Raw genomic sequence first — 288,358 nt, forward strand, 5'->3', positions numbered from 1 at the left:
CAATTAGCAAAGATGACTATACAAATTTTCTCTGACAAGTACTGTAAATGACTTGGAAGTTTTCCACAATATGCTGAAGGCCATATCTTCATGTAAAACCTTCTATCCCGAAAGGTCTCAAAGTGCTTTACAAACTATACTGGTGAGATCATTTCAACTGTGGAAATGCAGCCAGCTCCAGGGTGAAGCCTGGCATTTGTTTAACTGAGCACAGCAACACCAAATGACAGTTTGAGGGCAGGAAGTGAGGAATGCCATGTACAGTAAGAAGTGCTGGATAAGCTACAAAGATAGAAAAAAAATCAAATGAAATTTGGACAGGACATTGATATTCATCTTTCCTATTCTTTACAAATGTCGCTTTACAAAAATAACCGTATTTCAACATCATTTAAGTGTTTTTATGGAGGTTATTGTCCCTATCCTGTCATACAGGAATAAAACATAACCTGTTTTAGCCCAGGTAGATACCAGGGTTAAAATAAGGTTATAACATGGCTTTTCTTCCCCATGCATGAATCCTACTCTAATATGATGTGGCTACAACATTTAAACGTGGTTTTCATTTTTGTTGTGGAGACAAGGTTAAAGAGTGCGTTTGGCTCCTCAGTGATCAGCAGTGGGCAGGTTCTCAGTTCTAGATTTGCACAATGTTTCCTAATACCATTTATGGAGCACTTGTTCAGTGCTGAACACACTGGGAAGCATGCCACCTACTGAACTGCTAATACCACTGTCCCCAGCACCTGGGTAGTTGATTGAAATCCTCCGTCCCAGTCAAAGGATGCCATGTGTAACAATCTCTATTCTAATAACTTCTTGTATGATGCCCTACTAATACAAACTGTTAATCATATGCTCATATTTCTGACACTGCTAGTGGTGGATCTGTTTTGAACACCTACGTATTTTAAACCATAAAGGTTTCAATGAGAATGTTATTGATGCTTGGATAAGTTAATGCATTTCAAACATGTTTGCAGGGTGAAAATGGAGTATTTAGACATTTTAACATTATTATGTGTAAATAGGAACCAACAAATAGCAAGAGCTCATCCTAGGACTCCCAACACATTTAAGAAAAATACAGCCTTGGATCCTGGGAGCAGCAAATCAGACTGTGGAAGACAGCTTTGCATGCTTGGGACCTTCCGGCTTAAGAAAACTGGGATCTGCAGGCAACGTGGGTATAGAAGAAGCAATCTACACTCTCTCTAATCTACTGCTTCAGAGCAGGATTGATCTTATTTTCCCTAAAGTATGCCTGGGTTAGATAGGCAAAGACCCTGGGGATTTTTCAGCTTCCTCTGCACCATGGGCATGCGTCACTTGTAGGTTTAAAGTAGCGTAAATGGTGAATTTTCTGTAATTTGAAGTCTTTAAACTATGATTTGAGGACTTCAGTATCTCAGCCAGAGGTGAGGGGTCTATTTCAGAGTAGGTGAATGAGGTTGTGTGGCCTGCAGTGTGCAGGAGGTCAGACTAGATGATCACGACAGTCCCTTCTGACCTTAAAGTCTGAGTCTCCACTAGAGGTGGAGAGGTTGCCAGAATATCTATACCAGCAACCCCTTTTAAGTCTAGTTCAAGCTACCTTCTGACAAAAGAAAGTAAACTCTGACTCTGTGCCACAAGGATGAGGAAAGAAACACCTCCCCTTTCCATTCCCCACAGTATTGCTTCTTGCAGACTAAGTTTGCAGAACACCTTTCCCTTCCTCCCCAGATTCCAAAAGTCCCATCTAATGCCTATTTAAATAAAGATATTTGCTCTTTTGCTTTTTGACAGAGAATATCTTTCCCCTAAAACCACCACCATTTTTACCACTGGTGGAACTATAAAAAAGGTTGAATTCCGGCTCCTAACTTTCCCAGTAGTAACCAGGCCGAAAACACAACATAGTATCTGGTATATTCTGTTAACGTTGGAAGGCTATTTTCACAGCTATGAGCAGGCCCCCGCCTCCATTTGTCAAACTTTTGAATACCTTATTTTTATTGCATTTGTAGTTCATTTCACAGAATACCTGAAACATTTTATTTCAAACATTCTGTTTTCCTTTTTGGCGGTAACAAAAAGGGGACGCTGGGCCAGTCCTTCACCACACTCAGGAGGCTCTGAGGGGCGCAGTCTTCTGTGCTCCCCGCCCGCCGTGAAGGGCCAGCCCGGAGCACACTTACAAGCGGGCTCAGATGGGGTGGCCTCCCCCTCCGGCCTGGGGGGATAGAGAGCCAGGTAGGCCCTTCACAATGCACAGGTGCGGAAGCAGGAGCAGACATCCCCTCAGCCTCCTACGCCCCTGCTCCTTGTGAAGGGCCAACCCGGCGTCCCCCAGACTGGGGGGTGGAGAGATGAGGCCACCTCAGCTGAGCTGGCGGCGGGCTGTGGGGCTGCAACGGGGTGTTAAGTGCGGGGCAATGGGCCGGTCCTTCAAGACAGGCAGGGGGTGCAGGAGGCTGAGGGGCGGCTGCTCCTGCTTCAGCTCCTGCCCCGCGCACGGCGTGAAGGGCCGGCCTGCTCCCCACAGGCCCTTCGTGATGGATGGAGGGGGGGGAGCACAGGAGGCTCTGAGGGGCACTCCTCACACTTCCCCCCCATAAGTGTTGTGAAGGGCAGTCCAGCCCGCTCCCTAGGCCGAGGGGTGAGGCCGCCCCATCCAAGCCGGGGGAGGGGGTGCCGCGCAGCATGTAAGTGCAGGGAGGAGGGAGGCGGAGGCGCCAAGCCTACATTTGCGGCCCTCCCTCCCCAGCGCCTCATGTCCTCCCCGCAGGTACAGACTCCTCCTCCCCAGGGCAGTTGGGGGACAGCATCGGGACCCCTCCTGCCCTGCACGGGTTGCGTGAGGCGGTGGGGGGGGAGGGCGAGTGAGCAAATGTAGGCTTGGCCCCCAGGTGCCGGAGACCCTCGGGACGCCACGGAGTGACACGGTGTGGAATGACAATAGTAACTATGGAATTGCTGGGCAGGGATGCAAACCCTCTGACTGAACAGCCTAAAACTAACCGCTAACCCCTGGGCAGTTGAGGGAGATTTTCCTGTGCGCAGGTTTTGTGAACCTTCTTCCAAAACAGCCGGTACCAGCCATTGCAGAGACGCAGCATAAATGGACTAAAGCGATCACTCAGGGTTTCTAAGAAAAGCACCGGCCTCTGGACTCTCTCCCTCTCCCTTTATTTTCATTTCTTTAAAAGGAGAGTTGGCTTGAGCTATTTTGTTCACAGATTACAACACATGTTCAATAAACGTCTTTATGTATTTTAAGTGCTACATGGAGAAACCCCCGGCAGTATTACTGGGTGTAGGGCTCTGCAATAGGAGACACCCCTGTGCTCCTAGGGACAGGGCTTTGGTTCTTGGGACAGCAATAATCCAGTTGTAAACCAGGCACCTGCTATATAAATGGATCTAAATAATATAGGATGTCACATATCTATCCGGTGTTGTAGTGTAACAGAGTGTAGTGTAACCAGTCCACCGCCCTCTCATCCACGGAAGCACATTACACTAGGGTCTAGGATAGTGATATGCTCTAAGACCGTATCCTTCAGGCAATACACACTTTGCCATACGGTTCAGTGCAACCCGACGTGCAAGCTACTCTACTAGAGTTTGCCCAGACTTGAAAGTTAATTCAGCTAAGGCCGGGTGTGAATGTAAAGCGCAACAGCTGCGCGGGACTAACTCCTGGTAGGGACAAGCCCGCGCCATGCACAGCGCTGTACTAGGCAGTCTCGACGCTGCGGCACACCCGGAGTGCACCGTGTGACTAAAAACACAGCAAGGCAGCGTAGCGCGCCCCAAAGCAAAGAAGGGGCAGAGCGCAGCGCACGCCGGGCAGCCCCCGGCCACAAGCAGAGCGCTGGCGGGAGGCGCCCTGCCCGGCGCTGCGGCTGGCTGTATCGCACGGGAGACGCACGCAGCCCCCATGGCGCTGCCCCTGTCCGCGCGCCGTGATTGACGCGATGGAGCCTAGAGTGCCGCGCTGTGAGCCAGCAGCCCACGCGCCGTCAAGCCATCGACTGTCTGCAACAACGCCACCCCTCCCCCTGCCGGGTTCAGATTCTCCCGCCAACACGCCCCTGGGGGCGGAGACGTCAGAGGGGAAGGGCGAGGGCGCGCGGCGCCGGCCGCAGGGCGAGTCCACGAGGGCATCCAGGGAGGGGGGGTAGATAAACATGGCCCTCATAGTGCGAGGACTTGTGACCGTTCCGACTCCGAGTCGCCGCTTTACACTCAGGCGCCGATAGAGCGAGATCACTCCCCGGAATAAGGAGAGGGGGAGGGAAAGGGAAACTCTTCCGACTTGAGACAGCAGGTTCTTCTTCCATACACCCCTTTCCTCGATGGTCGGACCCTGGCCGCCCAGCTCCCGCGCGTGCGCTCTAATACCAGGCGCGGGAGCGAGCGCTCAGCTCGCCAGCCGCCGCTGCCGCAGTAGTCTCTAGTGCCAGTCTCCGCCGGCGGGAGTGGGACGCGGGAGGTGCGCGGCTCCGAGCGGCGTGAACTTCAGGCAGCCACAGCGACCCTCACCGCCGCCGGCCGTAGACCCAGCGCCGCCTCCCCCCTCCAACTCCGTTCCCGCCTAGCCACGGGCCCGAGCCTCCCGCGCGCCATGTCCTTCCGCCAGAGGAGCCCCCACAGCGGCTGCGGCGGCAGCGAGAGCAGGTGGGCGGCGGCGGCGGGAACAGGTGTCCTGGGCGCTGGGCCGGCGGCAGCAGCCTGGCGCGGGTAGTTAATGCCCGCCCGGGATGCCCTGACTGGGGGGAGGGGGTGACACCCATCTCCCCTCAGAGCGGCGGGGAAGCTTCCCGCCGAGTGACCCGGAGCTCGCCCGCCGCCTCCCTTTGCGGCGGGGCGGCCTAGTGTGAGCTCTCCCCTCTCCTCCCAGCCCCGGGAAGCCGAGGGCGCACAGGGCCCGGCCACTGCCCCCGGCTGATGAAAGCGGACCGGTGGGAGGGGGCTCACGTCTCGGGAACTGAAGCGCCACCCGGAGTCGGGGGCAAGCGTCGTGGCAGCGCTTGAGGGGAAGTAGGCGTCGGGCAGGGGGTGAGGAAACACGATCTTAGCGAGGGCTCCCGATGCGGGAGACATTGGGCGGGGGGTGCGGACTGGAGAGCACGGCCAGGTGTTCAGACCCTGCCCGGGAAAACAGCAGTTTCTAGAGTTGAGGGACAAAGAAGGGAAACTGCTAGATGTTGAATTTAGTTTCTTTCAAGGTGAAAGTGGTGCCTGCATGCTTCTTATTGCAACCTTTGTTGCGTTGTGGCTCTAAAAGAGAGCACTTTCTAAAGACTGATCTCTTTCCTTGCAGCCCACAACACCCAGCGCGTTGGTCTCAAGGAAGGAAACGCGGAGCAGATGGGAAACGCAGGAAGCAAAATAATACAGATTCGCCTGTTTTTGTTGATGAAAACAAGTATGGATCTTCTGACAACAGGTTGGACAGGTATGTTTAATGAAGGATTTGTCCATCGTGTATGCAGCTAAAACAGGCTTGCATTTCTAGTGCATGAGAAACAGTGGGGGTTGCCAGCCTTGCATTTTAGTTTTTACTGCCATGAAGATCTGAAGTTGATTTTTTTTCCTTTTACTGACATCACTAAAAATCTAATAAACAATACAATAATGTCACAATATTATAATCATATAATGGCAGCAGTAGAGGAAAGGTGGTAGGGCTGGAGGGATGAGAAGGAGAGGATGGGAAATGGGGACAAGGGGCAGGAGGAAGAAAGGCAGGAATGCTGTGCCAGGGGACGATGGGGAGGAGCGGCAGGGATCCTGCCACAGGCAGGATCGAGGGCTTCAGGGACAATGGTGCATCCCCCCTGGGAGTACACAGGGGCCCTGCCACGCATCTTCCTGGGGCTGCACCCTGGTGCTCAGCCTTGCTCCTGCTGCCACTGTGGGAGGCTCTGAGTCTGCTCCCAGCTAGCTGTGTGGCTTGGAGCATACCTGAGCTGGCTCTTGCTATCTGGCGGGCGGCACCGGCTCACACCTGCAGGAGAGCGCCCGGAGCCCTGGTCAGCTCTCCCCTCCCTGCTGTGCTGTGCCAGGGGGCTCTGTCCTCCGGTCCCAGTCCTTCCCCATGCTGGCTGGGCACTACCAAGCTGGGACTGGGAGAGGCACTTGAGGCAGTTGCTGCTCCCAGTTCTCCCTCAGTCGTTGGCGCCCCCTCCCGAGTCTGGCTCCCGGGACCATGGCCCCTTCATGCCCCTCCCACCTGTCAGTCCACCACTGCTGAGCCTCCACTGGAGGTAGCAGTAGCAGCTGGCCAGTAGGCCAGGGAGCCGGGCAGGCAGTCGGCAGCTGCGGTCGGTCAGCAGGTGAGTGCTCAGAGTGGGGCCAGGAGAGCTTGGGGCAGGCACCAGCTGGAGTGGGAGGACTCAGGAGAGCCAGCGGCAGGGATGTGCGCGGGGCAGGCGCTGTCCCTGGAATATATGGGCACTTGGGTTAGAGCCACTCACAGGTGGGTCTAGCAGTGGGACTGGTCCTGGCTCGAAGCTGGGGACTGGGAGGAGGATGCCCGGCACAGTACTGCCAGAGCTGCCCAAGTCCCACTCCCCGTGGGCCACTTCTGCTGGAGGCACAGCAACTACTGCAGGCGTCCGGGATGGCAGAGGGGCAGGATGGGGAGCAGGCGGTGGCGAGTGGCTGCTGATCTGTGGCTGGAGGAGGTGGTGGCGGTGGCAGCAGCAATTGGTGGAGCAGGGAGCTGGGCAGTGCTAGGGGCAGGCAGCAGGGCTGGGAGAGCTCGGAGCTGCTGCTCCCCGCAGGCTGGCTGGGACTCAGGAGGCAAGAGACTTGAGGGGCAGTGCATCTTCATAGACCACGACACCTGGCAGACCTCCTTCTGGATCGACCAAGTGGACACCGGTTCTATTTTTACAGACATTTTTATTTATTTACGGGTTCACGGACAGCAGTAAAACTGCACACTTTTTTACTGACTGTCCATAAATTTACACACAGTTGGCAACCCTGATTTTAAACTGATCAGTATGTTTTCACTTTCCAACCCTCACTTTTGATGCGTTACTATCTAGTAACCTTTTTGGGGGGAGGGGAGGACAGCTATTAAAGTACCAAGAACGTGTTAAAAACCAAGGAGTGAAAAACATTGCTTAGTGGATTTTTTTCTTTTTATCATAAAGCTACTTTCTGTGATGAATAAATAGACAAGTAGATGGGTGGTTCTTTTCTGCTCTTTTGTTTTTTGTTCACTTCAGAAAGTGCCTGAATCTGCTTTGCCAGAAAGCCTGAATCTGCTCAGCTTGCAGATAATTTAGCTTTGTGGGTATCATGTGACCTTATGGTTGAGATGAGTGAGCAGAAAAGAGGAAGTTGGGGTAGTGGCATGAGTTAAATCTCATGGGAGCCATTCCCAGAGCCAATTGCTTTAGGGCTATTGTAGGGAAGTAGGATGGATGCTTTCCAAGGAGCTACTTCTAGCTATGGAATCATATGTGCAGGGGATCAACTTGAGATCATACAGTGTTCCCTGTTCCGGCTGCTTCTGTTTGTCTTGACCCCCCAGATTGGGAAACATCGGTTGAGTTGCAAAATAGTCTGATAAATAAGAATGTTGGAATAAAATTAGAAAAGTTAAATTTGAACTGCATATTGGAAAATGTGTCCTCATGGTGAGGCATATTAGATTTTACAATAGTCACAAGGGAGACTGTGGCTTCATTGATTGACATATTTAAGATTGGTCTGGACAACATACTGTAATGACAGATCCAAAGTTTCATATTGTAGACTTATAGACTATAAGGTCAGAAGGGACCACTATGATCATCTAGTCTGATCTCCTGCACAACACAGGTCACAGAACCTCACCCACCCACTCCTGTAATAGATCCCTAACCAAAGACTGAGTTATTAAAGTCCTCAAATAATGATTTAAAGACCTTCAAGGTACAGAGAATCTACTGGCAAGTGACTTGTGCCCCATGTGCAGAGGAAGGCAAAAACCCCCCAGGGCCTCTGCCAATCTGCCCTGGGGGAAAATTCCTTTCTGATGCCAAATATGGTGATCAGCTAAACCCTGAGCATGTGGGCAAGACTCACCAGCCAAACACCTGGAAAGAATTCTCTGTAGTAACTCAGAACTCACTCCATCTAATATGCCATCACAGGCCTTTGGACATATTTACCGCTAGTAGTCAAAGCAGTCAATTGCCATATTAGGCTGTCCCATCATACCATTCCTTCCATAAATTATCAAGCCCAATCTTGAAGCCAGCTAGTTTTCTGCCCCCACTGCTCCCCTTGGAAGCCTGTTCCAGAACATTAGTCCTCTGATGATTAGAAATCTTCATCTAATTTCAAGTCTAAACTTCCTGATGGCCAGTTTATATCTATTTGTTCTTGTGTTCATATTGGTGCTGTATTTATAGAGAGCAATCATATCTCAGCCTTCTTTTGGTTAGACTAAACAAGTCAAGCTCTTTGAGTCTCCTCTCATAAGGCAGGTTTTCCATAAGATCATCTTATAGCCCTTCCTTGCACCTGTTCCAATTTGAATTCATATTTCTTAATATGTGAGACTAGAACTGCACACAGTATTCCGCATGAGATCTGACCAACGCCTTGTATAATGGTACTAACACCTCCCTATCTCTACTGGAAATACCTCGCCTGATGTATCCTAGGACCACATTAGATTTTTTCATGGCCACATCACATTGGCGGTACATAGTCATTCTGTGATAAACCAATATGCCCAGGTCCTCCTCCTTCCTCTGTCGCTTCCAACTGATGCATCCTCAGCTTATAGCAAAAACTCTTATTAGTCCCTAGGTGCATGACCTTGCACTTTCCACTATTAAATTTCATCCTATTTCTATTGCTCCAGTTTACAAGGTCATCCATATCTTGTATGATATCCCTGTCTTTCTCTGTATTAGCAATACCTCCCAACTTTGTGTCATCTGCAAACTTTATTAGCACACTCCCACTTTTTTGTGCCAAGGTCAGTAATAAAAAGGTTAAATAAGATTGGTCCCAAGACCGATCCCTGAGGAACTCCACTAGTAACCTCCCTCTAGCCGGACAGTTCACCTTTTGGTATGACCCGTTGTCTCCCAAGTCTGTAGTCTGATGCAGGTCTGTGAGTTCTGCAGCAACTCTAGAGCTTGGTTACATGAAAAAGCAATTAAGTAAACAAAGGTGGAAAAAATCCACCTTGCTGAAACAGCCTTTCTGTGACAGTTAAATTATATTAGTCTTTTTTTTTCTCCCTAATCTGTGTAGTTGAATTGACTCATTTTAAAAAAAATCCGATAGCCATGATACACACCAAGCATGGCTGTATTGGTTTGAATTCAGATGCCTGGAAAAGCCCCTAGAAACATTAGAAGAATCCTGAAACTGTTTCTGTAGGTCACAGAGACGTACTTTGCAGATTGCCAATTGCCTAAGGATAGGTAAGACCTTGTGAAAATTGTGATTTCAGACTATGTGGGAATTGTGAAATAAGCCCAATTCCATGATGCTTTCCAACAGCTGGGAGATGGAAGCCAGCATCCCTGCTTCTGCCTCCCCACTGAGGGCACATCTCCTAGGGGAGAAGTTACCAGGGCAATCCCATCCTGGAGAGGGCAGGGAAATAGCAGGCTGGCCCTATCCCAGGGGGAGGTCTTTCTCCAGTGACCAAGGTCCCAGGCTGCTGCTGTGCTTCCTGTCTGACTGGCAGGGAGAGGTGTGGGGGGCTGGCACTGACAAGGTGGCTATTAGGAGTCCTGGCCTAATCCACCCCGCAGTGACCCATAGAGGCCCAGGTGAGACCCCATGGTACTGGCTGGTGAGGAACTGAATGGGTCCACCATATACCCCACCGTAGCCAGCGTAGTAGCCGCAATGGCTTGGAACATGAGCAGGTGTGTGAGGGACTCCAGCAGAGCTATTGACGTGGGGAGATGGATCCCAGTCTCAGCTCCTCATTAGCTGGCACTGCAATGTCTCCCCTGGACTTGCTGGGAGTTAAAAAAATTGTGATCTGTTTCAGGGTGCTCTAATAGTGTTGCATCAGCAGAGTGATGAACTAGATTACCTGATTTTTACCATACACCACTCTCCTGGAGTCTTGTGCACAATTTTGGACACCATATTATGGGAAAGATATACAGCTCCCTAGATTACAGGACTATACAGCCCCCTAGTTAGCAGTAACTAGGAAAACAAATCCAGAAATATACTCAGCAGCATTTAGGCAAAATGTCAGATCTGCTGCTTGTAGTGGCTTTTAATGTACTATAAAGCATGCTATTTTTTCCCTTCCCTACCTTACAATGTGTAGTTTTTGTTTAACTTCAGAGGCCAGGATTATAAATGAGAAACTACACTAATTGAAATGTGGTTTTATTTTGAAAAGTTCATTGTTTGTGTTCCATTTCAAGGTCTTAGCTGTGCTCCTTTTACAAGGAAGATGTTTCTTAGCATCTGACCCTGCAAACTCAATTTAGCAGTTGAAAATCAAGCTTTGTTTGTGGCTTGTCTATTGTTGGCAGGCCAGATTCTCTCACCTGTGCATCCCCATTGCCTTAGATTACACTTGCATGACCCCATTATCAGCTCTGCAGATAATTTGTTGATGCAGAAACCATAATAGGATACAATACTCTCCTATAGCTGTGTCATGCTGTCTGAAGTGGCTCATAATTGGGAGTGCCTATCTCAGGTCAGACTGTCGGAAAACGGGCAGAACCCCAGGTATGGTATGGTGGTATGTTCTATAATTAGATTTCACCAAGCCAGTAACAAATGTGAACTCCTGGATTACTATATCAGTCTTATGATGGAGTCACAGACAGTCCCCTTATCCTCTCTAGTCTATGATGCCACCAGACAAACTGAACTTTGCGATAAAAGGTTACTAAAACCCAAAATCACACCACATCAGGTTTCTCCCAGTCTGAAGAGACCAGTCACTTACTCCAGATCTTAAACCAAAGACAACACTGGCAGCCATTTCTATAGTAAACTATGTATAGGTTTATTAGCTAAGAAAAAAAAATGAGTTATTGAGAGGTTAAAACAAATAAAATAACAGATAAATCACAGTTTGTAACTGCAGATGGTAGCAGTGATGTAATAAACTGCCAGTTTCCCAAAAGCCTTTCAGGGCTACCTAGAATACATCTGGGGATCTCCATCTTCTTGTTCAGTTATTCTGCCCTATTTGAATCCAGAGATGATGGCTCATTTCTTGAATCCATATTTATAGCTCCTTTATACAGAAAGCAAACTGAAATTGTGTCTACCCATGTGGGCTTTTCCCTTGATGACCATGCTTGATGAATGCACCTAGACTTCTGACTTCCAGCCATATACATAGTGGTCACTTGCCTTGAAATCCTTCATTAGCATTTCACAAGATTTCCTTGATGTGTAATTTAGTTACCAGAGTATTTACCATATTAATGTTTTTTACTACTTTATGACAGGAATAGATAAGTGAAAACAATACCAGCAACATTCCACTAGTTTTCATGAGGTTTAAACATCTAAATACATGCTTCTACATCTAACAATTATTTTGATCTACACAAGTGAATTGACCTGAATACACTCTAGCACAGAGGTCCCTAAACTGGGGCATGCCCTCCTAGGGAGGTGCAGAGAAATATTCGGGGGAGTACAGCAGGGCCCAGGCCAGCCACCACAGGGGGTAGGGAAGGAGTGCCACCCAGTCCCGCTCTGCCCCGAGCTTGGCTCCGGCCCGGTCACAGCTCCTGGCCCTGACTGTTTCCCTGCTCCCAGCCCCAGTTGGGAGGAGGTGCGGATGGGGTAAGGACAGGTGTGGGTTAAAGTTTGGGAACCACTGCTCTAGCATAGCCTAGTCAGCCAGCATCACAAGCTATGCTAGTTTTGCAATAACAGGATTGAAACTTTGTAGACCTTTTTAGTCCTGCACATAGATATGATTGGATACACATAAGGAATAAATTGAGTGAAGTATTTAAAAATACTTTAAATAATCATCAAATTAGAGATTAATTAGGTGTAGGAATTGGGATAAAATTCCAGTTTTCATGTAGAGATTATTTTTCAGCTTTACAACACCAGAAGGTCCGGGGCACTTTTCAAGATGTTCAGACTGGGGAACTGCTGTTGAAGAAGATGAAATGAGGACCAATGTTAATAAAGAAATTGCAAGGTACTATTGGTAATATATGATTGGTGTTGCAAGAGAGTCCTGTAAGCAAGGGGGAAATGAATTGGCTTTACCTGTTCTTGTAGAGTCATAGCTGCTTTTTTACCTTCAGCCTATAGCAGTACACTAAAGAAATATCACTTATGGCTGTCATGTGCAGGCACAAGTTCTGACTGTCATTTCCAGGGCAACTTAGATTTAGAAATATGGTAAAAGCAGGGTTGATAAAAATCAATTAATTAAAAAAAAAAAAAAATCAGAAAAATACTATTTCTCTCTCTCATTTAAAAAATAATTTACAATTAAATCTCACCACAAACATGCTAAACCTATACTTAGTCTCATAAAAATGAATTAATGGCTCTAGTCTGTCCAGCCTAACTACCAGCTCTTGCTTCTTGAAAGTTCTGGGCTTTCAGTTTCTGTTTCAGTTTCTGTTTTTCAGCAGACTAAAATCACATGTGCAAAGAAAGACACAGGCTGGTTAGGATTGTTCTGTGCTTATGTGCTAGTGGAGCTGGACCAAGCAAAGCAGAGGAGTTAGTTAAGACACTGTCTTAAAGACACAGACACAAAGGATGGAGGCAGTATAGAAAGGAACAGTGGAGTGGACTGGAAAGAAAAAGGGAACACATTAGTCAGTATGCACACAGCTTCCTATATTCCCCCAAACTTTTGCCACAGAAAAACTGTCGTGGCTTCTAGGTGTAAGAGAGACCCCATCTGGGAATATTTTGAAGAAATTCCTTCCCTGGGTAAAAAGGAAAATGTGTCAAGTGTAAGCAGTGCAAGAAGATGATGCAGGGCCTAATTGCAAGAATGAAACATCATAATGAAAACTGCTTATTGGGAGAAAATGATGTGGATGAAGATGTGGATATGTCTGAACAACAATATGGATCAACTGGTTAGGAACTTAAATAATTCACTTTGCAATGCACCATTCTTCAAGACTCTCTCTATGCCTTTTAGTATAAGTGTGATTTAACAAGTAAATTACCAAGCTGTTCGCTATGTTGGATGTTGCTAGAAAAAAAGTTTAGCTTAGCTAATCCTTATGGCTTGTTTTATTAGCTAACTAGGTTTAGAATCTATCACCCAAGTATACGGTACAGAAAACTGCAGTAAGAGAAATCTAGAGTTGCCAGTTGCCACTGGGTGCCATTTTCTTATTTTATATTACATAATTCATGCCACTTATTTTGGAGCATATGGCCACAGACCATAATGGTGATGCCACAAGTCTGTTCCCTATTTTACTTCAGCATAACTCAGCTTTCCCAAGGGAACCCCATCCTATACTTGTTTTCTCAAAAAACAGAAGTGCCAGTGAGTTCTATGGGGCTTACTCCAAAATTAAGTGCACTCTAAGTGCAGTCAGTCTTAGCTTTTTTGGTAATTTGGTATCAGATCTGCATCCTTGCTGAAATAAATGTAAATTATTAACTGAATAACAGAAGAATGACTATTCAAAAATGATTTTGAATATTGTTTCAAGATCCCATTTAAGCATAAGAGACTTTGACTGTGACTATTTGCAACTACTTCACACTCATCCATTGGTATTTTTAGTAGCAGTGCTGCAACTAAACATATTTCAGACAACAAAGTAGCAGCAGCAAGCAAAAGATTTCAGTCATCCAGTAAAACCACCACCACCACCATGAATGGGTTTGTAGTAAGTGAGGTGATGTATTCCTTTAGAAGGGTGACCAACATCACAGAACTGCCAACAGTCTAACAGATTGATTGGCTTGCTGTGGGATTGACTGTCTTTGAACTTCATCCCATCCACTACTCATCTGTCTGCATGGGTAATGGCTGTGATAAGACTTAAGAGGAGAGAGAGTTTTGAAAGCTGAATCTTCAGATTCCAAAGGAGAGATGAAGAACCCATTTCCATAGTGGTAAAATGTTTACCCTGCGCATATGATTTGGTTATTGAACTTCATCAATGATTCATAGACTTTAGATGATCATGATGGTCCCGTCTGACCCACCTGCACATTGCAGGCCACAGAACCTCACCCATTCATTCCTGTAATAGACTACTAACATCTAGCTGAGTTACTGAAGTTCTCAAATCATGTTTTAAAGACTTTAGGTTACAGAGAATCCCATCATTCACAGTAGTTTAAACCTGCAAGTGATCCATGCCCCATGCTGCAGAAGAAGGCAAAAAACCCCCAGGGTCTCTGCCAGTCTGACCTAGGGGAAATTTCCTTCCTGATCCCAAATATGGCAGTTGGTTAGATCCTGAGCATGTGGGTAAGACCCACCAGTGAGAGAGTGTGGCAGTGAAGGTGAATATTAATAGAGGTTACATTAATTTTCAGTGGAAACAATTTATGAAAGTAACCTACATTTTTCTGTATATTTTAAACAAACATTTACACTGAATAAATTGTCTTCTCTAGATACAAAAGAAAGCTCGTGATAAATGAATTTGGAAGAGAAAGGAAGTCCTCTTCTGGAAGGTAAGTGTAAATTCATCTCTGGAGATCTGTGGAAAAATATACAGTAGTTACTTTTAAACTTCTTGCATGTCCATGATTTCCTTGTTGTAAATAGTCAGTTTGAAGTAATTTGTTTTAACAAGTTCGTCTTGTAACATGCTAATTCAACAAAATCTTGAGCAGCCATTTCAGAAATAAACTTAATCAGTGCAGCAGGATTTCTGTAGCAGTGTGGGTTTGTGTGTTCTAGTATTCACAAGAACATAGTGCAATTCAACTCCCAATCTAAATATTTTTTCTTTAGTTCTGATTCAAAGGAATCCACTGTAGCAGTAGAGCTTGAAACAGATGAAGTGGTTCTGATGAGAAGGCAAAAACAGATAAATTATGGAAAAAACACAATTGCATATGACAGATACATTAAAGAAGTTCCAAGGTAAGTTTCATTGGTGTATTACAAATATGTGAACATTGTGCATGCCTGCTTCTTCATATTTGGTTACTTATTACATTTTGTTTATAGACCAGACTTCTTGGGTGGAGGAGGGAGAAATCTGAGCTGCACAATAGTCAAGCAGCTTAACTGGCTTGAATACCTGCATGGGTTTAAAACCAACCCAAAAAATTCTGAGAATAGGATTTAATAGGCTTCCAGTATTAGACAAATTCAGTCATTTTAAAGATGATTTGAAAAGTTATTGAGGAATTTTCATGAGTTTTCTGAATAAATAGGTGTCATCGAGTTCCAGGAGTCCATCCTAGGACTCCAAATAAATTTAAGAAGTACAGCCGTAGGTCCTGGGACCAGCAGATCAGACTGTGGAAGGTTGCTTTGCATTCTTGGGACCCTCCTGCTGAAGAAGGAAGTGACTTGCAGGCAATGTATGTATTGATCAAGCAGTTTATATTCTAATATATTACAGTTCCTTTAGAAAATGACTCTATCATCTGACTCATCTGCTGAACATTTTAATTTATTAATCTACAGCTTTTTCAAAGTGATTAAAGCAGTATTAAGTGTTCACACCTTATATACTTTTCCATTTTTAGCTAAGTTCCCCAGACCAATTCAGTACACCTTCAGTCAAAATATGTAAGGCTCACCTGGCTCTCCATATTTAGCGAGTCTGTGGCTTCCACCTGCATTGTCACCACAATAAGTTCTGTTCCAAGTCCTTCAGGTTCCCTTTTGCCATACTCGAATGCTGTATCTTAGTAAACCCAAAAAGCTGCTACTAAGGGCTTGAAGGCTCAGCCTATCAGAACCTAAAGCCCATAATCTAGTCAATAGATTAAATAAACCGCACTGTCACCGTTACTTCATAGCTGAAGCCCTGTTCAAGCACAAGAAAAATTGGCAGAGTTTTCCATAATGACAGAAGTTACTAGGTCTATCTCATGTTCAGTATGGTATAAATGAGTGATATTCAGACGGAAGCTCCTGAGCCACAAGTGGCTTTTTGCAGCACGATATTAAAACACTGTAATTTAATTATTAACCAATCAGGATGCTTTTACTATATTATTAACCAATTGTAATTGATAAAATAATACTTGGTCAGTCATTTTGCTGTGAGAATTATATATAAACTAAATATTTCCTCTTTCATATTATTTAAATATAAATATAGAGTACTGTAGTAAATGAAACAGCAAATTCCCACTGCTGTGGCTCTTTTGGGTAATGTTGATTGCTAATTTGGATCCTGAACCGCTGAGGTTGGAGTATCACTGGTATAAATAAAACAAAGCAATTGAGGCATTGTTGCAATGCCATGGCAAATTAGGGCAACAAAAGATTGTGCCTCCATATTAGTGGGATTTTTAAATACGTTTTTGCATTTTGCTACAATAAAGTGGGGTATGGAAGGTGTAAACTTTTCTTTAAAAAAAAAACAAAAAACATGTAATATCTGAATCTTCAGATAAGTAAGGGTTAGAATGAGTTACACCATCTTGACTTTTTTCTTTTGTTTGAAATTTAGATTGCATTGATGTCCCAACCTGTCTTTCAAATCTTGCAGATTCTCTTGTAGTACCCTATAAAGGGAAATGCCATGCCAGCAGGGGAGGCAGCCTTTACTTCAGCAGTATGTGGGACAGTCCTCTATGGAAATCCTTGCCCAGCCTAATAGACTAGTGAGAAGCGAGGGTAGGAATGCAAGGTATTAAGGACTACTCTCTAAGGGAACAAAAGCTGATCACGTGATTGGAAGCAGTCCTGGAAAGGTCTAGCTAGTTGTCTTACAGGTAACATGAGTGATGAGCTCTACACACAAGATCCTACCCCTTTGAAGTAACTTCTCTTCATTTTACTAGCCCCTCAAGGGGTGATGGTGCCAAGTCCCACTGAGGCAGAGGGAGGAAAAGGGCTGGCAAGGCTATCCTCTCATTCTAATAGCAGCCCAAAAGTGTAAGTGCAAGAGACTTCAGGAAGGTCAGGCATGGAGACCTCTACTGAGATGGCTGATTTCATTGACATGTAGACAAACAGCCTTTTAGTCTCTAGGATGAAACAAATCCTTTGACTCTGCAGGGCTATGAAAATGGGATGTTCCCTAGCTCTGCAGGTTTTGCTGCTTAAGAGCTTTTTGACAGGAACTGCCTACTTGCCCTTTCAGTTGTAAGGGGAATTGTCTGATATTGGCAGTGGTGAGAAGATAGTTTTCTGAAACAGACAAAATGGATATGGCCCCATGTGATCTAAATTTAAGTAGAAATGCAGCTTCACAAAGGCTCAAGATTAATGTTATTCTGACCTTCACATTTCTAAAGTCTTAGTGTGGGGAAATGGAGCATACCATACTTAAAGTTGAAAACCATAGTTTTCAATTGAGCTGTGTTGGAGCTGTCTTAGATTGTAGGAGAGGTAGGTAATGTTTAGTGTGTTAGGGTGGAACCGAATTTTAACAAGTTCCTAAAACAGTATGTCCCAACCCCTTTATCCTGAGACACACAATTCAGCTACACTTTTTCAATCACAGAGGAATTCACTCTGCTCTCTTCCTACTATATTTGCCTTCCATAATTCTTGCTCACAAGTATCAGTATCACAGTAGAACCTCAAGAGTTATGAACACCAGAGTTACAAACTGACTAGTCAACCACATACCTCATTTGGAATTGGAAGTATGCAATCAGGCAGCAGAGACCCTCTTCCCTCCCCCCCCCCCAAAAAAAAAAAAAAAAAAAAAAGGCAGTACTGTGTTAAAGGTGAACTTTTTTTTAAAAAAAAGGAAAGTTTAAAAAAAAAACTGACAAGGTAAAGAAACTGTTTCTGTGCTTGTTTCATTTAAATTAAGATGTTTTAAAAGCAGCCTTTTTCTTCTGAATAGTAAAGTTTAAAAGTTATATTAAATCAATGTTCAGTTGTAAACTTCTGAAAGAACCATAGCGTTCTGTTCAGAGTTAGAAATATTTCAGAGTTACAAACAACCTCCGTTCCCTAGGTGCTCATAACTCTGAGGTTCTACAGTACTACGTTTGACAATTCAATGCTCTTCAGTCCCATGGAGTATAACTTAGTCCTTAACACTTATCCTGTTCTTTCCCGATAGCTTGATTATAGGCCTAGCTAGTCCCAGCAACTCCTCAGCAGTGTTCTTGCTGTCCACTGCTAGGGCTTCGTTGCTCTCAGTGGTTCCACTTGTGGTGTTCTTGCCACTACCTCATGTACAGGTGACATCCTGCTCTCATTCATTCTGTTCGCTTCAGACATTGAAAGAGGACATTGAAGGTAACACTTAAATGGTGGCTAGATTCCTGCTCATTTGAATCTGTTGGATATTGGCAGTGTGGATCAGTAGTCCCAAAGATTATGTAACTCATTATTTTGGGTGGTTTCAGGTGTACTTTGTATGCAGTCTTTTTAGCCATGCAATAGAAGAATAAAACAAAGGCTTAATCTAAGGAAATGGAACACAAAGGCTTATCTTCCTGATTAAATCAGGAAAGGACTGGAAGATAAAGGGCAAAATTTATCCTGTTAAGGATTTGTTACCTTAAAGTTAATTGCTTTGTGGGACTGATTTGTGCTTGTCTGTATTGAGCTGGCTCGTTATAATCTAATATTAACTTTGTGGAATTAAACTCCACAATATCAGTGTGTGTAATGTAAATAGTTTTAAAGATTGGAGACAATACATAAAATGATAAGAAAAAAATGTGAATGACTTTCTCAAATTTGCAAAACTATACTAATGGGATATCAATTAAAATGGAAGATTAATAATCAGGCAAAACCAGTTTTTCCAAATATTTTATAAGTTGTGATTTCCATCATTAGTAGTGTTTTGCCTGCTTGTCTCAAGCTGAGGGCAGTACCAAATAATGGAGGAGGATGTCTTCAATCCATACAACTCTGACACGTAATTAAAATTATAATTTGGTTGACTGGTAAAACCCAAAGTACAGTGTGAGGGACAGTACAATTTAAATGAGTAAAAGCCATGGAACTCAATTATGGGTTCCCAAAGCAACTAATAGTCCCCGAAACTTGGATTTAAGTGACTTGCTCAGCATCACATAGGAAGATTTGTAGAGGTGGGATAGAACTGAGCTGTCCCATGGCATTTGCCTGCCTTCATCACAAAGCGATCTTTTTCCCTTCCTGCAGTCCCCTGCCTTATTCTCTATATATTTTCCCACTTCTACAGTGAATGAGACGGATCCTACAAACAGCATCATTCACTACACAACCCTCAGTACCATTCTGTGCACTGTATGAGGCTGTGACAGTTGTGGAAGAAATAGTATGTGATCATGCAATTAAAGGTTGTAGCAATGTGTATACACAAGGGGGCTGAATTAAGGATCTCTGTGCAACCTACATTGTTATTTCCTAACTTAAGTGCTGGACTGTAACAGCACCATCATGCACAGTTGGTAGGCATTAAATCCTGAACCTTTGGTTCAGGAGCACAGCTTAAGCTACAGGATTGATTACATTAGCTGGTAGCAAGAGAGAATTATCCCTGGGAAAACGGACTGCTGGGATCATGTGCTGTGTTTGGGGGGGATTTATTTGCTGTTGGCGAGGGGGAGGGAATTTCTTCTCCCCCAGGAGGAAATTAAGAGCATAGTCATTTTTAGCTTTTTTTAAAAAAAAAAGCTGATTTATTTGAGCCCAGGAAACACCCAACATTTCTGAAGTATGGGTCTCTCCAGAAATGGGAACCCGTGCTTTCAGAAAAATCCTAAAGCCCTTTTTTACTTGAATCCATAATTTGATCTGAAAATAAATTAGTTTCTAGCCCATGCCTTGGTTGTGTGGTAGGTATCAAGAGGGTGAGACATCTCCAAGATGGCAGGTACACCCTCCTTTAGCAATATCTAGCTCTTAGATTGCACATTTCATTAGTTGATCTCAAAATCCTTTTTACAGGAGGACAATATCCTCATTTCCCAGGGAAAGCTAGGGCACAGAGGCAAAGGTACCCGCTTCTGGGTTGCGGGAGCAAAGTACAGGCTGTCTTCCTTTTGAAGGCCTTGTCTACACTAGATCTTTTTCTCTAAAAGTTCATTGACTATCAACAGTAGTAACAGTGGAATGCTAGAATAAACAAGGTGCTAGTAATTTACTGCCATGCTGTCTAAACAAGTTCTGAGCAGAGCTAGATGACACTAATTAAAATGCCAGTGGGCATTCAAAGCTAGCTTTCCTTCTGTGGCAGCAGCAATGGGAATATTTAAGAAGCTGCCTAAATACCCTATTGAACAAATCGGGGAGTGTCTAAATATATCAAAAAAACCAAAGGCAGCTACCAGAAGATGTAGGAGGAGAAATCTCTTCATTCACCAACCTCACTTAACTCAGGGGAGCCAGATTTTTCTTTGCTACATCTTCCTGGGGGATAGCTGCAGGCTGCTGGCAAAACTGTTGTTCTCAGGCTGCTACAAGCATCCTCACTAGTTTCTATTACTGCATATTGGAGGCACTCAGAGTTGATACTCATCCTCTCACCAATGGATGATACCTTTTCTGGTACTTCCTCCAAAGTTAGACTGGTTCCTAGAAAAACAGCTACAACTCACTGTGTAAATTGGTAGACCCCTGCTTTGATCTCTTGCTCCAGATATAGTAAGAGCACACCGATCATTTCTAGTATTAGCAACTGAGGTTTTAGGTTAAAAGAACTTTGCTTCTCTTTAACATGACTTTTGTGGGTGAGACATTCTTTTGTGAGTGAGATTCATGGTGAGTCACTTCAAACAGATAAACTTACAAAAAAAATTGACCTCTATTGAAAAGAAGACCTAAGATTATGAATTCCTAACGTTATGCACCAAGCAATGCAGAATATTTTATCAAATCTGAGTGCTGCATGCTGTGAATTCTCTAAGTGACAAGGCTGTAGGAATCACACACAAAGACTGCATCATTGGGAGACTTTAACTTGTCTAAACCACTGAATTATGTCTCTGAATTGTTTTGATTTTATAGTACTCCTGTTGATCTCGGTGAGATGGAGACAGAATCCATAGGAAGTAATTCTACTGAATCTCAAGCAAGCTCTCAAGACAATTATGTAAGTAAAATTTTGTCATAACTATTCAACTAATCTATGTTGGAAGTTAATAATCAACTTTTGCTACTTTACATAGTCAGCATTTCCTAAAGTGAGGTTGTGCTCCCCCAGACTAGCCAGCGATGTGTGAACAAACTACTTAATTATTCTCCAGAGTCTGAGTTTTCATTTAAAGGTTCTAGCTGTAGGGTTGTGAAGAAATTCTTTAAAATATTACCTGGGTATAACTAATCTAGCAATATTTGCCTGAGTTTGCAGAAAACCTCAAACAGTACTTCAGTAGGTACTAACTCAGCTGCCATTGAAGATACTTTAAATGTTAACATTAATAAATATTTCACTTTTTAAAACATGTAAGAAAAGGGGAAGATGTCATGTGAAATACCCAACATGAGTGGCTCAACAAATCATGTATGTCTTTAACAACACATTAAGATTGAAATGGGGCATAAGACTGTGAGTCAGTCGTGGAGGTCATGGATTCCGTGATTTTATGAGACTTCCAAGACTTCCTCAAAATTCCACTATTTCAGCTCCTGGGCTCCAGCTTCAGCCAATGGGTGGCAGACAGTTGCTATGTTTGCTACTCCCTAACATCGGCCCTGTGTACATTTCCATGATTTGTTTATCTCTTGCATCCTGTCTTGACTTTCAGTAAAAAGACCCATGCCAAAATCATAGCCTTGGGCATGATTGGTCTAATTTTCCTAAAAAGGCCTCAGCTTTCAGAAGTCTGGGTAACACTGAGGTAATCTAAAATGTTGTGATCTCCTGAGTGAAAAACAGCAGTACAAGAAGATCTAGCACTCGGTACAGTCTTGCTTCCAAGTCTCTGCTGCTTCTGATGTAGTTATGTTTTATAGAGTTTTAGTATTCATTTGAGATGGATCACATACAGTGGTGCAACATTCCAAGGGCAAACTCTTAAAAAAGATAGTGTATGTTCAAGCATTCACTAATACTATTTTATTGAAATTGGTCTGGATATGCTTTTAACACATCACATCTGATACTTTAGTGAAAATAGGAAGGTTTAAATGAAATATAGAGATAATGGCATATGAAGATGAAATATTAAATAGATGAGGTGCGCATTGACCTTAATTTCTTAATCACTAATGTAATTTTTTTGTTCTAGGATACCTTTTCTGGCACTCCCACCAAAGTTAGACATGTTGACTATCAGGTGGAAGGTGAATTTGACCTGGAGGCATGTTTGAATGAGCCACTTAAAGACTTCAGTACTGTGAGCTAAATGGTGCTCTGTGCAGGCTGTTTTAAGGAAAACATCCTTTTAAAAATTTGTGAAATAGCCTGATATTTTCAAACTGGATGTTATTCCCAACCTGTCAGTAGTGCAGAAGCTTAAGCAAGTTAAAGGGATGTTCCCTAATTTATGGTCTATGTATTTTCTGGACCAAATATGTGTAAAGAATAGAACTTCAGTTGTGTAACTTCCTGTTTGATTTGTAATTTATGTGTATCAGATGGTTTTATGAGACTACTTTTTATAATTATTCAGAAGATGGAACTTTTCATAGAAAGGAAAAAAAAAAAAGGCATCCAAAGGCAACATTACTGCCGTCCAGCAAACTTAATTCTGTAAAACTTTAGGTTGTCATTCATTTCCCCATAAATTAGTTTTTTGCTTACATGCTCTGTAGGCAGTTCACAGAGCAATTTATCCACAGAACAGGATATGCGGGGGTGGTTTGAGATTTTGCACGCTGCCCTGCCACTGTGAGAGCCAACTCTACTGCAAACCCTGCTTCTAGGGGGCGAGGGTAATCTAAATTCAGTGCCAGTTGAATCCATGGTGTCTCAACAGATACATGAAATATTTTTCAGTTTAACTACAATGACCTGTGACAACTTCAGCTCATTATTGATCTGGACCTGATACTTGAACTTTTGATCTAGAAGTGTGGGGGGCTCTGTCTTTGTTTCCAGAATCATCCAGTTTGTAACTTGCCTTTTGATTTCCTTTAATTGGCAACAGTATTTGTGTAAGTGCTTTTTCCACATTACAAGGTTTTTCTTTTGTCTGATTTATTTTAAAGTAAAGTCCTTTAATTTACAAAAGCTTATTTTGTAATGGTGGTTAGTACTATATTGGAATTATGGAAAGGACATAGCATGTAAGTTAAATGGGGTTTCAGTTTATAAAAAAAAAAAAAAATCTGAAGTGTGGCGGTGATGCATTAAGAAGCTGTAGCCTAAAATTGGTGTATGTAAATAGTTATGGATAGGCATAACTTGTCTAAGACCTACAGAAAAACACAGTATATCTACGGAGAATGTTTGATTTGTATTCACTGTTTTTAATGTAAAACTGTTGTAAATGATATCTTTGTACAGACATTCTGCTGAAAGCAGTTAATGTTTCTATTGCTTTTGTATGGGACACTTGATAAAAAAAATAAAAATACATGCGTCTTGACTTGTAAATATCATTTCATACTTAATTATTTTTCTCATAAAATGTTTTCCTTATGGAGGTAATAAGAATGAGATGCTTGAGCTGTCCTCAAAATGACAATCTAGCAAAGTCTTAGATGCACACTATGCCTAGGAATAGTATGACTGCTAGGTATGTTAGGGAGGGAGGTGGTCTAGAGAGCAGGGCATGTGACATGAGATGAGTTCCCTCTCTATCTCTGTCCCCCATTATATATGATACTGGGGTGGGGGAAATGTGGAGTGTGACTTTACCATTCCGTAAAATGGAAATTCCTGCTTCCCAGGGTGTGTGATGAGGATTGAAGTTTAATATAAAGTTCTGAGTATTTTTATTCACAGCCAGTACTAGGCTGTCATGTCATAGTGGCTGTTCAGGAAACATCCAAAGAGCAAGAGCTGGTAACACAACACCGAGAAAAGAACCCTAAGAGACTGGATCTGTTCAGCAGAGAAGGCTACTCTGCCAGTCTCCAGCTGTTCATTGCCAACTACCAGGTGCCTCTGGCAAAATGGTTATCTGCACTGGAACAAATTGTCTTAGTTTATGGAAAGAGTTAAAATCCATCATGGGGGCAGTACACAGCTAAAACGTCCATGCATGTTGCTTTGGATACATCTGGTACAGCTGCATGCACAATGGTGGCAATATGAAGATCCTTCCAGCCATCAAGAATACTCAGCAAGGTTCCAAGCAAGATAGTGGATCTTCCATTTGAGGGCTGCAGCCTCTTCAACTCAGAGACCAACAAGGGCCTCTGCTCACTGAAGGATGTAGAGCTGCTTTGCATTCTTTTGGCTTGTACACTCCATCCCCTAAAAGAAAGCAAGCCGGAGCTCCAGTCTCCTTCAGACAATGTTCCTTTGCTCCATACTGTTGTAACCCGCAGACATCACTGGAGCCATTGAGGAAGAAGCAGACAACCCACTGCCTCCTCAGCTATGGTGCATCCAATATCTTCCTCTCTCATTGGCAGGTTTTATGCTGCAGCTTGGCATAGCCTATGGAAAGTCTTTACCAGTGTCCCCCACTTTTAGCAACTGCCTTTTTTTTTTTTTTTTTTAAGGAAAACTTTTACTGGCATTACCATAGACCAGCAGGTTTGAGAGGCACTGCCTGCACATAGTTTTGGTCCTACGAGAAGTTATCTTCTCATTAAACTGGTGGAGAAAATCCACTTAAGGGGTGCAACAAGTATTCCTCTGTGCAACTCTCCCTAGTAAAGACATTGGTGATAGATTTAGGGATGGGGGAAGCTCATCAAGGTCACCTTCAAATGTATGGCCTATGTTCCCCTCAAGAAGCTCATCTGCACATAAATGTCTTGGAACTCAGCCATCTGACTGGAATGCAAAGCATTCCTGCCCCTGCTCCAGGGATACACAATACAAGTGCTGACAGACTGCCACAGCTGTGTATTATGTCAGCAGGTAAGGAGGAGCCAGGTCAGGCTGACAGGCCATTTTGCACTGGACTTGATGTATTCATCATGGATCATTGCACGGGCCCTGTATCTTCCAGATGTTGAGAACTCACTGGCAGCTTATCTCAGCAAACAGTTCTCAGACAGCCCCAAGTAGTCTGTCAAAGAGTTGTTACAGAACATCTTTCACATGTTGGGATTCCTAACACTAGAGCTGTTTTCCACAGTCTAGAACAAGAAATACCAAGTGTCTTGTTCTACCTAAAGGGTTCTAAGCCAGGGTTATTGTCAGCTGCCTCTTTTACCCAGTGGACATTGAGATTTGAGGTATCCTTTCCCACTGATCTTCATGATGCCATGAGTCCGGAGGAAGCTGAGACAAGAGGCAGGATGACAATCATGGTAGCCCCAATGTGGCCAGACAGTTCTAGGATTCAGATCCAGTGAACCTTTCAACACAGCCCTGCTCAGCCTTACCTGTTGTGCCAGACAAGGTCTCACAGACCAGCAACCAGGTCACTACATGTGATAGCTTGGCTGATGTCCGCTGAAAGGAGCTATTCTGCTGAAGTTGGTAACGTTGTGCTCCAGAGCAAGAAAACTGCCACTAAACTGGATAATAAAGCTAAGTGTAAGAGGTTTTCAGTTTTGGGCATCTCAGCATCAGCGGTCTCCCTTGGCACCACTGTTTAAAAAATATTGGGCTATTTAATAGCCCTATAGCGAACTGGACTTCATTAGTTCTGTAATGGTCCATCTAGCAGCAATATCTGCATATCATCCTCCTAGCCAGTCTTATGCTGTATTTTTTCCTTCTAGAGTGACTAGATGCTTTAAAGGTCTAACTCATGTTTTTTTCCATAGTGCAGGAGCCCTCTTCCTCTTTGACCTCAATATAGGATTAACAAGGTTGATGGATTCCCCCTCTGAACCTTTAGCAACCTGTTCCTTAGAGCAAGGGCTTTGAATTTTGGTTTTATCTGATATGTCAGTAAAACACACCAATAAAAAAATGTATCCATTGTACACTACCAGAAAACTGGAAATGATTACTTGTATCTCAGGGCTTGTCTTTACAGAGCAGAAATGCAGGCTATGGGGGTATGGTATGCACACTAATGTTGCATGTTAATTGGTGCTTCTAGAATGATCCTGCTGCTGGTGCTCACTAAAGGCTCCGTAACAAGCTTTAACACAGGTCTATTGAAAGAGTGCTAAATGAAAGTGCACTAAGGAATGTTACAGAGATTACTTATGGCCATATAAGGAGTAATGTGTATATTACTGTATATACTAAGAGACCTGACTACCTGATTTTCAGATATCTACATAAAGCTCAGACTTGCTAAAAAATAAACCTGACAAAATGAAATTAATAAACCTTGGAAAACAGAAGCCCTTCCTGTACCATCTAATGGCTACTAAAATAAAAAAAGCTCTTTTTGTCATTATCTCAGCTTGAACAATAAAGGAGACTTAGACCCTAAGGATGGGTTTCTCCTTATAAGTCTTTGTAAGAATATGGCTCTTATCAGCGCTCATCTTAAATTCCTACCCAAGGTTGTTGCTGAATTCCACATGAACTAATTTGTTAATCTCCACTTTTCTTCCTCAATCCCCAGTCCCTGCCACAGAAGCAAAAAATTACCCTATTTCCTTAACAGGACAACTATTCAGCAACACACTTGGACTATTCATGACCTTTAAGGATAGGTCTATAGGTCAGACAGGCTCCTCACAGAAGTTATCAGAATGGGTTTCCAACTGTATTTAGCAGGGGGTACTAGATTGGATTCTAATTTTGATAGAGCTGTCCTTGTTTAAGTAGGACTTCGAGCACCCATCTCCAAACAAAGGTAACTGTTTATTAGTCGCCAAGAATGGGATCCTGTGAGCAAATAAGTTGAGGATGAAAGGTTACTGACTTTACAGTAATTGGGGTTCTTTTGAGATGTTGTCCACTTGGATTCCACAAACACACCCCTTTCCTGCTGTTACTGAACCCTACTTCTCTGGGGTTCTGTTTACACGAACGGAGGGATGGTTGGGCCTGCACTTGGGTGGGGTAGCACTAGGATATCTAGGGTGCAAGCATGTCCCCAGTGGATGGCCCAAAGAATTTAATTTTGTGCATGTAGATAAAGCATCTCCAATAACCATAGTTACTATAAGGTCAGTAACCACTCTATTTTCTTAATCTTTTGGCCATTTTGCATAAGTGTAGTAATGGATTTACTCTTTGAAAAAATGGGAAGAATAACTACCCTATTGGGACATTGGGAGGTATAATTCACTGTGCAGTGCTGTGGGATCCTTGCAAAAGTGGTGGTGAGATGGGAGGAGCTTAGATATCAGTTAATTCATCTGCACTAGTCTTATGTTGCCATACTTTGTTCTTTTCCTTTGTGACCTGCCTTGATTTGGAAGCACGTGCCCAACAACCACTATGAAATGGAATGATCCTAGTGAACTGCCTGCAGTCCCTCTTACAGCCTTGCTTGCTAAGGGGAAGCGCAGACGTAGCTGTAGTGGTCACTGCTTTGGAGACAGTTCTGAGCTTGTGCAGCATACCGACTCTGTATACGCTACTCATCCCACTGGGGTAATTGTGCGGACGCAAATAAACTGTACTCCAGTTACTGGTAAGTAACCTCTCTGTTTGCTGCATTGGTTGTCTGAGCTCTGAGGCTAAAGTTTTCAAAATTGCCTTTGATATTGTGTGGCTCAGTTTTTGTGTGCTCTACTTGAGACACTTTGAGCTCAATTTCTGGAGGTGCTGAGCACCCAGAACTTCCACTGAAGTCAATCAGAGTTGAAGATGCTCAATAGCTCCTGAAATTCAAAACCACTGTGTTCCAAGTTGGATACCCAAAAATGAAGCCACCAGAAATCAGTGGGTGCTTCTGATTATAAGTTTGTAATTAGGCAGTTGTGTTCTGAATATAATCTACACCATCCTCTTCTCTATATTTTAAAAAGATCTGGCTTTCTTTCTGAATGTAACTTCCCTGGTTTACAACTACTGCACCACTTAACATTTGTTATGACAGTTCATTTACTTAAAACAAATACTGATCACAGCCAGTTTGGGAGAAAGAGGTTGTTTTTTAATGCTTGAGACTAAAGCAATATTTGAACACTTTGCAATTCAAAGTGGGTTTCAGATTTTCATACCTGCAAGCTGCTCCTTGCTATTCAATCAGGAAAGCCCTCTGGTGGATAAACATGATATAATTAAACCTATTTAAATATTAGAAGTAGTCTTTTTAATATCCATACATGCAACAACAAATAGCTATTTTGGGTGAAATTTACTTTTGTATGGAGGGCTGCCAGGATCTATGCTCAATGCAAGACTTGTTATGATAAAATACAGTAGAAAATTAATCAGAATATCTCTGTTCAGTTAATCTGTTTACAAAATCAAAATATACCTGTTCAACCAACAGAGTTCATCGTACACAAATACAGGACTTTACCTGCTCAAGAATCAGCAAGATTACCTGCTTTGTCATGCTGCTAGAAAGAACAGAAGATATTGATTGGCATAAAGAGACAAGTCTTCAGAACCAGATGTCTGTAAGTCCTTTTGGGAAGTGCCAATATATTTTATCAAAGTACTTATCCTAAAAGCATGCAATTCCTAGTTCAGAGAGAGATGATCTGATGGATGTCTATATTTACTGACAGGCCCCTTTTGCTTGGATTTTCTTTTTATTTTATATCTATGCGCTTTTGTCCTGAAATTGTCAGCATGAATTAATGTGTCTTACGTTTTTGCCTCTGAGCTCAGCCTAACTTAAACGTATGTGGTTTTGGAGAGAAAAAAAACCAAAACTGCAGTACCAGTTGTGGGTGAGATATTGTAACTTCTTGAAGCAGGGAAGGACAGAATCCATTTTGTCTGCTTACAAAGAACTGAGGGTACTTTGGGTGCAGTAAAAATGATAACTGGATGGGGGAGCTAGTAGTATTGGTGGGAAGTCCCTGTTTAATCCATCCAGCATTTAATCACTGTGGTAGCTAAATATGAAATGTATTTAAATGTACAGCATCTGTCATTTCTGCCCACCATTATATATTTAGATCAAGCATTGCTAATGCTGGGTTCATTCTTTGAACTTTTCATTTGTCACTTGAATGATGTTTAAATACAATAGGTAGCTAATTTATCCAAATACCTCTCCCTGTGATGCTCAAGATACAGCTTAGTTTTAAGCCAAAAATGTGAGCTTTCTCCATGGGTTCATTGAGGTTCAGTTATATGTGTTGGGAATTTTTTATCTGCTGGAGTCTGTATGGAAATGTGTTACTGAGAGGTACTGAAAAACTACTCATAGTACAAACAAAGTTTTCTTTGTGTTCTGTAAGAATAGAAAGGGGCTATTCCATTTATTCTGAAAAATGTTTAGTTTTCAGAAATATGAATGTAATACAGAAATGAAGGACTTATGTCTGCGTCTGCTCTTTCAATAAGCTTTCATGTGCTGGAATCAATGTAACTTCACAATACTGCAGAGGGCAGTAAAAGTGCATGTTTAATTACAAACACACAAAAGAAATCTCAGTTGCTTTACATTTGTTGTAAAGGCCAGGAATCTAATTATACTTACTGATTCTGACCTTAGGAGTAACCCATAGTCCCAATAAAATCCCTTCAAGTCTGTCATCTTTAACTGTTCTTTCCATTTCCAGTTTCACTTGATGTTAAGCCCATTATTACATGGAATAGGGGATAATAGTTACTTAGCAGCCAAAAAAAAAAAGGAGAGAGGAAAAATGGAGTCTGAAAAAAGAGATCTATCTGACTACTAATAGTCCTGCCTGCCCTCACATTCCTTCTACTGCATAGTGGAAAGATCTCAAAATGCTTTTTAAAATTGCTTTACAGAAGTCATTTGTTTTTCTATATGCAAAGGTTAAATGAAATTTACCCTGCTTGAAAATAATTCAGGTTAGAGTTCTGGTACCACCAAATGTTCTTTGAGAATCTTCCCGTACATCAGTGGGTTCATTAAGTGATAACCAGTTCCATGATTGCCTCATGACAAGGGATAAAACGGAAATGGGGTCGTCTTGGCAATGGGGTTTTGTCTGAATAAGGACTGCAGTATGAGATTGTGTCCAGAGTCTTTTGTGTATTTGTTTGAACATTTTTGTCTATAGTATATTTAACCAGCATGGCTTCCACAAAGGGAAAAAAATCATACCTCTCTAAGGTGCTAGAATTTCTGAGCATGTCAGTAAAATAGCAGATAAAGGAGAACTGCTTGACAAAATTTATTTGGACTTTTAAAAAGCCTTTGAGAAAGTTTTTCACAAGAGGGTACTAAGGAAAATAAGTAGTCAGAAAGTGAGATGAAAGTAGTGTCGGATTAGAAACAAGTTAACAGACAGGAAAAAAAACTGTATGAAAATTTATCATTTATTTTTACAAGACCGAAGACTAACAGTGGGGTGCCACAGGGTGCTCTGTGTTTAATATATGTAACAATTTTCTGAAAAAGGAGGTGAGGAGTGAAGTAGCCAAATTTTCAGATGGTACAACATTATTGGGGTTAGTCAAGTCTGAAAAAGACTGAGGAACTTCAGAGGGACCTAACCAAACTAGATGAATGGGCAGTACAGTGGCAGATGAAATTCAGTTGTTGGCAAATGCAAGATAATATATTTTGGAAGGAATAATTTGAAATACATGTATACTTACAGGGTCCTAAATTAATTGCAATTTAGCAAAAAAGAACCTGGGCATTCCTATAGACAGCTTAATGAAGATTCTTCTTTGAGTGCTTGCTCATGCCCATTCTATTGTAGGGGGGTGCGTGCGTGCACAGTTACCGGAACTTTTTTCCCTTTAGCAGTACCTGTAGGGCCAGCTTCAGCGCCCCCTGGAGCCCCGTGCACATGCCGCGGTATATGGGGCGCTGCCGGCCCTACGCCCCCTCAGTTCCTTCTTTCCTCCTGCTGGAACTGCTTCAGCTTGCATCACAAGTGCTCAATCCCTTTTGTTCTCCCTTAATTGTTTGTTGTTTCTTAGTTAGGCAGATTAGACCTTAAGTGTTGTTAATAGTGGTAGTTAGTCACTTAGGATAGTCCCGGCTGGGACTTTGCCGGGAGCGGGGCATGCCCCAGTCACTGGGTTTTAAACCGTGTGCCTCCTGTGGGGAGGCTTTTCCGCTGAACGACCCCCATGATAGTGGCCTAAAGTTCCTGGGGGAAGCTCATCGTAAGGACCAATGCAAAATTTGTAAGGCTTTCAGACCTTGGACCCCAAAAGACAGAGATCCACTTGAAAGCCTTACTAATGGAGGCAGCACTTGGACTGTTCTCCAAACCAACCCATTCTGCTTCAGTACCAAGCATAGCCATGTTCAGTCATATAATGGACTCAAGTGGCTAGGGACCTTCACCCAAAACAGCACCTGCTTGAACAGACCACGCGGCCTGCTTTGCCATCAAGGCCCTTGTAAGTTCGGAGGTCAAGTTTGGGTTCTGAGTATGGTTGCCAACCCTCCAGGATTGTCCTGGAGCCTCCAGGAATTAAAGACTAATCTTTAATGAAAGATTGTCATGTGATGAAACCTCCAGGAATACGTCCAACCCAAAATTGGCAACCCTAGTTCTGAGAATGCTGCTGCCTCACGTTCTGGAACAAGTGCCTCTCTGAAGAGATGTAGGTGCTGTTCCCTGTTGAGTGTGCCAAAGAAAAGAGTACATAAGACCAATCGAGACCACTGCAGGTCTTATGGGGAGACTCCTATCTCCCCTGGGAAGAGTGTGGATCAGCACAGGGTTGGCGCTGATGTGCGGGAGCCTTCAATTGCTCTCCAGCACCAAGGAGACGGTTTAGAGACCCTTAACTGTTGACTCTGGTTTTGGCCCTTGAGCATCTGTTGAGTCTGGTACTGACAAGGGCAATGCTAGCACTGATGGTTTCCATGTCGGTGTCGTACCAGGTGACTACAGACCTCCTCTTTCTTTCCATCCTGACCTCCTCTTTGGTTCAGGAGTTGGCCAAGGCTGCAGCATTTATAGCCCTATTGGCTGGCTGAGCCTCTGAACCCTTGCATCAGTTGGCTCTGCACCCCAGTGTTTCCCTTCCACAATTCGTGGAAGAAGGGCCAGTACCGGGTTAGGTGCAAGGGACCTCAGCCCCCGAAATTCCTCTGTACTATTGCATTTGACACCGCAGATGTCACTGTGACAGATTTCACCACCTTCCACTTCGGCAGTCAGTTCTTTCAGTGCCACTGCTGACTTTGGGGTCAGCTGTTTCCAGTACCAGCATACTCGGAGCAGGCAATAGTGCTACCATCATCAGCGCTGGTCCCTGCCTTATTCTTGGTGACGGATGAGTCAGACCAGTTACTAGGTCCCTCAGGACTGGCTCCATCTTTTTATCCCCAGAAACGCAAGGCTCCTCGACATGAAGGTCAGGATCTTCCTCCTCTCACTTTCCATCACCCAACCCACATTGCGGACCATTTACGGAGTGCTATGGGCACCAGGATTGGCACTTGTCTTGCAGTCAGGAAGGGGGCCCCTGGCCCAGCGCCTACTGGCTTCCAATACCCTATCCTTATCAATGGCCTCCATAGAATCCATGGGATGCTCCTTGGTCACGGAGATAACTCTAAAGTGAGGTCACTGGACAGATCAGTGGCGGAAACTACACCAACCACAGGTTCAGGCACCAGTTAGCCTTCGAGGTGCAGAGACTCTGGAGCTACCCCTTCCAACTCCACCAGTCTAGGAATGGGAGCCAACCTTGGCACAATTAACCACCTCTACTTTGTCTCTGTACAATTCAGCAGTGCCTAGATCTTTCTCTCCTCCTGTATCAGAGGATTTCAAGGCATATCAGGGCCTTTAGCAGCATGTGGCTGCTTCCCTGGGCACTCAGGCAGAGTGCCTGCAGGAGAACACCTATAATCTTTGAAAAGTCAGAGAAGACGGGAGAGATTCCAGAGGACTGGAAAAGCAAATATAGTGCCAATCTATAAAAAGGGAAATAAGGACACCCTGGGGAATTACAGAGGAGTCAGTTTAACTTCAGTATCCAGAAAGATAATGGAGCAAGTAATTAAGCAATCAATTTGCAAACATCTAAAAGATAATAAGGTGATAAGTAAGAGTCAGCATGGATTTATCAAGAACAATTAATGTCAAACGAACCTAATAGCTTTCTTTGACAGGGTAACAAGCCTTGTGGATGAGGAGGAATGGTAGATGTGGTATACCTTGACTTTAGTAAGGCTTTTGGTACTGTCTCGCACGACTTTCTCATAAATAAACAAGGGAAATACAACCTAGATGGAGGTACTATAAGGTGGGTGCATAACTGGCTGGAAACCTGTTCCCAGAAAGTAATCATCAGTGGTTGACAGTCAGGTTGGAAGGGCATATCGAGTGGGGTCCCTCAGGGATCAGTTCTGGGTCTGACTGTTCAGTATCTTCACTAATGATTTAGATCAGGGGTGGGGAACCTTTTTTCTGCGAAGGGCCTGATGGTGGTACGCGGAAGACGGCTGAGTGTCCGCCGCCGAAAAGGGGCAAATGGCGGCAGGGTTTCGGCGGCGGGCACTGCCCCCTCCACCCCCCCACGGAGCCCCGCTGCTGCGAAACCGTGCCGCCGCCGAATTCTCCCCCGCCGCCGAATTCCCCCCCGCCGCCAGGGCCGGACCAAATGGTCCCGCGGGCCAGACCAAATGATTTTGTGGGCCTTATGCGGCCCGCAGGCCGGACGTTCCCCACCCCTGATTTAGATAATGGCACAGAGAGTACACTTATAAAGTTTGGATGATACCAAGCTGGGAGGGATTGCAGGTGCTTTGGAGGATAGGATTAAAATTCAAAATGATCTGGACAAACTGGAGAAATGGTCTGAAGTAAATAGGATGAAATTCAATAAGGAAAAATGCAAAGTACTCCACTTAGGAAGGAACAATCAATTGCACACATACAAATGGGAAATGACTCCCTAGGAAAGAGTACTGCAGAAAGGGATCTGGGGTCATAGTGGATCCCAAATAAATATGAGTCTACAGTGTAACACTGTTGCAAAAAAAAAAAAAGCAAACATCATTCTGGAATGTATTAGCAGGAGTGTTATAAGCAAGACACGAGAAGTAATTCTTCTGGTCTGCGCTGATTAGGCCTTAACTGGAGTCTAGTTCCAGGTGCCACATTTCAGGAAAGATGTGGACAAATGGGAGAAAATCCAGAGAAGAGCAACAAAAATGCTTAAAGGTCTAGAAAACATAACTGCTCAAATTGCAGCAAGGGAGGTTTAGGTTGGACATTAGGAAAAGCTTCCTAACTGTCAGGGTACTTCAGCACTGGAATAAATTGCCTAAGGAAGTTGTGAAAAATCTCCAATGATGGAGATTCAAGAGCAGGTTAGACAAACAGCTGTCAGGGATGATCTAGTTGATGCTTGGTCCTGCCATGAGTGCAGGGGACTGGCCTAGATGACCTCGTTAGGTCCCTTCCAGTCCTACAGTTCTATGGTTCTATGATTCTATGATAAGTTAGTGGATATCCTGCAGCTGTCTGCTCCTGGGAGAGTAGCCCTGCCTGTCACTGATGCGCTCCTAAAAACTGCAAAGGTCCTCTGGAGCACACCAGCTTCAGTACTGCCTACTGCTGTTTTGTCCCATTGCAGGATTTGAGGACTTTTACTCCCATCCGGCCCCAAACTCCCTAGTCATAACCACAGTAAATGATAAGAGCCAGCTGGGTAGGTTTAAGTCCACTCCTAAGGACAAGGACTCCAAAAGGATGGATTTGGTGAACACCTCCTCCCTGCAAATGTGGATCGTGAACCAGCAGGCATTGTTGTCCAAATACACCTTTGTAAATTGGCCAGCTGTGTCTAAAGCTTGTGGACCAGCTGCCTGAAATCTCCAGAGAGGCTTCAATGAGTTTGTCAGTGAAGGCTGTTCAGTGGCCAAGACATCGTTGCTGTCTGCGCTGGACATCACGAATGCTTTGGCCAGAGTTACACCTGCAATGACCATAAGAAGGGCATCCTGTCTGCAGAATTCAGGCATTGCTCCTGACGCAGCAGACTATAGACAATCTGCCTTTCAATGACTGGGGGTTGTTTTCGGACAAGATGGGTGAGACCCTGCACTCCTTTAAGGATTCTAGGGCCATTCTACATTCCATGGGGATGCATTCACTATTAGTGCAGAGGCACCGCTTCAGTGGCCAACATCAGCAATAATACTGTCTGTGACGCATCTTTGAGGAGCCTTTTCTTCCCTTGAGACAGCGGGATTACCCCCTTGCCTGTTCACATAATACGTCGCAGTGGTATAGTCGATAAGTATGTGAACTACTGAACCCTTGATGCAGTCTAGGAAAGTGAGACAGACGTAGATGGCTTGAAGCTCCAAGACAATGATATGCAGTTGAGCCTTCCTTCTCCGTCCACAGGCCCTCAACCTGCAGTGACCCCAGATGCAATGCCCAACCACTACCTATCAGGGAGATGCTGGTGACGTAGTCCTGGTTGATAAGGGATGGATAAAAGGAATGCCTTGACATACATTCCCCTGAACCATTCATCACTGCAAGGAAGGGAGGCAGACCAACCTCTGCAAGAGATGAAGGGTTGAACAATAAAACGTGAACTGTCGGGAAAGGTTGAGACTGCAGACCGAAACAAAGGTGGCAAATTGCTGGGAAATGCTCAATTGGCAGGAACACTCACAAACTCATAGAGTTTATTAGGGCCCCAGTGAACTTGATTTTTTGAATAGGGATCAGTGTTGAATTTTGTGTGTTGAGGATGAGACCCAAATGGTTGAGTAAGCGCAGTGTGATGCGCACTTGATAAAGAACTTCTTCCCTGGTCCTGCCCCTGAGCAGCCAGTCATCCAGATGTGGGGAGACATGGATTCCCTTCTTCCTAATGTATGCCGTCACCATGACCATTTAGTAAAAACCCTGGGGGCAGAAGACAGCCCATAGTACTATGTCTGTGTACTGAAAATGGTGGTTCATCATGATGAACTGGAAAAATCATCTGTGGCTCAGGAGAATTAGCATGTGGAAGTAAGCGTCTTGAAGGTCTAGAATAGCAAACCAGCTGTGACTCTGGATCTAAACTTCTCTGAAGTTTTGAGGAGTGGTTGGACCTGGGCTTTTGGTTTGAGTCCACTTCTAATATATCTCAAACTAGTTTACAAGATTTTTTTGTTACTTCCTCAGATTTGCAATGTCAGATTCCTTGTTAATATTATGGTTTGTAAAACTCCTTTCCTTTACTGCTCTTAGGTGAACTTCTCATTGTGGCTCTGCAGACACAAGATAAAATTGTCATCTTCCCAAAACAACTAATCTCAAATTCAAAAATAATTGTGTTGGCAAAACATTTGACCAGAAAGCTCTTTATTCTGTTTCTCAGTGATTTTAAGAGCACCCTCATGTCCAGTGAACTAGAACAAACCTTCTTTCCTTTAGATAAGAGAGAGTGTTCAGGGCAGAGCACTGTGATGAGGTTCTGTCAGACTCTTTCTATAAACGTAAGCCTTTTTATTGAAAATATCAGATTCTTCAAACTCACCTGACATTGAAAAGTACAATTCTAATGAAATATAGACATAAGTGCTTCTATCACTGGTGGAAGCCGTGCCTATTTATTTCTTGCTTTCTCATAAGATACTAATGGAACGGTCAACTAAAAAATGACAGATAAAATGTGTTCTTTCAGAGTAATAATCACTCCATGGATTAAGTGAGACACTGTAATTTTATTACTGGAAATCAAAGTAGGGATGGATGAATGGAATTCAAGATTTTGCAAACCACCTAAAAGCTAGGCTGCCATAGTAAGTAGGTGCCTTAGATAGAGTAAGCCAGATATTCAGCAGGTGGAAATTGGTATAGCTTCATGGAAGTGAACTTTCAAATCTAAGACTGTGGATTCATGGGAAATTGAGGTAGTGCCTTGTTTTGGAATTCTGCACAGAGATGAGCTTCACCCCAAGATGGTAAAGCACTTAAAGATCTGCAGCTAGAATGGGCTATGAAAATGCAAAGTGTGTACTTTATTACTAGCAAGACTGGGGAAAGAGAGCCCAGGCCCTGTAATCTGTCGTCTTGATTGGTTTTCTGAAATGGATAGCTTGAGAGTAGAGATTTTCTTGTTTTCTTACCTTAAGTCCCTCTTAGTTTGAAGTCTGTTTCATTCACAAAAAAGGCAGACTGCATCATGCAAAGATGTGTTTCACAAAGGAACATTCACGCTGTCTGAAAAAGCTTTCATATCACTTTATTGATGGGATGGGGTGCCTATTTCTCTGCTGAGCACAGAGTATCCTCTCTGGGTTGTGTGATTTGAAGGCAATCTGCTGGAGGTTAGTTTCCAACATTTTTTAAACTGAGAACCGTACTTTACTTTCCATCTATTTATTGCTGAGAGCTGCACTTTGCACAAGAATATAGATGTGAAAGGGATGATCCCTTTAAGAGCTCAACTGGCTAACTCAGGAAATGCCTATCTCACACACCAGGCAAAAATGTGCTAGCAACTGCTGGGAAAGTGACAACTGCACTGTCTGATCGCTTGTCAAATCAATGAGGCTTTTCTCTCCTTTGGGTGAGAATTTATTCACAGGGGTTGGTGAGCTGAGAAAAAAGATTCCTGACCTAATAGTCACCCCCATCGGTATCTCTTCGTGGAGAATACTCTTCTGTTTGTAGCCTGTTCCAGTGTTTGGCAATGGTAGCTTGCATTGATATTGTCAGTTGGCAGGGCTTTGCACTCTTTCTGTGTTAAAAATGATGAAAAAGATTTCTTCCTCAGTGCACAACCCTACAAATTGAGATTATGAATGAATGTGCGCTTTAATTTTGTCTTTGGTAACAAATATTTTAATCCCATCTCTGAAATGATATGCTAAACAAATTCACACACACGTATCTAACACTCAAATGCATCCAGAAGGCAAACTGAGCACACCCTTCCAAGCGCTACTGCAGCCTCTAGGGATTTCATGGAAAACATGAAATGGGCCCAGTTGCCATGAAAAATCTCCATGAAAAATGTGAAATTTGAATGTTTCCAGCAAGGTTTTGCTAAAAGCATGTGCACAGAGAATAGCCTGAGAGCCACGTATGCAATTGTTAGGTCGATATAGCTGAGCTGGATAGAAGAAGGCAGGTGGCAGTGAGAGATATGGTCTTGACTAAGAGCCATCTGGTGTCTGCTCTTGGGTTGTCTCAGACAGAGCCTGCAGACCAGACTATTAAGAACAGTGGGGGGAGGAGGAAAAGAAAATACAGAAGCTTGGGGAGAAAAGTATCCCAGATTCTCCCAGAGAAAACACTACCCCTTCTCCAGATGTTCTTGGGGTTATTTTTTTTATCTCCCCTCACACACATCCCTCATGCTATCTGTGGTCTAGTCTCCAGCATTTTAACTGCCCAAGGGAGGGGGAGTTAAACTATTCAGAACAATTTAGGAGAAAGGGGACCTTCCCTCAAACTCTAACCTTGTTAGAGAAGCTACTTCTACCTCGAGGTGCCTTTCCACCTTCTCTCCCTGCTGCTGATTGGTTTAGCCCCCCCCTCAGGGCAGGCAGGCCCTATCCTGACTAGTGTAGAGGTGTGAGACAAACTTCAAGTGAGGTTTGGTATGTGTGGAGGGTAAGGTGCAGAGACAATGAGAAGTAAAATCAAAATGAGGAGAGTGTAACGCTTCCCCCACCTCCTTATTAGATTGCTGCAAAGTTAAGGCAGAACATTGCATGTGTCTGGGGACCTTGCCTCCCCTCCCACGCAACTTGTTCTCTGAGATTTAGTGTTCCTGCTGCTGTAATGGCAATAACCAGAGGATCCACGTAGAAGCACACCAACCAGTCTTGGATATGGGACAGAACAGAGGTGAAATGATCCACGTTGGATGATAAATACAAGACACTTTGATGGATGGCTCTGTAATTCACATAGACTTCACCACTACATATGTGCCCCTACACTTTTTCTTTCGAGGAAATATATGTATTTTCTTAAACTAGAGGTGGTTACTCTATTTTGGCATCATATTTACTTGAATTTAAAGATTTACTTTACAATCCAGTTATCTGCAGTTACAGGATGATTATCTGAGCAGCCCTGCAATATCAACTTAAAATCATTGGGCAAGGAAATTATTTCTCAGGAATTACTGCAGAAAGATTATTTGCTCTGAATTTGAAACAGACACAGTTATTTGCAGCTGCTTTGGCTGGGCCTCACTGATGCTGTCCAAACAGGATGAGATACACAGTTGTGCTGTCTTTATCAGTGTTTGCAGACTTGAATGGGAGACACTGTGGTCATATTTTTGTTCATATTTATTTTTACAGCCATGAGTTTTTGGTGACCAAGAAGTAACTTTAATACTCTTTTGAAAGACACTTTATCTTCAGTGTCCAGGGACTTACAATATCATATATTTAATATATGAATATATATATATATATAATTTAATAGGTCACTCATGAAATACTGAGAGATCTCTAGCATGTGGGAGTCTAAAGTAGAGAATTCCTCTGCGCTATCAAGTGTTGACTACTTCCCAGAGTTCTAAACTCTTTAACAAAATAAAGGATGAGTCCAATGACAAATAAGCCGGTTGCTTCTCTATGATTTCTTAAAGCTAGTGTCAACTTTCTGCAACTCTTCTAGGGCCAATAGTGAAAAGTTGGACTTCAGTGGCTTAGCCTTCAGAGTGAGAAATCTCTGTATATTCCTTGGCAATGGAAGAATCACTTGCAGGTCTTGTAAAACTATAATTATTTCAGGAAGAGACGCCGTTCTCTTAGTCAAGACACCTTCCAGCAGCATAACAGCTAGACCCTGAGCTATCAGAGACCTTCAGCACGAGTAGTCCTAGTGACATCACAGGGACTACTCGTGCTTAAAGTTACAAACATGTCTGAATGTTGGACTGGAGCTCGGGGGCTAGATCCACCAAGGGGACTGAGACTCAGTCAGGGGTGTGCACAAGGGGGGGGGACAAGCAGGGGCACAGAGCCTCAATAATTGGTGGGGGGCACAGAGCTTCTCCTGCCCCCATCAGGAAAAGCATGAGCTCTTCTGGTCCCCAGAGCCCCTGCAGGGAGAACATGAGCTCCTCCGGCCCCCCGTGGGGAGGGTGTGAGTTCCGTCAGGCCCCGGTGGGGAGAGCATGAGCTCCTCTGGCTCCTGGCAAAGGGAGGCACAAGCTCCTCTGGTCCCTGGGGCCCCGGTGGGGAGAAGGGGGTGAGCTCCTCTGGCCCCTGGGAGTGGGGATGCAAGCTCCTCCAGGTTCCAATGGGGAGGGCGCACGCTCCTCTGATCCCTGGGGCCCTGGCAGGAGTTGACAGCTCCTCCGGCCTTGAGGCTCCGGCAGGGGCACAGAACATGCCTCTCCAAAAGCATTGGAATTTAAATTCCTGTGCACACCCCTGGACTCAGCATTGCAACACCTCAGTCTTAAGTGCTCTGCTGCCTACTAGAATGCACAGCCCTGAGTTAGGCACCCAGGCTCCCTATACAGAGCATAGGGAGAATTAGGCACCTAAGAATGGGATTCTCTGAAGCCAGCAAGCTGAGCAGGAAGCTGCCTGAATTAGCCAATAGGAAAAGTCAGGGAGAGGAGTGGGGCCTAAGCCCTGCCCCTCAAAGGCAGTTATATACCTGGGTCAGAGGGAAGCACTTCTCTCCATTCAGGATTCCCAGCCAGGAGTTCTATCCTGGAGTTATGCACCTATGCCAGGTCAGCCCTTTCTTGCAAAAGATGGAGGTGGAACCCCCCTAAAATAAAAAAAAAAAACTCACCCAGGCTGTGGGGGAGCCAGGTTCAAATCCCCATGCTGGCTGATGTGGAGTAGGGATTTAATCCATGTCTCCCCCTGCATAGGACAGCTCCCTTGCCACTGGGATATGGGATATTCTGATGAGGGGCTCTCTTAATATCTCCCATTGAAACTGTTGCGCTGTGTATGAAATATGCAAATATTTCCCAGAGAAAGGAAATGAGAATAACTGTCTAGCCTAACTGATTGGGGTACTCATCTCAGAGACCCAGGTTCCAGCTATCAAGATCCTGCAGAGTAAACGTATTCTGTAAAGAGAAGATTCTCTTCCCCATTCAATCCTCTATCTGTTTGCCAGCTGCAATACCTTAGTGTCAATAGTATCTGCATGCCGGCATTCAGGGGACTGTTGTGACTAAATGGACTGTCACAGGTGGCTGGTCCCTTAGCAGGGTTGGGGCAGAGCTCACCCATGCCAGGTTTAGCTCATCTCCCCCAGGTGAAGGAATTGACACCAGGGGTCACATGATGGGAGCACATGACTAGCCACTGGGACTGCTGGGAAATATAAGGGCAGTCTGTGTGTGAACTTGATGTTTGGGGAATGAGCCTAGGGGAAGAAAGTGGATGATAACTTTCAAGTGCTCATTGGCAGAAGGACCTACAGGTAACAGGAGTCTGTTGAGGGCTATATTTGTGTTGAGGGTCCTGCGAGGAGAGGGATATATCTGTGTTGAGGCGATCGGCAAAGGACTGCAAGACTGGAGGAGGGGCTATAAGGAAGGGAAAGCCCTGATAAAGGACTGGAAAGACTTTTAACCCTAGAGAGAGCTCTACATGGATGCTGAAACTGAAAGGGCTAACTCTTCCTGAGGACGATGGGGTGGAAGACTTGAGTTCTGAACTTTGTTAATAAACCAGACTTCTAAAGTGAATGTGTTAGTGAGAAACACTCACGGTTTGAAGTCAGGGTCCGTTGGGATTCAGAGAAAACTGAGACAATAGATAATCCTGAAGCCCATAGGATAAGTTCCTACTCCGTATACCTTATTTCAAAAGAGATGTCCCAGGAAATGCTACTTTAGCATAATATGGCAGTTGCTATTTTTAGGGGGTAACTGCAGATGAAGGCATTCTTAGGCTAGCACCTAGGAGAAAGAATATTTAGAAGGAAAAATAGATGATTTGGTTGAGCACAAAACTCACTTCTAATTTCATTGCCACTGAGAGCTTTAAAAGAAAGAAAGAAAGAAAGAGAGAAATACGACACTGGTGGCAGTCACGGCAAAGTGTACATTAACTTTAATCATCTCTATATGTTGCATTGAAACATTTATAGGGTTATTTTGTAAATAAAGTATGTCAGATTTACAAGCCTGAACAGCAGACATAAAATAATCAATGTAACTCATAACAGTTGATGAAACATGAGATTCCATCACTGCAATAAAGTATTTTTGGATTGCTAAATCTCCTGCATTGAGACTTCCTAAGCCAAGGGCCAGGGGATTCCATTATTCACAGTGTGTAACACTTTATTCCACAAGTATTTGTTGTGCAATACACTCACTAGACCATTTGTGGGGCAATACTTTATTCTTCTTCGAGTGCTTACTCATGTCCATTCCATTGTAGGTGTGTGTAGATGAAGTTCTTTCCAGGAGGCAGCGCCTATCTGGGTCACCTGCAGGAGGCCGTTCCCCAGAGGGAAGTTGGCACTGCTCCCGCTCCCCGGCATCGAGAAGTTTGCACGTACTGGTGCGGCGCAGAAACTGGTTGCTGGAGGCTGACTTGGCACCGAGGGAAGTGGCGCCATAAGTAATCGGTGCCAAGGCGCCGTTTCAGGCACTCCAGTTCACAGTCAAACCATGGTTCCATGTGTTGGCACCAGTCGTGGCACTTGTACCGGGTCTCATCTTCATCATGATTGACGTCGCCAAGAGGCTGTTCTCCAGAGTGCCGGAACTCCCACGGATCAAATCATCGCTCCCACGCAACTTGGCACCATACAGCGGGAGCCTCCGAGGCAGCCCCACTGTAGTCTCCTCTCGAGAGGTTGGCTATCAGGTGAGTCGTCGCCATCAGCAAAAGATGACTGAGCACCCTTCGGCGCAGGCAGCCCCAGGATGGCCTCTGTGGAGACTGAATTGCATAGTGGCGTCTGCAGCACCACATGCACTGCCCCCCCCACGTGGATAAAGAGGCAGCCTAGGGAGGGTTGACTCAGCAGCACGAGCCGCATGTACCTGTCTCCTTATAAGGAAATGAAGTGACCCCACCTGCTGGTGCGTGGTCAGCAACTGCCCAGGATAATTGTAATCACCTGGTTGGCTGGTTCATACCTGCCTGGGAAATCAGGAGCACCTGGTTGGCTAAACTCCAAGCCATGACCTTAGAAGGTCATGCAGCAAATAGCAACCAATGGGGCTTAGCCTCTGCTGACCAGGGGAAACTACAAAAGTTCAAACCCAGGTGGCAGAAGGCAGAGAGGAATTGAATCCACCCGGCATCCTGCATATCTTCTGGTCTTGTCGGCTTGGCGGGCTGACGCATCTTCACTAGCCCGCTTCACTGTGAACTGATCACTCACAGTGGCTCTCTCCCGTCTGCAGTATCTAAAGCAAACGGCAACTGAATTTCGCCAGCATAGTATACCTGTATATAATGTTTGTGAGTATGGATTAACTGTTTTCTGTTGTGTTTGTCTTGTAACTTCTTTGGGGAACTCCAAAACCGGGCACCCTAGTGTCACATGCTGGCAGCCACGCATTGATCCAGGAGAGATCACAAAACGCTAAAGTCTTGGGTGGCACATTTTGTCCTTTCGTGCACGGAGTTCTCCTGCCCTTTGCTATCACTGTTTGCTGTGTAATTGCTTGCTGTGAAACTGTTTATTATAGAAATAGAACTGTTTATTATAAGGATAGAATTGTTTATTATAAAATAAAGGGTTTATTGGTTAAGCAAACCCCTAGAATCATCATTGTCTCGCTTAACCCCCCGTATCCCAAACCGAACCTATCAGAGAGTTTTTCTCTCCGTTTCCACAGCCTCGAGGGCAGTGGCCACCCCAAGGGCAGTGGCCACCCCAATGGCCGTATTGAGGACCCTGGGAGTTTCCAGAGTCCGGCCAGGTCCACAATTGCTCAGGTCATCTGGGGTGCAGTTCGCACCATGGGCGCCAGAGAAGGGCCATCATTCATCCGACGATTCGGACCTCCAGGAAGGGACCTCTGTTGGGGTCCCTCATCAGAGGGAGGGGATGCTACCACCTGCCGTGCCCCTCCAGTCCTCCTTCTCTTCCCCAGACGCGGCCGTCACCCAGGGACGCTCAGTGCCCCTGGATGATTTAAGGGTGCATCAAGAGCTTCTCAAGAGGGTGACTTCCAATTTGGGGTTGGAGGTGGAGGAGCTAAAGGAGGCATCAGACAGTCTCTTTAATGTCCTGGCAGCTTCCGCCCCAGCCAGGGTTGCCCTATCTATGCATGAGGGGGTATTGAAGATAGTGTGGCAGACCCCTTCATCAGTGACCCCAACCTCTAAGGGGGACGAGAAAAAATATTATGTCCCGGCCAAAGGATTCAAGTACCTTTTCACCCAGCCCTCTCCTGGTACCCTGGTGGTAGATTTGGCCAACCAGCAGGATAGGCAGGGACAGCCCAGTTCCATGCCAAAAAACAAAGATAACAGGAAATTGGATCTGTTCAGGAGAAAGGTTTATTCGACGACAAGCCTGCAGTTTCGAATTGCCAATCAGCAGGCTCTTCTAGGCAGGTACAACTTCAATCTCTGGGACTCGCTAAAGCGCTTTGCAAATGCTTTGCCCCAGGACCAGGCATGGGACTTTAGTACCATCCTGGAGGGAGGGTGTCATGGTGGCCAGAGCAGCGCTGCAGGCGTCTTCGGACACAGCAGATTCGGCGGGCAGAGCCATGGTCTCCGCCATCTGTATGCATAGGTGCTCGTGGCTGCAATCCTCGGGGCTGTCCCAGGAGGTCCAACAGTCCATCCAGGACCTCCCCTTCGACGGGTCGGCCTTATTTTCAGACCAGACGGATGTGAAGTTGCATGGTCTGAAAGACTCAAGGGCCATGCTCTGCTCCTTGGGTCTTTATACGCCCCAGACCTCTAGACGCCAGTTCTGTCCTCAGGCCAGTAACAGCAGAGGCACCAGCCATAGCGCTTCACGCCCTACAGACAAAGGGAGAGAAATAGGGGGTCTAGGAGACGTCAGCCAACGCCAGGGTCCTCCTCAGCCCCCCAGAAAGTGTTGTCTGTACGATCCAGTAATAAAAAGAGGTTATTTAGAAGATGCGCCTGAGGGCGGCGTTCCAGCCTATTGCCTGGATCCCTCTCGGCCTTTCTTGAACCACCTAGCTCTCTTCCTGTCCGAATGGGCCCAGGTCACTTCGGATTGCTGGGTTCTTGGCATAGATTCGGCAGCTGTTTGCTTCTACTCCTCCCAACAACCCTCCCTCCCCTTTCCTCTTCAGGAACCCCTCTCATGAGCAACTTCTCATGCAAGAGGTAGAGACCCTTCTCAGCTTGGGGGCCATAGAAGGGGTTCCACTGGACATGAAGGGAAAGGGGTTTTACTTGAGATACTGCCTCATCCCCAAAGCAAAAGGGGGTCTTTGACCTATACTAGACCTGTGTCATCTCAACAAATATCTCAAGAGGCTGAAATTTCGCATCTCTCTTGCCTCCATCATCCTCTTCCTGGATGCAGGAGACTGGTATGCCGCCCTCGACCTAAAGGATGCTTACTTCCATATTTCTATCTTTCCCAGCCACAGGCGTTTCCTCCGTTTCATGGTAGCTGGCTCCCACTACCAGTTTGCAGTGTTGCCCTTTAGCCTGTCCTCGGTTCCAAGGTTGTTTACCAAATGTATGACAGTGGTGGCAGTGTACCTGAGGCGCAAAGGGATCCAAATTTTCCCCTACTTGGATGACTGGCTGATCAGGGGCAGGTCCAGTGTAGATCTGAAATGCACCACCTGCTGCTGGCTGGGCCTGCTAATAAACGAGCAGAAGTCCATATTAACCCCGGTGCAACGGATAGAGTTCATTGAGGCAGTCCTGGACACATCCCAAGCCAGAGCTTTCCTACCCCAGTCATGCTTCAAGGTGATGTCTGCCATTATTCCTCGCCAGCACCTCTGCCTGACGATAACAGCCAGGCATTGCCTTCAGCTGTTAGGCCACATGGTGGCCTGCACTTATGTGGTGAGGCTGGCTTATCTAAGGCTCAGACCACTTCAGTCGTGAATGGCCTCAGTTTATGCCCTGAGCAGACATTCCCTGGACCGGGAGCTCACAGTTCCCCCCCCAGTTCTTGGCCACACTAGACTGGTGGTGGAGCCCCCCAGGCAGTGTTGAGGGGTGTGCCGTTTGAAGAGCTAGTCCCATTGGTTACCCTGGTATAGGACGCCTCGGACTTAGGGTGGAGGGCCAATATCAGCCCCAACCTCGGCACACAAGGGGTCTGGTCGAGGGAGGAGAGACACATGCACATCAGTGTGAGAGAGTCGCGGGCTATTCGACTAGCATGTAGAGTGGTCCTCCACTTTATTGCAGGTAAGATGCTGCAGGTAGTGACAGACAATACAGCGGCCATGTATTGCATCAACAGGCAAGGGGAAGCCCGTTCCTTACCCCTCTACAAGGAAGCCATTTGTCTGTGGGACCTGGTGATGAGGCACAATTTTCACATAATAGACTCTCACCTCCCAGGAGTGAGGAATGATGAGGCGGACCACCTCAGGAGGTCGTTCTTACCCCGCCATGGCTGGTCGCTGCATCCAGGTGTGGTCTCTATGATTTTCCAGTGGTGGGGCTCTCCTCAGGTGGACATGTTCACATCAGCATGAAACAAGAAGCACCCGCAGTTCTGGTCACTCGGTGGTCTGGAGGCTGGGTCGCTCTCCGATGCCTTCCTTCTGCAGTGGTTGGGAAGCTTCACGTATGTTTTTTCGCCCATTTCTCTCCTTCACAATCTCCTGCTGAAAATCAAGAGGGACAAGACAGATGTTATCTTAATTGCACCGGCCTGGCTGTGCCAGAACTGGTTCAACATGCTGTTGGAACTATTGATTGCCCCTCACTGGAGCTTCTGAGATGACACGATCTCCTGCCCCAGGATCACGGTTGCTTGCTACAGCCGGACCTGGACCCTCTACATCTCACGGCGTGGAGGTTCCGTGACTGAGCATAGACGAGCGAACCTGTTCGGTGCAAGTCCAGCAAATCCTGCAGGGCAGCAGGAAACCTTCCACGCAGGTCATATTTCGGGCTGGAGGTGATTTACCTGTTGGGCAGAGTCCCAGGGGATTTCGCCTGGGTTGTCACTGGTGATCCTGGAGTACTTATTGCAGTTTAAAACTCCAGAACTAGCCATGGCCTCCCTGAAGGTTCACCTAGCGGCTATATTGGCGTTCCATGAGCCTTTGGAAGGGAGATCAGTTTTCTCCCACCCTATGACAATTAGGTTCCTGAAAGGGGTGGAGAGACTGTATCCACACGTCCGTGACCCAGTGCCTCCCTGGGATCTCAACCTGGTCCGCTCACGGGGCCCCCCCTTCAAGCCCATGGCTACATGCCCTTTATTACTGCTCTCATGGAAGGTGGCCTTCCTGGTGGCCCTTACATTGGCAAGGAGGGTCTCTGAGATTAGGGCGCTGACCTTGGAGCCTTCTTATACTGTATTCTATAAAGATAAGTTCAGTTGCAGCCACACCTGGCCTTCCTGCCTAAGGTAGTTTCCCAATTTCATTATAACCAAGATATTTTTCTCCCCTTTTTTTCCCAGACCACATGGTTTGGAGGAGGAGAGAAGGTGGCACACACTAGATGTTAGATGGGCGTTAGCATTGTACATTGAGCGCATGAGACCGTTCCGGAGATCTGAGCAACTCTTTGTCACAGTGGCTGATCAGATGAAAGGCTTACCTGTTTCTGCCCAGCACATCTCATCGTGGATAACTTCCTGCATACAGTTCTGATATGAGCAGGTGAAGGTGCCACTTCCGGGGATAATTTCAGCCCTCTCAACCAGAGCTCAAGCCTCATCCACAGCCTTCCTAGTGAGGGTGCCTGTGCAAGACATCTGCAGGGCTGCCACGTGGTCGTCTGTACATACCTTCACACCCTACTACACCATCATCCAGAAGGCACGGGGCTATGCGGGCTTTGGCAGAGTGGTGCTGCAGGCAGCTCATCTGTAACTCCTGCCCACCTCCAAGGTATTGCTTGTGAGTCATCTACAGTGGAATGGACATGAGCAAGCACTTGAAGAAGAAAAGACGGTTACTCACCTTGTTGTTTTTCGAGATGTATTGATTATATCCATTCCACGACCCACCCCCCATTCCCGCTGCCGGAGTTGGCGGCAAGAAGGAACTGAGGGGGCATAGGGCCGGCAGTGCCTCATATACCGCAGCATGTGCGTGGGATCCAGGGGGCGCCAGAGCCAGCCCTACGGGTAGTGCTAAAGGGAAAAAAGTTCTGGTAAATGTGCATGGAGGCGCGCACACACCTACAATGGAATAGACATGAGCAAAACATCTCGAGGAACAACATTTACAAGGTGAGTAACCGTCTTTTCAGTATGAATACACATATTTCAATCTGGCCCCAAACTAAAGGGCACAAATAGGAGTTTGCTGGGGAGTTCTCATAGCAGAGCAAAGGTCTCGAGAAATGTTTCAGAGCAAGCTGACCTAAAGCTGCAGGGCTTTTAAGACTTGTTTTTACCTGAGTTAAACATAGGTTATGTACTTGATACTGTTCCCCATTTTGAGCAAAGCACTTAGCCAGTATTTGGGGCCTTGAGGGTTATTTCTTTTCTTAATTTCCTTTGCTATGAGAGGTCCTTTTATGGATTTCCCAGCCATCAGGGTTTTTAAGTTTCATTATTTTAAAGCTGTCAGTCCCAATAACGATCTTGCTGGCGTGTTTATTACACAGAAATCTAGCTTTAGACACTTCTTTTGTATTTACATTTAACGTTGCATTTCTTTATTATGTAGCATGGATGCCCCATTATCTGCTAGCCTGATACAGGCAATGTTACTGCCATGGTGTGGGATTGACTTTTCCTATATACTGTCTCACGGATGCAGTTTACTTGAGCCGCAGTGTTAATTTTGAATTTCATGGTATTTATTCTGGACCCATTAAGATAATTATAAAAGCTTCATCACTGTCCTTTTCCTTATTTTTTACTGTAGTCAAAAAGGACCTGTGCTTGGAGGTGCTTTCCAGTTATCTAACCGTGCATGAATACAGTATAAATGAGATTGCCTCGGGCCCCTCTGAGAACCTCAGCTCGAGTCCATAGCCAGTAATATCTCTGAGCAATAGGGATTCCCAACTACGGTTTGCAGAGCACTTGCTGGTCTATGGTTGGTTATATGGTGCTACCTGCTCTTCCTTTCTGCTAAATGTCACTAAAAGAAGCCGAAAATACACTCCCTCTTGTCACTTCTGTGTAAGCAATTACTGTAATTGTCTCAAGGGTGTTATATGACAGTGGGTAGGAGCAGAGGGGCTTATGTGATTGAGGCAATCTCTCTATTTAGATGTAGTCCACACCATGGAAAAGTGTGAGAACTCCTGCTTTTGAGGGTTTGATAATTTGAGGGGATATTTCACAAGCATCTATGGAAGCTGGGGGCTCAACTGTCATTAGCATCACACCCTTAGCGCATAAAGGCCTGATTCTGTCTCCCCTTATAGGCCAAATTCTGCTCTCTATGAGTAGTACTTTGAAGTCAATGTGACTATATGTGTAGTAAGATGCCACTTGAGCTGAGGAAGAGCTACATTCTGACATCTTAAGTGAGCAGTGAGTAAGAGTTGCGTGATTGGGCCTTTAATGGATAACTGAAATCAATGGAGGGATGTGATAGTATTTTGTTTTGTTGTCACTTCCTCCTTGCTCACGGTTCTGATGGCATAAGTAATAAGTTGCAAAATAAAATACTTTTTGAGAGCTCCAGATGAAAAGGGCTGATAAGAGTGTAAAGCACAGCTGTGTTTTTAAAAAACAGTTCTATATGTGGAAAACTTTGAGAAAAAATAATTGTTTTCTAGTGTTCGAGTTTTTGTTCAACAAAAGATCTCTGCCCCCCTCTCCCCCCCCCCAATTTTTCAGTAAATATGTTCAGATTTTGGAAAAATCTTCAGTTTCAGAAAACACTTGAACTGAATTTTTTCTTTGCCAGTTTGGTTTTTAATTAAACAAACAAACAAACAAAACCCTGAAAATTCAGACCAAACTGAAAATGGTCTGAATTTTTGTTTTGGTCAAATAGCCATTTTGTCAAAAAATTTTGTTTTGTTTTGTTCTATTTTTGAGGAAAACATTTTGACTGGTTCTAGTGTAACGTATTATTGCCATTACAGTATTATTCTATTTCTGGTCTGGTCTGGTCTGGTGGCTTCAGAATGTCCAACATTTACTACATAAAAATTATTCACTCAGTTCCTATACCTATCTTCATGTGAAGGATGTCTCCCCACCTCCTCCATCCCCTTTCTTAACTGAACCAATCTTCTCTTGGTAAGAAATATCCAGGGGAAGGTAAAGCCTGGGGATATTACAGCACTGCTTGTCCACCCACTGAAGCATGCTAAGCTTACCAATTGCTAATGTAATTGTTCCCTTTCATCAGGGGAGGACTGGTAGAGGTATGAGAATTTCCTTGTACCTTACAGGCAAGTCTTAACATACTTTGTTATGCAAGTAGAGGGCAAGAGGGGAGAAAAAGTCTCCATTTCTGTCGCATTCAGTTGAACCTATTGTCTTCCTCCTTATGGCCCTGATCTGCACTGTTAGTCAGTGGGATCTTTGCCACTGACTTCAATGAGTGTAGGGTTGAGCCCTATATTGGGACCTGTTGCTGTAGTCTGAGTGTAGGGAGTCTTTTTGTCCTGCTACAATAGGGTGCTGCCACATCTAAAAGCCACCGATGAGGACGTTTCTGTCCAGATCTCTTCTGGATGAGGCAGACTCCGATATGTCCTAGTTTGAGTCCAGCAAATATGGGGCCTCATTCACCATTGCATTACTCCAACTTTATGCTGCTGTAACTAGTGAAATCAGTAGTCAAACCAAACAGAGTGAAGGATCAGGCCCACTGTCCCTGCCTAGACTAAGGGACACTTTCTAAAAACTTCCCACAGTGGTTCAGCTCCACCCGCGTTGGCAATGTGGGAGCCCTCGTGCAGATGGCTGGCTGGATGCTGCCAGAGATTTACAGATCGGCAGGTCTAATCAACCTGACATTAAAATGCCAGTGGCAGTCGACAGCTGCCTACAGGAGGGCTTATGATGTTGCTAGCACAGGTGGAGTCAAGCTGACCTTGGCAATGATGGGAATTGTGTAGAAAAGTTCCCTAGTGTAGATGGGGCCTGTGGAACAGGAACAGACATCTCAGTCTGACTCACACAAGGGGTGGGGTTGCTCATGAGGAACTTTGGCTTCAGGCTTCTGTTTCCTTGCTGCTCCCCTCACTTGATGGTAATTGTACCTTGTTTCTCAGGATTACACTCTACCGATTAACATTCATTTTGCAGGGATTAAGCCTTTTTAAATCCCCTGATTTCTCATCCTTAGTCTTTCGGTCTGTCTGTCCTTAACAGCTGTGTCATGCTCAAACAAGCTAAATGCAGTGGCAGAATTCTTGCAGTTGCTATGCAATGGCCCTGTTCACTGGCAGCGTCTGGGGCACGTTTGGACACGAGTCCATCCATCAGTCCCTGTATTTCTTGGACAGGTGACTATGGCAAAATGACTCCCCAGCTGGTGTGCTACCTTGACATTGTAATGGTGTGCTATCATTACAGGGTTTTTCTCTGTAGTCCAGGTCTGTTGGTGGTCTCCTTTTGCCTCAACCTCTGACAGGGTCACCTTTGGTCTGACGCATTTCAGGGTAAACCAGGGTTTTCTCTTAATAGTCCTCGGACCTCACATCAGGTTGACACTCCTGGTCCAGGCACAATGGTCCTTCTGGTTCCTCACATCTGGCATCTTCCTGCTAGTCTTCCTGGTCAGGCTGTAGGAGAACCCAGTTCTTCTCTCTCCTTGTAGCAAGTGGCTAAGGTCTGTCTTCTCAGACCTTTTGCTTCTTCCCTGGGCTATTTGCTACATTGGTGTGGGCCAATCAGGGGACTTGTATTCTCAGTGAGGGTCTGCCCGGGAGTCAAGGCCCTCATCCCAGTTCTCTTTGAAAGAAAGGAAAGGAAATTAAATGAGCAGAAAAAAAGACTAGCACCAGCTTCTCTGTGCTGCCAGGATCCCCCAACCAGCTGTTCCTATCACTTTGTGCTCCTAGGCAACCTAAGGTAGCTTGACTCTCTGTTGTGCTCCTCTCTGGGAGCTGAGGATGAGCATTGTCCACCTACTCAGGCTGGGGCCTGCTGCACTGAGCTGCTTCCTTTTTAAGGCTCCTCCTCCAAGCCTGGTGTGCCTCACATGTGCGGCAAGGCAGGGCTGCCAAAGCCCCAAGCTGCTCTTTAACCCCTTCTTGCCTGGTGCAGGGTTTGTGCTCCCTAACACAGAGACCCTGACGCTATTTCCATCTGAATGAGTGAGGGCAAACATGATGCCTAGAAACGTTCCAGTTGCCTGAATAGTGTTCATCCCAGTGTCCTCTCGAGACTCTCGTCTGAGCTGTGATCTGTTCCCTGTCTTGTGTCTCATACATGGAGTAGACACATTGAAACTGTAGTGATTCCTCTTGTAAGCCACATTTCATTGTTAGTTTTTCATATAACCCCTATTACTATAGTATCTAAAAGCACTGTTTATACCATGATTGAGGCCAGGTGTATTTCCCCTGCATGAGCAGCCAGCTTTTCCAGCCATGCAGGGGGAAATGAAGCTATAGTCCCACCCCTTGCACTCTCTTCCATTGCTGCCCCAAGAACAAGGATTGTAATGCCACCTCGCCATTACCAGGGCTTCCTATCCCACGTCACACCTGCGTAAGGGCTAGGCACAATCTGTCCCTTTGTGGATGATGATTTGGGTGTAAAAGAGGTGTGTGATTTAGAAATGTAAATACCATTTTAAAAAGTTAAATAAAAATAGTTAAACTATTAAAATTATATCGGATAATTGGTTAACCGATATTTTAATAGTTGGGCTGACTTGAGCGGTGCTGGTGGCAGTGGTGGCGGCTGCTTGAATCTGGAGAAAGACCCCTGTGAGTCAGCTGACAGGCTTCCCAGAAGCCAGGTTTATTGATAGAACGCAGCTGGGTTCTGCATGACCCCGGGGAGCAGAACCCCGCAGCCCCAGGAGCCAGGTCAGAGGGCAAGGTGGGGGTGGGCACCATGCTGGCAGCAGGAGTGCAATGGGTTCAGGCACTGGCTGCAGGTCAGTCCCAAGAGCTGGTTGGGACTAGGGATGTATTAATGGTAAGACTAATATTTATTGGTTAACCATTTAACTGTTTAATATTTTACATCTCTAGTGTGATTCCTTTCCAGTTCCCTGCTCTAATCATTACACTGACGCAGGTTCTTCCATGCATCCAGCCTGCTTTGCAAAGTGGCCCTGAAGTCAGGGTACCCAGCTCTGAGATGATTACTACAGCCTCCTGGGGCTTTTCAGGGGTGTAGAGTTGGCATAAAATCTCCTATGCCATCAACTTCCTGCCTCCATCGTAGGGCGCATGGCCAAGCCTTCCTGTGCCCTGGGAATTTCTATTTAATTTTAACAGACATGGGGACTATTGGTAACTGGAATAAGTCAGAGCAGCCTTCAGCCCAGGACAAAGGGAGACTAGATCACATAGGCAGTCATGGTCTGTCTGGGAACTAGAAAACCAGAAGATCTAGCTGTGTCCATTAGCCTCAATTAGGAATCCCGTTTTTATGCATTAGCATAGAGACTTGTCACTTCTCTATTGTAAGTGACACATGGGATGGGAATCTCTCCCACTGAAGTCAGGGGCTAGAGATTTCAGTTGGCGTTGTCCACATGCATCTGTGGGTATAATTTGGCCCACTGTATGTGAATGAGAAACCCAGGTCTTGCTTACATGAACAGAAGTTGCACTGGTGTAATTTATATTGGTTTTTACATCAGATTAGTTAAACTAGGGCAAACCTCTGCGTGGACACCTTTGTTTTGGTTGGAGTGGCTTTTCTGGTTTAGCTTAAACAGATTCCTAATTCATTTAAACTAAACCAAAATAAACCTAGCTTAATATGCAATAAGAGTCCACACAGGGGTTTTTAACTAAATAACACCTTTAATTAAGCTGGTACAACTGTCTCATGTAGACAAATCTTAAGGCTACTTGATAAACAAGAGAGGATTTTTAAACTGTTGCAGCCCAGAAGAACCTTTAACAACGGATTGAAATTTATAGTTGTTTTCCTTTTACACTTTTAGAAAAGCAAAGCAGGGAATTAAGCTATTAAATAATGCTAGCCATGTAAGGGTGTGTGAAGAGTGGGTTTAAAAGGAAAACTAAGAGGTTATGATGATACAAAGCTATGTTACCTTTGTACCTGGGAGTGTCTTGTTCTGCAAACAGGAGAATTGCCAACGAGCCACAGATGTACAGCATATGAATGAGTGAAAGAAGTAAATATAAGGGAGAGGCCTCAGGGCTAAATCCTGTAACATTGAAGTTAGTGGAAAAACTCCCACACACTTAGTGGAACTAAGACTTGGCCCTTAGCCCTCATTCATTTGTTCCAAGGTGCACTTGTGCAATTGTTAGCATTTGCTGATGAGCATCAACTGCTTGAGAAAGGGAAAGCGAAGGAGGAGGTGACACAAGAGTTTTGAAAATAATACTGGCCCTGCCTGGGCCGAGTATTTCATTTTGGGGCTCTGACTTGTGTTGTCAGAGGGAAACATCCTTTTTCCCCTCATATCATACGATACATGAAAGTGCAACATGCAATGGAAGATTTCAGTGTCCCAGTTTAGAAAACAGTAACATGTTCAGAGGGGAATTTGCCTGTATATTGGGCAGGAATATGGGACTGTAACATGCAAGGGTTCAGACTATTTTTATGAGGCTATTTTGGAAAGCCTTTAAACTAATAAATCAGGATTCTCCGTGCAAATGTCGGCCTCGACATCAGAATTAATTACTGTAGAAAAGAAGTGCTCTTGACAATATTATTGATCTCTTACATAGCGCTTCTTACCCAGAGACATCAGAGCCCTTTGCACAGGAAGGTTAGTGTCATTATCCCCATTCAAAGCTGGGGAGCTTGAAACACAGAAGTGAAGTGATTTGCTCAAGGTCACATAGGAAGTCAATGGCAGAACAGGGGCTTGACCCAGGTTTCCTGAATCCTAGCCAGCGTCCAGTCCACTAGACCATGCTGTCTATAGCAAATACTTAAGTATTACAGACTCCTTTTAAAAAGATTTGGGGGAGGAGGGTGCAGTGACATGGGGTTTGAAATAATTTTTACACTGTGCCATTAGCATCAGGCATAATGGATTTTTGCGTGTGTACTAGGTGTAAATCAGTCCAGTTCCTGAACATGAATTGAGCAATGGTTTAATCTAGTCTACACTGCCCAGTGTCTATTTTTAATAAGTTTTCTTAATGCATCTGTTTGACAGGCTCAGTTCAGCCCGGATATGTTTCCACTAACATCCAAAATCAGGTGGAGAAATGTGTCAGCAGTATAAATGGAATCATTCAGTAACCCTCAGGTCCATAGTTATTTTAAATAATACCCACATAATGAGAGGTTCCATTAAAGCTCTGTTAAGCCAGAACTACTGTAGTGATGGAAACCCACCTAAAAAGGAGTCCATGTGCAAAGCAAGATTGGTTGCAAATAGTCTGGGGCTTAATGCTGTCTATCATTATCTGAGTATACTTGATAGCCATTATGGGGCTGGGAGGTGGACCATGTGTAATGCAGCAAAAATGTTAATGGCTCTTTTATTAAGTGATTGTTCACCATCTGCTCCTTTATTTTACCTATCCATCTCTAATTTCAGAGAGATACGTTCCTGTCCAGAAAATGAGGCCTCCTTATGTTGATTTGTAAGGTTCTGGGGTGAAGGAAGTGATGTCTAATTTAGCCTAATACAGAGAGGGCAATTTATATTCTAAAAGCAGGGTCGATACGTCCTAATGAGACAGAGGGTGGAGTAAGTCAATTCTCAGGAATTGAGCAATCTGTAGTTACCTGGGAATATTTTCAAATCTCCCTGTTCTCGTGAAGAGAGGGGTGGCTGACAAACATCTTGGAAAGAGAAGAGAGGCTAAGTTCAAAAGTATATATGCAGGCCCATTTCTGGACATGAATCCAGTGTGTAGTTGGACAAGACTCATGAACTCTTCTCTGCCAGCACTGTCTCCCTGCACACATGATTTTTCTCATCTTGCTGTCATGTCCCCGCTACTTAAAGATGTTAGGGGGGACCAACTCTTTGTGCCTCCACACTAACAATTGTCTGTGCCTATATGGATGGTCTAGAGAAGTTTAAAAACCCTCCTAATGATAACAAAGGGGACATTCATTGAAATTGAAAGGCAACACATTTAAAACTGATACAAAGGATTTTTTTTTGCATAACAACATCCTTGCCACAGGATATCATTGAGGTCAAGAGTCTGTTAGGATTCAAAAAAAGGAATAGTCATTAGTAAGACTGATCGAGAAAGGGGTTTCACTTTATTTATTTTTTTAAAGAAGAGATAGAAGTCCTGCATAACAGATCTGGAATATGCAGATGACCTGGCTATATTCACATACTCACAAACTAATCTCATCAGTGCCCTGAATATATTTACAGAAGAAGCAAGTAAGCTTGGTCTCCAAGTCCATTGGAAGAAGACCAACATGATGAAAGTGGCTGATGGACCTCTATCCCTACCCATCATAACTGATGCACAAGAAGTTGAATTTGTCAGCTCTCTTTATTACCTTGGCTCTGTTGTCACCAAGGAGGGAGGTTGCCTTGCTGACATGAAACATTGAATCAGCAAGACATGCTCTTTGGAAGCCTCTGTGTGGCGTCAATGTCACATATCAACTTGGACTAAGGTATGTATCTATCAAGCAGCAATGGCATCTGTCCTTCTGTATAGCTCTCAAAGCTGGGCCACCCCAGAGATGTGCTAGCTAGATGCTTTTGACATGAAACAGCATCGACCATGCTGAAGGCATATGGTGGCTTCATCAGATGACAAATCAGGATGTCAGGTATCAGACCAGTCAGCTGCCAATGACTTCCCAAGAGATGCAGTGCCACCTCAGATGGCTTGGCCATCAGCTCTGTATATCAGAGTTAACACCAGCCTGCCGCTGGTTTGATCCAAAATAAATTGGATGGAGAAGACCTCGCAGATGGCCTTGCACATGCAGGAGGGATGTTGTGGCTTCTGACCTCGCCCGCCTCAGTCTTAATATAGAGCAGGCCGCAACTCTGGCAAGAGACCAGGCTTTCTAGTGATCCGAAGTGTGCGCTTAGTGCTCCATGAACAGAAGAGTTAATGAATGAATATAAGTCTTCAAGCTCCAGGGCATAACCCAAGCTCTCACTATTAGGGATTAGGAAGAAACCATCTCTATGGACACGTTATTCCATTACTGTCCAATGTAATGTTTCTTGTATCTTCTGAAACGTCTGAAGCTGGCCACCGTCAAAGGGGATATTGCAGTAGAGGGAACCACTGATCTACTCCAGTATGGTCTCAGTGTTTAAATTCCAACTATTTGCCAAGATCCTCTCCGTGTCTTCTCGATGTATTCTAGTCCTTGCCCATATGCTAAATAATACCCATCTCCAGTATGCTATGTGAGATAGTGAAGCCTGCCTGGCATCCCACACACACCTTGTTTTGTATATGGCATCAGGAAATCTAGGCTCAGCGCTGACTCTTTGCATAGGGTTTATTTTTGACCTAGACAGCCATCTAGAGTGCTTCATCAAAGGTGCCTGGCAGTGAAACTGCCCATGTACATATGGTTTTTGAAGCCTAATCAAGGAAGTAAGCCGAAAACCATGTTAGTTCCAGCCTCCATTGGTCAGTGGCACATTCTTCCAGGGTTTCCAAAGACCAGATGCCCAATTCTTCCCCCAACCCAGCAATGGTACCCCTTGTCCCTAGAGGAAAAGGAAAACTGTTCCCCTACTTTAGTTCAGAGACCAACCTTTTCCACAAATAGCTACGCTCTCCTCTCCTCTTTTTATAAACGGCTATAATAGAGAGACCCAAACTGGAACTTTGAATCCAAACCCCTTAATTGCATTTCATATCCGAAATTGCTGGACCCAACCCTGTCTTCTTGGTTCTGGATTAGATCCAAATTAGGGAGGGGCCTATTTCCCAGGTCTGTTTCTGAGGTGACTGACCAAGATGGTGGATATCTCAAGAGAGCAGATAGCGCTTGTGACGTTAGTCACATGGGAGGCCAATATCTCTTGAACACCTCCCAACATTTCAGCACAATTTTATTCAAACTCACTGCCTGATTCAGTCGCTCCAGCACTAACTTGATTCTGAATGAGCCAGCTCTGAACACCACCTCCTCAGCTCCTTCCTAGTCTTTGCTCCATTGGAAGGCCATAAACTGCTTCAGCTGATGGCTCTTACCTCCATGCCTTACAACTAAGCCATCTCAAGGCAGGGCCCTTTTCCTTTCCTCACATCAAAGAAGTAGTTTAACCCTTTGCTACCAGGCTACTTGTGGAGTACACCATGGAAACATAGAAGATTAGGGTTGGAAGGGATTTGGGGAGGTCATTTAGTCCCACCTCTGCTCAAAGCAGGACCAACCTCAGCTAAATCATCCCAGCCAGGGCTTTGTCAAGCTGGGCCTTAAAAACCTCTAAAGATGGAGATTCTACCACCTCCCTCGGTTACCCATTCCAGTGCTTCACCACCCTCCTAGTGAAAAAGATTTTCCTCATATCCAACCTGGACCTCCCCCACTGCAACTTGAGACCATTGCTCCTAGTTCTGTCATCTATCACCAACGAGAACAGCCTAGCTCCAACCATCTAAGCGCACAGTGGTTCCCGAACATTTTCAGGCAGGGTTCCCCTGGCAAAGGATTGATGGATTGAATGGTTGCCCCATCTCCTGGGACATGGCACAGCAGTGGCCAGATACCATTTTTTTTTAAATGGTCCCCTTTCTCTTTCCTGTGCTTCTTCAGACACTACCCTCCTATAAGCCTTATGCTTTATTGCTCTTTTTTTGCTGGCTCCTTCTCTTCGCTTCCTGCTCATCAGCAGGATCCTGGAGCATCTACCGATAGCTCCTTAAGGCAGGGCCTACTATGATCTTGCAGCGGGAGTTTTGAGGGAGCAGAGAAGAGAAAGCTTGGGCTGGCTGGTGGCTGCCCTATGCAGTACACGTGAGCTAGCTACTCCTGGAGCTGGCTGTAGTAGAAAAGATGGAAGGCTGGCAACTTACAGAGAGTCTTCTCCAGAGGAATGTATTTGCAGTGGGGTCAGGGATCTGAGCTCCATGCAGCTTTCTCCTCTACTCTTCTGGTCCTGCACCCAGAGTATTCAGTGGTCTCCAAGGGTGGGAAACTGTGTCTTTTCATAATGTGCATGAACAAATGATTTAATGGAATCTGTTAAAGGCCACAGGTTTCAAAGGTATAAAAAATATCTATGTCAAAAAGCTGAGAGAATAAGCTTCTCATGGCAGCTGAACTGAGCAAGTGGCAGCGGCAGCAGCAGTAGCAGTTAGGAGATGCTATTTCACTTCATATAGGCTGATCTCTAGCCTTAGAAGCACCACTTTTCCTTGTAGTCCATCAGACAAGCCCTATGTTAGTTATTCCCCTCACCAAATAATGCATCATTCTTTTTTTTTTTTTTTTTTTTTTTAAATCCCTCATGATTTGAAAGACATCCATTTTGCTTTTCAGTGAATATTTTCCTAGTCATTGGCAAATGACAGCAATCTTTTGTCCTCAAAGTTAAAAGGTTGAAAGCTTCCCAATGGCTCTGGTGTTCAATATAAGCCTGTACTTCCTTTCCTATTACATCTCCTGAGCTCTCAGTACAAGCCATCTAACAGACCACTGAAGTCAGTCAGTCAGTCTTCTGACTGACCTATGTGAAGTACAAATACGTTTTTCACTTTTCTTTTGTCTCATATAAAATTAATCGTAATTGAAACAAACTGAAGTAGGAGTCAGTTTAAGGTATTTGACAGAGAAAGTGCCACTGAAGATCAGACGTCCATGAAATCACAGATTCTGTTCAGTGCAAAGATTCTCAGATTTTTTTACCTGTCTTACATCCTGCTACTTTACCCTCTTGTAGCACCTTCTTTCCAACAACCATAAAGCTCTTTACAGGCATAAATGAATTTAGACTCTCAATGAATCCCACCCTTTGAGTATTATCCATTTTACAGATGGGAAAACTGAGGGACAAAGGGACCTCTGGCTTCTATTTATGGATGCCCAGCTTGAGACACCTAGACCAAAATTTTCAAAAGTCCAATAATTTGGGGTGCCTCCATTGTAGGGTACCCAATGGGAGCCACCTAAACCCTGATTTTCAGAGGCGATGAGCCATCCAGTGCCAACTGAAGTCAATGGGAAAATCTGGAAGTTGCTTATGAAAACTTGGGATTACGTGTTTTATCCAACGTCATGCCCAAAGCCTGTGGCAGAGCTCTGAATCCCTGAATTTCCATTCTGAGCTTTAACCAAGTAGAGTTTAAAAGGCTTTTATCTAGTTTGTTATTGCCTTTAACAGAAACAAAATCTTACAGTATGCAGGTACTTCGTCCACGCTATGTTGGATCAATGAAAACACTTTTTATATGTGGCATTTTGATCAGAGCTGGTCCTGGGAAAACATGAACTATGCAGTGACATGTGGTGCTCCATACTGGCTGACACACAGACCTGGTAACAATAGCAATGGAGTAAATTCTTCCTTCTCCTACAAGAGACTCCTTCCACATCACCCCTTCTATTTGAACTGGTCTCCTGTTTCCTAGGTGCCAGGTGACTGTCCTCTCCTCGTTCATGTCCCCTTTCCTGAAAGGATTCAGTAATGACCCATTGAAGACATGGTGTGACAGGTTGTACAGGACAGAAAGGGGTTAAGGAATTGCTGTGGGTTTAAGTGGCCCTGGCTGGCCACTTTAGACCTGCAGGATGTCTCAGACCTGCAGGAGAAGGGGCAAACTCTAGAGGAATTCAGCAAAAGCTCTGGGTTTCCATCCTTGGACAGCTGCCACTAACTGCTCCAACCTGGACAACTAGAGCCTGAGTGAGTACATGACCCCGACACATCCTGAAGGGTGCACTACAGAAGAACTAAGGAAGCCCTTGGCTGATGGGTTTAGTCTCAAATCTTCCCAATCAACCAGCGTACATAATTTGCCTTGTTTAGACTAGCTATGTTTCTCTAGGGCAGTATTGCCTTCCCATTGTCCTCTTCCCTGAGAGCTGATGGGCTGTAATAAGGGGTGTGCCAAATTCTCCATCGCTTGGAATCTTTAAATCAAAATTGGGCATCTTTGTAAAAGAGTTCAACTACAAGTTGTTGGGTTCGGTGGAGCAATCACAGGGAGAAATTACATGGCTTGTGTTATGCAGGAGGTGTGATTAGGTGATCAAAAGAGCCCCCTCTCGTTTTAAAGCCTATGACGCAGAGATACATTAAAGTGCAATTTCCTGTCCAAGCCATCTGAACACCCCATCCTCATGGGAAATAGTTGTGTAATTGTTTCTCCCTTCACACCTCCACGTGTGCAAATGCTAATGTACAGGAAAGCAAGAGTGGCGAGGGAGTTTTGCATATGGACTGAAAGTGTTGAGGTTTGTTGACTATTCTTGGTTCTTATGGGAGTGAATTCCACAGTCTTGGGCCAGGTGATGAGAAAGCTCTGTCTTCTGCACACACTTGAGGTAGGCAGTTTCGTTGTTTCTGAGCAGCAGAGCTGTCCAAAGAGACACTGGACAAAGGTTCTGGAGGGTGAGGTGATCTCTCTGGTTCGAGGGTCCAGTCCATGAAGAGCTTTGTAAATAAAGTCTGAGATCCTAAACTTGACCTGTTGTTGGGTAGGGAGCCACTGGAGTGAGGCAAATCTTTGTGATGTGTGTTCTTAGCAGCCCATGTTAAGCTGCCACATTCTTCACCGATGGCTGCTTTTTCAAGGCTGATGCCCAGGTACATTGCATTGCAATAATCCAGTCTAGAGGAAATGAAGATGTGTGTGATGGAAGCCAGGCCATCGTTGGAAAGGATGACGTTGTAGTCTTCTAGCCAGTGACAGAACGCGTTCCTTGTGGTTGGAACTGTGTGAGAGTCCTGTAACACTTAAAAATCTAGAAGGACTCTTAGACTAAAAGCAGCTGGCCACATTACCCTGGAATGGTCCCTTCCATAGCTCTAACTGTGATTGACCTGCGGCATGTATGCTCCATGGGTTATGAGACCGTGCAGAGCTGGATGCCACAGCGGTGCTTGCTTGCATGCCTCTCTTCCTGTGCATGCATACTTGAAAGAGCCAACCCCAGAATTTGACCCTTTATAAAAAATACATGCCTGGGGCAGTTCAGGTGTATAGGTTCTGGACTAATCTTAGATGTCTGGCACAGTTTGGCATGCATCAGAGATCAAAATTCAGCCTGTAATTTATTTGTTCAGAAGATATTTACTTTCTGCACTTTCTTCCGCCTACTCTTTCTTTCCTAAACCTACCAACTGGAATCAGGTCTCAGAGGTCACCAGAGCGGAGGGATTATGTTTTTCTTAAGCAAGGTATGGACTAATTGCAGAGAAGTAAGCAGCCTGTCTTTGAATACTTTGTGTGTAATGGTACCACCCATCTTCTCTGAGAAAACCCTGTAAGATGTTACACACATTCTGTTCCAGACACGTAACTATCACTGTTGTATGTCTGATGTATTTTTATCTTTGAGGAGCACATTTTCTTGGGAATTGAAATTTAAAAAACCCCAAACCCAACAACCTGAACTTTTTTTTTTTGGTGTGGGGCAGGGTGATGTACTGAGCACAACTACAGAAATTTATGTTCCCTTTTCAAACAGTGTCTTGAGGTTGACATTTTCTGCATAGCCACCAAGAACTTTGAAAGCTAAAATGTTTTGTCACATCCCCTCCTGCCCACATTGTGCCTTTCTAATATTAGACTGTGAAGATGCAATTAGTACTGATTCAGAACTAAACTTGCAACCTGCTGTCTTGTGGTAAGAGTTTTATCCACTAAGCAAAACATGCTTTTATCATAAGCATTGCACGGGTTTGTAACTCTAACTGCCCACCTACACAGAGGAGCGTGTGACCTTTAAAACTCCTTTTCAGTTTGCAATAAGAAAAAGAAAAGATGGTTTAACTGCAGTATGCATTAGTTACATTCAAATGGACTTCTGACAATTCAAGGGATTAAAATAGACACTGATGAGGGGACTGGATGGCTCAGGGGACTAATAATGGGATCTAAAACTTTTCACTATAGATTACAGAGTTAAATCCAGCCCTGGTGAATGGAAGAGTGAAAGTCATTGGCTTGCTCCTGCCAGCTGCTGAGTAACCTCACCTCTCATTGATTTTAAGGGGAGTCACAAACAGTTACAGGACTGGGCCCTTCTTTTGTAGCACAGAAGGTAAAGTTACCATCTGATACCTGTTTTATGGCCTATTTAAATTAAACTTGGTGGTCTCAGTCCAATTCATGGGGGTGCAAGTCTCCACATGACAAACCACAGCCAGAATTCGCACTAAATGGTTCTCTTGCTGACTGACCAAGAGACCAAGGACTTGGTGGGCATAGAAACTCGAGCTGGTTTCTTTTTGCTATAGATAGTCTCTCTAGGCAATAATCGAGGTGGGGCAGCATGGGAAACTTGCACTCCTGTTACCCATGTTGTACCTGTTCTCTGGCTAAACAAAGGACTTCAGGCACCTGGACTTGTAAGTTTCAAATCTTCCATCTGTGTGGTGGTGGTAGTGTTGTGGGCGGATGGTGGGAGGGTGGTTGGTTTTAATTTAAAGAAGGAGGCTATTGAGGCCAGTCAGTGCAGGCATTTTGCTCTCTTTATTTTAAACAGTTGTGGGAGAAGCATGCAGTGGGGATGCTGCAGGCATTCGCATCAGGCCTGGTTTTATTTAGCATCTTTAATGATGGGGGAGAAAGGAGAAACAGCCTGCTAATGAAATTCACAAGTGATGTTAAATGGAGAGGCAGTGCAGACACTGGGTAGGGCAGAAAAGGAAGACAAAGGAGTTTCTAGACATGCGGGTCAGGGAATAACAAGACGATATTCACCTGAAAAAATGCAAGCTGCTACATCTGGTGAATCAGTGAGGTGCTGGATGAGGCTCGTGGAAGCCTCTTGTTAAAGCTCTGCTATTGAATTGAAGGGCAGATTAGGGTGGATTTTTCCCTATTTTTGCATAATGCTTAATCTTCTCTGCAGAGATAACTGGGATTCATAAAAATATATCTGGGAGTCAAGGACCAGTTCCTCAGCTGAGACTGAGCTGTATGCTGTGCATGTGGTGGATGAGGAGGAGGACTCAAAGGTAGCTTCCCCAGTCCTCCCACTCCTCCTATATGCACTCATGAACCCATGGCACACTGCATGCATTATAGTCTTCAAAGGGGCAATCCTGGAGGTGGGGCAGGGCCCTCCACTAGGAATGTTTGCTGTTGTAGTGCATAGTGGCACCTGCCACCTCCCATCTTTTCCCATTTGTTGCTATAATGAAGCTTCTGCTCAAACAATTTACTCCTCCCCCTGTTTTTTTTAATGCTGTCTCCAAAAATTCAGCTGCTACTACAGTCAGGATTTGAATGGTAAATAGAACTATGGAGAATCACTACCACCTTTTCCTTTCCATTCAGTCTTAATTCACTAATTGCTCCAATTTAAGAAAAAGCTCGCGCCTGCAGACTATGGCTACACTGCCTGTTTGGGGAATGATCCTAGGAGGAGTTCTACACTGAAGGCAGCACCTTGCAAGATCGGCAACTCGTCCTAAACTGTGGTTCTGGGCCTAGGTCCAATAGGGCATAAGAGCTTAGAGCTAGCATAAAGGGACAGCTGGGGATTCCCGTCATAGGGGAATCCCCCAGTGGTGTCAAGTTGGCTTTATACTGCTCATTTTTCCTCCACTACCCAGATCGGGGGGATTCTGGGGAGGGTCAGAGTGTGCTGGAGAGGAGAGGATGCAGCCTGGGCCAATGGAATAGCTTCAGGCGGCATAAGTCAGAGCAGCCACAGGGCTATTATAACTTACCCTGGGGGCTGTTTTGGGCTCTGGCAAAGCCCAGGATGGGTTGAAGAGCCACCTTTGCATACACCTTGCAACTGCTGATATAACAAAAGTTTTTTGATTGAAGTTCATAGTGTGGTCTGTTTGGGGGACTGTGTGCTGAGCCTGGCGGGCTGCTAGGAGAGGCTGAGAGCTTTGTTAACAAGGTTCTAGCCCACTCTAATCCCTTTAGGATCTCTTGACAAGGGATGGGGCTCAGGTAGAACGGGGGAGAGGCAGGGAGCTGTGGCCCAGGGCTGGAAGCTTTGGGTCTGCAGGCCCCCCATGGCCCTGCAGGGCCTGCGGCTCAGAGCTGGAGGAGGCTCCCCCACCATCCAGGGCAGCAGCTTGGAGCTCCAGGGGCCCCCCACTGCCTGGGTGGTGGCTCAGACCTGCAGGGGACCCCTGCCTTCCATGGCGGCTTGGACTTGCAGAGGCCCCCGGATTGTAGCTCCAGGTCTCCCACATCCTCCATGGCGACTCCGAGCTCAAAGGCGGTGGCAGTTCAGAGCTCCAGGGTCTCCCTGCTGCCTGCGGCCATAGATCAGAGCTCCAGGGAGCCTGGGTCACTCGTGGTGGCTCGGAGCTCCAGGGACCTCCCCAGCTGTCTGCAGTGCCTGGGAGCTGTAGGGTTGCTGGTCTCCCTGACCATGGGGGCAGGGAGCTGCCAGGCTCCCTGATGGCTGACAGCTCTTGCCCTGCTCCCCGCCCTACCCCAGATGAAGCAGAAAATGTCAGAGAGGTCGCAGGACGTCAAGGATTCCGTTTGTGACATGATCTTATCCTTAACCATAATAAAGGCTCAAACTAGATGCATGCCCCAAATAAAAAAAAAAAAAGTAATGTACCAAACATATGCATTATAGTAAACAACAGAGTAAAAAAGGTGGCTAGAGACAAAAAGACATCTTTTAAAAATTGGAAGTAAAATCCTACTGAGGAAAATAGAAAGGAGCATAAATTCTGGCAAGGCATGTGCAAAAATATAATTAGGAAGGCCAAAAAAAGGATTTGAAGAGCAACTTATAAAAGACACACGAACTAACAGCAGAATTTTTTTTTTAAGTACTTCAGAAGCAGGAAGCCTGCCAAACAATCACTGGAGCCATTAAATAATTGTGATGTTAAAGGAGCACTCAGGGAAGACAAGGCTATTGTGGAGAAGCTAAATGAATTCTTTGCATGGGTCTTCACTGCAGCGGTTGTGAGGGAGTTTCCCACACCTGAACCATTCTTTTTAGGTGACAGAACTGGCTCAGATTGAGGCGTCAATAGAGCAGGTTTTGGAACACATTAAATTAGATGGCAATAAGTCACCAGAACCAGATGTTCTGAAGGAACTCAAATATGAAGTTGCAGAACTATTAATTGTGGTATGTAACCTATCACATATATCAACCTCTGTACCAGATGATGGGAGGGGAACTAATGTAACACCAATTTTTAAAAAGGCTGCAGTTATTCTGGCTATTACAGGCCAGTAAGCCTATCTTCAGTACCAGCAAATTGGTTAAAACTATATTAAAGAATAGAATTATCGGACATATAAATGAACATGCTATGTTGGGGAACAGTCAACATGTTTTTTGTTACGGGAAACAATGCCTCATCAATCTATTAACATTTTCTGAGGGGGTCACCAAATGTGGACAAAGGTGATTGAGTGAATATAGTGTATTTGGACTTTGAGAAAGCCTTTGACAAGGTCCCTCCCAAAGGCTTTTAAGCAAAGTAGGTAGTCATGGCATAAGAGGGAAGGTCCTTTCATGGATCAGTAACTGGTTAAAAGATAGGGAACAAAGGGTAGGAATAAAAGGTCAGTTTTTACAGTGGAAAGGGGTAAATAGGGACCATGATATTCAACAGTCATAAATGATCTGGGAAAAAGGGTAAACAGTGAGGTGTCAAAGTTTGCACACACTACAAAATTACTGAAGATAGTTAAGTGCAAAGCCGACTGTGAAGATTTACAAAGGGATCCCACAAGACTGGGTGACAAAATGGCAGATGAAATTCAGTGTTGATAAATGCAAAGTAACACACATGGGAAAACATAACCCCAACTATACATATAAAATGAAGGGGGTTAATTAGCTGTTATCACCTAAGAAAGAGATGTTGGGGTCTTTGTGAATAGTTCTCTGAAAACAGCTGCTCAATGTGCAGTGGCAGTCAACAAAGTTAACAGAGTGTTAGGAATCATTAGGAAAGGGACAGATAAAACAGTAAATATCATAACGCCACTCTATAAGTCTATGATACACCCACACCTTGAATACTATGTGCAGTGCTTGTTGCCTCATCTAAAAAAATACATTTGAATTGGAAAAGGTACAGAGAAGAGCAACAAAAATTATTAGGGGCATAGAATATCTTCTGGAGTGGACTAGATGACCTCTCGAGGTCCCTTCCAGTCCTATGATTCTATAATTCCCTTCTATGTGAGGAGAGATTAAATAGACTGGGACTGTTCATTTACAAAAGAGATGACTCAGGGGGAATGTGATAGAAGTCTATAAAATCATGAATGGTGTGGAGAAAGTGAATAAGGACGTGTTATTTACCCCTTCACATAACACAAGAACCAGGGGTCACCCAATGAAATCAATAGGCACCAGCTTTAAAACAAACATAAGGAAGAAACAAGCACCTGTCAGAAATTTCTCATCAAAATCTGATTGCCAACAGCTTTTGTAGGATCCCTGTGGCTTGTATAGCTGCTGTGCTCTTGGACTGAGCTGTCACTCCCTTCGCAGAGTATTTGAAGCTTTTCTCCTTCTCACATTTTACAGTTTAATTTTCTTTAAGGTTTCTTTCCATTATTACGTCTGAAAGGTGAAATTATGCCATCAGCTGCATGTGCAGAACTCCCATTGAAATATAGAGTAATGTTGAGCATGAATCAATAGCAGGATGTACATTAATATCCATCCTCACATGGCTGCCATGAGGAAATATACCAATGGTTTTCTGTCATTTTGTTACAAGAGAGGTGAAATAAGTGGATTTTTATGTGCAAATAATTTGTTAATTTCATTCTAGATGATGTTTCTAGTACAAGTTGTTTGCTTTAGTGTCTGTTTATTTTCATGTTCCAATCCAGATGCTCTCATTGCCTGAATGAGCAAGGCTCTGTCTCTTCCAGTGGAGTTCTCCATCATTTCAGGTATTTGCACTCTTCACTGAGGATGAAACTCACCCCTGGGCATAGCACCTGCCCAAGCCCTGCAATGCTTCCTAGGGATACCAGAGTTGGGAGGCTTCTTGCTACCATCTGCCCTGAGCGTGAGGGAGCCTTGTCTGTGCCTGCTGTGGATCAGTTCTCCAGCTCTATCAGCCTCTGTCAACAGAAGCACTATCGTCTGCACGCCTCGCTTTCTCTGTACAGGTTAGCAATAGGCACACTCCAACCTCCCAGTCCCCCGGAGTGCCCAGTCCCTCATCACTGGAGACTCTCAGAATCCCCAGACCCTCTGTTCCCAAAGGAACAGTACATCTCATCTCAGTCATGCCATAGCTCTGCTTAACACACAGAACTTACACTTGCTTTGTCTACAAACAAATCTAAGTTTATTTAACAAAGAACGGAGATTCAAATGACAGCAAACAGAAATACTGGAAACACACATAGTAGAGCCTAAACTTAACCAACAAGATTTTGTCATGTCATACGGAGCAAAAACTTCCCCAAAATCTTTCCAGCACAGTACAGCTAGGCTTGGCTGTGATATCATCCAATCATGAAGCAAGAACACAGTTGGCTTACTTCCTAGGTAAATTATGCCGCTTGAATCTCTGTATACCTACAAGTATAGTCCCCAAAAATCCATTGTCTTCACTTTCACCCCTGCTGCTTGATTTTCCTGTCAATAGTCTCCCCTGGAGACTTTGTCATCACTTGCTAAGGATTTTGCTCAGAATGTAAATAGGAATTCATTGTGAAGTATACAATTCTTAGTTGACATGTAGACAGATGGATAAATATCTTTCACCTGAAAGAAACCTATTTCTCACCTTTTGGAGCCCAGCCTCAAATCACAGACCTGAAGAACATAATTTTCAGTATATATACATAATTTCTTACGTAGTATCCGTCCATACTTTGCACAATGATTATGATGATCAGTGACACAGGCTTTTATTAGAGACTTTAAATGACATTCTTTGGCAATCCAGGATGTAGATACCAGACCCAGAGGATTCCTGTAACACTTATGCATCCCTGTGACTTCTGCCAGTTAGCAACAAGAGGGCCCTGGGTCACACTTATGCACATTTAAGTCCCACTGAAGCCCTTGATGTGAAATCCTCCCCCAGTGAAGTCAATGACAAAACCACCATTGACTTCAATGTGGTCAGGATTTCACTCCGAGATTGGGACTTCAGTAGGTCACAGCAAGGCTTCTGGTCTAAGAATAAAACTTGTTTCCCCTCAGATGTCTCAGGATTTCTGGATTGGTATTGTAACAGACTCTACCAGGCCCGCAGACAGTCCATCTCACCTCTTCTGCCTGTGGCCCTGCCCACAGTCCACCCCCTGCTCCGCCCCAGGTCCTGCTCCAGCCCAGGCCCCTCCCACAGGTACCGCCCCATGTACATGCATGGTGGTACCGCTGCTGCCACCGGTGGCTGCCAGGGGCCCCCGGGTCTTTTTTAATCACTCAGGCCCCATGGCAATTGCCCCTATTCCCCCACCCCCGTCAGCAGGCTTGGTCTCTAAGTATGCTTGTGGTTAAACAGACAAATTATTTTGCATGCAGTTTTCACCAGATAGAAAGTACATTTAGTTCTTTGCTTTCCTCATGAAAACTCTGTACCATTCCTCATGTTTGTAATGTAGACTGTTAAAACAACACACTGATCCAAAACATCATGGCTTTAGGCTGTGTTCATCATGTGTAATGTTCTTGTTTCTTAACGCAACATGATAATGATCCAAACATACAGCAAAATTACCGTGGCTCAGATGTTCTAAAGTTTCCACAGTATTTTGCCATTAGTCAGTTTATTACAAAAAGGATGAGGGCTTGGTTTTCAGAGTTGCCAAGCACCTCCAGCTCCCAAGGACTTAAACTGGAATTGTGGCTGCTCAGCACGTCTGAAAATCAGGCCCTCAGAAATTACTTTGTTAGTATGTTTTGCAAAGGAAGAAGAAAAACAAGGTAGGGTAAGGCATGTCTTTAAATCCTGAATGGCAATGGCCTAATCTTATATCTTTAATTCTACGTACATTATCCTATAGGGTGCCCTGAAAGCCATGATTCCACAGACACAAACAAAGGTTATACTGGACTATACAGGTTAAAAAGAGATTGGCAGGACCCTAGATGGGGAGGGCTCTGAGTTACTTTAGGGGTATCTGCCTGCTGGGTCTTGCTTACATGCTCAGGGTCTAACTGATGGCCATATTTGGGGTTGGGAAGGAATTTTCCCTGGACTCACATTGGCAGAGACTCTGGGAGTTTTTCACCTTCCTCTACAGCATGGGGCACAGGTGATGTGCAGGTTTAAACCAGTGTACATGGCGGATTCTCTGTAACTTGAAGTCTTTAAACCACGATTTGAGGGCTTCAGTAACTCAGACAGAGGTTAGGGGTCTATTTCAGGAGTGGGTGGGTGAGGTTCTGTGGCCTGCAATGTGCAAGTGGTCAGACTAGATGATCATGATGGTCTCGTCTGACCTTAAAGGCTATGAGATGTGGAAGCAGTGATCAAACATTTAAAATCTATATAAAGGGAGGAGAGGGGATATAAATGTCAATGAATATAAGTTACAAGTTAAGAACTATAGATGACTGATAAGGGAATCTATGAAATATCAATGGCCTATAGGCTAAAAGACAAAAAGTCATTTAAAAAATATATGAGGAACAAAACAACAACAACCTAGGTCAGGTATAGGTTCATTGCTAGATGCAGATGGTAAAACTGTAAATAGTGATGTAGAAAAGGCAGAATTGATCAATAGATATTTCTGTTCCATATTTGGAATGAAGTAGGGGGATGTATCCATCCCATATGATGATGAGGATGCAACAGAAAGATTACCATCTATAACAAAGAAGGATGTGAGGCAGGTTCTGCTAAAATTAGATATTTTCAAATCAACAGCCTTGGATAATTTACACCTCAGTGTCTTAAAAGAACTAACCGAGGCACACACAGAACTTCTGATGTTCATTTTTTAAACAAATCATGGAAAACTGGGGAAATTCCAAGGGATTGGAGTATTACCAGTATAGTTTCAATATTTAAAAAGGATAAAAAGGATGACTGTAATGAGGCAGAGTGGCTTCCCTCAGAGCCTGACCCGGAGGAACCACTCCCCACCCCTAGTGGGCGGAAGTAGGCCCGGCCCAGCCCCCAAGCTGGAAGTGGAGGGGCAGGCAGGAAATATAAGAGGTGGGCTCTCTAACCCGATTGGGCTGGAGCCAGACACCCCTGCCTTGCTGCAGCCTGCTAACTACCCCAGGGAACTGCTGGGACTGCCGTCCGCTGACCGAGAGCCTGTGAATGACGGAGCCCTACGAACAGACTGAGGTAGGAAGTAACCAGGGAAACCTGACATTAGTCTGGTTGTGGTAACAGGTGTTGTCAGTGTGTTGTGACGGGATCCCTGCTGACCTAGTGGCTGGATCACTCACCACTGCTAAAGCCCCAGGCTGGGAATCTAGTGGAGTAGGGTGGGCCCGGGTCCCTCTACCCTCTGCTTCTGACCCTTGCTTGGGCAAACGGCAACCACCGTCAGGCTCTAGTTCTGTGGGTGGGGCAGAGCAGTTAACACATCTTTAGTCCAGCCTCCTTGGCTGGAGCAGACAGCAAACAAACTCCGGCCTTCCGGCTTCAGGTGGGTAAACTGCCCCCACCCAGCTTGGGTGACAAACTGTTGGTTACCCGACCCTGGCCCAAGGGACTGGGGCCCTAGACCATTAACTGCTACTAAACCTTGCTAATCCCCTGCTAATTGATTACCGATAGCTAGGTGGCATAGTAAGACAGAGTGGCCTCCATCCAAAGCTGACCAGGAGGAACCACTTGAAGCCACTACAATGCCCCAGGGAACTACAGACCAGTTAGCCTGATGTTGATCCCGGGCAAATTAATGGAATGGTTAATTTGGGAATTTATCAGCAAAGAATTAAAGGGTAAAAATATAATTAATGCCCATCAGTGTGGTTTGATGGACGACAGGTCTTGTCAAACAAACTTGCAGTCTTTTTGACAGGATTACAGGTCAGGTTGATAAAGACAATTGCCTTAATATAGTACACTTGGATTTCTCGAAGGCATTTAATTTAGTGCTATGGGACATTTTGATTTAAAAACTTGTATGGAATTAACAGGGCACACATTATATGGATTAAAAACTGGCGGACTGACAGATCTCAAAATGTAGTTAATGGGCAGATATAAATGAGCAGGGCTGTTTTTCATGGGGTCTCCCAGGGATCAATTCTTGGTCCAAAGCTATTTAATATTTTTATCAGCTGGTGAAGTTTACAGATGACGCTAAGATAGGTAGGGTGGTAAATAATGAGTATAGCTTACTGTTATAGAGTGATCTGAATCAACTAGTTAAATAGTCACAATCCAACAAAATGTGGTTTCATACAGACAGGTAAAGACATTGGAACAAAGAATACAGGCTATTCCTACAGCATAGGAGACTGTCTTGGAAAGCACTGACTCAGAGAAGGACTTAGAGGCCATCACAGAGTATTGGCTCAACACGAGCTCTCAGTGTAATGCTGTGGCAAAAAGGGCTAATGAGATCCTCGGGTGTATAAAAAGGGAATATCAAGTAGAAGTAGGGAAGTGACCTTGGCTCTGTACACAGCATTGGTATGATCGCTACTAGGAAATAGTGCCTACACTTCAAGAAGGATGGGGAAATACTGGAGTGAGTTTAAAGGATGGCCACAAAAATGATCCAGGGATTAGGAAACAAGCCTTACAATGTAAATTTTAAAGAGCTCAAATTATTCATTTTATCAATGAGAAGGTTGAGAGGTGATTTAATCACTGTGGATCGGTACTTACACGTGGAAAAGATAGCTGATAGTCAACCTGTCAGACAAAGGCATAAGAAAATCCAGTGGCTGAAAGCCGGTAGACAAATTTAGCTTTGAAATAAAATGCAATTGTCTAGCTGTGAGAGTAATTAAAGGATGAATCGGTTTAAAAGAGGACTCACCATCGCTTGGGGTCTTTAAATTGAGATTATATCTTTCTACAAAATATGCTGAGTGAGGTAATATATTTTATTGGACCAACTTTTGTTGGTAAAAGAGACAGGCTTTTGAGTTTACACAAAGCTCTTCTTCAGATCTGGAACCAACATGTGTTACAACAACACTGCAAACAACAAAAGATATGCTTTAATCCAGTTTCTGGGATAAATTCTACAGCCTGTGTGGGGGACCTCCGGCTTAGATGGTCATGGTGGTCCCTTCTGGTTTTGAAATCTGTGAATCTATGATTTGCCCTGTCCATTCCTTTCCTTCATGGGTCATGAGAAGAACAAGATTGCCTGCATTTCCCTTAACAAGCTCTTAATACTTGTAGCTCTGCATTAAGACAGTGACTATAGTAAAATCTCCCTCTTCAGGGCTTCATTTGGTTACCTGTAGGGGTCAGGAAGGAATCTTTTTTATCTGGTGCATAACTGGCCAGATGTATTCTGGAGGGGTTTGGTTTTTTTGCCTTCCTTTGAAGCATCTGAGATTGGCTACAGTTGGAGGTGGGACATCAAACAGAAAACATTCGTGCTTTGAGTTGGTACAGAGAATCTTCTTTTAGTTGCCTATCTGATAGGTGTTGCTCACGTCCTCAGGGCCAAATGGATTGCCAGATTTGGGGGTAGTGATGGAATCTTCCCCTAGGCTAGATTGGCAGGGACCCCTGGGTTTTTTTCACCTTCCTGCTGGGATCATCTGGGCACATTCTACCTCACCAATTCTCTGCTAGTGCAGGAGCCTTGTGTATTAGTGACACCTCAGTCTCTCTGTCCTGTGCCTGTGGCACGTAATAGTTTAGTCTCCTGGGGACCAAAATGCTTTAGTTTAACCCAAATTATTAAGTTCAACCCAGGGGTAAGTGGATGAAACGTATGTTATGAAATGTATGCTATACAGGGAGTCAGACTCAATGGTCTAATGGTCCCTTCTAGCCTTAAACTCTGCTGTCCTTTAAAAGAGAGGGTCATGTTTTAGATGATAGAAATGCCAAACAACTAAACAGACAAGCATAGTTTATTTCCCTCTTTTAGTCTCCATATTTAAAATTGAAAGAGCTAAGTGTTTTTTTTTTTTTCTCAGCAAATTCTCTGAAGAAAATTTAGGTTTTTTTGTCAGAGAATTATGATCCAAATTTTCCAACCCTACTCCCCCAAACAAACAAAACAAAACAAAAAACCAGTTCCAGAATTTGCACGAGTAGTCATGATTTGTGGACAGATGGATGTCTAACCAAGCTGAATGCACAAATTCTGCTTAGATGTATATATTTCATTAGTGGAGAGCTGATGCAAGAAGTAGGCACCATTTAAGGTGCCAATAAGGTTTAAGTGGTGCATAGGCCTTATTCTGGCTATCTGCACACAGTTGAAGAATGCACATAAATGCTGATGTATGTCAAAGTGCCTGTACAAAGGTAGAGGCCCTCTGAAAACTTAGCCCTGAATATCCAGTTCCAACCTGGAATTCCTAGCATTGCCATAATAATTCACTTCAGCTGTAGATAAAGACCTCATTGACCACTTATTCATGAAGGTGTTGACCTATGTCCCTGCATGGTTAAGCTGATCCAAAGTGGCAAAGATTGAATCAGGCTTTCAGGGCACTTGATCTCATGTATCATGTATGCCACATGACAGGACCAGGTCAGAGGCACAATGTTCCTTACCAGATATAGGTCTAAACTTTCCCAGACTTGGTGAGGTGGAAGATTTAGAGCTAGTGTTCTGATCTGGGCTTAATCTTCCTACGTGCGCACTCTCACTCAGGGCCGGATACTTCATCTTTGAAGTCAATGGGAGAAAGATCAGGGCCTCAATGTGCAAGGTAAGTCATTTCTTAAGATTTTCTTTGAAATTAATGGACAGAGCAGTACTTGTATATGAACATTTAAAATTTGTATCACCAGCCTACATTTTGTTCAAGGGGATATTACACTTTACAGACTATATATTTTAATATTTGGATGCCAAGATCTTTTTAATAACTTCATGCTTATCAAATTTGCGGCTGACACCACGCTGAAAGGGGTGACAAGTACTTTGGAAGACAGGATTAGAATTCAAAATGACCTAGAAAAATTAGAGAATTGGTCTGAAATCAACAAGATGAAATTAAATAAAGACAAGTACTTCGCTTAGGAAGGGAAAATCAAATGCACAACTTAATCGGGTAGGTGGCAGTATTGCTGAAAAGGACCTGGGTGTTATAGTGGATCACAAATTGAATGAGTCAACCATGTGATAGAGTTGCAAAAAAGGCTAGTATGCTGGGATGTATTAACAGGAATGTATGTAATTGTCCCATTCTACGTGGCACTGGCGAGGCCTTCAGCTGCAGTACTGTGTCCAGTTCTGGGTGCCACATTTTAGGAAAGATGGGGATAAATTGGAGAGAGTCTAGAGAAGAGCAAGAAAAATGATAAAAGGTTTAGAAATCTTGACCTAAACTGGACACACTTAGTCTTAAGAAAAGAAAACTGAGCTGGGGATCCAATAAGAGCTTGTTATAAAGAGTATGGTGATCATTTGTTTTCCATGTCCACTGAAGGCAGGATAAGAAATAATGGGCTTAATATGCACCTAGGAAGATTTAGATTAGATATTAAGAAAATCTTTCTAACGATAAGGGTAGTTAATCTTTGGAATAGACCTCCGAGGGAGGTTGTGGAATCCCTGTTTTCAGAACAGGTTGGACAAACCTGTCAGGGATGGTCTACGTTTACTTGATCCTGCCTCAATGCAAGGAGCTGGACTTGACCTCTTGAGGTCCCTTCCAGCCCTACATTTCTATGATTCTATGGACTTCCTCATATTTTAATTTTATAGTTGACACTATAGCCACTGAATTTATATATGCTACATCTCTTACAGTCACGCAGTGCTCACTTTGGACATACCTAATGTATGTGACAAAGCCTGAGGCTAAATTAGAATATGAGTGAAATGCATTAATAATAACACTAATATAAATAAAATAGCAGCAAAAAAGGCTGGCTGCCATGCCCTATGAAGGGCCTTTGGATATATTAACTACTCCTATCTGTTAGTCAGCAGATGCCATCACAGAACAAATAGAGTTTCAAAACTTTCCCATAAAACCTTAGCTCGTTTTCACTTTGGGTGGAAGACCTGAGGATACAGGAATGATAATGAATCAGCTGATTCAAATCAAAGGCGCACCTACAATGAGCCAGTAATTAGCACCATTGCTATAATTTGCTAAGGACCAAATGTTGACCTCTCTGAACCTAACCGGAGTATCAGTAGAGGTTCCAGTGGGATCAAGACTTATGATTCTATTTTAGCATTATTTATTATACACGGAAAACATGCTTGGCCCAGTCCAAAACACAAAATAAGAATCCCTGTCCCAAGAGCTGACAGTCTTAAAAAGACAAACCAAAGATGCTCAGAAACCACAAGGAGAGAGTAAACTGGTGTTTTGGTTGGTAAAATGTTACCACAATGCCCACAAGGAGTGAGCTGGAATAGGTGTGTCATTGGCAGGGGTTTGAATTAAGATAAGGTGGTGGTTTGGCGACCCAACTGGTGGGGGGGTGGACATTTGCCCCTAAGTTTATTTTACTGTCTCCTGAGAGAGTTTCATTATAACTTCTAGTGCTGCACATTTTCACAGCATGCTACCTCTAGCATCTGTCATTTTGAAAGAATGGTTGTTCTAGATATAGACAAATATGTGCAAGCTGCAACATGTAACCAACAAAAAGCAAACTTTCCCATGGAACGCCCTGGTGGTAATGGTGTTGCATGATGCCTAACAAATTGTAGGCTAGAAGAAACTTAAGGCCTTCTGGCTAGTTCCTGAAAACAGAGGCAGTGGATTATAACATTCTTCAAACTTTCCATGCGTCAATGCCAGATAAACAATCCACCAGTCCATGCCAAAGTACTGCACCTTCTTGCAAATGAACCTGGCAGGGAACTATGGCCACAATTTTCAAACTTGGGGAGCACCTGGAGTTAATGTCCATGTCCATATTTAGGTTCTGATCTGCAATTAGATCTACAGAGACAGACCATAGGTCAGTGGGGCTGCATGTGAAGGCAGGGTGTCCACTCATGTGGGTCCCATGGCAGGAGCAAAGTTGCAGGCACCTAAACTCAAAGGATCTGATTTTCAAAGGTGCTCAGCACCCACATCCCATATTAGGTGTTGTGGGTGCTCAGCACCTTTGGAAACCAGGCCACTTTAATTTGGGGGCATAAATAGGGAGGTACCTGCCTAATTTTAGGAAGCTACATTTAACCATTTGGGCCCATATCACACTGAACTGCGCTGGGTGGCTGGGAACCAGTGCTCTCTGTTCGATGAAATGACAGACCTGCTCACCTGTCCTTTCATGTTCCCTCTACAAGATTAACTGCTGAAGCTGCCCATCCAGTTGGGGCCTGTGTTTACTGCAGCAGACGGTCAAGTTCTATTCTCCATGCCACACGTGTGTGGTCAGATGATTATCATGGCTTCTGTTCAGCCACAGAGCATTATCGCACGATCTTCTGAACGGGACTTCTGGGCTTAAAGCATTGCACAACAGCTGACCTTTTGTTTGCAGACCAAAAAACAAAAAACAAAAATTAGGACAGATGTGGGTGGTCTCTGAGCCTTCCCTTAATTATTTGTGACAGTAGCCACAGGCTGGCGATGAGCACAGCCCCCACATGCATACAATCATAGACACAATGCACGGTTTTATTAGGACAAGTCCATTTGGAAGTTGGAGGGGATGAGAACAGTGGATTAAGTTGCTTGTTACCCACATGGTTTTAACTACCTCACTGTGTACAAGAGCAGCCTTGAAAACATACCAGCCTGGGCCACCCTTTACTATGATGACAATAAGGGGATGGAAAAATCATGATATTCCACTTTCCTCGGCCCAGTGAGTCAGTAGAATCTCACAAGGCTGGTTGAGAGTGTGCTGTTAGCTGTACCCAGAGACCACATCAGTTGGCACGCCACTGCTAATCTGCAAAGTGTGCCCAGAACTCTCAGGCCATGTCTACACTACAGAGCTTACAGTAGCACAGCTGAACCGAGGCCGCTGCACCACTGCAAGATCACTCGTGTAGCCACTCTATGCGGATGGGACAGAGCTCTCCTGTCGGCATAACAAAACCACCTCCACGAGTGGTGGTAGCTATGTTGGCGGGAGAAACTCTCCCGCCCGCATAGCGCTGTCCACACTGGCACTTCTGTCAGTGTAAGTTATGTCGCTCAGCGGGGTGTTGGTTTTTTTCCACACCCCTGACCAAATACGTTATACCGACAGAAGTGTAGACGAGCCCTTATTGTGCCTCACTGTTCTCTGCATGCAAATTGAAGATCCATCCATCCTTCCGTGATGTATTGTTCTGTTTTTCCCTGGTGAAGATGCTCTATGCCGATGGGAGAGAGCTCTCTCCCGTCAGCATAATAAATCCACCTCTGCAAGAAGCGGGAGCTATGTTAGCAGGAGAAGCTCTCCCACCAGCATAGCAGTGTCCACACCGGTGCTTCTGTCAGTGTAACTTATGCTGCTCAGCGGGGTGTGTGATTTCTTTTCACACCTCTGAGTGACATAAATTATACCGACGCAAGTGGTAGTGTAGACCAACGGTTCCCAAAGATTACAGGGGGTCCAGGAGGCTTCAGTAATATTGAGGTCATTTAGCCCCCCGAGCCCTGCACCAGCTGGGCACAGCAGCCCTGAGCTTCACACTGGCCAGAGCGAAGGAGCAGCACCCCTAGCCCCAATGTGTTGTTATTATTTATGTAATTGAGTGTTGTTATTAGTACCATTATATGTGTTTATAGGGGTTATGTGTGTTTATGGCTGGGGCGGGGCGGGGCGGGGCGGGGCGGGGGGGTGCGCGCATGTTTTACCTAGTGGTAACTAGTGGAGCTTTCACTCCAAACGACTGGGAACCACAGGTGTAGACCAAGCCTGAGGCAGGGGACCGTTGCTACAGCAGTTCAGCTTCTCACTGGGCCTGACTAATGCATACAAAAGAAATCTAAGGTGTTTCAGAGGATCTCAGTTCCAGAATCATTTAAAAAAAACAAAAAACAAAACCAAGGAAGCATAGCTACACAAAGTGAGAAGGACAAAGTGTTTGATCCATTGCTGCCTCTGTGGTGCTCAGGACGGGATCTGCAGTTTGCAGTTCTCATTCTGTGCGTGTGCCACACGTAGCATTAAGAGAGTCCACATCTGCAATCCCCCTTCAGTTATGTTGAATGCAAAGGAGTTTAATTTAAACCACCTGTGAATGAAGATCTGCTATTAGCTCGCTTAAAATACATATATAAATTCCCATATTAGTTACATATTGTCCTATTTACATTAAATACCTTTTAAAAAATATATTGTTGTATAGAGTGAAATTCAAGACCTAAATTTAGATTTACTCAGTTTGTTATAGTTTTCAGGGGCTTTTGTGCCTGTCTGACACTCCCTCTGTGTGCTTCACTCTTCTGAGCAGGCTGGGTTTTGAACTGAACAAGAATCCTGTTCTCTGTATAGCTCTGCACTCTTCCTGCCTACAAGAACAGACAGGGTAGTCTAACCTCCACACACACACGAGTGTCCGGGGTCATGAAGGAAGCCAGTGCCTGGGGTTTATTATTGCAGGGCTGCCCAGCAGAGTACTTTCACAATTAATGTTACAGCCCTTGCTGTGGGAAGCATATTTTTCAAGATTTAGAAGGGCAAATGAGTTCAAAAACAATATAGGCCACATGGAGTTACACCAGATATGCATTTGGTCATATAGAGGTAATTTTAAGTTTGTCAGCATAAATTTCACAGGGTCTGTCCCATAGTAGTTTGAGATGGAAAAGACTTATTAGATAGGATCCTTCCTCTAGGGCAGAATATAATCCTCCTAAATAGAGCGCCTCCTACTCACTTCCAAAGTTATATACGTGAGTCTGAGCCTTCTTTCATTGACTCCTTGGTCTTAGATCCTTTAAAGATAACTTTATTTAAGCACTGACAATCTTCTTGACCATCAATGGGACATACCTCTAAAGACAGTCCCTGCTCCAAGGAGCTTCCAAGGACTCGGAGACTGACAAAGAAAAGGCATGACGCATAATGTTTAATAAGTACTCATGTTCAGGTTTGTCAGGAAAAAGACACAGCGCTTTCATTAACTGCACAAGCATTAAGATCAGTCTGAATATGCTTAGTTTTCAGAGCGGCCTTAACCCTGGCCCCCATATGCAGCATCAATACAGAGTTCAAAGTTCTGGTCCTAAAAGACTATCCTAGCCTCCATGATCCCCAAAACAACTGTGCTCCATAAAGATGATGCAGCTGGATAGACCCAGGTTCTGACATTTGGGCTCTGCGAACAGAGCATTCTCAGCAGCAAGCCTCCAGCTGTGGAACTGCTTGCCAGAAAAGTTCAGACCAAGCCCTACGCTGATGGGATTCAGATCAAGGTGGAAAACAAAACGTTTTGATAGTCTTCCCTGAACTGATCTGCCAAAAGCCCAACACAAACAAAGTCATGCTCTTCTGCTGGGGAGAAACACAGAGAAAAACAGTTTTGTTCCAGGCTTTTATAGTTTAATAATTTTGTGCAGCACTTAAATACCATGGTGATAGGCCCAATACAGAAACTTAAGAAATGTAGATCAGATTAGACATCTAAGTTGTGTGTGAATTGTATACATCCATAACTCCTCCCCCTATATTTGTTTTAGACAAAGCACTACTTTACCATGCTCACACATCCATGTGTTGAAAAGCTGAATAAGAGGCTAAAGCCTCTAATAATGATGCAAATAATGCAGCTTTACTCCAAAGGCATTCTAGCAGTATGTGTTAATACTCCTCATATGTATTATTCACTGAAAGCTTCCAGTTCCTTATTTTCTTACCAGTTTTTAAAGACCTAAGGCTGATGCTATGAAATGGAAGACACTGTCTTTGGCACAAATTAAAATCTGAATCTAGAAAAGGGAAAATGCATTTAGATTGCATATATCTGGATCAACAGGACTGTGGTTCAATAAGGGAAAAAACACTGAATTAAGGCATTTTTTGGAGTCACTTATATGTACTTCTCTGAAACTCTAGCTCCATTCTGACAAGCACATACTGAACTGCAATCAAATTACTATGTCCAGCTCTGCAGTTTCAATCATTCATCCCATTTATAGGGGTCTTTTTGTCTTGAATTAGGCAAAATGTGAGCCCAACAGGAAATTAAGCAACCAAGCAAAATCAGGAAATTCACTCAAGTGGTTTAGCCAGTGGAATGCCATTGCTATCTGTAAACTAAGGCTCCAAAGAGAAAAGGTGGAACTGCAGTGAAATTTATTTTCAGAAAGGCTAATGTGCTTTTAGTTTGTATAAGACTAATAACCATGAAAAAAACCACATAGGCAGAGCTTTACGCTGTAGTTTTGAGATTTGCTTTTTATTCTTAATATATTATGCATGTATACATATAAGTATAGAAATAGTCTACTTATACAGCAAATATCAGATTGCCACATTCTTGAAGTTTGGTGTTGAGATACTTTTTTTTCTTGTTATAAATCAACATTTTTATGTTTAAAAGTTCAAAATGAACTGGAGCAGAAAATATACATTCAGAAATTGCTCCTCATTCCTCAGCAAAGAACATCTATGATGATTCACTTTAAGCATCCAAGCACTATCTTTTTTTGAAGAGGTCTCTAAAACTGTGTGTGCAATTTTGTATGTGCAATATGTTTCTGCATCCAATTTTTTTGCATGTAACCTCTGATTTGCATTTTTGCAATAAACAGAATACTTAGACATGTAACTATACTTTTTTGCTTGCACAGAGTATTATTTGTATTACTGTAATGCCTAGAACTCCTCCTCATGGACTGGGACTCCATTGTGCTAGGAGCAGTACACACACACGACAAAAAGGCGATCCCAGCACCAAAGAGCAAACTAAGTGGAAGACAACAGATGACAAACAGCTACCCAGACATACATGGAGGAGCACAAGAAAACAATGAAACACTATTGGTCAGCATGATAGACAGTGGTATCACTGTGTCAGTGGCCTAACCATTGTCATCATGGCAAAGGAGAGTTCTAAGGAAGGTTTTGAAAGGGGATAATGAGGTGGCTTCACAGATGTTTTCAGGGGGCTTCTCCCAAGCATGAAGGGCAGCAGAGAGGAAAGCACAAAAGTGCTTGTTTGAAAATGTACCAAGTGGTGATGGTCATTGGCTGTGTAGAGAAGGGAGTTATGCCTAGATAGGGAATGAAAAATAAAAGTTAGGGTGTGGGATTGACTGTGAAGGCCGTTGAAAGTGAAGACAAGCAGCTAATGTTTGCTGTGACTGAGAAGAGGGAGCCAGTGGAGGGATGCAAAAAGAGGGATGACATGGTCAAAGCAACAGACAGGAAAATGACCTCTGCAGCAGCATTCTGAAAGGATATGAACAAGGCAAGAGAGAAGGCTGTTGCAGTAATTGAGATGAGAGCTGGATGAGAGTTTTAGCTGTATGGATGTACAGGAAAGGTCTTATCTTATTATGCAGAAAGAACTGGCAATATTTAGACATAGCTTGAAAGGGAGTTGAAGATGACTCCCAGATTATAGACAGGATGGTGGTGTGCTCCAATGATTGAGAAAAGGAGGTAGCGGGAAGAGTTTGGGAGAGAGATTGAGTTTTGACAGCTAGACATACATAAGGAGATGTCAGAGAAACAGGCTGAGCTTTTAATTTGGAAAGAAGGAGACTGGTCTGTAGCGAGGTAGATCTATGAATCCTCAGCACAGAGATTAGTAGTGGAATGTGGACGAGATTACCCAGCGATAAGGTGTAAACGGAGAAGATGCAGTGTGAGCACACAAAAGAGGTTTTATACGTGTGACGCTCAGCACCCCCATGTTCACCCTGGCAGTATAACTGTGTATTGTTTAATGCAAAGTATGTCACACACAATGTCTTTGCTATGCTCATGAGGTACTGATTGTTATTGTTATAGTAATATGTTTGTTGCAATTTCATGTGTATGGTTATGAGGCTTCACTATGTAATATTCCCAAAGATGTGTCCTTATGGCTTGAAACGTCTCCAGGCAAAACTCTCCAGGAGCAGAGGAGCAGTTCACACCTCACCAAGGCATATATAAGCAAACCCAGTTCAGCCTTCCAGGAACAAAGGACTGGCCTGGGCATCAAGGGAGGATCAGTTTGATTCTCAAGTGAGTCACCTCCCTTCCCCAGCTTGGAACTCTGAGGAGGTGATGCTCACTGACTCAGGACATGGATGAGTCCATATAAGGACACTGTTTGTCACCTGACCCTGAGGGTTGGGGAGCAAAGTCACAGAGGGGAGAAGAAACATTACAAAAAGGGAAGACATTTGCCATGCTCTCTTCCACCTCCCTAACACCACCAAGCAACTGAAGTGCTGACCAACAGGGAGAGCCTGGCTGAAGAGAAGCCAGCCAGCCTGCGGTGAGAATCACCTAAGTTTCTAAGGTTACTGAAAGTGTTAAGCTTAGCTTAGAAAGCGTTTTACTTCTGTTTCTTTTGACCAAATCTGACTTCTTATGCTTTGATTTATAATCACTTACAATCCTTCTGTAGCTAATAAATTTGTTTGTTTGCTCTACCTAGAGCAGTGCTTTTGGTTTGAAGTGTGTTAGAGACTTCACTGGGAATAACAAGGCTGGTGCATATCAATTTCATTGTTAAACTGACAAATTTATACGAGCTTACATTGTTCAATGGGCATAACTGAACATTGTAAACTGGAGGTTTCTAGGGTTGTATCTGGGATTGGGGGTAAATGCTAGAGTCATTCTGTTGTATAATCCAAAGAGTGGCTGGCGAGAAGCACTCATTCACTTAATTGGGAACTGCTTAGATGCTGGAGGTTGTGCGTGAACAGCCAAGGAGTGGGGGTTCTCACAGCAGAGCAGAGTAAGACAGACTCCAGGAGTGGGGGGTTGGGGTGACACAGCAATGCACCAGTTCAGATTGCACCAGAGGAATGTCACAGCATCTATAAATCTAGGTGGATTGTATGTCTAGTATTTTGACCATACATTATTACACCCACAATTAGACAGCTGAGTGGAGGTTTGTGTGAAAACTTGGCCTGTAATCCAAATTTTGAATACACCATAAAAATATAATGGTTTCTTCCTTTATCAGTTGATAGTAATGCTAGGAATATTTTGCATCAGATAAAGTGAAATAAACAGATTACTGGCCTACAATGTCTGTTAATAAAATCTCTTTATTTCCAGTAAAGTTCCCAGGTTTGAAGGGACTTTGGTTCCTGGGAATGGATAAAAGTTACTGAGGCCTGACAGAAAGCCCCTTGCCACAACACACTATGCTCACCAGAGTTCTCAGAAGATTCCCAAACAGAACGAAAGTTGTAGTTATGTGACTGAAGATAGTTCCCATCCTGCGAGAGTACCCCACCCATCCAAAATGATCTTGCATAGGGATGCTAATATAAACTAATCTGTTTCTTTTGTGCCCAACAGATTTCTGGGAACATAGTTTTAGAACAAGAGTACCAGAAAACTGGAATATATTGTTTCATTTCAAAAAATAATTTAGCTAATAAAAATCATGGAGAGGAGAAATGGCTATTTGTAGTTTGGCATAATTCTATCTTGGAGAGCGGTGAAAAATGTCAGAGTGATGTTTTGGGAAAGTATGCTCTGGTTACTAGTACCTAAATTTATTTACCAGTGGCCCATGTCACAAACCCCCTCAGAAACTGCCAAAGGTATCTCAAAAAACTGAGCTGGTTGCAACAAATTTATCTTTCTACAGCCTTCCAAATTTTTGAGATCTAAATTATTCTAGCAAAATTCTGCCTGCACAAACAAGGCACCTGCACCTGACATCATCTTCCCAGGGCAAAATTTTGGCTCTAAGTGTCTTCTCTGCATTTAGATGACCTTTCAGAACTGCCTTGTTTCTCAGTTTCAGGTTAATATATTTAGCATTCTTACTGCTTTATCTTACTAGCTACAGCCCCCGTCCCCCAAAGAACAGTCAGTAAGAGAAAGCAGTTTATAGACAAATAAATAAAAAAAATCCCTAATCTGTTAGAATAGTCAGAGCTAAACTAACATTAGAACCCACCAATAAGCAAACACAATTAGGTCAGGACTTCCCCTCACCATCAGAATCCAGACATTTAGCAGTAGGATTGCCAAACAGATAGACTGGGGAAGTGAGAAAAGCCCTTTTGATAAATTAGGCCATGCTAAAAATTCTCCCCTGGCATCCCCCTAAAATATGAAAGGTATCTCAGGACTCAAAAATATTGCAACTTCTGCTCTAAGTAGGACTACAGAGCCAGTTTGGTTTCTTCACCCATCGCCAAAAAGACTCCATGGGCTAGGAGATGGAATCCAGGTTGACTGTTTGCCTGCTAAAGAAGGTTGTAAACTGACTCTGATACAAAGAGGATCAGCTAGGGGTTTATTGGATCTGGAATCAATCTGACAGGGCTTCATAAATTTCACCTGTCTTGGAAAACAGAGGCCCACTTGTATCATAAGTATTTTACCGGGGAACAGATGAATGACTAATAATGATTCCTGCAGGAAGAGGAATATTATGGTCTTATGTAACTTAAGTGAAATTTGCTAGCAAAATTCTAGACTGCTTACCTGTATTACTCCCACAGCTCTTAAGATAGAGAAGAAACATTGTGGAGCAGCTATACATATGCCCTAGCTACTTTTGGATTAGTTAAATTAATGACTAAACACTTTAAAATTAATTACTGCATCATTATATGGTGCAAAATAATTTTTCCTACAGACTCAGATAGTTAATGCAAAATGCACATCTGAAATTTAACATAATTCTACACTGTTGATAAATACAGCATCTCATTCACTTTATTGCTTCTTTTTTTTTAAAAAAAAAAGATAAGTTTAGATTCCATGATGAATTCAGTGGATATATAAAAAAAATCTCTGGGTTAGATTGCCAGTGTCCTCCCTGCGTTCCTCCTTGCTCAAGGGTGGGGGTGGAGGTATTGGTAATTTTCTGCTAGCCTATACTGGCAGCAAATTACTCCCTCACATTCCAAACCTAACTCAGCTCTGCTGACTGGTTATTGGAAGAGGAGGCAAAGCCCAAGCGCTCACTCCCCCTCCCGCTTCAGCAAAGGAGGGAGTAGCAGCTGCTTACCACTGTACAACTCGACCAAAGATCAAGGTGACTTGCACAGGGATGTTATGGTGTTTTAAACTCCATCTAATGCTCCTGCATGGGCATGCAGACCAAAGAATGATTTAGCCCAAAATGTATAGTTTGATATTTTAATATATTTTATAGCAATGTAGGCCTGGAAGGTACTTCAAGAATTCATCTAATCCAGCCCCATGCACTAAGGCAGGACCAGGTATACCTACATCATCTCAGATGATGTTTGTCAAACAGGTATCTATCTGTATAAACAAAATACACACCTTCTGCTCATATATACATTCATATTTAACCCCGTGCTTTGAGTATATGGTTGGATGCATTACAAAAAATAAAATAATCCAGAAAATTTAGTCTCATACAGTAGCTCTACATAGTGCTAGATGATTACTATTTAACCTTGCCACAGAAGAACTTTGGCTCCAAACTTTCTAAGATCTCACCTATAATCCAGATCTTTGCCAGGTATTTACTCTTGTTAGTATAGAAGCTGGGGAGAGACTATGACTGAACACTTGATGCACTTGCCTGTTTCAGACAGGGGATATGATTCTTAACTGTGCTCCCCCACTTCCAAGCTAGTCCTCTAGTTTTTGGGGGTCCCTGCTAATGTGGGAGTGTTGTTTAGGCAGCTTCTACATAACCTGTCTACTTGCTGGTGCCTCACAACCAACAGAATGGGAAGCCATTAGGTGATGGTAGGAGTGTGCCGCCTGGTACAATCACCCGGTTGTGGCTCAGATCCCCACTGCTCATGTGCTAGACAGAGAAGAGCAGGCCCATCAGAGGTAATGAAAAATAGCCTGGCAACCTTTTCATACCTGTGACAGTGAGCAGAGACAGAGCTGGAAAAAGAGATGTGGGTGGAGGGAGTGGAAGCAAATGAGAAGGTAAGGACTTGGGAGAGTTAAAGGAGGGAAGGAGACAGACGATATAAGGGGTATAGATGGTGAACCTTTCTGCAGTAGCAGGAAAAAATAATTGGAAAAACCATTACTGCAAAGACCTTCATTCAGTATAACATGATAGGAATAAAGCAGTATAGCAGCACTATTTATCCTGGATAAATAATGTCTCTCAAGTTTGCTAGGATGCTTTGAAAGAGTTTAAACTAGTAGGTAAAAGAGAACCCAAGATTATAATTCGATTAAAGACTTTATCAAAAGCCTTTTGATAAAGTCCCTCACAAGTATCTGTTAAGGAAACTTGGTCAATACGGCATGAAAGGTAAAATCATAATGTGTTAAAAACTGATTATATGTATGACTAAATGGCCAATTCTGAGTGCAGAAAAAGGTTAGTAGTGAAGCGCCCCAGGGATGAGTTTTCTTCAATATGGAGTTCTATGTACAAAAGCGATTACAGGATATGGCCCTATTACTGCCAAAAAAGGTCATGGGTAGGGTCATGAAAACAGATGGAATACAATTTCTCATGTGTTTAGAATTGATAAGGCCAAAAGCAAGATGAATACAACCAAAAAGTATTTCAAGGACCAGCAATAGGAGCTGAAGGAGAAACCAATGTACTGTAGGTAATCTTTTCAGAAAATCTTGGAGGTAAACTAGTGCCTGAAGAGGTAGTGTAAAAAAAAGGTCATTTGTTTCAAAGAGAATTCATTATACTGCGATGGTTCGAATAGTATGGGAAAGGTGTCCTGACAAAAATGGGAAGGATTTTAAGACAACACAAAGAGACATTAAAACTTTTATTCAGCAAACTGGGTCTCGGAGGGTTTGCATGGGAAAGAAGAAAAGCAAAATCTGACAACTGAGGAAATACTGAAATAGTGTTGGGGAAAATGAATTCTGATTTGTCCATATGCTAGCGCTAGAATTAAAAGCATGAAAAACAAACAGCATGAAGTAGGCTTCTTATGAAGAAACACAATCATGATTTTTGGGCCCTGATTCTGCACTGGAATTTGTTAGGTTTGCTCCTTGCTCCAGTGCAGTCTCATGATGCATCACAAATTTACAGTATAGTAAGACACAATTGATATATCGGAAAGATTGGAAGGAAGGTAGTGTTGTAATGCTATGTTACTATAAATATCTGCAAGCACTGAAGGGTAGCTCAGTGTGAAAGGTGGAAATAGCATAACATTCATTAAAAGGATGCAAAAAAGCATGTTAATTAAGGGATATAATTTATGATTATATTAATGGTAGTTGTAATTATTATTGTGGTAATGCCCATAGGCCCCAGTCAGGCTTGGGGGTCTCATACTAGGTGTAAATGCAGACACATTATAAGAGACAGTCACGGCTGGATTAACTCTCCCGTGGGCCCGGGGTTATTAGATTTTGTGGGGCCCCTTATGGGCCAGCGCAGCGGTGCTCCGGGGGCTGGGAGCAGTCGGGCCAGGCCTGGGGCAGATTGGCCAGCCTAGGGGCGAGGCGGGGTGAGGCGAGGCTGTGACGTGGTGTGGGCCAGCGGAGCTCCGGAGTCTGGGAGCGCTAGGGCCTGAGGCACTCCGGGAACTGGGGCAGACTGGCCAGCCCGGGGGCGGGGTGGGGCAGTGCGGGCCAGCATTGTGGCAAAGCGTGGGCTGGCCAGCCTGGGGCCAGGTTCGGTCAACACCTGGTGCTGGGGCACTCTGGCAGGGGCCAGGGGCTAGCCTCCCTGAATGGGTAATTCACCAGCCATCTGGATTTATTTTTGCGCGGGCCTCCTGAGCCTGAGGTCCTGGGCTGCAGCTCCTACAGCCCGTGTGTTAATCTGGCCCTGGAGGCAGCCTGTGTCTTGCTGGCCTCACAGTTGTAGTGCTGACCAAATACCCTCCACTTCCTATTGTAGGTGCCTCGTAACTGCTTTTCAAACATGCCAGTAGAAACCTATCATGCATAAGAAGAAGCAAAAGCCATCCATCCTGTCATTCATTTTGAGAAAGTCTAGAAAATGGGGACATAGAATGATGGGAATTTTCCAGGAGCATGTAGGAGTTTGATGCCTTCTCCCATGATTTCCCTGAGCTCCCCTAAGGTCTTCCTGGGTGCCAGAGGGCTGAGAACTGGGGGATAAGACAACCAGAGGGCAGTGCAACTATAAATGTAGTACAGCACAAAGTAAGTGTGTGCATCTATTCAGGAAATCAAGTGAAATTACAGTTATGGAGAACAGATCAAGAATGTTAAAAGTTTAAAAAAAAAAAAATCTTATAATGAGGGGAGAATCTGAATGTCATCCAGTCTGCGTATTGCTGCCATTTGGAGTCACAGCGACTCTCAATTTCTGCCAATAGTTTCCATGCAGACTAGTGTTCTTCATCCATCACTGTGGCCATCCTTAAGAAAAGAATGGGGACTCTTCAATCTTTCCTGTCAATCTCTGTTACTTCTCTGAGGAGAGACGTCAGCAGTATGAACTGCTACAGATGGACCCAGGAAGTTGAATACGTACGTCCTCCTGCTGTCCACGGATAGATCTTCCACCCGCAATACCAGGACTGTCTCTAACATGTGACCTTGTCTGAAGCCCACGTGGGTGAGGTCCCGCTGTCATGAAAGCAGTTCTTGGCTAACTGCTCAAAAAGGGGAGCTCTGACGCCAGAGGAGCTGGAAGGGTTCCTTAAGCTTGGCTGGGACTTCGCTGTGCGGTCCTCTACAAAGGTGTGTTGGCCATTGCTGTCAGCAAAGGGCCGAGATACCTTTCGCCATCTACAGGGGGCTTGGATCTGCATCCCATACTCTTGCTGCAAGGAAAGGTAAGGAGAGTCCCTCCCCCCCAGCATTGCCAGCCTCTCTGAGGCCCTGGTGTGCGTGTGTATCAACCCCCCACCCCACACCCAGCATGGCCAGCTCGTCTGTCGCCATAGGCCCTGGGCATGGGCATGTCTCAATCCCTCCTCATCCAGCATGGCCAGTCTGTCTGAGGCCACAGCGTGTGTGTGTGTGTGTGTGTGTGAGAACCCTCCCTCATCCAGCATGGCCAGTCTGTCAGAGGCCACAGCGTGTGTGTGTGTGTGTGTGTGTGTGTGTGAACCCCCCCCCCCACCCGGCATGGCCAGTCTGTGTGTGTGTGTGTGTGTGTGAAACCCCCCTCACCCAGCATGGCCAGCCCTGGGCATGTGCATGTCTCAATCCCCTAACCCAGCACCACCCGCGGCCTGAGCCCTAGCGCCAGACTACCCTGCACCACCCTGCGTGCGCGCCTGCATAGTGCATACACAACGTGTTACGTTTACGCATCCGCTTCCCATTGACTAAAATAAACGATAATGCGCATGCGAGAGGAAAAAAGGGGCGGGGCTTGAGGGCGTTCTTTTGAGGTTACATCCAGGGATATTATGACGTTTAACGTTGGGCAGAGCATGCGCAATACTACCTTCACGGATGCCTTTCTCCCCCCGCCCCGTCCCGTCCCGCCTGCTTCGCAGGAGCGCACGCGCAGGTTTACTACATATGGCGCCGTGATGCCGCGATGCCTTCTGGGAGTTGTAGTCCGGAAAGGCCCATTGAATGGGCTTCGCGGCGGTGTAAGCGCCCCCGTGACGAATCCGTCCCCCTGTGGGCGGGGAGATTGAGCAGTGCTGCCCTATGACAGCGGGGGTGAGAGGTCAGCAGGCTGCAGACTCGGCCAATGGGAGGATCGTGTCCGGAGGGGGCGGAGCTTGTTGTGTTTTGTTCAATTGCCATTGAGAAGCAAGCGTTGTTCATATGCGGACTCGGAGGGAGGCGGCCCGGGCTGGCGTTGGTGGGCAGGTACCTGGCGGGGGCAGCGGGGCTGGGCGCGGGGAGCAAGTGTGAGCCCGAGCGGGGGAACAGCGGGACAGGTACCGGTGTCGGTACCAACCGGGGAGGCCACGGGGCCAAGGACAACGGGGGCCGGCACATGTACCAGCGGGTACCGGCTCCCGGGGGTCAGGCTGCGGGGCCGGGCACAGGTACCTGTGGGGGGGGGGTCAGGCTGCGGGGCCGGGCACAGGGTACTTGGGGGGGGGGGGTCAGGCTGCGGGGCCGGGCACAGGGTACCTGGGGGGGGGGGGGGGGGGGGGTCAGGCTGCGGGGCCGGGCACAGGGTACCGGGGGGGGGGGGTCAGGCTGCGGGGCCGGGCACAGGGTACCTGGGGGGGGGGTCAGGCTGCGGGGCCGGGCACGGGGTACGTGGGGGGGGGGTCAGGCTGCGGGGCCGGGCACAGGGTACCTGGGGGGGGGGGGGTCAGGCTGCGGGGCCGGGGCCAGGGTACCAGGGGGGGGGGGGTCGGGCTGCGGGGCCGGGCACAGGGTACCTGTGGGGGGGAGGTCAGGCTGCGGGGCCGGGCACAGGGTACCTGTGGGGCGGGGGTCTGGGGGGGTCAGGGTACCTGCTGCGGGGCCGGGCACAGGGTACCTGTGGGGGGGGGTCAGGCTGCGGGGCCGGGCACAGGGTACCTGGGGGGGGGGTCTGGGCTGCGGGGCCGGGCACAGGGTACCTGTGGGGGGCGGGTCTGGCTGCGGGGCCCCGCACAGGGTACCTGGGGGGGGGGGGGCTGGCTGCGGGGCCGGGCACAGGGTCCCTGGGGGGGGGGGGGGGGGGGGGTCAGGCTGCGGGGCCGGGCACAGGGTACCCGGGGGGGGGGGGGTCAGGCTGCGGGGCCGGGCACAGGGTACCTGGGGGGGGTCCGGGCTGCGGGGCTGGGCACAGGGTACCTGGGGGGGGGGGTCAGGCTGCGGGGCCGGGCACAGGGTACCTGGGGGGGGGGTTCTGGCTGTGGGGCCGGGCATCTGGTATATGGGTGGTGGGTAGCTAGTGGGGCTGTGTGTGGTGGGGGGAGGGGGTAGCTGACAGGCTTGGCTCAGGAACTGGCCATATGTGATGGTGTGGGGGGCATGGATAGTGGGGCCTGCCACAGGTACCGGCTGGTGTGTGTGGGGAGGACGGCTAGTGGGGCTGGGCACAGGTACCGGCCGTGTGTGATGACGGGGGGAGGGCACAGGGAGAGGGGCCAGACATAGGTATGGCTGTGTATGTGGTGGTTGGGGACGGGCACAGGTACCAGCTGTGTGTGTGGTGCTGGTGGTGGGGTTATGGGTAGCGGGGTTTGGCATGGGTATGAGCTGTGTGTGTGGTGCTAGTGGTGGCATGGGCAGTGAGGCTGGGTGCAGGCACCAGCCATGTGGGTGGGGGGGCAAGCACAGTTACTGGCCATGGGGGGGTGGGGGGGAGACAGTGGGACTGGGCACAGGTTCTGACTTTTTGTGCAGATTTAGGGATCAGCTGGGGAAATGGCTGCTGCTAAGAGATCTTCCACAAAGGGCTGGCATGGCAGGGGGCCGAGATGCCAGGATGGCTTTGCAGGCACAAGGGTTTGGGTATTGGCTAATGGGCAGCTAGGTCAGGGTAGCAAGGCACCTACACTAATGTAGAGAGACCAGGTATCTCCCTTGGGGAGAACACACAGGTGTTATCTGAGAAGGCTGGTTAGTATGGCCCTGTTCTAACTGGGAGGGAGGGGTACTCTGGGCCCATGCCATCCCAGAGATGAGAGGGAAAGGAGGGACTTGTGCAGTGCAGGCATACGAGATGTGGGTGGCAGTGTGTGTGTGTGTGTGTGTGTGTGTACACTGAGGGGTAGGGTGGCTTAGTGCTTGTGTGGGGGAGGGGTGAGGTCATGTAATGCCAGTGTTAGTATGTAACAAAACCACAGAGCACTACCTACTTGAGGGGGTATGATTCTTCACTCATGGCTGTAAATTGATGACAATATTTATTAGGAAGTAGTATTGAACATAATAAATAACCCTATCTCCAATCATTTTCAATTACAGTAATTTTTAATGGTTGTATTTGTTGTCAGGTTTAATGCAGGCTCAGGATAAATAATAAATATAGAATGACACCCTTTCAGATGTTTATATTTTATAGTTGGAGTGGAAATAAACTTGTTTATTGCAGAATAAAAATATAGTAACATCAGTAATTACTGCTTAGATTAAAATTAAGTTTTATGTATTGTACTATTATAGATTAGAAGATAAAGCTGCTCCTCTAGGCAAAGAAGTTTCTGGTCTGTATATAAAAGTATGTATGTTTGTTTGTATAAGAATTTTAGAGAGAGAAATTGCTTTGGATTTCATGTAAACACTAGCTCTTAGCACATGATTTTGTATTATGACATAAAATATATATCCTGAAATATTTTAAGAGCTAAATGACTCCTTCAGCAGTTGAGGCATTTGCAAAGACACTAAGTTATGTTAATATAGCTACATGTCTTCAACAATATCAGTATTAGTCTTTTTGCAATTCATTCCAATGTTTTTGGTAACAAATGACTTTGTGGTTTGTGAACTAATTCTCATGTATGTACAGCTTAAAGCATTTCAAGATCCGTTTGGATAAAATATGTGATGTAAGTGTAAGATTATGACAAACTCATATTGGCTGTATCTTTTTTCCAAATGGTGTGAGGTTTTTTTAAATGCAGTGAAATTTGTTCTATGCAATCATCCAAGTGACCAGCAAAATCAGTTGTCTAGGAGAAGAGGTCTTTAAAGGTCAAATAAAATTGTACTGGAAACCTTGCCCACTCTAAAGAGGTAGCTTTAAGATTAGGGGGAGTTTTGCTGGAGATGGCCCTGTATTTTAATATCTTATCTCTTTCTAAAACTAAAACCCTTTTTACTTAAATCATATTATAACTTTCCTAACTGCTCCAATAAATAGCTCTTTCAAAAATAGAATGCTCTATAGTAGTAACCATACTTTAGGTTGCCTGATGGAAAGGAGTTTGAACTGTTTATGGGGAATTAGAACAGATAGATACTGTTTGTTTTGGTTTTTTTTTTTTTTTTTTTAAATGTGCATGCTGAGTTGTAGGCCTCAGGATGAGTTGAGCCAGCTGGTCAAATCTACTTTCTGGTCCACTGTGCTTACATTAAAATCAGCTCCTGTGAGCTGTTGTTGCAGGCTTTACTATCACATTGCTGTGAATCTTTGTGTTTTGCAGTTTTAAAATGTGATATAATCCTATAAAAATAGCTTTGATCACAATCCTTGTATATAATGTATGGTAAGCGAAACATCTTGAAGATGTTTCGGTTATACTTTGTGTATGTGCTGTGAATTGGATTCTCAATGTCCAGAGCACAAAATTTCAAAAGTCTCTTTAATATAGCATGGGCTTTAAGGTGGGATTGTATCAACAGTTTAAATGATTATTGGAGCTTTTCAGGAATGAGTGCGTGATCAGACCAAAGAGGAGTTTTTGTTTATCCCTATATAACTATCCCATTTTTTTTTAACTGGAATGTAAAAGATTTGCTTATGAGGAGGAAATGTGCAATGGGGAAAGTGTAGGCAAATAAAAGCAGTTCACAATACTTAGAATCTGATTGTTTTTGTGTAAACTAGTCTCTCTTTAAAATGACTATTGTGTGTTGCTCTATAACTTTTAAAACAAGATTGCTGTTGCTTTATATCAAATCCCCAGGAAACATTCATCGATATTTTTGTCTCAACTTTTTTCTGTTTGTTGTGAAATGCAAACTTCTACTCAGCTGCAGTTTTCACTAGAATATATAAGTGCATTCTGTGTATAAGACATAAACATAACATGGTTGTAATTATTTTGTTAATACTTTGGCTCAGTGATAGCTGGATGAACCATATGGTGGTGAACTTTAAAAAAAAATTTAGGTTGGAATAACCTGACAGTATTCTGTAGGCCTCAGTTGCAGAAAACCAGCAGTTTTTGTCTAGCCCAACCTGTAGCTCCCCATATCTTAAATATTTAATTTAATATAACTCACTTACTACAAGTTGCAAAGTACTATATTGAATTCCAGTATTCTACATTTCTTCCCTTTGAATACTGCTCTTGTGTGAAGTATTATTATTTGGATGGGAAAGGAGTTGTACTATGAATAGGGCTTTCAGTTTTTCTGTATTAAGTTTTAGAAATCCAGTTTGTATGTTAGAACTTGTTGTGGGGAATTCAGTTGACGTGATTTGAAAGCTTTATGTAGTAATTTAAAGTAATGTCATAGTGGCATTACTTAATTTTTTAAACCAAAATTGTGTGTGTTGTATGGGATGATTCCTCCCTCCCTCCCCCCAAGAATTCCTCTGGAGTCTGGTAGCCATTGTTGGGTTTTTGGTCCCCCCCACCACCACATTCCTTTGTGTTAACAGCAATGATGATGGCAGTTCTAGTCACCTCCTGTGGTTTGATAGATTATTCCCTTTAGAAAAATGTGTACTTAAAATTTTCCAACCCTGATTTTTTGTTCCTGCAATAAATTTTATGATGCCACTCAGAGTTGTATTTTAGGCGTCTGTTTTTTGTTTTTGCTTTGATTTTTTTTTTGTTGAATAGTAAGAAGTCCTGTCAGACCCTGTTAGAAGTAGATGACGGGAGTTTATATTTTCATTTTCTTAAAGACTTTTAACACACACAGTTGTTCTTTGCATTCTTTGCATGTTTGACGGTGGTGATGAAAACACTTAAAACATAGAAGGATTATTTTGTTTGGGCATGAGTATAGTAAGTTCAGTTTTTCTCTATTAAGGAATCATAGTATAGTTTTTAAAAGTTTGTCTAACTTGAATTTTCCTCTACCTGTTTCTATGAAAAAAAACCAAACTTGTTTAGTACCTAAAATATTCTCTATAGAAGATCTTTGGTTATAGTGGTAATTTCTCTTTTCTTTTATGGAAATAGATTTTGTCCAGTATTTGCTGTAAGATATTTTTACTACTTTAATATAAATACTTTCATAATGCTTCAAATCCATTTTATGCAGAGATGCAATGGGATTATCCAAAATTATCAGAAATCTAGCATGGAAGAAGATGTAAATGGCTCCTGCCTCTTGTCTCCTTCTATTTAATATCTAATTTATACGTTTTCAGAGAGACACCTGTAGCATCTTTACAGTGCAGCCAAGAGCATTACAGTTTATCCAGCTGAAGGAAACAGTTTAACATTGCTGCCTCTTTAGATGCTATGAATGACAGTATGTGTATTGTACTGTAAAAGGAAAAAAGGGCCATCTGCTATTAGGGAGATTAAGAGGCATCGTTAGAGACAAGATACAGACTGTGCTAATCGTGGTGGGGGGGAATCAAAATTATTCATGTGATGAAACAAAGCAAAAATATTCTTGTTAGCTGAATATGTAGCTCCTAATACAGCATATTTGTAGCAGTTGCTATTAATAGATAAGTGGACAGTATTAGTAAAGTGATTACACACCTGAGAAGCAGTCATTTGTACTGACTTTTTTTTTTTTTGGACATGTATTAGACTTGTGTAGTTAACATTTTAGCTGTCAATGTTTATTAAGTGTACTTTCATACGTTTATATTACAAAAGAAAGACCATACTGGGTCAACAATATTCCATCTAGACCAGTCTCCTGTCTTCTGACAGTGGCCGATGCTTTTGAGAGAATGAACAGAACAGGGCAGTTATTGAGTGCTCTATCCCCCTATCATCCACTCTCAGCTTCTGGCAACCAGATGCTAGGGACACCCAGAGTATAGAGTTGTATCCTTTACCATCTTGGCTACCAGCCATTGATGGACCTATCCTCCATGAACATATCTACTTTTTTTGAATCCAGCTATGCTTTTGGCCTTCACAAGGAGTTCCACAGGTTGTATGAAGAAGTATTTCCTTATGTTTGTTTTTAAAACTGGTGCCTATTAATATCATTGAGTGATCCCTGGTGCTTGTGTTATGTGAAAGGTAAATAACACGTCCTTATTCACTTTCTCAATACCATTTATTTATTAGACCCTCCCCTTAGTCGTCTCTTTTCTAAGATGAACAGTCTGTCTTTTTAATCTCTCCTCCATAGGGAAGCTGTTCCATATCCTTAATCACTTTTGTTGCTCTTTGAACTTTTTCCAATTTTAACGTATCTTTTTTTGAGATGGTGCCACTCACACTGCATGCAGTATTTCAGATGTGGGCGTGCCATGGATTTTTATGGCATTATGATATTTAGGCCTTGTCTACATTCAAAAAACAAGTTGACATAATATATGTCCACACTACCCTCCTTGGGTTGGTGGAGTGCATCCTCACCAGGAGCGCTTCCACTGACCTAAGAGGGGTAGTGTGAGGAGCTGAGAGACAGGTCTCTCGGCTCCCTGCCAGGAGCCCCACAGGTTGATCCCAGTGGGCTGCCCCCCGCTTCCCGTTCTCCGGCAGGAGCCCGCCCCAGGCTTTTCCCATCCCTGTTCCCCACTAGGAGTTGGGGGAAGCTGCCAGGGGCCTTTCCCCTCCCCATTCCCAGGAGAAGCAGCCCAGTGCTTCTCACCCCTGGGGAGCCACAATCCAGCTGCCCAGGCTTGCAGCAATCAGGTCTTGAGCTTTCTTGTCAATTTCACCACTCCAGGAGAGTGGTGAAATTGACAAGAATGACAGCCCCACCACATGTAAGGGTTGCAGTGTCTACATTGACAGGGCATCCCCATAACTAAACTGACAAAAACCCTACACCTCTCATCAAGGTGGTTTTATTTTGCTGAAAAAACAGGGCAGTTTTGTCAGTGGGCAGTGGTGGTGGGGGGTGATTATAGTGTGTACATCAGCACTGTTTTATCAAAACTCTCTAGTGTAGACAGGGCCAGATGAGCTCTCCTGTGGTCTTGAGGCTATTTGATTTTTGTGGGCAGTTCCTAAACACTTTCTCTGGATGACACTATTTTAAAATGGTACCCTCCATGCAGCATGACCTCGCACACACCATATGTGCAAGATAATGCCACATGGAGAATGCCATTTAGCTTTACAAAATGGCATGCTCCGACCTCACGCATAGGATTGCTGTGACCCCATATGCTGATGGAGTGGGGTTGCGACCTACAATTTGAAAACTGCTGCCCTAGTGATAAGACCCTATGGTTGTAAACATTAAAGGGAATATTTATATTGAAATAGTTGCTTTATATTTCAATAACACTTGCTTTAAGTTTCATAAGGCCTTTTTTGTTAAACCTGCTAAACTCTAGTTCTAAACTGCCTTGTATCAGCCATATAATTCAAACAAGTTGTCTCCATGGCTCTGATTCTGCAGCTGGATCTGTGGAAGCAGATCTCTGCACTCAATCCTGTTAATTTCAGTTGGGCTTCATGTGAGCAGAGAGTTCTGCCTGTACAGATCCAGTTGTAGGATCATGGCCTAAGAATATAAAAATTAATCATACTGTATTACTTAACTGACAACACCAAGCAAATACTCTATTCTAGTTTTGCAAAAACGTTTCTATCCCAAAATGATGGAACATCATTGCTACTATTTATACCAGTAGAAGAGGCATGTAAGATAGCAGAAAAAAATGATAGTTTATTCTGAACTGATTGGCTCCAACATCTACAGCTCAAATTGAGGAGGGGGGAGTTGATGAAGAAATCCACTACAGCACTGTGGACACATTTTTTTCCCCTGAAGGATATGCATTGTTTCTCAAAGTTTGTGTAGTGGAAAGGCAGGATATAGAGCAACTTTGCTCTGAAATATGTCTGGCTTTTTATTCTGAACTGAAAAAAATTTTAAAAAAATTGTTTCTCAAAGTTTGTGTAGTGGAAAGGCAGGATATAGAGCAACTTTGCTCTGAAATATGTCTGGCTTTTTAAAAAAAAATTTTAAACCCCCCCCCCATTTACCTCACTCTAAAAATTACCAGTTTAGATGACAAGCCACAGGAGTTGGTGGTGATGTGGGACTTCAACTACCCAGACATCTGTTTGGGAAAATAAGACAGCAGGACACAGATTATCCAACAAGTTCTTGGAATGCATTGGATGCAATTTTTTTATTTCAGAAAGTGGAGAAAGCAGTTAGGGGAGAGGCTGGTTTTAGATTTGATTTTGATAAATAGGGAGGAACTGTTTGAGAATTTGAAAGTGGAAGGCAGCTTGGGTGAAAATGACAATGAAATAATAGTCTTCATGATTCTAAGGAATGGTAGGAGGAAAAACAGCAGAAGAAAGATAATGAATTTTGAGACGGCAGACTTTAGCAAATTAGAGTTGGTAGGTAAGATCCCATGGGGAACAAGTCTAAGGGGAAAAGCAGTTTGAGAGAGTTGGCAGTTTTTCAAAGAGATATTATTAAGGTCACAGTAGCAAACTATCCCACTGTGTAGAAAAGATAGGAAATATGGCAAGAGACTACCCTGGCTTAACCATGACATCTTCAATGATCTGAAACTCAAAAAAAAAAAAAAAAAAAAAAAAAAAAATTCCAACAAAAAGTAGAAACTAGTGCAAATTACAGAGGATGAATATAAACAACTAACACAAATATGTAGGGGCAAAATTAGAAAGGCCAAGACACAAAATGAGATTAATTTAATGAAGACATAAAGGGCAACTAAAAAAACATTCTGCAAATATATTAGAAGCAAGACGAAGACCAAGGACAAGGGTAGGCCTTTTACTCAGTGTGAGGGAGGGAGGAGAGACCGTAACAGAAAATGTGGAAATGGCAGATGTGCTAAATGACTTGTTTTTTCAGCTTTTCACCAAGAAGTTTAGTAGCGATTGGACATCTAACATAGTGAATGCCAGTAAAAATGAGGCAGGATCTGAGGGTAAAATAGGGGAAGAACAAGTTAAGAATTACTTAGACAAATTAGATGTCGTCAAGTTGACAGGTCTCGATAAAATACGTCCTCGAATGCTAAAGAAGCTGACTAAGGAGATATGAGCCATTAGTGATGGGAATATGGGAAATTCTAGAGGACTCGAAGAGGGCAAATATAGTGGCAATCTTATAAAAAGGTGAATAAGGACAAGCAGGGGAATTAGACCTATCAGCTTAACTTCAGTGCCTGGAAAGATAATGGAGGAAATTCTCAAGCAATCACTTTGCAAACACCTAAGATAATAAATTAATGTTGACTGTTATTTATCACCTTATCAAGAACAAATTATGTCAAACCAACCCAATAGCCAATACTATTGACATGGTGGTAAACCTTGTGGATGGGGGGAAGGGATAGATGTGGTATATCTTGACTTTAGTAAGGCTTTTGATACTTGCACACAACCTTCTCATAAACTAGCAAAATATGGCCTATATGGAGCTACTATAAAATGTTGAAAAACCATTCCCAGAGAGGTTATCAGTGGTTCACAGTCAAGCTGGATGGGCAAATCGAGTGCGGTTCCTCACGGATTAGTTCTGGGTCTAGTTCTGTTCAATGTGTTCATAATAGATTTAGTCAATGGCAGAGAATACGTTTGTAAAGTTTGTGGATGATACTGAGCTGGGAGGGGTTGCAAGTGCTTTAGAGGATAGGATTAAAATTCAAAAGGAACTAGACAAACAGTTTGTAGTGAATAGGATGAAATTCAGTAAGGACAAATGCAAAGTTTTCCACTTAGGAAGGAACAATCAATTGCATACATACAAAATGGGACATGACTGCCTTCGAAGGAGTACTGCAGAAAGGAATCTGGGGGGCTATAGTGGATCATAAGCTAAATATGATTCAACAGTGTAACACTTGCAAAAAACCAAATATTCTGGGGTCGTGTATTAGCAGGAGTGTTGTAAGCATGAGAAGTAATTCTTCCACTCTGCTCTGTACTGATAAGGCTGCAGTTGGAGTACTGTGTCCAGTTCTAGGTGCCACATTTCAAGAAAATGTGGACACATTGGAGAAAGTCCAGAAGAGCACAACAAAAATAATCAATGGTCTAGAAAACAAAACCAATGAGGAAAGATTGGAAAAAATTGGGCTTGTTTAGTCTGGAGAAAAGACTGAGTGGGGACATACTTTTTCAAGTATATAAAGGTTGTTACAAGGAGGAGAGTGAAAAATTGTTCTTGTTAACCTCTGAGGATCGGACCAGAAGCAGTGGCTTTAAATTGCAGCAATGGAGGTTTAAGCTGGGCATTAGGAAAAACTTCCTAACTGGGAAGATAGTTAAGCACTGGAACAAATTGCCTAGGAGGTTGTGGAATCTGTCGTCAGAGGTTTTTAAGAACGGGTTAGACGAACACTGTCAGGAATTGTGTAGTTATTACTTAGTATTGCCTTTAGTGCGGGGGACTGGACTAGATGGTCTATAGAGGTCCCTTCCAGTCTTCCACTTGTATAATTCCATTTTTGTTAGTAGGTTGGACCGTCTCACTGATTTATGAACTCTTATCAGAATTAGAACTAATCAGAATTAGAACTAGTTGATCTGTATCATTTAAACAGTTGGTTGATCCTGTGAATGCTAAATGGGGGTCTTCTAGCTCCACACCTTGAATACAGGTCTAATACTGTACTTCTCAATACCAAAACTTTGCTAGAATTCCATTTGACTGGAATGATTTATCCAAGCATGGGTGGGGAAAAATGGGGACTCTTGCTAGTGAAATCATTTACAGACTTCTAATTTGTGTCTTTAAATTAGAAGTCTGCATCTCAGCCAGCTTTCTAAAGTGTCAAGCTTTCCATGGACTTCTCCTTAAGTCTACTGCCTTTGAGGAGCTTGAAGAAACTTGATACAGAAATATATCTGCCCTGAGTTTCTTCGTTTGTAAAAAGATCTTAATACAGTGGTGAGATTATGATTTTAATCACACAAAAATCAGCCAGTTGAATGTTATGGTTCTCAAAGAAACTTTAAATTTGTTACATTATATGTGTGTGTTTTGTATTGCTGTAGTTTGTATTTGTATTTTCTATTAATTTAATACTTGCATGTAGCCATGTACATTAATACAAAATGCATGGGTGCAATGAAGCAGTTACTGTGGGAACCATAATTTTGAACTGTGCCTGATTTTGGTGGCTTTGTAAAACCATGGTTTTAATGTTGCATTAATTTAGTATTTGTATTAAATATTAAACAATTATGTAACAACGTGCTGCTAATCATAACTTTTTTTTACATGTCCATCACTAGTGGGACTGTGGGATTTTTAAAAACTTTTTTCCCCACCCTTCCACAGTCCCTTGAGAGGATGCGGTGGTGTGGCTATTTTTCTCTTTTGTTTCCAACTTAGGTTGCAAAGTGTATAATGGCTTTCTGCCTTCAAGTTTTCTGTTGACTTTGAACTTTTTTTAGTTTTGGAGTAGTATTAGAAATATTATACATTTGGAAAAGGTGGAACCACAATATACCTGCTTTCTTCTGTAGCTCCTGATAGACAAGTTTTCACATCATGGGCCTCCTTTTGCTCAACCAGGGTCTGCTACATTGGCCACTTCTCAATGCCCAAGAACTATCCACAATCTGCATTTATGTGGATAGCCCAATTCAGCCACAGGCTCTTCTTATGCCATTGTAGTGAATTGTTTGCATTCATATGAAGCATGATACCGTGACCCTTCTAAAAGGAAGTTCTACCTTCATAACCTACCTGAAAGACGGGCACACTTTTCCTAATAAGAACTTATAGTAACTTTAAAGTGTTACACACTTTTGTATGCTGCTTCCTGCTGTTTGTGAAAGCAAGTAGAAGTAATATATATTGGGGGGGGGGTTCATAAGGCCTGCATAGTTCACCTGCCAAAGTTTGTCAAAGACTTACCCCAACTGTCCAAATCTAATAATCTCTATTGCCAGTAGTTACTTTCATTATGTATTTGTATTACAGTATTGCCTGAAAGCCCCAGCTAGGATCAGAATACCACTGTAGTAGGTGCTATACTTAGGCAGAGACAGATCCTGAGCTGCAGTGCTGTCAGTCCAATTTGACACAAGACTTGAGTGAGGTAAGTTTAAGAAGGTGTGGTGAAGGAACAGAGAAAAGGAATGAAAATATGATCCCATGGCTTCTTACATACGTTGGTTCAAATGATGTTGGATTCATTCCTTTTAGTGTAAAATAAATACCTAAAACTTTCTGTAAACTTAGTTTCAGAATGCCTTGTTTCTGATGTAAACTTCCAACAACAAAATGAGGAGAGACCAGACTAGTGTGGAATGTATATAACTTAGATACTCAGTTTTCCTTGGAATGAAGAGCCTTTGAGAGGTATAATATAGTGCTGAAAATATCGGCCTGCTGGATTGCTGAGTACTTGTGCAACCCTCCAGATGTGCTCTGCCACATGTGTGCCTTCTTCCCCCATCAATACAGTGCTTTAGACAGTCTTATTTAGTATTCAGACAGGAAACTGCTGAACTCCTAATAAAAGATATTACCTCACTCACCTTGTCTCTGAACTCCTAAGGGGTAAGGTTTAACCATTGATCAGTGCTCTACCTCTTATTCCCTTGTGACACAAATCTATTCAGAAGCCTCGCACTTATGGGAAGTCAGATAAGAGCTTTGAAAAATAAGGTATTAAGTAGAAAAAATTAATAATTCTCATGCTTGAAAAATACTATACTTTCCCTAAAATTTATCATTCAAGAAGTGCACAGCACTTGTGTTTTTATTAAATGCCTCAGTTGTTTGTTAAATTCTTACTGCAAGGAAAAAAATGATGAAATGGAGGAAGGATTGTCCTGCATTAAAAAGGATGGGGATGCTAAAGATGTGTCAGAGCTGGTAACAGAAGCTACAAACTTCTTTTTAGCCTTAGAACTTAATTTAAGCTTAAACTCTCCTCACGTCTCAGTCTGTAAAATGGGGCTACATAGCTAGCATCTGGTAATATTTAGTTTAGTTAACTTCCAGAGTAGAAAGTCACATGCCCAACATCTTGGCTGTAATGTATGTATTTTTATTTTAACATGGGGAGTCTTTTTTCCAAACCTACGCCAGAGTGTTAGCTAAGATATTGCATCACTCACTGTGGTGCTGGTTCCAGAACTACTCGATATATCAGGAAGCTAAATCTATGTAGATCCCTCCTGGGGAATATATATGTTTTTTATTGTTTTGAAGAAAAAATACCAGTATGTTGGTATCAAATATTTTAAATCCATAGAAGATGTTAAACTGATACTTTCTGAAGTACAGATGTAAAATTAAGTGTGGCATCTGTGATTTCTAATAATGCCATAAAGTATGTCCTCATGAAAATATCAGGTTAGGTATCTTATGACTTAAGTTTCCATTTGAAAGGCAAGAGGGTGATTTATTTTTATTTTAATGAACATTCCTAACCATTTGGGGAGCAGAAAATAATGGTAATATTGGTGGTTTGATAGAATTACAGCCAACACAGGCTCCATTCCTGAACCTGGTTTCTGGAACTAAACCAAAAAACTGTGTCCCTAATCTTCCTTGTTAAAATTAATGGATGTTTTGCTACGGGCTCCTGGGAGACCAAGTTAGGAGAGTGCCTTGTGGTACTGAAATATTTGGATTTATAGTAGTGACTCTAGTTAAGTTCGCCTTAAGCTCCTCATTAACAGCAGGGATAAAATCTCTCCATTTCATATGTGAGTGAGTGTTCTTAGTTTCCAAATACACCATGGTTACTGTTCAGGGGAAAACTGAATCATCTTGGACACTTTCTGGATTAACCATGCTAGCTTCTCTAGAGAGAACTTATCCCATACAGAGGAAATCCTTCCCACTGGGGATTGGGTTTTTTTTGAACCATTCTTCCGCCTATAACTTCCCTTTTTCCCTTTCTGCTCTCCCATGCTGCCTGCACCTGCTCAACATTGCCCTTGTCCTCTAGCACGTCGTATCCTCTGTTCCTTTGCTATAACTTTTTAGTACCTACTCCTCCTGTGTCCCTGACTCCCACTGTACCCTCCAGCCCTGTCAGCATTTTCATTGTTTCTCCTCCCCTGGAGTACAACCTAGATCCACCTACTGTCCCCATCATCCTTTATTTCTCCACATTTCATTGATCCATGATATCTTTTCTACTTTATCCATGTCACTCCACCAATCGCTTGCTTATGCAACAGCTTCTGTTATCCCCACCACCCAGATATAAGAATGCCCAAACACATTTGGACTCTACTCCAGAACAAACTCCTTTTCACTTCCAGTATAAACAACCCACTAATTTATTTTGCGGTAGTGTTTAGGGGCCTCCTTTTGCTAGATGATGTGCAAACTCTTAAAGTAACTCCTGACCTGACAAGCATACAATCAAAACTTCACTCAAACGTACACAACGATAATTCATAGAACCATAGAATAGAGTTGGAAGGGACCTCAGGAGGTCATCTAGTCCAACCCCCTGCTCAAAGCAGGACTAACTTCAGCTATATCATCCCAGCCAAGGCTTTGTCAAGGCTCAGCTTAAAAACCTCTAAAGATGGAGATTCCACCACCTCTCTAGGTAACCCATTCCAGTGCTTCACCACCCTCCTAGTGAAAAACTTTTTCCTAATGTCCAACCTAGACCTCCCGCCCTGCAACTTGAGATCGTTGCTCCTTGTTCTGTCATCTGCCACCACTGAGAACAGCCTAGTCCCATCCTCCCTAGAACTCCCTTTCAGGTAGTTAAAGGCTGCTATCAAATCCCCCCTCATTCTTCTCTTTTGCAGACTAAACAAGCCCAGTTCCCTCACTCTCTCCTCATAAGTCCTGTGCTCCAGCCCCCTAATCATTTTTGTTGCCCTCCACTGTACTCTCTCCAACTTGTCCACATCCTTTTTGTAGTGGGGGGCCCAAAACTGGACACAATATTCTAAATGCGGCCTCACCAATGCCAAATAGAGGGGAATAATCACTTCCCGCGTCCTGCTGGAAATGCCCCTCCTAATGCAGCCCAATATACTGTTAGCCTTCTTGACAACCAGGGCACACTGCTCACTCATATCCAGCTTTTTATTCAGTGTTACCCCCAGGTCCTTTTCTGCAGAGCTGCTGCCTAGCTCGTCGGTCCCCAGTCTATAGCTGTGCATGGGATTCTTCCTAAGTGGAGGACTCTGCACTTTTCTTTGTTGAACCTCATTAGATTTCTTGTGGCCCAATCCTCCAGTTTGTTTAGGTCCTTCTGTATCCTATCCCTACCTTCCAGGGTATCTACCATTCCCCCCAGCTTAGTGTCATCCGCAAACTTGCTGAGGGTGCAATCTATCCCATCCTCCAGATCATTAATGAAGATGTTGAACAAAACCGGCCCCAGGACCGACCCCTGGGGAACTCCGCTTGTGACCGGTTGCCAGCTAGACACGGAGCCATTGATCACTACTCGTTGAGCCCTGTGCTCTAGCCAGTTCTCTATCCATTTTATAGTCCATTCATCCAACCCTTACTTCTTTAACTTGCTGATAAGAATACTGTGAGAGACAGTATCAAAAGCTTTGCTAAAGTCAAGGTATATCACGTCCACCGCCTTCCCTACATCCACAGAGCCAGTCACCTCATTATAGAAAGCAATCAGGTTGGTCAGGCATGACTTTCCCTTGGTGAATCTGTGTTGACTATTCCTGATTACCCTCCTCTCTTCCAAGTGCCTTAAAATGGATTCCTTAAGGACCTGCTCCATGATTTTTCCAGGGATTGAGGTGAGGCTGACCGGTCTGTAGTTCCCTGGATCCTCTTTCCTCCCTTTTTTGAAGATGGGCACTATATTTGCTTTTTTCCAGTCCTCAGGGACCTCCCCCCATTGCCACGAGCTTTCAAATATAATAGCCAATGGCTCTGAAATCACCTCAGCCAATTCCCTCAGCATCCACAAGTGCATTGCATCCAGCCCCATGGACTTGTGTACGTCCAGTCCTTCTAAATAGTCTTGGATCTGTTTCTTCAGCACTGTGGGATGTTCGCCTCCTTCCCATTCTGTGCCACCCAGTACAGTAGTCTGGGAGCTGATCTTGTCTATGAAGACAGAGGCAAAAAAGGCATTGAGTACCTCAGCTTTCTCCACATCTTCTGTCACTAGGTTGCCTCCCTCATTCTCGAAGGGGCCCACACTTTCCCTAATCTTCCTCTTGTTGGCAACATGCCTGTAGAAACCCTTCTTGTTCCCCTTCACGTCCCTTGCTAGCTGCAACTCCAATTGCACTTTGGCCTTCCTGATTTCATTCCTGCATGTTCGAGCAGTGTTTTTATAATCCTCCCTAGTCATCTGACCAAGCTTCCACTTCTTGTAAGCTTCTTTTTTGCGTTTAAGTTCGCCAAAGACTTCTTTGTTAAGCCAAGCTGGACGCCTGCCATATTTGCTATTCTTTCTGCACATCGGGATGGCTTGCTCCTGTGCCCTCAATAAGCTTTCTTTAAAATACAGCCAGCTCTCTTGGGTTCCTTTCCCCCTCATATTAGCTTCTCAGGGAATCCTGCCCATCAGTTCCCTGAGGGAGTCAAAGTCCGCTTTTCTGAAGTCCATGGTCCGTATCCTGCTGTTCTCCTTTCTTTCTTTCTTTTGTCAGGATCCTGAACTCAACCATCTCATGGTCACTGCTGCCTAGGTTGCCACTTCAGATGTTTTAAGTTCACAACAGGTTTTTTCAAAAGCATATCTGTTACGAGTAGACAATCTTGCTGAGGTTGAAGTTTAGGCTGTCTGTGTGTGTTTGAGGGAGGTGGGGAAGGTTGTTAGGTTTGTATTTTTTGTAGGAATTGGAGGTGTCAGTGTGGTGATAGGTCGAAATGGAAAAAGAACGTGAAGTGGAGATTGAAGAGTCCATTCAAACACCCTCGTGGTATGGTGGAAATTGAGGTTGGTTTGGATGTTACTGTTGACCTATCTGATGACTTCCTAGATTGTTCGGATTCTTGTTTTGAGGGGAAACATGAGCGCTTAGTCTTACTTCAGAATTAGTGAAGGGTTAATTTTTTTTGTATGTATCACTCCAATTTAATTGGAGCCATCTATTTAAAACTTACTTACTGAATCCTTTGACAGGCTGTCTGATGCACATGTGAAGCTATTTTGACGTATTACATATCAAATGTTTCTTCTCTCTGCTCGCTTTAGCTGGGAATAAAAAGGGATGTAGTTTCAGCATATGGCTTTTTATAGAGCAAGTGGGTTATCATAAATGTGTGTTGAAAATAGTTTCTACTTTTCTATTTCAGTCACAATTCAGACTTCAGAAACCATTTGTATAACAGTCATGGTCAAGTTTACCTTACAGGGCATGTTTCTCTTTTAAAACAAACAAACAAAAAAAGGAGTGCAAGTGTGACCCCCCCCTTCTCGCCTCTTGGCCCTTCCTGGCTGGCAAAATACTTAATGTGAGTTTAGTCAATCAGCTTAAATACAGTTGAATGGATACTTGATTTGCCAGCTAACTAGGTTTCTAAACTAGAAGAGATGCATGTGATAATTCTGGGTCTGAAAATCTCTTTAACAAATGGTAGATGGACCCACAGAATAGTGCTGTGTGCGTGCGTACATAGGTGGAGGCAGGGTGGATTGATTTAAATCAAGGTGATATAAATCAGTGATTTAAATCAGGTTTCCCATTGATACTACTTCACATATTTCTTAAACAATGGTATAAATCTGATCACTAAAACATGTTAATTTACAACTCAGGACAGCATTTTACAACATCTAGGAGGGTATACTTTGTGTAATTTTTTAGATAACTTGATTTTTATTAATTTAGGAAATAGTGCATAATACTCATTACCTGTGTCAAGCTGCAGATGCAGGAGCAGTACATTAGGAATGGGAAGAACTAAATCACACACAATAGCACTTATATTTTATTAAACTAAATCTTCAACGTTACATAAATGTTTCACATTTGCAAGTGCAGAGTCTACTAAGTTGCAGGTTGATGGCTGTCCTTAAACTTTTTTTTTTTAATTTTCATTAACTAACAGACAAGTGATCACTAAACATCCGCTTAAAACTTCTACAACTAGCTTTCATCTTCCCCACTCCCACTGTCATTTTTATTCATAGACTGAAACAGAAATACGAGTTTTCCTGCTTTTTTCAGCTCTCAGTCAATTTCTTAGCTTTGAGTGAGTAATACCAAACTATGAAAATATTCTTTATGTGCCTGCAGAGGAAGCTACTACTGTGAAAAGTTGGCTTAGCAACTGAAGGAACTCTGTTTCAAGGTGCCTAGCTAATGATTTCCACCAATTCAGGGGAGTGACTTTGTTCAAAACATCATCAGAAAACATGTACTGTTTAAGCGGTTCCACTTCAGCCCTGAAATTCATTATTGCTGGAATAACTGAGTGATTTTGAGATGCCCATGCAATGGCAGCAGCATCTTCTTCAGAAGTTAGGCATCTACCTTTATATCTGGGGTCGAGAATGTTTGCAACAAAATGAGGTGGAGTTAGTGCTTGATCCATTCGCTTCTTTATTGCCTGCAGTTTAACTTTCTGGTGAGGAATTTATTTCTTCAATGTCTTTTGAAGTGCCTTCCAAACTTCGACAGCATCAGCAATGCAGCAACAATTTTTCTGAAGTTTGTTTAAGGCTATGGATGTGGGTAGGTTTCAGTATACTGATCATATCCTCCACATTTCTCTTTAATCCAATGTTAGATACTTTGGATGAGACACTTCCATCTATTTTATCACTGTTTTCTTCACAAAGTTTTGTGAGACTAGGCCAGTTCTTAATAAATTGTTCAAAACAATCAATCACAGGATTCCATCGAACATCTTGAGGGAGAATTACTTTGGATCCTCCTGCTTGCTTCAGTGACACTGAAGCAAACTGGTTGTTACAGAAGTATTTTGCGACTTCAACATTTTCTTTTATTCCTGGAGAAGATGTACTTAAGTCTTTGGCTAAAAGATGCATTAAATGGGCACTGCAGCCATATGTTGTTAAGGAGAATCCTTCTGTTTCTTCTAAATATCTTCTATTCTTTGCCACATTTTCAGCATTGTCTGTGACAAAAGTGCACACGTGAGAGTTGAATTTTTGTTCAGTTTATTACAGTTTTCACTGCCATTTCTGTTAAATATTCTGTTGTGCGGGCATTTCCCAATGTATCTATTGTTTCTGAAAGATATGCAATCACATCTTCTGTTGTAACACAGACACATATTACTGGATCATTGTGTACATTGCTCCACCCATCAGGGCTTAAACTGGCAGATTTCCCCTGTGTATTTCTTGCACACTGGTCAAGTTCCTTTTCATACACTATATCTAGCAACCTTCCACCAATGTCTGCTCTACCAGGTGGAGTGTAGCCTGATCGTAAGGACTCAACTATATCAATGTAATTTTATTGTTAACAATGTGAAAAGGAGAATTTGTGGCATAAATGAACCAAGCAATCTTTTAATCTATGGTGTCTTGTTGGTATTTGCTGGTCCTTACTACAAACCCCCCATCCATGGTGGTGGTTTTACTGGATGATTGAAATTTTTGCTTGCTACTGATATTTTCTTGTCGGAAATATGTTTAATTGCAGCACTGCTGCGAAAAGTACCAACGGATGACTCTGAAGTAGTTGCAGGTAGACAGTCACAGTCAAAATCTCTTATGCTTAAATGGGATCCTGAAACAAAATCCAAAAATGATTTTGAATAGTTCTTCTCACTCTCTTACTCAGTTAATCATTTACATTTTTTTCAGCATGGATGTAGATCTGATTCCAAAAAAGCTAAGACTGACTGCACTCTGAGTGCACTTAATTTTGGAGTAAGCCCCATAGAACTCACTGGCACTTCTGTTTTTTCAGAAAACAAGTATAGGATGGGGTTCCCTTGGGAAAGCTAAGTTATGCTGAAGTAAAATAGGGAATAGACTTGTGGCATCACCATTATGGTCTGTGGCCATATGCTCCGAAATAAGGGGCATGTATTATGTAATATAAAATAAGAAAATGGCACCCAGTGGCAACTGGCAACTCTAGATTTCTCTTAATGCAGTTTTCTGTACTGTATACTTGAGTGATAGATTCTAAACCTAGTTAACTAATTAAACAAGCCATGAGGATTAGTTAAGCTAAACTTCTTTTTCTAGCAACATCCAACATAGCAAACAGCTTGGGAATTTACATGTTAAATCACACTTATACTAAAAGGCACAGAGAGAGTCTTGAAGAATAATGCATTGCAAAGTGAATTATTTAAGTTCCTAACCAGTTGATCCATATTGTTCTTCAGACATATCTACATCTTCATCCACATCATTTTCTCCCAATAAGCAGTTTTCACTATGATTTTTCATTCTTGCAATTAGGCCCCGCATCTCCTTCTTGCACTGCTTACACTTGACACATTTTCCTTTTTACCCAGGGAAGGAATTTCTTCAAAATATTCCCAGATGGGGGTCTCTCTTACACCCAGAAGCCACGACAGTTTTTCTGTGGCAAAAGTTTGGGGGAGTATAGGAAGCTGTGTACTGAATAATGTCTTCCCTTTTTCCTTCCAGTCCACTCCACTGTTCCTTTCTACTCTGCCTCCATCCTTTGTCTCTCTGTCTTTAAGACAGTGTCTTAACTAACTCCTCTGCCTTGCATGGCCCAGCTCCACCACTACATAAGCACAGAACAACAAAACTCCTATCCAGCCTGTCTTTCTTTGCACATGTGACTTTAGTCTGCTGAGAAACAGAAGAAGCAAGAGCTGTTAGTTAGGCTGGACAAACTAGAGCCATTAATTCACTTTTATGAGATTGCAAGTGTAGATTTAGGATGTTTGTGATATTTAATTGTAACTGTTATTTTTTTAAACAAAAGAGAAATTTAGTATTGATTTTTTTAATTAATAAATCTGATTTAAATTAAAAGGAATTCCAATTTTTTTTTTTTTAATTATTTATCCACCCTGGGTAGAAGTAGACTCTCCTCCCAGTCCTCACATCAGATACTCCAATTAGTTTGGGTCAGTGGTGTAAACTGCATATTAAATTAGTATAGTTGACATGCCAAGGGGCAATGTAGTCAGACTGTAGGAAGAAAAGTCACTTGTGGAAGGATGTATGATGGGAAGAGTAGGTCTGGGGGTGAGGTGGGCTGCTTCATCTTGAATCTTCCTCATGTTTACCTGCTTTTCCTTTTGCATGTACTTACCAGTTTGTAACTTAACAAGCCCTTATCCTGCCTGAATGTGGGTTGTTTTTTCTTCCCTCGCCATGTGTTATAAAGGGCATCTGGAGCACCTCCTCTACAACTATAACTTTCTGGATGTTAAGCCAAATGGGAGGATCTCATAAGACTTCTAATCCATAGTACTGGCTATCTTCTCTCTCTTGTTCCTCCCTTGCACAGTTTGTCTTTTCCATCCATTACCTGTCAGGGGCTTATCTATCACTCTGCCATATTGTTGGCGGGTTAGTGAAGAATAGAAAATAACAGCCTTTTGCCTCCCACTTCTTTCTTCTGCCCCCTCCTCCTCCACCAGAAAAGCAGTCATCTCCATAAAACCAGGATGTTTCATCTAGTTCTATGGTAAAATCCTGGTTAGTCCTTATTATCTTGTTTATATACTACAGTGGTGTCCAGAGGTCCCAGACAATATGTGCATTACTTTTTGTGCTAGGTGCTGCACACAGGAGGATGGGGTCTTTGTCCAAAAGAGCTCGCAGTATAGAGGCCCGATTCCCTCAGGCAAGGTCTGCCCATATGGATTAGCTTATCCGTGCTGAATTGTCTTAAGTTTTTTGGCTTCACATGGGTGTATGGGTCCATCAATATAGATCATCTTGCAGGATTGGTAACTAATTTAATTCTCAAATCAATAGAATCTAGATGTAAAACCTGTACATACGTTCTCATTCAGAGTTTATTGCACATACTTAAATTTTTTTTGGTGAAAGTAATATTTAAGCTTAAGTCCAGTAGAGGATAAAATGCATGAAAAAATGCAAGTAGGCTACCTGTGAAATGGTAAAAGATAAAATTTAAAAAATATATACTCAAAACAACTGCAGACTGTCTCAAAAGACATGCTTTAAAAGTAATTTTTATTAGATTGTCTGGAAAACTGAAAATAAATTTGCAAAATGAATGTTACAGAGAAGAGAATTTTATAATTTAAATAAAGTCTATAATAGGCAAGATACATGACCATTGTACCAATGAAATTAGTGTACTTACACAGAAATAAGAAATTAGTTTCAGTATCTGAAAAGTACTGTGTACGTAGGCATTAAGATTCAGACTTCAGTTACGAAGCAGGTGGTGTGGAGGCAGGAGGGCAGAGTTGTGGCTGCATGTTCAGCCCTAACTTTGTTTAACCATTTAACCTATAATGTGCTAACCACAAATGAAGTTATGGTTTAATAACTGAATTGGAAATGTAGACCACTTTGCTCAGCTGAATTTATTTATTTATAAGGGAGTAGTTAAAATAAACTTGGAGACATGAGTGTCTTTAACTGTATTACAAATAACATCTGGGATTAAAACTGAAAATGCACTATTTTCAACATGTGTGCTGTTTTTACCTTGTACCATTACATTCCTTTTGGCAAATGCAAAGGGAGGGGGGTCACTTCATTTTCTGGTTCCCATGTTCTAGCTTATGCTGTGATGATTGGGATTACAAATGCTACAGAGAAATGTTTAAATCTAAACACAATTGCATGATTGTGAATTTAAAAACCATAGTTCTGTTAGGTTTTTTTTTTTTTAACTTATTTAATAATCTTACTTTTGGGCCTTAATGTGTCCCTTTTTAAACATCTAGAAAGTGTCTTCCTTCTTTCCTGAGTTACATAAATTTTATTTTTGAAAGTTTACTTTTGGTAAGAAACAACAAATGTTTAATCTTGAGAGTTTGAGCCGCAGAAGGGAACTGTCTTGTCTGAGTTTTGTGCACTTTCAAGATAGATGATACAGCAGAAAGCCTTTTTAATTAACACCTGTAACCCTGCAGTGTTTTCTCTTAAATAACTAATCCTATAGCCATTTGTTCTCCCATAATTTGTTTCTCTTATTGCCTTTTCTGTTAAATGTATTGCAAGGCTCTGGGGGACACTTGTGTTTAAAAACAAAAAACAGCCACATCTGTGGCTACCAAAGTGGTGCAGTGAACATAAGAACAGTCACATTGACTGTGAAGATACCAGGCTGTGCTGCTCTGTCTCTCCCTGTGCAGAAGCTAAATTTGTATTCTTCAGAGGAGGATGTGAAAACTCTTTAATGCATTAAATTGAGCTGTACTAAACCATGGGAGGAAAAACTTCAGTTTTGCCCTGAAGAATGGGGCTGACAACATCACTAATGCACATGATGTGGTATGATTAGCAATATTTAGCTACTGTGGAAGTAAACTAGTCTTAAAATGGTTCCAGTGACATTTTTAATCTTTCATCCATAAAGCCAGGTGCCTTAAATGCTGAGGTCTGCAGGGGACATACAGGACTGAAGGGGACATAACAAATACATTTTTAAAACTTAATCGCTTTCCTTGATGCACATGGTCAGATATTATGGGAGCTTCCATAGTTAGAGGTGTATAAAGCTCCTTTTTAGAGCTTGCCAAGGTCATGTAGTATTAGACCTTAAGCTGAATGTTTTCCACCTGGCCTGAGGTCTCAAACAGACACATTCCACTTTTAGGAAGAGTAAGAAGAAACATCTTCTCAGGAAGGCTTATTTAAACAAACAGAACAGCTGTTTGAAGCTGTTGAGAAGTGTGGAATGTTAGAATCATCCTTGGGAGAGGGTCAGTGGGCAAAGTAGGTGAGGTGGTTAAAGGTGCTTGGTAAATGCATTTTGTTATATGTGACACAGAACGGCCATACTGGGTCAGAATAATGGTCCATCTAGTCTAGTTTCCTGTCGTCCGACAGGCCGATGCCAGATGCTTCAGAGGGAACGAACAGAACAGAGCAATTTTTCGAGCGATCCATCCCTGTCGTCCGCTCCCAGCTTCTCTCAGTCAGAGGTTTAGGGATAGACCGAGCATGGGGTGCGTCCCTGACCATCTTGGGTTAATAGCCATTGATGAACCTATTCTCCATGTACTTATCTCATATTTTTTTAAAATTTACTTATACTTTTGACCTTCACAGCATCACCTGGCAACAAATTCCATAGGTTGACTGTGTGTTGTGTGAAGTACTTAATTATGTTTCGTTTTAAACTTGGTGCCTATTAATTTTGTTGGGTGGCCCCTGGTTCTTGTGTTGTGTGAATAACACTTACTTTGTCCACGCCATTTATGATTTTATAGACATCTATTATATCCCCCCTTAGTCATCTCTTTTCTAAAGGCCCAATCCTTTTAATCTTTTATGGAAGCTGTTCCATACCTCTAATTTTTGTTGCCCTTCTGTGTACTTTTTTTTCTACTTATATTGTATCCTTTTTTGAGATGGGGTGACCAGAACTACATGCAGTATTCCAGGTGGGGGCATACCATGGATTTATTTAGGGGCATTGTGATATTTTCTGTCTTACCTATCCCTTTCCTAATGGTTCCTAACATTGTTAGCCTTTTTGACTGACACTGCACTTTGAGCACAGAGAACTATCCACAGTGACTCCAAGATCTTTCTTGAGTGATAATAGCTAATTTAGACCCCATCATTTTGTATGTATCGTTGGGATTATGTTTTCCAGTGTACATAAACTGCTTTTCTTGAAAACTCAGAACCAATCACTTTGTACAAGTAGCTGAAATTATACCTTCCAGTTTTTGCTGTGTAGACCGAACTTTGTGCTGTTTTACTGGGACTTTAGTGTGGATTGCGAGGATCTTCAAAGAGTCATAGATTCCAAGGCCAGAAAGACCATTGTGATCATCTAGCATGACCTCCTGTATAATACAAGCCATAGAACTTCCCCAGAATAATTTCTGGAGTAGATTTTTTAGCAAAACATCCAATCTTGGTGGTGGTATTTTTACACCTCCGCCGCCGCACCCCCTCCCCCCCCCACACACACACTAACACTTTTAAAAACAAAAAATAAACCAAATCAAACAAACAACCATGTTAGGCAAAGTTTTCTACTTCATTATTCATCCCCTTTCAGGTTATTAATCAATGGAGAGAACACCAATCTTAATACTCATCTGCGGGGCACCCTATTATTAACCTCTTTCCATGCTGAGTGTGGCTATTTATTCCTACTCCATTGCTTCCTGTCTTTAACGGGTTTTAATCTATGGCAGGACTTTACTTCTCACTCTGTGGCTAATAAGATTGCTTTTTAACCTCTTGTATAGGACTTTATTTAGAAACCTTTTGAAGGGCTAAATAAATTTTATCCACCTCTTTTTTTTTTCTCTCTTTCTCCCCCCTTCCCTTCTCACACACTACTTTAACTTCTTAAAAGAATTCTAACAGGTTAGAGATGTGGGTTACCCTTTACAGAGCTCAGCTGGTTTGCCCACTGGTTTCGCTGTGCACTGTTTTATTTTTATCTTGTACTTTGCACTTTCTATTCTAATTGTCAATTAAAACAGAAACTTAGCTGAAGAAAGAACATATAGAAAACTCTCAAAATGGAACCCAAAGTCTCCAAAAGGGGGAGGAGAGATTTTAACAGAAATTTCAAGCTGTTTTAGATATATATGGACTTGCACCAAAAGCTTCAGAAAAGCAGTGGTACTACCAAACAGACTAAAAGTCTGTGGTCTGGGTCCCATCAGACCTTCTAGAATGTGTTAAGGAGGTACGACTTGAGTTTGCATTCTTTGAGGAATGGGACTAACAGTTTGGTACAGTTTGCTTTAGTCTGTTTTCAAGATTTTCTTCTGCCCCCCCCCACTAGAGTGCAGTGAAGGGTCATCAGAGTGGCAAAGCCAGTTGGGCTTCATCTTTGTACTCTCTACTTCAGATCTGAAGAGTGCAGTAAAACCTTGGGGTAGAGGACTATTATTTGGTCAGTGTTTAATGTGTAGAAATTCTTATTCTTAATGAATTGAGTTTCATGTCTGGTTTTCCCAGGAATCTGTTTTGCATCTTACTAGAGAGGCTTAAATTGTTCGAACAGATACTTCATTCTGTTTAAATAGCACATGCTCATAAAAAGCGGGTGTATTCAGATGAAATTAAATAAATCTGCTCCTATGATAGCTTGTGCCTAATCTTAATTAGCTGTTATCTGATTCATGTAATTTTAAAGAAGATTTTTTAATAGTTAAAATTAGCTTGTGGCTGCCTAGCCAAGTATTTGTATTTTTATTTTTTTTTTTAATTTTTTTTTTTTTTTAAAAAGCCCCAAACATAGTTGTCAACTAAAATATTTACGTTAACTGCCTAGGACTCTTTATTTTTCTTGAAATACATGTGTATGAAGAGACTTAACAGAAGGATCAGTAGTCACTATTCTAACCCCTGGAGCTCCAAACTAGTGAAACAAATTCTAATTGTGGGGTTTGTTGGCTGTCTCCACTGCTTGGATGCTGGCTTTCTTGATGCTCTTAGGTCATGTTTTCTTCAGTTAGTTTTAAATTATAACTTTCTTATCCCCCCCAACACTTCCATCTGTAGGTTTTTCCCTGTCTAACACAAAGGTTTTGATTGGGCCTTAGTGGCATGGTCTTCAGACACTCTCTTCTGATCTTATGTACTTCACTCCCTTTGTGTATAAAGGTCTGGTCAAGAAACACCAGCTTCTATTGAGGACAGCAGTACCATGAACCTGTTTGGTGGTACAGACTTTGTTCTCTTGCAGGCAGACTTGCCCAGCTGGATTGTGGGAGGTAGTTAAGCAGTTGCCAGTGTGTGTAGGATGTAATCTCTAATTTGGGCGTGTTTTTCATGCTGCTTTGCTCCAATTGCTGGAGTGGGCAACCTGTTGCCATTGCTTGCCAGAATGGTGAAGATCTAAGATCGGACTTTGCCCTGCTATAGGAAATGGGTCTTGATGTAGTAATCTTTCTAGGTTCCACGGCAACTTGGCTAAGTCTAGTTTACAAGAGTGCACTTAATAAATTCTCTTCATTCCTTTTTTTTTTTTTTGAGCCAATGACCCCATGAATCTTAGTTCTTCAGATCTAGTGTAGCTGTTCCACTGGATAACAGGGTATTCTGTAAAGCAATTGAAATACTTTTGGAAGTCATTCACATGCTTTGTGCTTCTCCGGTCTTGATATTGTCTGAAAATTAAACTCCAGTTTCTCACTTCATACAAACAAAACATCTTTCAGAATCTTTATAAATCTCTCTTCTCCTCGATCTCTTTCCAATGTATTAGCATACCTAGCTGAGCACTACATAGAAACTTAGAATTCTGTTTTTTAAAGCATTATGTGGAGGATTGGTGAAGTTTTTTTGTAGGTAAGGCCACTGATTCTCTTAGCTAAAGACCCTTGGAATTTAAATGTTTTGTTAGACTGCTCATATTTTTATCCAGTTCCTAGTTTTTGACATTATGCAAAGATGGTTATCATGATCTTAATTTTTTATGCCATCTTTGTGCAGGCTAAGGAAACAGCAACTACTACTTTAGTGCTAGGTGCTATATATCTGGCCAGCATAAACAGTGCCTACAAATTTTATTTTTCATTGGGGATAGGGCATCAGTTTTGTCCCACTGCATTCTGAAATGAACTTCTGGCTTGTAAATGACAACTACATGTTTTTTTTTAAAAATGTCTTCCCCATATTAAATAAGGATCCCAGCAGTATAAAGCGCTTCTTTCTAAGCCTGGTGGTTCATGAGAATCATGCCCCTATTGTAGCAGTAGTATTTCTCTGGCACTTTGGCCCCAGGCCTGAATACTGAAAGTGTACTAATCTAGTAATAGGAGTAGTAAAGACTTCATTAGAAAATAAGTTAGGGATTGAAAACTACATAGGTCTGGAACTTCTACAATCAGTCCTCGACTTGATTCAAAAAGCACTACTAGTCAGTTCCTCTGACTTTTTTTGTTTTGTGTCCAAGTCTGATCTCATGAACATCCCAGGGCTAAACTTTAAGTGCTTTATACCACTGAGAATCTTAACCCTGTCAGACCATGAACTACTTGAATTTATAAAAGCATATTCTGGTTACTGTCTTGGTATCTTTCACTGAAATTCTGATATGAATTTGGAAGATGCTATCTTTGAAGAAAAGGAGCTAGCACATATAATGGCTTCTCTGATAACTGGCTTGGAATCCCACTTTTCAGATGATATAAAACAAATTTATAACTTTAGCAATTAGTAACAGGTAAGCTTCTTACATGGCTTTGGAAGTGAAGTGAGACGGAGAGTGTGGGGAGAGGGCAGGAAGGTGAAAGCATGGTAGTAATTTGGGATGTTCTGCTTGGTGCATTACTTGTTGCTGTGTCCAGGCAGCATCTCAGAGGCAGCCTATGGATGCATAATCAAAGATCTTCTAGTTGGAATCTACTGGTAAAGTACAATTTTGATCTGGAATCCAGACTAATTGATGACTGGCTGCTTTGATTTGCTGAAGTGGAAATAAGAGTTAGACCCTTCTTATCCTAAATCAAAGTCTGAATCTTTAGCTAATCCTCCTCCTTCCTCAGACTAACAAAGATAAGCTTTTCCTGAAATATCTGAAGAAATCTAGAGGCTGCTTCCTGAGTGAATTGAGTCTTGGTGAGACTATTGGTAAGAAATCTTGCAGAAAATGGTGTAAATAATGGCTAGCTATAGCTTTTTTGGGTGATGCAAAGAATGAATTTGTCTTTCTGTTTTTGTTTACCAGTCCCTGCAGGCAAAGTTACTGGGAAGTGGATGGACTTCTTTGAAGTTCATTCTCAACAAGTTGTCTATATTGCAAAGGTGATTTTAAATGTTTTTTTTTTCCCCTTCAGTTTTGGTTATGAAGATCACACTAATAAGCACAAAACTATGGGAGAAGTTATGCCATGATAAATGTTTCTCCCTTAACTATAGGAAATGAGATCAGTGGTGACCTGTCCTGATGTGAATCACATCTGGATTCTTGAGATCTGTGGCGCATAAAAAGATTGAAAGGAGATTTTTTCTTGAAAGTCAGAATACAGTATATTCTAAAGCTTGCTTTCCTTTATTAAATAGTCTGAGGGCAGAATCTACCTATATCTATAATCTTGATAGATAACATTCTGAGGCATTTTCTTCAGGTTGTAATGAGATTATGGCTGCTACTTTATGCTTGGAATTTCTTTTATTTTGTGTATGAAATTCCTGGCATAGAGGAAAGAGGGGAAATCTTGACATTCTGCAAGGTACTCCTTTTTATGAGGTTTAAAATATATCTCTTTCAGATGGAACAGTTTCAGAAGCATAGGAGAAAATGTTTTAATTTTCTCTTTTTAATCATAAGCCTATGAGCATAAATTGGCAAACTCTTATTTGAAACGAGGGAAGGCTCTGTGCTGATCTGCCCTGCAAATTTGGGAAAAACACTCAAAGTATTTGCAGATGTGTGTTCTACTCAGCTCTGTTCATGCCCAGTACACTGAAGCCAGAGAACTTTGCACAGCAGTACCTGTTGGGCTGGTACTTGTGCCCTATACTACCTCATGGCCCCTCCATGAGGCTATTTAACAGCAACCTGCCTAAGTTCCTTCTCAGCACTCATGGCCAGAATCGGAGCTCTACGTGATCTTTTCTGCCTCACGGTTATTGTGCTATAGTGAGTCTTCTCTGTGGGCTTGTGTAAATAGTTTTAGTTGGTAGTAGTACCACCCTTTAGTTATTTAGTTAGGTTTTTTAAATCATTTAATTAGGTAAGAATTAACTGGTGTGCTTTGCTTTCCCCAGGGTTTAAACACTATACATCAAATGGGGTAGCTATTCTGAATAGTGACCCTTCCTCCCCCTGACACATCCCCCCCCCCCCCCCCCAGTGTTCATTTTGCCTGGGGGAGGGGCACATTAAGGTTTGGCTGCTGTACCGTTCTCAGCACCGTGGACTTCTTCCTGGACCTCAGACAGTTTGGATGCTTTCTGGCTCCAGCAGGGTGGCACCTGTGTTACCGGCAGATTTGGATGGTTCCTGAGTCTCAGAGTTGTCGTCCATTCCTGTTTCCTTCCAAGAACTACCGTTGGAAGTCTTCTAGGTCTCTGGGGTATCCACCATGGGTATGAGGACTGGCACAGTTCTCCAATAGGGAGAGATGTTCTTAGCCCAGTACATACTGGTATCCTGTGCCTTATTCTTTTCAGCAGTGGCTTCCCTGCAACCCTTGGGTTGCCTTGGACAACCAAGATGTTTGTCCAGAAAAATACCCATGAATTGGTGGATATTCTTCAGCCTTGGGGAGGGTAGCTCTCCCTATAAATGATGCTTTTTTGTAGCCTGCAAAGTCCTTATGTTATATCTCAGCTTCTTTGCTGTGAGAGATGAGGCATACAAATAAGTGGCCCTATGCAATCATTTTGAGTGTTTCTACTTCCATTGAGACCCTAACTCTTGTTGTATTGGCTGCAGATGAGATTGACAAGGAGGTGCAATCGACGCCTAAAGACAAAATCTAAGATCAGAATAAATCTTTCCTCCTTAAATCTACCTCATTGCACACTGCTAATCAGAGGCATTATTTAAATATGCTTTTGTAAATTGGAACGTGATGCAGGTTTGCAGGTAAGATGCCAGAAGGTTGCTAGTGGCTAAGATGCCACTGGTTCTCAAACTGGGGGTAGTGCCCCCTCAAGGGGTTGCGAGGTTATGGCGAGGGGTGGTCGCGAGCTATCAGCCCCCATGCATGCTGGTAAGGATGGCATGGCATGGGGGAGGTCATCACTTTTGTTGGGGGGTTATCACAGCCTAACATTTTCAAGGGGAGGGTCCCAGCAAAAAAGTTTAAGAACCCCTTATGCAGCGGATGCTTCCTCCAGGATTATGGCATCAGCTGTAACAATGAGAAGAGCTTTTTGATTACAGAACTCTGGGGTAGCTCCCAAGGTCCAACAAAATATAGACTTACCTTTTCATGGACTGTTCTTGTTTTCTGGGGAGGGAGGGGGAGGGGGGAAAAACCTGGTGCAATTCTGCATTCTTTTAAGGACACTCGAGCCTCTAAATGTTCATTGGGAGTTTATATCCCAGCTAATAAGAGCAGACATCAACAACAGTAACACTACCATCAATACTCCCAGGAGCTTGTCAGATCTATGGCTTTTCCTGTTAGGCGCTGACTTCTCCAAGTGGAGCCACCAGTCACAGAGGAGAAGGCCCTCTGGGAACCAACCATCCCATCCATCAGTTTTTTGTGTAACTCTTCTTTTGAATTCCTCATACCACTTGTCAACAACTTCTCTGTCCCTATCCTCCCATTTGGGGACAGGCTGTCCCACAGCTACAAGGCTTGGGAAACAATAACCACAGACAAATGTATCCTGAGAACTGTGGGATTGGGATATGCCATCCAATTCCTAAACTATCTCCTCCCCCACCCCATTCCTTTTGAGGGATGCTCATGAGTTGTTGCTTCCTCAACAGATATAAGGCTCTGTGCACTTTGGAACCATAGAAAGTTTCCCTTAATCATTGGGGAAAGGGATTCTACTCACATTACTTCCGATTCTCAAGTTCAAGGGAGAGGTCAGACCTATTCTTGACTTTCAAAGTCTCAATAGTTTGATATCAGATATGAAATTCCACATTGAACTTTAGCCCTAATTTTCCTTGCCTTGAATCACAATGACTTGCTTGCTGCCCTCAATCTTTGACACCTACTTCCACGTAGCAGTTATGTGAAGCCACAGGAAGTTTCTGAGCTTTATTGACCTGCCACTACATTATTTTGGCCTGCCCTCAACCTAGTGTGTATCTATCAAATGCATGACTGTAGCAGTAGCCTATTTCAAGAGAACCAGGGATTCAAATCTTCCCTTACCTGGATGATTGGCTAGCGAGGGACAAGTCCAAAGATTATGTCCACCATTGAGTCTGGTTCATACTATATCTCTTCAATTGACTGGGGCTGATTCTGAACAAAGGAAAGTCCACATTAAATCCAACACAAGAAATTGAGTTCATTAGGGGCTCTACTAGACTGAGTTCAAGGGCCTTTCTCCCACACAAGCAGTTTCAGACAACTTGCTGCCTATATCTGTCTCTGAAATCTTCACCTCTCAACCACAGTTTGATTATGCATGACATTGCTAGCCCACATGGCTTCACGTATATACATAGTTCAACATGCGAGATTGCGCCTCCGTACTCTGCAAGGATGGCTGAAATTGGTCTGTCTCCCAAATCACCAATAATTGAACAGCCTGTACAAAATACCTCCAGCAGTCCTGGAGTCTCTAGAATGGTGGGCAGATCAGAACAATATATGCGAGGGTGTACCCTTTGCTTATCCTCCACTAACCAGGATTGTACTTACTGATGCCTCAGCAATAGGTTGGGGAAACGCATCTAGAAACTTTAAAAGTTCAGAGTGTTTGGACAGAACAGGAAGCATTGTTACATATCTGTGTTCTGGAGCCTCGGGCAACTTACAGTGCATGCTGAGCCTTTCTGTCATGTCAGGGGTACTACTGTTCACATGCCAAGAATACTACTGCAATATATTATGTGAATAAACAGGGGAAGTTTTCTCCAACCAGCTCTGCAGAAAGCCTTAAGTTTTTTTGGCACTTCTGCATCTAGGAATATATTGCCACAGCTGCCTGTTTACTGGGTTCCAGAATAAATTGACCAATCACCTCAGTAGGTGATTTCTGGATTTCTTCCAGAATCGTAAGTAGTCCCTGAGGATCAGTATTCAGAGGTCCATCTCCAGAGACTGAGACATTCCAGCTGTCGACTTGTTTGCAACAAAAAACAAGCACTATCGTTTTGGTCTCAAGTGGGTTTCAGTGCAGGTTCTATCTTTGACCAATTGAACTGGGGATTGGTGCTAATATATGCCTCCCCCCTTTCTACTCATCTCTCACGTTAGTCTCAAATTGGGGCTGGGTTATGCCAACCTGATACTATGTGTGCCAGCTTGGCCAAGACAGTTTGTTCTGTGACCTTCACAGTCTGTCTGTCTAGCCTCACAGACCTCTTCCCCTCCTTTCACCAACTGTGTCAACACCACAGTTAACTGTGTTATCCAGTGCTGGGCAGTCTGCATCTCATGGCATGGAGGAGGAAGTGAAGCTCAAGACAGTCCAGCAGGTTCTAATTAATAGTAGGAAACCTTCTCCTATATCTACCTATTTGACCAAATGGAAATGCTTCTTGACTTGGTCATTGACTCAGGGAATTTGGCTAGTACTAATCCATGTTCAGGATGCTATAGATAACTTGTTATTTCTTAAATTGTCAGGTCTGGCTGCCAGCTCATTGAGGATCCACTTAGCAGCAATCTCAGTTTCATCCCCCAATTCAAGAAAAGTCAATATTTTCCAATTCCATGTGGTTAGAGTTTTGAAAGGTGCTGTCAATCTCTTGCCACCTGTAAAAGAAGCGGTTCCCCTGTGGGACCTTAACATTTTACTTGCTGCCCTCATGAGATTTCCATTTGAGCCCCAAATATCTTGTTCTCTGTCCCTCCCTTGCAAAAGTTACCCCCATTGTGGACATTAGAGCAATATGGAAAGCTAAGTGAACTGCAGGCCCTAATTGCAGGGCCTCTGTATATGCTGTTTTTCAGAGAGAAAGTGGCCTTGTGGCCACCTCCAAAATTTTAACTAAAATGGTTTCACAATTTCACCTTAACCAAACAACATACTTATCTCTATTTTTTTCCCCTAAGCCCCACACAAATGCAGATGGAACATCACATTCATGTGTTGGATGTAAGATGATCATAGGCGTCCTCTCTGGAAAGACAAAACAATTTCATTTATAACTCCAACTTCTTGTCTCCTTTGTGGATCAGATAAGGGATCAAGTGGTTTTCAAACAATTTCCAGATGGATTATTTCCTGCATTATGATGGCATATGGTGTCGCAAAGGCCATGCCTCCACAAAGGTACCTCCATTCAACAAGGCACAAGCTCCTTTGTTTGCATTTTTCAGATACGTTCCTATATTGGACACATGCAGGGCTGCTACCTCGTTCCCTGTGCATACCTTTATCAAACACTATGCTAGTGTGACTTACTGCTTGGCTGGATGAAAGCTTTGGAAGGGTAGTTTTGTAGTCTCTATTTAAATAGATTCTGAGCCCCACTCCTTTCATTACTGTTTGTGAATCTCCTGCGTGGAATAAATGTCTGCAACCATCTGAAGAAGAAAAAATGGTTACTCACCGGTATTGTAACTGTTCTTCAACATGTGGCCACAGATGTATATTCCACAAATCGCCCTCTGTTCCCTTTAGATCCAAGTCTTCAGTCCTTGATTCTGGTTCAAAGGAATGGAGGTGGGTAAGGGTGGGTGCTGCCCCTAAATAGCTTTGGGGGAGGAGCCATGAGCAGGCAGAGAGCACATATACTGCTATGCAAAGTTCTCTGGCTTTGGTAAGCTGGACATGCACAAATGAGTGAAATGCATGTGTGCACCTGGATCTCAAAGAACAGCTAAAGCACAGATAAATAACTTTTTTTCCTAGTTTCAGATAAGTAAGAAGGCCAGATGCCTGTTAAATCTGGGAATTTGTCATGATAGTCTGTACAGGGCTTATTTGGGTGAATCTTTGCGAACCTTTCCAGGGAGGTTTTCCATATAGTTTAATCCTCTTCAAAAGGGCTTCAGTAGCATTTGCCAATGACAACTCCATAAAATCCTTGATACAAGTAAAATTTTGGAAAACTTTTTCTCTTTTTCTTCTTCTTTCTCCCTCCCTTCCCTTTTTTCTCCTCTACTCATAACTTTGGCTAAGATTTTTCAGGACACTACTACTTGTAGCCAAACTTGTTATGAAATGAAAAACTTCTTCTGTCAAGTTCTCTGCAGTCCTGGAAAAACGAATTAAATACTTCCAAAGTCTTTGGAAGTATCTACTCCATGTGCTACGGTTACAATGTTGTGTGGCTAATGATGGCTTGGAGTAAGGATTAAGAAAGTAGTCTCAGAAACTGATCCCAAGGCCATGTCTATACTCAACAGTTTTTTGTTGACAAGTCAGCGTTCGTTGACAAAATAGTGGAGGTGTACACACTGCAATGCTCCTCCTGCTGATTTAACTCCTTGCTACACTGACATAATAAAACCACCTGTACAAGAGGCATAGAAATTTTTGAGACAAAGTTGGAGTTACACACTGTCAGTGTAGACACCGCATTACTTATGTTGCTATAAGTGGCCTCCCGGAGGTGTCCCACAAAGTCCATCATGACTGTTCTGGTCACCAGTTTGCGCTCTGCTGCCCTGCAGCCAGGTACACAGGCATGCGCCCCTTCCCCTTTAAAGGCCCAGGAATTTTTGAAATGCCACTTCCTATTGGTTTGGCGTGGACAGTTGGCCTAGCATCTTCCCAGCTGACCATGCCAGTTCCCCACAGCAAACGTGTTGTCACCTGGAGTACACTGGAGTTGTTGGATCTGTGGGAAGATGACACTGCAGTTGCAGCTCCTCTCCAGCCATAGGAACTTTGTGTATGGGTAGATTGCTCATGGCATGTAGGAGAAGGGACATGTAGCATTGCCACGTGAAGATCAAGGAGGCCAATCATCTTTCTGGTGCATCGCCAAAGGCATACTGCTTCTACCCCATCTCCAACGCCATGATCCCTCTGGATATTTCAGGGGGTCTGGAGTCAGTGGCCAGTGGAGTGAACCTAGAAGACAAAGTGGTGGAGGAGGATGGGGGACAGGTGATCGGGACATCTGATGGCACAAGCTAGGACCTCTTTTTAACTCTAAAGGGGTGTAGCCAGTCCCAGCACTCCCCTTCTGGCACATCTGATGCAGGAAAGGGGAGGTAGTGCTGATTTTTTGTTTTTGTTGTGGGGTTTTTTGTTTTTGTTCCAGGGTAGGAAAGGGATAGAAATAACCAACGTGAGCACTGTTTGCATCTGCTTCTCATTCCCCTGTGTAGCTAGGCAGAGGGGGCACTGTAGAAAAGTTTGTTGATGCACACTGAGTTGTCCCAGAAATTCTCCATAGAGATCTCTAGGTAACTTTCAGCAGAGGGTTGCAGAGTACCTCCAGGGAAGTCCCTTGGGAAGGCAGCCTTGTTTCTTTCTACATGACGGGAAACTTTGCTGTGCCAATTGGCAATTACCTGTGCAGGCACCAAAGCAGAACATTTGCGAGCAGCGTACTGACTTGGTTTGTAGCCACACACATGCAGGAGCTGCATCCTGCTTCTTTTGTTACATTCAGGAGCGAGATATCAGCTGCCTATGGAAAATGGTGCTAGTATTCAGAATAGTGGCCCTAAGCGCTTGTATTGATACCCCTGTGGCTCCTCAATCCTCACTTTGTCCCATCTTGCCCTTTCCTCCCCTGGCCAAACTCACAATGCTCTTTGCCTGCCAAGGGAAAGTGAGAAAGTAGTGTATCCAACTTTGTATGAATCAAGGCTTTGAGTGCGCTCACAATAGTGCCTCTGTCTATTGTTTCTTTCGCTTCTTGAGTGTTTCCTCCTGTACACCAGCTGAGTGGCTCCATATGATAAGGAAATAAACCAGGGAAGTAAGGAAGACATATTCCGAGAGGTACTGCATTTGTCTGATTCTGCTGGTAGTCTCTCTCCATGCTTTCTGCTTGCTATCAGTGAAAAACTGAGAATGGATACCCAGGAGAAGAAACGGGCAGAAGCGGATGATTATAGCTTCTGGAGGACTAAATACACGTGCTCAGGTCTCTGATTGTGCTGCAGGCAGAACACCTCTCGCTGCAGCCCATATAGAACTGCCTTTCCTGCCCTCCCCAAACTCCCACCCCACATTCTGTAATGTTCTACGCATGTTCCCAGGCCATGCACTCCACTCCTAGGGACATGTTTCACAGTGACAGCTGGCCATACACCCAACTTTGAGAGCCTCTTTACAAAAAGTGCTCTTCAGTGTCATGTCCCATTTAGAAAATAGAAATATTTTGTATAGTGATGAATAAAAATATAATTACAGAAAGAAAATTAATCTTTGTCTACAACACATGGTGGTTGCTGCTGATGTTCATATACAATGGCAATTGGTGCATTAGCAGAGTACAGTGAACACACACATACCAATCATTACAAGTGTTATGCTGTTGAGCAAAAAAACCAGTGCCTGGCCCAGTGCATTTCAGAAAGAAACATTACCGGGGCTCATTGTCAAAATGCTCATTCAGATAGCCCCCTGTTGAGACCTTCTAACAGCCCTGGTATCTGGCTGTTCAAAAGTAGCCACCAGCCGATTCACCTCCACACTACACCCCTGCAGAAACTTTTACCCCTTAACTTCACAAATGTTGTGCAGAGCATAGGAGGCTGCTATGATCATGAGAATGTTTTGCTCATTGAGGTCTAACCTGCCAAAAAGGCAGCACCAGTGCCCCTTTAATCTTCAAAAGCCACATTCAGCAGTCATTCTGCACTTGCTGAGCTTGTTCTTCAACCGTTCCTTTCTTCATTCAAGGTTTCCAGTGTCTGGCTCCATAAGTCACAGGAGCAAGGGGTAGGCTGGATCTCCACAGATCACAATGCGCATTTCCACATCCCCAAATGTAATCTTCTGGCCTGGAAAGAAAGTCCCTGCTTGCAGCTTTCTGTTCATGCCAGTGTTCCGAAAGATACACGTGTCATGCACTTTCCCTGACCATCTCGTGGTCTCAGTGAAACAACATCAGTAATCCACCAGCACTTGCGCTACCAGAGAGACATAGCCGTTTCTATTGTCGTACTCCATCACAAGGTGATCTGGAGCCAAAATGGGGATGTGTGCCATCTATCATCCTGCCGCAGGTAGGGAATCCCGTTTCCACAAAGCCATCCACTATTTCCTACACGTTGCCCAGAGTCACAGTCCTTTTAGAAGAGAGAAACCCTCATACTTAATGTCATTAACTAGCCACTAATTGACGGGTTAGGAAGAAACTACTCCATCAGTAGCTTGGACAGTTAGATTTTTCTCAGGCATCAGCATCCTGACTGAGTGGCCAGTATCAAAAGTGGCAGAGCAGAGTGGGGTCAGAGTGATGTTCTGCAGTAATTTGTCCAGCAAAGGGGGTCTGAATTGAAAGGGGAAAAGAAAAATTGTTGTCTGTTTGGTGGAATGCTCAGATCTAATCTCTGAACAATATAAAGAATTGGATCCCTGTGTCTGAGAACACGTCGGTTAACTATTTTGAGGTAACATGCATGTTATCTTTATAAGAAAACTTTAATCTTTAGCATTGGTCTAAGTGCTGTTGTAGCCATTGAGCTGTCTCCTTGAGACTTACTATGATTACCCAGTGCTGAAAGCTGGGATTTCCCAACTGAAGTGGCAGGAGCTGGAATCTAGTAGAGTTCCAATTTTGTATATATGCAAGGGTAGTATCTCTTCCTGATGCTTCACAAAGCTCATGGTTTAAAGTGAATCAGTCTGACCTATTCATCGTTTTTATTTGATACTATACACCTACATGGTGTGTTTACAAAGGCAGTGTGATGAGTCCCTGTGGTTAAAAGCTGACAGTCTGAAATAAGTAAGCTAAGATATGGGACAAAAGTTCACCCAAGGTAGGGTGTAGAGAAATTATTGCTGAGACCAAGTAGAAGAGAGTTTGAAAGTCTGAGTATTCCAAGCCTCGAGGGCTCCAAGGTAGAAGAAGGAAAACCAAAAAAGGGAGACAGATTACATGCATGTGTGGAGAAGTGCAAGAAACAAGAGGGAGGGTTGGAGAAAATGAGCAAAGATGATGGGGTGGCTTTGATGGTAAGACTGTCTTATTGATGATGTGGTAAGAAGTAGCTAGCCAATGATCTTCAAAGGAGGAAAGTGAGGTCAGAGTGGTGAAAGAGTGGTTACCTTCTGAGCAGTGGTGACAGTAGGGATAGCAAAAATAAAGATAGGTAAGGAATGACCAGGGCACAGCATGCACAACAGTGAGTTTACTGTTGGTTTCTCTTTATTGCTCATCGAAGATATGTTCTCTTCAAGTTAAAATGTGTATCTATACTATACGTATACCTTTTCAAGTCAGCCTTCTGTTTTACAACTCGAAGATCCAATTTTAGCTGAAGATCAGTAATTATAATAGTTAAATATACATTTTTATAAGCATTAGTCAAAATACATATCTACCTAGAAATATAGGGAAGCAGAAAATATTATACTTAAAAAACCCTCTACCTCTGCTCTGTTCATATGTATAATCTTTCAGCTAGATCTGCACAGAAAAGCCTATTTGAGAAACATAATCCAGGATGTAGAATAGCATGAAGATCATATACTTGCCTATTTTACAAAACAAGATTCTACATTTATTTGCCCTTCCTCGTATATAAACTTGCTTTTCTACACCCATCACTAATTTTGCTTAGTGATTTTTTTTTTTAAATGAGAAAAAGGAGTCGGTTGATACAGCATAATGGTTACTGTATGGAATCTTTTTGTGGGAAGAGAGGAAAAATAAAGGCTGACAAACAAAATTACTGAAATGTAACTTCCGGCTTTATGATGAGAATTGTCAGAGATCAGTAACTGCAGTAGGAGCCATATTTCATGAAATGAGACCTGTAATCTATGAAGTAAGGAGAAAATATAAGCTAAATTTTGGAGTACTAAACACATCTGGCAATGTGTGAGAGTTCCTTATATATAGTCCAGTTGTTACTGTAAAGAATTTAGTGCGTTACAAAACTGACTTTTTTCTTCTCCCCTCCAACTTTACAGAAAAGCAGACATGAAACACTGAAGGCCTTTGGATATAAACTTTGTGGCAGTAAGATGGAAGCATAAATCTTGAGATTTAGAAGAGAACCAGAAATGGCTCACAAATATTGAAACGGGACACACAGGCGCCTACAACGCTTGCCAGTGTGAGCAGTGGAAAAGGGATAACTACCATGGTAACACTAATAACGGAAAAGCTGCAGAACCAGAGCTTGGATGATCTGACGTGTAAAACATACAATATTCATCTGGTAAGGACATGCCAAACTACTGTGTAAGCTTGTTCATGTAACAGCAAAGAGGCAGCATTCATAAAATACACACCAAAACCAAGAATGGAGAATGAAGTTGAATTATGGATTTATGTTGGGACAATGGGTGAGATCCCAAGTGTAGGAGGAGAGTGAAATATAAGTGTTTTTGTGGTTCAGGGGCTCAGGGTTGTGTTCAGATAGTAACATTTGAACTTCAGTCATAAAAGTGCAGTTCTTTTAGCCAAAATCAGTGTATTTATAAAAAGACTTGCCACTGTGATGATTGATGATACTTGTCAGGTGAGTGTTTTACAGGCATTAATTAACAAATACTCCCGTATTGCAGAGTCTGTGATTACCATGTTAATAACATTTGCTAGCAGTTACTGTTATGAGATCTTTATTTCATACTGGGGAAAAAACTGGTATTTGATACTGTGATTCTGCCCATTTACTGTGGGCAAGTGTTTTGTTTTTTAAAAATGGTGACCACTTTGTATTCATAACTAATTCTACTGTGCAAAAGGGAAAATAGACACATTACCTGGTCCAAGGTTACAGATGGACAGGAATTTGGGGCTCATGAACCCCATCCTAACGTTCAGTTCACTTGACTTTTCATGCTTAAATATACCAGGGAGTGGGAAAGAGTAGAGAATAAGTAACTTTCTACCATTTAATTTGAATAGCATTGATGCTATTGCTTGATCATCTAGCCATGTATAAAATTTATAATTACTGGGGTTTTTTGGTTTTTTTGAGGGGGAGGGGGGGAGAGAATTCCTTTGTAGTATGTCTACCTTAACATGTTGAAGCAAAAGGAGATGTGGTCATGTAACTGAAGATTGTATTATAATGTATATGTGCAAGGGAGCCAAATTGAGGTTGCACTGGCAGCCTTAATTCCGGCATTGCCTAACTTTTCAGTGCTTGACTTTGCCAACTTAATGTTCTCTTAGTATATATATTCTGTGTGTAACTTGCATGAAATTAGAGGGAAGCAAGGATGGCTAAGTGGTAAGTGTTGCTTTGTTGATCAGGAGAATCTTATTTTTAAATTTCTGTTTAAGTTTCTGTTTGTCACTTAAATTTTGTTCTTTGAATAAGTGAGCATTCTCAAGTAATATGCACACTAGTTCAAAGGCATGGATATGTGCTTATGATGGTCCTTGAGAAAATGATATGATGAGATGCTAGAATGTTTTGTCTGCAAAGATAGTAGATGCTTTATTTGCAGAGATGCCTTGATTGTGGCCTTCATTTATTCTCTTAGTTCTACTGCAGGTACTCTGAAGCAGCAAACTGCTTCTACACCTTTTTAAAAACAAACAAACAAAAAAAAAAACACACAGCTTTATGGTGAATTATTGCATGTCTTTGAGTGGGGGCAATCTACTACACCCTTTCACCTTTAGCACATTGGTTTGATTCCTTGGCTAGTAATTATCATTTGATAGTGCTCTGGTCTGTGAGAAATAAATTCCAGAGGCTGGTTGCCATCTACGGTATAGACTGTCTCATCAGAAACACTAAGGGTTGCATGACTTTGGAGGCTGAGTTAGCTTTTTACTCTCACTGGTACTCACTGTAGATTTTAGAGGTAGGGTTATATTTGTGGGGTTGAGCAGAGAAGCATACTCTCCTTCAAGGATTATATCTGGTTTGTAGGTAACATTTAATGCTCTAATTCTAGCTACTTTCAGAAGCCTTGCATATTAGGTAATGGTGGAGCTCATTGTAGAGGGATCATTTAACGTGCTTGAACTATGAGAAGGATGAACAGGGTTACAGTAATTATGTGGTGGTTCAGTTTTGGCACTTAGACATCTTGATGGTTCCTATAAGCAAAACTTGGTTTTGTAAATCAGCTTTCATCTTGTAGGTGATGAAACAGAAACCAGAGTTTTCAGGTTTGCACGTTGGTGAACAGGGGCAGGAGGTCATTCGATGCATAGGGGCAGTTTGGAAAAAGGTATGGGAGGTATAAAGTGGGGAATGGGAAAGCAAATGAGGGGTGAGTGAAGATGGGCATCTATAGCTTTCTGTATTAAAGAGAGAATTCTCATTGTCAAATGATGGCTTCTTGAACAAAAGCCAAAAATCAGCTGGATGCCAGTATCTTTACAGAAAGAGATACAGTGAAACCTTCCTTAGTCTCTCTTCAGAGGTGATTGCTGTCTGTCACAAGCAACTACTTGCAGAGGCCACAGAACTTTTTCCCCTATAACTTAACTGAAGAGCAGTACCTGTTATCTGTGACCAGAGAACACATTTTATTGTTCCCTTCAGAGCTGGGAGCCTGCCCAACAACCACCACTCTGCTCTGTCTTCAGAGCTGGGTGGCCAGAGAGCAGTGGCAGCTGCTGGCTGGGTGGCCAACTCTGAAGGCAGCGCTGCTGCCTGCAGCTGTGGAGAAGTAAAGGTGGCAATACCATACTGTACTTTTTGAAGAGGGGTCACCTCTTACAAGTGACCACTTTTGTTAAATCCCATGAGTGGTTGCTCTTGGCAGGTTTTGCTGTATTTGAGAGAGGTGCTGACCAGCTTCACCCACTGTGGGCCCGGTGTCTCTCTGCTAGATTTTAATAGACAAGAGAGACTAATCCACCGGTGGTATCCAGAATCTCTACCACTACATCTAGAACCTCCAGTGAACAACGTTGGCCAAGACCCACACTGAAAAGATCAGAGGTTTGACCCATTTCCACCTTCTGAAGTCTCCCTTCCACTTGAAACTTCTCTACTGCATGGGAATTGGTTGTTCGGTCAGATTCCTCCAACCAACTTTAATGTTTGGATGACTTTGGTTTTTTTAAGGTTTTATGTTTGATTCCCCCCCCCCCGTAACTTGAATTAAACCATCTAAATTGATCCCCATCTCCTTCAGGTATATTATTTTTGGGGGATTGTCCTGTCAAAGGAATTATCTTAGGGGTTAGTACAAGGCAAGTTTCAGCTGTCTGTTCTAGGAGTTGAATTTGCTTATTAGTATTTGGGGTAAGAGGGACGGGGAGAGAATCAGTTGAGGTAGGTCAAACTTTCTTGCTAAGAAAATGTCTAGTGGAATGTTTACCTGTGTTAGCATGCCTCTCAAGTATTTGATAGCTACTTATAACCATCTGGTAGACTTATTCTATAATTTGCAAGGGTCCACTCGCTTGTCCCATGCAATGCTTTTGATAACCTTTTTCTATATCCTTTACAGATCTCCTCTAGGTTTGTTTGGTTGCTAATCCATCTTTGTGTGATCATGCAGAAGGCAAACCTGTTTAGGTTCTGTACCTTAGTTCATCAGGCTTGTAGGAAGCTTGTAATTTTGAACAGCATTCCATTCTTCAGTGAAAACGTCTGATGTTGGAGGACTAAGCTGATGAAGCCTGGTTTATAGGCTACTTGATACCTGCAAGCTTAAATTTCCAACTTGGAAGGTCTATTCCAAGTGGCAGAGATGTGAGCTTGTAGAGTAAATGACCTTAGGTCCTCGGAATGGATTATCTATTAAGAGGGATAAGATACTATCGGCTTCTCTGAAATTCCTTCTCAAGCTGGTGATGGCATTCTAGGGTAGATGATGATCCAATTTTTTAATTTAAATTATTTAAAATTAAATTTGAAGTTGACGATTTATGTTAGGGCCTAAACCTACTATAATCTACTGCAATCCTTTAAATACAAAAATATTTAGTAGTGTATATTTGCTGCCAGGTTTGAAAGACAGTCAAACCATTGAACTGGTGGAAGTCAGACTAAGCACCTATAACCAGAGTTTGCTGAAGTGTTAAACTAGCTTGTGACAGCAGTTACCTGTTCTGCAAGTGCAGAATAAAATTTGCTTCATTTCAGTTCATTCAACTAGTTCAGGTCAATGACTGGTTCATCCCAAATTAAGAAATCAATCGGGATTGTAAAAAGCAGGAAAGCTTGTTTCCCCTTTCAGTCTTCAAATAAGAACCAGGTGTGAACAGATGAGATCTGCTAGTTCTAAAATCTTGAACATAGTGAGGAGAAATCAGTTCAGTTCAGTTCACTAGCTACAGGTAAAACCTTCTTTATTTATTTAATCAGCTAGCTTTACATGAAAAACACATTTAATGAACTTTATGCATCCAGCGTATTTAAGATGCTTCATTTAGCTAAAAACAATTATAATGTTTTTATGCATTTTTAAATGAATATCTATCCAAAAGACTTGGCACAAATCACAAATAAAAAAATTCATCATCATATAGTAAATAGGTGCCCAGGCTCCTCCTACAGTCCTAAGGTATCATTTACTATTTTTTAAGTTAAGCTATACGATTACTAAAGTTAAGATTTGGTCAGTTAATTTTAGGAAAAGTCATGGACAAGTCATGGGCAATACACACAAATTCATAGAAGCCCTGACCTCCTGTTGACTTCTACTAAAAATAATGGGGGGGGGGGTGACCAATTTCCCGAGGGGGAGGATGAGCCCTAGCCCCACTGCGGGAGGGGGAGAGTGTAGCAATGATGCCGAGTGGCTTTGGGGTACCCCTGCGGTGAGCAGGGGGATCAGGGCTATGAGGGGTCCTATGGCATCTGGGAGTTGTGGGTGCTGACAGGGCTTTGGGGTCACCCAATGCATGCTGTGGCGGATGGCAGTGGAGTGCCCGCAGCAGCTCGGGGCTCCAGGGCCACCTGCAGTGGCTAGGGGGTCCCCACTGCCTGCATGGGCATACAGCAGCGTGGACTCTGCCGCTAGTAGCGGCTTGGAGCTTCAAGGTCCCTGTTGCTGCCGGGTCCCCACTGTCCATTGTGTCATAGGGCCCTGGGATCCCATCACTGCAACCCCAGGTTGTGGCTGTAGGGCCCCTACTGATGGTGGCTTGTAGCTGTGGGCCCTGTGCAGCGGCTGAGAGCTGCCCTCCCTTCCCAGAGCTCCAGGACCCTTGCCACCTGTGGTGGCTGAGATCTCTGGGGTCCCTGCAGCCCACAGAAACTGACAGCTTTCACCCCATGCCCCAGAGCATGGGGTGGAAGCTGAAGAGGATAATTTAATGGAGGTCTCTGGAAGACACACAGTCTGTGACCTCCGTGACAAAATCTTATCCTTAATGATGGCTTACATAAATGTTTGTAGCTATGGTGTATTCTTCTGGCTAGCAAAAAATCACCATATTTAGTGTAAAATTTATATTTGGCTGCAAATCAATATGTTTTAATGGTTACCAACCAGTAAAAATCATTCTTATTTTAGACACATAGCAAAAAAAATTGCAAATGCAAAACAGTTAAAATTGATTATTTAAATGAAGGTTACCTGCTTGCCAATTTAAATTATGATTAAAATCAGTGATTTACGTCACCTGTGGTATTCTACGGCTATCATGCTGCTGGCATTCCTTCCTTTTCCTGCCTGGTTGAGGTCTTTATTTAGAAATGGAAGGGGCCTTTTTTCTCTGAAATAGACTAAAGCCTTTTTGAATTTCAATACAACACTGACATAAACATAATTTAGGCTGTCTCCAAGAGAACAGTGTAAATGGTTCTGTCTAAATTTCTTATAATTTCTTCAGTAGACCTCACTCTTCTGGGACATGTTAAGGCACATTTGGCCAGATGAGTTCCCCTCAAGGGGTCTTGGAGGACAGCTACATGACCTGTTCACATAGTTTTACAAAGTGCTATGACTTGGACTTGTCTACACTACGAAGTGTTGTCAACACAAGCTACAGCGGTGATCAAAAAGCGCTGTAATTATGACATTCATGCCTGTCCACACAGCACTCGTGTCACTGAAGCGTATCCACAGTTGGCGCTCTAGCATCAACAGTGAGTAGTCCACTGTGGACAGCTATCCTGTGCAACTTGCAACCTTGTGCCACTAGGAGTTGTGGGAAGGTGGAGAGGATTGCAGTGCATCACAGGTGTGGGCTCAAGGTTCCATGATGCAGTGATTTCTGTCCTGTCATTCCATGGGTTTCTAACTGCATTTCACAGCATTTTTCAATGGCCCCAGTTTCCTGTCCACCTGCCATCTCTATCTGAAAGGATGGATTCTGCACTGCTCTCCACTGTTGTTGTTGTCAGTATTCTGAACTCATCGTGGCTGGTCATGCAGTACATCGTGAGCTCCCAATCGGAACAGGAATCCCAGGTGCCTGACCTGCTGTGTGCCATGCAAGCAAACAACACCAGATTACTGTTTGCATTCCTGGAGCATCTGCACGTGGTGCACCTCCACTTTGGGCATGTGAAACAAGCATTCGTTACACAGATCTTGGATGACAAGCAGTGGCTGCAGAACTTTCAAATACGCAAAGGCAACTTCATGGAACTTTGTGCGACGAAGTACATCAACAGAAAGGGGTACATCTCTATGGTACTGCAAACGCTTGTGGATCACCGTAGGCGTTTCACTGACAATAACTCGGCTTGGTCAGGGAAGGTACATGACACATGCATTTTCAGGAACACTGGCCTGTACAGAAAGCTGCAAACAGGGACTTTCTTTCCAGTCCAGAAGATTTCAGTTGTGGGTGTTGAAATGCCCAGACTGATCCTGGGAGAGCCAGCCTACCCCTTACTGCCAGGGCTCATGAAGCCTTATACAGGCAACCTGGATAGCAGGAAGGAACGCTTAAATAACAGGTTGAGCAGGTGCCAAATGACTGTTGAATGTGCATTTGGCAGATTAAAAGCTTGCTGGTGGTGCCTTTAGGCAGGTTAGACCTAAATGAGGAAAGTATTCCTATGGTTTTCACCGCATGTGTGCTCCATAATATTTGTGAAGCTAAAGGTGAAAAGTTTCTCCCTGGGTGGAGTGCGGAGGTGGATCACCTTGTGTCTGACTATGAACAACCAGATGTCAGGGTTATTAGAGGTGCACAACGGGGGGCCGTTTGAATCGGAGGTCTTGGAGTCATTTTGACAATGAGCATCAATAAAAGGTGTCTTTGTAAACAGTGCTGTGCCATGCTATGACTGCTATCCAGCTTGCATTGTGAATCAATGTGAACTGAATCACCATGTGCAAGAGACAAATAAAGATTGCTTATTCTTCACAGAGTATGTCTTTATTAAATAACAATTATTCACAAAACATCCAAAAAGCTGGGCTGGAGGGGAGAAAGTGAGGGGCAATGTCAGCTGTGACAGCTGGGTGTAAGTCTAGCTATCGTTTTGGAAGCTGTCTGAAGGGGTAGAATGAATGGGATGGTGAGATGGGCCAGGAGTTTGGTAGGAATGTGTGAGTGGAGTTTGGGGAGGGCACGGAAAGCAGTTCTGTATTGGCTGCAGGGGAGGGCGAGCATGCCTGAATTCAGTCTGCAGCATTATTAGTGACTTTAGCAGCTCTGTTTGCTCCTCCATTTCTTTTATCATATGCTTGTGATCCGCTATGACTCACTCCTGGTTTTCCCTCCTCTCCAGTTTTCTGATTTGGGGACACAGTGTGTCTCCATGCCCTTTTTTCTTTTCTTTTCTGCCTCAGAAGACTGAAGGAGTTCTTGGACCATGTCTTTGCTTCTCCATGGTCGTTTTCTATCAGCTACTCACTGGTGTGGAGGGGTTTCCCCTCAAGGGCACATCTGTAGAAGCACAATAAACGATGAATAGAAGCACGATCGTGAGTGCAGTAACATTGATTCGTTTCTGTAAATACACCTCTTTTTCACTGTCCCCTGGCAAGCGCACAGCTCGACAATCAACCAGGGCATGGTGAGTTGTGCCTGGGAGGAGGGGGCACTCAAGCTAGGGAGAACGTTCTGTGTGGTTGTTTGAGGGTATTGAGTCAGATTGAGACAAAATTTCAAACTGTGCCACCATTTTCCCCAGGCGGGGGCCATAGAAGCCAATATCTCACTCCTGAGAATAAGCAGGGATGCTAGGGTGCATCTCCTGCATACAAGCAGCTTCAAATCACGTTCCTATGCTGCTCGCCTGTGTGCTACTGTTGTGCTTTTCTATCTTTTTAATCAGCTGTATAATGCAACAAAGCAAAGGACAGTTGTATCTTGTAACCGAGCAACATCAGCTCAAAAAAATCTCTTGTGAGCTCCCTTCTACTGCATCCAGAGTTGGCTCAAAGCCTCAGGTTGAGAAGAGGTCCTGGCTCTCCATGTCAGCAGATGACCCAGTCCCCTGCTCTGCATCGTCTTCCAACTCGACCTCATTGTCCATGACTTCTTTGTTGGGGTTGAGTCCGGTGTCCACTGCCTCCGGGCCCGCAAAGGTATCCATGGGTCTCTTGGTGGCAGAGGTGGGGTTACTGCTGAGGATGGCTTCCAGGTCCTTATAGAAGCACAGGTCTTTTGACTCTGCACCAGAGCAACGATTTGACTCCCTAGCCTTTTGGTACCCTGCCGCAGCTCCTTGATTTTTTTCGCATGGCATTACAGCATGTCCCATTCATAGCCCTTCTCTACTATCAAATGAGAAATTTGACCATATGTTTCGATGTTCCTTCAGCAGGAGCAGAGCTGGGACTGCACAGCCTCCTCTCCTGAAATGCTGAGCTCAGGTGTGCTCCAAGTGGGAAAGTGTTTGGTGCATGGAGCTGCCATGGTCAGCGGGGAAGATGAGATGTGAGCTCTCTACGCTGAGCAAGAAGGAAGTGAAATTTCAAAAATTCCCAGGATTTCAGAGGGGGAGGGCCGGATAGCTGCAGGGCAGCAGAGCTCAAATTGATGGCCAGAGCAGTCAGGATGGGCATTGTGGGACACTTCCTGGAAGCCATTTATTGAGACATAACCAGTGTGGTGTCTACACTGACAATTTGTTGCTAAAAGTTTGGTGCAAAAAGCTCTATGCCTCTCATCGAGGTGGTTTTATTTTGTTGCAAAATCGGGATTTGGATCAGCGGTGGGGGAGAGGAGGGAAAGGATTGCAAAAAGCTGATTTTTTTTTGGTCAACAAAAGTCTAGTGTAGACCAGGCCTTAGTTTATCCTAACTGGGTATTACAAGAACCTGTGTCTGGGATGCCAGGACCCATAATTTAGTGTCTACTGTTTGACCGCTTATCTCTTACTACTAGGAAATTTTTTTGTGTCTCATACTCTGGTCATCTCAGACCAGGATGGTATCTCCTCTGAGAAGAGAAACTCTGTAAAGGCTTTCTTGATGCTGAAGAACCTAGGAAAATATATAGTTTGAGTGCTGTGGATCCCAGGAGACTACTTCTAAAGACTAACTAGTAGTGCCCTGGAGTCACCTGCTGAAAACTAACAGCCCAAGAGTGGCTCCTCCTGATTGTTAATGTAGTATATATAATACCAATTTACTGGTGAAAAAGAATTGTTCTGTTGTCATGCTCAATGTATCAACTTACCTGGAGAACAGAAGACTGCTAGAACAAAGCAAATAGTAGGAACAGAACGGAAAGGGGGTGGAAAGAGGAGAATAAAAGGAAAACAAAGATAGGCAGATGGGATTGAGAGCTGCTAGATCTGACTTCTGAAAATAGCATCTACAGGTGAAGGAAACATCTGTCTTGTGTTACTTGCAGTTGAAGAAAGAAACCCATGTAGCAGCCTTGTGGAGGTCACTAAAAATTATGCTTTTCTTCGAGTGCTTGATGATTGCATGTTGACTATATGCGAGGTGTGTGTGCGCCAATGTGCACAGCTAGTAGAAATTTTTGCCTTACCAGTATCTGTAGCTCATGCACTGATATATGAGGTGCCACCGGCCCTGTGCTCTCTGTTCCTTCTTCCTGCCCATGACAGTTACTGGAACTCCTCTCTTGCAGTTGCAAATGCTTCATGGTTACTATTATAGTTGTAAAATAGCTTTCTTTCTTATATATAGTTAATAGTTAGAAATTAGGTATTAGTAGTCCCACTAGAGATGTTTGCCTAGCTTCAAGTCTTGTTCTACCTGCCACAAGCCTTTCCTGCTCAACGATCCCCATGATAATTGTTTTAAGTGCTTAGGAAAGGTGCACAGAAGGGATAAGTGCAAGATTTGTAAGGGCTTCAGGCCATGGACTAAGATTTGTCTGAAAGCCCTGTTGATGGAGTTCATACTGAGACCGGCCTCAGAAACACCCCACTTTGACTCGGTGCCAAGAACATCAGTGTTGGCACAGAGCACACTACTGGCATACGACCCTTCTCGGTACCACTCCACTTGGCCCGCACCAAAGAAGGAGCAGAAGAAGCAGCGCTCAGACAGAATCCGTTCCCCTGTGCCCAAAAAAGACAAAAGGTGGGGTTGGACACAGTACCCTTTTTGGGCCCCTTGCCTATGTCAGGGCGGCAGGAACTGGCTCCTCCGCCTAGGGCACTGAGCCTGCTGAGGGAGCCACCTCCGACTCCCAGGAGTGGAAGGGGGCCCCTCCAGCTAGTGGTGCCGTCGACGCCGGAGGCCTTGCAGGTGGCCAGGGACCTTATGGCCCTGCCACTGCCTCGCACTCCTCCTGGTACCAGTGTTGGCGAGGGTACAGGCCCCATTGGGGATTTTCCCCTGGACGCCATCACAGTGGATGCTTGACAGACTCTGCTCCCCTGAATCCTGGTGCTGATCTGTAATGTCCCGGTCACCAGTTTGGTGAAGGTCCCCACCTTTGCAGCACTGGTTTCCACCAATGCGCTCTCGGTCTCCGACATAAAGGCACTTGTCTCCAGTGGTACCAGTCTTCGTCCTCTCAACACTGATCGCCGATGATGTGGCAACTGGCACAGGACTCCCGGCACTAATCTCAGCGCCCTGTTCCCTGACGCCATGCCATTTGCTGCATCATCAGCACTCCCCGCCAGAGCGGCACCACTCTTGGGGAGTCTGGTGCTGATCTCCCTCCCTGCAGCACCATTCCCTGGCACCACATTGCAGGCAGGTGAAAGCACAGTCCGTTCTACTTTGGTCCCAAGGGAAAATCCATCCTCCTTGGACTCGGAAGGGGAACCTAGTCCCCAACCCCATCATCACTGACCATCAGAGGCACAAGTTTTTGGTGCAGGTTTCATGATGGCAGGTTGGCCCCATGGTCAATGGCCAGTCCAGTGGCCATTCTGGAACCCATGAGGGATCCCCATGGCACCCGGTCCCTACTCATCCCAGTCATCTAGGAAGTAGTTGTGGCACCGACGGCCCCGGGGGAGGATCAAGACTCTGCTTCTGCCTCTGACACTGAATCATAGGACCCAGTGGCAGTAGCAGCCCCCCTGCAAGAAGAGGAAAGGCCACCACCACTTCTGACACCACTTTCATCCTCATCGTCCCTGTACGAGGCGGTTGCCAGCATGGCCTCCTTCCCCTTCACCCCCACAAATCCCATTGGATGACTTTTGAACCCACCAGGAACTCCTCAAAAGGATTGCCTCCAGTTTAGGCCTAGAGGCAGATGAGCTCAAGGAGCCTCCATGGACAGCCGCTTTGATATGCTAGATGCTGTGGCACTAGCTCGGGTCGTGTTACCGGTGCACGAAGAGGTGTTTAAGGTCATCAAGGCCCTATGGCAGACCCCATCTTCTCTGCCACCAACATTAAAGAGGGCCGAAAAGAAATATATCCCAGCAAAGGGATTCGAGTACCTTTTCTTGCCTCCACCCCTGGGACACTGGTCTCCGATGCCTCGGACTTAGGATGGGCAGCCTATGTCAACAACCTCAGCACACAAGAAATCTGGTCACAAGAGACCCGTGGCCTCCACATAAATGTCAGAGGAGCTCAAGGTGGTACATCTGGTTTGCCGCGTGTTCTTTTCCTATATGACGGGCAGAGTGGTCCAGATTCTAATGGACAATTCTGCTGCACTGTTCTATATCAACAAGCAGTTGATGAGGAGGCTGTTCATTAGTGGTATATCAAGCAGCTCTTTGTTTGTGGTAATTCGCTGTGCAAAACAATATTCATATCGTGTTTTCACATCTCCTGGGCACCAGGAACACATTAGCAGACTTCCTCAGCAATTCCTTTTCATCTTGCCACGAGTGGTCATTCCACCCAAAGTTTGCAGGCAGGATTTTCCAGAAGTGGGGGACTCCCCAAATGGACCTTTTCACATCCAGGCAGAACAGGAAATGCCACCAGTTCTGCTCAATCCGCAGTCTCGACAAGGGCTTTCTGTCTGATGCCTGCCTTCTCCCATGGGCAGGAGCACTCATGTACGCCTTACTGCCAGTACTGCTGATCCACAAGGCACTGATAAAGATCAAGTGTGACAAGGCAAATCTGATCCTAATAGCTCCTGTGTGGCAGTGGCAACACTGGTTCAGTACATTACTGGAGTTATCAGCTGCACCACCACTGTAACTGCCACTATAGCCGGACCTTTCCCAGAACCACAGCCATCTTCTGTACCCGGGCCTCTAGCGTCCCTGCACCTGTTGGCATGGCAGCTGTGTGGCTGGACACTGACAAGTGGGCTTGCTGAACTCAGGTTCAGAAGGTCCTGATGGGCAGCAGAAATCTTTCCACCAGAGTCACATATCTGGCCAAATGGAAGAGATTCTCTTGTTGGGCTTTGAGCCAGAAAATCTCACCTTACCAGGCTTCAATTCAGTTCATGTTAGACTACTTGTTGCATCAAGGTCTAGCCCTCTTGTCATTGAAGGTTCACTTGGTGGCCATTTTGGCCTTTCTCCCTTGGGTCCAAGGTAGATCTTCCCCCAGACAGGACAATGCGATTTGTTAAAGGCCTGGAAAGACTTTACCCTCAAGTCAGGGATCTTATATCTCTGTGGGACCTGAACCTAGTTCTATCAAGACTCATGAGTCACCCCCTTCATACCCTTGGCTATCAGCTCTCTCCTGCTCCTTCCATGGAAGGTCGGCTTCCTAGTGGCGATTACCTGGGCACGAAGGGTTTCCGAGATCGGAGTGCTCACTTTGGAACCACCATATACAGAGTTTTTTTATAAGGACAGGTTCCAGCTGCAACCCCACCCAGCCTTCCCACCGAAGGCAGTGTCACAATTTCACAATAATCAGGACATATTCCTCCCAAAGCCACACAGCTCTAGTGAAGAATGTTGATGGCACACCCTGAATGTTAGACAGGCCTTGGCCTTCTACATTGAAAGGACTAATCCTAAGATCTTCTTTGCAGTAGTAGAAAGGATGAAAGACCTGCTGGTTTCCTCCCAAAAAGATCTCCTTGTGGTTAACCTCCTGCATCAAGTTCTGTTATGAGAGGCAAAGGTGACTTCACCAGCGATTGTTACAGCCCAGTCTACCACGGCTTAAGCCTCATCGACAGCCTTCCTAGCACAGGTGCCGATCCAAGAAATCTGTAGAGTCGCTGCCTGGTCCTCGGTCCATACCTTCGCATCCCCTTACATCATCATCCAGCAGGCCTGGGATGACGCCAGCTTCAGCAGAGCAGTGCTGCAGATGGCACATCCATGAACTGAGTCCACCTCCAGCAATATTGCTTGCAAGTCCCTATCATGGAATTGACGTGAGCAAGCACTCAAAGAAAAACCTCCTAACCTTTCGTAACTGTGGTTCTTTGAGATGTGTTGCTCATGTCCATTCCATGACCTGTCATTCATCCCCAATGTTGGAGTTGATGGCAAGAAGGAATTTAGGTGGTGCCTCATGTGCCAGTGCATGAGTTCAGGGCTCCAGAGGGCATCAGAGCCGGCGCTATGGATACTGCCAAGGCAAAAATCTCTGGTAGCTGTACACGTGGGCGCACACACACCTAGCATGGAATGGACATGAGCAACACATCTAGAAAAACAAGAATTACGAAAGGTTAGTAACTATTGTTTCCTGTGCCGCCACCACCACAGTCGTGTAGTGTTCTTAATAGCCAAATATTATTGGTCATGGTTGCTTTAAGTATTTCTTTTTGTTGCTATGTAGGGCATTTGACTTGCAAATTGATGCTCTTCTAGAAAGGTGGTAGATATTTCATAAAATGGTCAGAACGTCATGACTAATTTTGAAATATCCTCGTTCAGAGACTGACTGATTTGTGGAAATGTTTGAAAAAGTGTATTCTTACCAGACCTCTCTTAAATCATGTGGGTATTCAGTTAATGATGACCCATGCAAGAAATTTGGAATCACTTTTGTGATTTGTTGTTGTGGTTGGTTTTTTGGGTTTTTTTTGTTTTTGTTTTTTGGGCCCTTCTAAATATTTGGTCCAAATTCGAGCCCTTAGTCCAATTGATTCAGGTTTTTTGGATTACTTAATCATATTTTTTAAAAAGCTGGTTAAAGATTTGCTTCATCTCAGTCCTTTACCTTTTTGTAGTTGAAGATGTATAGTTTTCTAAGATTTAAGTATTCTTGTTTCTATATCTTAATAGCTTGAATTTCCATAGTATTGTGCTTCACAAAATAAAATAGTGTAATCTGCATTAAAATGCAAATACTGTACTTATAAAAATGGAAAGAACATTCCACTGACTTGTTTTTCAATAAACCGTGTGTATGTACACTTCTCCGAGCTATGGCTTTTCCCAAAAACTTAGTTCTTTACTTTTCTTTAGTGCCCCGTTGTCAGTTGATAGTGAGTATACTTGAAATGTTTATGGTAATCTGAATTTGGAGAGGAGAGTAATCTCTGAATAACCTATTTAAAAGTCTCTTTAAATTTGTTACATTATCACTCTGTCACACGTGCTCCTAAAAACAATAATGGTGTGTCTTCCTATCTCCGAGTACGAGATAGAACAGAAGAGTGCCTCATTCCTAGTTTTGCACAATTAGTTAAATTAACGTTAATATGTATAGACTAAGTAACTGGGAAAATGCAGTTTTACCAGATGAATGTTAATGAAAGAATGGTCCCTCCTAGTCTCAAGATTAAAACTTGAAACCTTTATTAATCCTGGGATTCTAAGACTCTTGCTGTTTCTGAAAAAAAGATTTTGTGCTTTATTAAGTAACTAGTTGCAAATGCATCTGCAGATATAGAAAATACAGGATAAAAAGTATAGAAAGAAGTCTTTAAGACATGCAGGCATTTTTGTGTGGTAGGCAATGGGGTAGGATTTTTTTTTAACAAAAAAACCTGTCCTTGCACTCAGTATCTTAGTTGTAAATTTGAAGTTAAAGTTTTTAAAGCTGCCAGTTGCACTTTGGTGTTTAAACAACAAAAATGCTCCATTGCCCAAGGATGTTTACTTAAAACTGAACTTGTATCTGGAAGGAAGTCTCTGAACAATACTATCATTTTTTTTGGCTTATTACTGAAAGCAACGTCCAAAAAAAGCTTTTAAAAAGGCATGTTTTTAAATAATCAGCCCTTTCTCCCTGTCCCCAGAAAATCCCTACAACAATCTGTGAGTTCTAGTAAGGTAATTAATTTGTCTAAGGTATTAGGATACTAGACATCAAGGTACATTACATATCTTAAACAAATCTAATCACTTTTTCATCTAAATTCCAGATGGAAACTGGGAGAAAAATGCATTTAGTATACAAATTCACCTTACTATGCACTAGACTTGTTGGGTTTTGTTTTTTTACAAGTTTCTAAGGACTTTATCTCATGAAGACACATAGTAGCCATGCTTAGAAGCCACATTAACCTGACTGACTATATCTGATCAATATTTGCTATGATTTGTATGAAACACTGCAGCTATTCTTTTGCAACCATTAAATTATATTGTCAAAAAAATAGTCATAGATTTGCTAAAAGATCAGTAAAACATAGCAAAATATGCTCTGAAAAGGGCAACAAATGTTTACTTTTTCTTCTATAAATGCCATAATGTGTTTATCCAGTCCTTAGTTATGTATAATTGTGTCTAAATTTGTGTTTACCTAAAGACTGGATGGCTTTAGTAAAGCTGTTCAGGTATGTTGAATTTATAATACCATAAGGGCACAAAAATTTAAACAGCAGCTTCTTAAATTTTAATTTCCTGTTGTTTGATGAATACATTTTAGGTGTGGATCTAAAGTTCTATATTCTTTTTTGCAAGTTAGGGATAAATTATCACTCAGCTTTTGAATTACTTCCCCTTGGTACACATTGCAACCCAGGAAATACTTGAAAGTTCTTTGAAAGATGTTTTGGATTCATGTATAGCAGTGTACCAAAAATTGAAAACTTTAGTCATTTTTTTTAATTACCAGTAATGTAGACTAAGTATTAGTTTGTTAAAAGACTCACAACCAGACACATGGTCATTCCATTAATTATTAAATGTATACATACGGGAGCTGGGGACTGCAATATTATATTTTCCTTAAAGCTTGTGCTCATTGCCTTTCACACCATGTATAGTTGTATGGTGTTGAAATTTTTTTTCTGATTAATTCCAGTACTCATCTGAGAAGCTGAACAAAAGTGGCAGCTTGTTCCCTTTCGAAATCAATGGTAAGTTTTTCGTTTGTTTTTTCCCCCCTGAAATCTTAGCAGTATTTTCCTGAGGTAATTGGTATAGTAAGCAGCCTTTTTGTTGTAAATAAGGAGAAGGGGATTGGAGCATGCTCTTGTAGAGAGCCTCCTGGCTTAAGCTGGTCTTGGAACAATACTGGGAATCACTGGTTGTTAATTTTGTACTTGTGATCTGTTTTGCATAGTAAAAAGCCCTTGTTAAATGTTTTTATTCAATATCGGTTGTGATGTACAAATGCACAGCAACCACTGTTTTGTCCTGTCAAGGCTTTGTCTTCAGGCTTTCTTTGATAGCAGAAAACCACACATTTCACCTCTCCATGCACCTTCATGAAAGTAGGGCTTTGCAGTATAGAATAAACCATATATTTAGCCCTCAAATATTTGTTAACATGATACAAACAATAAAAGTTGACATCCAGTGTCTTTTCATGGAGGAGGAGGAAAACCAGCATGTCATGGTTTTTTGTGTGGTGTTTTTGTCCTAGCATATCTGGTTCCTGATGTTTCTATCTTGTTATTGCCGTGTAATGGTTTTTTATCTTTGATTTATTGATGATGGGAAAAGTAGAAATTTTACATCAGCTTAATTTCTTTATAAGGCATAGTGTATTTCATTTGCTTAGTGGGGTTGTCTCCTGAGATACAGATCTTGGTTTCTTCGAGGTTCCCAAGGGGACAGCAGTCACACAGTCTTACAAGCGCATACACCAGCATCCTAATTACAACACTAGTCACAGCACGTTTACTTTAAAATCAGTGGCCTTGAGTAATTATTTGAACAAGCCTTCATAAGGAATCTTAAAATTAGGTGCTAATAAAATTTGCATTACAGTAGTGCCTCGAAGCCTCAGACAGGATCAGGGACTCACTCTGTTAGGTGCTTTCCTCACACTGAGTTAAAGACGGTCCCTGCCCTGAAGAACTTAGTCTAATTAAGGCAAAACGCATGTTGCTGTGACCCATCTGAAAGACTGGAGGAAGGAGGACAAAGGAATTCTAATAAGAATATATATTTGCATAGACCAGCTGTCTGGACAGATATAGTTGTAAGTCAGAAGGTTTTTATGAATAAACAAGATATGCAAACTATTGGAAAATCCTACTGGCCATGGAGAGCGTATGACTTGTAGCTACTTGGGTTTACAATTCTCAAAGTATTTCAAAAAATCAACTTCTGCTTGTTGGTACTCTTAAAAATAAAATAAATCTAGCTACAGTGGAAATACAAGAACTGCCATACTGGGTAAGATCAATGGTCCATCTAGCCCAGTATCCTGTCTCCAACAGGGGCAAGAATCAGAGCTTCAGGGGGAGTGTACCGAACAGGACAGTGGGAGTGATCCACCCTAGTTTTCCCTTCTGGCAGTCAGAGGTTTAGGATCACCTGCGAGCATGAGTGTGCATCCCTGACTATTTTCAATATCCATATGTAAAATAGTAGTAGTTAGTGAACCTAGAAGAATTTTTATCTCCAACTTTAAAAGTAATACTTAGCTCTAATATTTTATCTTAATTACATTAATCTTCTGATTTTTAAAAACTTATTTGGGAAAGACCTTTGGGTGTCCCAAAACTTTAATTCATCCTTTATTACCACACCTGCAGGATGAGTGAATTCACTTGGCTAATTGGTTTAAATTAGCAAATCTTCTAACGAAGCATGAAGAGCTGTTAACTGGCCAGCAGGACAAAGATATGCCTTTCAATTTACAAATCTTAGGCCTCTGTTGTAGTTTCTCTTACACTTCACTGTATAATGTAGGGGAACAGCTGTAAAATGTGCAAAATGTTCTCAAAGAGAAGCTTCACAAAAGAGTGAGACTTGGCTGACAGACTTCTTTTTCCCAGTATAGCCACTTCAGATCATAAGAAGTTGTACACTATGGGCTGTCTATATTCACAGTAAAATTTGTATGAGGTTTTTAAAAAGTATAAAACAAGGGGACTGGTGGTGTTTAATTTAGGGCTTTTGGAGGCTTCGTGTCATGGATATGAGTGGCAGGAACAAATGTTCCGCTACTCCCCCCCGCCCTCCTCCCAAATCTTAATAGTTCCTAAAACAAGAGTTCTTTTTCGAGTGCTTGTTCATGTCTATTCCATGCTATGTGTGTGCTCCGTGGCACAGTTGCCAGAGATCTTTTCCCTCCATGATATCTGTAGCGCGCAAGAGCTGCATGTGAATGTGCCAGTATAAGGGTCACCGCCAGCTCTTCACTCGTTGTTCCTTCTTACCGCCCGTGACTGTTGCGTGGAATGAACCTTCTTGCTTGGGGAGACTCAGGTTAAAGAAGTGTCATCTGTAGGAGCTTCAGACGCCATGCACTCAAAAAGATAGACTTTCGTCTTAGGGCCTCATTTATGGAGGCAGCCCTCAGACTGGCCTCAGAGCCAAGCCGCTCTGAGCAGCGCTGACCAATTTGGCTTCTGTGTAAAGTGTAAAGTGCTCCATTGGCACTGTACTCTTCCTGGCACTGTTCTTTATCCCTGGTGATGAAGAAGAACCATAAAAAACTGCGGACTGAGAGAAGATGCTCTCCAGTGCCGAAGAAGAACAAGCATGGAATGACTGGCATAGTGCGACCCGTGCTGGGCCACTCATCGTCTCTAGAGCCACTGTCAGCCCCGGCGACTCTGTCTAGAGCAGAGAGTCCAGTGTGGGATCTGTCTCTGACTCCTGGGACCTATTGTGGGACCTTGCCTCTGCAGGCCTCTTCAACTCCAGTGGCTTTCCAGGTGGCAAAGGCTCTTATGTCTCTCCCGATTCTACCGACCACCCAAAACTCCCTGTCAGCCAAGGCAACTGGGAATGGATAGGGATGAAGAGACAGTAAGCTCCATTGTGGCACCAACCATCACAGCACCATCAAGAGGGAAGCTCTTCATGGTCCTGTTGCCGCAGTCTCCGAACTCTCGTTGGTCACTGATTCCCTGGCACCACCTGGATGCGGAAGCAGGTACAGCGCTGCCATGTTCTCCTAGGGAAGAATCCTCTTCAGAGTCAGAAGGGGGAATCCTTTGCCCCATCAAAGACATACCACTGCCTGGCCTACGCACTGGATTTCAATACTGGCCCCCCAACACTTGGCCACCAAGCCACTGGCCTATGTAGTAGCAGTATTAGAATTCATGGGTTTCCCTCTGTACCGGGGCCCCCTTCCCACTGGTCATATTCAGTGGTGTTCGAGAAGCGTGCCACTGCCTCATCCCATCCAGCCACAGACCCTGACTCTGGTACCAACCCCAGTACCAAGATTCCAGAAGTGGCCCAAATGGACGTGGTGGAAGTGGAGGACAAAGAGGTGGCTGCTCCTCCAGTGCAGGCCTCTTCCTTGTTATCCGCACACAAGGTGGTTGCAGGCCCTAGTGACCAGCTCCTGCTGGATGACTTCAGTGTTCAAGTGTTCTTGAAACAGGTTGCCACAAACTTGGGGTTGGAAGCTGAGAAGCTGAAGGAGTCTGCTCACAGATTAATTGATATCTTGGCTGCAGCAGCCCCTTCCCAGTTAATGAGGTGGCATTGGGACCTGTCAGGGTGCTACGGCAGACCCTTCATCTCTGCCCCATACCTCAAAAAGAGCAGAGAAGAAATACTGTGTACCAGGTAGTGGGTTTGAGTACATGTATTTGTATCTTTCCCTCCCTCTACTCCCCCAGGGTCCCTGGTGGTGGCTGTCTCATTTGTTTGCAACCAACAGGAGCAGTTGAGTGCTACCCCCAAAATAAAGAGGCTAAGAAACTGGACTGGTTCCGATGCAAGGTTTATTCAATGGGCAGCCTCCAGTTACGTATCTGTAACCAGCAGGCTCTGCTGGGGAGGTATAATTTTAACCTGTGGGACTCAAAGGCCAAGTTAAGGACTCCCTGCCACAGGAGTTGAGGCAGGAGTTTACAGCCATCCTGGAGGAAGGCAAGATGGGAGCCAGGACTTCCCTCCACACAGCTCTGTATGTGACTACTCAGCAGCCAGGACTATGGCATTAGCGGTCACCATGAGGTGTTGTTTGTGGATCCAGTCATCAGGCCTCTCTCACCAAGTGCAGCAGTCTGTCCAGGAACTCCCCTTCGAGGGGACCTCCCTGTTCTCCAAACAGATGGACTCCAAGCTTCACAGCCTCAAAGACGCAAGAGCTCCGCTGCATTCTCTGGGCCTTTATACCCTTCAGCCCAGTGTGGTAGTTTATAATTTCAGACCATTGGGTACTTGGCACTATAACAGTCGCTTATACCTTTCAATTTTCATCCGCTCCTACCCCCATCACCATCACTCTTCAGAGACCCTTCTCACAAGCAGCTCCTCGTACAGGAGGTGCAAGCTCTCCTATGTGTGGGTGCCATAAAGGAGGTTCCTCAAGACTAGAGAGGGAAAGGGTTTTACTTCTGATATTTCCTAATCTTGAAGGCCATAGGGTGTCTTCGCCCTATCGAGGACCTGCATTACCTCAACAAATATATATCAAGAAATTGAGGTTCCACATGTTCTCCCTGGCGTCCATCATTCCCTCCCTGACTCAAGAAGACTGGTATGGCACCCTCAATTTAAAGGACGTGTATTTCCACGTTTCCATCTTTTGCAGATACAGGAGATATTCCTCAGGTTCTTAGTGGGTCAACACCACTACCAGTTCACTGCGCTTCCCTTCAGCCTGTCAGCTTCCCCCCAGATCTTCACTAAGTGTATGGCGGTGATAGCAACCTTCCTCAGATGTCAAGATGTGCAAATCTGTCTGTATCTTGATGACTGAATAATCAAAGCCACTGGCAGGCGCAGGTCCAGCACAGCATCAGTACAGTGTTAACCACTTTCTGAGAACTATGGCTGTTGATAAACAAGCAAAAGTCAACTCTGGTCCCGGTTCAGAGAATAGATTCATTTGAGGTAGTGCTCGATTCAACCTTGACCCAAGGCCTGCTTACCAGAGGCTCGATTCTGAGCTATGTTGGACCTAATATCCAAGTTTATGACTCGCCCGATAACGGCCACTTGGATTGGCATCAAGCTGTTGGGTGACATGGTGGCATGTACCTACGTTGTGCAGTACACAAGGCTTCCCCCCCCCCCCCAGCCCCCTACAGTTGTGGATAGCATCAGTCTACTTCCTGAGCAAACACCACTTGGACTCAGTACTCGCTTCGCTAATTTGGTGGGGAGACCCAGGTGCTATAATTAAAGGGGTACCCTTTGCCGCCCCACATCCGCTGGTAACCCTAGTTTCGGACTTTTCCTCTCACCACGAGTGGTCTCTTCACGCAGAGGTCGTCAGTGTCATCTTTCAGAAGTGGGCATCCCTCCAGGTGGACCTGTTCACCATCAGACAGAACAGGAAACATCAGTTCCATTCACTGCGTGGGCACAGCAGGAGCTCCCTCTGATGCCTTCCACTCTTGTGGGTAGATCGGCTATTATACAGCTTCCCGCTGATCCCCTTGGTTCACCAAGTCATCCTTAAGGTCAATTGGGACAAGGCAAAGGTTATACTGATAGTTCTGGCATGGCTATGCCAGCATTGGTTCGGTATGCTTCTGGACCTCTCAGTGGCATTTCCAATGACGCTCCCACCCCTTCCAAGCTTGATTTCACAAGACCAGGGCTGGTTGCTTCACCTGAACCTTGCCTCCCTGCACCTGATGGCCTGGTTGCTGGGTGGCTAAACCCTGAAGAGCAGGCCTGCTTATAACAGGTCCAGCAAGTCTTGCTCAGTAGCAGAAAGCCTTCCACTAGGCTACCTATGGGGCCAAATGGAAATGTTTCACTTGTTGGGCCTCTGGATGGAATCGCTCTCCATCCCGGTCCTCTCTGAAGTCTATCCTGGACTATCTGCTCCACCTGAAACATCAAGGATTGGTTCTTTTAAGGTTCACTTGGCAGCCGTCTCAGCCTTCCACCCTCCTGTGCAGGGCAGATCAGTGTTCTCTGATGAGATAAAGGTTGGATTTCTCAAGGGTCTGTAAAGACGCTATCATCAAGTTTGTGACCCGATTCCTCCATGGGATTTAAACCTGGTCCTGTCAAGGCTTATGGGGGCCCCCCCCTTCAAGCCATTAGCATCTTGTCCCATACTGCTTTTCTCTTGGAAGGTCACCTTCCTGGTGACGATCACCTCAGCCAGAAGGATTTCCAAGATCAAAGCCCTGTCATCAGGACCCCCTTTATATGGTGTTCTTTGAAGACAAGGTCCAGCTGCGCCCCTATCCGGCCTTCCTACCAAAGGTAGTGTTGCAATTCCACATCAACCAGAACATTTTTCTTCCTGTCTTTTTTCCCAAAAATCTTACAAGACTGCTGAGGAACATCCACTCCATACATAGGATGTTAGGTGGGCCCTCGCCTTCTATATTTAATGAGGACCAAGCCCTTCCACAAAGTCCACACAACTCTTTGTAACAGTAGCAGAAAGGATGAGAGTGTTATTTGTGTCATCCCAAAGAATCTCATCCTGAATAACCATCTGTATCTGAACTTGCTACAAGTAGGTTCCTCCTCTGGCCATTGTGACCACTTCTTTCATGAGAGCCCAGTCTTTGGTAGCAGCATTCCTCGCACAACTACCAGTCCAGGACCAGCTGTTACATGGTTGTCGGTTCATACTTTTCGTGTCCCACTAGACCATCACGCAGCAGGCCCATGGCAATGCCAGTTTTGGGAGAGCAATGTTAGTCATCACATCCATGGACTCCGAGCTCTAGGGATTCTGCTTGTGAGTCACCTAGCATCGAATGGACATGAGCAAGCACTCAGAGGAAAAAAGTTGTTGATCTTTTTGTAAATGTTGTTCTTGGAAATGTGTTGCTCCTGTCCATTCCATGACCCACTCTCCTACACCTCCATCAGCATTGTCAGTGAGAAGAAAATAAGAGGGCGTGGAGCCGGCAGCGGCCCTTATGTTGGTGCGCACGTGTGGCTCCAGGGGGCACAAGAGCTTCTCCTACAGATACCACTGGGGGGGGGGGGGTGGAGAAATCTCTGGCAACGGTGCACGTGATGCTCACACACCTAGCATGGAATGGACATGAGCAACACATCTCGAAGAATAACAGTTACGAAAGCTTAGTAACCATTTTTTCTTAATACTTTATTTTTAAAGCATTTAGTCACTTTATAAAGAATGAACACAAGCAACATACGCTTTGGATTTCCATAATGTGATATCTTGAAGGAAAAAACATCACAAAACTATAACTATTTGGTTTTATGCATGCAATACATCTCCACAATGGAGGAAAACAAAATTATCTGTGGTCCCTAAAGGCTTAAAATGATCATAAGTATCAGCTAGATTTTAATTGCTGATAAGCAAAAGAGTAAACTGCTGCATTTTCACAATATTTGTTGAGGCAGCTCAGCCCTACCTATGATGCTACTGGTCTTAATGACCATATTTGTAGACTCTGAAGTAGCAGGTAAATTGCGACTAATTGCTTATTAATATGAATATTTTAATGTGGAAGTTTGCAACGTACAAAATGGTGTGCTGCAAGTACTATGCTTTGTAAGTGACTTAGAGCTAAACTATCCATAGCTCTGAATGTGCAAAAGTAATTCATGTTTTCACAGTAGCCATACTGAAATACAAAGGTTGGGTATTAGGCTGCAGAATTATGTCTCTTCAAGAGGACTTCAAGAGAACTTGTGTGTAGTATTTTTCTTTTTTTACTCTGAAATACCAGAGTTCTCCAGTAGTAATCTTCCCCTTCAAAACTAGCTCGTGTTAGAGAGTTAGGGGTTTGGCCAAAGATGAAGAGTTAAGTGTCACCTTCACAGCTAAGAGAACTAGGACTTCTAACTGTTAGTTTTCACACAAATGTCATCTGTATTAGTGTAAGCTAACTGTATCCTATGTTTTCTTTCTCTTTTTCCTTATATTTTTTTCTTAGAAGACAGTCCTTGGAGAGCTTTAAATGGGGGTTGTCCAATCCAGGGTGAAGCAACCAAAAATTCAGCTTACCCATTCCCAGTGTGCCCATTCAGTAGAGGCACCGCTAACAACGTGAGTCTGCAATGGCAGCAGGAATCTTCCAGCACATCTATGGTGTCAGGATGGATAAGTGAACTAAACCTTAATGAAAACTCGGGGCAGCCCTTGGCGCCGCCTACCAAACGCCATTGTAGGTCACTCTCTGAGCCAGATGAATTGGCTCGCTGTCGGTCACCATGGAAACCTGGCAGTTCAAAAGTCTGGACTCCTGTATCAAAGAGACGGTGCAATAGTGGTGGCAGTGCCACCTTGCAGCGCTGCAACAGTCATGGAAGTGCAAATTTACAGAGAAGCACAAGTATCAGTTTGCCACAGAATGTACTGTCCTTAAATAATGTCTTCTCAATCACCAGCTTCAATACATCTCCAATACCCAGACCTTCGTCTGCGAGCAGCGGCTTTGTGGACAGTAGTGAGGGAAGCACAAGTTCAAGTATCCGTTGGAATTCTGGAGGACCTTGTGACTTTAACCCTAGGCGTCGCCTCTCCCTCTCACAGGAGCATATCACCGAGACAGGAAACCTCTTGCCTTCAGCCAACAGCACTCCCACCTCCACACCAGAGCTCAGCCGGCGTCAAGGCTTGCTGAGATGCCGCTCACAGCCTTGTGTCCTGAATGAAAAGAAAAGCCGGCTAAAGCGCAGACGGGAGGAGGATGTACGGTGGAATCGTCCGTCTTTAGACTTTTTTAAAATGACACGGGTGAGATTTTACTTTCTTCAGTAGAATATAGAAATGAATTATTACATACAGGCTATTCCTAAAAAATAGTTGGCTAAACCAAATTTTTCTATGGGTGTAATAGTCAGATAAATTGGTGTGTTAATATTGGCTTCTGTAATTCAAGAAATACAACTGAGCTGCTACCACTTGCTAAGTTCATGCCTGGTTGCACCTATTACTCTACTACCAGGACCCAGTTTGTGCACTGCAATCTGTTTCTACATACTGCACAGAGCTGCATAAAAATACTTAACAGGGTTGGAGCAGAAAAAAAGACTGGGTTTGCTTTTAAAATACCACAGCAACTTCAGGGAGTAAGTGGAGGGAAAAGTAGTCAGTCAAGTAAGTCTGTTCCCATAAGATGGGACTGGGTACAGTAGTTAAGCATTCTATTTTGGTGCAAATGTGTTCTGGTTTAAGTAACCCCTTATGGCTCGAATACCTCTGTAAGTCAAAGAAAAATGAGTCATAACATATATTGGCTGACTACAATAACACAGATGAATGTGGATCAACAACTTGCTGGTGAATGCGATTAAAGAAACTCCTAATAAAGAGACAGCAGTGGAAACAGATAAATCCTCACAGAGCTTCTCCAAACATTGTCCCACACTACTAGAAAAATGCATTCTTTAGAGTAGCTGTGCAAAATTCTATTTCCCTACTCAACTGGGTATGAGAGATCTTCTTTGAATGAATAAAATATTTTTTTTCCATGATCTGCTTAATCATGAGCTTGGGGAAGTGTAGACCTCATACATGGGTTAACATTTTCATTACTATGCAATGCCGATGTAGATTTAAGTATGTGCTGCAGTTAAAAATAGAGTCCCATTATTTGGTATCTATGGGAGCAATATAAAGTCCTATCAGTTGGGTCTTAGAGAGAATTCTGGTCTTGTGGTGTCAGCATCAGCATCACCCACTCTTTAACACATCTTCCATAACTTCATTGCACCAGCCTTGGAAGAGGGTTATGTAACCTACCTTCCTCTTTAGAGGAGAGCTATCATAGTGAGTGGTGGAAGAGAGAGCCAAAAAGGATGACAATGAAAGATAATGAAAGATCAGCTGAAATTATGTGTTAAGGTTAGTGTAAGTACTACCTAATATAGACCTTTCAAAGGAACAAGTTGAATGGAGTGGGAAATCTGTGGTTACCAGTTATTGGTGATTTTTTTAGGTGAGAGCATAGGGAAGTTGTGGTAACATGTTGTGGGATGGAGTTTTAACTCTTGGATGTCTTTCAGCTGGGCTGATTCTTACCTTTATTGTATTGTGGTAAGCAAAGCAAAATTAATTTGGTAGATCAATCAAATATGAAATAGGCAAATTTGCCTAGTTTCAGAAAGATAGCATTTATTCTGAGAGAGAATGAGTCTGAGCCCAGAGTAACCTCTAAGACAGGTGAGAAGTAAAAGAACAGTTGGGTAACTATACGTACAGTAGCAGTAGTAGGATAGTAGTAGGATAGCCAGATGTGAATAATTGATGCTACCTCTTCCTTTAGCAGAAAATAAGTCCTAGGGAGAATCTTCTGAAATTGATCTTTCCTGGGATGACCAGACTATTGATCAGATGGGTAGTTTTAGTTTGTTACTACAGTTTTCTTCATAAGAATCCCAAAAACCTTAATATGAATTTTATGCGGGTGGTGGAGAAGAATTGCAGTTGTGTGATCTTATCAGACTTTTTCTGTATTTGTGTTGTTGAGAGCAAAGTTCTTAAATATGTGGGTCAAAACTTCAAATAAGTAGAATTTTTGGCACTTTACATGTTAGGTGCCTATCTTGAGGAACCTTCAAAGGATTACAACTCTGAGGGTGGGTACATAGCACTTTCTGAAAATCAGGCTCTCTAAAAATCAGTTCCTTTGAAGGTGCTTCCAATGGTAACTGGAAAAACTAAGGCACTCAAAATTGTAATTTTAGAAAATCTTGGTTGTAATTCACCATACCCTACAGAAAATGAAATTTCTTTGTAATGTACCATATAGAAGTCCCATTTGATTTCTAAGAAATGTGTACCTTCCTCTTGGAGTGGAAATCCTACACTTTGATTTTATTGCACAGCTCATAGCTTTACCACGTGGCATACCATGTTGGACCACTAAAATGTGTGTCAGAAGCATTGTGATGAAATGTCGAATTATCCTAACGCACACATTTTGCTGGCATTTAACAAAATTGGTTACCTACAGTGTGAGCCAAGAATCCTTGATTGCTCTGTATTTATATATAAATTGTCCTTATGATTTATAAACTTGAGTTTCCTATAGTTGGTTGGCCAAGTATTGTCTGCTTTAAAGATTTCTGGCCTGCTTCAACTGTGACTTTCAGTTTCCTGAAAAATGAATGGTGCTTCTCTTAAACCTCCCAATATTGATGCAGGTTTTTTAAATTAACAGTTTTACTGAGCTTTGTATGATGATTGTTGCTACTATCCTGGCTAACTTGGAAGCTTGAAGAATGCATTTAATCTCTTTCCTGCAGTATTTGAGACCAGCAAAAGTTGCAGTCTTGAGTGTTCAGATTGTGTAACTTGGTAAATATTAAGAACTGTGCTATCTAGAATATGTTTGGTACAGGAAAGTTTTTAAAGTTCACTTTTTCGGTGATTTAGATTCTGTGGTCCTTTCAGGTATGTATGGGATTGCTGTGCCAGAGGCACTGTTCATCATTGGCTGCTGAAAGACTTCCTGTCTTGGAAACACTTAGATGCTGAATAGATACCGTACATAGGGAATGGTCCTGTGAAAAGATGTTCAGCGTACAGTATGAAAGGGCTTAGCCTATAGCATGAATGTCCACTATCTGAGAGTGACCCTAATTCACTAGAAGTATTCTATGGATGCAGGGTGGGGTAGACTTAATAAAGGACACAACGTATGAATTGGAGATGGTCTTAGCCAATTTAAAAGATATAGTGTGTGTAACTTTAATGAAAGTAAACACTTTATTAAAAAAAAAAAAAAAAAAAAAGCATTCTCAGGGTCATCGTACACTAGAAGTTTGACTAACTGAATTATTTCCAGTAAACCTTAGTGATATTTTAGTCAATCTTAAAATATCCTTTTTATTTAGTCCCCAGATTAATTGAAGTCTCTTGTCTAAAACCATGACTAATATATTTTTGTATTGTGAGTCAGTGCTATTGTTTAATAATTATTATATTGGCCTTGTTTATCTGAAGTAATTTTGAAAAATTATATACAATATATACAAAATACAAATACAAAATATACAAAACTTTGATTTGAAATAATTCTGCAACAAGTGCCAGGCGGAGTGTCTACACTCAAGGCTCAATGTAGGATTGGAGCCAAGAAATGTTTCTTGTTGAGCTTTCATTTATTACACCTCTTTCTGGCTTTTAAGGACTCCTTATTCACAAAATATTAATTGATTGTGACATCAAGGGTGTTTTATTTTAACTTCATCAAAAATATGCAGTTAGGCTTACTGCAAATGAGTCTCGATTCGTCAGTTATCTAAGATCTTTCTGTGCTAATGATTGGCAAAAGTCTAAAACAGATTAAGAAATTAGCATAAATTTACAATGAGCTTTATTTACCGAAAAAGCAAACTAATTAAAGCACAGTTTATTTCATGCCTATAATAGGCTTCAGGGTTTGGGGAAAATTATTTGCAAAAAACTTCATTTTGGGTGCTTTTTGATGTGCCTAATTCTGATGTATCTGAGCCATGAAGGAAAAATATCGGAAGGAGCAATCTTGTTTTTAGTTAAAAGTTGCCCCAGTTTCTCATACTATTTTATAATAAAGTCTTCCAAACTGAAAGCTAAGCACCTGTTTAAATTGCCTAAAATAAGAATATTTCAGGAACTGAAGCTTATTCACAATTTCACTACTAGTGGTTCAGTTAACTTTGTCCACTACTGATCTATTTCTGACTTTTTTGAATTACTGATTTTTATATATAATATTCACATACATACATTGTGTTAGCAGTGTTTTGGAAGGAAGAAACCCTGAAAAAGTGTTCTTTAATTTCTTGAAACTTTCTGTGGTGTAGAATATGTAGTCTCTTCTTTCTTATGTAGGGTTAATACTATTGTACTATCCCCACAAATTAAACCCCTTGTTTTTCTGTAAATACACAAGAATTTAGAACTGTACAAATACCGGGATTGGTTTGTCACTGCATTTTAAGCATAATAATTTAAGCACCTCTTTCACCAAAACCCTACATAATCTAGCCTCCAAGCCCCTACATTTGTTCACATTTCCTCCCACTCCTCCACCTCTTACTTGATGCTCTTTCTTGTATCTCTTCTCCTGCATTCTATTTAACATCTTTATTTCTGCTGTCCCTTTCACTTGGAAGTCTCCGCTCCCTGTCCACCAAGCACATTTGTTCTCTGTCTCTCTTCCTTCCTACAATCCTTCAAAAATCTACTTCTAGGAATCCTTCCTTCTATCTCCCTTCATGAGATGAACTGTTGTCCTGTCTCTCATCTAGCTTAGACTATAAGATTTTCAGGAGAGGGAATGTGCCTAGCTCTGTAAAGTGGTGTGTAGACTTCAAATGCTATATATAAATATGACTTAATAATCTTCTAACTACTAGATGAAAAAGTTTAGGCTGATCTTGGATATAGATTCACTTTTGTTTCCTTTGTTCATGAAGGAAATACTCATAATCATAATTTAGCAAGTAGCCCTTCAGCTTTCCCCTACAAAGGCAGTGCAGAAGCAATTGAAACCAGTCGTAGTGATGGGTACAAAATAAGGTCCTTTTCTGATCCTAAAACTACCTAACTAAACCCCTCACTCTTTCAAAAGGGCATGTTTTCAGATGTGCTTCACATCTGAGAATAATAGCAAGCTCCTTGTGGGAATAAGTTCTGTGCCCTGAGAGCTTGCACAGCAAAGATTTGGTCACTTTCAGACTTCAGGTGAAATGACTCAATCCTTGCAGGGTATTTAAATTGGAACAGCTATAACTGAGTTAGATTCCATGTAATAAAGTTCTCCTTACCTGTTTTTTAAGTTGGTTTCAAGGAGCTCAATCTATTTATCACTATAAGGCATGTCTTTTAACCCGTCAGTCATTTTCATGGCTCTTCTCTGAACTCCCTCCAATTTATCAACATCTCTTTTGAATTATGGGCATCAGAATGGTACACAGTATTCCTGCAGCTGTTGCTCTAATGCCAAAAACTTCTCTACTCCTACTCAAAATTCTCTTGTTCATGTATCCAAGGGTTTCATTAGCCCTTTTGGCCACAGCTTCACACTGTTTAAATTATTATCTGCCACCATCCCCGTATCTTTTTTTGGAGTCACTGCTTCCTTGGAAAGAGTCCTCTTTCTTGTAAGTATGGCCTGCATTCTTTTACCTGGATGCATATCTTTACATTTAGCTGTATTAAAACACACCTTGTTTGCTTGTGCCCAACTTACCAAGCCATTCAGATCTGTATCAGTGATCTGTCCTTTTCATTATTTACTGCTTCCCCAATTTTTATGTCATCTGCAAACTTTATCAACGATTTTTTCTTCTTCCAGGTCATTGACAAAAATGTTAGTGTAGGGCCAAGAATCAATTCCTGTGGGATCCAACTGAAAACAAATCCACTCAATGACGATTCCCCATTCATAACTACATTGAGATTTGTCAGCCAGTTTTTAATCCATTTAATGTGCACCATGTTAATTTTATATTGCTCAAGTTTTTAATCAAAATGTCATGCAGTACCAAATCAAACACTTTACAGAAAACAAAGTATATTATGCTAACACTATTACCTTTCTTAGCCAATCTTGTAATCTCATTTTAAAAGATCTTAAGTTATTTGAGAGGATCTATTTTCTGAAAACCCATCTTGATTTGTGTTAATTGTATTGCCCGCCATTAATTCTTTTTTTAAATGAGTCCTGTATCATCCTCTCCATTATCTTGCCTGGGATTATTGTCAGGCTGACAGGCCTATAATTATCTGGATCATCCTGTTTATCCTTTTTTTAAATATTGTCACAATTTTTAGCTTTCTTTCAGTCTGCTGAAAACTTCTCCAGTGTGTCAAGACTTAATTAAAATTAACCTTAATGGTCTAGTGAGCCCCTTAGCCAGCTCTTCAAAAAATCTTGGATGCAAGATCTTGGATCTCCTGACTTTTTAAAAAAATGTCTAACTTTAGTGGTTGCTTTTTAACAATCCTCCTGAGATGTTAGGGGAATAGAAGTAGTAGTATCATATGATATCACTACATCTGTTTTTCCCAAATACAGAACAAAGATATTTATTGAACAGTTCTGCCTTTTCTGCTGGGGAAGAGTCAATGTGGTTTTTCTAAAGGGAAATTATACCTCACCAATCTACTATAATTCTTTGAGGGGGTCAACAAGCAGGTGGACAAGGGTGATCCAGTGGATATGGTGTACTTAGGTTTTCCGAGAGACTTTGACAAGGTCCCTCCTCAAAGGCTCTTAAGGAACGTAGGTAGTCATGGGATAAAAGAGAAGGTCCTCTCCTGGATCAAACTGGTTAAAAGATAGGCAACAAAGGGTAGGAATAAATGGTCAGTTTTCAAATGGAAAGAAGTAAATAGTGGTATCCCCCAGGGGATTCATAAATGATCTCGAAAAAAGGGTAAAAACAGTGAGGTGGCAAAATCTGCAGATGATCCAAACTACTCAAGATAGTTAAGTCCAAAGCCGACTGCAAAGAGTTACAAAGAGATCTCAGAAAACTGGGTGACCGGAAAACAAAATGATAGATGAAATTCAGTGTTGATAAATGAAAAGTAATGCACATTGGTAAACACAATCCCAACTCTCCATATGAAATGATGGGGTCTAAATAAGCTGTTATCACTCAAGGAAGAGATCTGATAGTCATTATGGAGATATCTCTGAAAACATCCACTCAGTGTGCAGCCACAGTCAAAAAAGCTAACAAAGTTGGGAATCCTTAGGAAACGGATAGATAATGACAGAAAACATCATGTTGCCACTTTATAAATGCACGGTTTGCTCACATCTTGAATACTGTGTGTAGATCTGGTCGCCCCATCTCAAAAAAGATATATTGGAATTCGGAAGGGTGCAGAAAAGGGCAACTAAAATGATTAGGGATATGGAAAAGCTTGCATATGAGGAGAGATTAATCAGACTGGGACTTCTTAGCTTGGAAAAGAGACAACTAAAGGGGGATATGATAGAGGCCTATAAAATCGAGTGGGATGGAGAGAGTTTTACCCCTTCACTCCTTCATAACACACAAACTTAGGGGGTCACCAAATGAAATTAATAGGTAGCAGGTTTAAAACAAACAAAAGGAAGTATTTCTTCACAGAACACACAGTCAACTTGTGGAACTCCTTGCCAGAGGTGGTTGTGAAGGCCAAGACTATATAATGGGGGTTCAAAAAAGAACTAGATAAGTTCATGGAGGATAGATCCATCAATGGCTAGTAGCCTGGATGAACAGGGATGCAAAACCATGCTCTGTAGTGTCCCTAGCCTCTGTATGCCAGAAGCTGGGAATGGGCAATGGGGGATGGATCACTTGATGATTACCTGTTTCCTCTGAAGCACCCGTTGTTGACACTGTCAGAAGAGAGGATACTAGGCTAGATAGACCATAGGTCTGACCTAGTATGGTCATTCTTCTGGTAATTCTACCATTCCATCTAGTAATGGACCGATACCATTGTTAGGATTTTTTGTTCCTCATATCTTATTGTCCTTAGTTCTGCTGGCCATATATTTCTCCTGGTCCCCCTTTGCTTCCATTATCAATTTTCTATAATTTCTAGCATCTGATTTATATTGATTACCAGAAGTTTCTACTTTCTTCCATTTGTTAATATATTAATTTTTATTTTGTATATGTGCCTTCAGTTCACCTCTAAACAAGGTCATTTTTTAACCAATATGTCCGCCTTTCTCAGTTGGGGGATTGTGGCTTTTGGGGAATCTAATAGTGTTCTTAAACAATTCTCAAATGTCATTCTCATTTTTCTGATTAAATTCTTCCTCCCAGCTGATTGGCTCATAATTGTTTTTTACCTTCAAATGGGCCCTTTCAAAGCTGTGTCTGTGAATGAGTTTCCTCTCTGTCAATACAAGGTCTAATATAGAATTCTCCGATGTTGATTGCAGCACTTTTTGGGTTAGGAAATTGTCACCTATAATATTTAGGAATTCCAAGGATATTTAGTGTTGGCAACATGAGACCTCCTGCATGTGTCACTCTAATTGAAATTCCTCGGTATTACACAGCTTCATACATTCCTATATGTTATAGATAGGTGTGCAAGAAGCTAGTCATCCTATGCCATGGTGGTGCTCTGTGCCAGACACCAAACCCCATATTGTGCTTTATGGGTTAAGACATTGATTCATAAGCAATCAAGATCATTTTCTTCAGCGTTAACAGTGACTTGTAAACAAATTAATGCCATTTTTGATAGTCACTCCCCTTTTACTCACCTGATTCTTCCTAAATAGTTTATAACCATTGGTGTCAAAATTCCAGTCATGCGAATTATCACACCAGGTTTCAATGATACCAGTTAGGCCACACTTATGCTCATAAATGAGCAATTCCAATTCCTGTGGCTTGTGACCCAGGTGTCTAGCATTGATATATAGGCAATTCTTCTCTCGTCCTTTGGTTCCTTGATTAATTTTATTCTCAGAATTCTGGTTTTGTTAAATGAGAGCTCATCTTCCTTCTTTTTACCCTCCTCTTTGTTAGATTTACACCCTCCTGACTACTCTAGTTAGCTTGTCCCTGAGGAGAGTGGTGCTCTTTCTACTGAGGTGGAGGACATTCAAACTCTACAGTCACCTCTCTCCACAGAAGGTGAACCAATGTTCCACAAAACCAGAAACCTCCATCCTACACCACTTACCTAGCCAGTGGTTCACCTCCAGAACCTTCTGTCTCTCTTCATTCCTGGGGTTGTGTGCATACTGTGAATAAAAGATTTATGAATATATTTGCATTTTGACCTCTTTTTACCTGAGGCTAGGAATCCATGCTGAACTTGCTAGTCCAGTGCTGAAGGATTTGAAAGTTCAAATACAAATGCTGTGACTTGAATTTTACCTAAACTTATCTTACTGGTGACCAGTATAATATGATATGCTCTGCATATGCACCACCAGGCAAGTTTTGAGATCTCAGTATTGGTCACTGGAGAGGAACACACTATCTGAACAATTGTGCACAATGATGGGCATACCAGACTTCATGGAAAAAGGAGGGGGCAATACTAAAAATGTTGGCCAAAATAAGTACTGATACTTGAACCGATACAACTTGTCTTGCTAGGATAGTGGCATTATCATGAACTAAACTGCATTTCTGGATTGTGGTGAGGATTTCTCGTCCCTTTAGCCACTGCAAGAAAAAAGTCATCCTGCTCATTTGGTGGTGTGTGCGCAGGGGAAGGGGGCTCGTTTGGGCTGTTGCTATCCTGCAGAACTCCTTAACTCCACAGGTTCTCTGCACTCATTTCCCTGTGTGATCCAGAGACTCGTAGTAAATGACAAGTACTGAAGATTCCTATAACTGTAATGGATGTTCTCCACTGACATGTCAACTTTCCTTGTCCTCAGATGGGGGGTGTTAGTTTTTTTAGATGCTGCATTTCTTGCAGAACAGAACCTATAGTCAGTTGATGAGTAAGGTGTCCTCCAAGGCAAAAGTACAACCAGTTACTTACAACTTGATGGTTTAAGAAAAACATTTTACGCAGTCTAGATCTAAATCTATTTAAAGTTCTCAGTGTTAAAGTCATGATGGTTTGGTTAGTGTGATCTGAAAAGTGCTAGATGTGTGGGAACTGGAGTAGGAAGCAGTAGTGGTTGGGAAGATCTGTTATTTTCCATGGAGTTTGTGTCTCTGAGTGGAGATGGGAAGTGGGGGTTATATGCGGACTGCAGTACTGGGTAAATTTCAAGGGGGGAACCCTGAAGAGCTGTCTGGGGTATTTTGGGGAGTTAACTGGTGTGGATTGGTGAGTGTCTTGAGAGGAATAAAGAATAATGCTTAATAAAATGATGTAGTATAGAAAAAATTGGGATTTAGATACCTCAAATGACCAGATACAAATAAATATTTTATTAATGTAAACATAATAAAAATAAATAAAACACATTTGTAATAGATAAAACAAAACAAAAAAAATCCTGAAAATAAAAAATTTCTCCGAGCCCTAATTATAGATATTTTAGGTCCATTCCTATCATACACACACCTCCACACATACAGGCCCAGCGGGAGCATTTCCAATAAGGAGTAGAAAATAAATTATTTCACTGCATACATTTTAAATAAAATTTAAATTAATTTTTAAAATTAATTTTAATTAAAATTTTAAATAAAAATGTATTTGTAACACATTAAGTGGCTACAGAATTATTATTACTGTCCAAAAATTTTCTGGAACGTTAACTTATTGAAATATTCAAGATCCCATTTCAGTTTTAAATAGTTTTCAGTGAAATGGGGAATAGTATTTAGAAATCTGTTTAGGTTCTTACATAGTGCTAGTCCCCATGGTACCTGATCAAATAACAATCTTCTAACAAGGAAATGTTGAACCAAAATAATAAACATACATAATACATTCAAACTGCTTTTCTTATCAGCTTCTTATATCTTCCAGAGAAGTTTAGAAGTTCTCATTTGTTATTGTTGGAGCCCTAAGATGTTGAAGACTAAAAATTTTGTTCAGGATTTTTTAAAAACGTGATGTTGGTTGAAGTAATTGACAGTTACAAATGCAATATGCTTTTGTGCAAAATAACAGTATTACCATTTTAAAAACATAACTAAGCTTTAATGATAAGGTAGAGATTTTTGTTTGGGAATCTTTCATTAAGAGTGAAACTTACTCCTGCAAACATTTTTGCCACTCCTTAGTCACATACAGTACAGCAAGCATTTTGAGAGTGATAAAAATACAAAAGCTATTTGCATCAGTCTCTGAGCTTTAAATGATAGTATGTGTGGAATGCTGGTATGCTTCCTCAGATAGGTTCCCACTAATGTATTGAATGGTTTTTGGTATGGATTGGATATCTTTTTTCAAGAATTAATTGGTATTGAATTTACTGTTCGACTAGTAAGTACTACTGGCTTTTAAGTCTCTAAAAGGGGAATGCTATCTGTTGGAATTTGTGAAATTGACTAATTCAGAAAAATCCAGTTTCTGATGGTGTCTTTCAAATACAGTAACAGGTCTTGAAATTCTAAAAATAAGGTGTTTTTAAAGGGCTTTCTGCTCCCTTCCCACAGTTTTATAAGTGTCTTTTAAGCAAGGAATAAACTATAACTCCAATACTGTATTTGGATCTGCTAGCAACAGCACTTTAGCACTGTACTCAAACACATGCTTATACTCAGCTTAAAGTAAGCCTTTTAAATACTTTGCTATTGGGGCTTGTATGAGGAGGGGGCAGTGGCTTAGTGGACCACAATGGGAAGAAGCCCTTTCCAAGCATAGGGGATGGCATGAAAAAGTCAGAGATACTTGTGGGAGAAATGGAGAAATGGAACATCAAGTCTGGCATCGCTAGCAGAACAGAGTTTTCAGGGGAAGATGCAAATAATATCAATTGTGATTTTTAACTGGACCTTATTAAATCTGCTCATAGACCAGCCACGTTGAGCAGATAGTCTTTGTCTGAGGAGCAGACTGGAAGAATGGGAAAGGGGCTTCCTTGTTGTAGGAAGTGGGCTTATGAGGGAAGTATAGTCATAGTATTAATGGCTCAAACCTATATTTACGCTTAGCAGAATTCAATTTTTTTATTTCTTTGTAATTTTCATTGATATCAATGTTTATTTTAAAGCACTTTTTACATTTTAATTGTTTCTGAATTTTCACAGTTGTGGGATATTGAATGGGGAGGTGTTTCAAAACAGCAAGGGTTGAACAACTATTTAATGACATTCAGATTTAAAGAGTTAAAGATTTATAACTGTTAACATGCAAATTGTCAACATAACATGTCGTAATATGCAAAGTAAATATCCTAAATCTGAGTTCTCAAGCCACATTTTTTCTTTTTTAGTCTATCTGTAAACCTTTTTTATTGATGGAAATATTTTTGTTGGTTTGTGTGTGTATATGGTGAAATCAACATTTATTGATGATAAAAATCTAATTCTTCCAAGCATACCTATATTGTAGCAGATGTGTTTATGCAAGATAAATGGTATTTTTTTTATAAGTTGTTTTTTCCCAGTTAATTTAATTCTGTTTCCAATGAGACTTCATATCTGTTTAGAAGATATATATTTTTAGAATAATTTGTCTTCATATTCTTTGAATGGTTTTCTCTATGCTGGGATATTAATTATTTTGTCAGATAGGCTTCTGAACTGTGGTGTTAGAGTAGGAGAGGGATGTCCTATACTTTGCTCAGTACTGGTAGTATTTAGTAATTAAACACAATGTAATAGTAGCCTTTCTATCAGCTACCTGAACCTTACTTTCCACTCACAGTGTGCATGTGGCTTTTCAAGTGAGGTCACTTTGGTCCTTTTCTGTGTACTTCAAGTTGTGTGATTGGCCTAAAATACTTAATTTAGTCAAAAGGAAGATCTCCTACAGTGTCCCTGAATCTTTTAATTTTTAACTCTCATCACAAAATATTGCCATAATAGCAAAAAGTTCCAAATATTGGTGGTACATACCTTTCATACATCCATAATTGCATTGAAATTCATGACAAGTTATCACCCCTTTTCCTGAAGTAGAATATGTGTTTTTGGGAGTCTATCTATATGATATTGCATATATGCTATTGCAGCTTTACAAAATATTCTGTACGGCAGCTGTATATCCAAATCTAAACGTAGGGAGTGTAAATACCAGATATGGGATTTCAGGTGTTATGTCCAAACAGTATGTTGGGCTAGTCTAGTCCTCTTTCCCCTTTTGGCTAATGCAAGGGAAGTGATCTGTCCAGATGGAGAGCTGAATCAAGCATGCTGAAGGTGTTCTGGGAAGTCTCTTGGGACACCTGTAGGGCACTCCATGAATCAAAGTCTAAGATCAACTGTGGTGGTGGCCTACAACCTGGTGCTCAAAGCTCATTCAGAGCCAAAGAACCAAAAATTTGTAAGTGAAATTTTGTAGTGTTTTGAATGGTGAATAAATTCCTCCACCTTCACGCCAACTTCTCTTCTAGCCTCCATCAGAAATACAATCAATTTATTTGCAGAAGGCTTCATGTTGCTTGAGTACTAACATAGTGCCAGTGGTGTGCCTGGCACAGCTGTCAGATATTGGATTCTCTATTTTGATATACTGGCTTCTGGAAAAGACTTGGCCTTTGGTTCATGCCTGCTTGTAGTCATTTAAGGTCTCATGGCTCTTCTTGTATGAGTAGGAATGTGGTGACATTGTCTTTGCCAAATTATTGCTTGGTTATTCGTTCCACCTACCTAGAATAGTCCCCTGTAGTTGGAAAAATTTATTCTTGTTGCCCTCTTAAACAGCTGCTGTGTAGTGTTCCTGGGATAGAATGGTCAGTAGTTGTTTTTGTATTATATGAAGTAAGTGCTGTGCTGCTCTACCCCACCTCGTCTCATACACATACCTTCTTTACCTTAAATGTCCTCACTTTCTTGATTGTGGCCTATGTACGCTAAAGATCACATGATGGTGGCAATTGTAGCATAAATGGGCTCTACACAATGGGATTTGGTTTAATTGGCTTGGCAGGAAAGCTCCGCAAGTCACTTCCTTAGGGATTCCCAGACAGGATTCCTTGACTGGCTGTTGTAAACACTTATATCAGTGGTGTGTTTCTGTGGGGAGGGCAAAACTTCAATCTTCTGCTTATCTAACCACTAATACGGTAAGAGACTTTAAACCCATACGTGTCTACACTTTGAATAATGGCTTCCTGTTTACGTGGGATTTATGTTCACAAAGACTGAGATAAGATTTGCCAAATTACAGTATACTGTATCTAGATGTTTTTTTTGTTGAGGCTGGAAACCTAATCAAGAAAACGAACACAAAGGTAGTACACTGAAGCAAACTGTAACTATATAGAACCTACTTGCAAATGAAGTAAAGGAGTGGGTGGAAGAAAACTCCTGTAGACAAGAGGATTGATTTGGATCCAGGACTAGGATTTGGATAACTGTGGATTCTATTCCAAAGCCTTAACCTCTGTCTTGCCTCCTCATCTGAAAAATGGAAGGGGGAAATAATGCTAACCCACATTTATAAAGTATTTTGCAAATGATTAGTAAGGAAAATGCTGTATCAAGGATTATAAACCAAACAGGGATGGAAGATACCACAGTTTTCTGAAGGGCAGAATATAATCCAGTTAGTTTCTGGGATCCAAGGAACCTGTTCAGTTAACTGATATCCAGTCATTGTACTATATGACTATTTTTGCCTTCTGTGTTCACTTTGTGTCTGTGTGTGAGAGGAAAAAAAAAAACAGTTGGGAGCTGTACAGTATGTTAAGTCTGTCATTAATGTCAAGTGCAGGTGGGTGGCTATTTACTTTTGTCTTATTATAAACATCTCTGTGTCCAACAGTCCAGGCACCAGCTTGAGCTCAGAAGTCTACACAGCAATGAAACAGCCCTGTGAGCCCAAGTTAGCTGGCATGGACCAGCCACAGGTTTCTAGTTGCTGTGTAGACATATCCTCTGTCAGGAATTGTAGAGTTAATCAGTTTAGACCGCCCATCCCCTCTCAATTGCTTGGGTTCTCATCTCTTGCCACTTGTGGTGTCATCTCTCTAGTTTGCCAGTCCTAGTGCTAGTCTGCCAGTAAAATAAGGTAGGCAAGGCAGACCTTTCTAATGTATAAAACACACCGTAATAAAATCTGACTGTGATAAATAAGAAAACACATAAGCACAATGTTTTTATGTTTTACATGTCACTGTAGAAGGTGCTTGCAGCAGTACAAAGTTTTCGTGTAAAAGCAATTGGTCTCATCTAGAGGTCTGCTGTGAAGAAATGCAAAATTAAGAAATTGATCTGTTCCTTGACTTTCCTTAATCAAGCTGACTTCACTTTTAATAAGGTAAAATATTACAGTGAGCTTAATATTAGTTTCTTAAGAGATTGAGTTGTTCAATTGTGATTAATTTTCCTTTCACAATTCAGGTTGTTTTTAAATGGCAAGCAGTAATGTGAGTTATAAAAGCTAATGTCGATTACTGATTTGGGGAAGGAAACCCTATCTGTCTTTCTTTGAACTTGTGCACTTCCAGTTTGGAGTGTTACTTATGAAGCAACTTAACTTTAAATGATTTGAATTGCAAACACTGGTGTGAACTAGCACATACCTACCTCTGACTGTCCCTATTCTTTTAAACTTTCTTCAGTAAAGAAGATTTCTTCTAATGCTTATCTCCTACTGTGTACCTTAGGTAGAGCGGTGTCCTTTTTAGACTAAATATGTCTAAAAATATGTAGCGATGATGTTCCAGTACAGGCACTAGACCTTTTTTTAAAAGTAGGCTTTTGTGCTTTCCAACTAATAGTTCAGATAATTTTCAAGACAGCTGTTTGACCTTGGAAATCTGTATTTCCCATGGGCTTTAGGCTTTATCTAACAGTACTAGCTCAGTTTCATAAGCTTGGATTTTGTAGTTTTTAGTTTTCTGCATTTGTTTTCTACCCTTGCAAATCTGAACAAATTGTGTGTGTGTGTGTGTGTGTGTGTGTGTGTGTGTGTGTGTGTGTGTGTGTGTGTGTGTGTGTGTGTGTGTGTGTGTAATGTGGTGTGAAAGGTGGAAATGTACTATAGAATATAGCCTTAATGTACATGTCATGATATCTAAAGAGTAATTCTATTAACATAACATCAAACGAATAACTTATCCATAGCATGTATGGCTCTTGTTACTTGAGAATAATGTTGCAGTTGCTGAAAACTGGTATGTTTTAATTTTCATAGGCAGGTTTTCTGAAGACTTCTTGCAAATGACAAGCTAAAGTTCTGGCTAAGAATACTGTAGTAATTTTAACAGCAACATCATATTACAACACTTTTAATAAATATTTGTGCCAATAAATGTGTTAGGCGCTGCACAAGGTGTACAAAAACAGGCACATAACACTAATCTGAGAAAGGAACTAAGTGTTTATAGTAGTGTTGTTTGGTAGCTTAGAACTTTGCATGCTTCGCCTCACCTCTCGGGATGCCTAAAGTTTAATCAAAGATAATGAGTGCCACAGGAGTGCTATTTTGTTTAACAGTGGAAGGAATCTAAGCTCAGGTGTTGAGTCTGATGCAGAGTTCTGGGACTGGGAGTGTGTTGTGGAGGATCCTTGAGGAGGAGGAAAGGGAGTCCAATTTATTAAAATAATTACAGGTCATTTCCTCAGTGGGAAAAGTTGTATGTAAAGACCATATAAACGTTCTCATGTTAGAGTATGGAAATGGCACTTCAATATACAATTTAGTCTGAAACTAAAAACTGGTAACTTAAGATATCAAGAAAATCTTTTTTAGAAGTCCCCAAATCAGTGGTTAAATAGCTATATATTATAGAGTCAGAGTTTAAGGCCAGAAGGGACCAGCAGGTCACCTTGTCAGATCTCCTATATGTCACTGGCCACGAACATCACCCAGCACACAAACAGTAAACCCAGCAACCAAAATTAGATCAAAATATTATAGGAAATGAGACTTGCGTTTCACAGGAAGAGACTAGGAGGGACCGAAGTGCACCAGTGGCAGCGAAATGATTGTGAGATATAACCAGATAATCCTGGCAAGTGATCTGCATCCACATGCTGCAGAGGAAGATGAAACCCGCCTGATGTCACTGCCAAGCTGATGTGGGGAAAATTCCTTCCTAACCCCGTGTATGGCAATCAGGTTAAATCCTGAGCATGTGAGCAAGAACAGGCAGCCATGCATTAGCGAGAGAGAGAGAATGCTTGGTACTATCAGGCCTTCCCCTTCTGATGTCCTGTCTCTTGCCATGGCCATCCCTGATCCTTCAGAGGAAGGAGATTTAAAAAAAAAAAAAAAAGACCTGGAGGTAGGGGTAAATTCCTTTGCTTTTGGGAGCCTAAGCTGGGAGTGAGCCCCAGGACTGCTGAGCTCTACCCCCTGTCATCACAAGCAACCTTACCATACAGTCACAATCATAAATTTGTCTAGCTCTTAAAGCTAATTAAGTTGTTTGCCCACACAACTTCTATTGGGAGACTGATCCAGCACCTCATCCCTCTGATGGTTAGGAACCTTCTAATTCTTCTAATTCCCACCCTGAATTTGTTTATGGCCAGTTTATTCCATTTGTTCTTGGGCCAACGTCATCCTTAGCTAGCTCAAATAGCTCTTCCTTCTCCCTGATATTTATCCCCAATTTGAGAGCAGTGATATTCTCTCTCAGCCTCCCTTTTTGCTAGACTAAACAAGCCAAGCTATTCCAAGTCTCCTCTCATAATATAAGCCCTCCATTCCCTTGATCATCCTAGTAGCTCTTCTCTGCACCTGTTCCAGTTTAAATGAATCTTTCTTGAACGTGGGTGACCAGAATTGTACACAGTATTGCTAATGAGGTCTTACCAGAGCCTTATACAATGGCATTAACACTTCTCTCTCTCTTCCCCCCCCCCCCCTTACTGGAAATGCCTCGCCCAATACATCCTAGAATTGCATTAGCCTTTTTTTACAGCTGCCTCACATTGGTGGCTCATAATATCCTGTGATTGACCCATACACCCAGCTCTTTCCTTTGTTGCTTCCAACTGATGAGCCAAGAGCAACAAGCTAAAGAGACCCCAGAACTGAAAAGTATAAGTGGCCTTTTCTGCAAGCTTCTGTATTTGTCAGTAACTTGTAACTTTGACACAAAGGTATACTTTGTTCTATTCAGTTTCATTGCTAGCCTTGTCTAGAGGTGTGCTAGAAACCTTTGTACTGTACTGATGGACTTGTATTTTTTTTGTAAGTCATCCTTCTCTCCCTCCCCTCCCTCCCTCAAGAATCTGCTTGCTCTCACAGTGGCTGTAATTCAGCTTTGAATGTAGTAAGCTTTTGGAACCATTCTGGATTTTAGAGGAAATTTGTAGCTTTGAGAAGAGGAGATAAGAACTTGTTACTCAAGAGACTGGGATGGTAAATTGATTCCTCCTCATTTGAATGTATTTATATTACCCAAGAGGTCTTCACTGTGTTCCTGCTTGGTTCTCATTTATGTCCATACGTATTCCTCTAGTGTGCGGATGTTTACTAACAAGAAGTTATTTATCTACTTCATTGAAGACAGAGATGCAATAAGAACTACTAAGCATTTTGTTTTGTTTTGAGTCTGCGCTTCCTCTTTAGTAGAGGACCAAAACTTAGCGTTTATGTGAAAATCATGCTAGACATAACTGAAAATTCTTGGGCATTTTATAAGACTAATGTAGTGTTTGCCGTTTTTATTGTCTAAAAATAGAGTAGTTTATGGGTTATTTGCAAAATGACTTTCACTGAGGATGTCATTCTTTCCTTCCCCCATGCTGCCTCCTCCAGCCTCAAAATGCATGTTAAATGGGCACTTATATTTTCAGTGTAGACACTTCAGATCGCACTGCTGGTCCAAGATCCTTAATTTATTATTTACATAGTATCCAAAATGTGCTTGTTGTCTTCACTCCCATAATTCAGAGTTAAGATTTTAGGTTTTGGAATGCCACAACTATAAACCTCAGCTGCTTCATGGTGTCATCCGTTCTGAAACGGTAATACCATTTTGTATCAAGCCATTTGGAGTTGCCAGAGAATGGTATACTCTCCACCTTCCCAAACAGAATCTGTGTTTACCCTTCTCCATCCCAAGGTTATTTTTATTGTTTATGGCTGGCTTGTGGCTCAGCCGTGTACTACAGAGGGTCATCTAGTAAGCCTCAGTTTGTTCTTTTGAACCCACTGCTGAAAACATTGGACTTACTTACGTATGATGAGTAGTGGGGAGGGAACTGCTTTAAACCTTTTTTAAAAAAGGTGTAAGAATATTTTTGTCTTCTGCAACTTTTCTGCAACCTTATATTTCAGTAGCTTGGTCTAGAGAATATTTTTGGTGGCTTTGCACCCCTGAAAATAAGGCTTTATAATGGAAAATAATGACAAATTCTCTAGACTGGCACAGCTCTAATGGAGACTAGAAGAATGAAGAAAAAAATTCAGAACACAAGCCCTGTATGAAGCAGGCATTACATTTTTGTAAATAGGATGAAATTCAATAAAGACAAATGTAAAGTACTCCAAATAAGAAGGAACCAACCAATTGAATACATATAAAATAGGAAGTGACTGGCTAGAAAGGAGTACTGTGGAAAGGGATTTGGGGGTTATAGTGGATCACAAATTAAATATGTCAACAGTGTAACACTTGCAAAAAGAAATAAACAGTATTCTGGGATGTATCACTAGATGTGTTGTACACAAGACATGAGAAGTAATTCTTCCGCTCTGTTCTATGCTGGCAAGACCTGAACTGGAGTATTGTGTACTGTTTTGGGAGCCACATTTCCGGAAAGATGTGGACAAATTGGAGAAAATCCAGAAGAGAGCAATGAAAATGATTGAAGGTCTAGAAAACATGACCTATAAGGAAAGATTGAAAAATTGAGTTGGTTTAGTCTGGAGAAGAAAAGACTGAGAGGGGACATAAGTTTTCAAGTACATAAAAGGTTGAAAGAAGGAGCGTGAATAGTTGTTCAAACCTATGAGGATAGGACAAGAAGCAATGGGCTTAAATTGCAACAGTGGAGGTTTAGGTTAGAAATGTGGTCCTTGGATACACCAGACGAGGTATTTCCAGTGGAGATAGGGAGGTGTTAGTTTTATACAAGGTGCCGGTGAGACCTCATCTGGAATACCATGTGCAGTTCTGGTCCCCCATGTTTAAGAAAAATGAATTCAAACTGGAACAGGTGCAGAGAAGGGCTACTAGGGTGAGCCACAGAATGGAAAACTTGCCTTATGAGAAGAGACTCCAAGAGCTTGGCTTGTTTAGCCTAACCAAAAGAAGGTTGATACTGAGCTGATAAGCCCTGTTGGAAGCTAGAGCAGGCCCCCTTACACCATGGACCTCATACCAGTGGAGGATCAGGCAGAGCAGAGTTTTGCACTACCATGCCCCCTTCTTGTCCTGAAATGGTCCAGATGTTGTGGGGTTTGGGAGGGGATTGCTGTTGCAGGAGCTTGCTCTGCTAGCTATACTCCACAGAAGTTGCCCTATACACAGGGAATCTTCCACTGGTCAGTTAAGTTCAGAATCTAGCCACTTTGACGCAAGTAGCTTCAAATGGCTTTAGCACACTTGAGAATTTAGTCCTGAGTGTGTTACTCACTTTGATCTTCTTTGCATTTTTTGGAGTGGCTTTAAATCTTACGTTCTTCTCTCCACGGTGACAGGGAGAACTTTCCTCATTAAGTAGGGACCAGTATGGTGGATTCAATTTAAATGGTCCAAAAATGCAATCTCTTTGGCCATGTACTGAAGCAAAATGCTGGTTGTGGGTTATGCCTGTAATCTCTTCCAATAGGCAAATGGTTTCAAAGAAGATTATGTCCACCTCTCTCCACATTACAGGCTCTGTAGAATTTTTTAATCAAATTGGAATAGTGATGTCCTTAATACAATTTAGGCAGGGCTGGCAAAATATATGCATCACTTAGAGGGGTATGTTTGCTAGTCAAAGTAATATAAAAGACCCAATGGAGGAGGAATCTGGCCAGCAAAGTGTGGAGCAACACCATGGTAAGAAACCCAGTTGATGTTTGCAGGGGCTTGGCAGAGACACTTCATTTTTCTTACCAGCCTCGTCATGGTAGTTGCCTGAGAGATTGGAAGCTCCACCATTCTGAAGCTGCTAGAAGGGAGTAAGTCGTACTATAAGTCGTTCTCTACTATCCAGAGACTGTTAGTTGCTGCATGGAAGGTTGAAGATTCGGGAATGGAGAAGGCTCTACTATTTTATGCTTCCCAGCCTTTGTCTTAAATTGTTTTGTGGTCCTCCCCTGTGAATAATTCCAATGCCTGCCTTTGCTGCTGTTCATAATTTCTCCAAGCAACAGTAGTGTGAAACTGACATGATTAAGACACCTCTGGATTTTAAATGGCTTCCATTTGCAACATAATCATTTCTTTAGTTACAGCCTCATAACCTTTCTTGTTATACTGAATCTTATTCTTCTTCATTAGTGGGGTGAGGGGTGTGGGAGTTAATTACAGAGCCATGAAATAACACCAGCCACTTTAGGTTTTGTTAAAGGTCCTTGGTAGTAATGAAAGCAGCTGTCAAGTTACTAAATTCTGCTTTCTTGTTTGATTGACATGTCTGTACTCCAGCTAGAGTAATGGTGAATGAAAAGTTCCCCATTTCCTGTAATGATGGAACATCACAGTAATTTGTGTGAGAGCGAAAGAAATTGTGACCTAATCAGGAAAAAAGCTTCAAACTTGTATTCTGTCTGTCAAGCAGAAGGAGTGAGATTTGGGTTGCTTTGAATTTGTACTGTTTATAATAATGAAAGTCCTTTTTTTCATTTTGGTAGCTCTTACAGGAAATATTGTCTTAATGTTCCTGAACACAGACGGACTTTTTGGTTTCAGCTACTACTCTACCCAATATTTTTATTTATTTATTTATTTATTTTCATTAGCTGCAGTAGATACATTGCAGAAGGTTTTGTATATTTTTGTGATGCGGGAAGATTATGCATCCCACTGAGATTCTCTACTCTTTCAAGTCTCATTGTACAACTATATTCAGAGCTGTGTTTAAGTCCAATTTTGAAATAAGAATCTGCAGCATATAAATAAACAGCAGTAATAAATAACAGTAATAAATAACAGCAAAAGTATATTTATCCTCTAAATCCACATTTGAGATGTGCAAGGCAAACCGGGAGCGGCTCCAAACTCTGCATAAGGTCCATGTTGGTAATTTGCCAGGAGCTTCAGGGTTGCACCTAAATAGAGCAGTTTGCTGTAGCTGCCCTACTGTTAAATTTGGAGAAATGTGAACCGTGAATGCTACAGGTCCTAATGATCTCTGTCATTCTGTATTAAAGATGAAGGTAGCTTTGGATTACATTATATAACTGTGAGTCTCATTAGGCCACCCATTCACTAATGCAGTGGCTCTTTGCATGTATTACTTAAAATGGAAATACCAAATGGTTGATGGAGAACTCCAGTCCCTATCCAAGAGTTTCAATATGAATGGTCCATAATGAGTTGCATTAAGCCTTGCCATTGCTGGTTTGCTGGCTTCCTCAACAGCAATCTCTTTCCCCTCTACTGCATGTGCCCGGCTGTAGGAGAAGTACTGAACTCTATGGAGTTGGGTAGGGAAGGAGCAGGGAGAAATCTGTTGCAGCCCCTTCTGGTAGTGGAAGGAGGCAGTGAGTTAGCCACTCAGAAGAATGTGCCTTCCCTGCTCCAAAAATACAGTAGCATCTGGAGCACTAACTCTTCCCCCATCAACAAGCAGCATTTTAACTTGGAGGAAGGAGTCGTTGTCCAATCATACCATCCCTTTGATCTCTCCCAAATTGGCATATTAAGGAGTGAGGGAAAGATGTCCCTTATTTCCCTATAGTCTTGAGCTAGCCGCTGAGACTAGGTGCCTGACTGCTTTTGCTTAGTCCCTTTAGTCCACTCCCCATGCCTCGTAGCTTTGAACTCCCTCTTAATTCCTTGAGCTCTGTATCAGGGGAGATGTTACCCTATGTAGAGACGTTCCCAAGATGATATTCCCCAGTGGTTGGTTTAAGAACTTCTGCTAAAAATGTCATTGATTGTGATCTGTTCTTAAACCGAGAAGTGAGACTGGGGCGGGAAAAATCAGATTAAAATTTCAGATTTAATATTAAAATAGGCTTTGGAGTTGTCTAAATGTGTGGCTTTAATTGTATTTTTGTTAGCATGATTCAAAATTTCCCAAGCTTCAAGGAAGGGAAGAAAGCTTGAAGCTGTCAACACAGTTCTTCACATGCTTGCCTTTTCAGAGGTTGAGATGGTTTCCCATTAAGATTGGTAAACCAGCCAATTGTTCCTGTTTGGGGAGGACCATTCATATTTTATAAAATTAATTACATCCCATTTTCAGTCACTTGTTCATGCATCTGGTTGTCTTGAAGCTATTTTTAAAAGTGTGTGTTCTGAATGTTACGTTCCTCTGGGCAGATGTCTTTCTACATGTTTTTGTGCAGAACCTAGTACAGATATCCTAACTGGGACTTCTGGACTATTACCATGTTATGATTATTGTTAATACAAATTATCTACGTTCTGGCACTGAGACTAGATATGACAGCAAAAGTGGTGGAAGGGTAACTGAAAGTGAGTTGTTGAGAGAACAAAAGAAAGAACAAGGTTGCTTGGAGGAGTAAAACTGCCATTTTTTTCAGATCCCTCCTTGTTCTATGTTCTGTTACAGGCGTAGGAGTGGTAAGGCAAGAGGGAACTATAGTAGCTGTAGGAGCTATTCAGTCATGCTGCTCATTGTGTATAAAAAGATTTTTTTTTAAACTACACTGACTTTGATTTTGTTCTAGGACTTGGAACAATAAATTATTCTGTAGTTCAAATATTCCTTTATTTCTTAGCATCTGATCCTAGTTAACTACTTTGTTAGTGTTTCTGTCTTTCTGGATGACTCCACTATTGAGGTTTTTTTTCCCCTAGCGTGCATTTGTATTTGATAAGCAAGAGTGTTTACAGCACATACTAAATTGGTCCAATAAAAGATATTATGTCACCCATCTTGTCTCTCTAATATACTGGGATCAACACAGCTACAACAGCACTGCATACAGCAATGGACTTACAGAGAACTTTCTTCACAGCAGATGTGGTCTGAAGCTCATGAGAGAAGTCAACAGGAGTAAATGAAATTACAACATTTTAACATTGATACTTCCTGTTCTATAGCTAGATGGTGGGGCTCATTTGTTTTGATGTGAGAGCAGGGACCAAAAGTTAGCTTGCAATATATCTTTTCTTCAAGTCTTTGAGTCCTTATCTTTCTCTGTTTTCGAGAACTTGTATTGTCTTAAACAGGGTCTTTCAAGGTATGTAACACAGCTCATAGAGACGAGACAGAAGCTAAGGGTGTATAAGGCCTTCAGCTAATTTCCTTAATGATAGTAGTTTAGGTAATTTAAATTAAGAGGATTTTTGGTTAGTTTACAGGAAACATTCATTCTATCATAGAAACAATTGTCTTGAGTGATCAGTGAATCAGGGAGCAGCAGCAGACAGAAAATTTCTAAAATAAGGCTGTGAGGAAACCTCCTAACAGGTCAGAAGAAGTATATGGGTTTTCTACCTAAGAGAAAGCAAAGATGTTTTAGTATGCTTATTCTGGGGAAGAGATTAATGTATTCACCTCAATCTGCTTGCAGTAAAAAGTGCTGAAAAAGATGAATGTCTATCTCAAAATCCTTTAAATGAGTAGAACACATTAGATTTCCCCTTGTGCTGTAGATGTAGGTATCAAATAGGTCAGATCTGATTTTAATAACTAGTATACTGATTACTTTCTCTAGATTTTGTTTGTGGCCACAGAGCTATTTTTTCTTGAATTAGTAGAAAACAAAAATATTTCTGCATACTGAATGAGGTTGAGACACACTTTCAAGGATACAAGTCCTAAAAATCTGCTTTTCTTCTTCGAGTGCTTGCTCATGTCCATTTCCATGCTAGTGTGTGTGCACGCAGTGTGTACAGTTGCTGGAAATTTTTCCATCAGTGGTATCCATAGGACCAGCCCTAGCACCCCGCCCTAGAGCCACACATGTATGCGCCGGTATAAGTGGCACTGTCGGCTCCGCACCCTCTGTTCCTTTTTGAACGATCCTTCTTGCTCTTGCAAGGCTTCTTTCCCAGTGGTTTGGACTTCGTAGATATTCTATGGTTATTGTAGTTAGTGCATATAGTTCTTAGTGTTCGTGTATATGATAGTGTGACTAGTTGTCCCTATCATCAAGGGACTTTCGTCCCAAGGGCTGGCCATACCCCAATCTCAGGGCTTCAAGCTGTGTGCCTCCTGCGGCAAGCCCATGCCAGTGAGTGACCACATGCTAACTGTCTAAAGTGCCTTGGGGAAACTTCTGTTAAAGAGAAGTGCCAGATCTGCAGTGGCTTCAGACACCGTGCACTCAAAAAAAATACATTCCTCTGAGGGCCTTACTCAGAGGCAGCCCTCAGACTGGTGTTGGAGCCAAGCTGAGCCACTCCGAGTTAGCACCGAACACTTTGGCTTCCATGCAAAGTGCTCCACCAGCACCATGCTCTTCTCAGCACTGGTGCCGAGGAGCAAGCATAAGAAACAGTGCGCCGAGAGAGGGTGCTCTCCAGTGCAAAAAAAAGGACAAGCGTTGAGTGGTTGGCATAGTGTGACCTGTGCTGGGCCACTCATCCTCCATAGAGCCACAGTTGGCCCTGGCAACTCCACCTAGAGCGCCGAGTCTGGTATGGGACCCACCTCTGACTCCCAGGAGCAGTTGTGGGACCTTGTGTCTGCTAACCCCTTCGATTCTGGACTGTGTAAGCACCTCATGGAGGAGGCGATGCACCCATGTCCACACTTGAGTGTGGCACCAGACCCACAGGAGCACCCAGTCTTACCATCAGTGAGCGCTTCACTCGCCGGGGCAGCACTGACCAAAGAAAAAAAAGAAGCCCATTGTGCTCATAAGAAGCACAGCCATGGGCATAAGGGCGAATCTCTGAGAGGGACTGCCTCTAAACACTGTGTTACCTCCCCGAGTTGTGCCAGGCTGGGCGAGAAGATGCGTACTGATCTGGCAGCACCACCTCCGAAGAAATCTAAAGTGGAACACAAGACTAAGCATCGCCTTGACCAACCGACATAGTCTTCTGCCTCGGTCACTGGACCACTACTGGTGCTCCCAGATCCATCCACTTCGCCGGGTCTGTCTGGCCTCTCATGCCCGGTACCGTGCACACCTGGCCAACTATCTCCCTTCACACCTTCAGCAGAGCTGCTTCTGCCCTTTGCAGGTTCCCTGCCGCAGCACAGATTGCACGGGATCATGTAGCATCCGTCACTGGTGGATGAACCATTGCTTTTCTGTCAATCGCCTATCCCACATCCTGGAACTTCATCACTGGCCCTACCGCAGCAGGATCACAGTGGGGTCCCATTTGCCACTCCGCAGCTATCTGCGGTGTTAGTTGTGGACGCTTCGGTGTTGGGATGGGGAGCACATCTCAATTCACTGGGAATGCAGGGCCTGTGGTCCACAGAGGAGCTATAGCTTCATATAAACGTCAGGGAGCTACGAGTGGTTCAGTTGGCCTGTCGAGCCTTCAAGCCTCACCTACAGGAAAGAGTCATGTTGGTGATGACGGACAAACCACTGCAATGGTCTATATAAACAGACAGGAGAGCACACTCCTGTTCCCTGTGCCAGGAAGACCTCTGGCTATGGGACTTTTGAATCGCCCAATCTATCCACCTGGAAAAGTCTTACCTGCCCACTGCTCAGAATGAGCTGGCGGACCATCTCAGCCGCTCTTTCAACACCCACGAATGGTCCCTCTGCTCTGATATAGTGAGGGACATTTCCCAAAAGTCGGGGTTTCCCCAACTAGACCTCTTTGCAATGCTATCCAACAGGAAGTGTCATCAATTCTTCTTCTACCTGAATCACTGTCTGGGATCCCTGGCAGATGCATTTCTCCTTCCATGGGACCAGCTCCTGTGCTATGCTTTCCTGCTGTTCCCTCTCATTCACAAGGTCCTCCTGAAAATCAGGAGACACAGGGCCTCAGTCATACTCATAGCCCCAGCTTGGCCCAGACAACACTGGTACACAACCCTGCTTCGGCTTTCCATAGACACACTCCGATCTCTCTGCCCTTGATCCTAGACTTGATCACACAGAGCCATGGGCAGTTTCGTCATCCCAACCTAGGATCGCTTCACCTCACGGCGTAGAAGCTGAGTGGTTGAACCCTAGGGAAGCAATATGCTCACAGCAGGTACAGGAGGTCCTCCTTGGTAGCAGAAAGCCGCCTTCTAGGACGGTGTACTTGGCTAAATGGAAAAGATTCTCCATGTGGTCATCTCAGAGGGGAAACCCCCTGAACCAGGTTTTGCTGCCCCTTATTTTGGATTACCTGCTGCACGTTAAGCAGCTAGGGCTGACTGCATCGTCGATAAAGGCGCACTTAGCAGCAATTTCCGATTTCCACCCGGGGGAAGGAGGCCGCTCAGTATTTGCCAATCCTGTGGTGTCTCGGTTTCTCAAGGGCCTAGAAAGACATTACTCCATGGTTCATTACTCAATCCCAGCTTGGGATCTTAACCTGGTATTTAGTAAACTGATGGGGTCTCCATTTGAGCCCTTAGCAACTTTTTCTCTATTCTATCTCTTGTGGAAGGTGGTCTTCCTCGTTATGAGCACCTCAGCAAGGAGGGTGTCAGAACTTAAGGCATTAACCTCTTACTCACCATATACAGTGTTCCATAAGGATAAGGTACAGCTACATCCCCACCCAGCTTTCCTTCCCAAGGTGGTTTCCCATTTCCATGCAAGTCAGGAGATCTTTTGCCAGTATTCTTTCCAAAGCCACATACCAACAGCAGGGAGTGATGTCTCCACTCACTGGATGTCAGACAGGCGTTGGCATTCTATATAGAATGAACTAAACCGTTTTGTCATTCGAATCAGCTTTTCATAGCGGTGGACAGGATGAAGAGTCTGCCAGTGTCATCATCAAAGGATTTCATTGTGTATTACCTCTTGTATCAGAACCTGCTATGACCTGGCTAAGGTTCTGGCCCTGGCCCTGACAGCACATTCTACGAGGACACAGGTGTCCTCAGCGGCATTCTTGGCACAAATCCCTATGCAGGAGGTCTGTAGAACCGCAACATGGTCTTCCATCCACATGTTCATATCACATTATGCCATTACCCAACAGATGATGCAGCATTTGGCAGAGTGGTGCTTCAGTCAGCTATCTTGTGACTTCCGTCCCCTCCTCCTAGGGTCAGCTTGTGAATCACCTACTTGGAATTGCCATGAGCAAGCACTTGAAGAAAAAATGGTTACTGACTTTTTGTAACTGTTGTTCTTTGAGATGTTGCTCATGTCCATTCCAAGACCCACCTGCCTACTCCTCTTGTCGGAGCCGAGTGGCAAGAAGGACCTGAGGAGGCGGTGGGTCAGCAGGGCCCTATATACAACACCATGAGGGCGCCACTCCAGGGGGTGCCTGCACCAACTCAATGAGTACTGCTGAGGGGAAAACCTTCCGACAACTCTGCACGCGGCACGCACACACCCTACTTGGAATGGACACGAGCAACATATCTCAAAGAACAACTGTTAGGAAAGGAGGTAGTTAACCAGTTTTTTACGAAAGGTTAGTAACCATTTTATATTGATAGTAGACTTAGGGGAACTCCTGTATATTGATCTTCCAAAACTATTAGAGTCTGCCAAAGAAAAATATATGGCATGCAATTTATGAAAACTTCAGTAAACCAAACAGCACACGTGTTGTATGATAAACGCCACATCAGCACCAGGTTTGTCAAGTCTCAAAATAAAAGTTTTTAACTAACTTTTCTAGTGGCATCATTATATATTGATATCATAGATATGGATATAGATCTCTAATTATGGTGATTCTAGATATGACAGTCATCACGTGGTAGTGCTATATATGTCTGCAGAATTGGAGCTGTTACGCTGTTTTCTAGAGCTTTGTCTCCTAATTTATAAAGCAATGAGGCTTTCATAACTCACTTTAGAGGTCTGTTTCACAAATGAGTACATCTCATTGCTTTGAAATATTTTCTGCTGTTGAACCTAAACTTTCCCTTCATTATTTCATCCCATTTCTCCTAGTTGTACCTGTCTGTACTACACTAAACTTCTCTTCTTGACATTTATAATAAATAAAAACATTATAGTAGCACTAAAAAAGAGTGCTTTACCATCTTTAAATTGCTGACTGGCAAAGTTACTGTTTCCCTTACTCAAACCTTAGTCACTGCTTGCTCAAAATATACTTGCTTTGCTCCTTTAATCTATCCCCAACACAAGTCCTTCTAACCCTCGATCACTTGGTTAATTTTGTCTGAACTCATTCCAATTTAACTTTTTTCTTGTATGTATCCAAAACTGGATGCAGTATTCAGAGTTCACTCTTGCCAGTACCATATAGAGGGACCTTCTAGCAAGGCCTCCTAGCTCTGCTTTTGCTTAATTTCTCCCATATAGAAAAGAAACTCAGATATTTGATGGTGAATGCCTTTTAATTGGTTCCTGGTTATGGGAAGATCTGATGGGAAGCAATGAGATGAAGTTGCTAGTATAATGGATTGGGAAGTCAAAAAACCTGAATTCTTTTCAGCTCAGCCATTGACTTTGCACAAATCAGTTAACTTTTCTGCCTTGATTTCCCCTTACCCTTTGTCCATCTTGTCTGTTTAAATAGTCTTGCCCTGAAGAGAGTTTACAATGTGTATGTACAGTGCCTAGCACACTGGGGGGCCGTGATCCTGTCCCGGGCCCCTAGCCACCAGTATAATACAATTAATTAAAATAATATGACCTAGATGTGTGCCTGTCTAAATATAGCCTTGAGAAATGTCCTGACACTCATGAATTGCTCAAAAACTTAAAATAGAAGAGGAAAGGAAAATCTTCCTTATAGAAAACCTTAGGTGCCCATTCATATAATATCCAAATATGACTTTCTTGTGTTTCTATATGGTATGGTTATCCTCCCTGCTGAACCCAAGTGAGAATGCTGTTCTGTATTACTAACCAATACCAATATTTTATTGGTTTGAAAAACAAAATATATCATTTTCTGCATCCTTAAGTCCAGAGCTAATCGCTTTGTTGCCAAATCTGCTTGGTAAACCTCTCCTTTTAATGAATGATGTGCTATTTCCTTTCATTCTTTGAAAAACAAACTGATCTATTAAACTATTGATAACTACAAAAATAGATATGGTCCTAAACTTAGAATAACTAAACTTTGTTGTTACCAAAAACAAACATAAAACACCTATAACTACTGCAGTTGAGGTGGAACAGTTGTATTACTCTTGTTAAAAATCTTTTAATGGTGAAATATTTATAGTGCATATGTAGTGCACTTTGATAAAATTTCAGTATCTTGGTTAATTCAAAACTACTGCTAGCTCTCTGGGGGAGTAAAGGATTTCTGCGATGAAAATTGGCTCAGAGGTACTCTTCTGAAAGTGTGTGATGGAATAATTGAATCCATAATAATATTTTAATTTGACAAAATGCTGGTTTATAATCCTGGTCAATACACAAATACATTGTGATTTTTAAAATGTCCAAAGTTGTGATTAAAATAATTTATGGTTTTGATACAAATTAGGTTTATTTTCTTGTAGCAACTTTTTAGGTAGCTATTGCCATGGTTGCTGCTTCTTTGCAGTGTTTCAAGTGTTGGAGGCTACACCATGAGTTTATTAGGTTTGCTGTGCTATGCAAACAGCAGTTACATAGTGTAACTAACTTTCAGAAAGAAGTCTGAATGCTCAGTCTTCACCTGTATACCAGTCTATCTTTAATGTATCAAAAAAGAATAGCTCTAGCAAATATTTGCATTAGCCAACGCAGATGAAACAAGATGTCTGTTACTATAATCAGACGCCCGGGACCTTGGAAATGAAGTCTGTAACCATAACAGTGTAGGTGAAACCAAAACATAGCTCCTGAATGGCACAACTCTTAACTCTCTGAAGTGTGATAAAAGGCAGTCTGAGCTGAAATTTAATTTCTAGTTTAGACTGCACAGATGATTTTACATATCAAGTATATTATTCAGTGTCGTTGTTGTGTATTGGTTGTCTTGGTTTGCTTGGAAGTGTACTTGTGGTTGCATCCTGATCTTACTGACTGAACTGGCATTTCCTTAATTGTAATACTGAACAATACAGAGGACCCTTTTTTTATTCACGGCTAAGACTTTGACACTGCCTCAAACATTTTATAATCTCAATAGTTATTACCGTTAATTCCGACTTTCCACTACAATCTCCTATGCTAAACATTTTTTAAAAGTTGCTAATATACTTATATTCTGACAATTACAAAAAAAAGCTTTCGTTAGAGTGGACCAAGAATTTGGAACTTGCTACTAGGAGAAAAAGAAATGGCCACTAAATTTGTCACATTCAGTACCTTTGAAGGTACTATTAAGGAGAAGCTTGGGCAATCTCAGATTCATTAAAAGTTTTTTGTTTTTTATTTGAAGTCTACTTTTTAGTGGCATTGAAAAGATAGAGCACAAATTGTTTTTTTAAGGTTTTGGCAGACAAAAGGGGGTTCCGACCAACACCAGTTCAACTAGATTAAAAAAAGTCTGAGGCCTTCATTTTTTAATATTTTGTTCTTTGCCTACAGCAATTTTGTAAAAGTTAAATAAGCTACCTTACTAGTAATGACACTGAAATGTGTTGGACTGAATTATAAACTTTTTAATTTTAATTTAGTTCATTTTAAATTTTAATCTACGTTTCAATAGTACACATTTTCATTAGGTTGGGGCTTTGTAAAACTAATTGAAATTCATGATGGAAATCGCCTTGACTTAAATTGCTACATCCCTTTCAGTGCACATGAATTGTGTTCTAGAAACCTAAATACACCAGACCATTCCTTTTGTAAAATAAACTTATCAAGCTACCACGAGTTTTTTACCCTCGAGAAGCAGAAGCAACTCATGATGCTCTTTTCCAACCTTGTGTCCATATCTCCCTTTCTCTTGGACCTAGACCATCATTGATACCACCTGGGGGATGCCATTGAGCTCCTCTGAACCAGACTTGCATTTAATTAGATTCTGCTTAATTAATGCAAGGTTCACAAGGCAAACCAACAACAGGTGTCTTCAGACCTGCCAAGCCTCCCTCACTCAAATGGAAACTCCCTCAGCTGTGATTATGTTAAAAACAGTATTAACATTCTTTCTCATGAAAGATTTTGCAATATGGTTAAATGACCTCCCTTTTTTCATTTCCCTTATTCACATTGTTAGACTTTGACAACCACCTGTTTTAAGCAGGCAAGTCTTAAGAGCACTCCACATATAACTTGGAAGAATGAGTTAGAGCTTGTCTACATGGAGAAAAAGTTAGGATGTGAATTTAAAGCACAGTAGTTCTTCTTCAATAGCCCTCAGTGTGGACTCTCTTATTCTAGAATAAGAAAGTTCACTTGGGGACCTAATCGGGAATAAATATTCTGGTCAGTTTGGCCATGTAAACAAGCTCTTAGTTATCTCCATTCTCTCCAATAGTAGAAAAACTGGGGGCCGAAGGGAGGGAATGAAGAGGAAGCTTCCCTACTAAGGTGAGGGGCTTGTGCAGAACTTGTTACTTTGGATCACTGTGATTGAAGTCCTACAAATTAAGGAGGAAGTGTCATTGGCTAGAACGATTGATCTGTTCAGCGTGCCCCTGGTAAATGGGGTGACGGATAGGGAGAGGAATAAAAGGATGAAAGACTTGAAATGTTGAACATGCCTTTCTTTGCTCTCCAACTCCAAGGGTTTGACAGAAAATCATACAAGCAATAAATTCAGTTAAGGCTTTTCCAGTACTTGGATATACTGGGTGCTCTTTGTGTTTTCTTGTTACTTCCAATTGTATTCAGATGTTGAAATCCCAATACTGAGAATTTGTTTGCATGTTGTGCTATATGTGTGCATGTCTTTGAATAGCTTTGCCACAGATCCTTTAATGTTAGTCTTTTGTAGGAAAAGGTCACACATACTACTGTAGGAGGGTGCAAGAGAGCCTGGGAAGCATGTAATCAAACATTCATGCCACCTGTATAGTATCAGCATAGCTGAATAACTCTTTAATTTGGAATCCAAGAAGTGGAAGAGCATTTCAGGAGCTCTGGAACTTAGTTTCCAAAACTTCTGCAAGCTTTGGTAATGACACATGGTAATTCTGATGCTGGTCCAGTACAAACAGTAATCAGAAATGTATATTTCTTGAATTGCAAACAAAGTTATGTTGAAAGTTGTCTCTTAGGTTTTGGAAGGGTTTTAAACCCCTAATTTTTTCCCCACCTTTTGGGCTCTGCTTTGCTTCCAATATCCAAATGACTGTTTTCCTGCTTGGCATTGAATGTACATTGTAATGCTTTAAGAAATAAAACCCTCTTGGTCTGTTTAAGAAACACAAGTGGTATACTGTTTATAACTATTTGCACAGTGTTGAAAAATTGTTTGCCATCTGTGCTAAATGTTTGTTTCATAGAATTCCATCCATCTTACTTGTTGTTTCAATACAGCTGTAAAAATTGACCTAATTCCTCTTCTCATGCACTTGAATTCTCTTTCATACAGGATATAAAAGTGTTAAGCCCTGTAGGCTAAAGAAATTCAAAGGTGATTATGTTTTGGGACCTGATCATTCTGCTCTTACCTGGACAAGATTTAATGAAGTTGAGAATTTCCTATAACTTCCTATAAAGAAGACTTAGGCCTGGTCTATACTGAAAAGTTACATCAGCATAGCTATGTTGGTCGAGGTGGGGGGGGGAAGAGAAACATACCTCTGACTGACACAGTTGTGCTGACATAACCCCTGGTATAGATGCCGCTTTGTCAATGGAGGCCGGCTTCTGTTGACATAGCTAACTTTGTTCAGGGAGGCGGTGTTCCTACATAGACAGAAAAGTGCTTCTGTCGGTGAAGCCTGAAGCTACACTACATGGCTATAGTGGGCCACTAATCCAGTATAGTCTGTAGCGTAGAGTTACCCTTAGAGAACCCTGTTTTGGGAAAACGTTTAGAGGTGCCAATTACTTTCTATTCTAGATCATTGATCTAGTACGTGGCTTTTTTCCTTAACTATTTGTAGTTAAACTAGTATCAGATTAATTTTTTGTTTTACATCAATCGCTATGCACCCTGCCTCCCTTCTTTCAGACTGACTCCTATTAACGATAAAGGTGAAAGATCTTTGCAGTGAGAGGACAAGAGAATTGTGGCATAAATGTTGATGAGAAATATTTTTATTTAACTTAGTGCCTAGCAGTATTTAGGAAATCATTTTATTCCATTAAAAGCATAGATTTTAACCTTTTAAAAACATAGTTTTTCTTTAGTGCCAGTCACCATATAAAGATGACAGCTTTTTAAGACATTTAGCTGGGGTTGAGGTAGAGGTAAAAAGTGGATCACACCCCTCCCCCCCCCCCCCCCCAGGTTCTTTCTCTTTTATTCTAGGATCTCACTGTAGCACCATCTGATAATTAGGCTCGTTGATACATATTTGAAAAATGTTACAAGATTAGTGTCGCAGGTGTCTTGTGGCTTAACCGTCTTGTGCTACTTCATAGATTTTCAAAGTTATTCTCTCATGTTTTATATGTCTATGTGTAAACTAGTTTCCCTGTTCCTTTTTGAAATCAGGATGTGCTTGCTGTACAGTTGAGTCAACACCAACATATCTAAATAGACATTCAAAATTCTTATTTATTACAATACAAACTTAAGATTGCTCTGGTGGCTGATACGACCTTGATACACTCTTTTTAAATTATAATATTTTAAATGGAGAGAACTCCAACCTTAAACATCAAGAACTATGGAAATAATTAGCCAAGATAGTTTTTGTGTACAAAAGCTACATTCCAATATCTTTGTACTTCATAGCATTGTTTAACATTATTGGAATGTCAGAAGTCACCCTACTCATTACACAACCCAAAATCTGAACCAGAACACCAGTTAAGAACTTTTATATACCTCATGGTTGAACACTCATCTTCCAAATTTTTAACACTTAAGTTTAACTGTAATGTTCATGTTTGAGTTGCATACATGATCGAAGCTGCCGTGATGAAGCCTAAGTGGGAATTTCCTGGGAAGGTGTGTGTGCATGCACGTGTGGGTGTATCCTAAAACCAGAACCCCACACCTTATGCAGTGGATTCATAGTTTTTTGTATAGTTCTGAGTTCGTAGTAGTTTATGCAGAAAACTGCACCTGACAACTTTGTGTGGTGCCAGACTCTTGAGACAGAAGTGGGGAGAAGTCTGGAATTGGAGTAATGAAAGATACTACATCTGTCCATGGTTTACAGCAGGGTGAAGCAGGATTTAACAAATAAATAATGAGCACAAGGTACCTGCGCTCTGCTGGAGCGTGGAATGCTTTTAATTTTTAAATCCTTGAATCTCTCTACCCATTCAAAGTGCCGTAATGTTTTAAAGCAGAATTGAAAGCCCTTTTCCCGCATTCCCTCTGATAAACACCTATCAGACAACCTTTTGTAGAGCTGGGAAACTCCATAGAGAAGTAGCAGCATCTTCACTTTTTTGTTGAGCCTAAGTTGTGTTACTACTGAGCTGTTTAAGGTGTCCTGCTTAGTGGCTTAGCTAGAAAACTAAGGAATTCGATAGATATTAAGCTCCCCAGTGTGCCTGGGCTGCTACCAAACTGCCACCCTGTCCCTGCAAAACTCATCCTGCCTTGTCAGAGTTCCTAAATCTGTGGAGGCTGGAATCAAGAACTCTGCAAAGTAACGAGATTTAACACCGTCTTACCTGAACATTTGAAATTCCTTTTTCACTTGTCTCTGATATTGAAAAGTTACTACTACTAATACTAAATTAGTTGAAACAAACTTAAGTTGTATTTGAGACTTGTATAGATTTAGATCTAACTTGAAAATTTTAAGTGTGACGACAAAGCCATATTTAAGTTAAACCTTTAAAAGTGGCATAACTGATGTGCACATCTTATTTTCATCTGAGGAATTTTAATCCTGCTCTGACGGAAACTAAGAACAAGTTTAACTATGAAGACTTCAGGAATGTGGCAAGTTCAAAATACAGTAATAGGAAAATGTAGAAGATGCCTTAAGATGCACATTGAATAATTGTGGGGCTGTTCATACAGCGTAACACTGGTTATTGCTCTTTAAATCTATTGTCCTCTGCGAAAAACTAAAACAATAAGCTATTGGCACCAGTAGTAATTTAATAGCCTGCTATGTTTTTCATGTCAGAAGACTATTTAAAACAACTTTACTTGTGTGGGGAAAAACACAGATGGAGGTCAAAGTGTCATTTAATATTTTAAACACATCTGTACTGGCCTGTTTCATGGGACTAATTTTTTGAGTGAGCATACTAGATTTAGCACTGCATCAATTTGGAGTTTAAAGTGAGGTCCCCTGTTTCGTTTTGTGTATTTTTTAACGAATGCTAATTTGGATGTGTCAGCATTCATCAAAGCAACAACTGATACCAGACACTGGGAAACTGAAGATGGTACAGATGTGTTTTAAAAAAAAATTAAATGAGACACTTTTCTGAGCCCTGTCTGTGTTTTGTCCCCCACAAGTAAAATTGTTTTAAGTGGTCTTCTGACATGAAAAATATAGTGGGATATTAAATTACTACTGGTGCCAATAGCTTATTGTTTTAGTGTTTAGCAGAGGAAAATAGATTTACAGAGCAATAACAATTGTTCATGGTAATGAGCATTGTAAATGGTCCTGTTTTAGACTTAAAGGAAAAAAGCTTAGTTCCTAAGGTAAATAGCTGTAATAGTTACACATGTATGTGATTTGATGTTTTCTAGAACTTATTTTTAAAATTTAAGAAAGAGAAGCTGCAGTTTATAAATCTGGTTGGTTATTTATCCTACTCAGGTAGCTAGTGAGAGTTCAGACTTTAAGTGTCCTGGTAACTAATCTATAATTTTTCCCCTAGTAAAATACTCACCACCCATAGTTGCTTCTTACAAAGATTCACCCCCCAACAGGATGAACTCTGACTGAATAAAACTGAGTGTCATGCACTCCTACTGAGTGCGTCTTTTGACCTTTTGAAGAACTTCTCTGTTCTGTGAATGCTGATCTCATGACTTTGTAAGATTTCCTCCTTCCCTCTAATTAATTAAATGTGTTATGTGCCAGCTGCTTGCTGCACCTACACTCCACTGGGTGGGGGGAAGGGGTAGGCAGATGTACTTAGTTTTTGGGAAGCACTTCGTTTTCTTTTGGGACGACAGGCAATGTGCAAGATGGTGTAGCTGTAGCAGAAATTAGGCCATTTTGACATAGTAGGTGTCACTGATTCAGGGGCATTGGTTGAAAATGGTTCAGTGCTGGATGTACAGATGAGACTGTTTCCAGAGAGTACTGTCTTCTCCTCCATTCCTCCCCTCTTGGCCCCCCGCCCTCAAAACCAAACCGAAATCTGAGTGGTGTTTGCACAAGTTTCTTTTTCCAGCTTCCTGACTTTCTTTGTACCAGGAGTTCACCCTCACTCAACTCTGGATACAGGAGCCAGACCCTCAGTCTCAGAATGCCTTTCCTTCAGACAGGCTTTCCTTTCCACTGGCCATCTGTTCCTAACCTTGTTTTATAGCCCTGTAAAAGGGTCAGCTCCGCTCATTCAGCTGGCTGCCAGCCAGCCAGTCAGAGGACTGCTAGCTCCTTAATCAGCCTCATTTGGGCTTTCTCATACTCACCTTTTTTCTCAGTTGCTTTCTGGGAGCTCATTCTTCTGTATCCCAGTAATCCTGTCTGCTTCAAAACCTTGTCGAGCTTTGTGGCACAGGTATTTGTTAGCTTGTTTCCTTCCCTTTTTCCATTCATTGATAGGGCATGTTCCTGTAGTAATTGAGTGTATTTGCATATCTATAAATAAGTGTGTGATTATACCAGGTGCAGGGGTTAGATGTGTTAGGCAGAAAGTTGGAGGTAAAGTGTCTTCAGCCACCTGAAGTATGGAAACTGTAACACAAACAGTTTGCTAATAGAAGCAATGAGTCTCAAACCCTCTGGTTGCAGGCAAGAACCTTCATCAGCCATCACATTCTTCAATAAGTCACATTTTATAAATGCATGTGCAGGTCATGCAGCAGTGTTTGGGAGTTCTAATTCATGTTGCCAACTGCTCAGTTTTCCCCCCCCAAAAACCGTGGTTGCCAGGTATACCTTTTACTGACTATTGTAACGTACGACACTTATGCCTGTTGGGTATATGTATGTAAATTATATGGATATCAAAATTAGCAGAGATAATAAAACAAAAAATGGAATGTTTAAACTTTTTTTTCCAGTTCACTCAGAATGTTGTATGCTAACTGTGCTCTCTTCCAGAAAGTGACTAAAACCCAACTGTCAGGGCCAAGTGAACTTGATTTCAATAACATGGATTGCTTGAAGAGTTGGTTTGAAATCCTTAGAATTTTATTTTTAGGTCTACAGCTCACTAAAAAGAGTGTGTGTGTGTGGGGGGGTGCATGCATACGCCTATACACATGAGTATATGACATGTTCCAAGTACACAAGTGAGTTAAATATTACAGACTTGCAATCAATCCTTTGCTTTTGCAGCATAATCCCTACTTTCTAGGAACATCGCCTATAGCTATGCTGTAAGTCCAATCAACCTGATAACCTTTAACAATGCTGCCCCACACAAAGGGTAAAGAACCTTTGTTCATTGTTAGCAATTTTTTTCTCCCTTGCTTTGAGTAGAATTTTTAATCTGTCATTATTAAGAGCCAAGCCTTTAAATATTTGTGCTGCTATTTTGGTTAGAAAGGGAACTTGGATGTGTCATATGGATCAAGATGAATGTACTGCTCCTACTCAATTCATTTCTGAGAACTTAATCAGTATGCAAGTATCCAAAGCATTACTTGAATCAGAATTCAAGAAATCAGCAACCCTTTCACTCTTATCCCTCTTGTCATGCTGAGGAGGCCACCAGTGTTGTGTCCCATGCTAAGAGCAGAATATAAATGCGAGTTTGAAGAGTTAATTTGGTGGGTTTTGGGGAATCTTGCCTGGGTGGTGGCAGCTGCTATTTGAACCAGCTCATCTCTGCCAGGGCAAGGTGCCTGCAGCAGCTGCTTCCACTTTCCATTTCTCCCTCTCTATAATGGTAGTGTGGCCTGACAGAATGTACTTGTTACAAAATATCTATGGGTTTAATGAGGTTGAAACTTGGCAACTATCTCCCCGAAAAACACTGCCAGGAGTGAACATTTTTCAGATGGCTTAACGCAGTTAATGAGCATTTGTTACTTTCCAGATAGTAACATTCTTTGTATGAAATGTATTGCCCATTGTTACTTACAAATTTGAACAGTTTTTTTTAACTGAAGACTGTCTGGTTTGCACCAACTCAGGATTATCTTAAATCTGTTTTCTTTTAAGTGGTAATTTCTAAAAGGTGATTGGGAAAGATTTGATTGTGTCACGTTTAACCTGTGCCTTGCTCTCGGTTCTGCTAACTGGAACAATTTAAGTGATCAGTAATAAGGAGCCGTATAAAAGTAAATTCTACTAACTGGGGAACAAGCAACTAGAAAAACCGATGGTGCCAAAAATAGTTTATTACCAAGCCCTAAACATGGCTATGTAACTAGAAATCCTTCTGGAAATCAGTAAGTACTGAATTAACGCCAAACTACTCAGTGTTATGGAGCCTTTTGGCTGCCTTCCAAGCTTGGTATTGCCCTTCATTCACAGGATCAACATTTAATTTCTTAACGGGAAACCTGAAGAATTCATCCTTTTTGAATGGAAACATAGACATAGACACGGTGAGCTTGAATGAGTAGCTACAGGCTAACGCGTCACATTGGAATGGAATGGGAGCTGTGCTTGATGAGATCCTGCTAGGTCGCAGCCAGGATGAATCTCGGGTCTTTCTTTTCAGCAACGCATGAACAATCAAAGGCCCCCTTTTTATCTATTGTTACCAGGGAGGACATCCATTTAAAGTTCAAATTCCAGCAGGCTTGGGAAGAAGGAAAGTAGATAGCGGTAGGCCGGGCTAGGAGATGATAATCAAGCATCAAAAGTGAGCTGAAGACAAGCCAGCACTTTGTCCTCTGACAGGAGAGACCAGGTTGGGGGTACTTAGTTTTGAATGGGGGTTTGAAGGTTTTTTTTTTTTTTTTTTTTTTCCATGGTGAATGAAGCACTAATGAGGTGGCAGGCACAGAGAGCATCTGGCGCTTTGCTTTCTTTGCATCAGCAGAGTGGATCACAATGTGAAATTAGGCCCAAAATGGCATTTAATGAAGTGAAGCCTGTGTTGCAGGCCTCCCTGTGCTCTGTCTGCAAAGGACAGCCCAATAGTGTACGATCTGGGGACAGTGAGAGAAAGGAAATCTCATTAAGGATACTGTTTTTTTCCCCATCTACGAATGTCACTCCTGTAACAAATGTCTTACAGATAGCTGGCCTTCTCATAAGTGTTCAACACCATGTTGCCCATCCTCCAGCCCTGAAAAGCAGTTCTTAAACGTACAGAATTTTGTTCTGGAAGTGGTGCGCTAATAAGAGGATGAAGCTTAATATCTGCTTCAGATTTACTGTTCCTCTTTGGCAAGTTGCTATAAGTACAAGTAAGAATTCATTGTTGAAATAGCTAATGAGTACCAGACCAGCTGCATTTGACATGTGAAAACAGCCTATCCATAAACTCCCATGTAAGCTTGTAGCCAGCTGTGGGTTTTTTAAATTAGTCAGTAATAAAACAGGTTCATGCCAAACCTGTTGGTGATACTGATACTCAAGAGTTACAATATTAGATCAAGTTAATCATGTTGCAATATGCCTGTGATGGGATATTTTCAGTTGGTTTCCAAGCTTGTACCAAAGGGCTATGTTGATGGTTCTGATTCAGCCCATCTGGGGTTCGGGAGGTGGCAGAGAGAATTACTGAGGGTTTTTTTTTCCCTTGGAATCTGGGCTGGAAAAAGGTTATTCAGTAAGTTTCCATCATTAATATGGAAAACTGCTTCCAGATTTATAAATGTAACTTGTCCAAAATGAAGATCAGTTATTAAGATCCTTTAAAACTCATGAGAAATGAGTTAATTGTACCATTTATTGAATTAATAATTCAGTGGAATTCTTTAAATGATTCTGTGTTTATGAATGGTGTAATGGGTGTGGGGTGGTAATCCAGATATTTAGTTCCAGAATGAAAGAGCTTTATTCATTTGGAAACCAGGCTGTCTTTTTTTTATACATTCGAAGGTATTCAGCGTAAAACAGTATTGTAGGAGGTGTACTTTTCTTGCTTTTGACTGAAGTCACTTTCTGAGCAATTTCTTCTGAAAGAGTGCAAAAAACACAAGCTTTGGAAAGCCTAGAGCAATTATTAGAACACATTCTATAGGGAAATACCAAAGCTGAATCAGTTTGTCACTTAGTCTGTCTTTCTGCTAGACTTGCATTGCACAGACCATTTTCTGTTGCGCACAGATACTGGCACAAAGGTAAACAGATGTCTCAAATGTGCTGGAAGATGGGCTAAATTAAGTTGGATATGCCAGCCTCCTTTATTAGACTTTGATCTCATCTACTGGGTTTTTAGGATGGGAAATACTAGCTTATTCATGATACATTCCTTTTCTCCAAACTGTACAAACCTGAAAGACACTTTTTTACACTAATAAAAGCTACTCCTTTTAAATAATTGTAGCCCATTCATATAATCAGATTTTACTATTTGAAAATAACATAGCTATTTCAAAAGATAACTGTCTGGTGAGCTTTGGTGTTAACCTTAATCAAATATGTCAAAGTATTTGAGAATAAACAGAATGAGCTATTTATATTTTTGAGGGTGATAGAATTATTTATCTGCAGTCCTATGTTGCAAACTGGCCTGGTGAAAAAATGGCATTCAAATAAGTGAACTATATTTCATACTTTTAAATAAGTTTGCTTTCACTAATACAATTCTGCATTCTTTTCCCTTTGTTTTGGTTAGGATGATGAAATTGCTAAAACTTTCTTTCGTATTAGTGTTTTCCACAATGAAAACAAGTAAATAAATTTCCAATAGTAATACATGAAATTTGGTGGCATGAACTATTTACAGCCTTTTAAAAACATGAAATATGTGATACATACAGTGTTATATATGTATAACCTTTCATCCAAAGGCTCCCAAAGTGCTTTTCAAACCAGAGAAAGGAATCATGGATTTGGACAGCTGGTGCACAGCACATTGCACTTCAGTAGGGAACTCGGACAAACTTTCATTATTATGAGAAATGCCAAAGGAATCCTAATGTTCATTCAAAACAGGCAGGATCTTTATTGTGATGTCTTACCTAAAAAAAGCCTGCCTGCCTTCCCTCTCTTCCCCTGACCTCCACGAACAACTATGGTATCCATTTGTCAACATACAGGATAAATGACCACTTTTCATGATTTGAACCTTGTCCAAAGAATCTGTATCCAAAAATCCAACCCTGTGAGATGCCAAGTGCTCTCAGCACTCAATGACTTCTGAACTAAGAAAGCATATCTCCAAACATTGTTCTAAATTGCTTTAAAAAGCACAGGTTGACCTGATGTTGAAATTCCAGATTCTTTGAGGCTTCATGTTAACTAATTTGTCTCAAAACAGTCCTTGTCATAAAGCATTAATATTAAATATAACAGCATGAGCAATATTTTAGTTTACATGTACTACATGCAGTGAACAAACTGCACATGTCCACTGGGCATTTTTTCTTTTACAAAGACAAATGTAACTTGCTCAGTTTAACCTTCCAATAGAAACAATCAGTGGCCTGGGTGCACCTGTAGTTTGGATTAATGGCCTTTAAGAATTTATTTTAAAAATATACATTTTTAAAGTTAGCATGAGCAATACATTCCCAACATCTTTGCTTTTTAATGCATGTATAATAAGAAAATAAAACCTGACTCTCTTTTTTTTTTTTAAAAAAAGAAAAGAGTAAATAGGAAGAAATTGCTTCCAGGCTGAGACCTTTTTTTTCAGCTGGGAGTGAATTTTATGTCCTAATTATAAAACCCCTTAAAACGCTGGTTATAATAGAATGCCAACACAACTTAATAACGTAGGTGAGGTTGACATCTGTCAGTAACTAATGAGTGCAGTTTTAAGTTTAAGATTCAAAGTTTACTTTTGTAATCCTGTATAAATCTAACGGATACATGTCAATTTAATATTCACACTTCAACTAGCTTTACTGGTCTGTTATATACCTCACCCTTCAGTAAACTGTACAAAATAATAGTTTTTAATAATGCACAGGGATGCAAGTCTATGGATTTATTAAGCTAAGATCAGAAAGTATGTAATTTTGTTATGAATGGGATGGTTGCAGCTATGAGTGCATAAGACCATTAATGTTGCTGAATGTGTCCAGTATAGCAGAAGTTATATAGTCCTACCTAAGAGTCAAGATAACAAATGTAAATGGTAAGAAATAATATCTATTTGGCAATATTTTATAGACCTAAAGGATCACATTTTGCCCTCACGTACACTGACTGACGAAGGCAATGAATTTATACTAGTGCTAAATGAGATCCAAATTTGACGCAATATTCAGTGTGAACATGAAAGTTTTCACAAATTATTTGCAGGTTTATACAAATTGTTTTACAACTTTTGTCTTTTTGTTTAGAAATAGTTTCAGTTAAAAATGATTAATTAGCATCCAGTAAAAACCTACTTTATTTCAAGTTTCCTCTTAGAGTGAGTTAGCCATTCTTATGTTATAGGCTCAATTATATCGACTGAAATGTACTGCCCCGGGGGGGAGGGATTAATTTTTATCTTTCTGAATAGGTCCTTAAAGACACTCAAAACACAACTCCAGTGGAAAAACTATGGTAGTGTTGACTTTAAAGTCTAAAGACCAATACTGTTTGCCACTACTGCTACAAGCTGTCATTCTCTTGTTGGACAGTATCCATATACTGTTCAGAAATGTCAGCTGTGGACGGTGTTCTCCTCTCTATGTAGAGAGACTTGTGGGCATAACTCCCTCATGCAAAATGATATGAATATATTCCTTTGTGCCAGGATACCTGTTTGAAAAACAAAAACTGAAAACAGACAGACTGAAGAGATGTCAGTTTATACAAGTTTTAAAGACACATGTTGTAAGTATAATGCTAATGATAGTAAGTTTAGGGCAAGTCCTTGGTATGAGGCTGGGTTCTGGGTTAGCCCTGAGGTGCATTGTCCCAGTCTCACCCCACTCTGTCCCTTGGCCACAGCAGGCAAGCCTTCTTAACTGGTCTGCTGGTTCTTGACTGCTCAATATTTTTTTTCTTGGCTATTCTAAGCCTCGGAAGGAGTGTCTTATTGGTTGTCCAGTCTCAGTTGATTTTCCTTGAGCGGGGAATGTCAGAGTGCTGAGGGGCAGAGAAGACCTGATATTCTTGGTCTCTCACCTCCCCTGCAGAACAGGCCCAGAAATATGATCTCTCCCCTCTGCAAGAACGTTACAGTCCTAGGAAAAGAAGTCCACGTTCTGGAGCTGTGAACTTGGCCAGTGTCATACACAAAAGACATAGGGTTGCAATGACAGATAGCACAGAGTAATGTGAGTATTAGTGTCCTTCCTCATTTGCAATTTGGAGGGGTGCGTGGTCTGTTACTAGATCAAAGGAAGCCCTTAAAAGATGATAGTGTAATGCCCCCATGGTCCATTTGATGGCCCAGCACTCTTTCTTGATTATGGGGAGTATCCGGTCTCCCGAAGCTGCAACTTCCAGCTTATACACAGTATTAGATTTTCCACCCCTGAAAGTTTTGTGATAGCATAACGCCTAGTCCAACTGTAGAAGCACCAGTTTGTAATATAAACTTGAGTGAGAAGTCCAAATACTGTAGCACAGGCTGTTGACTGAGGCTATATTCTATCTCAGTAGAGGCCTTGTTATACTCAGTTGTCTACTGGATTGCTTGGGGTGCTTTTGCTTTCTTGAGGTCTGTCAGTGGTATCACAAGTGTCATGAAGTGGGGCACGAACTTTGGTACTAAGTGGCTAGACCTAGGAAAGCCCGCACATGTTTCTTGGTGGTAACTGAGTCTTCCTCAGGGCCTTTGTCTTGTGTTGTGGGGGTTGAACCCAGCTGTTTCCTTTTGAGGTACCAGAGATAGTGGGTTTCTGGCATATGGCTTGACCAGAAGCCTCTGGAATGTGGCTGGGGCCTCTGAAGTCCAGAAGGCATGGTCGTAAACTGAAAAAGTCCAAGATGTGTGGCAAATGAAATCTTCTTTGGAAATTGGACTACGGGGTATTTGTTAGTACCTTTCAGTTAAATCAAGCATGGCTATATATTTAGTCTTCCCAAGGAGTTTGTTGGCATCGGGAGACATCAAATTGTGATACTGAGTTAAGCCTCCTGAAGTCCATGCATAATTGAGTTTCTTGCTTGCCAGCATAAAAGTAAGACTTCCTGCTATTGGCACATCTTCAGTGCTTGCTGACTCTTGTATCTGGAGGCCCCAAATCTACAGGGAGATTCCTGAGATCTATGAGCGAACTTGCTTGAGCCTGCCAGGGTTTTAACATTTTTATGTGAAAAATTCTTTGTCCACTGAATTTCATGATCAATTTTTTCAGTTCACTGGACAACCTCATAGGGTCCTTGCCATTTTTCTAGGAGCTTGCTCTCCTGGCTGAAAAATCCTCTTCCAAGCTCCTTCATTACAACATTGAGCCTGGCGTTGTTGGGCCCACAGGAGATTGTCCTTCGCAAATTGTCCTACCCGTTTGAGCCATTCTGTAGGGTGTGATGTAACATTTGGATGATTGCTGCTCTTTCCAGGCCAGATTGTTCAGGATTCCTTGAGGCAGTCAGTCATAAAACAGTTCAAAGGGGAGTACTTACAAGCGGTAAGGGGATCAAGATAGCCCCGAGGTGTCTTTTAGGTGCTACTTGTTGGCACCTTGGACAGGATACACAAACGTTTGCAACTTCCTTGTGTGCCCCTCACCGAAAGAATCTGACCTAGAACCCTTTCTAGCGCTTTATCCCCTCCCAGGTGATCAGCAAAGGGGATGAAGTGTTAGGCATAATACTACTTGTTGAATGTTTTGAGGCACCAGCAACTGGTGATGTATCTCACCTGTCTGTGAATTATTCTCCATTTGTTAAAGTAAATAATTTTGTAGTTCAAAGTGGGGAAATTGGGAGGCCTGATTCTCCCATGCAATGGTTCTGTTAACCATCGCATGCCAATTGTACATCTCTCTAAAGGCATCATCTTGTTCCTGAACTAAATCAAGGATCCTAGTCAGTACCATTAATTCATTGTCGGGAAGTACAAACAACGAGAGTCCTGTAGCACTTTAAAGACTAACAAATTAAATTTCTGTAGGCATAAGTTTTCGTGGGCTGCAACCCATCTTTGCATCTGATGAAGTGGGTTACAGCCCACGATAGCTTATGCCTACAGAAATTTAATTTGTTAGTCTTTAAAGTGCTACAGGACTCTCGTTTTTGCTGTATACAGACTAACACGGCTACCCCTCTTGGGACAACACTTTCTGACAAGTTCCAGGTGGTTCTGTTGAGCTGCCATCCAGCTTGACAGCCTCCAAGGCTGTTCACAGCCAGGCCTTCCCTGCTAGTCCATTGCTGTTTCTGAGTCTTCCTGGGTTGCAATGAGCCATCACATGTAGCTGTTGGAAAGATGTCAGACAATCAGACCGGAATGGTATCTGGATTCTCCATGCGATGCAATAGTAGCAAGGAAAAACGTTGCAAGTCCCTTTAGATGACTTCCCATGGCAAGTCCCATTGGGGTCATTCCAACTGGAAGTGTTCCATCCTGGTTCCCTATACTCAGATGCATCCAAGATGTGGGGTAAGTATGAGTGTCCTTGTGGACACATTCATTGGGTCGTCCTCTTGCAACTCTTCCAGATCCAGTAGGATCTCCCAAAACAGGGTGTAGGAGCAGCCAGAGTCTCTGGACACCAAGCACTACTTGAGCTGCAAATGTCCAGCAACAGCTTTTGTCTGTTCTGCCAGAGAGACCCCACTGTTCTACAAAGTCACACTCCCTGAGCGGGCCCAAGAGGTTGACTTGCCCTGGTTTCCCACAACAGAAACAAATGATTTGCTGATTAGAGGAGGCTCTTCAGCCAGCTCCTGAACAGGACTGCGTAATTTCTCTTTGATGGTTCTTGCAGTGGTGTGGGGCGACTTCTGGGTTCCATTGGGAGGGCACTCCTCATTTTGGGACTTCTCATGGTGCTTCCTGGCCCTCTCCTCAGACCCCAGGTTGACTACTCAGGAGGATGGGCTTGGGCTTCACTGAAGCTAGGTCATTCACTCTGGCTGGACCAACCTGCTACCATAAACTCCTCAATGAGTTGGACAGCAGCTGTCAATCTGGCAGCATACCTAGTTTTAATGTTGTTTAGCAAAAATCCACTGTTCAAGCACCATTAACTCCAGAGTGTAGATCAGAGAGCAGGATGCTGGTTGGAGCCAGCAGATGGCCCCATCCTTTAGCCATTGAGTGATTAGCCTGGGATCGTACCCCCAGTGGAAAAGGGTCTGCCTGGAATCTGTGCCAGTAAGTTTCGGGGCTTCCCTAGTTAGAGAAGAGGTTAGACATGTGGCCCAGGTAATGGTTTTTTTGATTGAGCAGCCTGGGCAACCTGCTCAAATGTAACAAAATAAGCTTCGGGGTCATCACTGGGTCCCAGTGTGGAAAGAACAGTACCTAGGGTCACCGAAGTCATTTCAAAGTGGGAACAGCCAATGATTGGCTCAAGCATTGCATCCTGAAACTGCTGCTACTGTAATAGCTTGAGGAGCACAGCTTGCTGCTGCTGGATGGCTTGCTGAGTCTCCTGTTTCTCTTCCAGGAAAAGCCTCTGTACCGCTGCTGCTGAGCTAGGAGTCATGTGATCTCCATAGTTCCTGTTGTCAGGAAAAGGGGAGCTGATGCCACTTGCACCAAGTTGTTGGAAGCACAACTGCTTTGCAGTCCCCTCTTCTGGGCTATGCATGGTGCTACAGGCATTCCTCGCCTTAGTCAGCAAGGTTTGGCCACTTACGTGGGGCAAGCAAGCCCATGCCATAAGCTTGGCGTCAGTCTCTAATCAATCAAGTAGCAAAATAGCAATTGCCTGGCCTGGGCTTGGGTTCTGACTTAGCCCTGAAATGCTCTTCCTCTAACCCAGTCTCACTTAACTATGCCCCTGGACAGAATCGGTCAAACCTTTTTAACTGACCTTCCAGTTCTTGATTGGTCAGTATTTCCTCCTGGCCCTTTTAGACTTCTGGAGAACTGTCTTTTATTGGTCACCCAGTTTGAGTGGATTTTCCTTGCATGGGGAGTGTTGGGTGCTGATGCCTCCAGCTGTGGGCAGAGAGAAGCCCTTATATACACAGTCACAGGTCCTAAGACATGCAGAAGCAGAGTTCCACTTGTGCTTAGAATTTCTGCACAGTTCCTTCAAGGGAATGCACTTGCTATGTGGCACTCTAGTCCACCCTGTTCTCCTGATCCCCAAAGGGTCAGCCACATCACCAGATCAATCTTGGTTTGAATCTTAACCAATATACAACGCTGCCAGCCAATCCTTCAGTATCTAAAACTAAAGGTTGATTATAAAAAGGAAAGAAACAAGATGAGAGATGTTAAATGGTCAAAACAATCAGATACATACAAATGACTTCAAAGTCCATACGTATGTCCGTTTCTTAGCAGTATTGGAGTTTGCAGGCTTGCACAGTTCCTCTGGTATACATCCAGTACCTAGATGGGTCTCGGTCCTGTGTTTCACAGCTTCAGATGTAGACTTGTTGATCCAGAGGTAGGAAGCATGAATGAAGACAATATGGAGATGGCGAAGCTGCCTTTTATGTCCCTTTGCCATGTTGCCTATTTCAAACACAAGCCCACAGCACATGTGCGTGGAAAAGCACTCAGAGTTCCATGTTCACACGCATGTTTCTACATGTCATGATGACTCATAGGCATAGCCTCTGCATCTCTCCATGGGCTCATTGCTGATGGCCTTTGATTGACCCTCAATCAGACTGGTCAATGCTGCTGCTAATCTGTTGGAGGTCTCACCCAATAAGATCCAAATTAATATTGATCTGGTAATGTGGCTGACCTTTTGTGAATCAGGAGAACATTTTGGTAAAGTGAATAGAGTTTTTTAAATAACTTGTCTCTTCAGTGAACTCCTGGATCAGTAATTGGCTAAAAGATAGGAAACAAAGGGTAGGAATAAATGGTCAGTTTTCTGAATGGAGAGAGGTAAATAGTGGTATCACCCAGGTGTCTGCACTGGGTCCAGTACTGTTCAACATATTCATAAATGATCTTGAAAAAGGGGTAAACAGTGAGGCAGCAAAATTTGCAGATGATCCAAACTACTCAAGATAGTTAAGTCCAAAGCTGACTGCAAAGAGTTACGAAGAGATCTCAGAAAACTGGGTGACCGGAAAACAAAATGACAGATGAAATTCAATGTTGTTAAATGCAAAGTAATGCACATTGGAAAACATAATCCTAACTCTACATATAAAATGATGGGGTCTAAATTAGGTGTTATCACTCAAAGAAGAGATCTGGGAGTCATTATGGATAGTTCTCTGAAAACATCCACTCATGAAGGTCTCAGTCCTGGTAGGCATCATCTCAGTCAGGAGGATCGATGAGCTTGGGGCATTGATGGCGGATCCTCCTTTCACTGTATTCCATAAGCATAAGGTTTATTTGCATTTACACTCTAAATTAAGCCCCCAAAGTAGTCTCTGATTTTCCCCTGAACCTGTCTGTCCACTTACCTGTGTTCTTCCCAAAACCTCATGTATCCTCAGAAGAAAGGAGCCTCCATTCCCTCAACGTTTGGTGAACCTTAGCCTTTTACAAAACAAAAACAATCAGGAAATCCATTAGCCTTTTAGTTGCCCTAGCAGAAAGCGTCAGAGGTCAGCCTATATTCTTTCAAAGAATCTTGAAATGGATCTCAGGCTCTATTTTGTTCTATCAGCTCCCTAATCATTGCCTTCTTTGTGGGATAAGGACTCCTTTTCCACAAGGTCTCAAGTTGCTTCTGTGGTGTTGCTTCAATTTGGTGTTGCCTCTATATTTGTAAGGCAGCTACGTTGAGCTCAGTCCACATGTTTGCTAGATGCTATGCTTTGGTACAGGACTACTCTGCCCAGGCATCTTTTGGAATAGCAGTCCTTTTTTGGCTCTGCCATTTAGGACCTTGCACCTTCCTCCTGTTTGAGTACTGCTTGTCAATCATCCACAGTGGAATACACATAGGGACCAGCGCTCGAAGCAAAAGAGCTATTTACCTTATACTAACTGGAGGTTCTTTAAGATGTCTGGTCCCTGTCTGTATTCCATTACCCACCCTCCTTCCCCTCTGCTTCAGTTCTTCTCTGATTTGTGGTGAAGGAACTGGAGAGGCGGTCAATCCACCCCACCATTTTTCTCCTCATGGAGCGTATGCGTGCCCACAGTGGAACTCAGACAGGGATCATGCATCTCAAAGAACCTCCAGTTAGTATAAAGTAACTAACTTTCTCTTACAAATCAAAGTGGCAGTTTTAGACTGTTTTGTGCCCAAACCATTTTTAAGTTTTTTAAATGTGAGACAATGCATTCCCAGCTAAGTCTTTAATTTTAAGTTTTGAGCCTGGAGTGGATCTTCAGGTAACTTAAATGCCAAGAAAGTGATTTATAGTAACAAAAATATTAGGTCCCAAACATTCAACCCTGCAAAGGGTAAACTTTGTTTGTATTTTTCCTCTCCTGGTTTTCTGCACTTTGTGGATAGTTCTGTCTTTCTGCCAGATTACAGGCTCTCTCATTTGTTTTGCACAGTGCCAAGCATTTTGTGAGTGCATCACAGATAATAATGGCATTATGTTTGAGTCAAACGTCAAAGGCCTTATTCTCCACCAGGTGTTATGCTAGTGCAACCCCATATGCTTCAATAGGTATGTAGGTGTAAAAGTAGAGTATCAGGCCACCTGTGCGCATCAGATTTTTACATGATCATTTTGTTCGATGGGGTTTAGTTGTGAAATTAGTATAACTACTTTTACTTGATGTGAGAGAAAGTTGCTGCTACTGAGTATAAGTAAAAGCTGCAGTGATGGGATAACACTGGATCAAATATTTCCTGAAATGTTTGAAATCATTGGAAAATTCAGAGTTCTTTATAAACTTTTTGGGGCACAGACTGTAATTTACAATGTTCTGTGTCTGCCACAATAGACACAGAAACTGACACAGAGTCCCAACATGATGGTCTCTGCGTGCTACCACAACATAAATTACTAATACTTGCGTGTCTCTGATCTTGATATTTAAATGGAATCCTTTTAAAGAACAAATTTTGTAGTAAAGTGAAATGTATGATAAAAGATAAAAGTGGTTTACGATAGTTTGCAGGCATCTCGATTACATTCATTAGTAATTACCATAATTATAATATGTAAGTAGCATAAACTACTTCATGAAAGTGGAACACTTTCCCTACTCTTCTAAGGTCGATTTTTAAAGATATGAGGGATTCCTTACATGATGTGTGTCATGACTCCAGGGTGGCTTGATAGAAATATTTATTCAAAGGTATGCTGTAAAGGTGGTGGGATTCAGGCTGTCTGCTTTCCTGTGGAAGCTTGTGCTTTAATTGTGGACCCTTCCTTAAGAACACCTTTTCCTAAGGTCCTTACAAGACAAAATCTGGCCGGTTGAGCGTAACAAGCCTGGTGGTATACAAGTATGTATAGACTTTATGGCTACATTGTGAACTCTGTAGGGCCAAGACTATATTGTCCAAGTGCTGTATAAATAATTTCTGTAATATTGTGTTAAAATTGAGCCTTTCCTAAAAGAAACACTGTATTTGAGAGGAGTGGAAGCTTGGAAAAGGCAGCATTGACAATCCCAAGTATTCAAAAATCACAAAAAATGGAGGAGAGGGCGTGGCAAGTCTCTTAATTTGCCTCTTAGTTTTTGCGCCTTTAGAGTTCATTTTCAAGTTTCCCTCCATAACAATGAGAGCTAGAATCTAGCTTCTTTTTTCACAGTGAAAGTTGAGATTCTCATGTAATCACAACACTCCAGAAGCAGGGGCTTTTAAGAAAAGCACCAAGTCTTGCAAAACAGTGGTGAGAACTGGCAACACTGGAAAAGTCAGGCATTTGAAAAGAAGTCCAAAATACATGTTTGGGGTATGAGTAAAACTATATTTAGCCTTTCGGGGAGAATTGACTGTAACAAACACATTTCTAGTACAGACTGTGGGGTTTTTAAACACAGCTAGGAATATGGCTAAATTGAATGTGTGATTTAATGTCTTGTGTCAACTCCTGTAGCAAAATGCACCAGTAAAATCACTTATTAAAACAAATCTTCAGAACTGTGTAGTGACTTACTGTGAAATTTCTGAACTAGAGATTCAGAAGAATATGCACACATCAGCTTGCTTTCAAGTTCCTGTGGGCCTTGCTTGCTTATTTAATTTGAAAGCAAGAGTCTAGGGATATTTTCTTTTATTTCCTTCCACCGCCATTGTTTCCTATACAGAGTTTTAATATTCAGACATTTTATCACCCTACGCCTTCTAAAACTCTCTTTGAGCTTCTTTTCTTTCTTTACACAAAAGAATACTTTTGGCTGATTGAGTTCCATCCATTGCCAACTGTGGATTCTTTTGTTTTGTTAGTCCAGCATCCTTTATAAAATGAGGACCATTGAGCAAGTACTCACTGACTCCCCACTGAGCATGATTATGCTTGAAAGGTGTGGTACTGTACTAGTGTAACATGTAAAGCTTTAGTTAGAGGGTTTTGAATGCATTTCAGTTTCTACCTTTTTTTACTTTGTGAAAAGTAGTCAGATTGTGCTTGAGATAATAAATCCACCTATTTTTAGTTTGGTGTGGTTGTGACAAGCGGGTGAACAAAGAACTAGCTGAATGCATTTGCTGTTGTGTTGAAACGAGCCAAAAGTTCCCATTCAAGTGGTTTCAGTGCAGTATAGCTAAGGGCAGTTTTCTGTTTTATGTACACAAACCTTCTAGAAAGACAGCTGTGCTTAGTTTTGATTAATCCGTAGTAGTAACTTGAATAAAGCAGACTGGAAGACAATTCAGAGGTTCAAGAATCCCTTTCTAAAAGCATAAATAACTTAAGTTTGTTTCCTTGTTTGAACAGGAGCACTAACCAGTATCTACCATAAGACTTAGAGCTATCTAGAAAATACTTTCTTCTGTCTGGAGACAGATAGCAGGAAATATTTTTCTCCATTTCAAAGCGGTAGACTACATTAGGATTCAAGTGCCCTTAACACCATTTCCTTGCTGCATTGCATTATTGAAATTCACTGTTTTTAAGTGTAAACATGAATGAATCCCACATTCCCTATTCATAGACAGGATATAAAATGTTTGTTTTCAGAGCTGTATGTATACAGATGGCTATGGATCAATTAAAGACCTGAGGTGGAGCATGGAAATTTTTTACAGATATGTAAAAATACACATGATCTGTCTATAAGTATCAACATAGGGAACAGAAATTTGATGAGAACTCTTCAGCCTAGCAGACAAAGATAACAAGATCTGAGGGCTGGGAGTTGAAGCTGGATCGATTTATACTAGAAATAAGATAGAGAGTTTGCAACAGTGATGATGATTAACCACGGGAGGAGTTTACCAAGGGTTATGGTGGATTCTCAATCTACTGATGAAAAGCACTAGATAAGAGCCAGTTATCATCGTCATTACTGGAAATCTTTAAATAAAAAATGAATGTTTTTTTAGATGCTCTAGTTTAGCTGCCACTGTTGGACTGGAAGCAGGAATTAATTCATGGAATTCCTATGACCTGTGTTATGCAAGAGGTCAGACTAAAGGATCACAATGGTCTTTTCTGGCTTTAAAACCTGTGAATCTGTATAACAATGTAGAGAGAGAATCTTTTTTATAGGAGAGCGCCCCACCCCCTAATTCTTGTAACATGGTTGTTCAACCAGTTTAACGCGACTGACTGCTACAGAGTAACTCCAGACTTACACCAGCCAGAGAAAAGAATCAAGCTCACTGTACACACAATGGTAGTGTTCAGAAGCCTGCTCTTGATGATTTGCACCAATCTGATTTGGTGCAGGTTACCGGGAGATACAGTAATAGAAATTCAGTGGTCTCCACTGTGCATTAAGATCACACTGAAGTCCTGTATAAGAAAGAGTGCAATGTCAGTAAAGCATGTTCAGCCTAGTTAGTACTCTAATCCACTAATTTTCATCCCAGCTGTGCTGTAAAATCATTCTAAAATCTCAAAATGTTGTCTGGATTTTTCTCATATTGAATACTTTAATCCCTGAATGTGGGGAATTCAAGTTACGCATATCTAGGAAGTGACATGAACTGGAGTAGTGAGCAAGGAGTTGGGTGTGAGGAATGCTCAAGTTCAATGATTTTATGGTCTTGGACAAGTCACTTCACCTCTGTGCCTCTTTCCCTACTTGTAAAATGGGGAAAGAATACCTCCCTCCCTTCCTGACAGCGGTGTTTTGAGGGCTGTTTAGTTAATGTCTGTTTGCAAATGTAAAGTTCTTTCTAAAAGGCATTCTGTGCCAGACACTGGTAACATAATGACTGTGTACAGTGAAAAAGGAATTATATAAAATTCTCAGTCTGCAATTAGCATAATATACTATGTAATATTGATAATTAGTGGTCAAGGAATAGATGTGTTCTAAAAACCAAGTTTTTAAATGAAGAATGAAAGCTAAACTCTGGGAGATAGTAGTGTGCAGCTAATCTTCACTTAAACCAAATCATCAGCCTCCGATTCTCTTTCCCCCAAAGCCCACTTAAGCCTGGGAGAAACCAAGTTCCTTAGTTTAGATATATCAGAGCCTGTCTTTATTATTTAGACAGAATAAAGCTATTCAGGAAGTCAACCTGTTTGTGTCATTAGGGAAGGCCGTAAAAGGTCAGGTTCTCTCTTCCTGGAGATACAAATGGATCACTCAGTGTGTTAGTCTTCTACCAACTAGTAGATATGTCCGCCTCTCAGGCATCAGGGCTCACTCAGCTAGAAACCAGGCAACCTCTTCAGCATGCCTAAGAAATATTTTTATATGGATCATCTGCAGGGCACCCACTTAGAACTCGGCTCAGACCTTTACCCAACGTCATGCCCTGGATTTGGTGACTAGATCAGATGCCAGACTGGGAACAGTGGTCAGCAGCAATCCTTATTTGACTAGCTGTAGCTAGAACTTCAGACTCTCATATTAAGCTGGAAACTGCTAGCAAGTCATTGTAAGTGAGATCCACATGGACAAAATATCTGAACTGCCGTTACTGCATAGTAAATAACTGTTTCTTTCCCAAATGGATCTCATTTGCAGAGCTGCTATAAATTGTCTCCACCACCACTTCCCCTAAACATTTGAATGGGTTGACAGGATGTATAATAATTTATTTTCTATTGCTTTTGGTTAATATATTTTTTTTAATTACAGACTTTAAAAAATTCAAAAAGTCTTTGCTCCCTTGATTATGAAGAAGATGACGATGATGACGACGACACACAAATGAAGACAATTGTGTCATCCCCATGTGACTCAAATGACTTTATGAACATCACCACCCCTGGTTCCAGTCCAGTGAAAGAGCAACTGGATGAAGTGAGGCATCATGGGTCATGCCAAATTGACTTCAATCCAAGGGATTATAAGAAGGCAGATGCAGTGTGTGAAAGTGATGAGGACACAAGTGATTGTGAGAGCACTGAAGAGGGCATCTTTCCGCTAGACTGCGGGGACTTGGATCTAGAGCAAATTGAAAACAACTGAGGCTCAGAGTTGTATACTGGAATCAGTTGTTCTAAATGAAAATGATTAGTGGATTACCTTTGCAATGCATAATCCATATCCCTGAATCTCTGTATTGCCTATCTTGGGCTTGTGTTAGAAGAAATGTTTCAGATGGAGGGAAAAAATGAACCATTGTTACCTGTTCATAGTCTATTGATCAGTATATGAAAAACAGCAAGACCACTGAAGGTTAAATGTTATTTTGAACATTAAGGAGTAACTTTGATTAAAAATTTCCTAACAGATATTTTGCATTTTTATGGCTTTTACAGTTCTGGAGAAAGCATCTCTATTTTGAAATGAATTTTCAGAGGGGCATTCTATAAAACTAAATCTGTCTACAGTGATTCTGGTGCGGGTATATGTTCCATTTGTTAAAGAGCTTAATGTGAAAAGTGAGTTGCATAATTAAATTGGTAATAAACCATTGGATATCTGGAAAACTGAACTCTTAAGTATCTGGTTGGCAACTGGTCCAAAATACTTAACTGTCTCCTTCTACAGTGAGTGGTTATAAAACTTCATAACATGTACAAATGGTTTTTCATACATTCAAGACTTTTTGATCAAAATGTAGTAGTGACCTTAAAGGTTAACATTTTCCATGATTTTACTACTTGAATTGTTTTCTAGCCTGAAGCAATGCTAATTTAGGTGGGATAAAACTGCAAGTAACTGCCCATCTTCTTGGTCATTATTATGTTTTCTGTGGTTCAAAAGAATGTACAAGAGCACTTGAACTTTTAAACAGGGACTTTGTAATGATCAGTTCCACAAGAGGTGATCCCTTCAGCAATACTAGAAGGAAACTAGTCCTTGACTTAAATAAAATGACATTTTGCTTTGCATTTGCATCTGTTTATGAATTTTATTGGTTGGTATATGAAGTCTTTGGCAGACACTGTAGCATGGCATCTCTCTTTAACATGGGGGGAAGTAGGTTTATATTTTAAAAAAAAAAATCTTCTCTATCAAAAATATTTCTATGGCGTTCACAGGGCAATTAAGTGTATTTTCACCACTTTTTTTAATGTAATACTTTATCGTTGCTGACCATCACAACACACAATGTGGCTAAAGTGAAGGAATGTTCCACAAACAAGGATGATTAGTTTAGGAACACTTAAATTAGATGGAGTTGGAAGGTAGAAATTTGTTGTGGAACCATTGAGGTCATGAATGGCGTAGGATTGCTTAAATAAAGCTGACTCCACTGCAGTTTCTGCAGCAGAGACAATGCATTGCAATGGAAATTTCAGTCCACTCTGCCAGAGCTCATTTTAAACAGCCTTAGTGATATGGGGGAAATGAGTACACCACTGAATGTGGTAAGGGAAAGAACACTGACACAGCCTAATTCTGTAAGACATTGAATGCCATAGCACTCCACGTGATTGGGCTCCAAATAGCTAACCAATTGAGATGTCTAGGGTATCTACACAAAATGAGAGAAACATGGGTAATCTAGAAGTGAAAGTCAGTTTGTGTACTCAATGCGTACCAAATTACAACCTGGCTGCTCTAGCAAACATGGGAGTGTAAAAACTGGAATACAGGTTTAGAAAGGTCTGATGTATACAAGGAAACTTTCTGCACATCATTGTACAAAGACAATGAAAGATCCTGTTACTGTAGGAGAAAATAAAGCTCACGAAGTTAGAGTAAAAGGAGAAAGAAAATAATTTCTCTAGCGAGGAAGAGCAGCTGCTGCTGGAGCAAATATCTAAAGTTCTTTGAGTCTGTGGGTGTGGATCCCGTGTGTGTGCGTGTGTGTGCATGCTTACATACACATGAAAATCTTGCACACATTAAGCCTGCCAAGCACCATGAAGGGATCCTTATATGCACACCATTTCAGATAACCACAGTTACTACAAAGTAATTGTTCTTTTTGAAGTGCAAGGATACAGTGACTTAAGGGTAGCAAATCTAGTGCATCCAATATCCCTGGAAATGTGTAGAGGATGTTCCAGTGGAATAGTAAAACACTGGGGATTCCAGAGGTGCCTTTGTTGAAAATCTTGTAGTAGGGGTTAGAGTACAACCATCTTGTTCATATATTTTTTTTTAAATGGAGCGATAAGGGTAAGTAAAATTGAATGAACTGAATGATACAGAGTGATAGCAAAGGGCAGTAGAATGGCTGGAATCACTTAATCTAGTCTTTCCATTTTAATACACACTTCTTAAAACTATAAAACTTCAGGGAATGAGAAGGTTGGTGTGGTGACAGCAGGGCCTCTTTAACCCATAAGAGGAAGACGTAGAAGAAGTGAAAATTAAAGGAGAAATGTGGGGGGGAGGCTCAGCAAGGATAAAAAATTACATAATTTGTAAAGAAATCATAGATTTTTAAAAAAATCTTTAGTTTATTAGAGGAACAAAGTTTGAAAGGCAAGATCTGACCAGGAACTCTATATTTCTAATCCCTGATCTGTGATCCTGAGCAAGTCAGTGCCTCAGCTCTCCTAACTTCAAAAACAGGGTTTAGTTCCCCTCTCACAAGTCTGCTGTGATTGGTTGACATGAGAGCTGTAAGGACAGGAAGCACCATAGAAGTGCTTAAACAGTCTTTATTTAAGAGAATATAAAAGAAGTTAGGGCCACTCTTGGATAGAGAACAAATTTCATGAAAAAATTTGTGTAGTAGTAACCACCTACTTCAGCTTAGGTTTTTATTAGAAGGTGAAGAAGAAAATAATTAGTTGAACAGCTGTGCTATAAAAATTGCAAAATCATGGGCAAATGAAATCAGTTGAAAGAGGAACATGTGAATTTTAGGTCTACAGGCTAATATAATCCCATGTGAGAGCTAGAAATTAAAGGAATTATCAAGATTATATGCTCCCTTCAGACAATGATCCTGGCATTTGTATAATGCATGAAAATATAGTCCCTGCCCACAAAAGAGTTTATTAGACCATGAACTCACCACATTTATGTATTGTATTCATGTGCTCCAGGTTAACAGGGGAAAAGTCCTTAATAACCTGCACTGTACAAGTGTAGTAGGGAGTTTTCAGAAAGGGAGTCATGTAGCATTGTTGGCCAACTAGTTAGTCTGTCGGGTTGATCTACGTCCATTAAAGAGTCCAGGTTCTGACTCTGAGCTGTGCTTGGTCTCCTGCCAGTCATGTGGCTGAGACCCAGGTCTGGTGGGGGAAGATAGGAAGTAACCTGTCCTCTGTAGGAGGAAGAGTTGGTAGGAACAGAATCAGGTGAAAGATGGACTGTGGTTACCTTCTCCCAGAGAACCAGTGGAAGAGCCCTGGATGGAAGTAGCTAGGAAAGGGCCATAGGAGGCCGGGAGCTAGGCTATAGACGTACTCTGGGGAGCTGGAGAAGAAGGCCTGAATAGCAACAAACACCACAGAAATGACCCTGGGAAAGAATTGGAAGGGCAGCCGGGGGCAGACTGCTGCCCACAACTTAATGGCAGAGCTCCACAGTAAAAGGAGGGTCCAGACGCCTTGGTAGCAACAGCTGGAGAGAGAACCTGTGCACCAGCACAAAATGGCCTGTTGACTCCAAGGAGGGCTGATGGAGTTAGAGTTTATTTTAGACTTTCCTTACCCCAAAAGGAAAGGCCTGCATTGTGTTTGATTTGCCTGGAAGACCCACACATCGAATCATCAACTGTTCAGCCAGAGAGGAAGTTGAGGCAGCGGATCTGTCCTTATGACATACCAGGTAAACTGCTGCTATGTGGGTGAAACCCAAACAGTTGTCTCCGTTCTCTCTCTGCTGTTGCCATGAGGGTCCATGGGGCCTTGGTATGCACCTGAATGATAGATACAGCCTGAAGCAATAGTTGGTGTTGCCAGCTCTTGCAACTTTTTTTGTGTGTGCAAATGATGCGATGTCAGCCCTGTCCCTCTGATTGGCTGCCTGGCACACGTGTGCACTGTTGACAGTTCTCAGGGGACCCAGGACTCTGAGTTTCCCCCTGCCTGCAACATGGTGGAGTCTTGCTTGTGCATGGCTGGGTGTTAACTGACAATTGGAGCGAAGCGAGGGGTGGAACCACAGCAAGCCAGAAATCTCTGTGGTTGCCTACATAACTTCCAGGGCCAATCAGAGTCTGCAGGGGGCTGTTGCCCTGGCCTTTTGGGTGTTATTTCCAGTGACACCTAATCTCCACAGGGCTCCTTTCATGGGAATGTAGGAACATGAGCTGCCCTATGCTCTACAGACTGGGGTTCTGGGCCTGCAGCTCCTTACGTTATACCCCCATCAGAGGCACCCTGCTTACCGAGTTAAGGCCATGGACATGGGCAGCAGGTTCCCAGGAGTGCAATTTGGGGCTGCAGTCTTCCCAATCCATACAATCATACAGTCTAGCGTTGAGGAGAGCGTGGACTTTATAGTCCTCATGCCTTTGGACCAGTGGTGGCAGTCTTTCAGATAGGCAGGAAAGGAGTCCTTCATGTACAGGTTCAAGAGGGATACATGGAAAACAGGGTGTATCTTGAGGGACTGGACCTGCAATTTGAAGGGGCTGGGGTTGATTTGCTGACAAATCCAGAATGGTCCAAGGAGCTCATGATTCAGGTTGTGGGACAGCCTGCTCGTATGGAGAGGTTTTGCCACAAGCTGGACCTTCCTGGTACAGAAGAACGTGCCACTTGTAGTACATTTTTCATGTTTTTCAGGTGGTCCTTACGCTCCCGGATATGATGAATCTGTGGGACCCAGTTGGCAGCTGCTGCATTTGTGGAGCTGCCGGCAAGTCAGGGTGGGATCGAGGGTGAAACTGAAATGTTGGGGGGAGGGGAGAGGAAAGGACTCTGCCTCTTGGAGGCCTGGTTGGCATTGTAAGAAAACTCAGCATAAAGCAGGAGGGAGTCCTAGTATCTTGGTGTTAGTTGACAAAGCACCTGAGGTATTGCTTTAGGACTTGTTTCACCCTCTCAGTCTGCCCATCTGTCTGAGGGTGGTAGGCAGGGGAGGTAAAAGAGCAAACAGTAATCAGAACGTTTTGTGCCAAAAACATGAGACAAACTGCAGGCCTCAGCCTGAGGTGATACGGTTTGGAAGCCCACAGAGATGGATAATGTGCACCACCAGGAGCTGAGCTGTTGTTTCAGCAGAGGTCAGGTGGTCACAGGATGAAGTGCACCATTTTGATCAGTTGGTTTGCAAAGGTGGCCGTCAGAGTTGAGGAGTTCCACTCTGAAGTCCAGGATTTAGGCCCAGGGTCTAGGTGGGGTCTCCAGGGCTAGCAGAGTGCTAAGGGGCTTAGAATGGGGTGCCTTGGTGCATGCACACAGATCACAAGACCCAACATAGGTCAATTTTAGATTGCATACCAGGTCACCAGAAGAAACAGAAAGCTGTGTGGAAGGTTTAAAGCATCCAAGATGGCCCACCAACGGCCTGTCATGGCAGAGGTTAAGTGCCTCCAACTGGAGGTGCTCCGGTGGAACATATATGCTCCCATCAATGTATTTTACCCTGTCCTGTGTTTTGGTTCTGGTTCTCAATTATTCAGCATGTTCTATCACCTCCTAAACTAAGGGGTCGTTCTGTGAGGCAGGTTGGATTAAGTCAATGTAAGTCTTGGTGTATTGCAGCACAAGAAAGTTGCAAGGTTTTAGGAGAGAGGGTGGTTATTTATTAGGCTTCTCATCCTCTTGATAGTAGTCCCCCTTTTGAGATAAGGCGCCAGCCTTCCTGTTACTGGTTCCCAGGTGATAGGTGATGGAGCTGGAGCAGAGGAAGGTGAAGCACCCCTAAAGCTGCCTTTCTCTCAGCCTGTAAGGGGAAGGCTTACTGCAGCTTCTGTCCCACACCCCACTCCAGGCCCAGAAGAGGGCTGAAGACCCTTTGGAGCTGCAGGAGGAGCAGAGGTGAGGCTGAGGAGCCAGAACTGGCAGGAGATTGGGAGGTGGTAGATGTGGGCTGGTGGCATACAGAATTAATTGCTGGGCCAGGAGATAGGCAGATGTGATGGGGAGAGTGCTTGCAGTGGCGGCCAAAATCATCTTAATACATTTGGGAGCTCAGCCGGCAGCCAGCCACCCTGCTGCTTCCTCCCTCCACAGGCTGCAGGGACACAGAGAGTGCTGCTGCCAGGGGGAGCTGCTGCTTCCTCGCTGCTGGGTGTCCCGAGAAATCTGGGAGGGGGTGTCATGTGAGGGGGAGTGTCACACAAACCTTTCATTCCTGTGAAAGCCCCTGAGCATGTGTGTAGCTTGTCAACTGATGGACAAAAAATGCACTGAAAATGTCCTGATGAAAAGCTCTGTGAAACTCGACAGCTCGTCTCTTTCACCAACGGAAGTTGGTCCAATCAACGATGTTACCTCACCCACCTTGTCTCTCTAATATCCTGGGACCAACACAGCTACAACACTGCAAATGAAAAATGAACTGCCAAAGGAGCTTTTATATTCTAGGCAAATAGCCTAGTCTGACGACATTTTTAAAGTGGGTTTTGACACAAGTCATTTTGGTTTCTAGGAGGATCTATTGCTGCCCTCATTAGCTGGGTTCAAAAGCTAGTGTGGTCTCTCTGAAAAGACTAAAATTCTGTGTGTATGTGAGAAAGTGGTTATGGCAGCACAACTGACAGCATCTCGGACCCACAGCACGAACACTTGACTGCTACTTTTGCTGTAATGAAATGACCCAGACACCAGTCTCGTAAACAAATTCATTAGGAAATGTTGCAGTCCTAGGAAGTGGTAAGACACAACTTGGTGTTTATGGGTTATAAATAGACTTGGAAGGATTAGATTTTTATCAGTAAATGTTTGTAAACATCGATTTCCCCATGTGCCCACACAAATTGATGAAAAGGCATTTCAATTAATGATTGAAATTTACATAGGCAAATTAAGAAAAATGCTGCTAGAGAAGTCGTTAGAGTTTGATTTAAAGATAGTTCTTTGGTATATTTTGATTTTGATAATTTGTGTTTTAACGGTTACAAAGCTTTAACTTTTTGAATTTCAGTGTCGACAGTCATTAAATAATTATTCTGACACATATCCCTGATAATTTCTCATAACTCTGAAAATTCAAATGGATAAAAATCTAACAAAACCTGCTTAAAATCCATAATTTTGTACTACTATGAGAATTTAAATTGATAAAAATTGGAAATAAGGGTAGAAAATTATTTTTTTAATTGAATTCTGCCAAGCCTACTTTAATTAATTGTCATAGACCTATATGCTTTTACAGTCAAGTTTAAAACTTCTCAAACAAATGATTCTTTTATTATGTTTTTTTAGAATATTTCATTCAATAAGGATAAAAATTATGTAAAAATTATTATGTGTATGTGTACATGTTTGTGACCCTATATGTAATCGCTCAATTTATGTTAAAAGAACTTTAGAGTTGCAAAGTCAAGCACTCAGAAGTTAGGAAATGCCAGATTTAAGATTGCCCATCCAACCTACATTCGTTCCCCTTGTGCAAATGCATTTTGACAGTCTCTAATTACATAATTTCAGACTATTCAAATGAATGCAGACAGATTAATTTCCTCATGGGCTTTTCTATGATGCCCCCATCATAGTATCTTGGTTCTTTACAAGCATAAATGAATTCATCTTCACAGCACCCTTGTGAGGCGAGGTGGTAGTATCACAATTTTACCTATGGGGAATTGAGACCAAAAATTGAGAGATCAAAAAGCCAACTTTGTCCACAGTATCAGCTAATTTTAGGTGCCCAATTTAAGAAGCTTAGAGTCTGATTTTTTTCAGAGTACTTAGCATTTTACAGCACTTTATATGTTCAGATCACAGCTCCCAATGAACAGTTATGAGTGCTCAGCACTTCTGCAAATCAGAAAATAAGGAACACACTGGTTACCTGTGAAAATGATTTAGGTGACATGCCCAGTATCACAAAGGAACTCTGTGGCAGAGGCACGGATAGAATCCAGTTTTCCAGGATGACATTCAGCAGCCTTAACAACAATCATCCTTTCTTTTTCTGCAGTCCCCCGGATCCCTATTTCACTCATCAGCCATCTTCCAGCTTTTGCAACAAATGAGACAGGGATATTGCAGATAACAACCTCATTCATTGCACAGCCTTGATTCATCCCCAGAGCAGGTACATCCTGTGCGCTGAATGTGGCTGGGGTTCCATGGAAAAATATAGTATGTGACAAAATGAGATTATGTAATTACTGTATCATAATACATATGCACAAGGGGACTGAATTCAGATTGCACAGACATCTGGCATTTCTTAACTTCTGAGTACACGATTTTGCAATGTTCTTTTAATGTCATTTTTAATGTTATTTTGTACATTAAAAAAAAAACTTTACATTTTTGTTTTTTCAATTGTCATCATGTGGAACATATTGAATCCCCCCATCCAAAACACACACACACACACACACACACACACCAGCAGCAGCAGCAGCAGGGTCGGGACCTTTAGATCCGCAGTATAGTCCTCTATCATTTGAGTTAATGTAGTAACTATTAGCAGTAGTAAACTGTTATCTTCTATATGAACTTGCTACTAAAAGAGGGATGAGACACTTTGCTATTGGCATTCACAACCTTTTGGTAGACAATAAGAGAATGTTTAGACTCAGGAATAATGGGTTCAACAGCAAATTCTGTAGGGGCATGTCCGGTAATGGTTGCAGTCCCTTCTGCCTCTGTACCTTCCCCTGCTGCTATTCCCTCTGCCTGCTGATTCCTATTCCTCCCACCCCCCATCTTTCGCCCATCACTCCTTTTGTTTCTCCCCTGCCTCTCCCACCCCCACATGTTCCTCGCTCTTCTGCATTCCAGTCAGGTTTCTCCCACCTTCTCCATGATGACTGGCCACAATGTTCCCTTAGAGTTTGGAACAATTGAAGAGAAAATCCTGCCCAGTCCCTGCAACTACACTCTGGAAGATGCTCCCTTGCTCTGTGGGCAAGGCGTATTTGCAATCTGGTTGGCACCTTAAAGCTGTGAGAGGGCTAGAACCTGCCCAGTGCAGATGGAGTCTTCAGAGAATTTAGCGTGCCAAACTCACAAGCCTCTACTGAGCAGGTGTGAACTGAGATTTTTTTTCAGGGGCTTAAAACTTGGCCAAATTTAGATGCAATTTCACAGGGACAGCAAAAGGCACATTTCCGATCCCAGGTCAAGTTCCTGCTCCAAAGCATTCAGATGCTAAAACTTCCCAACTAAAATGGTTGTAAGACGTTTTTGTTTAAGATGGGTAAAACAATGTATTTTTCCCTAACTTCATTCCGAGAGATGGCTGAATTGTTTTAGCCAAAACTTTCCTTTACAAAAAAGGGGACAGGGGGATGGGGCAGAGGACTCAGCCTGGAATTAACAACCAGCATTGGCAATTTCAGCCTGAATGATTTGTTTGTCAAAGTTATAAACAACTGAAAACAAGGTCTTATAATGGAAAGTGTCAGGTAACCTTAACTATAGGCAGCGCTACCTTTATTGCCTAGTATGATGTGTAATGGCATTGACAAACTTGCTAAGTCTAATAACAAATCTATGAGTTCAAATGTCATTGAATTTGCAGTCTGCTTAGGCGAATGGGGAGCCAAGGCAGAAGCAAATACAGAGAGACTGTGAAGAAAGCAACAGAGATGGAGAGGAGGAAAAAATCCATTATATGCTATCATTAGTTGTAATGGAAAGCACCTAGTACAATGTGGGAGCTACTGCAAACATAAGGTGACAACTCGAAGTTCTTGCAATTGTGAAAAATAACTATTGATAAGGTGCACACTTGTGCTAGTCTTGTTCTGATTGGGGTGATTATGAGGTTCTATCCTTAATATCCAGCGTAATCTAAAGCATTTAGCTAAAAATCTTTTCTTAAAAAAGAATTGAATTACTTTGGGGGAAGAAACATGATTTTAATGTTTAGGGGGGAAAAAGTTTGGGGCTTGATCTGATTTGCACACCCAAAATCGTTTGACGTTATCTAGACCCTGAACTCATCCAGGCTTCTAGCAATCTTACACATTAACTGTAAAGAACTGTAGCATAGGCTGTAACAGCACATAGCCAGGGAAAGGAATGGGTCTTTCAATCTGATTTTGTCAGATGCCAGATTGCGATACATTTCAATATTCAGCATGACGCGTGTGCTTAAATTCATTTGCAAATGATAATATCAAGCTGAATTTTCACACATTCCTTCTAATCTCCAGCAGGTTATCTCTATCCTGGTTGATTTGTTGTTGTTTTTCACTACCCAGGAGTTTGTATATCAAGTGTCAAGAACAAATTGAATTGCTTAAGACAGCCTTAAACGTTAGAGACGTGAGTGGCACTACTGCTCCATTGCAAACTATAAGCCTGGATGGGGAAATCTTTAATATGCAAACTAAGCAAGCCAGACATCAGGACAATAGAATTATATAATCCATTTTCAGACTGGCCAGCTGTTCCATTAAGAGGCTTCTCAGTTCCCCACTCTTCTCTTTTCCCCCCAATGATAATTATGCAAATGTGTGGTGAGACAGGAAGCCAGCTGGGCTACCAACTGAAATATTAAGCTCTACGTTGTAACTTCAGACTCCTTGTTAGCTGGACTACTTGAAGAGCTGCAAACTATAAGAGAGATGTCTCTGGAGGGAGCTTGCATTTTCCTAAATTTACCATCAGCCCACACAATGCTGTGTACACAAAATCTGTAAATTGTTTAAAGCAAAAATGTATCACCAAGTGCATCAAAAATGTTCTTTGTCAGAGCCTTTCACTGAATCCTTTCACAGAGCCGAGAAAAGTTCTATTTTAAAATAATACACACACCGAAAAAATCATGGTGTTGGTACAAATGGTGAGAACGCAGGTTGAGTGCACCGTTAATGGGCTCACGTTGCACCACTGTTCCATCCTCTGCCATGCTAAGCTACCTTCACTGTATTGTGGCTCTGTGTGTGTGTGTGTGTGTGTGTGTGTGTGTGCATGTGTGTGATGATTTTTGATCTATGTTCTGGATTTGGGTACTGCCTGGCAGAAGACTAAAAGTTTTGATGTTGTTTAATTTGAGCAAAACAATTGGGAGGCGAATTCAGGAAGACGATATACTGTATCTGCAAATAGCACCAGTCCCCTTTGTCAGAAAAAAACAGAAAGAAACTGTATTAAAATAAACACACACAGAAGCTTTCCAGGCCTTCTGTAAACATGAGAAAGAAGCCAAACGAGATACAAGTCTAATGGTTTAAAAAAATTCTTTGCCAATCACCTTTACGAGTATGCGTGTGGCTCCTGAATTTACTGGAGGATATCAGTGCTTAGGCATGCTACCTGTAAGGCATTTCCTTCCTGGTTGCCTTTCTCAATTCACCCATTTATTTTTTTTGAGACAGGGGCGACCAGAGCTGCAGACAACATTTGAGGTGTGGGCATACCATGAAATTATAAAGGACATTATGATATTTTCTGTCTTATTATCTGTTCTTTCCTAATATTCTGTTAGCTTTTTTGATTGTGGCTACAAACTGAGTTTTAAAAGAACTATCCACAGTGACACCAAAATCTCTTTCTTGAGTGGTAACAGCTACTTTAGATCCCATCATTTTGTATGGATAGTTGGGATTATGTTTTCCAGTTTGCATTACTTTGAATTTATCACCATAGAATTTCATCTGCCTTTTTGTTGCACAATTGCCCAGTTTTGTGTGAAATCCCTTTGTAACTATTCATAGTCAGCTTTGGACTGAACGATCTTGAGTAATTTTGTATTGTTTGCAAATTTTGACACCTCACTATTCATCCCCTTTTCCAAATCATTTATGAAGCTATTGGACAGCTCAGGTCCCAGTACAGATCCTTGAGGGATCCCACAATTTATCTCTCTCCATTGTGAAAACTGACCATTAATTCTTACTCTTTGTTTCCTATCTTTTAGCCAGTTACTGATCCATGAGAGGAAATTCCCTCTTATCCTATGACTGCTTCTTTTGCTTAAGAGCCTTTGGTGTGTGATCTTGTCAAAGGCTTTCTCAAAATCTAAGTACACTATATCAACTGGATCACCATTGTCCACATGCTTGTTGACACCCTCAAAGAATTCTCATAGATTGGTGAGGCATGATTTCCCTTTACAAAAGCTGTGTTAACTCTTTCCCAACATACCATGTCCATCTATGTGTCTGATCATTCTGTTCTTTACTATAAGTTTCAACCAACCTGGCTGGTACTGAAGTTAGGCTTACCGACCTGTAACTGCCAGATCACATCTGGAGCCTTTTTTAAAAAATCAGAATTACGTTAATTATCACCCAAGCATCTGGTACAAGCCTGATTTAAGTGATAGGTTATATACCACAGTTAATAATTCTGCAATTTCATATTTGAGTTCCTTCAGAACTCTTGGGTGGATACCATCTGGTCCTGGTGACTTATTACTGTTTAATTCAGCAATTTGTTCCAAAACCTCTTCTATTGACACCTCAGTCTGGGACAGTTCCTCAGAACTGTCACCTAAAAAGAATGGCTCAGGTATGGATATGGGTGACCAGATAGCAAGTGTGAAAAATTGGGACAATTTTATATTCCGTGGTGGGAACATAATTGCCTATATAAGACACAACTTAGAATATCAGGACAGTCCTGATAATACCAAGATGTCTGGTCACCTTAGGGGTGGGTATCTCCCTCACATTCTCTGCACTGAAGACCGATGCAAAGAATTCGTTTAGCTTCCCTGCGATGGCCTTATCTTCCTTGAGTGCTCCTTTAGCACCTTCATCATCTAGTGGCCCCACTGATTCATAGAAGATTAGGGTTGGAAAGGACTCCAGGAGGTCATCTAGTCCAACCCCCTGCTCAAAGCAGAACCATCTAAATAATGAACTAAATCATCCCAGCCAGGGCTTTGTCAAGCTGGGCCTAAAAAACCACTAAGGATGGAGATTCCACCATCTCTCTAGGTAATCTATTCCAGTGCTTCACCACCCTCCTAGTGAAAACGTTTTCCCTAATATCCAACCTACACCTCCCCCCGTGCAACTTGAGTTGAGCCTTGTTCTGTCATCTACCACCACTGAAAACAGCCTAGCTCCATCCTCTTTGGAACTCCCCTTCAGGTAGTTAAAGGCTGCTATCAAATCCCCCCTCACTCTTCTCTTCTGCAGACTAAGTAAGCCCAGTTCTCTCAGCCTCTCTTCGTAAGTCACGTGGCTCCAGCCCCCTAATCATTTTTGTTGCCCTCCACTGGAATCTCTCCAATTTGTCCACATTTTTTCCTTTAATGGGGGGCCCAAAACTGGACACAATACTCCAAATGAGGCCTCACCAGTGTTGAATAGAGGGGAATAATCATTTCCCGCGATCTGCTGACAATGCTCCTACTAATGCAGTCCAATATGTCGTTAACCTTGTTGGCAACAAAGGCACACTGTTGGCTCATATCTAGCTTCTTGTCCACTGTAACCCCCCAGTCCTTTTCTGCAGAACTGCTGCCTACCTAGTCAGTCCCCAGTGTGTATCTGTGCATGGGATTCTTCCGTCCTAACTGCAGGACTCTGCATTTGTCTTTGTTGAACCTCATCAAATTTCTTTTGGTCCAATCTTCCAATTTGTCCAGGTCATTCTGAGTCCTATCCCTACCCTCCAGCATATATGCCTTAGTGTCATCCACGAACTTGCTGAGGGTGCAATCCACCCCATCCTCCAGATCATTAATGATTATTTGGCTGGCTTCCTGCTTCTGATCCACTTAAAAAATTTTAAGATAGTTTCCATTTAATTTATGTACAATGCGTCGGACCATCCAGAGCCATTGTTCTTGGTTTACTGTCTTCCATCCCACCATTACTTTGACTTTAATTAATGAAAGGTCTGTCTAGTTTATACATTTATTTATTTCTTTAACACAGTTGTGCCCAGAAATAGTGGTAACTCCTCTATGGACTTAACCCTTCTGCCCTGGAAGCCAATGGCAAAATTCCATTTGACTGCAGTGAGAGAGATGGATGCTTATCTCTCCTTGTAATAACATCTGCCTGTTTGTTAAATAAACAGCCCATCATTACAATATAGCAGAACTTGACAACCCAGGACTTTGTGATGCTAAAAAGCTGGAGATAAGCTGGGATCTGTGTAATGGACTTCAGCAGAACAGGACAATGGCACCACTTGCTTGAAGCAGCGAAGATTATGATGCTTAGGATTCATTGTAATGGTTACATTTTCCTTTTTTTTAGGCAGAAGGAGGAGAGTGGGCTGGCAAAACCATCTATTAATATGAATGATAATTCACTTGGCTGAAACCTGAAAGTTATTTCAGGGGTTGTGACTTATGGCTGTGTTGAAATCCACCCATGCAGGCAAACACTGAACTGCAATTAGTCATGGAACTGTCACTTTCTTACACGCTAAATTGTATTGTACAGGAAAAGAGAGACAGAATCCATTCAGTAATGTAGGAGGCCAAATGCTAAGCATTACTTATGGTGGCCAAAAGTTTGGAGGAAGGAAAATGTAAAAAAATGTGGAAACTCCTGGACTCGTTTGCAAGGCTGAAGGAATAAGACAGCTATGGATAAAGGGAAAGCTAGCCTTGTGGTTTAGGTGGTAGAGTGGGGTTTGGGAGGCCTGGTTTAATTCTGAGGCCTGCTTCTGATTCCCTTTGCGATCATTAAGCAAGTCACTGAATCTCGCTGCACTAGAACTCTAGCGGCATAATGGGGAGAGTAACACTTATTACATTTATATGAGGCTTTGATATGATGGTGATGGGAGCCATACAAGTCCTGAGGCAGATCTGAAGCATAACCAGCAGTTGGACAGTGCATGTATTGCCATGTTTTCAATGGTGCAAAGGGCACAACTCAGCTGCACGATCTGCTCTGTGCTGAAACTATACGAGTCAATTGTCAGCCTGAAAGCACAGCTTCTTAAATCCAGATTGCTATAATGCAATGTGTGCTTCTAAATTGTCCCAGAGCCAACTTCCGAGAGGTCAGGAGCACCTGCAATCTGCACTGAAGTGAAGGGAAACTGCAGGTGCTCAGCACATTTTCACATCTGGCCCAATGCAAATTAAATGCATATTTAAAGCATCTGATGTTTGTCTGCTTTTTAATTGTAAGCATGGAATTATATGACGTGTATTGTCTATAGAGCATGTGCAGTGTATCAGTGATATTGGGAGAGAGTTATTTTTTAAATTGTTTTTAGGATTTAGAATGGTGATTTACACTGTGATCTTTGCCTATGCACTCAGAGCTTGGGATGGGCACATTTTGGAAATTAAAATGAATGGCTAACAAAAATGTGATATTCCAGAAAGGTTTCTAAAAATGCATAATAATGAGTTTTTGGTGACGATAATGTAGCCCTTGTTAAAGTCTGATTCAGCCCCGTTCCATACGAGAAGCAGAAATGTAGGCTCTGGTCCAAGAAGTTGCAAGGACAGGGCCTTAATTAAAAAAGAAATAAAGACTCATTAAGGCAAAAGAAGAATTCACTCTTTACGACAAGAGATAAGTCTGGGTATTCACTGAAACAAGAAGAGAGTGTATGAATTTATTATACACATTCTGAATATTTTTGTCTCTGGAAATCTTCCCAATTGTGGCCATGAATATCAAACGTCTATCCAATTTCTTTTTGTAAACTAATGGAGGAGATGAAGTTAGAGGTCCTGAAAAACTATGACTAATAACCGTCAAGGAACTCAGATACAGCTAATCACTATCCATATGTTTGTGAGCTACTTTGACGTTGCTTTATTAATGCAGTATTAATGACCTATAAGGAGGTTAACGATAGAAGTTTAGGGCTGGCTTACTCACAACTATACCAGAATAAAGTGGCCTTATATCAGTATAGCTTATTCCCCTTCAAGTCCCTGTTCTGGCTGATTCGGAGCTCGTGCTTTTTAACGTGTAATTTATTTTGATACCCATTCTCTCTCCACCCATCCCCATCTATTTCTTCTGCAAATGAATATTAAAGGCTCTTAAGGCTGGCATTAACTCTTGTTGCTAAAGATTTTTACCAGCGATTTTTAATGTACGTTGTAAGCACCTATCTAAATATTTACCTAACTCCTCTGGAGACATTCTAGTCCATTGGCAACATCATGTGTTTCCTAGTACACATTAACTGGCTAGTAAAAGCTGTTCAGGTCTCTTGAGTAAATATGTGTTTTAGAGCCACATTTTTTTAAAAAAGAAAAAGCAAAACAGGAATTAATGAGAAAAGAAACTACATTTTTGCATACTAAGGTTGCGTGACTTGAATAAGGAAATCATTCCTGAGGATACTATGCATTTACATAGCAAATGTCATGCAAGGATCTCTCAGCAATGTCCAGACATTAAATAATGTAGCCCCTCAACAATCACCTCTGGAAGTAGGGGGGAGTGAGTCATTCCCATTTTACAGACAGGAGAACTGTTGCACAGAGCTAGGCTAAGTGATTTGCCTTAAAACCATAATGTGAGTCTGTGGCAGATTGAGGAGTAGAAGTCTGTTCGCCTGACCACAGGACCATCCTTCCTTTCTTCAGTAGCTTGTAGAGCTGACTCTCAGGCCCTTGAAGTTGCATCATTTTTGTCTGTTGCTTTTCTGGTAGGTGAGTAAGACTCTAAGCTTGTCAGCCTTAACTTTGAGTATCCTGATTGCTATTATTTTGTGTAACAATAACCAGACCGTCACCGAAATGGATTTTATGCACGTGTTCACGGTCCACTTTTATTTTTCATTTAATTTGGGCTGCTAACTCAGTTCAATAGATTTTGATGCAGACTAGCACAGAGGGGCTGGTGATTGGTTTGAGTTTTTTTTCCCTGGATGGAGGAAGCCTTATGCTAGTCTCTTCTCACTACTGGGAACGTGCTGTGTGCAACGTTTCCTATTTCTTTCAGGGCTGCAAAACGCTGCTTTCAGGAGACACCAGTTACTAGCAGAGGCGGAGGCTTTCCCCCGCTTCCATGATGCAACTGGATACCAGCTTCATCTGTTCCCTTTATGGCTGTTCAGCTTTAGCAGGGGAAGAAAGCGGCTCTCAGTTTAACGAACTCCAGCCCTGGCCCAGTTGCGCTCCATTGTCTCTGCAGTGCCTGCCCCTTCAACTGGGGATCTTAGCATAAAGCAAACTCCAATTAGAAAAAAAAAAGAAAGAAAAAGAAAAGAAATGGAGGCAAAGTTAGTCGGCTTCCCCAAATCTGCAGCACATTGATTAAACAGATGGAATCATGTGGCGAGTTGCTGTGCTGCTGCCTGGCCTAAACAGGTGGCTAAGATTCAGAGGGGCATTCTGGAAATGATGAGCAGTTTGCCCTTCTAATTCATGGCTACCCAGCTTACAATGACCATATGTTGATTACAACTTGACTTGGCTCCTGCTGTTGCAGGAATTGGAATATAGTTATTCACACACACCCCCCCTCCACCACACACACACAAAAAGCCTGGCATAAAACGCAAAAAAGATGCAAACATCCAACACTTGTTGAGGGCAGGTCTGGAGACCAACCGTGGTCCGGCATCCCCTGGGTATGATTCACTGAAGAGCTAATTGCCGACTGCCTTTCATTAAGGGACCATCCCTATCGTCCCAGCAGCATTTTGAACGTTTATTCCAATAGGCAGATGGCCCTTTGCTGCAGTACGAGCAGCCGCATCTAACATTACAGATGGATTATTATGTTGATTCATCGCTAAAAGAGAAACTGAACTCACAATAGGGCATTCGCTTGAACATTAACCCTTCTCAAGCTTATGTTCCTCTTCCATGTCGCTGGTGCTCCCTCTCTGGAACAAAGTTCTCTGTCAGTCCTGCTGGTGCGCCCCTTGCACAAATAAAAATACAAAAGTTGTAAAAAGCCAGCCTAAAAATAAATATAGTCCTCGTTGGGTCCTAGTCTCGCTAAGTGCTGCATACCGTCCACTCCCATTGCCTCCCCAGGCTTGGGACCGTGGAAGGGCAATGATAAGCTATGTGGATACTGCTTGTATTTCTAAATCATCCCTACAGAGGTGTGGGCCATTCCCAGGTAGAGTCTGTGATCTACTCATGTCACTGGTCGGGCAGGGTGGAGACTTAAGGTAACTCAGCACATTCAGCAGAAGGAAGTGGAGTTGTTCTGAAACACACGGTAATTTTTCTCCCCTGGAAAGTATTTTTCTGGACCCAGCTCTTATCATGGCTGTTGGCTACCATGAGGGGGAATGGTAGGGTTGGTTCAAAAATCATTCTCAAAGCCCACACCTCTCCTAATATCCCAGTGCAGCACAAATTTTGTTTTATTGCCTTCCATCACTTTAGTATCTAAGCAACTCACAAACTAACTTTATCCTCACAAAACCCCTGTGATTTAGTAACATGTGATTGCACCCAGTGTACAGCTGGGGAAGTGAGGCACAGAAAGACTAAATGATTTGTCCAATGTCACTCAAAGAATATGTGACAGAACCAAGCATTGAACTTGGATCTTTGTCCTGAGCTTTAGGTCAAGGTCTTACCCATGAAACCATCATTCTCCCTATTTGACTTTAAAGTGCAATTCTGTTCTGAACAGTGCCGCTGTGCGGTCCAATGTTGACTGTGTCTCACTGATTCCACGTCAAATTTGCTCAGTTCATTAATTAAAAGCTGTTTTTTCTAAACTGCCACATCTGAAAACTCACCCCAAGCACTGAAAGTCAAGCTGGGTTCTTCCTGGCTTGTATATCATCTCCAGCAATAAAGATTTTGCTGCCCAAATGATGCCCTCCTGTGACCCATCATTATTCACTAGCGATAGGGATTACATTTGATGGTGACGTTAATTTCCCTATCAGGACAGGATATTGTTTCCCATTTGAAGATGTATCGGCTATTAGAATCCTTCAGTTGCCTTGGAGCTTTGTATTTGCCCTAACTTTAAATGCCTGTGTTCATTTTTAGATTGCTACTGGGCAAGCAATTTCTTTTGTCTGATTGCATCAGTGATGGCTGGATTGCTGATGGAGGCTGAGGGCAGGAATGTGTACACTACAGTTTGAAAATGTCCATGGTTATCAACGCTAGCAGGAACTCCATTTTCTGTACTCAGGTAAAGTGTATTTACTAGTGTGTTGATCAAAAGCCAGTTGTGGGTTTTGTTGGCGGGAGAGATGTTTGGTGGTGTTTTCCCCTCTTTATCTCCTGTGCACCCCAAAATGATATGGGAAGAGAAGATTGAACAAAGTCTCTAGAAAGACACCACTTGATATGAGCCAGCAGCAATAGGCAGGGAGGTTTCAAAGGAAATATTTTAGAATCTCAGTTTGGCCCAGAGTATTTATTATGGGTGAATTCAATACAGTTCTACATGTCAGTGTATAATTGCACTGGGGTGCATGTTACCCCTATTGTTACGTCTCCTTGAGCTGTATGAATTGGAAACTGTGGAGGAGGGAGGAGGAGAGAAAGGCAGAAATAGTGAGAGACAGAAAAGAAAGGAAGTGAGAGAAAAGGAGAAGAAAGCAGGCTGAAAGAGGAAGGAAGTACCAGGTGAAGACTGATGATGAGACTGTGACGTGAGAACATACAGTAAAAAGGGATCATATAGAATCACAGAAGATTGGGGTTGGAAGGGGCCTCGGGAGGTCATCTAGTCCAACCCCTTCTCAAAGTAGGACTAAGCTCAGCTAAATCAAATAGGGGCTTTGATAGCATGGAAATGCCTTGCATCGTCTCCTGGGACTGGGAGAACAAGTCCTGACTTATTCTACAGACAGTGACTTTTTCAATTTTGAAGGTAGATATTAAATTTGATTTCCACTCGCAGACCGAGGGAAGATGTGGATACAGACCTTCCTCATATATAATTAAGCGCTGTGAGGATACATTCTTTAAGACTGGATGGTCCCATTCCATCCTTATCAAGGCTGTGCAAACAGAGCCTAACAGAAGGAGTAAGATGTCGTTTAGTGCTTGTGAGATATAATTGCAGATGGCTGTCCACATGAGGGTTATAATGTAGAAGGAGTGAAAGGTATGTGATAGTGCGGCCTGGGAATTGGTTGTATCTCCAGGAGGTTCTCTGGAGTTCCTGGCCTGTAATCTGGCTAGTTCCCATCAGTATCTGTCCTGTCTTCAGTTCCTCATGCCTGTTCTACAACGAGTCATAAACACGACAAAATCTAACTTATCTTCCCCCAAATTCCCTTTGTGGGACAATCCATGCTGGAGAAAGGGCAGAAAGAGCTTCAAGTAACAAACTCTGGGAGTCACTTATCAGCTACTTTCCAGACTTATCCAGGATAGGAGCCATCACTTGATTCGCTTTCCACCAAAATAAAAAACAAACGAACAAAACAATAGTTCAATCTTTCATTCTACTTGAAAATGATACATTCTGTTAGAACCAGATCCACCATGTCTGAGCATGACACCACCTCTCTGGAGGAATTTAGCTGCCTACAATTTGCTGGCAATGTTGCTAATTGATACCAGCTCTCTGCCATTCTTCCTGACCCTTACTGAGGAAAAAGTGGAATGAAGAATTTGGACTCTCTGTCTGGGAGATAAAGCTTGGAAATCAATCTGGGGCAAAAGCCTATTCAGGAAACCTATTTATAGAGTTACGTAGGAGGCAGATTCATAGAACATACCTATTTTAAAGCTTCAAGAGCTTTAATAATGGAACCACATAGAGAGACACACAGAGAGACATACAAGTTGCCATCCAGCCGGAATATGATCCATTGGTAGCTGAGTCACTCTCTATATAAACATTTAGTACTGAGATTACACTTTTTTGCCCACCTCTTTTATGAAGTATGTTAACCCTCCTGTCACCCCTGTAAGGTCTGGTGTGGTGTTCCCATTATCAATGGATTATCGCTTAACACTCAAAGGAGAAAATTAAGTTTTAGTTATTCAAACCAAATGGGAAGTCATTATTTATACTTACCAGTGTTTATTTAGGGCTTGACTTTGCTGGCTAGGCAGTGGCACCTGTGTGGAGCTACCAAGTCTTAGGAGACATTATATTAAAGAGAATAAAGGAACTACAACTACTGTAGTGCAACGTAAGGGCGATCTCCAATAACTTAAGGTCAGGATTTTCACAGATAGGCTCTAATTCAGCAAGTCCCACTGCAGTCAATTATATAGAGCCGTGAAATCAGGGGGGTTTAGGCACATGCTTAAAGTTAAGGGGTAGACTTAAGTATGTGTGTAAGTTCTATACTGAATTGGTGCCTGTGTCAGCTGGCTTTTAAAATGGCTCTGTGCTCCCAGCAGTTTTCACTTAAATAAATTTAATTTCAGTAAATGGGGTCCTTATTTACAGTATGCATATCATTGTGTTAATTTTTAAAGCACTTTGGCGGGCTTCTGGGGATGGAAGGCACTATACAAATATATTACAGCTGGTGCCAAACCAAAAGCCTGGATCCAAACATCCCCAGACTTTGCAATTAGATCTGAATTTTGTGACTCGGACCCATTTTACACTCTGCTCATCAGAGTGCCATTTTGTGGACTGTTGACTGAGTTGCTGGATTGCAAGGCAGGCTCCTGCCTGAGCAGAAAGCCAACCTCATTGTATTTGCTTCCTTGTGATCGAGTGGGACTGTGTGGAAACTTTGTGTAAACATATAAAGCTCTACTGGAGAGAGACCACCGCAACATTGCCTTGACGGGGCATAAAAAAGCACAACAATGAAGGAGCTTTCACGTCTTTTGGCTATTTCATCAAATGCTCTCTGTCTGGATAATTCACAGGCAATATTGCTCCCATCATGGAACTTGTATGTATGTGGTTTCCCAAAGGGTCACATATCCTGAAATCCAGTTTTTAAAAAAAAATAACAGACATTTATATATCTAACTTGTGGCATGAAGAATCACAAATCAATTAAAAAAAAGTCTGTGTCAAAAAGATTCCAACACGTAAAATATAATTATTTATTTATATTTCTCTGCTAATTGCCTAGCACACATTTGGGAACTCAAAAAAAGTGATCATTTGTTAAGCCATTGATGCATCTATCCTCCATGAACTTATTCTTTTTTTAACCTAGTTATACTTAATTGACCTTCACAACATCCCCTGGCAATGAGTTCCGCAGGTTGACTGTGCATTGTGTGAAGAAATACTTCCTTATGTTTGTTTTAAACCTGCTGCCTATAAATTTCATTGGGTTATCCTGGGTTGTTGTGTTATGTGAAGGAGTGAACAACACTTCCCTATTGACTTTCTCTTCGTCAGTCATGATTTTATAGATCTTTATAATATCTCACCTTAGCTTTTTTCTATGCTGAACAGTCCAAGTCTTTTTAATCTCGCTTCTCAGAGAAGCTGTTCCATACGCCTAATCATTTTCACTGCGCCCTTCACTGACCCTTCACTGCCCTTCACTGCACTTTTTCCAATTCTAATATAACTTTTTTGAGATGGGGTGACCAGAGAATAGCACATTGTATTCAAACTGTAGGCATATCAAGGATTTATATAGTGGCGTTATGTTTTCTGTCTTATTATCTATTCCTTTCTTAATGGGTCCTAATATTCTGTTAGCTTTTGTGATTGCCACTGCACATTGAGCAAATATTTGCAGAGAATTATCTAAGAAGACTCCAACACTGCTTTCCTGATTGGCAACAGCTAATTTAGAACCCATCATTTTGTATGTATAATTGAGAATATTTTTTTCAAAGTGTGTAACTTTGCATTCATCTACATTGAATTTCATCTGCCATTTTGTCATCCAGTCACCCAGTTTTATGAGATCCTTTTGTAACTCTATATTCAGCTTTGGACTGAACTATCTTGAGTCATTTTGTATTGTCCACAAACTTTGCCAGCTCACTGTTTACCCCCTTTACCAGGTCATTTATGAATATGTTGAACAACACAGGTCCCAGATTCAAGGGGGAACCTGTCATTTATTTCTTCCCATTGTGAAAACTGACCATTTATTCCTACCCTTTGTTTCCTGTCTTTTAACCAGTTACTGATCCATGAGAGGAACTTCCCTCTTATTCTATGACTGCTTCTTTTGCTTAAGAGCTTCTGGTATGGGGCCTTGTCAAAGGCTTTCTCAAAGTCTAAGTATATTATATTACCTGGTTTGTCCCTGTCCACATGTCAAAGAGTTCTAATAGATTGGTGAGGCATGAATTCCCTTTACAAAAGCTGTGTTGACTCTTCCCCAACATTTTGTATTTATCGATAATTCTGTTCTTATAGTTTAATTCAATTTGCCTGATACTGAAGTTAGGCCTGAATTTGCCAGGATCGCCTCTGGAGCCTTTTTTAAATATCGGTGTTACAGTCATCTGATACAGAGGCTGATTTAAGTGATAAGTCAATAGAAGGATGCTTGCAGACTTCAAATATGCATTTAGAAATATGCTATTTAGAAAAGCTGGACGTGCACAAGTCCATGGGGCTAGATGCAGTGCATTCGAGGGTGCTGAGGGAGTTGGCTGATGGGATTCCAGAGCCATTGGCCATTCTCTTTGAAAACTTGTGGCAATTGGGGGAGGTCCCAGATGATTGGAAAAAGGCAAATATAGTGCCTATTGTGATTAGGGGGCTGGGGTACATGACTTATGAGGAGACTTCCCTCAGAATTATGAGGAGAGTCTGAGGTAACTGGGCTTATTTAGTCTGCCGAAGAGAAGAGTCAGGGGATTTGATAGTAGCCTTCACCTATCTGAAGGGGATTCCAAAGAGGATGTAGGTAGGCTGTTCTCAGTGGTGGCAGATAACAGAGCAAGTAGCAATGGTCTCAGGTTGCAGTGGGAAGTCTAGGTTGGATATTAGGAAAAGCTTTTTCACTAGGAGGGTGGTGAAGCAACTGGAATGGGTTACCTAGGGAGGTGATGGAATCTCCATCCTTAGTGGTTTTTAAGGCCTGGCTTGACAAAGCCCTGGCTGGGATGATTTAGCTGAGGTTAGTCCTGCTTTGAGCAGGGGGTTGGACTAGATGATCTCCCGAGATCCCTTCCAACCCTAATCTTCTATGATTTAATAAGGTTGCTAGAGTTTGGGATGACACTCCTCACACACCAAAGTAAAATGATTGCTTTAAATTAAATAATGTCATATGATGAGGGAGTATGATCTAGTGCTTATGGATGGAAATGACTTTATGTGTATGTTTACACTGTAAAACAAAGATGTGCTCTTAACTCTGGTTGGCTGACTGCCAGAAGCTGAGACTGGGTAAAATGGGATGGATCACTCAAAACTTTCTGTTCTGTTCATTCCCTCTGAAGCATCTGGAATTGGCCACTACCAGAGAGAGGATACTGGGCTAGATGGATCATTGGTTTGACCCAATATGGCTGTTCTTCTGTTCTTACGCAACCCAGCTAAGCTAATTTGAGTTAAAATAGCAGTAAAAACTTGGCAACTTGGCTTTTAATTCTGATTAGCAGCTTCAGTTCAACCTTAGGCTGCCATATACATTCACCTGAGTTAAGAACTCACTTTTTTTACCGTGTAAGCATACCTTATGACTTCTCAGTTCTAGTTTTGGATCCAGCATGAACTAGCTCCTTGCAAGAGTTAAGCCATCTGTGAAAGAGGGAAATTGATATTCACATATCTCCCAAGGGTGCTTGTGGGTCTTTATTCACGTTCGCAAAGCACTTGGTGATCTTTGAATGAAAGTCACTTTGTAGATGCAATGAATGCTCATTACCACCTCCCATCATCATCAAACACAACATGATTCAGTCCCTCAGTCTCATTCATGAGCTACATTAAACACAGTTACCTTTAACAAAAATAATCATTTTAAAGAGGCAAACGTAAAATGAGAAAAATCATTTATTCGATTTGTTAATGCTGTCGTCCGATCCTAAATTAACCCCTCCTGCACCCAACTCTTGGACAGTAGGTGGTGAGTTTAGAAACTGATGCATGTTTTGTACCCCAAGAATGCAATGATCTACGTACTGACCGTCAACGATCAAACTAACTGATCATCATGGTCCTTTTGGCTAGGGTGACCAGATGTCCCCATTTTATAGGGACAGTCCTGATATTCGGGGTTTTTCTAATATAGGTGCCTATTACCTCCCCACTCCCTCTCCTGATTTTTCACACTTTCAGACTTTTCACAGTCTGCCAAGGTGCTCAGCATAGGTGTTTGCCTTTGTAGCCCCCAAAGAGCTTACCTAGGTCCCTGGCGCTCCATCCACGGGTAGCTCAGGGAGAGGCACACTATCCATGGTAGGTAAGGGGGAGCCAAGGGCAGACTCAGGGTGTGCTCAGCAACCAGTGGGAGAGAGGAGAGATGCTGTTAGAACAAGAGGGCCCCGGTTGGCTTGGGGCAGGATTACAGGTGTGCCTGCTCAGAGGAGATGGCAGAGTCAAATAACTGACAAAGGAAAGCCTGGGACGAACAGCTAGTCTGACCAATAGGGAGTGAGATGGCCTCCCTTGTGAGCACTGGATGGGTGGTGGAGAAGCCATTTTGGAGCAGTCTGGAACCGGCCTGGGAAAGGGAAGGACTGGCTGTGTGGGGAGCTGGAGAGTCCCAGGCCCGCGTGCTGGGTTTCCCCTGAGAACTGGCCTCTGGAGACCTGAAAGCAAGATCCCTCAGCGTGGGCCTATCCCTCGCCAAGACAACTCCCAGGTGGTAGAGTTTTGCTGGGAAAACTTCCCTCAGCCAGCGGAATTAGCCCTCCAGCTCCCTCGATGAGATCAGTCACCACATGGCCAGCGCTGCGCCGGCTGCTAGTCCAGGGCTGCCCGCCTGCTGGGAGTATGTCTGGGTGTTGGGGTGGGAGACTAAAGTTTGCAGTTTAGTAGAGTTTTGTAAGCTGCACCCTGAGCCCTGCCCCCCTGGGTGGCGAAGGGAAATCCTGGGACCGGAAGCATTCTGACTCCTGCACGAAGAGGTCATCTGCTGGCAGTGATGGTCAGCCCCTCTGCAGTGACTCAGGAGTCCAGAGTCATCTCTGAACCTGAGGATCATTCCCAGAGTTTGTGACTGCACCATCTTTTAGTCAGAGAAATTGTTTGGGGGGATCCCCGACTCCCTGACCTGTTTGGAGATTTTATTACCTGCTGCCTATTAAACCTGCAGAGGGACTCGCCATCTTATCCCATTTGTGAGCCTTTGGGCTGTGCTGAACTCAGTCAGCCATCCTGCTAATTACTGCACAAAGCATATTGTGGTCACAGGTCTTCAAGGGCCCCTACAAAGCACGCGTACTGACGGGACAATATTTTACATTTACTGTGTCAGGTCACGTGACTGGGAAAATTCACAGGTATTGTCAGCGTGGACACCAGTTACCATGAGAATAGTGTTTTACCCTGTCAAATTTATCTTCTGTTTAACACAATTACTGTGGTGAGTATACTGTATGTGTCTGTGTTATTTCTTGGGACTTTCCAACAATCTGGCAAGTAAATGGGCGTTACTCTGTGGTTAGAATTTTCCTCTCCGGCTGCCCAGGTGACCCTGTCAGAAGGGATCAAGGGAGGGGTGGAGGCACTGCCAAATAAATTCATATGGGAAGCAAATAAAGACGTTACACCCTGCTGAGTGGGTGAGGGGGTTCAGAAGAACCCAGGCCTGTCCATCAAAACCCATAAGGAGATTGGCATTAAAGGAGGTAACCGGATGGATAGGGAACACTACATCTTATTAAGAAACTAGTACCCAACAGTGTTAATTTTGCTGATTAGCACTATTGATAATTATCTAATTCATCCAATGTATTTTTCAAGCTCTGTACAGCTGCTCTTTAGGAGACTTATCATTTATACACAATGAGCCAGATTTTCAAGTACCCCAAATTGTAGCAAAATTTTCAAAAGTGCTTAGCACCCAACAGCTCCCATAGTGACACCTATGCCCTGTTTTTTTCCAAAGATCTCTGCACCCAGCTTTCTGAGCGCTTTAAAAAATCAGGCCACTTATTTTGGTGCCTAAATGGGAGTTGAACTCCTCTTTGAAAATCTTACTGAAATATTCCTATATAACTAAAAAAGAATGTAACGCTTATAATGGGTATAAAGAAATTCTAGTATCATTATAATTTGAGGCATGTTCCTGGAAAGTTCTCTAACTTGTGTTTTGCAGAGACCCAGTGGACGTATACTTCCTTAGTACTCCATAAAGGCAAGATAACATAATGGCAGAAAGAAGGAAATGTTTGGTTACAATTACAATTTTTCTACAGAGACCTAATATTGGCTTCATCCATTAGCAGTGCAATGTCAGTGAATTAGTTTTGAGCAGTGCCATGAAAAATTATTTATTATTAGGATCTAAACGGGAAACCCATAGAAAAGTCCAGCTGATTCAGGATAGTGAGAGGAAAATCATGCCTCTTAAGTCTCTTAAAGACTTCTATTGCGATGGTAGGCAAGGGGGGCCTGTGGACTGTGGCTATGTTTACATTGACGGCGGCAAAATTGCTGCCGCCAGATCGATCTTTCAGGATCGATTGAGCGGTCAGTGAGATCCGCTCAATCGATCAGGAAGTCGACTGAGTAAGTCCACCCCATCAAATAGCTGAGTCCCCGTCGGCTCAGCGCAGTGAGAACAGCGCGCAGAAGGGAAGCTGAGCAGTCGACGTCAGTTACGCAAACTACTCCGTGTAACTACTCTTGCGTAACCGAATTGCGCGGTCAGTATGAACCAGCCCTTTGTAAAGATTGGGCTTATGCAGAGACATGATTGCCCCTTGAAGAGAGAGAATTTAGTTACCATAGTGCCCCCCACTTTCTGAATCTGCCTTTGTGAGAAACAAACAGTTGGGTTTGGCTGTGGTCAAAAGTAGGCCTCAGTTTAACTGACATTTTTAGTGAGACCACGGGAGCAGGTTGCTGGCACAGGACACTGATAAGTCTTAAAGCTGCATTATTTGTTCTGCAAAAAAACCCAAGGCATGATGGGAAAAGGGGGACTATCTTCCCCTCTAGTCCCTGCGTGGTCCAGCTGCAGCATTTGCATATGCATCACAAATAACCAAACAGTCATTTGACTAGACTATAATCTGGACAACTGGGGGAAGTGTACTGACTCTCCATGGGCAGCGCACTGCTCCTACAGCCTCATTCCTCCTACTTCTTGATGCTGCTTCACCTGCAGGGTCCATCTTCCAACCTTTCAGCTTCAATACCACAACATGGCATTGCATGAATTGCAGTGCAGCCGTATTAGGTCCATATTGAAGGTAAATGTTTATCAGATGAAGTAACAATATAAGGGGAAAATAACATATTGGGTCAAATTCTGCTGTCAGTTACAAAGGTAAATTACACTCTTGCTAGACTGTTAATGACAATGGAATGTCACCCATTGGATTGAAACTGCTCTCAAAGCATGAAACAAAGGCTAATCTTAAGGGTGGACCTGCAAAGGAAACAAAAAATGAACTTGCACCCTTTTTTGCTGCTTTATGATTTATAAAGAGGACTTGAAAGGCGTGGAGGGCATGGTTTAAGAACGATTAAAAAAGTTCTATTTATTTTTTACATTAACTCAGGTTTGTTTCTCCCCTGGAAGACTTAATGGCGGGCTGGAAAACTGGTAAGCGTGTGACATCAGAGCAACCATGCAACTGAAACCTGAAGGACTGACCAGGGAGGTGGCTTTTCATTCAGGCTCTTTAAGAAGCAGACTGGCCTTTGTCTGATACGTTACTTCATTCCTGCCTGCCGGGTATACAGTGCCACGTGATTTACGCAGTGAATCATACTCTAGCAGCTGTATTCACAAGCTGGAATGAATTTATCTTCATCTACTGGCCAATTATACCAACTGCCTCCTCTGTTGTTTATTTTCTTCTACTGCCTCCCTCTTGAGTTACTGCTAACAGTGTCCCTTTTGAGCAAGGACGGTTTTTCTGGCACTCAGGCCTGTCGGCCTGCCAGTCTAATGGACCATATCTGTTATCTAACTACTTGTAAGGGCTCCAATTTCAGGACAGCATGCAGTTGCTGTGGCCACTTGTAATGACCTGTTGTGGGTGCGTACCACTGCCTTTATTGGTCCTTCCTCCTCAAGTGTATCCTTGAAGCTGCCTCACCCTTTGGTGCACAGGGGGCTAGAGGACCTGCCCCAACTCGCTGATGCATGTCTGTGTAGGGCATAGCTCATTCAGTGTAGGATGTGAGACTCTTTGTATTGGCCGGGCTGAGTCAGCACAGAAAGTGAAGGCTGAACGAGGAACCCCTTCCTTTGTCTCCAAAATGTTCAGACGTTCCATTTGTCTGGGAGTCGGAGATCAGCTGTGCAAATCTGACCAGAGAGGGAGCCATTGCAATGAACAGAATTTTGGTTGAATCTTGTTATGCCAAATGATGTGGAAAGACTAGAGACCTGCAGCAGGGCAATTGCTGCCTATGTGTATTGTTAAATGCCTCAAAACCCCAGAGTGAAGGTTGCCTAGTATTGCCCCGGGCCCTTCCAGAATGCGGCAAGTGGCTAACTTAAACCTCTGAAAGCCAGGAAGGACAAAGTTAAGGTACATGTCATTCCCTGCAATGCAATCTTAACTCTGTCCTCTTTGAATGATGCCCTGACCCACCAGTAACACGCCGACTACCATTCTACCCTTACAGATGCTGTTGGAACACTTTGGGAACAGAGAACATGAGCACAGGATGTCTAACACCTTCTCTTTGCTGAGGCAAAATTTGAGTTTAGGTCAGGCATAGCAAACAGCAGTTAGTTACACTTGGTCTGCACTCAGCCACTGCGCGTACTCCACACAGACCAGCCCAGACCTGCAAAACGTTACCGTCCTTACCCTGAGCCCTGGAGACCACTGTCATGTATGCCACCAGACTGCTGACAGTCCCCATGGCAGGAGGACACCCCTGTGCACATCTGCAGTCACGACCCACAAAACTCATCACTCACATGAGGCAGACTTGATCCCTCAAGGTACTCAGGCACTTCTCTTCACATCATCGTCACAGCTCTGCCAAGCCACTCCACCTAATCCCTGCTCCATTCAATACAGCTACCCTAACACAGTGAACGCAGCTGGAGAGCATGCAGATGAATCTGGAATTTATATCTTTGGAACACAACACAAACAACGGCATTCTCTTAGTCCTTTTTCCTGTCTACAAATTACAGACAGATTGATTTTAAACGCCCATTGACTCCAGGGGAGCCCGAATTTCACTTGCGGTCTTTTACTGGTAATGTGAGAGATTTGTACCAAGATCCGGGGTAGACTTCTGTTGTGACTCCTGGCTTAGTAAAGTCATTGCATTCAGCATCACTCAGTGGGAAAACTGATGCTGAGCCTTTTTTTTTGATTCCCGCCACTTCTGCCCCTTGTCTGTTTGGCAGTCTGCATGCGTAATTGCATGTGAAAAATGAAGCATGAGTGTGTATTTTGCATGCTCATTTACCCAGCTGTCTTTTTTGAAAATCTGACCCTTATGTGTCACTATTAGGTTTCAGCGTCAGCCCACCATTGATGTGAAGGGGGGAGCTCACAGCTCTCAAAGCCATCGCTTCTCCCAGTCTGACCACATTAATTCTGTTCACACTTGGAAGATTATCTTTGCTATGATAAGGGCCAGAAGCCTTCTTGAAAAAAATGAAAATGGCATTCTGCAACGTCTTGACTCTGTCCCAAGCCTCAGACAATAAAGGGGGCTGGTCGTTTGACACTCGCCTGTTCATGACCATATAAAGAAGTCTGGCTGCTCCAGCTGTGGATTAACATGTGGATCTGTGACTTCTTTCATACATTTTGACACCAAGAGCCAGTGGCTAACACAATGAGCACCCCACTTCCACCCTGGCCACGCAACATTGGTTGCAAATGGAATCCCCCGTTTCCTAGGTTCCTAGGTGTCTCTGTGTTAGTAACTCAGGGAGAGGAACACTGTCCCTGGGACGCTGGGGGGCCTTGGGCAGACTCAGGGTCCCGGATACGAGGCAACCAAGTGGGAGAGAGGGCAGATGCTAGTTCTGCTGGCCGGGGGGAGTTATTACCGCACATCCCTAGATGGCCACTGTGGAAGAAAGCGGAGAGAGAGAGAGAAGGATTAAAGCAAGGATGATTGACAGATTAAGCCTTCAGAATTGAAGAAGCCTAATGAGTGAGGAAGGGTCTCATAACAGGGCAGCTCCCGTGGAGCCCTGAGGCGTGGAGAGAGGCGCCATCTAACAGCTACTGATGGGCTTTTTGGTGAGCTGGGGAATCCTAAACCTGCACGCAGCGTCATCCCTGAAAACTAGCCTCTGGCTACCTGGTGGCAATATTCCTAACCTTGTTCTGCTCCCTGTTCATGGTAGCTCTCATTTATTGATTTCAACTGGGGAAGGTCCCAGGTAGATTAGTCCCTGAGCTCTCCAACTAAAGCAGCTGTCACATGGCAAGAAATACTTCTCATTGCTAGATCAGGAGCTCCTGCCTATTCTAACCTACGGTTGGGCTTTGATGGAATAAGAAATGGGGATTTAGGTCATTTTGCGTTATTTTGGGTAGGGTCTGTGCCTGGTCCCTGAGTACCTCGAAGGCGAGAGCTACCTCAAGAGGCAGAAGCTCTTTTTTGTAATGCAAAAATCTATATGCCTAGCATGGGGTTGCATGGACCTTGACCAAGAACGTCAGCCCTCTCCTACAGCTGCTGAGGGAACCGGGCCAGGGTCTGAACCTGCGGCTCATCCAAGTCATGGAGTTTGAGTGCATCAGCCCTTAGTGAGTTAGTTAGGGCCATTGTCTGGAAGATACCTATCCACTGACTGTGTCCTAAAGTGGTGTGATACCTTGCACTCCTCTGCTACCAAATACACCATCCTCACCAGCCAGCCCGGGCCGCAACACATACCAACAGGACATTATTCCTCGCTGCTGTAAGTCCCATGGGTGGGTACGGGTGACCCTAAGAGTATTTGTTTGCATGGTTAATTAACGTTGACCTTTTGTTTAATACAATTACCCAGTTTGATATTCTGTATGTCTCCGTTATTCCTGGGGCGTCTCCATATATGAGGTGGCTGGATCAGGATGAAACAGTAACTAGAACTTTTTTCCTTCTAAGCAGCACCCTGGTACTATTGCCAGGAAGGAGTGCAGGAGGCGGAGGCACCACCACCAAGTGACTGTGTAATGGGACAAGGGAAAGAAATCATTCAGCCAAGGCTGGAGGTGGGATCCATAGGAACCCAGACCTGTCAATCAAACCCGCAAGAGGAGCGGCACCAGATGCGGTAACCGGGTCACATAGGAGCTTTACACAAAGGCTGGGTGTTTATTTTCCGTGCCACATGCATGAGGTTAGCTGATGGGGTGTTTTTATATGTAGCCAGAGGTTCTACTGGACACTGTATTGGATGTTGTTGGAGATTAACTGGAAAGTTATTGGGTTAGGTTATTGTTGACAGTGGTTGGAAAAAAAATGTGCTAATTGCAATTCTACTCAGTCTCTTTGGCGTGCTCAATGAGGCAGGGTTCTTCTTCCTGGTGCAGTTAAATATTTTGGGATGACTTTGTAATTTGGTGATATGCGTTGAAACATGACTCTGAAAATGGCATTGTAGGGATTCCCTGTCTGTCACTGAGTCTTGGTTATATACACCAAGTTTACAAGTTAAAAGAGACATTGTTTTTGTCCTTCCTTGCAAATTCATCTTGGGGTCTGAAAGTCAAGCTGGGTTCTTTCTGGTTCATGCATTGTCAACAGTAATCTTGATTTAGCTGGGCAGTAATTATACCAGTAGGTGTAAGTGTGTACACATCTATAAACATAATTAGAGGAATCCACCCTGATTGCATCTTAATTACAGCTGTAATTAAATCTCAGCAGGGCCAGGGTCACAGGTGATGATGCATAAGCCAGAAAGAATATAGCTGACTGTCATATCCCAGGAGGATTTTGGAAGGCAGGCAATGAGGAAAAGGATTGTTTTACCTGTTGACTGAGCGCATTTGCCCTGGAAGTCACAGAGGGACAATAAACATGGAGTCCCCATTTCTTATGGTCACTCTCTAATAGGAATTACACAATAAGCATTCTTGCTCATGTTCCCAGAGGTGATGATGGGCACTTTTTAACCAATCATCTTTAATTAAATAAAAAGATTCTTGGGCAAGGTGAGCTTCACACAGCTTGGCTCCTGGAGCGGCTACCATTGTTTTGCAATCATGGTGGCGCCTGCCTGTCTCTGTGACTGGCATGATAAGAAGCAGGTCTGCGCCCAGCTGCCGTGCTTGCTCTGGTGTCGTCATTCGTCAGAGCTGTTCAGACGGCAAGCTGGGTAGTTGGATGGAATGCACGCCGCTCCAGTACCAGAGCTGATCTCTTGTGCATGTTTTGTTTGAGCAGCATTGTTGTTGTCTATTTTTTTCCTAAAGCTGAGTGACATCTTCACAATTGCCAAGAAGCTGCTGGTCAGGGATTGTGCTCGGAGGGCAATGGGGGTCTTCTTGATATCCTCTCTCTGCTATTGCAACACACTGGGCCAACGTCTGCCCCTTTCTCTGTATGTGCCCAGGGCCCTGCCAGTGTGATTCCGCTGTATGGGGAAGGGCAGGATCTGGAAGAGCCTTTCCAAGAGAGTCAACTCCACATCCCAGAGGAAGTTAGGACAGAGGGGCTGGTGCCCCGATTGTAAGGCAGATCCACAGGCCATTGCTCAGCCTCAGCACTGAAATAGCACCTGGGGGAATAGATTCTCCCGTAAAACTTACCCTGCACCAAGCCTGGCCACTTTGACTCGGTGTGAAGCGTGGACGAGGAGCCCTTTCCAAATAACCGAGAAAGCAACAGGATTTGTTTCTGTGCCCCCCATTCTCACAAGGGTTTGTGAGAGCTAGAGCGCTAAGGGGAAAGGCCATTACTGATCCAGTTCTGAGCTCTAATCAGGTGCACATTTAAAGCCAATGCCTTCAAGGCTTCTTTGGCCCATGAGATTTTGGTGGGGAGAACTGGGTTGCCATAACAGTGAAATATGGTGCCAGCTGTAGAATGTGGCCTAGAGAGATTCTGCTGCTCTGGTAATTTTGATTTCCAGCTTTGAACATCTTGTTTCTCTACCTTGACTAACTCTGCATCGGCTACATCTCCAGGTGTGCCCCTGCAATTTTCAGGGTGCAGTCATTTGCACGTGCAACCCCTGTTTTGCATGGCACTGGCATGTGCAAATTCAGACGCTTTTGTGTTGGCAGCTTGATTTGGCTAGATGAGTGCTGCTTTGCAAGTGCGGATTTGAGGAGGTGAAACTCAGCACTCAAGAGCAGGTGCAAATTTAAAGGATGAGATCTACTGAAAAACGGACGCAAGTCAGACCGTCTTTCACAACACAAACCAGGCAGCATTTCCATCCGTAAATACTGCCCTGGTGAGGCAGCCCACCTGAGAGTCATGGGCCAGAATTTTTCAAACTGTGCTTCTTAAAGAAAATTCAGAGGGCCGGAATGACATGGGGGAATAGTACTCACTCAAGGTGACTCTGGTGGACCGTCTCATGTGAGTAAATGAGATGTGAGCTGTGAAACTCCAATTGCACTGACTCAGACTGAAGGTGCCCTGCTCCTCTGAGACCTCTTGTCTTTGGAAGCCAGGTCTTAGGCACACAGCTTCAATGCAATGGCAGTTTTGTCCCTATACATTAATCGTGCGGGACTGGAGGTTTTACTCTTTGTTCTCAAAGTGCAGTGTTGCTGGAGCAACATAGGCAAAGACGGACCCAGGTGCAAAGTTTAGATCTAGACACACTTTCCCAAAGCTCGGGGCTGCCTGGCTCTGGGGTCTTGGTTTAGGCTCGTGTGAATCCTTAGGAAAAAAAATTTCACAAGCGCAAAGGATCCATGGCAGGACTAAAATGTAAAGATCCTCTCTGCCAATCCTTTCACTTCGTTCCTTTTGTCTTAAACACTTTTTGTTTTACTTGCTGCACTTAAGAGCTCCACATGGAATTAAGTCTCCTTAGAGTTATTGTAACAAAAGTGCTGCATTGTTTAGTAAGTTCTCAGGACACACAGTCCAGATGCATCTCTCTCTCCTTTTACTGTGCATGCATTTTTCCAGATCTTGTTTACAACTGAATAAATGCCACCTACTGGGCACACTGAGTAATTGCAGCTGAAATATGGGTATTCAATGACTGTTAGCCAGGATAGACAGGGCTTGCTGTTTGCCAGAGGCTGGGAAAGGGCGACGGGATGGATCACTGGATAATTACCTGTTCTGTTAATTCCCTCTGAAGCACTTGGCATTGGCCACTGTTGGAAGACAGGATACTGGGCTAGATGGACCATTGATTTGACCCAGTATGGTCGTTCTTATGTTCTTATATGTCAAAGTTTAAAATAAAATAATGCCGAACAAACACAACTGATTGTCTGGAAACTGTGTGAATAAGGTCATAAATTTCCTCTCTACTCCCCATGTGGAATGAAGAGGATGAATCACCGTCTCCCTAGGCTTGCGTGGATAAAGATCCCACAACATTACAATGGCTAAAACATACACCAGCGAGTCTTGGAGCTTGCTGCTCTGAAGGATTGAGAGCCCACTGAGGGAGGGAGCTGGCTCATGGGTGTAACTTTGCCCTCTCATTTCTACTTCTCAGAATATTTTTTGTGTTTTGCCAAAGACAATTGATGTGAAGAGGAATGAATTTTCAGTTTTTCAAATGCTCCGTCCTGCTTTTCTCTGCCGCACTTAGACTAACCATTCCTACTGCATTTGTTCTGTCCAGGAGCCTCCTCAACCATGTTCTCAGATAGCTGCGGTGAAACCCTCCCTTATATTAACATTGCGATGGAAAACACTTCATGTGACCTGATGGCAAACTGCTGAAATAGCAATATGCCCCTAAGAGCCCTGTGTAGGCGTGGTTCTCCATGAGGAGATCTCACCCCTCCAACATGAAAGGGGTAGAGGTTGGCCATCTTCAAAGAGCTCTTTCCTTGGTGCCTCTGGATTTACATATATTAGTATGTTCCATCGATTTAAAAGGCTACTGAGAAACAAGGATGGATCAAGGAATTAGTAAGGAGATACAGAGACTGTCATCAAAAGAGGAAGAATGGTCTAAGCCATGAAACCATTGTTTGAGGACTTCAGTAACTCAGTCATAGATTAGGGGTCTATTACAGGAGTGGGTGGGTGAGGTTCTGTGGCCTGCGTTGCACAGGATGTCAGATTAGATGATCATAATGGTCCCTTCTCACCTGAAGTCTATGAGTCTAGTAGTTAGGGCTGGGACTAGCCTGGGACATGAGAGACTGAGTTCAGTTCCCTGCTCTGCCACAGATGATTTATGCAACCTTGAGCAAGTCACTTAGTCTCTTTGTACCTCCTATCTGTAAAGTGGGGATAACAGGGAACCTCTCAGGGTTGGTGTGAACATACATAGTTTAAATACATTAAAAGATTGTGAGGAAATTGGCTAATGGTAGCCATATGAGTATTTTAGATAGCCATTCCTAGACCATTTGTTCAAATGGGGATTAGGTTGTTAATTACTCAGACCTGTAACAACTGTTCAGTGGCCTGGAACCAAGTGGGTGTTCTCAGAAACAGCTGTGCAAAGCTCAACAGTCAGGGTCCATGTGGCTTTAGGGAAGCTTTCTTGTGGCTTTCAGTTGGCATGGTTTTGCTCTATTAAGTTTTGGTTTCGTCTTAAACCCATCTCACACAGTCAAAGCTCAAAATAAACCCAGTGCATTTTAATATTGCTTCGGTGTGTGCTAGGTTTTTCTAGGCGCCTTAAAACATGCTATGCAATTATTAGTCACCAATGGTTTGTAACCCAGGAAAACATCAAGAAATACGAGGAAGGGGAGCCCCAATCAGTTTAGAGGAAACTCATCAAACTATGAGATCCTTGGTCAGGGGCTATCGTTCCTTGAATGTCTGGAATCTAGCACATCCTGGGACCTACCATAACTAATAACTATATCCACATCACAAAGCCTCTTCCACACGTCGCACCTTTGTTGGCAGGCTCACTAGAGAGGATATCTTCTGCAGACCATGCGCTCTATGCCCCGAGAAGCTTGCCAGGAGATTCAGAGCTCCTCAGCAGTTCAGATCACCATATGAGCTGTCACTTATAACAAGCCCCTGGTTGAGTAGTTACAAGTGAGCAGGGCCATTCCTATGGGTGGGCAATGTGGGTGACCGCCATGAGTGCCGGGGTCAGAGGGGTGCCGTGGTAAAGAGGCAAGGAGTGGGGTGGGTCTGGGTTGCGAGACTGCGGAAGGTAGCTTGGGGCAATTGAGGGGGGAAGACAGCAGGGCCCAGAGGTGATGGGGGGGAGCCCAGGGAGGCAATGGGGGGATGGGTGGGGAGGCAGCGGGGGTCAGGGGAGATGGGGGGGAATGAGGAGGCAGTGGGGGCCAGGAGCAATAGGGGGATGGGTGAGGAGGCAACAGAAGCTAGGAGGGTTGTGTGGGAGCCCAGAGAGGCAGCAGAGGTCAGAGTGGATGGGCGTGGATGAGGAGGCAGCGGGGGCCAGGAGTGATGGGGGGATGGGTAGGGAGGCAGTGGGGGCATGAGCGATGGGGGATGGGTGTGGTGGCAGAGGGGGCTAGAGGCAATGAGGGGATGGGTGGGGAGCCTGGGGAGGCAGTGGGGGCAGGAGCACCAAAATACAAGTTTGCCCAAGGTGCCATTTCCCCTGAGGCCAGCCCCGCCAGGGAGGATGGAACCCAGAACCTTTAGCTCCAAAGGAAGGTGCCCCACCACTTCAGCAACAAGACTAAACCCCTTCGCCACGACTTGGGAGGAGCAGCAGCTGATTCTGTTCTGTACATCAGCCGCAGAGCGGGACGTGCAACCCACGTTGCCCCCTGGATGAAGAAAGGACTTAATTCTCCAGGGCTGGCAACCTGGCACCTTCCGCATGCCTGGCTTCCCAGCGTGCAACGGAAAGAATTACACTGACTCAAGGCGACAGATTATTTTGTTTAGAAGGTTTTGTCCTTGTACAAAAATTAAACCAGGAGCTTCCACCCACAGACACTATTTATAAGCGAATAGTAGCTACATTAACTTGGGATCCCTGCAGTTCCTGACGCTGCTCGAAGAGCGCTCGTTTGTTGCAGGCCCGTTATGTGGTCCCAGCTGATGTGAAAGCCGCAGCTTGTAGAGAACAATTTCTCATTCACTCTTCCGGCACGCCAGTGCCTGTGAATCAGAGCCCTCTGTCTCTGCAAGCTCTGCAGAATAACATGGGCGGAGGGCTAGGTGGTGCTAGCATCGGTTAAAGCACAAACCTTTGGATACCTGAGTTCAAGGCTCGGAGTTAGGACACGAGGGGGATTTACCTTGATGGGTCCCCGTTAGACCATGCCACACACCCCTCAAGTGTTTTAGCCATTGGACCAGGAATGGAATAGCACAGAATGCTGCAGGTTGGGCCTGAGTTGCTCTGGCCTCTACTCACATTATGGGTGAAATTTGTGTACCCTGTGCAGCGTCTGTATAGTTTCTGCAGGGAAACTATGCTGGGATTGAGGAGGGAGGGGGATGGGATCTTCCCTTCCAACCTGGAGGAAGGGGCTGGGGCAGCTACCCATCTAGACCATGATTTACTCTAGCCAGGAGCTGCAGAAGTGGCTTCCTGCACTCCAACATGGGAGCTGGGCCAGTGGGCCCATGTGGTAGGCAGACCCATGCCCCCACTAGTCCCACCCACAAATGGCCCCCTGCACACTCCCACAGCTAGAGTCTATGTGGAGTATGCTGCACAGTGCACAAGCTCCCACCGCCTCTCACCTCACCCAGCAGTATCGTGTCATCCCCACAGAGCGTTGGGCCAGGCATAGCGATGGTGGAGCAGGCAGAGGGATGTAATTTCACCCCCTGTTTGACTTAAACCAATCAGTGCCTCATTTAGGGCATTTTGAAATTCACTCGCACGTTACAAATCATGGAAATAAGACAGACAGACCTTCTAGTCTAGTCTAAGGGGGTGCTGTTTTCACAGCCACTTTGCAGACCCAGGGCTGGCAATTCCCAGATGGGGGAGTTATGGATTCGAATGAAGATCCAAACGGGTCAGATCCCAAACTCTTTCCTAGTTTCAGGCTACATGTGGCCATAATCCCTCCAGAACAGAGACACTTCAGCCCAAAATAGCGGCGATTTCACATCAGCAGCTGAAATTTCATAAGGACAATTCGTGAGACTTCTGCTATGTCGAATCTGAGCCTTCATCCAAACCCCAGCACCGACTCAGTGCCATACCTAAACCCTTTTCTGTACCAGATCTGAATGCTGCCTCCCCGGCCATTTCTGGTGCTTATATAATATTTTGTATCTCAAAAGATCCCAGAGGCTTTTCGGATTATATACAGGAATCACTGACCCCGCCACTGCAATATACCCCTCTTGGAGGTGAAACATAGTGACTGCTTTAAAGGCCAACACAATTGTATGCGAAAAGAAGGTAATACTCTAACTGAGACAGCAGAGAGCATGTATGTGAAGTAGGCAGAACAGGAATCAGATCAAGACAGCCGGGTTAACAGCATTACAAGTCATGGACTGAAAATTACGGTTTTATCTCATGGGACGTTGGTTCACTAGTGACTCTCAGGGAAGTGTATTAACTAAATCACCAATACCAGCAATGCACCATCCCAGGTGCTGGTAGGAATTCTGTGGTACCAGCACTGACCTGACCTCAATATGCTTGGCTTATCAGGATGACATGAATACAGCATCATTAGAACATTCTTTTTTTAAGCATTTCCCCCATGAACTGTGTCATTGTATGAGTCCTGTGCGTAAATTGGCAAGAAAGATGTTTCAAAATTGTAGCTGACACCCAATTGGCTGCCTTAGCCCCAAGTGTCAATCCAGCTACGGATCGAATACTTGCTGTGGTCTGCTAAGAAGGTGATTGGACAAAAAGACTCAGGTCAATATCTTACCAACCAGGATATTCTCTTGAAGATAAAATACTGCAAGGCAGCGTGTTTGCAACAGAGAGTCCTACCAGGATCCACAACAGAAGTAGACAGACTTATATACTGACACAGGACAAACTGCTTGGAGCAAAAACTAGCCATTCAAAGTTCTGGGTATAGCCAATTATTAGTCATAGATTTTAAGGCTAGAAGAAACCACCATGATCATCTAGTTTAACCTCTGCATAACACAGGCCATAGAATTTCACTCTTCATCAAGCGTGTAACGTCTGGTTGAGCTACACTATATCTTTTAGGAAGACACCCAGTCTTGAGTTAAAAACGTCAAGTGTTGGAGAATCTAGCACCTCCCTAGGTAAGCTGTTCCAAGATTAGTTAGCCTCGCTAATAAAAACGTGCACCTTACTTCTGGTCTGAACTTGTCTAGCTATAGCTTCCAGCCACTGGATCTTATAATGCCTTTGCTAGATTAAAGAGCCTTCTGTGATCATAAATCTTATTCTTGTGGGAGGCATATCTCCACAGAGAGGACATTCTGGCAAACTTTCTTATCCCTTTCACTCTGTGTGGTCTTGTGGCTAAGGGATTTGGGTTCTCTCCCTGGCTGTATCACAGGCTTTGGGCTGAATTTAGCTGCACTTCAGCTGCCCATCTGTAAATGGGAAATGATAATACTTCCCTCCCTCCCCGGGTGTTGTGAGGAAAAATCATTAATGTTGCTCAGATACGCTATGGGGGGAGGGAGCTATAATACATACCGATTCAGACAGATTTCAGAGGCGCGATTCTGTATTCCAAATCACTGTGAAGACAATTGCACTGACTTGAAACAAGCTCTTAGTAGCCTGGTGATGCAAAATGTGTTTTGTGGCTGCATTTTCATACACAGGAGTTTGTATTCTGCTTCAATCCGTCTATGCTGGTATGCATCAATGGTTAAATTCTCAGCAAAGAGAAGACAGTCAGGGAGGGCAGGGGTTAATTGATTATCTTGTAAGCAGCTTTGGGATATTCACACATGATGAGGCGTTTTAGATCTTGTTGAGAGTATTTATTGTAGAAGAAGATTAATACAGCTCCATGTTAAAACGGAAGCTAAGCTCTTTGAGTCAGCTCATCTATCTGTTCTAAATGGGGCTTTTACTTGTAATGGACCAGTGACCTCCTCTGGTACCCACTCCATTTAAAGTCAGAGATTTGACCAAAATAGGTCTTGGGTACTTTATGATTTTCTATTTTTATCAATGATCTACTTAAATGCTGACTTCATCCTCCTTAAGACAGGGCAGAGCAATCTAATACCGGAGAGCTGCATATTGATGAAGGAATGGCGTCATTTGAAAACACGTTGCTTTCTGAATGTACGATGGGTGTTCGGTGCCATTTGTCTGTGACATTCCTAGAACATCCAGCTGCACAAAGGGGTCAAGGCTGAGGATGAAGATAAAAGGTAAGCCTTCTGACGGGGCCAGTTTCTGCTACCGTTTAACTCACTCAGTAGAACCTTATTCCTTCATTTGTTCCATTGAATTCAAGGAGCAAGGTACTATTTAGTGTGCGTAAGAGTAGCTCTTCAGGGCAGGGCCTGCCTCTCACTATATGTTTGTACAGTACCGAGTGCAATGGAATCCCAAACGTGGTTAAGGTCTCTATGTGCTACTGTAACACAGTATAATAATAATAAATACAAATCACAGGGGGAAAAAATAGAGTACAGATCTGATCCCTTTGCTCAGACTGGTAGCACCTTACTCCACAAGTAGTCCCACAGAAGTCTGCGGAGTAAAGTGCTATTTACTGTCAGAGTATTGAAATTTGCAGAATGGAAGAGCCAGGAGCGGATCAGAGTCTTCTCTCAGCTACACTTAAGGGAGGACAGAATCTGCACCACTGAGAAGATAGTTTCTAGCGGGATGGAATTTTCCTGGGAGTTTCCCATACAGACTTAGCTTTGGTGACCTATCTTCTTACACTGGCACTTTCTCATTAATTTCTGTAGCTACTGCAGGGAATTCTGTATGGCATTTGGAGTTAACCGCATGGATGTTCACAGCCATAAACAGCGGCACAGAGAGCGGTATGCTCTAATGGCCTGGGACGAGCAGGAGAAGCAAGGTGCTGCTGTTTTCTAATTGACTCTTTCACCAACACACTCTGAGGCTTTAAGCTTTGCCTCCTTTCCACAATTTCCCCTGGGACACGACATGTGCAATCTTATTTATCCAGCACCATAAATGTACATGGTGCTGAAGATGGCACGAAGGCTTGAGCAGCAGCCCAGAAGTCTGTGTATTTTTGTCTGCACAGGGAGCTGTGATTAGCAGAGCTGTAGACACTATGAGCACACTGTATGAGCACCTTTCCTTGCTGTACTGCTGACGTGTGACTGTAAGCAGAGCAAGCACTGGGCCTATACAACAGAGATCACCTAACCTCAGTCTAGAGCAAAAACAGTTGCTGACTCAGAAGTCTGAACCTTATCCCAAATTGTACTGTGGTGAGGATATTGTTCATTTACTTTCTGGAGTTGCTTGAAGGTGTTGATTTGTTCACTCTTGCAATGAATGACTCAGTAATAACCTGCTATGATCATAGATGAAAAAGCGAGATATAGGTCTCATAAACTTTTCTGTACACTTTTGCCTATGTAGTTTAAACTACTTCTCCTTGCATTTAAAAACAAATACATTTTATACATGAGCAGATTTAAAAAATTCCATCATTTTAGGAATTAAGGAAACAAAACTCGCAATCAAAAAGACAAAAGAACACCTCTTTCTTCTCATCGTACTTTTTATGCAAATCACGGTATTTCCACAATGAAAGTCCTCAAAGGGGTGTGTGTGTGTGTGTGTGTGATCTAACCAAAGAGTACTGGTACATTAATAAAAGTATTCAGTGAGAACAAGATTAGGCCCCAGGTCCTTCTGTATTATTATCCAAGAGGCTGTTGTACGCCGCAGTGTGCTTTTACTGCTTTAGCACATATTATATTATGCAGTATCTAGAGAGACATACACAGCTTTGGTTTTCTTGGAAAAGTTGTGCAGCATGAAAAAGGCTATATAAAAGACATGGTGCTAGGCCCTCAACTGGTATAAATCGGTGTCGTTTGCGTTCAGTGCAGCTACGCTGATTTACAGCAGCTGAATATCTGGCCCTCTATTTTAAAAAAGAGTGAATTCAGTGGCCATCGTATGTCCTCTGCATCCATAATCCATACAACAAGCTGGGTCAATAAGAACCACTGCTGGTCCTTAGCAAGATTCTTCTTTCTAAGGGCTGGCTTTCTCTTCTGATCTCCCCTACCTGCAGGGGCATGTCTCACTGCAACTGGTTGGATAAAATGGGGCTTCCCACAGTTTTTGATCTAGATTCCAATGTACAGCCACCAAAAGCAGAAAGTTATTTATTATTATTATTATTATTATTATTATTACTATTATTATTCTTTATTAATTATTTGTATTGTGGTAGCTTCTAGGAACCTAAGTCAGGAACCAGGATCCCAGTGTGCTAGGCACTGTACAAACAATTTCGCACACTATTTCTGTAGGCTCATTTGAAGCTGGAGCTGTTCAAAAACGTTTCATGGCAAGATTTTTCAGTGAAATATGACTTTTCAATCAAAGTGAACATTTTTTGCAGATTATTTTTTGGTCATCCTGTTCTTAAAAAATAAGAACACATTTTCCCAGGAAACGTAGGGAAAAATAATTTTAAAAAAAGCCTGCAAAAAACAACTGGCCTTTTTCCCACCAGCTCTGTTTGAATTTTCATTAATAAAATCCCTACACTAATTATATCATTTTGGCTTTGACATTTGGGAAACTTATCAGTGCTGATCTGGATATAGGATATAGCCTTTTTGTGGGATGGGGAGCGGGGGGAGTTTCCTCTTTCAGCCATGGACCCTACAGATAATTGCTAGCTGATTTGCTGTTCTAGTTTTGGAGTCTTCTGAAAACACATTGGCAATCTGACCGGTATTTTTCCTTAAATACATCATTCAACCAATATTGTTTTTCAGGATTCTAACAGCTCTGCTTACAATAAGTAACAAGCCACCAACAAATTAAAAATGTTCAATGACACAAAATTCTCGCTGTGCAGAAAACCATCTTACTTCTGTGAAACCAAACCATGGATACTTGTTTTACTGTACTAATTTTGGTGACCTTGTCATGTCAATAAAGAAACTGAAATTGAAAATGAACCGAAGCTTGGGTTATTTGTCACTAGATGATACAGGAAAGTCCCCTCCTGCACTGCTGGTGTGTGATCATAATTGCTTGGCTGTGGCTTCTGGGGCATTTCAATGCCTTTTCCTGGGTTCTGGAGTACTGATACTGTCCTGCGGAGAAACATCCTCAGCTTGCAAATGAAAACACAGAAGTTATAAATAAGCGCACTACATATTAATCTATCTCCAAGGAGAAGCAGCTGGAGGTAGGGAAGCTGGCTAGAAGGCTTTCGTTTCTCTTATCTTGGTTTCCCTTTCCCTAATCAAAATAACAAAGTTCATTTACCACACTGGAGCAGAATGTCATCCACAGTCCCCAGATCTACTCTTCTGTAGAATCAAAAGAAAAATCTATAGGAGATTGAATACAAAGATATTAATAAATTATGTATATTTCATCCAGTGATCAGACAGAACTCTACAAATATCAGTTAACAACCCTGTTATAAGGTGGATAGATATTATCATGCCTGGCTTAGTGGAAGGTGCAAGAAACCTCACAGTGAACAATTACAGAATAACATAGGAGGGGTTTCTTGTGTCTTCCTCTGAAACATCTAGTATTGGCACTCATGAAATATATTTTTTGCAGGGATTTTGTCAAAAAGAGTAAAAAGAGAGCAATGCAGGAGCAAACTCTGGCATATACAGATTCGTATGGCGATCATCATTAAAGGGTCAACCTTCGTCAAGGGACAACACATACTTAGCACTGTGTGGGAACACTTGGCAAATGCTGACTGTAAGAGTGGTTGTGTATACAGCACAGCAGGCTCTTTTTAGTATCCTGGGAACACTGAGTGTGGGACACTGCATTTATCAGACATTTTATTTGCATGCTGATGGTTAGATCTCTCTAGCTGCACCTGCTGTGCATAATGGCAGACCAGCCCTGTGAGCTCATGGAGGATATTACTGATCGGTGTGGGTCAGTAGGTGATGGAACTGCAAAAAATTGACCCATGTGTGTACTGGTTTCAGATGACCTTATGTGACTGGGAAGAGTGCAGCAGATGCAACTGCGTGAAACAGAGAGGAGCAGATTTAGTTTAAATTTGGCAGCAATGTTATGAATGGAAAATGCCAGTTAGATCCTAGAGTCCATTCCCGGGTCATTGCAGGCTACACGCTGCTCCTGGGGGACTTTGGCAGAGTGTGGTTCTAGAACACCTCACCCCCAGGGTGGCATCACAGTCCCCGTGGATGCTGTTTGCCTCCCAGAGGAGCTCTCTCTCTCACACACAGAAGCTTTAATTAACCTTCCCCCCTTATGGGACCAGCTTTATTAAGCTATTTTGGTTCCATAACATAAATAGTCCTTTTGGTCCTGGTGCCAGTGTTCCAGCTGAGAGCTTTCTGGCTCTCCTAAGGAGTATCCCAGCCCTTCCTGTTCCGTACAGGCTGCTCCCCACCTGCTCTCTTCACAGGAAACTGCCTGAATCCTGGCATATTTCCCCAGCCAGTCACCATCCTGGCTCTGCTGATAGAACACCTTCCCTCCTCCCTGTAGGTCTTTCCCATTCATGAACAAGTAGCCTATCTTATAGGAGGCACTGGCTCAGGATGACCCTCACTTGACCATGACTAGGGCACAGGTCTGAGCTTGGGTCTTCGGCCCAGATCCTCAAAGGCATTTGGGCACCTAACACAGGGTGAGCTGGGTCTTAATCCCTTACAGTCCCAGCTCATGCTGTGACAGGGGCATTTCACATATTGAACCATTTGGGCAGGGTGTGGTAGCTCATAGGAAGAGACCTGTTTATTTGCTGAATTCAGGTTAGATCTTGGAGAAAGCCAATATTCTTTCTTGAACTGAGCTGTAAAGAGTGCACCACACTGAGAGGATTGTACCAAAGTCAATAATTGCAGTCAATATTTTTTATCCTTCCAAAACTTGGTGAGATCAATACTCTCTTACAAGTTCTGCTGGCGCAGATGGGAAAAGGACAAAGAGAGAACCTTATGCCATATCCCTCTCCCCACCCCAAAGAGAAATGCCCATGCTTTCTATGGGTACATTGGTGGCTGGGAGTGGGGTCATGATTCCTACCTACAACATCAGTCTGTGACCTTCTACAACAAAGGTGAAGGTGATGCCTACTTAGCCATCAAGACAGTCTTAAATGAACAGACCAAATGATTTTGACCCATTGAACAAGTCTGTCAATTATCTCATTGCATTACTTCCACCAGGGCTAAGTCTGTACAATCCGCTTTTGTGCATATCCTGCTAGAGAGCGCATTCATACAGTGGCTGAGATGTGCAATGAATTTTCATGGTAGAGGAATGTTCTAGTGCTCATTTAACTTGTCACAACTCTTTTCAGTACTGCTATGTGTGCTTTCTTTGGGGCAGCAGAGCTAATGACCCCTGAAATGAATTTTTATAGCTGGATTTTTAGGTCACTGTGACGCTGGCAGTCCAGATTCCAGCTCTTGCCAAGGCTGTGGGTATCAGCTGAGCACTGACAAATTCATAGCTGGAAACCAGACCAGCTCATCTGCGTGTTAGTATTGTTCAAGACAGGTATTAGAGGCATAAGAACATGTTTAGTGTTTAGATTCTATGGAATGCTCGTAAATTGCTGCATGCATTAAGTTTACTTGTAATGCTTGTATCCCATGCTACAAGATTTGCTTCATAACTTTCAAAATGCCTTCTTTGAACCCATGGATCCAGTCAGGAGGAATGGTTTCCCCACCCATCAAGAAGGACTATCAAAACTAAATAGGTCACTATGGAACATCAAATGCGAAGACTTGGTTAATGGCCCTCTCACACCCATGATGGTGCTATGTGCAAGAATGCCTGTCCCATCAGCTTGAATGCTGGAAGAAGGAAATAAAATAGGGGAACAAAAGTTTCTCTCTCTCTTGATGTTTGGCCTCGAGACAATAAACTGAAGCAGAGAGCCCCAGGTTCTCCCTGAAAGACATTTTGAATTGACAGACTACTACAACGCTCTCATCTTTTAAAACAGTAGACTGTAACACATTTGTGTATATATATTTTTGTCTGCTTTCACCTGCCATTAACTCTCTTATTTCTTTTCTTAGTTGTTATATGTTATTTATTATAGGATTGGCTTCAAGTGTTCCCTTTGGTGTGCGATCTAAGATGTGAATTCACCTGATGTAAGTGACTGGTCTCAAGAATGTAAGCAACCTGAATTTTTGGGGATCTTTTGTGTATGGCAATCAACCATCACTAAGTCCAGCTTGCCTGGGTGACAAGATAGACTGGAATGCCCAAGGGAACTGTCTGTGGCTCCATGGTAAGACTGTTATAATGCTTCAGGAGTTCACATTTGTTACTGTGTTGGGGAAATTTAATTATAGAACATGCAACCAGTTTGGGGTGTCTGCTCTGCTTCTTGACCATGTGCTCTGAGGCTGCCACTGATGGTCGTGAGCCACCCCAGACAACGTGACAGTCATGTTCGGGAAAAACAACATGTTTTAAAAAGTTGAAATCCTCAGCTTTATGAAGCAGCAACTTTTGATTAAAAAATAGTTCAAGTTTACCACTTGTGGTGTTTTTTTGTTGTGTGAATCCTGTTGCGCTGTATGTTTGAAACACTTTAAAACAATGAAAATAGGGACCTTCTTTCAGAGTCCATGCTACTTATTCCAGCTTCTGTATTTGAGATGGGCTCAAATGGATTTTAAATACCTGCAGAGCTTAGGTTTCTGGCTAATCCTCAAAGATGTGGGATTTTGGTTCAGGTCTACCTGTAGTTTCTACATTGACATAAAGGAAAGTATGAACAATGTACTGAAATAATCCAACAATACGGGTGAGATTTTGGGCGGCCATTTTCATAACTCTGATTACATAAAAGTAAGATTGTGGCAAATGCTCTTCTGTGTCACTTCCCAGGGGATTGGAATGTTGAGTGTTCAGACTTAAACAACGGGAGGGGACATTGGTAAAATGGGTTCTAGAATGTGTGTGGGGAGGGGTGACTTTCCGCCTCTGCATTTTCTGCTCCTATCACCTATCCACTTTTATGTCTGAGGGGCGAATTATAGGTTTGCCAGTGTCATCTACTGAGAAGGGCTTTGTCAAAATGGTTTCATTTGAAGAAAGAGTTCCCCGCGGAAATTGGGACATCACAGTCCTTGGAAGGAACCTTTAGAAAAAAGCTTCTAAGAACCAGCGCCTTGACTCATTCTTCCTTCTGTTTTTTCAGTGACTCCAGTTCTCTCACTCTGATAATTGTGGAGTTGTTTTGGGGAGGTTTGATGGCCTGTGCTATCCTGGAGATCAGACTAGATGATCACAATGGTCTCTTCTGGCCTTGGAATCTATGAAATAATGTGATTGTGGTGGGTTTCTGAATACACTGGTCACAGGGCTGAGAGAATTTAAAGGCTGACACCTATGAGAGGGTGCTAGAAGAACCAGTTAAGATAACATTGTCCTGACATCATGGACCCTTCACATCCTGTTGGTCAGCATCAAACATCAGGTGGACCACAGTTGCTGGAGGGACCAATCGTTGTTCTTCTGATGGGTATTGATTGTGCAGGGCAATGCCTTGATATACCTAGGATTTGACAAGGAATATGAGGGAGAGTGATTGGCTACACAGAGACCATTAAGGGAAAAAGCCAAGAAAACGTGACTCTTTTTTTCAACACAGGATGTCTGGTGACTGTATGTGGGCTGTCTCACTAAGTGAAGGGGTGGTGGAGGTGAAATGAAGTCTCTCTAAAATAATAGCATAACTGGATGACTGGCATGCTGAAACTACAGCAGGTACTGTGATTATACTCGTCACCGTCTGTTGCCTTCAGAACAAGTGTTGTGTGTTTGAAGGGCTGTTTGTACTGAGATTTTTGTATGTGCAGAATTTGCTGTAAATGGAGGTGGGGAGAGAGATGGGTTGCAGGGGCTCTCAGACAGGGAAAAAACTTAGCCAGGCAGACATAATAGTGTCCGGAAATGGTTTGCAAATGAGCCTGGTTGGCTTTGTCGCACGGAGTGCTGCACCATGGTGAGAACAAATAGTGGAACAGATCTTCAGCTGATGTGAAACAACATAGCACCAGTACAGTCAAGTAGAACTGTACTGATTTACACCAGCTAAGGATCTAGTCCAGTATCTTCCTTAGAAGTGATTGTAGCGCTCCCCCTTGTAGGGGCAGAGCCTGGGGCCCTCCCTCTGGGTCCCTCTCAGAGGGAGGCCACTTCTCCCAGCTACACACGGCTCTGGGGAGTAGTCTCTAGGCCATGGACGGGCTATCTGCCTGGAGTCCGGCCCCTGCCGGGGACGGTCCCGTGCCGGGAAGGAGTCTCAAGCCCCCCTGACTGGGCGGGGAGGCAGTCTCTCACCCAGCCCGCAGGAGGGTCAGTAAGTAGGCTTCAAGGTCGGCTCAATCCCTCAATAGGGCAAGTCGCAGTCTATGGCCTGTCCCTTGGGCCAGGCCGGGTAGGGGACTGCACGTGGGCTCGAGCCCTTGCTAGGGCGAGCGCTAGTCTGTGGCTTGGCCCTCTGGCAGGGCAGGGCCAGTGGGCAAACTTCAGGGTATGCTCAAGCCTTTGGTAGGGCGAGCAGCAGTTTGTGGCCTGGCCCCCCTGGCAGGGCAGGGCCGAGGGCCAGCCGGTTCTAGTCTATAGCCGGGAAAGGCAGTAGTCTAGGGATCGTTGGCCTAGGAAGGCCGGGGGGAAACACACGAAACCGCTCAAGCCCGTAGTGGGGTGAGCAGTGGTCAGGGGCCAGTCCTGAAGCAGAGCAGGGCAGGCAATGAGGGGTAGGTTCCAGCGGTAGCTGTTATCCACCCTAGGTGAGGATGAGGGAAGTGGGGGGGGGAACACAGACCCACCTGACTTCACTGCGTCCCAGCCCAGGGCCCTAGCAGTGGCAAAGACGTTGCCACCGAGTCAGCAGGGCTCCAGCTGAAACACAGCAACTCACTGAGAGCCACAGCTCAGCTGGACCACAGTCAGATTCCCTGGGCTCTTTCCTCCCGCCCTCCACTTAAAATATCTGGGCTCTGTCGCTTTTGCCTGAGTCGCTGGGTTCGGGGGTGTGCAGGAGTCCCACACGTCCTTCCCCGTCAACTGGCAGCAGCTCCGGAACTGCATGGGCTCTTCGGCAGAGGGCAGTTCCTCCAGCCCCCAGGAAGCTTGGGCAGGCCTGCTGCCGGCTCCCAGGTCATGGGTAAGATCGGCCACTCCCCATCAGCGTGAGCGTCCGGTCCGGTCCGGTCCGGTCTGGTTCGGTTCGGTTCTAGGTGGGAGCCCCAGGGGAGAGGCATCCTTCTCCCTTGGCCGTCCCTACCTGACTTAGCTAGGCTTAGGCCTGTGTTTTAAAGGCGTGGCCCTGCCCCCCCCACTTCCGGTCAGGTGGTGTCCATTTGGCTTCTAAAGGCCTGGGCCCGCCCACCTGCTTCTGGACAGGTGATGTCCTTCTGGGCTGTAACAGTGGGTGGGTTTGGCTCTCCCTCTGGGTCCCTCTCAGAGGGAGGCCACCCCTCCTGGCTGCAGTGATCCTAGTAGCTCCTCCTGAGGTCAAGAAATCAATGTCCTTCAAGTTTAGTGACATACATTATTACAGGAGATGCATCATTTCTAGTCGACCCCAAGTCTGTCTTGTTTTGGGGCTATCCCTGAGTGGCTTTTCTCTGTTTTAGTAATGGGCACAAGCCAAAACCCCAGTACAAACTGCCTCATCTTGGGGAATTTTGGATGCAGATGTGAAATTTACAGCTGGCCCTATTCTCTATAATGGTCTGGACTGAAAAACCCAGAAGAGAACATGGCCAGATTTAGGAGTGTTTGAAATTCAGACTTGAACAATTCACATAACTCACTCTTAGGCACAAGGAAGTCAACGGGAGTCATTTCAATTAGCTCAGTGAAGATAGGGACTCAGGAGAAGAAGGTGGCCAAAGACAGTGGATGGATGGATGAGGAGGATTATGGAGAAAGGACCCTTGGATCTGGAAAGGAAGGGTTCAACAGCAACTTGAGAAGGCACGTTCAGTGGCGTGGAGAAGGCAGCCTGGAGGGAATTGAGGAGGAGCGGTAGGAAGGGAAGTCAAGGATTGATGAATGTACAGCTCAGCCAAGAAGCTTAGAGTGAAACAGGAGGAAGGCGATGGAGTGCTATTTTGAGAGCCAGAGTAGGGATGGCACTGATGGAACACAATTGCATGCTTTGGATGAAGAGAGGCAGGGGCTATCAGGAAGAGAGTGTGTGTGATAAAATATAGGGGGAAAATGAAAGAGGAAGTGAGAGGGGTTGAGAGGGCTGAGGAGGTGGGATTGAGATGACAAGTCGAGATGTTTGAGGTGGACAGAAGCTATTGACTTCTCCAGAACTGAATACAATATTCCAGGTGCGGTAACCCCCGAGGCAGAGAGAGTGTGAGGAATCTGCGGCTGCTCCTTTCCTCCTGCTCAGGAGGGAAATAGGTTGTCAGGAGGGAAGGTTCTACAGCAGGAATGGGTCCCAAAAGCAGGGTGTGTATGAGTTGCCTTGGGAGGACCACAATGGTTGCAGGAAGTGGGAGGGTAAATTGGGACAGTTTCCCAAAGATTGGGGAGGTCAGACAAACCACAGTGGTGAAGATTACATAAGGAGCTGCTACCTTCCTGCTGCATGGCATGAAACCTGTATGCATGGACTCTCAAAATGCAGAAAATAAGCAGCGTTGCAAGATTTGCTGTCTTGTGCTGGCACCCATGGTACTGGACCCATTATAGTTCAAACTACAAGAGCTCTTGCTACAACTGGACGGCAAATTCTAAACATATTTTCATCTATAAATTTGGGAGCAGATTTTTGCAGTAGATTATTTAGGACCCAATCCTGCAAACATTTATGCACACACTGAGCTTAAAGCAATGTGTTGCCATTGACTTTAAGCAGGCTTAGGGTATTTGCTGGATCAGGGCTTTAGACTATAAGACTGGGGTAGAGAAAATCTTTTTGTTAAATGTATGTACAGTACCTAGCACCACATGGCTCCAATCCCTGACTGGGGCCTTTAGTCCCCGCTACAATACTAGTAATGATAACCCACAAAAGCAATTCTCATGGAAGTTAGTGGGATTTTAGCAAATCAATCAATCAAACTTGGAATGTGATCCTAGGGTACTTATTTTATCAACTAGAAAATAATTAAAGGCTAAGACATATAACATGAGCCCAGCATGCAAATTTACAGTATCTCAGAGTTATTCATGTCTCCAGATATGAAGCCTGCTAGTTATTTTAATTATCATACTTTTTTCAATAGTAAAATAGATCTAGTGACAAAATCTTATTCATTTTGTAACAGACAAAAGAGGAGCAGACTTCAAAAGTCTAATGAGTTTCTTCTAACTTGTCTGGGAACCAAACAGCCATAATACTAACTGATCAGATATGCTCTGCATCAGAGAGACCCCAGATGTGATCCAGATTTTAAATAGATGCCACTACTGTCAAAATGTATTCTCTCTTTCCTGGTATAATGAACTGACATCTGTCTGTCTCGAGTAATGTCCCAAGTAATGTAATTTTTTTTGTAATAACTGCTAACGTCAACAATAAACTTTGTCTCATTAGCATCACATAATTCCACCACCGAGTCCCCAATTTCTGCTCCCCACGTTATCTGCCATTAGGGAAAAAAAATCCCACAGCAGGGGCTAAGAAGGTCAGTGCATTCTCAGGGTAATCAGCTGTAGTAAATTCAATTCTGACAAGACAAGGCTTGCAAGTGTCTCGGAAATAAGGAATCATGTATAATTTTATATGGTGAATAGGGAAGTGTCCTTCCAAACTTTTTATTAATTACAGATGAGACTGCATATAGTGGTCATCTTTGGAGAGATTTCTTTTAAGGGAGACTGAATCGTAGCCAAAAACAGATTTAACTGCTTTCTCTTGCTTTGTAAGAAAACCAATCATATTCAACTATAGATCTATAAAAGCTCTCATAGCAAGTCAGTGAAAGAGCTGAGAAGATAATCCAGTTACCTTGACTGCCATCCACCTGTTCTAACCACTAGACCACTCTGCTGAGCTGTGGCTTAGATTTATAAATGAACGGGAGATGATCTGTTTATCTGTCTTTTCAAACCTCTTTCTGCTGAGAGTGAGAGAAGCAGACACTGGAACAAGAATAAGTGACAGTTGTGCTTAACCCCATTAACTTTTCCGTAGCCTAGGGCATTGTCTGCGAAAAGCATGACCTTGGCCATGCCATGAGAGTAGCACTTGAGGGGTTAACAGAGGTTTCTCAGCTGCTCTTCTCCCAGGCAAATCATTCCTCTTACTCATTGATTAAAAAAAAAAAAAAGTTCACCGCACACATGCTCACTTTCTCTAGCTCTTGACATTATTTACAAATACAAGCTAAATTCTGATCTCAGGTCCCTTGGTGCACATCTGTAAGTAGTTCCAACTAGCCAGTAGAGTGACCCTGAATTTACATTAGATCTTATCTGAATCCTTCTTGAAGTGATACTCCCAAATCTCCTCCTTTATAACGGTGTCATTCCCTAGTTAGTTAGAGAGATGGCTCAGCAGAACATTCATTTTACTTGTGTGCTTTGCACCCTGCAGCTCTAACACTATCCATTTGTGTACCATCTGCTGAACCAAACTGGTCTCTTCATTCCTGTAAACTCCCTGGGTCTTTGTTTGGGATCATCCTGGTTGGAAATGGCTGTTGCTACCACAGGAAGACAATTACTACTTGGTGATATCAAATACCTGCTATTCTTTATCAACCCGCAGTTACTCATCTGCCAGATTGCAGCAATTGTATGAAGAATTTTCAGTCCCTTTTTGTCCCTAGCAGCTGATTGAAAGTTCAGATTACTTATGGCAGGAAGCCGCAGTGTACTTCTGAGTCTGAGGAAGCTAAGAAAGTGTGGTGAGTGTCAGTCAATTAAGCTATTCAACTTATTTATGAAACAAGACAAAACACTGGGTAGGATGAAAACTCCCAACTCAATAGGATTCTCCCTGATATAAAATGTCAGAGCTGAAAAGGGGTCATCTCGTGACCCCAGAATGTTCTTTTAAACTATTTGCAAATCAATAGCTCTTCTTTGGATTTGTTCAGAGACCATCATTCCTTTTTATTATAAATCACAGGGCACAGACTGCCTATCAATTAATATGGAGACAGATCACTATGGTAAGGGAACAGCTGGCTTTAGAGTGATTGAGCCTGATTCTCATTTATACTAAGGTCAGTTTACGCCACTCTGGCAGTGTAAAGAAAAGTTCCTTTACATGGCCAGGGCTATGTAAAGGGGCCTAAAACTGAATGAGAATGCAGGCCATCATAGTCAGAAAAGTGACTCGGTTAAAATGATGATGATGTGTGGTCTTGGATCCCTGTGCTGCTTCTTTCACCCGCAGACTGCAGCCTCAGCCTGAGATCTGTGTTCTCTCTGCCTCTCACACCATCTTACACTAATAAAAATTGTCATCAGGGCTGCAATTTCTAAAGCCATCCAAAAGATTTGGACACCTAATTTCTATTAATATGAATTGGAACTAAATGTCCAAATCCTTTAGGCAGCTTTGACAATCTCCGCCTGAAACTTCGTTAATAACTTTGCTGACAAAGCGTTAGGCAGAATCCAATCCAATCTGCTGTCCCTTTGTACTGCTCAGAGTGCCTCCCTCTCCCTTTACAGTGCAATAATAACTTGTCTGACACAGATGTGACTTGAAACCACACAGAGGACAGGTGCATTGGCCAGATTCTCAGCTGGAGTTAATTGGCACCACCAATGCCAATGGTGCTAGCTGAAATTTTCGCCCCTTAGGTTGAATAAGAAGGTGCCATCTTTACAGAGTCATGCTTCTGACTATAGCTACACATTCTTACCATCTAATGGCTGTCCAGGGGCCACCGTGACATGAGTAGGTGGTCTCAGAACAGTTCCTCTCCACATTCATCCCCATGGGTGGCCAAGGCATGGAACAGTATTATTGGAGTTCCTTGATGGGATAGGGCGGGGAAACTAGCTCTGCCTCTCCTTGTTCAGTGCTCATTCTCTAGATGATCATTATAATAAAGAGAGGGGCTTTTGTTTCCATTGGTGTCAATCCAGGGTCTTTCACAAGAACTAACTACTCCTCTCCCAAGGAGAGGTGTCAACTTATCTACTGAGTTGAATCAGGTGTCAGAAAGAGGACTTTTTGCAAGGCAGTTAGTTGTTGACATCAGTGATCCTCTTTGCTAAAATCTAGTGTGCACCTGAGGAAGTCAATGTAATCCTCCTGGGAAGAAGAACAACAGTACAATACATCCAGAACATCTGTAAGAAGAGGATGCTCTGTCTCTAGCTTTCCCTTGTGTAACTTGATCTCCAAGGAAGATATTGTGGTAATTCTAATCTGGTGCAAAGAGCATTAGTTTACAAAAGACACTCACATACTGTACTTAATATTGTGTGAGCTGGAGATGGGCCTGAACCAAGCCCCCATATTTGCACTTCCATTCACATTTTGGATAAGTTTTGATCTGGATCTGAATTTCACAGCCCTATGATGGACCAAACCAAAACCCCAGGTCCAAACTCAAAACTTTGGAGGAGTTTGGATCCAGATTTTTTTTGTGTGCATGTGAGATTAAATAGCATTACAATTTAGTAACTATAAGAGCTGGTTGAGATATGAAATTTAAACTTTTGCAAAAAATTCCCCATTTTTTTGATCAACTGGAGAGTGGTCAAAAATGTTTCAAATTTTGAAAACTTAATAAAAAAGTAGAACATTAAAAAAAAAGCCATAAAAATATCCCCCCCTTTTCCCCTCCAACCAACTCTAGTAACTGTAGAACCTCAAGGGCTTCCTGTGTTGGCAAAGAAAAAAAGAGAAGGAAAAGGAAATTAGTTATAGATATGCAGAACATGTGCGACAGGAAAGATTTCAATGGAAGCGTCCCTCATGTTTCTGAAAGAAGAACTGGGCTCGCACTCTATGTCTGTAGATTTAGTGCTCCTCGATTCTGTTGAAGGCCACCCACTTTAAAGCTCTCAGCTAGGTAAAATGCTCTCTCATGAAGAAGAAAGGATTTCCATCACGGTGAATAACAGCTTTTCTTGTTACTAGGGAGTCTGGGAGAAATTACTGTTCCTGAGCTCCCAATAAATACAGAAGGGGTGAAAGGAACTGGAGTACTAAGAATAAGCTTGATTGTGGCACACACTTTCTTTGTTATAGAGGACCACTCTTGTAGCTAAAATACAATGGGCTCTCAAGCCTCTGTCCAGGAAAGCAATTAGGCCCAGCTTTTTAAAGATAGTTAGGCAGTGCTGCGCTCACTGTTGCAATGCCTAACTACTTTAGGAGCCTTAATCTCATTTTCAAAAGGGATTTAGACCCCCTAAGTGCCTAAATCCCTTTTGAAAATGAGATTTGGACTCCTAAATCCGTTAGGCATTGTGATGCTGAGGGCAGCACCCCCAAATATCTTTAAAAAACTGGGCCTTAAGCATGTGCTTGACTTTAAGCAAGTATGCAATCTTGTCCAATGTACATTTCTATTCAGTGGGAGTACTTGCGGGTTTACCTTTAAACACACGCTCGAGTGGGGTTATGAAATCAGAACTAAGAAGACTTTGCCCCAGTGTGAACAAACAAAGCAATATTTATGTTTAAAGTAAAATAAAATATCTCCATTTGCTGATAACTTGCAAACTAAATTACATTAAACTTGTGGAATTAAAAGAACCCATTGAAAGAATGGGGAATTAGCAAGGGAGCCTTAACTAGAGCAGTGCCTCTGTAACATTATAGTATAGAATCTACAAGAAAAAATTCTAGGAAGATATGTAACTAAGAGTGAAAGGAAATTGAAGGAAAGTGTATCAAACCATGGAGTATGCGTGTTGAAAAAATAAGATTCCAGCCAACCCATGGTTCATTATTAATAGATCTTTACTGCACAAATGTCTTAGAAATAGATTTGGACTTGGAGGTTCACCATGATGTAGCTAAAAAAAAAAAAAAAAAGCTGATGAATTGCAGTTGCCTCCCTATAAATAAAGAGCAAGTCACCAACAAGCCATCTGTCAGTGTATGATTACCAACTTTCTTTTTGTCTTTCAAAGCGGGCTGAGAAACCAAGGGCATGTATAATAGAGAGAGTGCACACATTAAAGCATATCCCAGCAGTTAGCCAGAAAGGATCATACAAGAGTCTCTCTCAATTTATCTCACTCAATGCAATAATTTCATACTGCTGTTTTTCAATTGGTGTGTCTGTATATTTCAAATGCACATAGAACCACCAAAGGGATTATTTTCCAGGATTTGGGGTTGGGACTGATACAGTTAAGACATGCAAAGTAAAATGTTTTTAAAAGAAGAAAATCCTTAAGTCCTCTCTGTTTGTGAAACCAGTGGTTCAACAGAACAATATTAATTCATTTTTTTCTGCTATTGAATAGTAAAAGGTCTGGGATACCCTGGGAAAACATATTCCTAATGGTTTTCTTAAGGCTGAATGCCTGACTAGCAGTGTGAAAGACAAAGCAGTAAGATCTAAGACCTCTTGGCCTACAGAAAACAACACAGGTTTTTATGCAGGAAAAATGAGAGATTTATTCTTTTCTTTTTCCACCCCCCCCACACAAAATAAGTTCAGGGTCAGTGTACAATTGCTCCTTTTGTTTCTATTCTAATGACCATCCATTTTGGGGTGCTTTTATTCCCCCAAACTCTGTCTGACTCTGATAATATTCTGTGCATCTGGTTCTTTGTTGTAGAAAAAGGTTTGCAGTGTTTGTGTGGATACATACACACATGTGCATATAATGTTAATATTCGTGAAAAGAAACCTTAGTTTAAGAAGAGTAAAGGCTGAAGGTAGGTTATACAATGGAATCCAATTTGCAGCCCACCCAAACATTACACTCTCTACACAACAATTCTACAAATTAAAAATACTAACTGTTGCAAAGTCTGCAACTGAACACTTGAGTTCCCCCCTCCAGCCCTTCCCCCCATATCTTCATGAACCCTGCAACTCTCTGTGCTCCCTAATACCTTGCACCCCTTCCCACGCCCCTACCTGTCTTTCTGGTACACCCGGGCCCGTGAGCCTATCAGTGCCCTACTCTGATCTCCTGAATATCTCAGTCCATGACTCCCTACATTATTCTCATGCCGCCCCTCCCATTATGCCTCTCACATTCACCTCCTGGTTCCCTACCCGCTAAGCCTGGCCTGCTACCTCTGGCTCTGCTCGGCAGTTGCTGCAGTAAAACCTAAAAGTGAACAGAGAGAGTCAGTTTCTGTTAGACACAGTGTTGTAAACGTGTTGATCCCGAGAGAGAGAAGGTGGGTGAGATAATATCTTTGGACCAACTTCGGTGGGTGAGAAAGACAAGCTTTCAAGCTCTTCTTCCTGTTAGGGAAATGGGCTATTTCATTTTGAATGGTCCCTTGAGATATGTGTTAACTACTTACGCTAAACAATCTGTTCCACCTTGTATTTAGCCGTGACACTCTGAGTACGTTTCCCAGACCTGAAAAAGAGCTCTGTGATTTTGGAGAAATTAGGCCTCGATCCTGCCAAGACTTAAGCACATGCTTAACTTTATGCACCGGAGTAGTCCCACTGGTGGCAATGACACTATTCAGGCACATGAAATTAAGCAAAATGCAAGTCTTTGGAGAACTGGGGCTTTCATGAATGGGTGTTTAAAAATAAGGCTTAAAGTGGGAAGCTAGCTTCAGCCTTAACTATAGAAGGGCTATTGCTCTAGATGCTACCATGTTAAAGCAATCATTTCAATGTACAATTCATCTGTGTAATAAAATGGTACCTGATTCTGTAGTTTAAACATTGGCAAAACTCCCACTGAAATCTGAGGAGTTTGTTTCTATATAATCTATTGATCTGCATGTTTATGTTGCACCAATCAATGTAGTATTCAGGTGTTAAGGAATGTCCCATGACCACAGGATTAAGCAAATCAAATGTATCTCTAATCAAGCCCCTGTAAAACTGAGAATTCATTAGGACCCAGAAGGAGTTAGCAAGTGGGCTGCATTGCTCTATTACTAAAAAGCTAATAGAAAAATAACTTGCTTGTGGCTGTGGTTTGTCAAAGAGGGAAAACAGCAGCAACAGTTGCCATCTGTTTAGTGTTTGGGTATGAGTTAAGGCAGGAAATGGAATGGACGAGCAGCTATTTTAAACAAATCAGTTCTATCAATAACCTGAAGGTACTTTTAAAAGCAGCAGAGGTAACAGCGGCACTCGACTCTTCAAGAAGGAAGTCTTCTTTTGTTTCAGAGCTGCCGTTGCTTTAATTTGACACCAAGACATGTTTTCCCTGGAGTATTAGATATCTTGGGCTTTATCCAGGACACATTTGGTAAAGAACTGATGTGCATAATTCCTATGTAGCCATGAGATTTACTACTTAGGTCAACATGCATCTCCTGTGAGTCAAATAAACACAAGAAGCATTAATTAGGCGTGCTTACTGAATTTAGATTGCATTCACACAACCTGATATGGCAGCCACTGGGGCCATGCTACTTCAACCAAGGTCGAAGAGAGGGAGGAAGCAAGCAAAGAGAGCTTTTATCAGCCACAGACTGAATAAATAAATCCATCCATCTGATCTCAATACCCAATCTAATGAATGTAGCAGGAGGTTAACTTCAGGAGCCTCTTCTGCAGCTACACTAATGGAAACAGTTAAGGTAAAAAAGGCAAGGCCTCTGCAAATAGAAGAAAAAAAAGTTTAAGAAAGATCAGAGACACACACGTCATTATGAAAACACATTTGTAATGTTATAATTCACCCTCTCTCTCTCTCTCACACACACTCACATGTAGGTGGGAAAGGGTGTTACAAAATTACAAATGTATTTTCAAAATATTTAAACATTAGGCTTTCACCTTGGATGTGTTATCTACTGGTTAGGGTAGAAGGCTGTGAGTATGGACTTCTAGGTTCTGTGCCCAGACTTCCTGTGTTACACTTGGGAAATCACTCAAGCTCCCTGGACCTGTCTGCCTCTCTGGGAAATGGGTTAATACACAGTGGCGTGAAAGTAACTGTTGATTTTGGATTCCTCAGTTAATGAGTACCCAGTTTCGGACATCTCAATGGGGACTGGTTTCGAGAGACTGCCTATTCAGCTCCAACGCACCCCAAATCAATAACTGATTAAAAATTTAGAGAAACAATTATAGATTTAAAAAAAAGATATTTTACACATCAATTTGAGACAGGTGATACCCAGGAAAAGTACTTTGCAGCCTGGTGAACCAAATCCGGATGTCGACGGAGTGACATGTGTTTTGACCAGGTATGAATACAACACCGTTATATCATCAATCTCCCTACCAAGCCTTACTCATGATTGATTTAACAATAACACCTAAAAGGATGAATGCATTTACGTGTATACAAAATCTGGAGACCCAGGCTAAAAGCGGTATTCGCAGCCTCGCCAATTCTCTCCATTTCCTTACTTGTGTTGGGATTTTGGCCAGGGCTAGAAACTAGTCTCCAGATGATGTGAGCTGCTACAGCCCCACTGGCCTGCCTCCTGGGGAAAAGCAGCCAATCGGGACTGGCACAACTTTGCCACCTTCCTTCAGTAGCTGAGCATAATTTTTGAGCAGGGAAGAGGGAGCAATGGACACCACTTTCACTGGAGGGGGAAGGAGAAAGTCAAAATATCCCAGCAGCTCTGGACTGCACTGTTTCCTCCTCTCCCTTCCCTTTCCATGAGCAACGGGTAAGTCTGCTGTCTCTTCCTCTCCCCTCCCCAGCCCCATCCCTGCAACACCAGGCCTGCGCCAAGAGAGGGGGCTATGTAACCCCTGGAGCTGCAGGAACAGCAGAAATAGTGGCTGGGATAGGGGCCTAATTAATTGCTAGATTGGGGGAGTGTTAGATGCCTAGGGGTGGGAGGACACAGAATTGATTAAATTAGAAGTTTGGGGAGAAGCTGGAAGCTCTGCACTCCCTGGTAGCCAGCAAGAACACTTGTAGACAGGGGCCAAAATCTATACATTTGGGAGGGTGGGCAACACTGACTGTCTCTCATACACACACTGGTCTTGGGGGTGGGCAGCAGGAGTCAAAAAATCAAAAGAACTCAACGCCCACAATTTGATCTTTAAAATAACCTCACAATTTCTGGGTCAATCCCATGATTTTAGGGGTCTGACTCTTGATTTTTGAACTTTGGGAGTTGGCAATACTGCATATAAGGTCCAAATATTGCAGAGGGAGAGCAGACTATCATCTGGTGGTCATCATGTGGTTCTAAGAGGCATATGTACAGAGGAGAACAATTTTCGTTGCCAAGCTCTGTGACCCCTATGCCTCCTGGTTTCAGCAGCAGTGAGATCTTCTCCTAAGCTCGTGACACATTGGTGAAAACTCAGGATGTTGCAGGAAGTGGTACTGGTAAGTCCGTGGACAGCATTCTTCCCTTAAAATCGTTAAACAATTCTCCAGCACGGTGTTAGGGGCAGCTGTGCTGCTTGAGGTGGTGTCAGATGAGACATAAAAGAGAGAGCCTGAGCACTTGCGGTCACTTTACATCCGTGGACTCTTCTAATAAAACGAGAGGATATTATCTTGCTAAATAAAAATAGGATAATTATTTTCTATCAGAAGTCCCTCCTCTGGAGTCTGGGGTATGCTTTACTTTCTATTCTGAACTGTTGGGTGGTGTTGCTATGTGCTATTTAAAGGTTGACCTCTTCCATGCCAGTGAATGGCAGCTGTATTTCAGTGGAGGATGAAGTGAGTCCTGTATATATAATTTGCAATCAGTTTGCAAAGTTTGCTGAGTACTTCGGGATCTATAGAAGGAAAGGCTATGTATAAATGTCAGTGAGTATCTTTAGCTGTATGTGTCTCTATAATGCTGATGGAACACAGTCACCATGAATTACCCAGACCCCATGGGAACTACATACTTTTTTAAGGATCTGATTCTGCAAGTCTCATTCATGCTGAGTAGCACTTAATCATGTGAATTTTCGCAGTGTGTTAAAAGGCACTGCTTGCTCAGGAAAATGCTACTCAATCTGAGTAAGAATTGCAGAATCAGAGCCCTTGGGCATCCACAGAACAGACTCAAAAGGTGTGTAAAACCCACATAACTTATTGGCACAGAAATTGTTTCTGCCCTGGGGTTGCTGTCACTATCTCTCCATGCTGTAAAAATTGTGTGTGCATGCATGAGTGCATGCAGTATACCCGTTTTTACAAGTTTTATTTTGCTAACATCGCATGAGTTCTGGCCTCCCCAAGGGTGAATCTGAGAGATCTCTCTTCTTGTGTGTGGCAGGGGAAAAGGATTTGAAGACCCAATGTAAAAAAAGAGGCCGACTTTCTGCGGCTTGGGAACAGCAGGCTGATATGAAATAATCTTGAAGATGAGGTCCAACGTTTTCTTTTGAAGTAGGTTGACAATGCAACAAGTCGCTGTTGCAGAAGGAGACAAGAAAAGCAGGTATTTTTGCTTCCCAATGTCTGCTAGATGTTAGGGGTGAGATCGTCCTGGCTCTTACTTGCCTGTGCGGGGGAGAGCAAGTGGGTGGAGAGAGGACTGAGAGGACCAGGGAGTGGAAGAAGCCTTGACTTCAACCTTCTCCCTTTTCTGGCTGTCATAGGTGGCTGGGTGCATGGTTGGAGCACATTGCTCCATGACATGGGGTGAAGCAACTTACTGCTTCCCCAGAACAAAGGGTGAGCAGGAGAAAAATTCCTGCAGTGCAGCTACAAACCACCGTTTTTCAGGGCAAATTGAAGGGGAACAATCGTCTGTAAATATTTCTATTAAAAATATAAGGGAAAAAGTGGCTGGAATATGGGCAGACTATCAATCACCCACGACTCCAGCGTCTGGCTTTTTTTGCTTGCATGTCAGAGACGCGGCTGGGGCTCACCAATGCAACAAGGGGAGGTTCTTCTTTCTATTGACTTCCTTTGCTCCAAGTGAAGCAGAGGGAAATCCTAAGGATCCTGATTCATTAGGTGATAGCTCTGCAATGCAAACCCAGCTCTGCTCCCGAATGACTTGAATTGTTATTGTTTCGACGCTGGTAGGGCTCAAAAGCACCAGTTAGGCTCTGCAAGGAAGGAAGGCCTTGTGGTTAAGGGCCTGGGCTGGCACTGAAGGGATGGATATAGGTTGAATTCCTAGCTTTACCACAGGGCTCCTGTGTGACCTTGGGCAAATCACTTAATCTGTCCATGTCTCAGCTGTAAAATGGAGATGAGAGTGATTCCTTTCTCCTGCCTTTTGATTGCAAGCTACGGGGTGAGAGGTAGCCTGTAACTATCTATAGGTACAGAAGTTAGCACAAGAGGAACTTAATCTTGGATGAAGCCTCTAGGTGGTAAGTGTAATACAAATGACAGTATAACCTAGGTCCCATTGTGCTTTGTGCTGTCTGAACACCCAGGAAGATGCTAGCTCTGAAGAGTTTACAATCTACTAACACACGCAGCACATGGAATGGGGGAGCGTGAAATACAATACACTATATCACATTTTTATACATTATACACCTTCTGTACATTTTAAACTAATGATTAAAACACCTCAGCTATGCCTGGTGTGGCCCTTCTACCTTTCCTTTCTGGCAGACATAAAAGAAGAGATGGGACATGAAGGTAAAGTGGGCAGTTGCCATTTTGTATCAGTTTGGCCCTTGGGGATGTTCCATGCAACAAGGGAGAACGTGCAAAGACTGGTGTGGGGCTGGCTGCTGGCTTGTCAAGACTGTCACGAATCTAGACTATTTGCAAATGAAGGGCCAGACTCGGTTCCCCTTACTCATGGCTGGTTTCTATGGGACTACTCTTACCCACATCAAGTCCAGCCTAGCAGAATCAGGCCCTAAGAATACTGGGCCAAATTCAGAGCTCAGATAAGTGAAGCTCTATTGCCTTCAGTGGTGTTGACCCACCTTACACCAGCTCTGAAGTTGGCCCAGTGGAACCAAAAACATTCCCCCATTGGTGCCTCTAAGTATTTTCCCACCAGGCGTCTGTTGTCAGGGTAAAAAAAATCATCTCCCGGCTTCTTATGCAAAGGAAAAGGATTGCTTCAGGTATTATGCAATAGAGGATGCAGGCCTGGTGAAGACACAGAAATGCACATTCATGTGGCTTGGTGAGTAGAACTGGAAAAGTTCAATGTCCTGGAAAATAGCAATGTACATTTACTAATGTGCCTGTGTCTTCATGAGTTGCAGGAGCTGTGGTGGGTTGCTTGCTGCTTGATTTATACAGCTTTCCTGGTGTCACTCTTCTATTTATGTGGTCCAAGAAACAGAAAAGAGCAGGAGGAGCCTTGGGGAGCAGTGACCCTCTTTATTCAAGCCTGAACAGCGGCAGAGACTTTACTTCCAAAACGTCATTTTGCCTTTCTTCTCGCCATCCAATGAAGGTGTCAAATGAGTAGGTCCCTGGCTCTAACGAGGTTGATCACCAAGGAAAGCTCTGTGCCTTCTGAATCCTAGGGTGATAGAAAAGTCTTGGTGCTTCATTGAATCAAATTTTGATAATAAACATTCTAAAAGGCAAATTTAAAGGATAATTTTGAAACTGATCTGTGCAGCATTTTGTGCCGTTCCCTGTTCCCAAAACAACACGGCTAGGACCACTGCATGGACAGATCGCCCTAAACATCAAATAGCACCAAATATATCACAGGTGATTGCAGCAGATGTCTTCAGCACTGGGTGGTGGGATCAGGATTCCTGCTTAATGTCGGGGGTGGGAATACAATGGCATTAAATTATGGTGATTATATTAGTAGGTTCAGACAAGCTTTGTCGCAAAAAGGTCCTGCTGGGAATTACTATCAGCCTTAGTGCTGTCCTGACACGGAGGTGTTAAAGAGAGTCACCTGCAGTGAATGACAGCGTTACAGATATAAATAACCACAAACAGGAGGCCAGCAAATGCTTCACAGGAAGCAAAGCAGCACAGGATTTTTTGTCTGCATTTTGAATGATGTTAATAAAGCCACCTCCCCCCCCCCAATACATGTGTAGCTTTGTGGTTAAAACAAGAAGGTAGGAGTCAAAACCCCTGGGATATATTCCTGCTACTGAGTGTCTAGGTGACCTTGGGCAAGTCACTGTACCCTTCCACGCTTCAGTTTACCCATCTAGAAAAACAGGTATAGCAATATGTGTGTTCTGTATCATGTTATCTCTATCTGAGGTACTTACATCCCATTTTCACTGTAATATCTAAGTACCTGATAGACTTTAATGCATTTAGCCTTACAACACCTCTGTGAGGTAGGGTGGTGCTAGTCTCCCCATTTTACAGATAGGAGATTGAGGCACAGAGAGGATAAGGGCCAGATTTTCAAAAGCATTTAGGTGCTCAAATGTGCAGATAGGTGACTGCTGGGATTCTTGGAAGTGCTTGAATATGGTAGGTGCCTAACTCCCATTGACTTTCAATGGGAAAATCCTGCTACACACCTATCTGCATCTTTAAATACTTAAATCCCCTTGAAAATCTAGGTCAGAGTGAGTTGTTCAGCATCATACAGGAATTCTGTGGAGGAGGAGGCACTCAAAGGTGGAGCTCCTAAGTCCTGTGCTATTGCCCTAGTCACTGGACCATCCTTTTCACTGTCTCATTATTAGTACAGTCAGTGGTGCAGGAGTCTTGTATGTCTGTAAAATGCCATGCATGCCTTTACTGCTGCATCATTGCCATTTCACCTGTGGGACAAGTGGGCGAGGTGCTTTGCACTTATATCTGAAAACAGAGAGATTCTTGCACCTTGGGTCATCCTGTGCACAGCTGTGCATGGTTATACAGGCGCAACGCAGAAGAGAATCAGTCCCTTGGTCTCTGCCTTGAAGAATTCACAATCTAACTGGAAAAAACAGACCAAGAACTGTTGGGGGCAAAAGGTGCAATATAAAAGCAGGCGTGTCAGATCCTGATTCTCCTGCTGGTGACTCAGGCTGATGCTGATCAGGAGTAACGCCAATGAATTGTTGATTTAGACCAGCTGAGGGTCTAGCCCATTGACTTGTCTGGTGTGATGCTAGCTTACACCAGGGCAGGCTGCATCCCATGTCACTGTGTGGTGAGATGAGTAAGCTCCCACCCTCTTTCTCCTCTGGTGGTTCTTGTTTTGTCTGGTTGTATTTTAAAAATTCCATCTTCCTCCTGTGCTCTCTTCGTCTTCAGCTCATGTATCCCCGTCCCTGGCCTCCCTCAGGGATGCCCTCTTCTGCACTCCTTTCCTGGGATGCACCTATATCACGCCGTCAAAGGAAAGGAAGGAGCTGACCATCAGGTAGAAGTCTCCATAACTATCCCAAGTGTCTGCAGAACTCAAAGGCCAAGGGCAGGTTTCACGCCCTTTTTGGCCCTCTCAGAAGTATGGCTGCTCCTCCGACTGCTCCACAGGGATGAAGCGAGTGGGTCTGCAAAGGTCCTGGGCAGTGTGCATAGATAGGTGTTCAAGCTATCAGAAGTACATCGGCCAGCACAGTCTGTGCAGGCCACAGTCTCATGTAGAAAGGTAAGTGATTCAAGGGACTTGACCCTGCATTCCTTGTACAACCTTAACTCCCACTGAAATCAATCAGGCCCATTATGTGGCATAGTTAACCTGGAGTATTTATGTGCTTTAGGTTGGCATTGGTTTCTCTTTCCTACCTACACTCATGTTAATTACAACAGAGGCAAAATTCTGCTCCATGCACCTAGCCAGGGAAATAATTAAGTTTGAATCTCTGAGAATCAATGTGTTCCCTATCAGAGGTTAACTGCTGGTTTGTTGTTTATCAAAGCTGTTGACAAATAATGGTCTAATTGAGGTAGCAATCGATTTTGGGATGATATTTTAGTGCTGCAATCTCAGCTCGACAATTCATACCTCCAGTAGTGGCTTACTGCTTTAGCAGAGTTAAGTGGATTGATTGGTCATTAACTTCCGTTGGTTTCTTGTTACTGTGAGCCTCACGTGATGCATTATACTACTCTAATATTTTCTGAAAGTTTAGATTCCTTTAAAAAAAGGAAATGGGTCCCAGAGAGCGGGTGGGTATTATAAAAAATATTACATAGCATATTTATGTGCTGTAATTACAGGAAATCTTGAGTCCCATCAGACTGGGCTAGTTTGCGAGAATAATCTGACAGTGAGACATGTGAGTGAGGGTATTGGCTGCCACCTGACCTGACCAAAGAGCCATTATCAGGAAGACCAGTTTTGTGTAGATTGGGCCTGATCCAAAGCCTGGTGTGGGTGTTCCCATTGACTTTACTGAGCTTTGGATCAGGCCTCTTGTTGGGAGTCCACAGTCCATTATGCAATAATACTAATAAATTTGGAAGACATTCTGATCCTGGTTCTGACCTTCCCTCCCTCTCTCTGTGACCTCAGGCAAGCCACCCAAACTCACTGCATGAGCTTTCCCTGTCTGCAAACTGGAGACGGTAAAACCAACCCACTTTTTAGGGCTGTTCTGGAGATTCATTAATTAACAGGCTGACACTGCACCAGTCGCAGTCCTCCTTTGACTTCAAAGGGACAGGAGCAGTGGCCAATGTTAATGCAGTGCTTTGAACATGAAAAGCTCTACATGCTGGTTAATTATTATTGATGTGATTACTCTGAAGGCGGAGATTCTCCTGGAGGAATGGCTCCTCCGCCTAGCACCATATGGCCCCTCACAGATCTTTTACTTGAATGTATTCTGTGAGATGCTATCTGCCCTCAACCACCACTGAAGTCTCTGGGAGAGGAAGATGTTCAATACTTTCCAGGAACTCTGTGCCTCCTATGATTAGGCCCATCAAAGGAGTCAGGAGAATAGAAACTTGGCCTTTGTACTGCACGGATGGGCCCAGTGCTGCAAATCCTTAGTCTTGTGGACAATCCTTAGATTGCAAACCGTTTGGGTCAGGGACTGTCTTCTTCTTCTGTGCTTGTACTGCTCCTAGCTCAGTGGGGTCCTGGTCTATGCCTGGAGCTCTTAAACACTACTGCAATACAAATGATCCATAATAGTGGGATTATTCTGACCATTGACTTCCAGGGTTTGCAGGATGGGCTTCCAGGACTGAGAATGACCGTGGGGTGCACACAGTTGAGTAGGACTCTGCACATTGGAACCCAAAGATAGAATGTAGAAGGGAACGAGGTGAGTTTATAACGAACTGAACTCAGTGCTGGAAGTTATAGTCTTCTGTTGTGGTGAATAAAGTGGAAGAAATTCTCTTAAATCTGTGCCTCTTCATGGTATCTTTCTCGCCTCCACCAGGGCACTGACTTCCCAGGAGCTCATGCTCATGTCGTAATGAACTGCCTGGCACCTGCTACAGTCACTCTGAATTTCCCCTTAACTCATCTGCCTTTAACATGGAACAGGATATTTAATTAATATTGGGAAATTAAATTAAAATTAACCTTAAAAAATCATTTGGCCACAGTTTGCTGCAGAATCCGGAGTGGGACATGACTGTCCAGCAAATGTGTTCCATTGGAAAGAGCTATGGCTCAGTGGGCCTATATAATGTTCTCTATGACAACAAATCACACCAAACTTCAACCTGTGGGCAAATGATTTCTTAAGGTTAAATTTAATTTTAATGTTTAATTTTCCCAAATAAGGCCTTTTTCATTTTCAGATAAATATTCTGTATTGTGTTAAAGGCAGGTGAGTTAAGGGGAAATTCAGAGTAACTGAAAACATTTAGCATTTGCTCAAGTAATGCTGGAAATATCTGCGGTGTTGCTATTTGCCGCTCGTCTTGGTTTGCTGGTGCTATTAGCACTTGGTTAGAAAGAGCATACTGTATAAAGGGGCGGAGCCAAACTTTCACAAAGTTTACGGCTGCTCAGAACTGAGGTTTTTGGTTCAACTTTGTGTCTGAACTTTGTATCTGAACTTCTCCAAAACATAATAATGTGTGGATCTGGAGTTTTGTTTTGGGCCCATCTATGTTTCCAGCAAATCACAAAGCATTTTGGTTCTTTTTAAAGAAGGTAAATAATGAAGACAACTGGCTAAGCCCCTGCCATGTTACTCATGCCTATAACTTCACTAAGGTCAATGTTCTTTGGGACTCGGCATAAGTAAGGCAAGCAGGTTTTGGCTCTACAATTACAACAACTTTACTCCCATTGAAGCTAATGAGAGTTTTGCATTTGAGTTCATGGGAAAAAGAGCTGAGTGCATAGACCTGAATTCCACATGTACGGTACTGTAATACTGGCTGTCCAGTGTTAAAAGTGTAAGTAAGAAAGTACAATTAAAGCAATATTTCATGGGGTTTTTAAAGGCAGCTTTAATTCTACAGCATGGTGGTGTTTTTAATATATCTTTCTACTGAGTGGAGAGAGAGAGCACTTGCACCTTGTTTGCAATGTATACAACAACTTTCTTTATGACTCATTACATACATTTCAAATCCAGCAGTATCCAATGGCCTCGTATTTTGCTTTAAGCATCATGAACCAGCTTCTACTTTAACTTGACATCTGGGACTGATTTCAGTTTTTTACCCATATAAGTTTTCCCGTACTTCATCATGAGTGCCCTCTGCTACCTCATAAGGAGAAGTGTAAAACCAAGATCTCTTTTCCAGCATGGCCAGCAGAAATGTGAGCTATTTCTGCTGTGAAGGAACTGAATTTGACTGACAATTCCTTTATAAGATATATGTACGGCTGTTAGCACCAGGTCTAAAGGGTTCTTATCCGTTTTCCTCCATTTTACCACCATCTCCTCATTTTTCACAGCCAGTAATCCGAGCTCTGAGCCCATATCTATCTCCATCTCTGACAGTTCAGAAATCTGTAATGAGTAGGCGAGATCTTCAACTGGTGTAAACTGGCCTTGCTTCATTGACTACAATAAAGCTACACCAGTTTACATGAGCTAACAATCAGGCCTAATTTTTCTAACCCCTCCCCCTGCCCTCTGATTTTTTAAAAGTATTTCCATAGTATATAAACTAATGATTTGGAACCTCCTCTATGTCTCCAACATTTCCTGAGCTCTCTGGTGCAAATTTGGCCAACATCCCTGGAATCAGAGAAAAATTATGTTAATGATCTTCAGCTTTAGCTATTGTGAGAATGAAAAGGCTGCTTTTGCATATATGAGACCAATATTCTGTCCAGATTGTCCCCTAGTTCCTCATTCCAGAGAATGTAATGTTCTGCAGGTGACTACTACCTCTACATGGGCCTTTCCACCTCTATTTCTTTGAAGTATCACCTCTTCATCTCCCCAGTTATATCCATAGATGAGCCTATTTTCCTGGAGCTGGTTCTGTTTTGGAAGTATTGGAAATCTTTCCTATTTCTCCTTATATTTTACACATGAAGTTTAGTTAGACTGTGGAATTCCTGGCCACAGGATGTCACTGAGGCTAAGACATTAGTAAGAATCAAATTGGGACTGGACATTTTATACAGATAACAAGTATATGCTGAGTTATGGTATTAATACTAACCAATGAAAGTTTTGGAAGGGATATAAAACCTCCTGCTTCAGGGGCTAAGCCAGGCGCTAACTATTAGTGGTTAGAGAGCTTTATGGTGGGCGTGTTATCCCACACCTGCCTTCTGTGAGATTACTTTCACCTTCCTCAGAAGCACCTGGTGCTGGCTGCTGTTGACTGGACAAGATGCCCAATGTCTCCAATTCACCGTATTACCTTTTCCTTTCCAGGACTCCATAGAAGTCTGTGGAAAATCATAAAAGGGTCTTCAGCTAATTTGAATCACTCACTCCCACTTTTTACAGGGTCCCTGCAGGATTTTACAGCCTGTTTATCTAAGGTCACTAAATCTTTGTTATAACAGACACTGGCCCATTTACAATACTATGGTCTCTTTGAAAAAGACCTTTTTCCACCTGAAACCATAAAGGTACTTGGTTCTCCTTTTTGAAGGCCCATTCTAATTGGTAATGACTGTGAAAGGCCAAGTAAGAAAGACCCAATTTAGGGAAACTTTCTGTGCCCAGCTACACCTTTTCAATTCTAACTCTAGATCTCTTATACTTTCAGATGAAATGTATCAAGATTTCATTGCAGTCTTTTGGCCACACTATAGGAAATGTGCCCCTTATTGCATTGAAAGGAAAGGAAGCATCTTAGCAAAATGCACTTTTCATTCAAATGCACCCCTCTCTAGACCGTGGTCATCAGTTTTTTTCCACAATGTGGATCACATCTCAGCAGAGAGATTGTCCTGTGGATACTCCCTCTCTGATTTGCAATCATGCCGGTCATCGTCCTGTCCATTCACAGTCACCTCTCCTCCCAAAACATCCTACAGCCAGTGCTTAGATGGAAAAGCAATAGTCAGAAAATATCTTTTAAAGTGTTTACATATTTGACAGGAAAGATGGTTTTGTGGTTAAAGCGATGGACTGGAAGTTGGATGACCTGCATTCAGCTCCCTGTGCTACCACAGATTGCCTGTCTGGTCCTGCCCAAGTCACTTTAGTTCTCTCTGCCTCTGCCCCCATGCTAGAAAATGAAGATAATAATACCTACCTGGTCTACTTACCTGGTAAGCTCTTGGAGGCAGGGAGTGTCGTAGCATGTTTATGTGCAACACCTAACATCATGGGGCTGCTAGTGGTGGGTTGTTATACCACTAGGCCTGCTTAGTGTGATTGCATACAACTGAGTCACACAGTCTTCTTTTGGTCTTCACTTGATCTCCTCCTCCCTTCAGTTATGTTTCCTCTGAACACAAGCCAGGACCATGCGACTAGCCAACTCAGTGTGTATGACCAGGGATTGCTCTGCAGCCCACCGATGCTCCCTGGCTGAGAATCCACTGCTCTTCCCTGTATTGACAGTGGAAGGAGAGGCACGTCTCTTCAGATCCCTCTGAGCTGGATCCAGTCATGGCCCTGCACTAGGGCTATACATTTTATCAACAGGTGGCTGTAACCTGACCCTCAGCCAGCTTAAAGTGTGAATTCCTCCATTTAAATCTCAACCCTTCTAGTTTTGTTTGACCATATTTATAACGTGAGGGCAACACTTCTGACATGTCCACATTCTACTGCATGCCAAATGGGTTGTTTTGGAGTTTTTAATGTTGTGAACAGTAGATCATCGGCCTCTGCACGTGCTCTGGCCTCCCTCTCTCCCAAATGAGTCCCCTCTATGCCTGGGTGGTCTGTGAGTTACTGTGGCAGAGGGACACCTTTGTTATGTGTCTCTTTGAAGCGTTCTGTTCACCATCATTGTCTGTGTTCCAACAGTAGGAGTAGCAAAGAGCACTTCTGCCTGTTTTAGGAAAGTCTCCCCTATGTCAGGGGGCCCCAGTCCATGTTATCCAGTGCTTTTCCCACATCAGCCATAGAAATCGCCATGGTAACTGAACACAGCTTTATTTGCTGTGTAATATTAAGGCCAGATCCTTAGCTGGTGTAAAATTGCCATAGCTTTGTATGCTTCAGTACAGCTCTGCCTACTCACACCAGATGAGGATGTGGTTTGTAGTATTTTTTTGGTGTTTCCCTTTCACAAAGTCTCCTTAGTGTGGATATTGTAGATAATTTAGCTGCCCTGGATCCCACTGGTAACTAACTCCACCAGGATTTTACAGTCATAGTTTGGTGTGCTCTGTCTTAGGGTTACTGATGATACTGGTCTGTAGCTTTATGGCATATGGTCTGTAGCTTTATGGCACCCCTGCTTTCTTTAGAAAGATGATAGAGGCATTATCTATGGGGCGAGGAAGCTGCTTTTCTTCTAAAGCATGTATGAATCTGTATATGTATCCATCGTCACCAAGTCACTTGCACAGTGGATTATTTGTAAGGGTCTCATTCATCTCAGTCTCAGATTTAGGCTGATCCAGAGAATTCCTTGCTTAATTTATATAATTTAATTTTGCCTTGATAGTGTCTTTGTTCCGTAGGGAATTTCATAGTTCTGTAAGTCCCTAATGTCCTGAGTGATTGCTCCTAACTCCCTATGCAGGACAGCTCCCTCATTAGTCTTGGTCTCTGAAATAATAGTTACGTTTTTGCTGCAAAAAAAAAAGTTTTTCCGAACTAAACTTGTGTTAGCCGTTGCTCTGATGCAATAATAACTTTTTGCACACCGCTGAAAGAAGCTTTTTAACAGGGCTGAATTAAGGCAAAGGCAATTTAGACCAGTGCCTCCACTCCTGGAATTACGTGATTACATCAGACCCTTAGCTTCCATTTAAAAAAAAAAGAGTAAATTTTCAACTCGCGTAGTTGGAAGGAATAGCTTGACCTCAGAGTAACGGATGCAGAGGTATCTGAGTTTGCAGAGAGCCTGAAACGACAACTCTGAGGTGATGTAAGTGCACCACACATCTCAACACGGTATTAACACCAAGAGCCACTGCTCTGGGAGGCCCTGCCAACACCATCCCATCAGGGGACTCTGTGTGTGAGATGAGGAGAAGGGTACAGCAGGCCCAGGCCACCCACTCAAACAGATCCAACCCAGCTGCTGGAGTACATGCTGCTCCCCTTTGCCCCTGCTGCCGCCGTGCTTCTCCAGCAGGAAAGAGAGGGCTCCTATAACTGCTCCTGGTGGGGAGAAGGGTCCCAATACTACTCTAGGTAAGGAACAGGGCCGGGGCAGAACCGGGGAGGTGGGGTTTGGAACTGCTTCATGATGTGCTTATGGCCCCAGGTTGCCTTAATCTGGCCTGATTTCTGACTGATTTATCTTTAACAAGGGGTCCTCCATGCCAAGGGCTGGATGGCACTATGGTGGCCACACATGCATCCCCAGAATACTGGACATTGCGGTACTTCTGGGAACGGCGTGGGACTGTGCCCACCAGCACATGTGCGTGAGGTCATGCCACACAGGGACTCCATTTTGAAGATGAAGTGAGGTCATGCCATTGAGGGCAGGGCAGGACACTCTTCAAAGTAGCATCCCCCCTCCAGTACCAGACAAAACCACATCTGGTTTTTGGACAGTGTGTGTGTGGTGGGGGAAGGGGTAGGCAAACCTTAGAAAAGCAGGACTGTCCGGGCCCCCTTCCCTAGGGGAAAACCTGCTGGAGGTGGAATGGGGAAAGGAAATCTTTGAGGAGCCCCTAGCTGAGTTCCTGCCCCACTCACCATTCCAGTGGGTGCCAGATATTTCAGAAGACAGCGTAAGATTCCCACCGTAGGCTGATGTGGGATATTCTGCCTCCCACATTCAGTCTGATCCTGGTCTCTAATAGTTAGAGATTGACGAAAGCCCTGAAGCATGAAGTTCAATATCCCTTCCAGAATCTGTTATAATTAATTGTGATAACTGGATATTCTTGTTAGCCATATAAATGACCAACCTCTCTTTGAATCTTGCTAACTCCTCCACTTTTCTGCACTGACCTCTGTATTTGTCTGATACTTTTTATTTTTAAAATCTATCTATTTCCTTTGTATTTGAAATGTAGACTCCCCTATAAGGAGGGGAAGTTTTCTCTCACAAAATTTCACTGCACATAGTTGTGCCTACAGTAAACTTCTGTCTGAGGACTGAAGAAGCATCGTTTTCCTCCAGCTAACAATAAAGCAGGCTAATTGGTAGAAACAATTATCCCAAATGCTGGAAAAACTCAATTAGGAGCAAAGCATGTTCAAATGGTGTTCCCAGATATTCCACCTTCATTATCACAGACCACCCATGAGTGGAGTGTTCTGAATCTTATACAGAGGTGTTTTTTTTTTTTGTTTTTTTTAAATAAAGGGTAAGTTTGTAATCGGGAGGGAGAAGGCTGGGGAGTTATTTTAGAAGGAAGACAAATTGCTCTCTCTTCTGTCTGGAGTATATAGTGTTAGAGCAGTAATGAGCCGTGCAATGAAAGCCAAGTGCCAGTACTTCATTTTTTATAATGTGTGGTCCAAAATCATTGTATTAACTGTAAATGGAGGGGGAAATGATATTACATACACTGTATTGTAATCAGGCAGGTAGTTGGCTAAGCACACAGAGCCTGCAGCACCTCTCTGGCTGTACACGCAGACTTCACTGAGGTCAGTATTATTTCTTGTCCTGACAGGGATTCTCTGCTCAAAAGGCTTAATTTTTGTGTGTGTGTCTGCTTCAAGCAACAGCAGGGGGTATGAAAAGGGCATTTTTCTCAAGTGATGAGGTTTGTTCCCACGACTGTGGGAAGGAAGATGGGGAGAGAGAGAGACAGATGGGCAGAGGAGTCAGAGACACAGAGAGACCTGGACCTTTAGAGGAAGATTTGAGGAAAGGAGTTAAAGGACTTTTTAAACCATTGTTTGAAAGCCATGGGGCATCTTCCTATGCAACGTTTGTTTGCAGTGTGTGGGAGGTTCAGTGTGGCCTAGGGCTGAGGTGTGGCTGAACTTTAATGGGAAATAATTTTGTAATATTCTGAACTGGTACCATAGGCATGCTTAAAATCTGCCAACTCCTCCTCTCACTTTGATGTGCCAGCATCATCCACAATACTGACAGCTACGTGAATATCACTAAGTAGAAGTCCTGAGGTGCCTGGTATGAGCTAGAACACACGAGCTATGCCAAACTCACGTCCTTCACAATTCAGTAGTATTATTTATGTGTATTGCATTTGTGCCTACAGGCCCCAACCAAGAGCCGAGTCCCTGTCGGGCGAGGCCCTGTGCAGATACATAATTGGAGATAATCTCTGCCCCCAAGAATTAAATATAGAAGAAAATCAGGGGTGGGAGAAAGGAAGTTCTATTATCTCTACTGAACTGAGGCACAGAGAGATTAAGTCCCAGATCCTCAAAAGTATTTAGATTCCTAACTTCCATTGATTTCAGTAGTAGTTAGGATCCTGAATACCTCAGAGAATCTGGGCCTCAGTGACTTTCCCGTGGTCACAGACGGACTTTGTGAGAGAGCTGGGAATAGAAACCAGGTTTGCTTATGTTCATTCTTGTGCTTTAGCCAGAAGACTCTCCCTTGCCCTGAGCAGAGGGTTTGGGTGCAGGGGTTGCCCCTAATGATGAGATGATTAAGAGGCTGTCTCCCTTTTACCCACATAATTATGCCCCATGCAGCGCAGTTACACTGGGTATGTGATCTGGTTCTCACCCAGCAGAGCCCATTGGGAACACTGTATGCATTGGGGCCTGCTTGCTGGTGAGATCCAGGCTTCAGAGTCCTAGGAAAAATGCCATCTAGGCTGCCTGCAATTCCTGCGCTATCATACAAGGCTGGATTAACTCTCCTGTGGGCCTGGGGCTATTAGATTTTGTGGGTCCCCCAGGCATACAAATCTTTTTCCTAATTTAAAACAAAATGATGACAATTATGGCATCGAGGCTATTAACGCCATATTAAACCTGCCTTTTAATTAACATAAAGCTGTTCTGTGATTACATTCCAGTCTTAAGACATGTGGAACAGGGGTCGGCAACCTATGGCACGCGTGCCAAACGTGGCATGCAGGATGATTTTGAGCGGCACTCACACTCACGCTGGGCCCATGTCACATGGGAGAGGGGCGGGAGGGAAGGGACGGGGCTGGGATGGGGGCGTGACCACCCTGTGGCACGGCTTGGGGCCGGGAGTGGCTCCTGGCCAGGGCACTGGGCCCACATCATGTGGGAGGGGACGGGGGGGGAGGCGAATTTATTTTTTCAGGGCCCCCTTAGCCCGAGGCCCTGGGCTGCAGCCCCTAAAGCCCCTGCATTAATCTGGTCCTGCTACCA

General features: G+C 42.9%; 2 protein-coding genes across 4 annotated transcripts; both read left to right on the forward strand.

Moving 5' to 3' along the window:
• Positions 1–4,281: 4,281 nt before the first annotated feature.
• On the forward strand, positions 4,282–23,591 carry SLBP (stem-loop histone mRNA binding protein). 2 transcript variants are annotated; one of them, XM_067567682.1, is made up of 8 exons: positions 4,282–4,665; positions 5,312–5,446; positions 12,059–12,163; positions 14,578–14,637; positions 14,921–15,052; positions 15,349–15,498; positions 21,059–21,143; positions 22,282–23,591. In XM_067567682.1, the coding sequence occupies exons 1-8, from the start codon at positions 4,613–4,615 to the stop codon at positions 22,396–22,398; spliced, it is 837 nt and encodes a 278-aa protein (XP_067423783.1). In that variant the 5' UTR covers positions 4,282–4,612; the 3' UTR covers positions 22,399–23,591. The 2 variants fall into 2 exon arrangements, with proteins under 2 accessions (XP_067423783.1, XP_067423784.1); XM_067567683.1 differs by lacking the exon at positions 12,059–12,163.
• Positions 23,592–91,159: 67,568 nt separating this feature from the next.
• FAM53A (family with sequence similarity 53 member A) lies at positions 91,160–212,517 on the forward strand. Of its 2 annotated transcripts, XM_067567684.1 has the most exons (6): positions 119,359–119,706; positions 119,804–119,880; positions 130,777–131,027; positions 147,220–147,274; positions 155,171–155,973; positions 211,318–212,517. In XM_067567684.1, the coding sequence occupies exons 3-6, from the start codon at positions 130,950–130,952 to the stop codon at positions 211,648–211,650; spliced, it is 1,269 nt and encodes a 422-aa protein (XP_067423785.1). In that variant the 5' UTR covers positions 119,359–119,706; positions 119,804–119,880; positions 130,777–130,949; the 3' UTR covers positions 211,651–212,517. The 2 variants fall into 2 exon arrangements, with proteins under 2 accessions (XP_067423786.1, XP_067423785.1); XM_067567685.1 differs by lacking the exons at positions 119,359–119,706; positions 119,804–119,880 and adding an exon at positions 91,160–91,214.
• The last annotated feature ends 75,841 nt before the right edge of the window (positions 212,518–288,358 follow it).

This window comes from Emydura macquarii, unplaced genomic scaffold, assembly GCF_026122565.2.
Source record: "Emydura macquarii macquarii isolate MOO-44397 ecotype Brisbane River unplaced genomic scaffold, CSIRO-AGI_Emac_v2 contig_2795, whole genome shotgun sequence".
Lineage (NCBI taxonomy): Eukaryota > Metazoa > Chordata > Testudines > Chelidae > Emydura > Emydura macquarii.

Coding starts and splice junctions, on each gene's coding strand:
- SLBP (XM_067567682.1), top strand. CDS start 4,613: ATGTCCTTCCGCCAGAGGAGCCCCCACAGCGGCTGCGGCGGCAGCGAG. Junction 14,638..14,920: donor AGGAAGTCCTCTTCTGGAAG/GTAAGTGTAAAT, acceptor TTTTTTCTTTAG/TTCTGATTCAAAGGAATCCA. Junction 21,144..22,281: donor CAAGCTCTCAAGACAATTAT/GTAAGTAAAATT, acceptor TTTTTGTTCTAG/GATACCTTTTCTGGCACTCC.
- FAM53A (XM_067567685.1), top strand. CDS start 130,950: ATGGTAACACTAATAACGGAAAAGCTGCAGAACCAGAGCTTGGATGAT. Junction 147,275..155,170: donor GTTCCCTTTCGAAATCAATG/GTAAGTTTTTCG, acceptor TTTTTTTCTTAG/AAGACAGTCCTTGGAGAGCT. Junction 155,974..211,317: donor ACTTTTTTAAAATGACACGG/GTGAGATTTTAC, acceptor TTTTAATTACAG/ACTTTAAAAAATTCAAAAAG.